The sequence below is a fragment of the Cydia fagiglandana genome, chromosome 26 (assembly GCF_963556715.1).
Source record: "Cydia fagiglandana chromosome 26, ilCydFagi1.1, whole genome shotgun sequence".
In the NCBI taxonomy this organism is placed as follows: domain Eukaryota; kingdom Metazoa; phylum Arthropoda; class Insecta; order Lepidoptera; family Tortricidae; genus Cydia; species Cydia fagiglandana.
This window is the reverse complement of record NC_085957.1, coordinates 1,257,091-1,545,448: the sequence shown is the minus strand read 5'-3', so window position 1 is coordinate 1,545,448 and position 288,358 is coordinate 1,257,091. Positions and strand designations below refer to the sequence as shown.

Sequence of the window (288,358 nt, the reverse complement as noted above, 5' to 3'; positions counted from 1 at the left end):
AGTCTGTGCGGAAAGAGAAGAGTCGTGGGATTTGAGGGCGCGCCAGTGCTATTTTATGGTTTTTGATGGGTTTTTGCTATGCTGACAACACTGGTCACGTGATTATAGTACGACACTAAAGGTCATGATACTTGAATCCCTTTTGTTCCGGTTTTTTACCACGGCTTACTAAACGGAGCCTGGTGGTGGTGTCGGCTCGTCAACTCAATCCTCTGATTTAGCGCAGGCACTAGTTTTATTTTTAAAACACACTTGTTTTTATGTCTCAGATACTAAAAAGTGACAGTGCGATTGACAAAACTGCTAAAACTAGTTAAGAATCTACCCAATACAACTGTAATTTTAGTACCAAACAAGATAGAGTCTCATTTAGGTATGTACTGCCTAATTTGTGCAGTCCAACAATTATTAAAACCGGGTAGATCGGGTAGAAATTGGGCAATAGAACTGTAATTTTATCTGGGATATATTTCACCCATTGTAAACTTGACTTGTAATGTATGTGTACATTATTAATAATAAATATGAATATGAATAAAAATAGTGCATAAGTAGGTAGGCCTTATTGGGATATGTCCGGTTCTCTCATCTCACGATATTTTACTTCGCCGAAAAGTCACTGCTAAATTATCAAATATAAATTATATTAACTAACGTAACTAACAAAACCTACAAATAAAGAAAATAAATATTTTATTAGAAAAAGTTTTATTCGGAACCTAGTAAACGAACTTACAAATAAAGAAATATTTTATCAGAAAAAGTTTTATTCTTTGTAACCGAAGTCTGAATTAAAATATTCAATGTCACTTATGTTTGAGCTAGCTTCAGAACAACCAGGGACACTCATAGAACTATCTTCATCTGAACTGGATGTGCTTGAATCCGGCACGTAGATTACGAATTCTTGCATATTACCTACTTAGCGGTCTTTTATTCGAGATACCGGAGGTACTTTTACACAATCCTGAAAAAGAAATTACATATAAATATGCATAAAATAGCAAGTATCAAGACTATTTGTCAGTTATTTTAAAGATCATGAATGACCCGCATATTTATGAAAATTAATATATTTTGAATGAATATACTTACCGATTATGTACCGGAGACAAGTTACTTAGGGGGCTTATTAAATAGGTAGTTATTTAATATTAAATACAACATCAATACCCGCGAATAGCGGAAACACGTTCCGCGACTTTTTGTAAGTCGATAGTCGGCTTTTAGCCGTTTTCTTCCCGCTGACAAAAGCGAACAATGTTAAATATAATTTTCCTTGTGGTTTTATGTACGGTTTTATCGTGTTTTGAAAATATTATATACATAAAACTTGCGGTTTTTGTTAATAAATATATACAATGACAGAAGTTTGTTTACTTTTTACAAGACAGGTGTCAAAGGTTTGATTTAGACATGTGTAAGTAATGCTCGTAATATCACAAATGAGATATCTCTCGAACACGTAATATGGCATTACGTATCTCTCCGCGAAATCAACCAGTACTTCAAACATCACGCATCACGCGAGCTGCACCGAGCGCGCGAGCGCCAACGACCGGCCGAAGCGCGCGAAATGGATTCAATTCCAAATACATTGACTCGCCGATATGAACGGTCAGTTCAAGTCTACGCACGGAGCGCGTAATCTGTAATGTCACTTGTGATAGTGTCATGTTTGTTCGCCATGCCATGCCATCATTGCTTTGTTATCTCGCTCGCACTCGCACTCAGTGCTCGCTCGCTCTCGCTCTGCGATGCTTTCGGCTATCTTCGGAACCATTCGGATAGGTCCGCTCGGCCGATCGCCGCGGTTTAAGTTGTCACTCACTAATATTTTTACGAATATGATTTAAAACTCTAATGCGTCCGCGTAGGGCTTAAAATGTTTTCTTATAATACAAGAAGGACGCGGTCAAATGGAGTAATTTATTTGCGATTTTGAATTTGACGAAAACCGTTTATTAATTATTATTGTTGTGAAATGTTTGATAGTTTGCTTGACTTTCGCGGTACGCGGCAATTGTTTATCCTTTAATTTAATTGTGAATTAGTGCATATCGAGACTGACTGTAGAAATTCGAGTTGTTTATAAAGACTGATTGAACTAAATTGCAAATACGAGTATAGTTAAATTAAAATGTGAAAAGTGTAAATATTAGTTTAGTTATGGCAATATTCTGATAATGTATTAGTGCTGGTGAGTAATCGCTTTTTTACGGACTATTGGTGACTTTAACTTGATTGACCTATTTAAAAAAAATGGCTATAAACGAACTTCTTTACGTAGACAGAACCAAAGCGAGCAAAATGTACGCATTGTTATAGAATACTCGCCATATCGGGAAGCTCCATAGGCAATTATCTACCTCCGAAACTTACATACCTATTACATTATTTTATAATTTATAAGAACTAACAAAAAATCTTTCACATAAAGGTGACAAAACACAACGCGTAATAAATAGATCGATCGCCGATACGGATCCGAGACGCCCAAGAATCACTAGAGTGCTGTATGCGCTGTAAGAGATAGCTGTAATGTGGCTGTCTCGCGCGCGCCCGAGCGCTGTTTCACGTTCGGGTCATGTTTCGAGTGATGAGTGATGTGATATCTCAGTGTACCATTACGTGTTCGGAAAAGTGATGTGATATAGCATCACTTTTCGAAGCACTGTTTCGCGCATGTCTAGTTTGATTGCCATATAAAATTTAAAATGTTAGTTCCCGTTTCTGCCACGACTCTTCTCTTTCCGCACAGACTCTATTTGTGTTCATATGAACGCTTAAAAATCACTTGCGAGTCGTACTGCCACGTATGCATCTCAGCAAAGCCATACTTTATTTGCTATTACAACGTATTATTTGAATATAGCTTGAATATTCCAGGAATTTGTAAGCATAAGTTGACATTTTTAAGGTGAAACTAATAATAATCTTGACGATTGTTACCAAAAATTGACACTTGACAGCCAACTGACAGCAGCGCCGGCGCTTTTTTAACGCTTGTAAGAACAGATACACGGAGTTCCGTATGCTCTATTCAATTTCACGCCAATGCTCAACGCCGAAAATCGAACATTGCTCGATAAAAAAGCGCCGCGCTTAAAAACCGCCTTCGTGTGAATACATACATGGTTATCCATTTGCGTCATTCAAACGCTTTTTTAACGCGCGTTGACGAAGGCGGTTTTTAAGCGCGGCGCTTTTTTATCGAGCACTGGTCGATTTTCGGCGTTGAGCGTTGGCGTCAAATTGAATAGAGCATACGGAACTCCGTGTATCTGTTCTCACAAGCGTTAAAAAAGCGCCGGCGCTGCTGTCAGTTGGCTGTCAAGTGTCAATTTTTGAAAAAGAATATAATACTCACTAGGAGAAGAACGGTAACTCCATACAAAAAAATGTCCCCAACCGTTTATACGTTTATACTAGTGGCGCCGTCTTTGTGTACCAATGGAATTAAGTTGACAACCGGTTTAGCCTGGCGGGTATTGGTAGGTAGTAATTCTGTTGATAAACATATTTGTTATCTAAATAAAAATCTTCATATCACGAAATATATGCAAGATGCAAATATTACCCCTTGTTTGTGGTATTATCAATTGATTTAAATAAAAGGCATGTTTATGTTTATAACATTATATATATTATTTATTAAAAAATGTTTTACATATAAAAATATACACTGAAAACTGGCAACTGGCAACTTAATAAAAAAATAGACATTAATAAAGCGCATTCACAAAGTTTTCAGTACCTTTTATACAAATAACATTAGGCATGCCTACCTATTACACTTTACACACAGATACACTACACTTTACACACGGCATTTTACACAGATTTCCAACTTGTATTCATACATTTCTTCACGGTTAATTAATACGCTTTCCAGATGCGTTATGACTCGGTTCCTTCTGAACCCACTAAAGTTGTAAATTTCACTCTGGCTGCTTCAACAGCCGTTGCTCCGCATTTAGCACATTTTCTATGTGCATTGCTGTAATCCATGTAGGTACAGACTTACAGTCTTAAGTGGTACGTAGCGGTACACGTTGTATGTAAAATTTAAAGAGTTAATAAATAAAATTTTCGTTATGAACTTTAACCACAGCAGTTGGACAGAGTCATTGACAAATATATTTTTTATTATGGTGGGTAGACGTACCTACCCTCCATATATTTTATGAACATTGATAAAGACAGTTGGAAGCAAATATTCATTATAAAACTTAATCGCATGTAATTAAGTTTTAAGCGTTTTAAGTCCCGTTTTATGATTAATATTGTATAAAATTCGTGATAATTTAAATCAGAGTTGGGAGCAATGTTGCTGTAGAAAAATGTTTTTATTTTTATTACTCGCAACTTTTTCCCGGAGGCCAACGCACACATAGAAGCTTAAGGCGCACACATGCGCAATTATTTGGGGACATAACTTTCTTAGGAAGTGAACAGGCCTTGATTTTTGATGTCAATCGTCAAGATTATTATTAGTTTCACCTTAAAAATGTGAACTTATGCTCACAAATTCCTGGAATATTCAAGCTATATTCAAATAATACGTTGTAATAGCAAATAAAGTATGGCTTTGCTGAGATGCGTACGTGGCAGTACGTTTCACAAGTGATTTTTAAGCGTTCATATGAACACAAATATTGGAAACGGTAAATAAGCGCCAACGTCGGGTTTTAACGCAACGCTTTTTAAGCTGTCGTGCGAATGGGGTCTAAAGGATTACATTACAACGGGTAAGACGGAATTTTCTTAGAGAATATAACCAAACGTGAGTGGTCATTAACAGGCGTTCCCCTCTGTCGAAAATAGGCGGCCAATGGTCAACCACATGTATGGACTGACGTTTATCTGACAGGATGTACCTATACATTTGATGTGCCCCTCCCCCGCAAAAACGGCAGACTATTTTGTACCGAAAATTATAGACATGGCGTCTCCGTTGGTTATATTCTCTAAGGGAATTTTGGAAAAGGATCAGGATAAGGTAAATTATAAACAGTTAAAGTTTAATGTCATGACGTAAAATAAATGAATACAATGATTTAAATATATATACAGAAGAATCATTAATATTTATTGTATACAGGACATACAGCTTGGCCTCAGCTTGGCAAAAAAGAGTAGAAATTAAAAAGTGGCAACACTCTAGTGTCGTCCCTATCTAACCAATTCATATAAGAAAACGGGACGACACTACGTATTGCCACTTTTTAATTTCTACTCTTGTAGATACAGGAGTGTTGGTACAGATGTGACAGACGTCAGACGAGAAGCCAGACCACCAGACGAGTCAATTTTTCGCAATCTGAATAAATTGTCCGATCAAATAAGGCCGCACAGACGTAGATTTGACGGATTTAGGCGGCCAAAAGTCGATTTTGCAAAAATCAACATATTGATAAAAAAAATATCACGTGCTCCTTATCGTCAAACCTTAAGTAGCTAACACACTACCGCACCGCACCAAGGTCATTGTGGGACGCACCCATAAGTAAAAGGGAGAAAGCGATATCCCTTTCTCCCTCTTACTTTACGCACAACTCTCAGTCGAACTTTGACTATCGCTCAGAGCGCACGTTTCTGTTCTCGACGCTCCTAAAAGTTATATGTTTTCCAAAGTGTATATATTTTTTTTCTGGTATTTTCATAAAGATTTATTGATGGATTTCAGTTATTCAGGGAAGAATTTATATATTTAAATCATTTTGGCTTATTTTTTTCACGTTTGTCATATATTTTTAGCCAGTTAAGTATGACCTTTCACAAAATGTTGTTTTTTTCATAGATTTGGTTTTTCAAACTTCTTTTTGTTGTACTTCAGGGTGCGTCCCTGTAGTGTATTGTATATATTTGAATAGAATGCTTATTCTTCTTTATGTTGTATACAAAATTAGCCGCAACTTTCGGACTTAGGCTTTCAAAGAAAATTCCTTTTCTTTTAAATTGATTAAAAATATAAAATCTTTTTACAGGTAGGTAAACCTAGCGCTTCGGGGAGAAAAGTTCTCACTCGAAAATATATTTTAGAGTAAAAACAAGAGCAAAATTTACCTGTTTTTAATTTTTATTTATTGATAAAATTAATCTCATTTTGAACTAATATAAACCCTAAAATAATTTTGGCCGCCTAAATCGGTCAAATCTACGTCTGTGGGCCGTGCGGACGAAAACGCCAATTAGGCTCGCCGATTATGACCGATACTGCCGATAAAATGGAGTGCGGACGCAAAAACAGGTACCAATTTGTGACGTCAGTATTTTTTTTTGGGGCATTTTTTCAATTTAGAGGGCGCTAATATAACCTATTATATCCAGCCAGTTACTGACGCGAAGCTGAAACAGATCCGCCGCCACACTGTCTTCCCAGCGATACCTGCATGGGCCGACCCACTGGACGGCTACCAGTCGCAGTAACTGGCAGGAAGTTGCGCAGGATCGGGACAGGTGGCACGCTCTCGTTTCGGAGGCCAAGATTCTCTTTGGATCGCTGAGCCAAAATAGTTAGTTAATATCACCATAAATCTAAAATTGGTAACTAAATTGGAAATTGACGCCAATTTCATTTATGATCGGCCGATTTGATCACCCCGTCTGGAATCCTCTCCTAAGATACGTATCTTGTATATTATATCCATCTTATACAAGATACTTTCAGCAAAGTTGGATGCACAGGAAGGTTTTCTCTAATGGTGGCAACACAAATCAAACAATCCTCTGTCATGCACAATTATTATTATATTCACATGTACATGGTATGATGTTATGATTACACAACGACTGTAAATTCAGAGTTGAAGATTAAATTAAAATTATTTAGGACGACACAGGTGACTTACAGCTAAGGGCCCCCCCACATCTGGCGTCTTTCGAGCGTCGGCGTCTACAATTCTATGGCCGCTGCTCGATGCAACGTCGACGCAGCGTCGACGCAACTGCGCAGCGACGTCTTTTTCCATAGCGCTGACCAGACGCCGACAGACGCCGACGCTCGAAAGACGCCAGATGTGGGGGGGCCCTAAAGGCGGGATTGATATGAAAAAGAAAGAATCTATGGTCACCCAGCTTTTTATAAGGAAGGAGCATAGACAAGAATCGGATTTTTTTTCTAACAGTGAGTCATCAGGTGAACCCGTAATTGTGCTTTTCTTTTACACTTGTAGGCACAGTGAGTACACCTGAAAGGTTTATGGTCTGTGTGAGTCACCAGGTGACTCTGTAACCCTCCTTTTCTTCTACACTTGTAGCTACAGTGACTACAACTAAAAGGCTTCTCGTCTGTGTGAGTCATCAGGTGTTTCTGTAACTCTCCTTTTCTTCTACACTTGTAGCTACAGTGACTACAACTGAAAGGCTTCTCGTCTGTGTGAGTCATCAGGTGACTCTGTAACTCTCCATTTCTTTTACACTTGTAGCTACAGTGACTACAACTGAAAGGCTTCTCGTCTGTGTGAGTCATCAGGTGTTTCTGTAACTCTTCTTTTCTTCTACACTTGTAGCTACAGTGACTACAACTGAAAGGCTTCTCGTCTGTGTGAGTCATCAGGTGTTTCTGTAAATCTCCTTTTCTTCTACACTTGTAGCTACAGTGACTACAACTGAAAGGCTTCTCGTCTGTGTGAGTCATCAGGTGACGCTGTAACTCTCTTTTTCTTTTACACTTGTAACCACAGTGACTACAACTGAAAGGCTTCTCGTCTGTGTGAGTCATCAGGTGTCTCTGTAGATCTGCTTTACTTCGACACTTGTAGCTACAGTGACTACAACTGAAGGGCTTCTCGTCTGTGTGGGTCATCAGGTGTTTCTGTAACTCTCCTTTTCTTATACACTTGTAGCTGCAGTGACTACAACTGAAGGGCTTCTCGTCTGTGTGAGTCATCAGGTGTTTCTGTAACCCTCCTTTTCTTCTACACTTGTAGCTACAGTGACTACAACTGAAAGGCTTCTCGTTTGTGTGAGTAATCAGGTGAGTCTGTAAGTTTCTTTTTCTTTTACACTTGTAGCTACAGTGACTACAACTGAAAGGCTTCTCGTCTGTGTGAGTAATCAGGTGTCTCTGTAGACCTACTTTACTTCTACACTTGTAGCTACAGTGACTACAACTGAAAGGCTTCTCGTCTGTGTGAGTAATCAGGTGAGTCTGTAAGTTTCTTTTTCTTTTACACTTGTAGCTACAGTGACTACAACTGAAAGGCTTCTCGTCTGTGTGAGTCATCAAGTGTTTCCGTAACTGTGCTTTACTTCTACACTTGTAGCCACAGTGACTACAACTGAAAGGCTTCTCGTCTGTGTGAGTCATCAGGTGACTCTGTAACTCTCCTTTACTTCTACACTTGTAGCTACAGTGACTACAACTGAATGGCTTCTCGTCTGTGTGAGTAATCAGGTGAGTCTGTAAGTCTCTTTTTCTTTTACACTTGTAGCTACAGTGACTACAACTGAAAGGCTTCTCGTCTGTGTGAGTCATCAGGTGTGTCCGTAAGTGTGCCTTTGTTCTAGACTTGTGGTCACAGTGTGTACACCTGAAAGGCTTATCGTCTGTATGAGTCGTCAGGTGAGTCCGTAAATTAGATTTTCTACTACTCTCGTAGCCACAGTATGTACACCTGAAAGGCTTTTCGCCTGTGTGTATAATCATGTAAGCCTTTTCATACAGTTTTTTGTCACCGTGTAGCATTTGATGTCGTTCTAAACCATAATCCCCTACGGTTGAATTATGTAAAGGCAAGTGAGTGTGTACGTGCTTCTTCAAAACCGACTTGCTCCTGAACCGTTTGCCGCAATGGTGACATTGAGAGATGGCGGTGGTGACATGGGGTGTGGGTGCGGGCTCGGTGGCGTGCAGCTTGTATGTGCGGCGCCCGACCCGGCAGGTGCGCCGCTCCGCGTCCACCAGCAGGCGCTCCAGCCTGACCGAGCACGAGCGGCGCCGACCCGACACCACCGCAGAGGAGACAAGAGTGGGCACTGTAAGACGACAAAATAATACTCAAATATCCAAAATACCAACCTGATAAATATGTAACAGTGGCAGGGCGTTACATAAGTTTCTTTAATTTAACTAATAATTATCTTTCAAACTTCATTCTTGGCAATAGATGAGCTGGTGATCCATAACAATTGAGATGCTTCAAAACGTGTAAGAGATTTAAAGCATAGGAGTAAACTAGCTACCAAGTGAAACACACAATATTTACCACACCAACGCAAAGAAAACTAGCTATAAAACATCACAAACCGAAGTATCAATATGTACCATCTAAACATATTCTTATACATCAACATCACAACTAAACGGAAAATTCAGGTGAAGAACAATTACAAATTTCATTGAAGAAAAATAGAAAACATATTTACAGAATTTACTCTCTATTTAGACTCTAGTGTTGGTGTGTGTGAGTGTGTTAATTATGGTAGTTTGAATGTGAGTGTGTCAGGAGGAGCTTTGCAGAGTAGTTCCGACAGTAGTTAAACAACAATCAACACACCTCTCACCACCGGGGCGCCTGTGGGGCGGTGCGGGCGCTCCGGCCCCAGCACGAGCTCGTCCTTGACCACGTGCTCGTCGTACAGGCCGGCCAGCATGGCTGCCTCGCTCACGCCGCACCCGTCTGTGCTGTCCTCACACTCCTCCTTCACACGCGCCTCTTCATCCATAAATTTGGCTTCCTTCTTAATAAGGGCTGAAACAAAGGGTTGTAATTACCATTAGAGTTGTAAGTCAGACAAATATATGGATGAATCAACATAGATTGTTTACAATGCTGCCTACATGAGTGTTCATTGGGACAACCAGGCCAACACTTTAATGTATATATGAATAAGTAGTAATGCAGCTGACTAAATTCCAATAGTCCACAGGTTTTGTATAAGAATGTACATTTTCTCCTCTGGTACCTGTTTTTGAGAATGTTTTATATGTTTAATAGAGGAAATTAAAGCTATAATACAGGTTGAATGAATGAATTGAATTTATCCCGGTGTATATTCTATTAGCGACCCACACCGGCTTCGTATGGGTTGGCAAATTATACACCGAAATATTCCTCAAGAATCACTTTATTGATAGGTGAAAACCGCATGAAAATCCGTTCAGTAGTTTTAGAGTTTATCGCGAGTATACAAACAAGAAGACAGACGCGGCGGGGACTTTGTTTTATAAGGTGTAGTGATGAGCTTACGCATTTCCGACCGGTCTGTCTCTGCCTCCTGCTTCACGCGCGCCGGCGACATGCTGCCGGCGTCAGCACTCGCCTCCATCTCCCGCAATGGCCGCGTCACAACTGCCACTCAAAAGTTATACTATTGTCCGAGTGTCTTACTCAACAGTATTTATATGTATGATACTTATGATATTATTGAAACAATAAAATGTAAAGTAAAATCAATGACCACGCTAAGCATTATGCATTATCAACAATACTAACGATACTCACAATAGCATGAGTATTATCACTCCACCAATACCGTCTTTACCATAAGGGCACACGGGGCCCCAAAGAACACACAGTCACAGTATATTTGATTATACTTACCCATAATAAATAGAACATCATAGTAGAAAAATATTAGTTTACTTAATTCGCTTCCTTTACTTTCCAAAAGGGCCCCAAATTCTTATTTGCCCAAGGGACCCAGCATGGTTTAAGACACCTTGCTACAAACAAATTAAATACTACATGTCTACAAGGATCCCTTACCTTGTTTCTTCCTTTTAGCTTTCCCAACTTTGGTGTTCCTAAGTTCCTCTACTCCAGGTTCCGGAACTTGTCTTTGGCTGTCTCTGTCTGTGCTCTCTGGGACAAGCTCACATGACTGCTTGACTTCAATATCTGTGTTGAAAGCTGAAAGCACCCGCAGATTAAAACAATTATTTACTCATAGATAAATATTAGGGGACATCTCACATAGCCCCAAAACAAGCAAAGCTTGTACTATGGGTACCAGGTGACGATATATACACACGCACTTACACATACATACATACTTATACACATAGAAAACACCCATGAGTCAGGAACAAATATCTGTGCTTGGTTCAGATCATACCGAACCCAATATTCAGTTGGGCTAAAACCGCATGTGTTTTTTAACCTTCCCTCTGGAAAGGCCAGGAATGTTTAAGAAAAGAAACCACGAAGTGCATCCGCGTCAGCTAGCAGACGCCCAAAACAAGAATTTGTTTATTCGGTAAATATTCGGCAGTTCGAACCGAACTATTCGGCCGAATACGCACATTTAACCGAATATTCGTATTCGGCAAAGTCCATACTCGGCCCTCCCTCATCTCATAGTTGACCGAAGCGTTAGCGAAGGTCTCCGTGTTGATTATAGTTAGATCCCACAACCGACCTGTTGGTGCGTGGCGCACGCGCCGCTCCACTAGCACGGGGCCGAGCACGAGCTCATCTTTCACGGCGTGGTCCGTGTACAGCCCCGTCGCCGCGCTCACGCCGGCCGACTCGTCTTTTACACTCACATCTGAGTGCGATGGCTCAGCTTGTATGTGTACACATTCGCGTTTGGACTCGTCCTTTACATACACATCATCCAGCGGCTCAATCTTCACAGACACTTCCAAGGATGTGGGCTCATATGTTGTACACGCTTCCTCACAGCGCTGAACCTCTACGCAAACATTCTCTGTACCCTGTAACGCTGAAGACTCCATCGAAATAGGATATTGTTTCAAATCCATATAGAATATACTAAAACAGGAATTAAAGCTACACTACAAAGAACACTGGCTGCAACACTACGTTTTATAAATACTAGGAGATTATTTGAGATTCTTGTTGAAATAAACTGAATTTGCTAAATTTTCCACAGAAAATAACTGCAACAAAGAGCATACAACCATACAATAAAACCCAAAATGACAGCAGCAGTGATTGTGTCAGTAGTGTCAGTTGAGTTTTTTTTTTAATAGCATCGCGCTCCTGGCGCATTAAGCCAGACGAGCAATGCGAGCAAAGCAGGGAGGTGGATTACAACGGGTAAGACGGAATTTTCGAAAAGGATCAGGATAAGGTAAATTATAAACTTAAAGTTTAATGTCAAGACGTAAAATAAATGAGTACAATGATTTAAATATATATACAGAAGAATCATTAATATTTATTGTATACAGGAGTGTTGTTACAGATGTGACAGACGTGTCCAGCCAGACGAGTCAATTTTTCGCCAATCTGATTAAATTGTCCGAGCGAATAAGGCCGTGCGAACGAAAACGCCAATTTGGCTCGCCGATTTTTATGATGATATTACTGATAAAATGTAGTGCGGACGCAAGAATAGGTACCAATTTGGGTCGCCAGTATTTTTATTTTGGGGCATTTTTCAATTTAGAGGGCGTAATATCACCATAAATCTAAAATTGGTGACTAAATTGGAAATTGACGTCAATTACATTTCTAATCAAATCGGTCGATTTGATCACCCCGTCTAGAATCCACTCCTAAGATACGATACAAGATTGTATATCTTGTATACCAATCTTATACAAGATACTTTAAAAAAAATATCTTGTAACTTGTATATAGATACTTTCTGTTGGTATCTTAGTATTTTGTATATACTTTTTTTACTAAGATACTTTATTTATATAATTAATTTCGCAGTTTTATTTTCAAAACGCACGTAGCATGTCGTAACGTGGTTGTAACTAAACGTAGTTATATACGGATGATACGGGTATCAATATACAGGGTGATCAATCCAAATGGGTCAGTATGGAGAAGTCAGAAACTATGAGAGATAGCAAAATCTGTTCTTAGGAACCATGGCTTCGATTTTAGATTTAATAATAATGGCATTCAATTTTTTTTTAAATCTATCATACATAACCGGGATTCGAACATGGTCAATATTCTTGTTGTTTGTTTGTATGGCAACTTTTAAACGATGCGTGATAGGTGGGGGGTGCTCGACCAAATATCATAGAGGGCCCCGAGACAAAACAAAGTACATTAAAAAAAATCAAAATGGCCGACATTTTTTTAATTTTTTCAAGTTGGTCCGAGGGCGCTGAGATTCGGCATGCGGCGAGCCTGGGGGCCCAAGATTACAATGTCAATAAAATATTTTTGGAAAAATTCAAAATGACGGCGGACACGGGCAAAGTAAAATTTTCAAGTAGGTTAAGCGAGCCCGAAGGGCGACCTTCATGCCGGGAGGCCGAAGGCCGACCCCGGTGGAAGGCCGAATGCCCTGAGCCTCCACCCCGACTCCCAAAACGCGAGGCCGAAGGCCGAACTGCGTGAATTCGGTGCTTCCAAGCGTTCTACCAAGCCAACTGTCTTGATGACCGAAGCCGGCGGGCCGAATGCCCCACGGCGAAGCGTCGAGGCTTGCGAAGACCGAAGGCCGAGCTCTGCGTAAGGCCGAAGGCCCGAAGCGTCACACGAGAGGGGGAAGTTGGAGCTTAAACACGACCCAACACTTTTCCTATTGGGAGTCGCTTTTTGGGCGTCGGGGTGGAGGCTTCGGGCCTTCGGCCCTCCACCGGGGTCGGCCTTCGGCCTCCCGGCCTGAAGCTCGCCCTTCAGGCTCGCTTAACCTACTTGGAAATTTGTCTTTGCCCGTGTCCGCCGCCATTTTGGATTTTTCCAAAAATATTTTTTTGACATTGTAATATTGGGCCTTCAGGCTCGCCGCATGCCAATTCTCAGCACGCTCGGACCAACTTGAAAAAATTAAAAAAAAAGTCGGCCATTTTGATTTTTTTTAATGTATTTTGTTTTGTCTCGGGGCCCTCTATGATATTTGGTCGAGCACCCCCCACCTATCACGCATCGTTTAAAAGTTTCCATACAAACAAACAACAAGAATATTGACCATGTTCGAATCCCGGTTATGTATGATAGATTTTTAAAATAATTGAATGCCATTATTATTAAATCTAAAATCGGAGCCATGGTTCCTAAGAACAGATTTCGCTATCTCTTATAGTTTCTGACTTCTCCATACTGACCCATTTAGATTGATCACCCTGTATAACTAAACAGGTATATATTTACCCCATTACCTAAAATATTTAAAACTCAGCTCCTGTTTCGTCTTAAATACTTGGGTCACGTGCTGATCGATGATTTGAGTGACGCGACGACTCTGGGCTATAACCGCGAAAATCGAAGTTCGCAAATTGCGGGCATTTTTCTCTGTCACTCTTATAACGCCTTCATTGGAGTAGAAGAGAAAGATCCCCGCAATTTGCGAATTTCGGTTTTCCCTATGATATTGAACGGGAACTGAGGGCCTACCGCGAACCACGTCCGACGTGTTGCCTCGCTATCACACTTGCGTACGAATTTACAAGTGCGACAAAGAGGCAAAACGTCGAACGTGGTTCGCGGTAGGCCCTCTGAGAGCGTTGTCAGTTCGTGCGAATATGATAGCCCGCAGGTTTGCCAAATGCTCGAAAAACGCGAAAGTCAAACTGTTCCGTGCATGTTGCACAACTTTCTAAACGTGCAGTCTGTGTGCACTGCAGAAAAACATGTATCAAGCATGGTATCAAGTTGGTCAAGCAGATCTTGTCAGTAGAAAAAGGCAGCAAATTTAAATTATGTAGGCGCGAAGGGATATCTTCTCATAGAAAAATTGAATTTCGCGCCTTTTTCTACTGACAAGATTTGCTTGACCATCTATATTTACTATAGATATGTGTCCAAAGAAACTGCAACAGTTGTTACTATTTTAATTCTGTGAGTTTTAACCTCATTCTAGAATAAGACCGAATTAATCCCAACGGCCAACGTCACCCGGTCGCAGTGCCTCTGGCCGCCGCCATCTTAAGCCCGCTCCACACTCGTGCGCGAATCGCGGCGCGAAGCCGCGAACGCGAGTCTGGAGTCGATTTCGCATATCAGCGAACTAGACTCCACACTCGCGTTCGCGGCTTCGCCCGCGATTCACGCGCATAGTCTGGAGGGCGCTTTAGACGTCATTTCATAAGTCGCTGTCTGCGAAAATCGACTCCACACTCGCGTTCGCGGCTTCGCCCGCGATTCACGCGCATAGTCTGGAAGGGGCTATACGTTCGAACCCAGGCCACGCGTGTACCTGGCTTAGTAGATATTCTTTAGAATATACCACGGCAGCTCGAATAACATCTTATGAAGAGCGTTTCTTAAATTTTTAGTCAATTTTGTATATTGTGACCTTTTTTGCCACTGTTTTGTTATTTCTAGTCAGGATCGCGGGCCCTTTTCATCCTTGTAGAAGAAAAAAAAGTGTCCTAAAATTTCCATACATTTATCAAACTTTTCTTTTTGTTACCGCTATTCAAAGTATTAATTCAACTTCTGCACGACATTCAAATGTACTAATATTTATCTTATGTTAATGATTTATTTTTAATTGTCTCAATTGTAACTTATTATTTTTATGGAATAAATAAAGCTTTTTATTTATTTATTATTTATTATTATTCAAAGTATAGGTCTGGACATTTTTTTATCCCATTAGGATCGACAGAGCTCGTGATTCTGAGTAGAAGTAACACAAAAGTGGCAAAAAAGGTCACAATATATAAAAATAGCAAAAAAAAAATAGAAGAAACGCTCTGAAATAGGGTAGTTTCAGGATGGATGCCCCAGTGGCATAGATGCCTTGATATTAATTTCTTCTAGTAGCAGGTCTGTGCGACACAGATAAGAGCAGGCGGATCAATATTCGAACTTCATTATGCTAAGCGTCCTTTCTTTATATCAGAGTGTGTATATTTTGGTGAGTGCTTAAATGAGCTTTACTACATACTAGATTCCTTTATATATTTATTTATCTACGTTAAGGAGAACCAACAGCTTTAAACTTACAAAAGACAACAAGATTGAAACTGAAAGCCAATTACAGGAACTCATAGTTACTTACATAATTTTTAAGAAAAAAAAACCGACTTCTATGGGGCCCGGTGAAAGATTATGGTAGATGGTGCACTATGTAGAAAAGGAGGTAAAACCAGTACCTACTTTCTAGTAGCATTTCGTTTCCGTAAGGGTCGTAGTTATCTAGCCTAACCTAACCCACTTCTCTGATAGCAGTTCGGTTCTGTGAGGATCGCAGTTCGAACCTAATCAAACCCACTTTTCTAGTAGCATTTCGTTTCTGTAAGACTCGCAGTTCTAACCAAACCTAACCCACTTTTGTTCGGTTCTGTGAGGATCGCAGTTCAAACCTAACCTAACCCACTTAACGGCGCATGCGGTGCGGTGTACGGAAGTTTGAGCGGGAGGGGTTTGGCATCATCATACCCACATTTTATGGTAGGTAATCATAGTGGTTTATTTAGTTTAGGTATCATAGTGGTTTTCCGGGTCAAGGTCCGGGTCTCTGAGTCAGAGTCCGGGTCCGAGTCCCGGTCCAAGTCCGGGTCCGGGTCCGAGTCCGGGTCCGAGTCCGGGTCCGAGTCCGGTTCCGAGTCCGGGTCCGAGTCCGGGTCCGAACCGGATCCGGGTATGAGTCCGGGTCCCAGTCCAAGTCAAAATCGAAATTCGAAATCACCAAACATGTACTATGCGTCGTTGAAGAGTTCTGTTCTGATCATCATCAGCAGTTCTACTTCATCAAATGAGACAGTTTTTAATGTAAATGCTTGATTTTATGATGAAAATACAAAAAATTCTATACGTATGCCTTTAAGATTTGAGGAGTTCCCTCGATTCCTTATGGATCCCATCATCAGAACTCGAGCTTGACAGAAATGTGGCTTAAAAACTAAATTTGCTTAACAAACATAACGAAGAGGACAAATCGCCAAACGTGAACTATGCGTCGTTGAAGAGTTCCGTTCTGATCATCATCAGCAGTTCCACTTCATCAAATGCGACAGTTTTTAATGAAAATGCTTGGTTTTCTGATGAAAATACAAAAATCTCTATACGCGTGCCTTTAAAATTTGAGGAGTTCCCTCGATTTCTCATGGATCCCATCATCAGAACTCAAGCTTGATAAAATTGTCGCTTAAAAACTTAACTTGCTTAACAAACATAACGAAGAGGACAAATCGCCAAAGGTGAACTATGCGTCGTTGAAGAGTTCCGTTCTGATCATCATCAGCAGTTCCACTTCATCAAATGTCACGTTTTTGAATGGATATGCTTGATTTGTTGATAAAAACACAAAAATCACCATATGTATGCCTTTAAGATTTGAGGAGTTCCGTCGATTCTTCATGGATCCCATCATCAGAACTGGATTTTGACAAAAACGGGACCAATCTGTATGCATATACATACAATCAAAAAAATAATTTTCAAAATCGGTGTAGTAATGACGGAGATATGGAGTAACAAACATAAAAAATAAAAAAAAAATAAAAAAAAAAAAAAACATACAACCGAATTGATAACCTCCTCCTTTGGGATTTGGAAGTCGGTTAAAAATATTCTAAATTAAACAAATACTAGCACTTATACGCACAAAAAGAGAGAAAAAAGCGTAAATGAAATCGGAAACCTTAGAATAGATCCAAAATTTCGGACCACTTCGTTCATTAGCGCCTAGAGTAACTGAGGTGTCAGAGTTCAAAAGATGAAAACAAAATAGACTGAAATGGGACAACATACCCTGGAAAAGGACCTGGATCTATTAGATGACTATCACTTTCACTGTGTAACAAACTGGCCAACAAGGAACTGAGAGTAAAATTCAGGGGCAATCTTGTCCGACACAAGTTTCTTCCTAAATATTCGAAGCATTTTCCTGGATTGAAGCCTCAACTTCAAGGAGCACCTAAGCAGTCTATCTGCAAAACGCAAATAGATATTACATTGGAGACTAAAAAGCTGTTTATTTATACAATTTGTGCGTATAATGTACTGTATTGTTTTTTATTTGCTCTTCAAAATAATGTACTTATATAAAACTGTAAAATCGAAAAACTCGAAAAAGCCGGTTTTATGCAAGTGAAAACCCGGTTTTTGCAATAGGCTGTAAACCCAGTTTAGCCGGTTTTTTCGATTTCGGTGAAACCAGGTTTGAGACGCCTAGGTGAGTCTGTAAATCTCTTTTTCTTCTACACTTGTAGCTACAGTGACTACAACTGAAAGGCTTCTCGTCTGTGTGAGTCATCAGGTGAGTCTGTAAATCTCTTTTTCTTCTACACTTGTAGCTACAGTGACTACAACTGAAAGGCTTCTCGCCTGTGTGAGTCATCAGGTGAGTCTGTAAATCTCCTTTTCTTCTACACTTGTAGCTACAGTGACTACAACTGAAAGGCTTCTCGTCTGTGTGAGTCATCAGGTGTTTCCGTAAATTTAATTTTCTACTACACTTGTAGCCACAGTGTGTACAACTGAAAGGCTTCTCGTCTGTGTGAGTCATCAGGTGAGTCTGTAAATCTCCTTTTCTTATACACTGGTAGCTACAGTGACTACAACGGAAAGGCTTCTCGTCTGTGTGAGTCATCAGGTGTTCCCGTAACTGTGTTTTTCTTCTACACTTGTAGCCACAGTGACTACAACTGAAAGGCTTCTCGTCTGTGTGAGTCATCAGGTGTTTCCGTAACTGTGCTTTTCTTCCACACTTGTAGCCACAGTGACTACAACTGAAAGGCTTCTCGTCTGTGTGAGTCATCAGGTGACGTTGTAAATCTCTTTTTCTTATACACTTGTAGGTACAGTGACTACAACTGAAAGGCTTCTCGTCTGTGTGAGTCATCAGGTGTTCCCGTAACTGTGCTTTTCTTCTACACTTGTAGACACAGTGACTACAACTGAAAGGCTCCTCGTCTGTGTGAGTCATCAGGTGTTTCCGTAACTGTGCTTTTCTTCCACACTTGTAGCCACAGTAACTACAACGAAAGGCTTCTCGTCTGTGTGAGTCATCAGGTGTTTCCGTAAATTTGATTTTCTACTACACTTGTAGCCACAGTGTGTACAACTGAAAGGCTTCTCGTCTGTGTGAGTCATCAGGTGACGCTGTAAATCTGCTTTACTTCTACACTTGTAGACACAGTGACTACAACTGAAAGGCTTCTCGTCTGTGTGAGTCATCAGGTGTTTCCGTAAATTTGATTTTCTACTACACTTGTAGCCACAGTGTGTACAACTGAAAGGCTTCTCGTCTGTGTGAGTCATCAGGTGAGTCCGTAAATTTGATTTTCTACTACTCTCGTAGCCACAGTAATTACACCTGAAAGGCTTTTCGCCTGAGTGTATAATCATGTGAGCCTTTTTATACAGTTTTTTGTCACCGTGTAGCATTTGATGTTGTTCTAAACCATAATCCCCTACGGTTGAATTATGTAAAGGCGAGTGAGTGTGTACGTGCTTCTTCAAAACAGACTTGCTTCTGAACCGTTTGCCGCAATGGTGACATTGATAGACGGTGGTGGTGACATGGCGTGTGGGTGCGGGCTCGGTGGCGTGCAGCTTGTATGTGTGGCGCCCGACCCGGCAGGTGCGCCGCTCCGCGTCCACCAGCAGGCGCTCCAGCCTGACCGAGCACGAGCGGCGCCGACCCGACACCACCGCAGAGGAGACAAGAGTGGGGGCTGTAAGACGACAAAATAATACTCAAATATCCAAAATACCAACCTGATAAATATGTAACAGTGGCAGGGCGTTGCATAAGTTTCTTTAATTTAACTAATAATTATCATTCATACTTCATTCTGGACAATAGATGAGCTGGTGATCCATAACGATTGAGATGCTTCAAAACGTGCAAGAGTTAAAGCATGGGTGTAAACTAGCTATTAAGTGAAACACACAATGTTTACCTCACTAACGTGAAGAAAACTCTAGCTGTAAAACATCACAAGCCGAATCCAAACTAATCATTAGGTAATTATCATTACTTTAAACTTCAATGTATAAATGAATATTATAAGTAGTAATGCAGCTGGCTGAATTCCAATAGTCCACAGGTTTTGTACAAGAATGTACATTTTTTCCTCTGGTACCTGTTTTTGAGAATGTTTTATATGTATAAGAGATGAAATCAGTTAAGTTGAAGTTATAATACAGGTTGAATGAATGAATTGAATTTATCTCGGTGTATATTCTATTAGCGACCCACTCTGGCTTTGCACGGGATAACAAATTACACATAAATCTTCCTCAAGAATCACTTTATTTACAGGTGAAAACCACATGAAAATCCGTTCAGAAGTTTTAGAGTTTATCGCGAATATTCAAACAAACACAGAGACGCGGCGGGGGACTTTGTTTTATAAGGTATAGTGATGAGCTTACGCATTTCCGACCGGTCCGTCTCTGCCTCCTGCTTCACGCGCGCCGGCGACATGCTGCCGGCGTCAGCACTCGTCTCCATCTCCCGCAATGGCCGCGTCACAACTACCACTCAAAAGTTATACTATCGTCCGAGTGTCTTACTCAACAGTAATTATATGCATGTAATTCTAAATGGTAATTATGATATTATTAAAACAAAAAAACCGGGCAAGTGCGAGTCGGACTCGCGCACGAAGGGTTCCGTACCATAATGTAAAAAAAAACGAAAAAAAAAGCAAAAAAAAACGGTCACCCATCCAAGTACTGACCACTCCCGACGTTGCTTAACTTTGGTCAAAAATCACGTTTGTTGTATGGGAGCCCCATTTAAATCTTTAATTTATTCTGTTTTTAGTATTTGTTGTTATAGCGGCAACAGAAATACATCATCTGTGAAAATTTCAACTGTCTAGCTATCACGGTTCGTGAGATACATTCTGGTGACAGACGGACGGACGCACGGACAGCGAAGTCTTAGTAATAGGGTCCCGTTTTACCCTTTGGGTACGGAACCCTAAAAATTAAAGTAAAAGTAAATGACCATGCTAAGCATTATTCATTGCTTCAAATCAAATCGGGGGGCACGGCAGTGCCCCCGCCAAGTCGAGCGCGAAGCAAGCACTGCCGTACCATCCTTTACTGGAACCATTTCGCCGCATTTTCAGGCCCCTATTTGAGAACCTCTGGATAAGACCAGAACGCAGAAATTTTGGTCATCCAGTAAGCTATAATCACATACTTAAAATCCAAAATTTCAAGTCTGTAGGTCATTTAGTTCCGAAGTTAAGCGAAAGCAAAGTTTCGCATTTATGAAACTCACTCATGATCATCAGAATAGAACTAGTACATCCCATAAACTCAGAGAGCTGAAATTTGGTACAGAGTTAGGGTTTAATGGCCACATAAAGGGAAAACCTAAAAATATTGCAATATCAGTCACGTTTAAAAGATCTAAGAACTGCATAAGTAAGTTTGTAATCCCATATAAATATATGATATTACAAAGTTACTGTTGCAGTTCCTACAAATAGTAGGTAAAGTAAAGGTACACTACGATGTACGATGTGAGTATGAATGAAGATATGTTTAGTTATGATATGTGTATACATAGTATGGGTATGAGTACCCGAAAAGAAGGACTGCCTACAAAAAGAGATGAGATCCACCAAAAACATTACATGTAAAAAGGTGTCTCGCAACGCTTTCACTACAAAAAGAAGTGAAATCCCACCAAAAACATTCTGTAAAAAACTAGCCAAGTCTCGATGGAGCTGCTTGTTTATCTCTAAAAAGTAATGAAATCTAGACAAAGTCGTGCCAAGTCTAAGGTTCCTTACTGCGATTTCTTTATTATTATAGTTAATGTTGTGTGACTTGGCCGTTGAAGGGTACACAAGGGTACAAAACCAGGTGCTCCATGACACCATTGCACCAATCTGCCATTGCACCAAAAAGAAGTGTTTGTTTCAGGCTCGCCCATACATAAGTATTATTGAAATACGCAGCTTTATCAAGCCTACAATTGACTGGTTATTGAATCAACGTCTTCCAAGTGGCAATTTTCCATCGTCAATGGGTAGCGGTTCTGGCGACAGATTGGTGCAATGGTGTCATGGAGCACCTGGTTTTGTACCCTTGTGTACCCTTCAACGGCCAAGTCACACAACATTAACTATAATAATAAAGAAATCGCAGTTAGGAACCTTAGACTTGGCACGACTTTGTCTAGATTTCATTACTTTTTAGAGATAAACAAGCAGCTCCATCGAGACTTGGCTAGTTTTTTACAGAATGTTTTTGGTGGGATATACTGTTACTGTGTGTCCTTTGGGACACACAGGGCCCCAAGGACACACAGTAACAGTATACTTGATTATACCCATAATAAATACAACAAACACACCTACTTATACATCTACTTGTCAACGATAACTATCAATGATTACTGGATACAGGCAATATCAGTTGTCACAGCTGCCTGCCTGCTTACAGAATAATAATAATAATACCCCGCGGGGGCAGCTTGTGGCGAGCTGACGGTGAGTGGCGACACCGCGACCCCTATTCCAGAGGGCCCTGTCATCTGGCCCTCGCCTCTGTGCTTGCCTTGACTGGCCAGCCAGAGTGGAGTCGCAAGAGCGGGACCTATGCTCCAGGTTGGAAGTGTAAAATGTCATAACGCCGGCGGCCTGCTGAACGGATTACCGGGATCTGGCTACCGCAGACTCACCTCTCGACAACCTCACAGCCACTCCAAAGTGTTGCCCTGTTGTCGCACTGTGCGTGCGGCCATTGCGGGGCCCACTCAATTAGTTGGCGAGTCACCACCTGTCATTTACAATTTTGAGACTGATTGTCACGGCAGGTGTACGCTAGTTTCTCCCATAGCCCATTATCCAGTCCATCCAACTTTCAAATCTATAGCCCATGACCTTAGTTCCCATCGCAGCACAAAAGTGCTGCACTGCAATAGTCTTTGCACCTGGCGGGGATCATCTCCGGATGTATCACATTGTGCGTTCGGGGATGGTATCCGCCACGTGGATCCCTTGCTTTTAGATTAAAGTGTCTTAAGCTATGCAGATGACATGGTGCTGTTGAGCCCATCGGTTGGCGGACTGCGAACCCTCATCAATATTTGTGAGTCATCAGCGAACTGATATACATGGAAGTATTCTGTCCGCTCAGTTATGACCCAACGTAAACTATTCGATTGTAGGCGGTGCTTACAAACTATTCGATTCGCAACTTCAGTTCGTCCGAGATGACAGTCAGTGACGGATGGCTAAATTGATTTATAAAAACAACGTTTTTTTGTAATTAAAAATGTCTTCATGTGTCGTGAAGTGGTGCAGAAGTTATTTTAGTTCATACCAAGGATAGTGGAATCACTTTTCACTTGTAGTAAACAGATAACTTCAGTAAAATTTGGAATAAATATAACGATTTGTTTTCAATACTACCGTGCTAAGCTAAAACGTAATAACTGCATACGACTTTTATAACAACATACGACTTTTTAAATTGCGAGGATAATAGGGATGGTGTTATGCCAAATGAAGTAGACTATTTTATTAACTTGTGCTTGGTTTAGGTATTTTGTATATAATTATAAATGTAGTAATTAATTCTTTCTTACAGATTTGTATTTTCCTTTTTTATTTCATGAAATGGAGCTGTAAAAAACTACCTAAGTATTTCAAATTAATAATCAAATTTGATATTATCATTTTACATTACTTTCCATTCAGATTTCCACAAGATGCTATTCGCAGAGAACTATGGAAAAAAGCTGTCCAATTAGAGAGACATGAAATTAAGTGGATGCCTGGAAAGATATCTAGAATATGTTCTATTCATGAGATATAATTCGCGAGATAATCATACCCGGTCTTCTATATGTAGATACACTTCCACTGAATTAATTTAACAAATACACACATTATCTGAAAATGTTGATCATTCGAATCCGCCCTCTACCGTCACATATATGTAGGTTCTCTCTCAAGCCATTACCATCAGTAGAAAAGAGCTGCAAATTTAGAAAATGTAAGCGCGCGAACGGGTGTGGTCCCATATAAAATTTTAATTTTGCACCTTTTTCTACTGACAAACTTGCTTGACCGGCTATATACATATAAAATATTTCCCTTGGAACTGAAAGTGGGGATTTATTGTGACTCCGCCTATTCAAATATTTTTGACCCGATTCGTGTACCTACCCATGTAAATTTTGCAGGCTGTATAGCTAGTCTGAATTCTAAGGTCAAGTTTACCATACATTTACAATGGCGTACTTGATCTTAGAAAAACGGACAGACTATACCTGAATGTGACTTCGCACTGCCATACAAATTGATAATAAAATATACAAAATACTTATTATAGCGGAATACATTTATACAACAATGATATATTTACTTATGTTGAGTTAGTCTGTCATTTCACAACAACATTTTAACTAGTTATCTTTTAATCTGCATTAAATTACTATACGTGTATTATTTGACTGGTTCTTCAATTTTTTTTTTTTTTTACAGCGGCCAGTACGTACAGCAAGAAGGTTATTAGCGGATTAATGTCGCTGATTGGTAGTTATTGACATTATATGCATTTCATCTACACTTAGCTATGTACCATTAGTGTAAAAAAGATGACTATTATTTTGTTTACCAGCTTTGATTACAGGCTCTGTAAACGCGTCGTCTTATTTAAATGTAGGCGTAATTTTGTATGTGTGCTAATTTGGCCCGAGAATTCGAACGGTAATGTTCCTAAAGGCGGTTTCCATACTAAATATATGCGTTCACCGTGAGTCATATGCTTTAAAACATAATTTAAGATATAATGTGTCGAAAAGCGAATATATGGTTTTCAAGGCGGGAACCAAGTGCCCATCTCATGTCCCACCCATTCGCCTGAACGGAGAGCAGCTTAGGAGGGTCAATTCGTTTAAGTACCTTGGGCACTTGGTAACCGATGACTTACGCGACGATGCGGATATCGAGAGGGAGCGGAGGGCTCTGGCGATCAGAGCCAACATGATAGCTCGCAGGTTCAGTCGGAATACAGCGCAAGTTAAAATTACGCTATTCCGTGCGTACTGTACATTGCTGTATACCTGCAGCTCATGGTCTAGATACACGCAGCGCTCGATCAATAAATTGCGGGTGCAATACAATGACGCTTTCAGGGTGCTGTTGCGGCTGCCGCGGCATTGCAGCGCGTCTGGCATGTTCGCGGACGCGCACGTTGACGGTTTTCATGCGATGCTGCGCAAGCGCTGCGCCGCGACGCTCCGCAGAGTCCGCGACAGCCGCCACAGCCTCCTGAGCGTAGTAGCGGGGAGGTGGGACAGTGGCCTAGTCAGGCACTGGTCCTCGCTTCACTTAGGTTTAGGTACTAATATAGTTGTTTAAGTATTTTCTTGTTACTAACACACTATGGACACTTATTAGTCTGAAATAAATGCATTTTATTTTATTTTTTTTATGTAAAAGGTCCACCAAGAAATGCGTTGAGTTTGTACCACTCACTGCCTCTCTGTGACATGAATACCTCAAAAATCCTTTCAAAATGAAACAATGAATTAGAAATACTCAAAGAGGGAGTGAGACAGACACGCGCCGTACTTCAATATCGCCTCGCGTCGCCACCTAAAATACGTTAAAAATTAAACACGAAAGACAACAAGCGTAAGCGCTGCAAGCTTTCATACATCTTACGCCTTTTTGATCCTAACTTATTCGTCAAAATGGCGCGAGAATTCAGTAACCAAAAGGAAGTTCGACGTGTTGCTTCTCTGTTGCACTTGTAAATTCGTACGTAAGTGTGACAGGGAGGCAACATGACGAACTTGGTTTGCGGTACGCACTCTGTATACCAGACAGGCATTTACGAAGCTTGCTTAGAAACAGTAATCCTTTAGTGACTAAATTATTACTGAAATACAATACTGTAGCGTACACAATATATGATCATTTCAATAAGTTTCAAGTTTATTAAATAAAAAGTAAGTATAATTTGCATAGGTAAAATAAACATGTAGATGTAAATTATAACGATTTGAATTTGCAATACTTTTTATTAACATTATTTGTAAACGACTTCGGACTGACAAATTATGATTTTGACATATTTATATTTATTTTGTTCGTACTTCGTTCACTACCTAGCTAATTTTAGTTCTCCAATACCTAATGATAATTCTTATAATTATACCAAAATAACAAATTATGGACATAGTTTAAGCCATTAAATTTACCCGCGGATCTTCCTTGGTGCCTTTTCCATGAAAAAATGAAGTGTAAATGTAGCCGGCGGCGGCCGCGCGAATGGTGCTTTGTTTTAATATCATATTGATGATATTACTTTTAAATTATCTGAGGCGGTAAGTTAGTCACTTCTATATATGTATATTAATGACTAGTGAAAATATTGAATTTGTTCTCCTTAGTTTGTTAAAAATGTGGTAGTTTTATGGTTAATAGGTACTTATGAAATATATCACTACATATTATGAAACAATGTCCCTCGCCGCGTCTGTCTGTATGTGTGTTTGTTTGTATGTTCGCGATAAACTCAAAAACTACTGGACGGATTTTCATGCGGTTTTCACCTATCAATAGAGTGATTCTTGAGGAAGGTTTAGGTGTATGTATAATTTGCTAACCCGCGCGAAGCCGGAGCGTGTCGCTCTCGCTAGTGATTATTATATTTAGAATTATATCAAGTAGCAAAGAGGAGGACTAAACAATCTAACAATAAAAAAGAGCTAAATTAGAACAAGTTTCATAAAAGCAGCAGATTAAGTTGCTATGTGTCCCACATATATCTTTCTTCTAAAAGTTCTATTCTTAACCTCCAGAATTGCACTCCTTAAATATTATTATTTATTTATTTATAAAGGAAGTGATGAATACATAAATATGTATATAAATTAAATATTTTTGTCACCGTTGGAGTTAATAGAATAGTCGACGCTGAAAATATGCTAGTACCTCACCTCATGTGAAGTAAGACATTGTAACACATCATTTTTAGAAAATGAGGTACTCATACAAACTCATTTTAAATTGATGACCTACCCATCACTACCCAGCATGGTTTAAGACGGCCTTACCACAGACAAATTAAATACTACATGTCTACACGGATCCCTTACCTCGTTTGTTCCCAACTTTGGTGTTCCTAAGTTCCTCTACGTCAGGTTCCGGAACTTGTCTTTGGCTGTCTCTATCTGTGCTCTCTGGGACAAGCTCACGTGACTGCTTGACTTCAATATCTGTGTTGAAAGCTGAAATCACCCGCAGATTAAAACAAATATTTACTCATAAATAAATAAATATTAGGACATCTCACACAGATCAACCTAGCCCCAAAACAAGCAAATCTTGTACTAAGAATACTAGGTGACAATATACAGGCTGTCCCAGAATTCGACGTCAAGCCGTAAACGGATGATAGACCAAGTCATTACAGTTATCATAAAAATACAAAAAAAAAATCCGACTCATGGTTTTTAAAAATATGGTCAGTTTAAAAATTCACTAAAAAATCCACACCCTATAATGGTTCTTTAACTCTTGTTACTACAAATTCCATAATTTATTCAAAATTTTTTATTATTGTGTAATCTTGAATAATTACAGGGTGTGGAGTTTTTAGTGAATTTTTTAAGTGACCATAATTTTTAAAGAACATGAGTTGGATTTTTTTTGTATTTTTATGATAACTGTTATGACTTGGTCTATCATCCATTTACGGCTTGACGTCGAATTCTGGGACACCCTGCATACATACTTATACACATAGGAAACACCCATGACTCAAGACCAAATAACTGTGTTCATCACAAAAATAGATTGCTCTTACAGGGATTCAAACCCAGGGCCTACAGCTTCTTAGGCAGCATGGTCATTACCCACTAGGCCAGACTATAGATGTGTCGATCTGGAGAATGTTCTCTGTGTTTTATGGAGAATGTTCTTGTTCTCGAGAACAGCACAACTATACGCTAGGCCAGTCGTCAAAGTTATAGTAGATCTAGATATGGGCCGAATATTCGGTATTCGGCATATTTTTCAATGTTAGTATTTGGCCGAATAGTTTGGTTCAAACTGCCCAATATTTACTGAATAAACAAATTATTTTTTTGGGCATCCGCTAGCTGATGCGGAAATAGGCATGAGACGGTCCCGTTTCTTTTCATAAACATTCCTGGCCGTTCCAGAGGGAAGGTTAAAAAACACGTGCGGAGTGCAGAGCGCGGACCTGTATGAACTTATTTCAGGTAGTTTTAGTTTATTCGTATTCGGCAAAGTCCATATTCGGCCCATCCCTCATCTCATAGTTGACCAAAGCGTTACCGAAGTGAGGGTCTCCGTGTTGATTATAGTTAGATCCCACAACCGACCTGTTGGTGCGTGGCGCACGCGCCGCTCCACTAGCACGGGGCCGAGCACGAGCTCATCTTTAACGGCGTGTTCGGAGTACAGCTCCGTCACCGCGCTCACGCCGGCCGACTCGTCTTTTACACTCACATCTGAGTACGATGGCTCAGCTTGTATGTGTACACATTCGCGTTTGGACTCGTCCTTTACATACACATCATCCAGCGGCTCAATCTTCACAGACACTTCCGCGGACGTGGGCTCATATGTTATACACACTTCCTCACAGCGCTGAACCTTTACGCAAACATTCTCTGTGCCCTGTAACGCTGAAGACTCCATCGAAATAGGATATTGTTTCAAATCCATACAGAATATACTAAAACAGGAATTAAAGCTACACTACAAAGAACACTGGCTGGAACACTACGTTTTATAATACTAGGAGATTATTTGAGAATACTATTCTTGTTAAAATAAACTCAATTTGTTCAATTTTCCGCAGAAAATCACTGCAAACAAAGAGAATACAACCATATAGAAAATAATAATAATATTATAAAATATATAAATAACCCATAATGACAGCAGCAGTGAATGTGTCAGTTGAGTTTTTTTTTAATAGCATCGCGCTCCGCGCTCTTGGCGCATTCAGCCAGACGAGTAATGCAGGCCACACACGTAACGATAAATCGTAGCGACAAAACTATGCAATCCGAACTGCGCAGTTTTTTCTGCCGTGTGTATGACAAAGATATCGTTGTCGAAAATCGTTGATCGGTGGCAGTTGCAAATTATGTCAGAAAAATCGTTGTCGATGCGAACTGCACAGTTTTATCGTTACGTGTGGATGGCGATCGTTCATTTCGGCAGTACTTTACGTGGCTCGCTTGTGTGCGCACTTTCGTTCCTCAAGTAAATAATGAAAAATGGGTTACATATCAGAATACCGAAAATCGATTTACCTAATGTTGAATCACCTATGCTCGTTTCACCTATTTTTTTTAAATACCTAATGATCAATTAACCCAACCTCATAAAACCTAATGAACGAATTACCTATTGCACGTTTCACCTACAATTGGTTTACCTAAGCTCAGAATACCTATGCTCGATTTACCTAAAGTTGAAACACCTTATACTCGAAATAACTAAAGCTAATATACCTAATACACGAAACACCTAATGTTGATATACCTAATGCACGAAATACCTAAACTCGGTATACCTAATGGTCGAATTGCCTAAAGTTAACATACCTACTGCACGAATTACCTAAAGTCGGTATACCTAATGATCGAATTGCCTAAAGTTAACATACCTAATGAACGAAGTATCTAAATTCGATACACCTAATTCACGAAATACCTGAAGTCGATGCATTTAATGACCGAAATATGTACCTAAAATCAAAAATATATCTAATTATTGTTTAGTAGAATATTATTAGGACATACACCATTTGGTATAATTTTTTTAGCCAAACCATTCAATTGGCTTACTATTTTTTATTATAATACAGGGTGTCCCAGAAATCGACGTCAAGCCGTAAACGGATGATAGACCAAGTCATAACAGTTATCATAAAAATACAAAAAAAAATCCAACTCATGTTCTTTAAAAATTATGGTCACTTTAATAATTCACAAAAAAATCCACACCCTGTAGTGGTTCTTTAACTCTTTTTACTACAAATTCCATAATTTATTCGATTTTTTTATTATTATGTAATCTTAAATAATGCTTCTGTAGATTTTTGCCTAAAATTTAAAGCCAAATGCTATTACTTGGAAGAAAATTACACTTTTTCAAAACCAAATTATTTAAATTTACTGTTTCGCCCAACTTTAACTGACTGTACTGAAAAAAAAATGTACTACGCTAGTTTGGCAAGTAACGTTAAAAAGTGGCGCGTTTAATAAGGATTCCAAAATGGTATAACACTTGCTAGATTACTTTTTAAATAATTGGTCAATTTTTTTTTTGTAAATAATCCCAGTTTTTTAGCAAAATGTCCATACTTCCTTAAAATGACTTTAGCTTACCTAAAGCTTTGCTCAACGCCGTTTCTTTGTTTGATAGAGACGGGAAGAGTCATTTTGGAGTGTGAGCGAGATAAGAAATCAAATTTCCACGTAATTTAAGAGAAAGGTTATGATATTGATTCAATCTTTTTACTTTAATTTAGGACCAGTTTTCTCATTAGAAAAAAATTAAATAAAAAACAAATTATCAGATTTCATTTTTTTTACAATAAATGTTCAAACTGCCTTCCTTCAGCGGCAATGCACGCACGACATCTTCTTAAAAAAGATCGGGTTATTTTCCGGGCAAATCTTCCCCTATTTACAAATTCAACCGCCTCCGTTATTCTTTCCCGCAGCTCAGCTAAATTCTCAATTGTTTTTGAGTACACTTTCTCTTTAACCGCTCCCCAGTAAAAAAATCTAGGGGATTTAAATCAGGCGAACGGGGTGGCCACAAGACTGTCCCAGCGCGCCCTATCCATCTGAGCAAGGGTATTCTTCATCAAGATGTTCTCTTACTAAAATTTAAATCCCCTAGATTTTTTTTACTGGGGAGCGGTTAAAGAGAAAATGTACTCAAAAACAATTGAGAATTTAGCTGAGCTGCGGGAAAGAATAACGGAGGCGGTTGAATTTGTAAATAGGGGAAGATTTGCCCGGAAAATAACCCGATCTTTTTTAAGAAGATGTCGTGCGTGTATTGCCGCTGAAGGAAGGCAGTTTGAACATTTATTGTAAAAAAAATGAAATCTGATAATTTGTTTTTTATTTAATTTTTTTCTAATGAGAAAACTGGTCCTAAATTAAAGTAAAAAGATTGAGTCAATATCATAACCTTGCTCTTAAATTACGTGGAAATTTGATTTCTTATCTCGCTCACACTCCAAAATGACTCTTCCCGTCTCTATCAAACAAAGAAACGGCGTTGAGCAAAGCTTTAGGTAAGCTAAAGTCATTTTAAGGAAGTATGGACATTTTGTTAAAAAACTGGGATTATTTACAAAAAAAAATTGATCAATTATTTAAAAAGTAATCTAGCAAGTGTTATACCATTTTGGAATCCTTATTAAACGCGCCACTTTTTAACGTTACTTGCCAAACTAGCGTAGTACATTTTTTTTTCAGTACAGTCAGTTAAAGTTGGGCAAAACAGTAAATTTAAATAATTTTGTTTTGAAAAAGTGTAATTTTCTTCCAAGTAATAGCAGTTGGCTTTAAATTTTAGGCAAAAATCTACAGGAGCATTATTCAAGATTACATAATAATAAAAAAAATCGAATAAATTATGGAATTTGTAGTAAAAAGAGTTAAAGAACCACTACAGGGTGTGGATTTTTTAGTGAATTATTAAAGTGACCATAATTTTTAAAGAACATGAGTTGGATTTTTTTGATAACTGTTATGACTTGGTCTATCATCCGTTTACGGCTTGACGTCGATTTCTGGGACACCCTGTATAAGGTCTAGTCATTTGCCAGAGTCGAGATAGGTGCGACGACGAGCAAAGCGAGGAGGAGCGGGTCATTCCAGGTGATTTCAACAAATCGAGTGTGCCGCGTGATTTTTGATTTGAATAAAAAAAACTGAGGATATACTTCATGGTGGCAGAAGTACTGAACCACCACCAGATTTTTTTTTATCTTTTAATTTCCAAGTTTTGCCCATTCGAAGTTAACAGTGGGGTTAAATTCCTGCTTGTACAAAATCAGACCTAACTTTTTTTCTATAAAAGGTAACGAAATAATTATTACTTTTTTTGATTAGGTAAGAAATGTGGGTATTATACTGTATGACAAAATTTATCTGAATTAACTACAAAAAAAATGGTGACCACCCAAAGTGTATACCTAATTGGTCAATTATTGCAATTTTAAATCGGTTCTTGTGCCAATCCTGGTGCATATCAAATATTACTTTTTTCTGAAATATAAAGTACTTGCCGTGTTCATCTTGTAAAATTAATATAATTGTGTTAGATCAATTACTTCTAATAGAAAAATATAAGTGAAAATTGAGAAATTCGAAAAATGCTCGTGTTTGACTCTAAAAAAATCCATGTGGAAGAGAAAATAAAAATTTGATTTTAGTCAGCAAATATAGCTGATATCTTCGTTAATTAGATTTAGAAAAAAAAGTTTTGTTATTTTGCCTATTTTTTGAAATATGATTTTTTAAACTGCTCGTCTCATACATTTTCGTTCTTGTTGTATTTATGCAGATTAAAATACATATGACCTTAAACTTATAAATATGAATGAATTCGATGGCAAAATATAAATAAAATCCAGACGATTGAAATTTACTTTATATATTTATAAAAAAAAAATCATTTGCAAACCTTTGCTACTTCAAAATTTCTGAAGTTGAATAACGTCGCACTTTTAATTCATTTTGAGAAATGGGAACGAAGCTATGATAAGAACGTGTATTTTTTATGGTCCTTATATTTTTAAATCACTCTGATAGATGTACCTCAGCTTCTTCGACATCTGATTTTGAGACGAAAAAGAACTTGATCCCATGAATTTGAACAGTCAACTATTAATAACACAAGCACTTACTACAAAGAGTTTGCACCACTTCATTATCTCCTAGATAAATACGATTTCCTATAGAACTTCGATAAGGATTATTGGGCCGTTTACTTATGTTCGTAATTTAGCCATTTAACATGCAAATAAAGCTTGTTAACAAGTCAGGAGGCGTCGGTTATTCACTACACGGCTAAATTAAGAAACATTCGCAAGTGATTCACAATCCTTGTCAGGTAACAGTGCATTGTCGAATTTCTACCCTCATTAAATTTACAAATGAAATTATTGCCATGTCAAAAAAAATATTTGAACATAAAAAACGTAAATAATATCCGTATGACCAATTACCGTCCCATTTTTATTAATTTATAACATAAAACATTTTGTATCGATAGTTGTAAAAAGTAGCATGTTAAAAAAATCATATTTCAAAAAATAGGCAAAATAACAAAACTTCTTTTTCTAAATCTAATTAACGAAATTATCAGGTATATTTTCTGACTACAATCAAATTTTTATTTTCTCTTCCACATGGATTTTTTTAGAGTCAAACACGAGCATTTTTCGAATTTCTCAATTTTCACTTACATTTTTCTATTAGAAGTAATTGATCTAACACAATTATATTTATTTTACAAGATGAACACGGCAAGTACATTATATTTCAGAAAAAAGTAATATTTGATATGCACCAGGGTTGGCACAAGAACCATTTTAAAATTGCAATAATTGACCAATGAGGTGTACACTTCGGGTGGTCACCATTTTTTTTGTAGTTAATTCAGATAAATTTTGTCATACAGTATAATATCCACATTTCTTACCTAATCAAAAAAAGTAATAATTATTTCGTTACCTTTTATAGAAAAAAAGTTAGGTCTGATTTTGTACAAGCAAGAATTTGACCCCACTGCTAACTTCGAATGGGCAAAACTTGGAAATTAAAAGATAAAAAAAATAAACTGGTGGTGGTTCAGCACTTCTGCTACCATGAAATATATCCTCAATTTTTTTAATGCAAATCATAAATCATGCGGCACACTTTTTAATTCAAATTTGTTGAAATCACATGGAATGACCCGAGCGTGTTAGGTTAAATGCGACCAAACAGTGCCAAAACCGACTTTTATTTCATCGTCATGATGTTTACTTACAAAAATTTAGTTTTTGATAAGATAAGATTAATTTTGTATTAGACTTATAAAATCATTCTACTACCTAAAAAGTAGCGTTTCAAAAAGTGTATTTTTAAGTTGTTATCCAAACAAACAGTTTCTACTGTAAGGTTGGGAAATCATACGACTTGGGTGGAGTTGCTACTGGATCATTCGGCAAAATGATATGGATACCAGGTATATAGACTTTAGGTATTCCGTGCATTAGGCATATCGACATTATTCAATTACACAAACGGGTCTACCGCGATATAATTTCATTGTTTTTACCTTTAATTCCGACGTTTCAGCTGAGTTGCATCAGCTGTGGTCACGGAAAGACGGAAACGACGGAATTAAAGGTAAAAACAATGAAATTATATCGCGGTAGACCCGTTTGTGTAATTGAATATGTGTACAAAACGCGAGAGTTTAAAGTGTTATATCGACATTAGGTATTTCGTTCAGGAAGTATATCAACTTTAGGTATTTCGTGCGATAGGTTTAACAGTTTTAGGTATTTCGTCCATTAGGTAAATCAAGTTTAGGTACATCGTTCATTAGGTATATCAGCTTTAGGTGTATCGTCCATTAGGTATATCAGCTATAGGTGATTCGTGCATTAGGCATAATAGCTTTAGGTGAAACGTGCAGCAGGTAAAACGTGCATTAGGTATATCGTGCATTAGGTGTTTCGTCCTTTAGGTTATTTGAGCTTAGGTATTATAAACTTAGGTCAGTTAATGTTTAGGTAAAATGATCGATAGGTAATTTAAAAATAGGTGAATCAAGCATAGGTGATTCAACATTAGGTAAATCAGTTTTCGGTATTCTGATATGTAACCGAAAAATGTAATGAAAAATATAAAAATGAATCCATATTTCTCTTGGTCACGTCATCTCTCGCGTGAACGGCTGGACCAATTTCGCTAATTCTTTTTGTCTTAAAGTTGTTCAAACAAAAAAATTATAATAATTTAAACTGTTTATTTCATATCAGTAAAATATGCACATTATATACGAGTAATATTAAGCAAGATTTTTTGAGTTAAGGAGTCTTATTATAAATATTTATACATATTTAGTATTTTTTTTATAGGTACATAATAGCATAATAATAAAAGGCCAACTAATATCTCCGGTACACCTCACTAGCAAAGAAATAAATACAAGAATAACCAATGGATGGAAAAAATATTGGTCCATGAAAGAAGTTATGAAGTCCACTAATCTCAGCATTACCATAAAAAGGAAAGTGTTCAACACATGTATTTTACCCTGCATTACATACGGATGTGAGACATGGGCACTCAACAAAGAACACCGAGATAGGCTTAAGTACTGCCAGAGGCCTATGGAACGTAGTATGACGGGAACACGCAGACTGGACAAAGTAAGAAACGAAGACCTAAGACAAAAAACAAAAGTGACCGACATACTCACCAAAATAGACCAGCAGAAGTGGAGATGGGCTGGCCACATGCTGAGAGAGAGACGGGAGAAATGGTGTAAGACTGTAACGGATTGGTACCCAAGAGGCTGTACACGGAGCCAGAGGAGACCTCGAACAAGATGGGAGGACGAACTCAGACTCACAGCGGGCCCGAACTGGCGAAGAGTGGCCCACGACAGACCTCAATGGAAAGAGCTAGAGGAGGCCTTTGCCAAGCGGCACACTGAGCTAAGAGATATACTCTAACTCAGAACAAAGGGGCTAGATAGATAGAATAGCATAATAGGTCATATAATTCGGTGATTTCGGTAGACTGCCCTCTTATTTTAATTAGGTATTTTTTAATAATATTTCTTGCTTGCCTATTCGTCCGTCCTTCTATAAGTTTTAGTGATTCCTTTGAAAATCTATTCAAGATGCTCGGTAAGATGCAGTTCCACACTCTCTGCCTGTATACATTGTCATACATTGTTTGGTTATTGTCAGGAGAAGTTTCTTATGACAGAAAAAAACAACAGTGGCGTAGCTAGAGGATATGGCGCCCGGGGCAGGCACCAAATTAAATCCTTGCTCACTTAGTACAAAACACGAAGAATTCATAGTAGCAATGCAAGCACAATCAGTCGACATAATGGGTATCAATGAGACATGGCTGAAGGATGGGCACGACGCATGTGCCCCTTCTCTAGCTGGATACACTCTAAAACACGTTCCGCGCTCGTCGGGAGTACGTTCGAGAGGTGGAGGGGTTGGATTTTATATAAAGCGCGGTATTAACGCTCGCGTTTGTCGGCAACATCCCGCTACACCATCGGTCGAGCAAATGTGGCTGAGTCTTTGTCTTAAGGGTGCGAGGGTAGCTATTGGCACCGCATATCGTCCCCCATGGCTTCACGTAGACACCTTTTTTGAGGCCTTAACGGAATCTGTAAGTTTCTTTGCCAAACATGACTTTGTAGTGGGAGATTTCAATATAAATATTTTAAACACTAACGATATATCCACTACAAAGCTCTTAAGCTTTCTGCATTGTTTTAACTTAAAACAGTATGTTAATGAGCCCACGCACTTTACCGAACATTCTAGCACTCTCTTAGACCTATTTTGTACCGACGCGCCTGTGTGCTTCACTCGAGTCAATTATATACCAGACCTTAGTGCACATGCATTTATTACTTGTCAACTTAACATTAAATTAGAAAAACCATCGCCTAGGTACATTTCAACTCGACCTCTAAAAAATATAAATTTAACTGAATTTGAACAAGATTTACGAGATAATGCTCACAACAGGTACAAACTCAGTAGATCTGAAGTGCACAAGACGTATTACAAGGACCTCAAGCACATTGTTACTGTAGCACTATTAAATGAAAAACGTGCATACTTTAAACAAAAAATTAATCTTAATGCACATGATTCAAAGTCATTGTGGCATAATTTAAAAAAAGATGTTCTTATCGATAGCAGTAAAGATAAACAATTGCCTAATCATTTTAATAACCCGAACATAATTAATCAACATTTCCTAAACCTACCTACTGATAATAATATAGAAATTTCCACCCTAACATTTTTTGAATTCAATCGCTTTGGTTCATCATTGTTTTCGCTAAGAACCGTGTCAGAAACACTTGTACTTAAAACTATCAGATCACTTAGGTCCAATGCTAGAGGTATTGATGGTATAACATTAGATATGATACTGATCACCCTACCGCATACACTGAAAGCCATAACTGCTATTATTAATACTTCTATTGTCACACACTCTTTTCCCGATGGGTGGAAATCAGCTTTAATTCGTCCTATCCCTAAAGTGAATGACCCCCAGCAAGTCAAGGGTCTTCGACCAATCAGTATACTGCCATGCCTGTCTAAAGTCCTTGAAAAGATAGTGTGTAATCAGATAACAGAGTTTTTGGAGACAAATGATATTCTACCAGCACAGCAATCGGGTTTTCGAAGACATCGAAGTACTGCTACAGCATTACTTGACGTGACAGATAATATCCTAGCCGCCCAAGATAAAGGAAAAGGAACCGTACTTGCTCTACTCGATTTTTCAAGGGCTTTCGATACAATAAATGTATGCCTTTTATTGTCCAAGTTAGCATACTACGGATTTGAAAATGATACCGTAAAATGGTTTGCCAGCTACCTAAGTGGTCGAAAGCAGCTAGTAGAACTGCAGCGACCGGATGGAGTAAGCATGGCATCAGAAATACTGCCAGTGTCAAGAGGGGTTCCTCAGGGCTCTATTCTTGGTCCTATATTGTTTATTCTGTACTGTAGTGATATTACTAATGCTATAAAACACTGTCATTATCATATGTATACCGACGACCTGCAGCTGTATATACCATGCAGCATGCACGACATTACTGCACAGGTAAACAAGCTCAATGATGATCTAGAACATGTCACTAGATGGTCAAGCAAGAATTCACTCTCCCTAAACCCAACAAAATCAAAATACCTAATTCTTGGATCAAAAAAACAAATCGAAAAAGTTTCAAATTCCAATTTTAAAGTCCAAATAAATAATGAAGATTTAGAACGAGTACAAGAAGTTAGGAATTTAGGTCTTATCATGGACGGAGAACTGCGCTACGAAACCCACATCAACAGTGCTGTACGTAACTGCTTCTACAGACTCAAATTATTGTACAAAATTCGCGATTTCGTTGACATTGGTCTAAGAATTAGGCTATGTGATGCACTTGTCCTCTCCAGGCTGAACTATTGTGACACCGTTTACGGGCCGCGACGATTGGCACGAACTCAGAAACTCATTCAGCGCGTGCAAAACGCCTGTGCGCGTTTCTGCTTCCATATTCCCCCGCGAGCACATGTTACGCCATTTTTAAATCTAAATAAAATTTTACGGATGTCAATGCGTCAGAAATTACACCTAGCCACCCTTATGTTCGGTATTGTTAATAGTGAAACGCCCTCGTACCTTTACGACAAGTTGACTTGGCTCCAAAGCTCCAGGGCTGCGGAGGTCAGGTCCTCCAAGGTCCTACTACTTGTCTGCCCAATGCACCACTCAACCGCATTTCGCGGTAGTTTTCGTTACGCCGCTACCAAATGTTGGAATAACATACCTCCACCTATTCGCACATTGAAAACCATCAATAGTTTCAAACATAAATACCGTATACTATTATATAACACCCAAAATATTTAGCGGCAACAGTAATACCATCCCTACCCTACCCTTACCCTTATTTCTTTCTTTTTCATTTAAACATTTAACTTCTTCTTTACCCTTAACTTTTTCTTATTATATCCTCATGTTTTTTTTGTTTTGTTTGGCGGTAGGCCTCAACACATTTGTTATCTGATTTTCTTCTTATTAGTTTTAAGTTAGTGATAAGTTAGGTCCCCACCGAAAATCAGCGCTGCGGCTTACCGTCGTAGCATTACGCTGAGTGGGGGTCCTATTTAACGTCTATGTCTCTATATTAATTTGTAATTTAAGTTGTTGGTTTGACGTAAATAAATGTATTTTCTTTCTTTCTTTCTTTCTTTTCAAATTTGCGCCCCCCTCCCCACTTTTTTTTGCGATTTCGGGGTTGGTCCCGTAGTAAAAGTTGCTCAGTATAATCCGAAAACCTCCCTGGCAACGGGAATGTAGGTATTTTTAACCAGCCTGTATAGGAATCCCCAGTACCTACTGTCGTCCGATAGACAACATGGGGGTCATCCATTAATTACGTCACACGTTTAGGGGGTGGGAGGGGGTCAAGAAAGTGTGACATGTTGTGACATGGTGGAGGGGGGAGTCACAAACATTGTGACGTCACTTTAACTTCATCACTATTCATCAGTAAACGAAAATTCATTTATATTTTTTTATTCGCTGTACATTTAAATAATGAGGTTTTGGAAGTAGGTAATTTTCGTTCCTAAATTTCCTAATTGGTTTTGTGTTATAAAATTACTAATATTTCTTTTACCAAAAATATTATTTTATAAAAAAAATAATGCAGAGTTAATAATGTCGATATTGTTGAAAACAAAATTGCCTAAAATGTGACGTCACACCAGGTGGGGAGGGATTTGCAAAATGTGACCAAGTGTGACAAGGAGGGGGGAAGGGGTCAAAAAACCTAGAAATTCGTGTGACGTAATTAATGGATGATCCCATGTCACAGATATGCAGCAGCAGCTATTGGAGTAGGTTCCGTCTACTACGGCTCATATGCGCCTGCCGGACAAAGGGCTAGCGATCCATTTGCATAGGTAGTCTCTTGGACAGTCCATAAGATGGTAACTTCCCGACAGGAGACCCCTGACCGAAAAGACGCGCTAACACAGAACACAACTCTGGAGTACTCGGCCCGCTCGCCTTATAAAATGAAAGCATATTAGCAACTGCCACCGAATATCCCTCTGCTTGATAGAAGTTTCTTCTGGCATAGAGTATTCGCACTGCGGGAAGGTGGGCTGTGGGCCAGATTACCATCCGTATTTCACACTTCACAGTGGTGGTAAATACGACTGACAAAAGTTTTCCTGCTGTGCCTTTGGCAAGGCGGACAGGTAGTCTTTTGCCAGCACGCTTACATGGCAGGAAAATCAACGGAGACAGCCCTACACAACCTAACGGTAAGGGTGGAAAGAGCATTAGACACAAAACAATATGCACTAGGCTGCTTCTTCGACGTAGAGGGGGCCTTTGATAAGGCTACTTTCGACGCCGTAGAAGAAAGCCTGAGGAGAGAGGGCATCCGACCGACAATAGCAAAATGGATAGGAAAAATGCTAAAAGGCAGATCCATAACGGCGGAGCTAGGAGGAGTATCAAAGAAGATTAGTCCAAGAAGAGGCTTCCCACAAGGGGGATGTCTGTCCCCCCTGATGTGGTGCCTACTTCTTGACTCAATGGTGAAGGAGCTCAACAGAGGGGGTATGTATATGCAGGCCTACTCTGATGACGGAGTGCTACTAGTGAGAGGGGCGGTTCTTAGCGTCATAAGAGATATAATGGCAAAAGGCCTCAGACAGGTACTGAGGTGGTGTAGAGAGAGAGGACTGGATCTCAATCCGTCGAAAACAAAGCTAGTGCTATTCACTAATAAGAGAATAAAGGAGATGAGACCCTTAGAGATACAAGGCATAGAAATAGAAATGGTGAACGAGCTGAAATATCTGGGAGTGACTCTAGACAGTACACTCAGATACAAAACTCACATCAAAGAACAGACGGCAAAAGCCATAAGAACACTGTGTCAATGCAAAAGGGCAGTGGGGAAGAACTGGGGACTGAAGCCAGGTATGATCCACTGGATCTACAAGGCGGTGATACTTCCCAGGGTGCTATACGGGGCAGTGATATGGTGGCACAGGGCCCGTATTAAAGAATACCAAAAAGACCTAACCAAAGTACAGAGATTAGCGTGCCTCATGATGACAGGGGCCATGAGAACGACCCCGACACATGCATTGGAGGTAATGCTAGGCCTGAAGCCACTCTGGATAGAGGTAGAGAAAAGAGCCACCGAACAGTGGTATAGAATGAAAGCATGCAAGGAATGGAGAGGAAGCTGTGTGGACAAGAGACACGCGCTGATACAAAAAGAGGCGCTATCAAAATTTGAGATGCTGATGGCCAATAACGACCTTATAAAAAGGCAGGAGATATTTGACAAGAAGTACAGGATACATATAGGAGAGAGAGACAACTGGAAGGTAGAAGTCAGTCACCCGACGACTATCTGTTTTACGGATGGCTCTAGAAGAAGCTCAACGAAACTAGCAGGAGCAGGCATAGTAATCCCTAAACTGGGAGAGAAGGTATCAATACCGTTGGGTAGGTATGCTAGCGTATTTCAAGCAGAGGTATGTGCAATAGCGCGCTGTGCACACATAATTAAAGAGAGTGTGCAGCAAGAAGGTGCTGTTGTAATATATACCGATAGCCAAGCAGCACTGAAGGCACTAAAGAAAACATCGGTTACCTCCTCCCTTGTGAGAGAATGTCGGGAGGAGCTCAACTCGATAGGCAAACGAAGAAGCGTCACGGTGGCATGGGTACCAGGACACCAAGGAGTGACGGGTAACGAGAAAGCGGACGAGATGGCAAGGATGGGGGCGGAAACGGAACACATTGGTCCGGAACCGGCTCTACCTATGTCAGCGGACGTCACGAAGGGAGTCATAGAGAAGGTAAAAGAGATGGAAGCACAAAGAGAATGGGAAGAAGAAACTGGATGTAGACAGTCGAAGATGATGATCAAAGGCATAGATCACAGGAGAACCAGGTATCTTCTGAAAGTAGGTAAGAGCAGTCTGAGACTTCTGACAGGTATCATTACAGGTCATAACACTCTCAATAGACACCTTAAGATAATGGAGATAAGCAGAGATGCCTCCTGTCCACACTGTGGTAAGGAGGAGACTAGCTTACACCTACTAGCGGAATGTATCATGTATGCGGCACCGCGATATAATACATTCGGCAAAGACACACTAAAAGAGAACGAACTAAAGGACGTCGAACTCAAAGATGTCCTTCTGTTCTGCAGGAAAACAAGAAGATTTGAGGAGAATGGTGAGGGAATGCCGCCGGGACAGTAACCTGAAGCTCCGACTCCAGGGAATCGGGCTGAATGAACGCGGCACGCGATCGACAGCCCGCCTGCTTCCGGCCAGGCGTCCCTACACTACATCTAGTCTTTTGCCCATTTTGCCCCCCCCCCCCCCCCCCCTTGGATGGCGCCCGGGGCACGTGCCTCTCCAACCCCCCCCCCCTAGTTACGCCGCCACTGAGTCATCAGGTGTTTCCGTAACTGTGCTTTTCTTCTACATTTGTAGCTACAGTGTTTACAACTGAAAGGCTTCTCGTCTGTGTGAGTCGTCAGGTGAGTCTGTAAATCTGTTTTTCTTCTACACTTGTAGCTACAGTGACTACAACTAAAAGGCTTCTCGTCTGTGTGAGTCATCAGGTGAGCCTGTAAATCTGCTTTTCTTATACACTTGTAGGCACAGTGACTACATCTGAAAGGCTTCTCGTCTGTGTGAGTCATCAGGTGTTTCCGTAACTGTGCTTTTCTTCTACATTTGTAGCTACAGTGTTTACAACTGAAAGGCTTCTCGTCTGTGTGAGTCATCAGGTGAGTCTGTAAATCTGCTTTTCTTCTACACTTGTAGCTACAGTGACTACAACTGAAAGGCTTCTCGTCTGTGTGAGTCATCAGATGACTCTGTAACCCTCCTTTTCTTCTACACTTGTAGCTACAGTGACTACAACTGAAAAGCTTCTCGTCTGTGTGAGTAATCAGGTGTTTCTGTAGATCTGCTTTACTTCTACACTTGTAGGCACAGTATGTTTGGAAAGAGTAACAAAGAAACACAATTTTCTTCTTCATGGAATTGCGGAAAAGGAGGAAAATACCTCGGAGCTTATGGAACTAGTGCTAACTACCCTAAATCAGTTAAGTGAGAGTGCCAATATCGAAAGTTGGGACAAATGGGAGATAAGCAGCGTGCAGAGACTGGGGAGAAAATGCGAAGATAGAAATCGACCCATCTTAGTCAGTGTCACATTAGAATGGAGAAAAATGATGGTGCTCAGAAACAACAAAAAGTTCCCACCAAATATCTACGCATCTGAGGACTACCCAAAGGAAGTCTTGGAAAAGAGGAGGGAGCTAAAAGTTCAGTTGAAAGAAGAGACAAGCAAAGGAAAAATTGCATACCTGCGTTATGACAGGCTAATAATTCGGGATAACCCAAGCAATCCAAATACGAAAGAAAAAAGGAAGCGATCCCCAACCACCTCACCCAACAACACACCTAAAACGAACATAGACACCACAAACAACCCGCAAAAAATTACGAAGACAAAGTCAAATGCATTCTCTCAATGGAGGTCAACAAACAACTCACCGAGCGATAAAAACTTATAGCAACCAAATAACCAATATTACCGGAACAATCCTACAACAACAACTGCAACAACTACCACACCATTCCCCAAGCCGACTGGTCATCGTGGGGAAATAGACCAAAACCCTTCTACAAAGAAAATACATACCAAGCATAAAAAGTGTTTAAATGTGAACAACACTAGAAATACAGAAACATATAATCAAAACAACAGTAACAATAACAAGAAAACTAAATTAAAAATAGCGTCGTACAATGTAAGAACCCTAAGATCAGAAGATAGATTGGAAGAACTATGTTACGAATTAGACAAGATCACATGGGATGTCCTGGGCCTTTCGGAGGTTCGAAGACAAGGAGAAGAATGTATCAAACTTCAGAACGGGCATACCCTGTACTACCGAGGAGATGACAATGTCAGTCACGAGCATGGTGTCGGTCTCCTGATTCATAGAAGACTCAGTGATAACATCAAATGTATTGCCTCAGCATCGGATAGGATAATATATGTTATACTCCAGATTACCGAGAAGATTACTCTCAAAGTGATACAAGTATACGCACCAACTAATACCGCATCAGACCTAGAAGTGGAGAAATTCTACGAAGACATTAGTGCTTGCATCCGTGACAACAAGAGCACATACACAGTAGTAACTGGAGACTTCAACGCCAAAATAGGCACAGAAAGAGATGACACAGAAACCTTTATTGGCAGATTCGGCTTTGGATCTAGAAACTCCCGCGGGGACATGCTGGTTAACTTTATAGAACAAGAAAAACTGTTTCATATGAGTTCATTTTTCGATAAGAAACCTGCTAAAAAATGGACTTGGATATCTCCTGGAGGAAAATATAAAAACGAAATTGACTACACCTTCTGTAGCCACAAAAGTATAGTGCAAGATGTCAGTGTCCTAAACAGTTTTTACACAGGAAGTGACCACCGTATAATCCGAGCTACTATATATATTAACAAACGCTTGCAAAGATATGCCTCCATAAGGGCGAAGAACACAAAAGTCAATACGGTCCAACTGAACATGTGCAAAGATCAGTACCAACATCTGCTGACTCAAGAACTAGGTCATTTAAACAAAGATTGTGACTATGAGACAATCATTCACACCATACAAAATGCCCTGTACGGAATAGCGCGAGATTTAACATCTGGATCAGCAAAAGTAAACCGGCAAAAGTTTAGTACTGAGACCCGAGACCTTCTGGAAGAAAGGAGAACTCTACTACGCGAAGGCAAAGGGGGAACAGAATATTTTAAAAACCTTTGCATTAGAACTAGAAAACAAGTCGAAGCAGATATTGAAACATATCGGGAAAAAACCGTTAAGCAAATAATAGACAAATATCAAGGCCCTAAAGTATTTCATAGAGCTTTAAAACCAGGAACGAAGCAAATCACTAAACTCTTGGATGAAAATAACCAACTTGGAATAGAGTCAAAGCAACTACTAGAAATAATACATAAATATTACTCAAAATTATACACATCTCAAAACCCCAAGCCAAGAGGAGTTGCCAAACGCAAAATTATGAACGTTGGCTCTGAAGATGTTCCGGAAATAACAACAAGCGAAATTGAACATGCCCTCAGAAAAATGAAAAATGGTAAGGCACCCGGCAGTGATAACATCATTATCGAAATGGTAAAGGATGGGGGAGATAGAGTGATTGAGCTACTTAAAGCGGCTTTCAACAAATGCTTAGAGGAACAAACTATACCCGAGATTTGGAACTGTGCCACAGTCATCCTACTTCATAAAAAAGGCAACAAAGCAGATTTAAACAACTATCGCCCCATCAGTTTGCTCTCACACCTGTACAAACTGTTTACGAAGATCATTACTCTACGCCTCACCAAGAAACTTGACTCATATCAGCCAATGGAGCAAGCCGGATTTAAGAGTGGAAACAGCACATTGGATCATATATTGTCCATGAGAATAATTATAGAAAAGACGACTGAATATCAAATGCCTTTGTGGTTAGCATTTATAGACTACAAAAAAGCATTCGACAGTGTTGAAACATGGTCGGTCATAGAATCACTACAAAATGCACGTATAGATCACCGATATACTGCCCTAATAGAAAATATGTACAAAAAAGCCACCTTAAAAGTGAACCTACCCCCGCTGACAGAGCCAGTTCGAATCGGAAAAGGTGTACGACAAGGTGACACACTCTCACCAAAACTGTTTACTCTGGTGCTAGAGGACATTATAAGAAGCCTAAACTGGGAAAATTGTGGATTGAATATATGGGGTAGTCGCTTAAATAATCTGCGGTTCGCTGACGATATTGTTTTATTGGCAAGCAACCCCACTGAGCTGCAGAGCATGATCCAAGAACTCAGCGACGCTTCCATACGATGTGGCCTGGAAATGAATCTAGACAAGACAAAAGTTATGACCAATACAGATGTCAAGGCGAATATCACAGTTAACCATACCGCCATCGAAACTGTCGATAAATACGTGTATCTGGGACAAGAGATAGTGACTGGTAAGAAGAACCAAACCAATGAAATCAACAGACGCGTACGATTAGCCTGGGCAGCTTATTCCAATCTTGAGTTTGCCTTCAAAATGAACCTTAAGGCCGAACAAAAAGCACGCATATTTGACCAATGTATCCTACCTGTTCTCACCTATGGAGCTGAAACCTGGGTTTTCACTAAGGACATATTACATAAACTGAACGTTGTCCAGCGGGCGCTAGAGAGAAAACTGGTGGGGGTCACATTGAGAGACCGTAAAACAAACGAGTGGCTGAGACAGCAGAGCAAGGTCACGGATGTTGTGAAACGCGTAGCAAATTTGAAATGGGAATGGGCGGGTCATATAGCAAGAAAGACTGACTCGTGGAGTAAACGACTACTCGAGTGGCGACCATGGGGGGAAGAGCGTCCCCAAAGTAGACCCAAGATGCGTTGGGACGACGACATCAAAAGGACTGCGGGGAAGAAGTGGCTTCAGGTTGCAAAAGACCGTGACCAATGGCGTAAAATGAAGGAGGCCTACACCCGAAGGGTAGAAAAAGGCTAAAGAGAGAGAGAGAGAGAGAGGCACAGTATGTACACCTGAAAGGCTTCTCGTCTGTGTGAGTAATCAGGTGACTCCGTAAATTAAATTTTCTACTACTCTCGTAGCCACAGTGTGTACACCTGAAAGGCTTTCCGCCTGTGTGAGTAATCAGGTGAGTCCGTAAATTAGATTTTCTACTATAAATCATGTGAGCCTTTTTATACAGTTTTTTGTCACCGTGTAGCATTTGATGTCGTTCTAAACCATAATCCCCTACGGTTGAATTATGTAAAGGCGAGTGAGTGTGTACGTGCTTCTTCAGAACCGACTTGCTCCAGAACAGTTTGCCGCAATGGTGACATTGATAGATGGTGACATGGGGTGTGGGTGCGGGCTCGGTGGCGTGCAGCTTGTATGTGCGGCGCCCGACCCGGCAGGTGCGCCGCTCCGCGTCCACCAGCAGGCGCTCCAGCCTGACCGTACACGAGCGGCGCCGACCCGACACCACCGCAGAGGAGACAAGAGTGGGTGCTGTAAGACAACAAAATAATACTCAAATATCCAAAATACCAACCTGATAAATATGTAACAGTGGCAGGGCGTTACATAAGTTTCTTTAATTTAACTAAGAATTATCATTCATACTTCATTCTCGACAATAGATGAGCTGGTGATCCATAACAATTGAGATGCTTCAAAACGAGCAAGAGTTTTAAAGCATGGGGGTACACTAGCTACCAAGTGAAACAATATTTACCTCACCAACGCGAAGGAAACTCTAGCTATAAAACATCACAAACCAAATCCAAATTAATCATTAATTATCATCACTTTAAACTTTAAGGGTAGGGTGAACTTTCAATAGCCAATGTGAGTAAAGCAATTGAAAAGTAGCATCTATGTGGCAAACCATACTAGAGGATAAAATTAAACTTTGCTATATACATATGTATATGTCTTTTAAGAATAAATATTTTGTTTTTGGCTAGAACTATATGTACCATCTAAACATATTCCTATTCATCAACATCACAACTAAATGGAAATTTTAGTTAATTCAGCTGAAGATTAATTACAAATTTCATTGAAGAAAAATAGAAAATATTTTTACAGAATTTACTCTCTATTTAGACTCTGTGTTGGTGTGTGTGTGTGTGTGTGTGTGTGTGTGTGTGTGTGTGTGTGTGTGTGTGTCTGTGTGTGTGTGTCTCTCTCTCTGTGTGTGTGTGTATGTGTGTGTGTGTGTGTGTGTGTGTGTGTGTGTGTGTGTGTGTGTGCGTGCGTGCGTGCGTGCGTGCGTGCGTGCGTGCGTGCGTGCGTGCGTGCGTGCGTGCGTGTGTGTGTGTGTTATGGTAGTTTGAATGTGTGTGTCTGAAAGGAGCTTTGCAGAGTAGTTCCGACAGTAGTTAAACAACAATCAACGCACCTCTCACCACCGGGGCGACTGTGGGGCAGTGCGGGCGCTCCGGCCCCAGCACAAGCTCGTCCTTGACTACGTGCTCGTCGTACAGGCCGGCCAGCATGGCTGCCTCGCTCGCGCCGCACCCGTCTGTGCTGTCCTCACACTCCTCCTTCACACGCGCCTCCTCATACATAAATCCGGCTTCCTCCTTAATAAGGGCTGAAACAAAGGGTTGTAATTACCATTAGAGTTGTAAGTCAGACAAATATATGGATGAATCAACATAGATTGTTTACAATGCTGCCTACATGAGTGTTCATTGGGACAACCAGGCCAACACTTCAATGTATAAATGAATAAGTAGTAATGCAGCTGACTAAATTCCAATAGTCCACAGGTTTTGTATAAGAATGTACATTTTCTCCTCTGGTACCTGTTTTCAAGAATGTTTTATATGTATAATAGATGAAATCAGTTATAATACAGGTTGAATGAATGAATTGAATTTATCTTGGTGTATATTCTAATACCGACCCATCCCGGGGTCCCAAGTCCCTTCCCAATGGAACCAGCAGTTTAAGATGGCCTTGCCATAGACAAATTAAATGCTACATGTCTGCACGGATCCCTTACCTCGTTTGTTCCTTTTAGCTTTTTTAATTCTGGTGTTACTAAGTTCCTCTACATTAGGTTCCGGAACTTGCCTTTGGTTGTCTCCGTCTGTGCTCTCTGGGACAATCTCACGTGACTGCTTGACTTCAATATCTTTGTTGAAAGCTGAAATCACCCGTAGATTAAAACTAATATCTGTGTTTGGTTCAGATCATACCGAACTGAATATTCAGTTGGGCTAAAACCGCATGTGTTTTTTAACCTTCCCTCTGGAAAGGCCAATGCCTAAAAACGGAATTTGTTTATTCGGTAAATATTCGGCAGTTCGAACCGAACTATTCGGCTGAATACGAACATTGAACCAAATATTCGTATTCAGCAAAGTCCATATTCGGCTCATCCCTCATCTCATAGTTGACCGAAGCGTTAGCGAAGGTCTCCGTGTTGATTATAGTTAGATCCCACAACCGACCTGTTGGTGCGTGGCGCGCGCGCCGCTCCACTAGCACGGGGCCGAGCACGAGCTCATCTTTAACGGCGTGTTCGGAGTACAGCCCCGTCGCCGCGCTCACGCCGGGCGACTCGTCTTTTACACTCACATCTGAGTACGATGGCTCAGCTTGTATGTATACACATTCGCGTTTGGACTCGTCCTTTACATACACATCATCCAGCGGCTCAATCTTCACAGACACTTCCGCGGACGTGGGCTCATATGTTATACACACTTCCTCACAGCGCTGAACCTTTACGCAAACATTCTCTGTACCCTGTAACGGTGAAGACTCCATCGAAATAGGATATTGTTTCAAATCCATACAGAATATACTAAAACAGGAATTAAAGCTACACTACAAAGAACACTGGCTGGAACACTACGTTTTAGAATACTAGGAGATTATTTGAGGATACTATTCTTGCTAAAATAAACTCATTTTGTTCAATTTTCCGCACTTTCCGCAGAAAATCACTGCAAACAAAGACAAATACTATGATTTTTTTTTTCGTCCAGAAATACTATGAGATTATATAATAATCACTACGTTTCCAGCATAGATATAATATATTTAAAGATTACGTCCATGCGAGCTGTTACCACAGAATAACTAATAGTACTCTGTTACTGTAACCCATGACTTATTCTTTAAGTATATTCTATATTCTATATTATATCCAAAGAATCATTAGCATATATCTCTGAATCGACCGATGCTCAGAGGGGCTACCGCGAAAACCGAAATTCGCAAATTGCGGGGATCTTTCTCTTTTACTCCAATGAAGGCGTAATTAGAGTGACAGAGAAAATGCCAGCAATTTGCGAACTTCGATTTTTGCTGTTATAGCCCAGGTCACGGTGCGGTGCGATAGTGTGTTAAGACTTTACGGGTTTTACTACCGAACGCACGCATTTGTTATAAAAAGCTCCGTGAACGCATCGTGATTTGAAAAAAAAAAGCAAATAACTGTCAATGTCATTCATGTCATTGGCATTGCTTGTTGCGAATTTTTGGTCAGTTTGTGATTTCGTGTCGTGAAAATATTGTTTTGCTGAATTGTATGGTTTTAGGGGCTTGTTAATGAGATATAAAAGTAAATATTGATATTATAGCAAACGTTGTTCATAATTCATGTATTTAATCAGCAAAAAATGAGTTCTGTAAAGAAAACTGGCGGCAAACGTCCGGCAAAGCAAATAAGCCATGTGTTATGTTGTCGAGCGTGTCTCGCGACTGAAGAGAGGCTAGTCAACATGCTTGAGCATAAACTTGTTGGAGAGTTCTTCCGTGTTACAGGGATTGTTGTGAGTATTGGCCATAGAAGGTAGGATCCTATAGAAGTGGTATAAGGTATGATTGGTCGAATTTATTTGTTGCCCACCATAATACATACTTAATTTACGGTGGGGAACAAATAAAATGTGATACTGTGACAAATAATAGCTCTTTCGCTGCTACACCTACTGAAAGATACATAAGACTATCCTGTTCGGTCACTTCCCCCCACATTTCATGCCAGATCCAGTTATATTCTAGATCAGCCATTCTCAAACTGTGTTCCGCGGAACCCTAGGCTTCCGCAAACCCTCTGTTGGGGCTCCGCGAAAATACTTGTAATAATAAGAAAAAAACCAGCTCTTCTATAGATATATCTAGTCATTCTGGTCCACAGTGATGAACGAAATTTGGTTGGTGCTCCGTCAAATATTTCGCTTGCCAAAAGGGTTCCGTCACCAAAAAAGTTTGATAACCGCTGTACTAGATTCAGTATTGGGAGGCTGGTAGTTGGTTGAGATAGTGTGTACAGTAAAAAAAAGATACTTATTTACCAACACAAAATGTTTGAATGAATTGCATGTACAATAAAATATCAGAATTTATAAATATTAGGGTAGTAAAATGGATGAGACTCAGCTAGACTGCTGACTTTCAGTCTCCAACCAAAAAAAAAAACCGGGCAAGTGCGAGTCGGACTCGCGCACGAAGGGTTCCGTACCATAATGCAAAAAAAATACAAAAAAAGCAAAAAAAACGGTCACCCATCCAAGTACTGACCATTCCCGACGTTGCTTAACTTTGGTCAAAAATCACGTTTGTTGTATGGGAGCCCCATTTAAATCTTTATTTTATTCTGTTTTTAGTATTTGTTGTTATAGCGGCAACAGAAATACATCATCTGTGAAAATTTCAACTGTCTAGCTATCACGGTTCGTGAGATACAGCCTGGTGACAGACGGACGGACGGACGGACGGACTGACAGCGAAGTCTTAGTAATAGAGTCCCGTTTTACCCTTTGGGTACAGAACCCTAAAAATTTAAGCTAATTCTTAACAGTTATTTAATAACTAACCTAACTATAGTCGGTCAAACCAATTTATCAGCAAATAAGAACAAAGAAAACCATAGGCGTACCTAGCATTTATTCAATTACACAAACGGGTCTACCGCGATATAATTTCTTACCTTTAATTCCGACGTTTCAGCTGCGTTGCACCAGCTGTGGTCACGGAAAGACTTTCCGTCTTCCCATGTACAAAACGCGAGAGTTTAAAGTGTTATATTGTACCTAGCATTTTTTAAAGGGTGGGGCAGAAGTAGGGTTTCTGGTTTCTCGGCCTTTTTAATTTCTCGAGGCACGGGAATTCTCGACCAAGATTTCTCGAGTTTCTCGAGTATCTCGAGAAATTTTGAAAGCTCCAAAAAACACCATGTTATTTTTTTTTTGCTTTTTTACAAATCAGACTCGTAGGAATCGTAGGTGAGATCAATAATCAAACATATGGTACATTTTTAGTCACCATAAATTGCACAACAGCAAAAAAAAAACTATAGGTGCAGGCGTGCGCACCGGCGATATGTTATGCTATAGTATATTTCTTTAGGTATTCAACAAAATGTAAACAAACCACAATATGGTATTTTATTAGGCAGCAATATTCAAGTCAATAAATTTAACTCGATGTGACAAAACTTACAGAAGTTTTACTACGTAATATTAATTACACGTACTTACTCAACGTAACAATAAAGCTGCTAAAATTGTAATATTTTGCTAATAGGAATATATCGGGATGATTTGATTTATCAATAGTAATTTAGTTTTGTAATATTTGTAATTACACTTATTACATGGTCCTATAATTCGTTACAAAAAAATTTAAAGCGTTTTTCAATAAAAAGTAGTGTCTTTTGAATATCATGAATCATGATAGTCCAAAAGTTTCAAAACATGAAAATCGGTTAAAGCTAGAACGATAGGGGACGGATCAAGGTAGTTTTTTATTTGGTTGGTAATAAATGTTTTAAATATAGGTTCCTAACTGAAAATGTAAAAAAAAACAACATTGTTCATATTTATTTAACAACCTAAAGAAATACATATATTATAGACACATCATGTGTTATACGCGTGTTTTCTTTTTACTTATCACAAGAGATTTATTTCTCGAGTTCTCGAGGCATTGAATATTTTTTTCCCGTCACGACTTAGGACAAATTTCTCGAGATTTCTCGCCTCGGGAATTCTCGAGCAGAAACCCTAGGCAGAAGTATGGTTATGTGCCTTAATTATTCCTAAAAATGTTTAGCTTCTCATCAGACCACAGACCAGGGTGGGGCAAGTTGCCCCACTTGCCCCACCGTGCGTACGCCTATGAAGAAAACTATACTCATAGTTTTCTTTTGGGTATTAGTAATAGTATAAGACAAAGATAGTATGATTTTCTCTGTCTATGTTTGAAATAAGACTCATTTGACAAACTATAACTTACGAACTAAGTAACTAACTACTTTTTCCGATATCATAAAGTTTTTTTTAATAATACAATGATGGTGGCAAACAGGAATACGGCCCGCCCGATGGTAAGCGGTAACCGTAGCCCATAAGTGCCTGTGACGTCAGCAACAGTGATTTTACAATTCGTTGCACCTGTCACCGATGTGAAATTGGGGCCAGATGAATAGTTCACTGCCAAGACGATGCTATTGGACAGGTTATCATTTCTAAGGCTCTATGAGTAATTGAGTAATACATACTTACTACTTACTCCTCTGGTGCAGCAACCCAAAGTGTGTCTTGGTCTCCCACATGATAAAGATTTAAACTAGAATAAGATGGGAGACCTTTTCATAGGTCTCTGGGCGGCTAGAGGTTAAGAAACAATTCACAGTTGCAATTTCTACCTTTCTTCTTCTTCCTCGTTCCCTCAATGCTGAGGATCGCGACCACATGCAACATCTCTCCATTGATTGCGGTCATAAGCCAAGTGGACCGCACGGTGCAGGCTGCCGCCACTCGTCTTCTTCATGGCGTCAGACCATCTCTTACGAGCCCCACCCTGAGCGCGTTTGCCATTCATTCGCCCCAAGATGATACACTTCTCCATATCATGCATTGGTTCTACCTTTCTAGGTAAGTGAGAAGGACAAGCTTCCGCTGCACTTGTGCATTTGGTGCACTGCATTCATGCAGCGCTGCGCTGCGTTCAGAGCCAAGTGTCTTCGGGCCAACGAGTTGCTACTACCTTTGAAGGGAGAAGTAAGGATACTTTTAAGGCACAGGGCGGACACACCATTGTAACATTAAATGCTTTAGAATAGAATAGATTTATTCGTAAGCACAAACAATCGGAACAGTACATAAAATAAATAAATAAATACTCTAGGACATTCTTACACAGATTGACTGAGTCCCACAGTAAGCTCAAGAAGGCTTGTGTTGTGGGTACTCAGACAACGATATACATATATAATATACAAATACTTAAATACATAGAAAACACCCATGACTCAGGAACAAATATCTGTATCATCATACAAATAAATGCCCTTACTCGAACCCAGGACCATCGGCTTCGCAGGCAGGGTCACTACCCACTAGGCCAGACCGGTCGTCATGTATAAAAGAATACATACATAGTATAAAAGAAAACACAAAATAAGATTAAAGTGCCACGAAATGGCCCCATCTCAGCATGTTGCTGGTGGCTTCCAGCGCTGATCTTCCGATGAGACCATCAAGTGAGAAGAATCAGGGAGGAGAACAGACAAGAAGAAAAAAGACATACATACAGTAAACAGTTAGTTAAAAAAGAAAAAAATTACACAGCACAGTTACAACTATTCTCATTTCAAAGAAAAGATTACATAACGTAGCCCATTTTCCTCCCTGGATATCAACATCGTCTATAATGAGCCATCAGCCGGGTCCAGAGTCCACACATATATAGCAAGCATACACGGGAGACAATTGCCTTATTTATTATGTCCCTATTTGGCTATTTCTTATTAAATATCTTAAGAACGGGTCACTCACGTATTTTAAGTTGAAAAACGCTCGGCATGTTTCACTCCGCAGCCCATGTCCATGTTTCTGCGGCCCGCAGTCTGCGCCGGTCCGTCACCGTAAACGCAAGCTTCTGATGACACTCCTCGGTACGGTGTGAAACATGTCGAGCGTTTTTCGACTTAAAATACGTGAGTGACCCGTTCTTAATATATTTAATATGTCTGTGTCTCACGGAAGTTCTGTTATTAAAATTGGCTATTTCTTATACGAGTATCCTACCCTTTTTTTAATGTACTATTTTTTTTTTCTAGTTGACTATAGACTCCGTTCGTGCCATGGACCGCTTAGCCAACCGACTGATTGACCTGACTCGAACTAACATCGAGATTGACAGCATAGACGGACTAGCCACGCCGCTTGCTATAGAGCAACCTATAGCAACTGATAAATTAAAAAAAGCATTGTTTATGGAAATACAGACTTACAACGAAAACGAGATAAAGATCAATGTTGTAAAAAATGATACAGATAATATAATAAATGAAACTGATGACGTATTTGATGTAGAATACCTTGATACGTTTGAAGATGATATTTATGAAAATATAGCATCAACAAATGAAGCCAACAGTGATGTTAATAATGCAGAAAAAGTTACCATTGATAAGATTGAGACAAGGAACAGAAATGTAAATACATCTGTGCAAATCAAAAGGAAGAGATATAATAATTATACAGACAATGAATTTGATAATGCAGATCGAAGAAGAAAGAAGTTGAGGTCCGCAGACGACGGTTTTTTGCCAACAGTGGATTTGGAAGAATTTAAGATGACCTGTAACGTGGACGTTGAAATATTAACGCATGTAAGAATCTACATATTAATATCTATGTAATATCAGTTTTTGTTCGTTATTAAATAAATAATAAATGTAAATCAATAAATAAAATAAGTTTGACGTTTAAAATATTATATTATTTTAAACGTCAAACTCCTATGAAATTATGACGTATAAATAAATAACACTTGCACCGCGTGGGCTATTAACATCGCTGCAGACTTTTCTTGGTCTGACTCTAGTAATGCTGAAAAATAAATTCCTAAGGCTATATTTCATACGACAGCTAAACAATCGAACAAGAAAGCGACCACGCGATTCGAACAAGTTTTCGTATGCACCCTAAATAGGAATTTGAGTAAAATAGGTGAAAAGATTATGGTTAATATTTGCTGTTTATTTCTTAATGCCCTGTTTTTCTAATGTCGGTAGATCCCTAGAATTAATATTTTTTTCATCACACTCGCTCAGTAAATGTGAAATCACTCAGGTTTAGCGGGAGTTATAGAAAAAGCGGTCTCCCCAGGGAGTTATGAAGATTCTAGTGCCATAATTAACAGTTCTTTGTCTTTATACTTAATTTTTGTATCGCAAGTGTGATGAAAAACATTGTGTGTAACTCGGGGCGTAATAATATTGCAAACTTACTCTCGTTTGCAATATTCAACTTACGCCCCATGTTGCACAATGTACTATTACAGTACATATGGCGCTAATTTACCGCCCTGGTGAGGTAACTATTTAGCAATATACTCGTACATGCGTATGTCAAAAAATTTAAGGGTACTGTAAAACGTACAGTCGAGGAATTTAAATTCCGACCCATTTCGTACTTTCTCACAGTGACAACCGTATGAGGTCTCTAGCGGCTTTCATATTGATTGTCACTGTGACAAAGTACGAAATGGGTCGGAATTTAAATTCCTTGACTGTACAATACACCTGCGGAAAGTTAATTCGCAACTCGTGTCGATTTAAAATAGTCCATTCGGTCGTGTTAGCACTTGTAACGTAATGTAGGTACTATTTTTTCGCGATTTCAGTGTTGATCCCATAACCCCTCTGGTGTTGCGAGTCTCCATGGGCGACGGTAATCGCTTACCATCAGGCGATCCCGCTCTTTTGCTTAGGGGCTGTTCATAAATTACGTCATCTATTTTTGACCCCCCCTCCTCCCTAAAATCTTGATTTTACGGGGTCATTTCATTTCATTTTCATTTCATTTATTGAATGCCAACCATGGTATTACAAGGTGTTTACATACTATATTAATATATAACATTATAAAGTACAGCATGGACCCTGCTAGGGCGTGACAAATCTTAAAATATAACTTAACCTAGGGAAAAAAATGTAAAATTTACACTTAAAACTAATACATATTTTCAGCTCCGTCATTCATATATTCTTCGAGAGTGTAAAAAGCTTTAGATATTAAATAATGTTTTAATTTTGTAACAAAAATAGTGTATTTCTCTTCAGCTACTATGTGACTAGGTAAGTTATTGTAGACTTTCATCGACATGGAATGTGGTCCGTTCGAGATCATTTTGAGTTTGGCTATTCCAATCGGCACCAGTTTGTTCCTTGGCCTCAAGTTATGGTTTCCTTTACAAAGGTCTTTAGCTTGGGTACCTATAGAGATAAAAATATTTCCGCACGAATTTGCATGACTCGAGAATGTACAAATTGTACAAGGATGTCAGTGTTAGTATTTTGAGTTTAATAAAATGGGGTCTACATGATTCGTCCACGTATATATTGCTCAAAATTCTAATGCATCTTTTTTGGATTAAGAATAAGTCAGGGGCATTAGTACTATCGCCCCATAAAATAATGCCGTATTGTAACCACGCTTGCGCAAATGCATGATAAGCGGAAGTTGCTGTAGTTAGGTCCGAGGTTTTTTTAATTTCTTTCAGGGCGTAAGTAAATTGGGATAACTTTGAAGAAATCTTATCTATAATAATAATAATAATAAGCCCGCAGGGCAGCTTGTGGCGAGCTGTTGGGGAGTAACGACCCCACGGACCCGAGTGCTCCCGAGAGTCGGTCAGGGTCTCCGTCTCCGGCGTGTCTTCGTCGGCGTGAGTGGACCCCAAGGGGACCCGCAGGACTCTCAGCTCTGGCTTGCCTTCATTGGCCGTCCAGAGAGGAGTCGTTAGAGCTATATGCTCCAGGGGTGGAAGTGTTAAAGGGCATAACGCCGCGAGTAACTTCGGAGAAAGCGCAGCACCACCTCTCGACACCCCTGAGCCGCTCACGTCGGTGTTGCACCTGGCCGTCTTTACGATGGCGCATCAGGTGCCCATCTAACGAGTGGCGAGTCACCACCTGTCTCGATAACTTGTGCAAACAGTGTTATGGCAGGTGTCCGGACTTCTTTGCAATAGCCCAGTCTTTTTCCACCCAAACTTAAACCATAGACCAGTATTCTGACCATATTCTTTACAATAGCTTCCAATGCCTGCTGAAACCGGTTCACGGATATTTATTGATGTACCCGTGAATGGGTTCCAGCAGGCGTTCTACATGACATCAAATCTCTCCAAACGGCCTCTACGTGTTGGATCCATATCCCCACGCACGCCTTATAAATGACCGGGCTCGAAAGACCCGAGAGTTTTAAAACGGAGATACAAATAATAATAATAAAATTCTTTATTGTGCACTACTAAAGAAAAGTACATAATAGAAAAAAAAACAGGACTTAAATGAGTAGGTAACAACAGGCGGACTTATCGCTATAAAGCGATCTCTTCCAGACAACCTTCAGATAGCGAAACAGTGGCAAGAAGTAAGCCTAAGTAATTATGTATTATAAAATGATTAGTCATGTTTGACCACAGGAGGAGCAGATGGCCGAGATACAGGCTCGCCGAGACACCGAGGAGTACAAAAGCTCACGGCACCCGTGCGAGCCCTGCGGGAGGTACTTCAGGTCCTACGACACCTACAGGCACCACAAACTCAAACATGACAGGGTAAAGCCCCGTCTCCATATCGCGCGGCAAACCATCGAATACTGGCTCGCGCGGCAGCCGATGTTCGATGGTTTGCCGCGCGATATGGAGACGGGGCTTAAGATCATCTGCCTCGCGATTTCCAGTCGGATCGGATCAGAGTCGGATTTATATCGAAGTGGCCACGGTGCTCAGTAATATCTGAACGCCTCTATTGGAAACGGAAGTAGATGACATATATTAAAGAAAAATCGGTCAAGTGCGAGTCGGACTCGCGATCCAAGGGTTTCGTACATAAGTCCGACTCACGCTTGAGTGCACATTTCTAATAGGTTTTCCTGTCATCTATAAGTAAATTACTATAAAGGAGAAGGGGGGGGCGGGGAATGGTCGGACAGACAGACGCACGAGTGATCCTATAAGGGTTCCGTTTTTTCCTTTTGAGGTACGGAACCCTAACGCCGGAGCCCTCCAGTGGTTAAGGCCGGATTCGAACCGGCGTCTAGCAGTCAGGGCTAACGCTTTGAACCCCTGGGCCACCCCGCCACGGTGGAACCAGGCCCGATTTCTCCACTATATGCCATCTCACTAAGACTAGGCGTCTTTGACCAACTCTAAAGCCCCGTCTCCATATCGCGCGGCTAACTATCGAACATTGGCTCGCGCGGCAGCCGCGCGCAATGGATACCGGGCCGCCGCGCGAGCCAACTCGATCATTGGCGCGCGAGCCACGCGCCGCGCATAGTCATTGTCGGTTTTTCGATGCGCGGCAAAAAAATGTTCGCGCGCAGTTGGGACGGGTGTGTATGTATTTATTTCAGTTGGCTCGCGGCCTCGCGCAGCCGCATACATGGGTAATGAAAAGTGTCGTACTTTAATTAAATTATACGGCACTAAACAGTTTCTATGGTACAGTAAATGTAGTGATTATCGCAACAGATCATTTTTCTATTTGGCTATACTTCGTTCCGAATAATTTATTTTTGTTATATAATGTGGTCGATCGTCGGATCGCCTGCCGCGCTATAGTTCAAGATGGTGCCAAAATTGGCTCGCGAGTCAAAATACAGGTTTGCCGCGGTCGAGCAATGCTCGCGCGGCCGCCGCGCGATATCGAGACGCGGCTTAAGGGCAAGCAATATGCGTTTGCACCTCCTATACGAATTCCTTACGGATTTACGATATAGCGAGAAAGGCTGGTGCCCGAGCATCCCGGCAGCTCCGATGTATCCGATGGCGACTGTCCCGGCTTTTAGCCACGGCTCATGAGAGCCCGGGGTCCGCTTTGGCAACTAATCTCAAGAATTGGCGGGTTGATTCTGAGAGGAAATATGTAATATAAAAACAGAACATTTTTTTTTGAAGTGAAAACTTCTTTAGCGGCGCTGTGCACTTTTTGAGGTGGGGAAAAAATGTTAAACTCGAAACAGCGTAAGGCGTAACCCTCTCTTTCTACTGCGCGGCGAAAATGTATGCCTGAGCCTGCTGTTTCATTTAGGCGGCGTAGGGCGCTTGCGTGACGTCACGTGTGACGGACAATGTCATTGTTTTTTTATTTAAATGCCATCTGTGAGTTTTGTCTCAAACTGGTATTAATATAACTGTAGTACTCACAGTGATGTGCTTATGGGTGTCATGTAATCCGACGAAAAAATGCTAGATGGCGTTAACCTCAATTATACATAGTGCTGCAGATGTTTTGCACTAGATGGCGCTGTTATTAATATTTTGAGTTACAATGTCCTTAAGTTTTCACTTCTGCCGGCACTCCCGGAGTGCAACCCGTTGTTTTTTTTATACTTCCGACTCGAAATTGGCTTTGTTTTTCAGAAAGGACAACATAAGTGTCCGGTGTGCACGATTCGTTTTGGCAGGAAAGGCAAACTGTGGTTGCACTACGACACGCACCGTATCAAGTATGTGTGCAGGGAGTGCGGGTTCGTTTCCCGGACGAGGTATGTATACTAGATACGTGCAAAACGCTTCACTGAGTTCCGCGGTACTGATAGTTCCACTACTTGACGTTAGATGTCGACCACGAAATAACGCGCGTTTTGGTAAGAGAACTGTTGAATTGAGTTACCACTCTATCTTTACTTGTTTGTACTAGATATGTTTCTTTTCTCTTAGTGACGAATGTGCTATTTATACTAGATTTTTACTCTTTGCGACTCTATACATCTCTAAGGATAATTTTTTTTTTTATTTATTATTTAATAGGACCTTTATACATTTGTACATATCGGCCCTATAAAGGATAATTTGATAAACTATATAATCTTATAGTTCTGACACCTAGTGACATTTACACCTCTAAATATTATAGATTGCTTTTTTTGTGTTTTGTATCTGTATTTTTTATATTATTATTATAGTTTTTTTACGTGATTCGACATTAAGACACCATACGTCTCTAAGTAATTAACGTTAGTTTTGTGTAAAAAGTGTAATATGAGTTTAGGTGAATTTCGCCAAAAAAAAATTATATTTGGTTTGTTTTTTCAATTTTTTGGATGTATTTGTACATAAAAAATAAATGTTATAGGTAAACTTGTCACTTGAAATTGATTTTTACATTTTTTTTTGTATAACCAGCTTTTTGCAAAGTGTTACTTGTCATTTTTTGACATCTATCAATAAGGATATTTAGACTACGTCCCATAGCAGCAACATCACCATCAAAAAGGCCTTTAACACTAAGAAACAATAAAAACTTGTTTTTTTTTAATTAATAATATCTCTTAAACTAGACGAATTTCAAAAAAGTTTATAGGACATTTTTGTCTCTAAATATGATCAGGAATACGCTGTTAAAATTATTCGGTTTACTCATGTTACACCGTGTATAGTGTAGTGTGTGTGTAGTGTAGTATATATAGTGTATATAGTAGTAGTGACTATAGTAATGAATAATGAAACCTGCGTCGCAGGGATCAGGCGCGGCTGCACCACTTGTTCCACGCCGGCAAGATATACAGGTGCAAGTACTGCGGGAAAGAGTTCAGGTAACCTGCGTCACAGAATACATAATTGTACCAGGTATAGTGTATATCTTTTGAACTGAGCTAGTTTACTGAGTTAGTCAAAGAGTCTCAAGAATAAATAAATATTATAGGACATTCTTACACAGATTGACTAAGTCCCACAGTAAGCTCAAGAAGGCTTGTGTCAGACAACGATATATACACCATGTTTTTTTTTATTTCCATTAATTTCAAGGGTGCATTCCTGAGCTTAAATCAAGTAACTTTCTCAAAGACACCGATATTCTAATTAATTCCATTTCGGAGATAATCAATATTTTTTTTTCCTATAAGGCCTCTACAAGCGTGTACACTTGCCTTAGGGCCGGTTTACATATTGATTGGTGTTTAGAAGGAGTTCATACATTTGCTACTAAACTTAAGTACAATCTTGGTCGATCAATGTTCGAAATGACATTGATATGTCACAGATTTCAATTGTTTGGTTGAGTTAAATGTAATGCCCGTGTTACAACAACGCTATATGCTACATTTAATTACCATTTAAAATTATTTTTTTGTTTTAAAAAAGCACTCCCTTCGGTCGTGTTTTAATTTATCTTCACTCGTTTCGAATCTCCTCTTTTCCGCACTTGTATCGTAAATAAATATATTCTGTGGCATTGTTCACCAGGAAGCAATCCACGTACCTCGGCCACGTTCGCCTGCGCCACAAGACCCTGAACGTGGCGTGCGAAATGTGTGGAGAGACCTTTATCAACCAGATGGGCCTCAGCATGCACAAGTCGTACGAGCACGGCGTGCTAAAGGTGACTTCTCGGAAACATTCGTATTTGTCAACATCAGTACTTTTTGTACCGAGACTAACTGAAATAGGAAGACACGTTCGTACGTTTCCGTGAAAATACGATGGAAAATAATTATGCACTACATCTGTACACACATGTGAAGTACCACTATCGTAAGATGAATGTTTACACTACAATGTTAAATACGGTCAAAATTCATGAAGAACCTTAATTTGGCAATAACTCGAAAACCGTGCCACTTTTACTGGGGTCATGTTAAGTCGGTTTGGGTCCTCTTGGCTTGGTCTACCTCCAGTGTCACTGTGACGTGTCACTTATGGGACACCCTGCAGGTCTTCTTAATTCTCTGAGTAAAATTTTGTTGCCAGCTGAGAAAAAAGTATCGCGAATGCAAGACCTGCTCAGTGACGTTCATAAGCGAAGACGCCTTGAAGAAGCACCAGGAAGCCGGGGTCCATAAAGATGACGGGGATCATGCTACGATGAGTCCGTGCGTGCAGTGCGGGGACAACTTCGATAGTGAGGACGCACTGAAGGAACATGCGGACGCGGAGCACCCGAGCTGCGAAGTGGTTAGTATGTAGTGTGTGCTGTCAAGACGGCGTCGGGGATCATGCTGCGATGAGGCCGTGCGTGCAGTGCGGGGACAGCTTCGGTAGTGAGGACGCACTGAAGGAACATGCGGACGCGGAGCACCCGAGCTGCGAAGTGGTTAGTATGTAGTGTGTGCTGTCAAGATGGTGTTGGGGGTCATGCTGCGATGAGCCCGTGCGTGCAGTGCGGGGACAGCTTCGGTAGTGAGGACGCACTGAAGGCACATGCGGACGCGGAGCACCCGGGCTGCGAAGTGGTTAGTATGTAGTGTGTGCTGTCAAGATGGTGTCGGGTTCATGCTGCGATGAGCCCGTGCGTGCAGTGCGGGACAACTTCGATAGTGAGGACGAACTGAAGGACCATGCGGACGCGGAGCACCCGAGCTGCGAAGTGGTTAGTATGTAGTGTGTGCTGTCAAGATGGCGTCGGGGGTCATGCTGCGATGAGCCCGTGCGTGCAGTGCGGGGACAGCTTCGGTAGTGAGGACGCACTGAAGGCACATGCGGACGCGGAGCACCCGAGCTGCGAAGTGGTTAGTATGTAGTGTGTGCTGTCAAGATGGCGTCGGGGATCATGCTGCGATGAGGCCGTGCGTGCAGTGCGGGGACAGCTTCAATAGAGAGGACGCACTGAAGGCACATGCGTACGCGGAACACCCGAGCTGGGAAGTGGTTAGTATGTAGTGTGTGCTGTCAAGATGGCGTTGGGGGTCATGCTGCGATGAGCCCGTGCGTGCAGTGCGGGGACAACTTCGGTAGTGAGGACGCATCGAAGGAACATGCGGACGCGGAGCACCCGAGCTGCGAAGTGGTTAGTATGAAGTGTGTGCTGTTAAGATGGCGTCGGGGGTCATGCTGCGATGAGGCCGTGCGTGCAGTGCGGGGACAGCTTCGGTAGTGAGGACGCACTGAAGTAACATGCGGACGCGGAGCACCCGAGCTGCGAAGTGGTTAGTGTGTTTGCTATAACCAATTTTCTTTTGTGCAAATAACGTTAAATAAATAATAAGTATTATACCTGGACTTATTAAAACAACAGAATATACTTTTACTATTTTAATCGAGTCACATAATACGTACATATGAAAATGGATAATACCTAATTACACATCACAAATAAGATAGCGCTATAACAATTACAAAAGAAATATGTCAAAATTGTCGATGACCACAGCAACTTTTTAATTTCCCCCTTTTCAGTGCAACTCGACATTCCTGAACGCGGAGTCATACGACGTGCACATAGCCCGCAAGCATCTCGGTAAAGGCGACTCCAAAAACGCGAAGGAAAAGGCCGCGAATCTTCGCGCGCTGGCCCTCGGCCAGGAGCCGCCCTACCGGTACCGGTACCGGTACCCGGCGAAGCCAATACAGAAACACAACTATAATCAGTGCTGCGAGCACTGTGGCAAATTGTTTGCGGTGAGTAGTTTTATTTTTCATTTTGGGAGCCAGCGTTCTCAGGTATATGTGTTTAAACATACGCTTGCGAAATCTGCTGTGTGTATTTGAATATTTTGAATCCGTTTATTATTGAACATATTGCATACATATTTTATGAAAAGTATACACAAAGACAAATATAACAAGTGTTGCGAGCACTGCGGGAAAATGTTCGCGGTGAGCAGACGTTTTTCTTCATTTTGAGAGCCAGCTTTCTCGGGTGTATGTGTTTAACCATACGCCTGCGAAAGCTGCTGTATGTATTTGAATATTTTGAATCCGTTTATTATTGGACATATTGTATACATACGTCATTAAAAGTATACAGAAAGACAAATGTAATAAGTCAAATAAGTGCTGCGAGCACTGCGGGAAGATGTTCGCGGTGAACAGACGTTTTTCTTCATTTTGAGAGCCAGCTTTCTCAGGTGTATGTGTTTAACCATACGCCTGCGAAAGCTGCTGTGTGGTTTTGAATGTTATTTGCTTGACGGCCGTCGCCGGATACGTTTTATTTGATAGCGGTGAAGCCAATCCCAAATGCACGTCCTGTACCTTTCGCACTACGGTAATTTTCCTCTTCTGATGATAGTTCATCCTCCAAGTAATGTATATAAGCTAAATGAAGGTCGTCCATTTTCTCTCCCGGATACGTTTCGTTTGACCTTCGGGGCTGACGGTGTGTTAAGGCGCCATGGAACTTTCCACATATCGTCACCGTCAAGATGGCCGACTTTTTTCGTCCGCTATATGACAGCACCGCTTTCCTAGGTTACCAAAGCTTAACGAATAACCTCATTTAGTTTGGGTTTTATAAGAGTCGTCTTCCTGAGTAGTAGGTGATTTTGGATTGAAAACTAGAGTCGTTTTTATCTTCTGATTACAAAATTATATAGTACAGTATAATGAGTAACATCAAAAAGATTAAAAACTAAACATAAAAACTACCTAAAATTAAAAACTAAACTAATAAAAATTAAAATAAATCTAAAAAAGACCCCCGCGGCATTGTGCCAAAGATGCTGGCAGCATTTCCTCGCTGAATGGCAATACTAATGCGTTGCGAGAGAAAGCTGCCAGCTCTCTGGTCACCGGTAGTATTGGCCAGCTTTTTCGACAGTTATATAATATAAATAATATATAGATGGTCAAGCAAATCTTGTCAGTAGAAAAAGGCGCGAAATTCAAATTTTCTATGAGTCGCTATCCCTTCGCGCCTACATTTTTCAAATTTGCCGCCTTTTTCTACTGACAAGATCTGCTTGACCAAGTTTAGTTAATCTGTTTGTTTGTGTAGAACTCCTTCCAACTCCGCAATCATCTGAGGAGGCACACGGGAGAGCGGCCGTTCGCCTGCGACAATTGCCCGAAGCGCTTCGACTTGAAAGCTAAATTAGTGGTAAAGTAATACTTTTTTTTTAAGTTAGACCAGGCTAAGTTGGCAGCGATTTTGATAGCCCAGGCCACAGAATAAGTGAGATTACTACCGTACAGAAAGGAAACTTCCTACATAACAGAAGTTTGACAGCGATTCAGGGACGAATCATACTGTTCCTTTCTAATGTATGGCACAATCCATTTCGGCTATTTAGGGTTGTCAAAATTCAAGTCATTATCTTACCTGTGGTCGTGCACGCAAAGGGACGTCAAGTTGTGCCAACACTAATGCTCTGAGCAATGCTGAGCCGAACAGAGCCGAGAAAGCCCGAACGCTCTAGTTTTCTTCTCATGACAAGCGTGTGAATCTATATTTTTTTAAACTTTTTGCGGTGTTTGGTGTGGGAACTTTGGAGCCATGGGGACCTAGCGCGCGTCGCCTCTATGAGGAGCTGTCAAGGCGTCTCATAGAGGCTTCCGGTGACCAGAGGACTGGCCAATATTTTGCAAGCTTTTATTTAGTTTCACCTGACCGTTGTCTGTCTGTGTGTATCAAATCTTGCACGTTAAATTTGATCCACTTCCCGGTTTCCGATTGAGCTGAAATTTTGCATGCATGTATAAATCGGATGACAATGCAATATTATGGTACCACGAGCTGATCTGATGATGGAGAAGAATTGTGTTAGGGGTTTTTAGAATTGTCTCGATGAGTATTAGTTGTCTGTCGTAAGAAAAGTACGATACGTACGAACAGCGATAAAAGATTGTACCAAAAATGAATTTTTTGCCAAAAACTTATTTAACCCCTTATTTATAAACGCGCCACAAACCTCCATTAGCTAATAATCGTTTGTCTTTATCTGACATTTTGTCTTATGTATTTGTAAGAAAGGGATCAAACATAGTTTAACTAAATCAGGCCCGTAAAGTTTTATGAATAATGGTATGTGTTTTATTATGTTATAAAAATGTTATTAAATAATGGAGACCCATTTTAAAAGCTGTAAACGCAAAATTTAGCGTCAGATGGTCCTCTAAGAGGGGATAGGACTTATTGTTTTTGTTTGTGTGCAGATACACATGAAAGTGCACTCCGGGGAGAAGCCCTACAAGTGCGAGCTGTGCAACCTCCACTTCACCTTGAAAAGCAACCTAATGCGACATGTCCGCATCGTAAGTACTATTATATGTAGGGCCACAAGAGAGTGCACACCGAGGTGAAACCCTTCAAGTGCGACTATGCGACCTCCCTTTCACCTTGAAAAGCAACCGAATGCGATATTATAATAAAAATAATTTAGCCTATATACGTCCCACTGCTGGGCACAGGCCTCCTCCCAAGCATGAGAGGGATTGGGCTATAGTCCCCACGCTGGCCCAATGCGGGTTAAGGACTTAACATACATCTTTGAAACCTGCATACATCCGCGATATTATAATAAATCATGAAAATTTCTTTATACTATTTTTTGCACATTGTGCAAGAGTTTTGACACAGGGGTAAATTACTGAAAGGCTACTCGGTTACTGCATGCTCTAAGGTTGCGGCTCACTCCTGATAGAGTTAGACCGTAAAAAGTCTGCAGCGATTTTGATAGCCCACGCATTGCAAGTGTCATTTTAAACGTCAAACTTCTATGAAATTATGACGTATAAATAACACACTGCGTAGGCTATCAAATCCGTTGCAGACTTTTATTGGTGCGACTATAAACCCTTTGACATGAGTTTTTCTCTCTCGTCCAGGTGCACATGGGTATCCGCAAGAATTCTGATTGTGACATCTGCGGTCGCGTGTTCACAACACCGTACACCATGAAGATGCACGTCCGCACCGTCCACAACGGCGAGCCGTGGCCTAAACGCGCTCCGAGGAAGAAACCACAGCAATATACTATAGAAGAGGCTACAGAAGAGACACAAACAAGTTCACAAGATGAACAGACGGAAGAGATTATAGAAGAAATAGTAACTGAGGAAATATATTGACATCTTTTTTACCTCGTCGCCAATTTATATCAAAAGTATCCCACTTCTGAAGTCTTTGAACCGAGTACAAAGAACCTTAGACTAATTATTTTTATAATAAAAACCTATAATAATAATGCATTTTGTTTCTTCTTTTTTCTATGTAGAAGGCTAGCCGAACAGGCTTTAGGTTACTTTTCGTTCATGTCGTCTAAGATATGGGTGAATATGGTATCAATGCATTGAGTGTAATGCCGTGAACACAAATATATGAGATGACAAGCGCGAAAGTGGTTGGGGTAGTTGCTGTGACGTCATAAAGTCGGCAGTACAAAAATGTTATTTATTTTCTTTTAAACATACCATGTGGGATACCAAATGAATTGTGAGTAGATCACAAATATAATAAAATACTGTAACATTTTCAATAAGTACTTGGTCTAACAAATTATTAGAATACGTTCAAATATTTCATAATCCACAGTTGACTTTGAACTGCTCTAAATTTAAAATGGCTGAATGAATTAGTCCAAAATACATACCAAGTGACTATGAATATCCTCTATATAATGTTAAAAAATAATTAACCAGATATATTAAACAATAAGAAAAGTACATGAAGTTGAAAAAAGGTTGATTTTCTGTTACATTAAACTGCAACTATTAAAACGACCAAAAAACCAGACTGTTTAAATATATTTTTCAAATGGCCTTTTCACTAGCATTCATTTTGTATCCATATTGCTATATTAAGAAAAAAACCAAAAAACCTCATTTTTTTTTGTTTGCGGGCGCCATTTTCAAAATGTATTTAGTCTATGTCATTACCATAATTCTGACGAATTCACCCACACTTAATATGTCAAAAACCGTCTAGTCGTTTGCGCTATATAGCTGGTTTGTTACTGCACACCGTTGTATGGGGACCTTGCACTTTGAGACTATGCGCTGAAACTTGGCACAGTTGATTGTTAGCTGGTCTTGAGCAGAAACAGACCGGGAGCCGTCGAGAGCCACCTCTCATTTAGTGGGGGGGAGGGAGGAAGTTCGACGCTGCCGCGCTTCACTTGGAGCAATATTTCTCTAAAACTATACCTATTAGGGCATGTAATATATAATTTTCGGATAAATTAAGGATGAGGAATCTAGTTTTGGAACAAAAACAATGCACTTTCTAACAAAAAAAAGCGTAAAGTAGAAAAGACTAAAAAACGTATGTTTGATTTTTTCATAATTACCAATTTATTTTTAAAGTGTTAGCAGGAATCCGAAAACAAAAAAAGCCATGAAAAGGAAGTCGTAAAGCTACACTTATTACATTTAAGAAAATATATAGTTTATTATACAAAACTGATGATAAATGGGAGATAAAAAATAATATTAAGCGTGGGTCAGAGTGATCTCAATACAAAATATTATGAATGTGGGAAAGTTACTTATAATGTGTTCTACAATCGTTTATTTTTCTTGTTGTTCGTAAATAACTCGTAAACGGTAGCCCTATCTTTTACGTAAATAATCTGTTTCAGATTTTTTATAATATAAGTGCTACTTTTTTTCGCTACCATAATATTAAAAAAAAATATTGAAGGGAGAAAATAAATACTTAGGTCCCCTTTTTTAGTAATTCGTAAATAACTCGTAAACGATGACCAATAGCAAAAAATATTTTATTACATGAATAATTTACATAAAATTTCCTACAAAAAAGGTTATTCAAACTTTTTCGTTAGGGTCAATATTTAAAAAGAGGACCTTAGAATTTATTTTGTCCCTTTAATATTGACCCCAGCGAAAAAGTTTAAATAACCTTTTTTGTAGGAAATTTTATGTAAATTAGCCATGTAATAAAAAAATTGTGCTATTGGTCATCGTTTACGAGTTATTTACGAATTACTAAAAAAGGGGACCTAAGTATTTATTTTCTCCCTTCAATATATTTTTTAATTATGGTAGCGAAAAAAAGTAGCACTTATTTTATAAGAAATCTGAAACAGATTATTTACGTAAAAGATATTTTTTTGCTGTGGGCTACCGTTTACGAGATATTTATGAAAAACTAAAAAAAATGTAAAAACAAACGATTGTAGAACATGTTATAAGTAACTTTCCCACCTTAATAATATTTTGTATTGAGATCACTCTGATCCACGCTTAATATTATTTTTTATCTCCCATTTATCAATAGTTTTGTATAATAAACTATATATTTTCTTAAACGTAATAAGTGTAGCTTTACAACTATATTTTTTGTTTTCAGATTCCTGCTACACTTTAAAAAAAATTTGGTAATTATGAAAAATTTTAAAATACGTTTTATAGTCTTTTATACTTTATGCTTTTTTTTTTGTTAGAAAGTGCATTGTTTTTGTTCCAAAACTAGATTCCTCATCCTTAATTTATCCGAAAATGATATATCACATGCCCTAATAGGTATAGTTTTAGAGACATGTTGCTCCAAGTGAAGCGCGGCGGCGTCGAACTTCCGCCCCTCCCCCCCACTAAATGAGACGTGGTTCTCGATGTCTGTAACGGTGCGTGTAACGAAGCGTTACACTATCGACCTTCATACTATTTCTGGCACCATACAAATTCTAAATTCCCTTTTGAAATTCAAATCCTATTCCAAATTCCATTCAATGATTTTGATTTTCAGTTCGATCACATACTTTGATCGATAAACATCATTTTATCTAACGGACTGTATTTCCCAAGTTTCTAAACACGACCGTTTAAGTGTGATTTTTATTAGTAAACGTAATAATTCATAAGTGCGTGCAGTTCAGTATAGTGCTCGTTTTGTGGCCCTGCACACCTTCCAGATATATATCTACATCATCACCAAGGCACATATTGTAAGTTATTTGATTTCTAACCTTCTGAATTACGAAAGTGTTTTTATACATACCTATCTGTTAACACGTAACCTGTATTGTTACAGGTGCCTTTTTATATAATTAATAAATACCCATCATCGCCCTGGTTCCCGACTTTGATTACCTTCCATCATCCTGGTGAGGCTCCCATCTGCCCCCTCACACTGGCGCCATCAACGTGATCAAACCCACCCGCCCTACGACGCAGAGCAGCCCTTCTCTTCGTGCCTCCTCCGCTACGCTCGTGCTCCTACTCCACGCCGACGCCTGCTACTTTTTGAAGACATATTTTTTTTTTTATCAATTTTATATATCTTGTAATAGTTAGCATAAGATTTTTTTCAAAATTCTAAAAGGTTATAGTCGACCCAACTCAAATTTTCGCAATATCTCTTGGCCTAACATCATTTTATTTAATTTTCTATTTTACAACCAACCTTTTATCTAATCCTCAACCGTTTAACCAAAATTCCCCCCTTAAATAACCAATTACATATACATCTATCATCATTCATCATCTTATACCAATTTATCTATATCTATTTTCTAATCCCTATTATGCCAGCGTCCTACGCTTTTTGTCGCGCCACATAACAAAACTCTTAACATAGTGATTACACAAAACATCTATCACATACAATTACACAATCCAAGATTTCCACTGAAATCTCACAAATTGGTTTCAATCCTAAGTGTTTTTAAAACTCCTTGGAGTCACTGAAGTGCGAACCAATCCTGACTTACGGCAGTACTGTTGGAGATAATCCGATAGCTTATCCTTCACCCGATTAAATAAATATACACAACTAAGCCTAATATCACAATAAACTTCTCCTTTCGATTCAATAAAAAATAAAATTTAATAACTACATATTTTATTTATATTGATAACATCAATTATTCTCTTCGTAATAGGTATCCACTTTAATAAACAATGAATCCAGCACTATTAAATAAACCTGAACTCATCTATGAGCTCAAACTCAGGAACATTCAGTTCCCAGCCACCGCGCAGGCTGATGATTTAAGACAGCTCCTCACTCCAAATTTATTCGCGGACCCGTGTTCGAATCTCTCCAGCCCATATGATCTTGAACAGGATATCACCGAAGTTAGCAGATGCCTCACAATAGTTTCTTCTCAGCTACAGCTTGCGACCACCAACCAAGCGAAGCACGATAGAATAGCGGTTTTCTTATTTCATTTATATAACAGAATAGAACGTCTCTCTATTACCACTGAATTATCTCCAGAAATTATTGACAACTATTCGAAAATATGCGAATTATTGTCAAAATGTCAAACAAAATTTAACATGTCACAACCGTCAACAACAACGTCAACTTACGCGTCAGCAACCTCTTTGATAGATGATTCCACAAATTTAGACCTACTTGCTCGAAAATTAACCAACCTCTCTGAAGCAAAACCAAGCGATTTTAAAAAATTCAACTATAAAGGCGATAGTTGCCCTTATGATTTTATTCGAAACATCGAAGAGTTTGCAATTGCGCGTAACATTGACGACAAACGCTTACACAAATATATATACGATTTTTTATCAGGCACTCCTTTAGATTGGTATAGGTCAAAGAAAACAACCCTTACAGATTGGAAATCATTTAAAACCCACTTCTTAAAAGATTTCGAATTGCATGACCATGACCACAACTTACTACAAAATATACATTCCCGTAAACAAAAACAACATGAACGAATAATAATATATTTTTCAGCCATGGAAGCCCTCTTTTCCAAATTACATGAACCCCTTTCTGAAAAACAAAAAATAGATATCCTCCGTAGAAACATGAGCCCTTATTACAGTTCCAGATTAGTTCCTACAGATGTTACGTCTATAGACACATTATTCCAATCGTGCAAATGGTACGAAAGCTGTAATACTACCTCTACTTATAGCTCTAGCAACTATACCAACATTCAACAAGATTCTAACCATACCCCCCCTTCCCAACCGTATATACCACCATTCCCATTTAATAAACCGGTCCATACTGTAACAGCACCACCTTCTACGTTACGTTACTCCTGTCCGCGTTGCAGAACAAACGATCATTCTTTAGATATTTGTACAAGTAAAAATATAGTATGCTTCCGCTGTGGCAAACAAAATGTCACTTTTGCAAAATGTACAGTTTGCCATAAATTTCCAAAAAACGCATAAAGGAGAAAAGTAACTTAAATAAAACTACTGCTACAGAATGGAACCAATGGTTAGATACCATTAAATTATTTATGTCATCATACAATACTACATCAGCACTTTTCACTCAAGATCCATACGATGAACGACCTTATGTCAACATCCAGACAAATAATTTAACTTTATGTGGCCTCTTAGACAGTGGCAGTGCTTTAACTATTTTCGGAAATAATTCCCATAAAATTCTCTTATCCCACAATTTTACCATAAATTACGACCATAAAGTCGTAGGCTCTGTAGCCGACGGCTACCCTATATACTCTATTGGTACAATTCAACTACCAATTTCGTACAAAAATATTGTGGCTATTATTACCGCTCATGTTATCCCTACTGTAAAGCAACCCTTGATTCTAGGCACAAATTTTTGGAGAAAATTCAATATAGCTCCCCACATATTACCTGACATAACGTCATATTCTGATAAACATATAGATACCCTACTTATTTCCACCTGCGACCAACACATCACTAATTATGACAACCTTTCTGAAACTCAACAGTTAATTTCAGATACTATTATTGAAAAATTTAAAAATATTTCAACAGAAACCAAACCCTTAGGACGAACCCACCTCATTGAACATCACATAGATACCGGTGACCATCCACCAATCAAACAGCGATGCTATAGGCTTTCTCCAGAGAAACAAAAAGCTTTATGCAAAGAAGTTGATGAAATGCTAAAGCTTAATGTTATCGAACCCTGTGAAAGCCCATGGCTAAACCCTGTCATAATAACTCCTAAAAAAGATGGAACGTGGCGTTTTTGCATCGACAGCCGTAAACTAAATTCGATTACGCGCAAAGATGCCTACAAACTCCCACTCATTTCTGACATTTTAGATAATCTAAAAAATGCTAAATATCTATCATCGATAGACATAGCAAAAGCATTTTGGGAAATACCCCTACGCCCTTCTGATAGACCTAAAACTAGTTTCCATGTACCCTCAAAAGGCATGTACATGTTTCGCGTAATGCCTTTTGGATTGACTAATGCCCCTGCTACCCAACAACGCTTTATGGATGCGTTATTCCCTTCTGAAAACCTTGATAACTCAGTATTTACCTACTTAGATGATATTATCATCATAAGTAATACTTTCGATGAACACATCACTTTACTTAATAAAGTTTACCAAAGGCTAGTACAAGCCAACATTACTATAAACTTCCCCAAGTGTTCATTTTTCAAAAAAGAACTTAAATATCTTGGTTACATAGTTAATGAACACGGCTTTCAAACAGATCCTGACAAGGTTAAGGCAATACTTAACATCCCACCTCCCACAACTCCTCGAGAAGTTAAAAAGTTCCTAGGTACAGCAAGTTGGTATAGACGCTTTATCCCCGATTTCAGCACAAAGGTTGCACCACTAACTAAACTTACCTCCACTTCCAAAAAAGCACCACCATTTAAATGGACATCACTAGAAGACAATGCCTTTAAATCCATTAAAGAAGCTCTAGTCTCTACCCCTGTTCTTGCTTGCCCAGACTTCTCAAAAACCTTCGCAGTCCACTGTGATGCATCCAGCTTCGGCATCGGTGCCATGCTGACCCAAGAATTTGATGGCGTTGAGAAACCCATTGCTTATATGAGCAAATCCCTAACTGGTCCCCAAAGAAATTACTCAATTACAGAAAGAGAACTCTTAAGTGTCTTACTAGCCCTAGAACATTGGCGTTGCTATCTTGACAACGGCTTAAAGTTCACAATCTACACAGACCATTCCGCATTACAATGGTTTCTCCATCTAGATAATCCAACCGGACGTCTAGCCCGCTGGAGTATTCGTCTATCTACATTTAACTTCGAAATTAAACATAAACGTGGTAAAGATCATCTAATCCCTGACGCTTTATCACGCTTACCTTCAGTAGACGTTATTAACTACAATAGTTCTAATACCAATGACGACTGGTATAATAATATCTACGCTAAATGCAGTTCTAACCCCAACACCACTCCAGATTACATAATACATAATAATAAATTATACCGATACTCAAAAACCCCTTCGTTACTCCAATCTGAGTATAATTGGAAAGAAGTTATCCCACTAGAGTACAGAATACCCATTATCACAGAAAATCATTCCACCCCAACTTGCGCTCATTTCGGAACATTTAAAACATACAATAAAGTTAAATTGAAATATTTTTGGCCAGGAATGTACAAAGATATTTCAAATTTTATTGCCAAATGCGAGACTTGCTTAGCTTGCAAACACCAAACCCAACTAAAACTTGGCCTAATGGGTAAACCTAAGCAATGCTCTCGACCCTTTCAATGCATTTCAATAGATTTGATCGGCCCCTTGCCTACTACACTAAAACACAACAGATTCATCTTTGTCGTTACTTGCTGTTTTTCAAAATACTGCCTCCTCTTTGCGATTAAACGTGCTACGTCATCAGTAATCGTTCATATTCTAGAAAACCTAGTTTTCCTAGTGTACGGAATCCCACAGACCATAATTCTTGACCATGGTCCTCAATTCGTTAGTCAAGAGACAACGGATTTATTCCACTCCTATCAGATCCCAAAAATACACTATTGCGCAATTAAATGCGCCCAACCAAATCCCGTGGAGAGATATAATAAAGTTGTTACCACAGCAATATCCTCATTCATACAGGATGACCACAGGAATTGGGATATCAACCTACATAAGATACAATTTGCTATTAATACTTCCGTAAATGAAACAACAAATTATACTCCTTCTTTCCTTGTATTTGGTCGCGAATTAGTCACATGTGGATCAGCATACAATAAATCTGATCTCACAGATGATATTATATTCGCGCCCAGAGACGAATACGCTGATAATCTTGGTCTTCTCCAGCCTGTCTTCTCCGAAGTACAAGCCCGTCTTTGGAGAGCGCACCAAACCAATTCTTCATCGTATAATAAACATCACCAACATTTCGAATTCAACGAAAATGACATCGTCTGGAAACGAAATTACGCAATTAGTAATTCTCCTAAACACTATTCTGCTAAACTTGCACCCAAGTTTATTAAATGTTCTATCCTAAAAAAAATATCACCCTTAGTATATGTCCTACAAGACATGTCCGGCAGAATGCTCGGACGATGGCATATTAGAGACCTTAAACCTCTCCCCAAAATTCTAAAATAAATAATATACTGTTTTTCCTTAATTAGATTCTTATTTGGCTCAAACTTAGCTACTTTTCTCCTAAGCTCCTAACTTGTAAAATATTGTATATAATGTTATACATTTATAATTATATCTCATCCCCATTATACATTTCGGACTCATTACATTTCGTACATACCTACTTAGTACGAATTTATACGTTCATTTATACTATTTAATTTATATAACGTTATATTACGTTCATATAACGTTATTCAAAGCTAACTCTACCAGAGTTAGAACAATACTTATTTATATATTTCTTCCTTGACATAACGTTCATATTTATGTACTTAGGTACATACGTACCGTACAGTACATTTATTAATTCCATTAAGGAATTATCTTATGATATTTTGTAGTAATCCTACATTCCATACGGCATTATTTTGTTGAATAAATTTCAACAATCGTACTCTTTGTAGGTACACATTATTGTAGATATTATATTTAGATTCATTAATATTCAGCGGGTGGTTACTGATTAATAAGCCTTAATACCAATGGAGAGCGATTTAATGAGTACGTCCTCTACTTAAAGGAGTACTCTATTGAAACTTATTTTGGTTAAACAATTAACCAAAATTTTATAAGATGATGTATGAATGACCTTTGGTATGCATGTTTAAATCGCCTCTCTTGTATGATAAACATTGTATATAACATCCCCACCTTCTAAATTTATCACTCATACCCATATTCATTACATTATATTTACATTACGGAAAAATCCTTTGGCCATAAGCCCCAGGATTTTCCCTTCCAGGGCGACCCCGGTAGTGTAACGGTGCGTGTAACGAAGCGTTACACTATCGACCTTCATACTATTTCTGGCACCATACAAATTCTAAATTCCCTTTTGAAATTCAAATCCTATTCCAAATTCCATTCAATGATTTTGATTTTCAGTTCGATCACATACTTTGATCGATAAACATCATTTTATCTAACGGACTGTACTTCCCAAGTTTCTAAACACGACCGTTTAAGTGTGATTTTTATTAGTAAACGTAATAATTCATAAGTGCGTGCAGTTCAGTATAGTGCTCGTTTTGTGGCCCTGCACACCTTCCAGATATATATCTACATCATCACCAAGGCACATATTGTAAGTTATTTGATTTCTAACCTTCTGAATTACGAAAGTGTTTTTATACATACCTATCTGTTAACACGTAACCTGTATTGTTACAGGTGCCTTTTTATATAATTAATAAATACCCATCATCGCCCTGGTTCCCGACTTTGATTACCTTCCATCATCCTGGTGAGGCTCCCATCTGCCCCCTCACAATGTCTACCGGTCTGTTTTTGCTCAAGACCAGCTAAGAATCAACTGTGCCAAGTTTCAGCGCATAGTCACGAAGTGCAAGGTGTCGTGCAGTAACAAACCAGGCCCCGTAGCCAAGATGTTAATCGCTTACGCTCCGTAGCGATCGAAACGCAACTGTCACTGTCGCGCTAATATAGAAGAGTGATAGAGAGACATAATGCTTTTCGATGTCGAAGCGATAGCGATTGTAACCTTGGCTAGGCCGGCAGGTAATAGGGCGTGCCAAATAAATGGACATATGTACATACATACATACGCTCGAAAAACATTACCTTTCTTCTGATGCAGTCGGGTAAAAATACCGTTTTATACAATTTTTTTACTGGAAATGTATTTTTACCCGAAATTTCCTGGAACTATACCAACTTTTTGGCCGTCGCCGCCGTATCGCCGAAAACTACTTCTGAACTCGCGTTCGCACTGAATTCAAAGCAAGTTTGTATATTACAATAAAAACCATATATAATTAATGCGTTTTATTAACTATATACTTTCTACAAAATCACATGTTCGTTAGGATAAAATAAACCAATTCCGAAATGCCGTTTGCATGTGAATGCTGTATGCTTGGCCGTCTCTAGGTACCGCTGGAGAGACGAAGTGCAGAAAGACCTTAGCGAACTCGGCGCCGTCGACTGGAGAAAAAAGGCTTTGGACAGAGCAGCATGGCGGTCTTTTTTTTCATAATTCATAATACTTTATTTGCAAAAAAAGGAGTTACAAAACTTGGTACATTATATTTGTATGAAAGTCCATCCTCTTAACCGTCCTCGCACAGCATGCAAATCGTACTAACTAGCCTAAATCTAAATTATTTTATAAAATAACAATTGTATTTACAAATTATAACTAAAACAATAACATCTTTGGAGTCGGAGGCCAAGATTCACTTCGAGTCGTTGCGCCACAGCAGTAAGTAACAATAAGTAAGTAATTCGTCCATCCTCCCGTGCTCCCGGCGGCTAGGCGGCGCCGTGCGCGTGCGCGGCGTGCGCGCGCGCGGCGGCGGGCGACGACAGCCAGCGCGCGCACGCCGCGCAGCGCGAGTACCGCTTCTGGCCCAGGTGGACCTGCGACAGGGAATTATGTTTTCACCGCAGCAGCTCGAACAAGGGTACTTTGCTTCTTAAAAACAGTGAGCAAAATGCGATTTTGCTCACTGAATCATTTTGTCTCACTCATTGAGCAAAATCGCATTTTCCTCACTGAGTGAGACAAATGAGTGAGACAAAATGTCATTCAAGTGACCTTTATAGTCAAATGTCATTTCAACATGCGGGGTCTAATACAAGTTCGATATACATACCTACTTGGGTTCTATTATCTCTGTCCCTCTAGGTATGTTCTCACTGCTTAGTGTGAAAAATTTTGTGTACTACACGAGATCAAAGTTATTTACATCTCGTGCGCTTTTGAATCCCTTACTACGCTTAAGATTCTAAATTAGATTCACTCGCTACCCTCGTGAATCTATTATAGAATCTTTCGCTTGCACGGGACTCAAAATAAGCACTCGAAGAAATATCAAACTTTGATCTCTTGTTGTACAAATAACTATTTTTTAGCATCAGAAAGAACTTGAAAGAAGGTAAATGATCTTGAAATTTAAAATTAAAAAAAAACGCTTTTTAAACATCAGTAACTATTATGAAAACAGGAGAATATAAATGATCGTATTAGATTCATAATTGTTACATATTTGCCGTGACTTATTTTTAAAATGTGTTTTTTAATTAAAAGACCCATCAAGATTGTTTACCTTATTTCTAATGCTAAAAATGAACTTTAAATATCATATCATATCATTTATTCAGTAATGGTCATACATTGTCATTTATATATACAATTCACTTAATGAACTAAGGATAATATAAAATTAATTGAAAAAATTACATGTCCATTTGCATAATAAAATATGGAATGTTCATACTTTTATATAGTGTTTGGTACACCGTTTGCCAAATTATAAGGTCTAGCTTTTGCCCATGACTTCGTCTGCGTGGAATTAGTGACAGCAGCTAAAGTAGGTCTAGCGCCTGGGTAATGTTAACAGCAATCATTCAATTCGCGCATTGCTTACTTCAATTATTAGGCAATGCATTCACTCTTTCAATTCCACCCCCCTTTGCACTCTCTTCAGGGATGATTTCCGACATAAAAACTATCCTATGTCCTTCCCCGGGACTCAAACTATCTCTATACCAGATTTCAACTAAATCGGTTCAGCGGCTTAACGGTGCAGAGGTAACAGACAGACACACTTTCGCTTATAATATTAGTATGGATTTCGTCAGCTAGAAAACCATACATCGCAATTGTATGGTTTTCCAGCTGAAGATATAGTTACCGTTACACCAAGATAACTGCAAGTCTGCAGCGATTTTGATAGCACATCATGTGCAAGTGTTCTCTCTAACGTCAAACTTACGACTTACTACTTTACTTGACTTTATACTCGTATGTATGTATTTAGATGTAAGCTTGAGTATAAAATAACACTTGCACAGTTTGCACTATCAACATCGCTGTAGAGTTATGTTGGTCTAACTCTATTACACAATTATATCGTTTTTCAGTATTACATATTTCGCAATGATATGTTTTTCCAGTTTTTAATATTTTGCAATGATATGTTTTTCCAGTTTTTAATATTTTGCAATTGTATGGTTTCCCATTAGGGTAGGCAGATCAAAGTGCGATGTCGTATATTTATCGCGGTGTATTCCCATGTTCGCCGCACGTGCAGGAGGCGTAGGCGGGCACAAATGGGAACGATTAATTCCAATTTGTTCCAGGCAAAACAAATGGGAAAGCACCAATTCCGAGGCCGACGGGGCCAAATAGAATCATTCACAGGTGTGCCCGCTTCGGTTTGGCCCCATTTCTTCCCGGGACAAATGGGAATCGTTCGCATTTATTCCCGCCCTCTGAAAGTGGGGCGGGCGCAACTGGTAATACACCTTTATCGCCATTTACATTTAGTCATTTACAATAAACTGTGTATATGAATGAAGCGCTGGTGGCCTAGCGGTAAGAGCGTGTGACTTTCAATCCGGAGGTCGCAGGTTCAAACCCCGGCTCGGTACCAGTGAGTTTTTCGGAACTTATGTATGCACGAAATATCATTTGATATTTACCAGTCGCTTTTCGGTGAAGGAAAACATCGTGAGGAAACCGGACTAATCCCAATAAAGCTTACTTTCCCCTCTGGGTTGGAAGGTCAGATGGCAGTCGCTTTCGTAAAAACTGGTGCCTACGTCAATTCTTGGGTTTAATTGTCAAGCGGACCCCAGGATAACGCGAAGAAGAAGCGCCAACCCCAAGTGAATGGGACAAGGGCAAGAGAATGATGATGTGTATGTCGGCGGCCGATCGTAAGATCAGGCAGATCGTAATGTTCCTGTGTATTGTTTATGACGATAGCGAGGCTCCGTCGACTCAGGGAACGAGTCAAAGATTATCACGTTTTACGATATGCCTAGGAATTTCACGATCTGCCTGATCTTACGATTGGCCGCCGACATGTATATGAATTGGACTTACAGTTTTCTTATGTCGTGCTAAGTTGTTGGCGTTGAGGAACGCGCGCGGGCACCGCGGGCAGCGGTACGGGCGCTCCCCTGTGTGCGTGCGGATGTGCGCCTACACACACATGCATCACTAGTTCAGTTCACGTCATAGACTTAGGCACTGGTCACACCGCGAGCTATTAAGCTATGAGCTATCGGCTATAAACACGAACAAAAGATAAGCACTCCCGTGTAAATAAAAGAGACACGGCGATATATATAGTTACTCGCCCAGCGGTGAGCTATAAATATCGCCGTGTCTCTTTTATTTACACGGGAGTGCTTATCTTTTGTTCGTGTTTATAGCCGATAGCTCATAGCTTACTAGCTCGCGGTGGGACCAGTGCCTTAAGAACGTATAGACTTGTGCCGTCCAATGTGCGTTTCATATTATATGTTGGGTTAAGGGGCCCACTGATTAACAGTCCGCCGGACGGTATCGGCATGTCAGTTGTTCGGAGCTGTCATAATTTTGTTCTAACTGACAGGCCGATACCGTTCGGCGGACTGTTAATCAGTGGGCGCCTTTAGCATGTTAAGAGCGAAGAACATATGTATATAACAAAAACTCTGATAATAATGAAAAATATTTTCTGTATTGTTTGCAATATACAGGGTGAAATTTAATTCACTGGCCAAATTCATTCCCGGCACTAGGTTACACTTAAGGAACCTATTTAGCGAAAAAAAAGAGTACACTTTTTTTTAATTTTCATTTTTCAATTTTTAAATATTTTCCATGAGTCGTGGTCACCCTATTACCACAAATGTAAACAAACCTAATAGTAGGTTTTAACAACAACATCAGCAAAACCCTTATCTGACCTTCACTAAACCTTATAATCGTTGCAATAGAGTCCACCCCGTTAGTGTTCGCGATGGTAGGCAGGTTTATCAATTTCGAGGGTAGTCTAAACTAAACCATTCCGCGCTAGCGGTAAACATAACGGTAAGCATAAATGATTAGTCACTCGGGCGTCGCCAACCTTAAAACATCGCGCGCGTACTAAGGTTAAAAAAAAATGTTTTCGAACCGGGAATATTACGAAGTGGTACGGTGTGTTATTTATTAAGTGTTGAGTGTTTACGTGGTGCACAAATGGAATCCGTTCCACGCCTTCGCAGACAAGGATTGAATCCAAGAGTACCATCTCGTGGGACTTTCGTTAATTGCGTCGATTGTTAATCAAATGTACGTAAGTTGATTCAATTTTTTAAATACGCCTGAATGCAAAGATTCCTGACCTAGTTTTTGCTCATTGTTTTTAAGCCACGGACGTTTTGTTAATAATCATTCATTAGTCAGAAATAACATTTTAGATTAAAAATAACATTTTAGATTAAAAGCCCGTTAATATGAAAGGAAAAATTAGCAACTTATGTAGGTAATCTCGCTGCAATAGGGTTCATAATTGGTGACGCGATTGCAAACAGCGGGAGGGGCGGGTGTCAATGACCTTAACTGATAAGATAAAAGCGAGTGTAGTGGGTAGTTGTCGGTTCACCATAACGTACGAGGTTTTTAGGACAACTTGATGATGAGTTATTTCGAAAAAAATGTACTGAGCGGTATTAAAAGAAAAAACACGTGTTTAATATTTTTTCGAGCTCTTTCGGTTGTTTCAATTTGGCCAGTGAATTAAATTTCACCCTGTATATCTAGACAGAAAAACTAGGACTACATTTGTATGAAAGGTGATGTCGACCGGTTGTCCAATGTCATCTTTAGAATATATACAGGGTGGAAAGATAAGTCGGGCCCTGGAGGGAAACTACCTTAAATCCTTAAGCTGGATAATTTTACTTAAAGGAAACATTCCTTTATTTTTAAAAAGAAACAAAACTGCATTCAAAGATTTTCTAAAACAATAGCTTGCCTCGCCCGGGACTCGAACCGACTAAAAATTCCAAAAAATAAAAACTGGCAATTTTATTCCACTAGTCGATACAGTTAATGTTAATGATAACATTTCTCCAAGAAACATTAGTCTTACACTCGTCTGTCGTACAAAATATCCATAAAATCTAATATTTAGCACTTAGATTGTTTTTAGACAAGCCAAATTGAAGAAAAAAAGAAAAAAACTTTGAATGCAGTTTTGTTTCTTTTTAAAAATAAAGGAATGTCTCCTTTAAGTAAAATGAGCCAGCTTAAGGATTTAAGGTAGTTTCCCTCCAGGACCCGACTTATCTTTCCACCCTGTATAAGAATAAAGGGCAATTTGATATCTAAACATTGCAACAAAAGTATGTAATGAGGATTCACCTGCAGCGAGTGGTTGAGAGCGAAGCTTTTCGGGCATTGCTTGCAGGCGAATGGTTTCTCGCCCGTGTGTGATCGCTGGTGGTACGATAGGGCGGCTGCGGACTGAATACAAAAATATTATAACACATGTGAGTGTGTCAATTTCTTACCCCCTTATTTATAAACGTTTACTAAAGTTAACAAGCCGATAATAATCGTTTGTTCCTTTCTATCATACCAATACGTCGGAAAGGGACAAACGATTATTATCGGCTTGTCAACGTTTATGAAGAAGGGGGTCAGTGTCATTCTTTACTATGGTTACGGTTATTTACACAGGGGAATAACAATCTAGTTTACAGTACCACTACACTGTTAACTGTCCATCGGTGGACCTTATGCCTTTTGTAATAAGGCTCACCGATGTGCAGTTAGGAGTGTACCTGTTTGTACATAATGGAGCTAACGCACTAGTGCAATTCATCATCATCATCATCATCTCAGCCATAGGACGTCCACTGCTGAACATAGGCCTCCCCCTTTTTTGGGGGGTGAATGCCATAATCGCCACGCTTTGCAGGCGGGTTGGCGATCGCAGTCGAGTACACCGAATTTGACGGATGCTGCTGCCCGTCCACCGGTGGTCTTGGACGTGGTTTAAGGACATACCCGGGTCCTGGACGTAGTTTAAGGACATACCCGGGTCCTGGACGTAGTTTAAGGACATACCCGGGTCCTGGACGTAGTTTAAGGACATACCCGGGTCCTGGACGTAGTTTAAGGACATACCCGGGTCCGGGTCCTAGTGCAATTAGTAATTTATTATGCCGAAAATGTAAAGGCCCATATGTAGGTACTTATACTGTAGAACGTTCCACAATACAGGTGCGAACAGATAATTTGCAACTTGTGTCGATTTAAAACACTCCCTCGGTCGTATTGTAATTTATCGCCACTCGTACCACCACTGTAATTCTACCTATATTTACAAATAAAACATTTACTTATTTACTCGTTGCCTGTTTTTCGCACTTGTAGCGATTACAAAACATATGTTTGTAGGTATTATCATGCCGCGATCAGAAAGGGATTAGAAATGACAGATTTCCATACACTTACGTCTAAATCAATATGGATTGACAGCTATCTCAATCCCTTTTTAATTGCGTTTCAGTAATACGTTACGGTTGGTAATTACATTAGTAGATAACTCGCGACGACATTCTCGGCTCCATTCGGCTCAGCATTGCTCCGAGCAATTATTAGGGTTGACACAACTTGTCGTCTCTTTGCATGCACGGTCACTGATAAGATAGTGACATGAATTTTGACAACCCTAAATAGAAAGGGATAGTGCCATACCCACATTAGAAAGGCACAGCATGATACGTCTCTGAATCGCTGTCAAACTTCGGTTTTGTAGGTGTCCTTTCTGTACTACTATTATTTATTCTGTGGTAAATGTTACATATAAAGTAAAGTAAGGCTTACATGGTATTTCTTCCCGCAAAGCTCGCACATGGCGGGCTTGTTGCCGGGCGGGCGGGCGCGGGGGTGGCGGGGCGTGGACGCCGGCGCGGCGCGCGCGCGGGGCGTGGACGCGCCGAGGTGCGCGCGCAGGTAGTGCGCCTCGCGCGACTGCGCAGTTGAGAACCAGGCGGGACACTGTGCGAATAAAATTATAGCTAAATAATTAATATAGTACATTATTGTCGAGGCTCGGAAGTAGCTACTTGCAGGCTGAGGATTCGTTTTAAACGGACGACCTTGGGAGTCCGTTTAATTGAATCCGAAGCCAGCAAGTAGCCTTCCAGCCGAGTCATATATAGTGCTTTTCTCAAAAATGGTGCAAGAAATATAAATATCATAGAAATATTTTACAAAAGTAACGTTTTTACGTATATATTTTCACAGAAGAAAGCCCTTGCCGCCTTTTTATTTTTTTTAATAAAAAATAGAAGTGTATTTTTCTGCCGAAAATAAGCCAATCTATTTGAGACAACTAAATAGTCGCGGTACTAATCAGCTGTTTGGCTGTTTAATGGGCCTGTGCCTTCATTTGATATGGCCATTTCAACTTTTAAAAAGTTTGGAACTCGACAAATAATGAAATTTGTATGCAACATTGCAGTCCCAAAATCGAGACTGCAATGTTTTTAACTTTTTAAATTTTGACTGACCATAAACTAAGCGCTTCGCGACCTATTTTTTAGACGGCAAAGTCGACTTTGCCGTCCATTTTTGAGAAAAAGTATTATTCAAACAGCTTGGATACAGTCAGCAGCAGAAGTTGCTAAGCGGGCGAGGTGTTTACAATTACCTTGGTACGCTCTTAACAATAAAATGGCGTCAAGATCATTATGAACAGCTGAATTTCTGCTGCTGACTGTATTAGCTTGAAACGCAAATCTCGCAAAATTGTATTGACATGATATATGTCACTATAGAATTAGGCGTTACTTTGCGGAAACCTACACATTAAAACTAAAATATTACGTTGCTAATCCGTGAAATAATAACGTGCTAGTCAATCAGTGTTAATCCGTCATACTTACATGCTTGTCGAAGGCACTTGTCCCACCGCCGACGATGAGCGATAAGCGAGTAGAACGATAAACTAGAAACGAGTGGGCGAGCGGCGAGAAGCGAGTGTTAGCTCCAATAGTTTTGTCGCTCGGCTATAGGCGAGTGTTAGAGTGCGATGGGCAGCTTGAGTTCGAACTACGAAGCGAGCATCGCCGTGCGAGTACCGCTGAGCTAGTTTTATCTAGCGATGGGCGAGTCGAGTTATCTGATTCGAATAATCCGAATCAACCTACAGATGAGTTGATTCGAATCAAGATTATTGGCAATCCGAATCAACTCGGCCACTAAACTGACTGGTAACTTGGTATCCGATCCACTGACTCGGCGAATGAATCGCCAATTCACCAACTCTCCGAGCCGAGTCAACGCTACGCTGAGGCCATTCAAAAATAAACCTTAATTCGATAGCCCGAAGGTTCTTTTTACAACAACTGCCGCTTGATTCGCCGTTTCAATCCGAGTTGACTGGTACTATGATCATTCAAAAATAAACCTTAATTCCGTAGCCCGAAGGGTCTTTTTACAACAACTGCCGCTTGATTCGCCATCCCGAGTCGAGTTCACTGGTAGTATGGCCATTGAAAATTAAACCTTAATTCGGTGTCCTGAAGGTTCTGTTTACAACAACTGCCGCTTGACTCGTTTGCGGCTCCGCGGCCCGTGACCTTGTCGCGAACCACGCAAACCGTCGAGTCGAGTCAGTTCGAATTTCAACTCGGATCAGTGGCCGAATCGATTCGAATGATTCGAATCGAAAAAAAGTGGACTCGTCACATCGCTAGTTTTATCTTATCGCGGCGACAAACTAGTAGAGCGAGTGGTCTCGCCGGCAGTGTGAACAGCCAGCGATGAACTATTAATATATGTGTCTCTTTTACTAACACAGCATCCTAATCTTTTGTTCGTTTCTTGGGCGAGAAAATCGCCGATAGGTAATCGCTTACTCGCTCTTGGTGGGACAAGTGCCCAAAGGGTAAAAAGGTAGCCAATTACTAAGACTCTAGTGTCCGTCTGTCTGTCACCAGGCTGTAACTCATGAACCGTGATAGCTAGACGGTTGAAATTTTCACAGATGATGTATTTCTGTTGACGCTATAACAAATACTAAAAACAAAATAATAAATATTTAAGTGCGGTATACAACAAACGTGATTTTTCTGCCGTTTTTGCGTAATGGTACGGCACCCTTCGTGCGCGAGTCCGACTCGCCCTTGGCCGGTTTTTACTTACCATATGACATGGCGCGGGGGCGTCTGCGTGTAGTTTACGATGATTCAACAACGCCTGCTCCGACTCGAAACTATCGCCGCATGACGCACAAAAACTACAACAAATAATTTTAACTATAACAAATAAATTTAACTATCACTAAAAAATAAATAAATAAAACTTTTTTTGTTATATAATAATAATATAATTTATCAAAATAAATAAAATCAATTAAATTAAAATGCACAATAAATAAGAGGCGGGATTTCCGGTCTTTTACCGGCGGCCTTAAAGATCATGCATTCACTTTTTATTACATTGTATTGTAATCCGTGCCTGCTCGTATAGGACTCGCAAATGTTTAGGAGCCTTCTCAGTGCCTTCACCGATGGACTCAACAGCACCATGTCACAGTATACTAATAACAGTAGTGAATCTAAGGCCGCTCGGCAAGTTATTTGCCTACTCTTGCGTTGGCGCTTAGGGTTGTCACTTTTATTGTACCTTCATACTGATACGCGACCCGGCCGCCGCGCCCCGCGCCCCACGGCGGGTCAACGTCACCTTCTCGTAACTCATGAGGCCCTGGTACTTGTTCCGCGCTAAATTCAATTTTCAAAGAGTTTTTTCTCGATTTTAGCCACCGTAGCCTATGGAGAGTAACAAGTAACGCTAAGCGGTATTCGTAGGCAATGGATGTTCCTATATTAAGGGTGTCACATGTGCGTTTCTGACTTATGATGTAATTGTTCCTACTATACAATACGACCGCGGCGAGCTGTTCTGAGGCCTACCGAGAGCAGACAAATGCGAGCGAGTGGGCAGCGTACTCGAATGCACGCAATCACAGTCGCGGTACGGCCCACACTGCCGCCACCGTATTCCCCCGTATTTTATGCTAATGTTGCGTGGCAGCGCGTGCGTACACGGCGTCCGACGCGCACGCACACATTCAAGCCGGCAGCGGCACATTTCTATGAAGATTCACTACTGTTCTTGTACTGTGACCATGTCGTCTGCGTAGCTGATGTTGTTTACACAGACACCGTTCACGTGACACCCCACATGCGTGTTAAACTTTTTTTCGCGATTTCGGGGTTGGTCCCATACTAAAAGTTGCTCAGCATAATCCCAAAACCTCCCTGGCAACGGGAATGCAGTTATTTTTAGCCACCGTGTATTTTACTTTTAAAAGATCATAACGACAGTTTAGGTAAGTAAGAATTACCGTAGATCAGAATGACAGCTGTTCCCAGACACCTCCTTGTGCCGAAGATAGGCGTCCGAGTTCTGGAACTGTATACGGCAGGTGAAGCAATACGATTCCACGGAGTCCTCGCCGTTGGTCACCTACAACGGAGACAAGTAAAGACAAAGTCACATAAAGAACAATATTTGGGACACCGAGCTTTGCCCGGAAAACATATAAAAAGCTCAAAAATGCGCGTTTTCCCAGAGATAACACCTAGCTAGATCGAATAATCGCACCCGAAAACCCCCATATAGCAAATTTCATCGAAATCGTTAGAGCCGTTTCTGAGATCCCCAATATATATATATATCTAAATAAATAAACAAGAATTGCTCATTTAAAGGTATTTGATTAGGGTCTCTGTACCAAACTATAATTCGCTTTTTTAGCATTAGAATGAAGGTAAATAATCTTGACGTGTCTTTTAAAAAAAAAATATTGAAAAACGCTTTAATAAATTTGTTTATATTACTTATGAAAGCAAAATAATGTAAAATATCGTATATGATTTATAATTCTAACATATTTGCTGTGACTTATTTATCAATGGTGATTTTTAATAACAAGACATGTGAAGATTACCTTCTTTCTAATACTAAAAAAAACGAACTACTTATAACTGTTTCTGTTTAGTCCAATTGTTGACAAAACAGTAGGGGTACTCTTTTTTAGGGTTTCGCACCGAAAGAGTAAAAACGGGACCCTATTATTAAGACTCCGCTGTCCGTCCGTCTGTCACCAGGCTGAATTTCATGAACCGTGATAGCTAGACAGTTGAAACTTTCACAGATGATGTATTTCTGTTGCCGCTATAACAACAAATACTAAAAATAGAATATAGTAAATATATAAGCGGGGCTCCCAATGCTCCCATACAACAAACGTCATTTTTTTGCGTAATGGTACCCTTCGCGCGCGATTCCGACTCGCACTTGGCCGTTTTTTATTTCTTGGTAAATTGTGCAAAATAGTTTAAATAAATAAATAGTATTCTTATTCTATTCTTTTTCTTATTTATAGTTGCAATAAAAGTTTATCAGAAAGGCTTGCGAAAATAGAACGAAATAGATGGTCCTGAAACGTAGGGACTCACCGTGGGGTGCCTCCGGCGCGTGTGCTGGCGCAGCCCCCGCGCCCCCACGCACGGCGCCCCGCACTGCGCGCACCACACGCACGCGGCCGGGTGCTGCAGACGTATGTGTGATAGGTGCGTCGAAGCCTTGCTGCGATAGAGAAAAAAACGTTTCATTTGCACCTTGGAGGATATAACTGAGACTGATAGTTGTACACAACTAACCTCTCGATTGAAAATAAACATTATTTTTTTTCCCAAACGGCCATTAACCTTTTGAACGCCAATGACGGATTGATCGGTCACAGACTACAGAGCAACGTAGACCTACGTGCATATGCATAAAGTTCAATTTCAGTTTTGACACTTCGGTGACGTGGCGTCCGAGTGACAGCTTAAAGGCCTAGCTGTGCATACCGGCTTGCGTGTGCGTGACGGGCGCATGTGCGTGCGCTAAAATGTTGGAGCCGCACACGCACACGTCACGCAAGCGGTGTGCCGTCTCTCATAAGGATCTGTATACTACAACGCCGCACGCAAACGCAGCCGGTGTGCACAGGCCTTTAATGTTTGACACGGCGTCGACAAGGTTAAGAGGCGTTCCCCTCTGTCGAAACTCTATGGCCTATGGTCATACACATTGTACGGACTGACGTTTATTTGACATGGCTACTTTTACGTTATGTAGGTATACATTTTACGTGCCCCTCCCCCGCAAAAATCGGCAGACTGTTTTGTACAGAAAATTACAGAGAAGGCGTCTCCATTTGGTTAAAAATATCCTCCAAGTTTTGCACTGTGTATTATTTCAACAAAATATCTAATAAACTTTTAAGAGTCAGCTACACTAGAATCTTCTTTCCAGCGTTTTTACCGGCTAATTGACATTGGAAGATGAGCATGGCAATTGCAATGTCATCATCATTTTCCTCGCGTTATCCCCGCATTTAGCCTGGGGTTCGCTTGGCAACTAATCCCAAGAATTGGTGTGGGCACTAGTTGTCACGAAAGCAACTGCTACCTGACCTTTCAACCCAGAAGGCAAACTAGGCCTTATTGGAATTAGTCCGGTTTCCTCACGATGTTTTCCTTCACCTAAAAGCGACTGGCGAAATATCAAATGATATTTGGTACATAAGTTTCGAAAAACGCATTGGTACGAGCCGGGGTTTGAACCCGCGACCTCCGGATTGCAAGTCGCGCGCTCCTACCGCTAGGCCATGTCATCATTAATGTCAAATTTCTATTAAAATATCACATCTAATAGAGTGCACTCAACTGATAACCGATAACGATCTTTCGCGTGTGCAGCCTAACAATCGGTATTGGAAATGGTCCCTTCACTATAGCGCGCCAAGGACTGACAGATTAGCATCGCTGCAATGGCGGCGTAAAGCTTCCCAAGTGATGTCTCTTTTATTGTATTAAATCCTTTATTTGATGATGATTGGTGTTTTAGTTTAATACTACATTGTTGTAACTCACCCAAATTGTTCGCCGCAGTACTGGCACGGGAACGTCCGTCCGGCGTGCCAGTGAAAATGCTCCTCCGCGCGCTCCCTGCCACAAACACACCTATTACATGTACTCTACACTCAGCGTCATATACACGATGTGACATGAGGAAACGGAATAATTTTAACAGCGTAATCCTGGTCATATTTAGAGACAAAAATGTCCTGTAAACTTTTTTGAAATTCGCCTAGTTTCAGAGATAATCTTAATTTAAAAAAAAAAACAAGTTTTTATTGTTACATAATGTAAAAGGCCTTTTTGACGGTGATGTTGCTGCTATGGGACGTAGTCTAAATATCCTTCTTGATAAATGTCAAAAAGTAACAAGCAATACTTTGCAAAAAATAGGTTTTACGAAAAAAAAATTTTAAAATTAATTTTTAGGTGACAAGTTTACCAATAACATTTATTTTTTATGTACAAATACATTAAAAAAAAAAACAAAACAAAATAAAATATTTTTTGGCGAAAGTTACCTAAACTAATATTTCATTTTTTCCTCTTTTGGCCTCAGAAATGCGCGGTTAAAATTATTCGGTTTCCTCAGGTTACACCGTGTAGGTAGCATCCAAAGTATTCAAATAGTTTGGTATCCATATTATTTTATTATATGTAATTTGTATGGCATCTCAAAAATATCTGACATTACGATGTCTAGATTGTCTATAAATCGTATTGTTGGAATGTCACTGACGTCACGTTTGATTACACGATAACACACGTAAGGATGAATACACTTCAGGAAACCATACAGTTGCGAAACATGTAAACACATAATCGTCCTTACCTGGATCTAGCAACGACTTCGCAGCGCGTGCAGCAATACTTGAAGCGGTGGGTGTCGGCGTGGCGGCGCCGGCGGGCCTCGGACTTGTGCCGCGAGTGGCAGATGTCACACAAGAATGGACCGTAACTCTATGGAAATAAAAACGAACTTATTTATACCTATGACACAACACAACACAAGCCTTCTTGAGCTTACCGAGAGGCTTAGTCAATTTGTGTAAAAATGTCCAATGATGTTTATTATTTAACAATACAAAAACTGGTCACAAATAGTCAACTCTTTTTTACGGTTCCGTACCTCAAAAGGGAAAAACGGAACCCCTATAGGATTACACGTGCTTCTGTCTGTCACAGCCTATTTTCTCGTAAACTACTGAGTCAAAAATTTTGAAAAATAAATACACAAAATAGTTCTTTACCTATACAGACAGGAAAACCTATTAGAAATGTGTAGTCTGTGAGTCGGACTTAATGTACGGAACCCTTGGAACGCGAGTGCGACTCGCACTTCGCCGGTTTTTTAAAACTATTGAATACTATGTATTTCAGATTTCAATGTCTTAAATTTAACGTCAAATTAATTGAATAACATCTGCTAACGATACCTGACCGTTTCGCCCGAGACAGTGAGTTTTTCTACTTTTCCCTTATTTCTAAGCATTCTAACTGTAAAGTTTTAGGCAATACTTTGTCTGTGAGTATCTATACTTCGTTTTTTTATCATTAGAAATAAGGTAAACAATCTTGATGTGTCTTTTAATTGAAAAACACATTTTAAAAATGAGTTACGGCAAATATGTAACAATTATGAATCTAATTCTTCTGCTTTCATAAGTAATAGTTTTCGATTTTTAAATAGCGTTTTTAATTCAAAGACATGTCAAGATCGCTTACCTTCTTGCAAGTTCTTCCTAATGCTAAAAAAACGAACTATATGTAACGTAACTGTGTTATTCACAAGAAACTTACCGGTTGATGCACTTTTAGATGGTTCTCATACGTCGTCATTGTTTTGAATCCTTTTGCACAATCAACACATTTGTACGGCGCACTTACATACAATGCTCCTTCTCTCTTCTTCTGCAGTTCTTCCAACTGCTCTTCTGTGCTTAGCTCGAATATTCTAAAGTTAAAATCAGATCCAAATTTTATGAATTCTTTTGACAATTCTGTTTTAACGTTATCATCAATTGGTAGTTCTGCTTTAGTTGTTATTGGTACTGAAGTAGATTTTATTTCGTTTGATTCATCTTCTATCTTAAATGTTTTATCATTTTTATTATTATACGCTCTTGGAATATTTTTGCCATTGTTTAGTTTAGTTCCTTTATTAATAAGTTTCAATTTAAAAAGATTTTTCACGGGGTTGATTGTTTTCTTATTCTTGGTTTTATTTGAATGTCGTTCTTTGAAGATAACATTTTCGTCTTTATTAGTCACGTTAGGTATTATCTCTCTAAGTAAAGAATCTTCATCTGTTTTTTTAGAAATGACATGTTTTTTCACAAATTCAGAATCACCAGTCTCAAGTAGAAATTTCTCATCGAAATAGTCGTGGTCTAGAATAAAGTTGTTGAAAGTGTCAACTAGATTTGAATCATTATCATTTAAGTCATTAGCATTCATTGAAACATCATTAAATGTTAAATCTGATGGTAGATCATTAATATTTGCCTTAAGCACTTCTTCCGCATCACGAAACGTGCTACTAGTATCTTCATTTTTTACAGCAATAAGATTATTTACATTATCATTCGACTTTTTAATACAAACTTTATCCTTTCCTTTAAAAGCTTTGCTGATAATGTCTCCAATATCATTATTTATGTTCTTATTGCTCATATCATTTAAATCATTATTGATTTTTCCTCTGAACAATTCTTCAACATTAAAGGTTTTAGCTCGATCTATAAAAGGGCTTCCATCATTTATGTCCAACTCATTATCACTCAAATCTAGATCTACGTCATCATTCAACGTTTTAGTTATTTCTTCAAAATCTAGAACATCTGTGAGTCCGTGTGTGTCGTCTTTATCAGTAGTTTTGTCGTGATCTGGGCGTGTACATTTCTTTATGCCGCTGTCATCTTCATGTACCATATAGATGATTTTAGAGTTTATGTCGATTGTGAAATTAAGAAGGAGCTTGTTCGATGCTCTATTGACGTTGCGAACTATATTCGTAGTGAGCTGAAAATGTAAGCATATTAGATCTAGCTAGCCAATTTATTGTGTCCCTACGTGAATAGTCAGTGGTCCCGTGGTGGGCGGGGGAGGTCGCACTTTATTTCTGATTTTCGTTACAATTATTTCCAAAAGTATTCACTGATTCAAAATAAAAATTAAAGACCTATGAAATAATGTGCCACACGTTGACATATATTTTTATATTTAGTTACCAGTATAAAGTGGCGCCCCTAAAAATATATTTTTGTGAATTTTAATTTCTAAACCAGTGGTGGTCAAAGTACGGCCCGCGGGCAAGATCCGACCCGCGAAAGATCCTTTGAAAAAATGTGTTATATGACCAGCGATATAATAATAAAGCAATTTTGCTGTAAATCTGCCCTCTTCTGAAATTTCTTCAATTTTTGGCCCCTCGTGAAGAAAGTTGGCCCACCACTGTTCTAAACTAAGTAGTAGCTCACAAAATACATGTAGATCGGACAGTAGGACAAGACTAAATAAGCTATAAGTCTTTCACTTTTTTCTATTTTGGCTACGGAACTCTAAAAAGGACTCACCGCACAGTGCTGTAGTATATCATGCATGAGGCGGTGCGCGGTGCCGCAGCGCTCCTTAAAGGACCTGTATTTGTGCAGTAATGTGCCGCAGCAGCCGCAGATGTGCTGCGGCAACCTGTCTGTTTGTCACACCTGCAATACAGCTTATGTCACAATAGTAAAATATAAAACATACCATAGGACACATATCAAACTAGTCCCATAGTAAGCTTAATAATGCTCAATAGACATAGAAAACATCCATAACTAAGGAAACACAGAAAGGAGCTAAAAAAGAATTCCAATTTCCATCCTTACTTGGTAGATATTCCACCAATTCGCACGAAGCGCTTTGCTTCTACTTTCCTTATGCGCACTGCCAAGGAATGGAATTCCCTGCCGGCGTCTATATTTCCGTGTTCTTATAACTCGGCAACCTTCAAATCAAGAGTGAACAGGCACCTTCTGGGCGAGCTCGCTCCATCGTAGGCCACGTCTACGCCTCGGCTAGTCTGTGGCCATGAGTAAGCCCATTCATAATAAAAAAAAAAGAAATATGGCGCAATTTACAAAATATATAAAAATGACAAAGGTAATGGGTGTGTCAGCCATTCATTACAATTCAGTCATTTGTGACACAAGCTTTTATCACTGCCGTTTATTCTCTTTCAACAGATAACTAATACTCATCAAGACAATTCTAACAAACCCAAACCAGGGGTGCGAATCTCCTGACTTCGGTCAAACTCGGCTCCGCTCGGCTCAGCATTGCTCCGAGCAATTATTAGGGTTGGCACCACTTGACTTCCTTTTGCGTGCACGACCACAGATAAGATAATCACTTGATTTTTGACAAAAAGGGATAGTGCCATATATTAGAAAGGGACACCATGATTCGACCCTGAACCGCTGTCAAACTTCGGTTTTGTAGGAAGTTTCCTTTCTGTACGGTAGTACTATTAATTATTCTGTGCCCAAACATAAGAGGAGCATTGTTCTATCGCAGAGTTTCTATGTCCATCATCAGATCAGCTTGATGGCATAATGTTGCATTGCAGTGTCACCCAACTAACACATTTAAGTCAATTGAATAATGGGGAGTGGGTTTAATTTAACTTACAAGATTAATAAAATACAAAAAATACAAAATTGTTTATTTCATAAAAAAACTGTACATATAATTTAAGGGATGGCGTCTCCCGAATATATTTGCCTGCATTGGGAGGCACCTTTCTTCCGTAATTATTGAAAAATAATACTAAGCTAGAAGGAGATTTGACCCAAACAATAATAAATTACAAATAAACATTGCAAGTTAAATAAAAGCTTGAAAAAAACTTGCTAAAAGCATTGACTTGGAATTTAAGAGGTTTAGATGTTTTAATAGCGCAGAGTCTTGTAAAAACGAGCCGAATTCTTCAAATATAGACTCAAGATCCTACCAACACTAGGAGTAACAGAATGAAAAGAATAAATTGTATAGACTACTCACCGGCATGCCTGACAGATATTCATATGTTTCCTTCAGAACACCAGCAAGCTTGTACAGTTTGGTGTCCGTGGCGAGACACGCGCGGCACGCCAGTAGAGTAGGCTCCAAGCCTGCTTCAAACATTGTAAACATTAATAATAATAAAAGATGTTTATGCCAAATTTGAATATAGGTACATAATAGGTTTTTATAGCCTGAATGAATTCTACAATTTATTATTATGATGCAATTTACATTTTAATGTATCAAATTTATTTTTTTCTCTATACTCATATAATGCGTATTATTGTAAAACGAATTGACATATTTAACAATTTGACACTAACCAAAGCTATGAAAATATAAAAAAATATAAAAATAATCACCAAATGGAGAGGTCCACTTGGCAAAAGAGGCCGGGGCAGACCATAAATGCGTTGGGAGGAAGACTTAAAAAGAACAGCCGGCACAGACTGGATGGCGACAGCACAAGACAGGGACAAATGGGCAGCAATGGAGGAGGCCTTTACCCACTAGGGATTCATTAGTAAAACACATATCATAAGTCATAGTTTTATTTTAAATTTTTCAAGTAAACACTTTACAATGAATAAAGGGCTTTTTTATTTTATTTTATTTACTAACCGCAACTGTAATAATAATCTAATCTGTACCCATATAGGTACTGTAGTAATCTATCTTATGTAAATAAAATTATGACATGTATAAATAAATGAGTATGAATAATAAAAGTACACAATAATGCTTACAAACTAATTGAAAGGGAAAGTGGCTCAGCTTATGTCTGTGCCAAAAGGCTTCGGGCCATAGAGGTACAATAACATAGAGAAGACACGGGGGAGTGGCCAAATGACCGAACGAGATACACTTATAGAACTTTCAGTAGGAGTAGCAGAGAAAGCGGTACTATTGCTTGTCCTTGTCACAGTCTCACTTTTTGTTTGTTCCCCACCTTTTTGTTAGCATGGGCAGGCCTATGGAACTCTCCGCGCGAGCTCGGATTAATACCTACGAGTCGGCTCCCGTTCACGGTAGATAGGCAAGCCAGTTGGTTGCCACACGCGCTCACGTACGCACGTCACCGCGCGCCGCACTTTCAATTTTTACGATAGTTACAATACAAGCTACGTAGTAGGTGCCTACCTACTATTGAATTTCTTTAATTAAACATGTAATGTTTTTTATGTATGACAAATGTATAGTTTTAGATATCTATCTATTTGAAATAGGTTGAAGTAAATGTTTATTTTAACGACAGTAAGTTAACTTTACACCGGAAAGTGCCTACTCATTTTTGCTCTGGTTAACTTATAATTAGTTACCTGTATTGATGGGGATTTTATTATTTTTCTTTATAGTATAACATTTATCCCTATCTGGTTTTAAATTACACGAAGTTTTAAAACTAATTCTTGCTGGGATTATTGCGCGGCTTATATAACGGCGTAAACACTGCGGTTACTGCAGGGACATATGACCTTTTAAAAAGACTATTTCGCAAACACTAACGCATAATTGGAATATTAGGTATACTTTAAGATTTAGCTTTCCTTTTATTTCACTCTGCTGTTTACGTAGGTATTTATTTATCATTTCTAAGCGTCAGCAACCCTAGCGTTGTGCCGGTGCGCGCGGTGCGGGGAGCGGCGCGCTGAAGGTCACTCCATTGTATTTTTGTGTAGGTATCAAAACAGTAGGTATTTGCGTTTTATTTGAGAGATAAGTATCTGTTCGTAAGAACTATTATATAATCTGTGGCATGGGCTATGGTGGGCAACAAATAACCCGACCGAATTACGTAGATTGTTTTTGGTATATTGTCAGGAATGTTAAAACGTGTTTTTAATATTGTCGCATTGCGTATGTTTTGTCCCTCACGGAGGCACGCGCACACCACTTCTATAGGATGCTACTTCTATGCTTCGGGCATTGTTGTTGTTACTTTATTATATCACAAGGAAAAGGTGGATGGACTGTGAGATATGGAATGATGGTTATGGAACCATAGGATGGAGATGGATATGAAACGAACGCAAGTGAATGATGAGATGACGGGCGACAGAAAGGTATGAAGAGAAAGACATGCGTCGACCCCAAGAGAATAGGACAAGGGCAAGAGAATGATTATGACTTTATTATATCATCATTCAATTATTGTTACCTAATAATACACAATTAAAAGACTAATAGTTACCGGGTGGCATCTGAGAAACGCCGGCATTGTAGTTATTGTTAAACATCTTGATCTTCTTCATTCTGTTTGAAATATATTGATTTTTATTACCAACAAAATCTACAGTCTTATATGAGTCGTATCGACCAATATTGACATTGTCGGGCATCATTTGGGCATTGACCCAATTTTCCTTGCTGTCAAGTGTCAATGTGACGTTCATTCATAGGGCTGCCAGTAAAAAAAAAACGGTTAATGCTGAAGCATAGACATAATATATATATAGACGTAGTCTCAGCGAGCTGTCACTGTTGCCACTTTTGTTTAGTGTACGATTAACAATGAGGCCCACGTTGCTGTAGCCATGTCGATAAAGTCATATCGATAAACTATCGACATTTCTTGCAATTTTAATTTTACTTCAAAGGCTTAACGATACCTAAAATGACCAAAAACGCTTTTATTCTTTATTGTGGTTATCAGATCACAATTTTATAGTCACGCCCCAGCAGGGAACCAAGGGAAAGTTCAGATATTTAATTAAAATACATAAATACCTCCTAAAATAGGTGTTCCGCAATAATTGAATTATATTATTATATTATAATATATTCATTATCCATTAGCATTTCAATAATGTTTATGTTTAACGAAGATATTGAAGCTTCAATTAATCGCTATTTCGTTCCGCTGTGTAGCGTTTATCGATATATAACATGATTAAAATCGACTTTTCACATCCCTAAAAGAGCACACATATACGCTTTTACGCACACATACACAGGGTGGGCGCATCAAGAAAGGCAACACTTGATTTGAAGTCCGCCTTGTCAACAGTATGGTTGTCCTTTTTTGGCAAACGGCATTTTAAAAGAGCGAGGTGAGAGAAATGATACTAGTTGCTGCGTCGTGAAAGAGAACAGAAAAGGTTGGGCCCTTGTGCTGAAGTTGTTAAGGGTTCCTTACACTGACATACACATTTATCTGCTCTCAGTAGTTCCGCTGCATGATGCATCCCTGTCGTCACTTAAAAATAACTAATGTGTGTGAAGTGCTTTATAAATATTTGCGCACTCAACAACAAGTTTTTTTTGTTCCTTTGGCTTCCTGTTTTTCTAGCATGACCAAGACTTCTTTTTTCTACTATTTCTCTTAACACACTACCACGTTTCTGTGGCAACATTTTACATAAACGTCAAACGAAATACTGAATATGCACGAAAGAATAATGCAAAAAATTCGCGAAAATAATAACAATTCGTATTTATGAATTACAATTTATATTCTTTATTATCTTATTGGGTTTTTATGTAAACATGCGGTCGGTGAAAACTGAAAATGCTAGCAGCAGCGAACAATTACTAGCCTGCCGGGTTTGTTTAGCCACTGAAGCTAAGTTGTACTATATTTATGAAAATGGACTAGAAAAAGAAATTCTGGAGCTACTAGGGATCGAGGTAAGCTTAAAAAGTGTTTGGATATTGTGTAGCCTATGCGTGAATAAATATAATTATAACGCTTCAATAGAAATATAAAAATACCTAACAGTTATGATTGTTATGTATGTTTTTATTTTATTAAACTTTCTATCTCGCTGTCGTATTATGTGAAAATTGGATGTGGTCTAAGAACACAGACTATTGATTTCAAGGGGAGCATTTTTTATTTATAAGTTCTGTTAAATTTTAGTTTTAATTTTAATGTTGTTTTTATTATCACTTTATTTGTTATTGCTAAATAAAAATTTTTAATTTTGTGACTTTTTGCATATAGGTACATAGGACACAGACTATTTCAATTGCACATTTTGTGACTTGTTCTTTTTGCAAAATACATATAAATTTTTGCCAAAATTATACATACTGAACTGTGATTGAAATATGTATCAAATAAATAGATACCTGTAGGCAGGTATAGTGCAGGCAGATAATGGCAAAGCGTTGCATTTAACATTCAGATGGACAGACAGTCAACAGTGTTAACCCAGACAGGGGTCTACAATTAAATCTTAAAACAAAATAAATAAAATAATGTTTGTGTTTATTGTAGGTGTCAGTGGTAGATGGGTATCCACAGCACATTTGTGCATTCTGCCGAGTACTTTTAGCAAAGTTTAAGAGGTTCCGAGCTTGCAGCCAACGGGCCCAGGAACTGCTGCGGACACTTAAGAAACAACATGGGGTGAGTTAAAACTGCTAATGATATATGAAGATTATAATTTCACAATGAAACCTATTGATGAGGCCTTCCACATAAAGGTCTAAGGTTCAGGGGGGCAATTTCCGATTTTTGCGGGGGAGGGGCATGTACATTTTAATGATTAGTGTTAAATTTGATATGTATAATCCAATGTTATTATGGAATAATATTAACATCAATAAATTGCTCTGATAATTAGATTAATTACGATTCATAAGAGCTTGTTGCTAGGCTTACATGAATAAAGTATATTTTGAGTTTGAGTTTGAATTTGAATGCTGAAACAATTTAATTACAGATTAATACAAGCACCGTTGCTACCGTCAACTCTCCATTCCCAATCCTAACTATCCACACCACCACCCTCATAGAATACCAATACCAAGAACAACCAGAACCACCAGAACCCGTAGTCAAAGACGAAGTAGAATCCAAGCATGAAGATATAGTGAAATACGAAGATTTAGATAATAATTTAGATGTGGATGATAATATAGATTATGATGATGAGGAGTATAAGGAGGAAGTGGAAGTTAAGAAGAGGAAGCGGAAGAGGAGGGTTGAGAAGGAAGTTACGAGGGAGAAAAAGAAGTTACCTAAAGGTAAATACTAGTACTAACCTTACGAAAATCCTGAAAAGTTAATGGTTTCAGTTTCAGGACTTATGATAATATAACAAACAATATATTTTATGACTTAACTTTATGTCAACTATTAAAAAATAATTTACAATTATACAACAGCACTTAAAATTAATATAAATATGAATAATTGAATTTATTGTACGCTCGAAATGGGCGAACTGTTGGACTTTTCTATATTTGACATGCAATCTCATTGTACACAGTTTTGACAATAAATGAATCTTATCTAATTTTATATCTCAGTACGGATAAGACGTTCGTTCTTGTCTACATGACAGCGTGATAAAACGGTGTCCGTCACTTTCTATCCCATGGTGTTAAAAAATGACAGTTATTTTATCACGTGGATAAAGCCATCTGTAATACGCTGGCAGGATATTATTTTACTTAGGTACTTAATTACTTCACTGGCTCAGTTACCCAAAAAGAATCTTGGCTTCTGACACAAGAAAACGCCATGCCATATTATGCATCACCACTGCATCACCAACATACTCCAGTTGGGTACTTCAAGGGTGGAGAGGTCTTTTAGGGCTTCGTCACTTCAGCGGTATCTGATGGGACGCCTGGACGGGCTATGCTTTTATTGCAAACTAGTAACCCGCCCCGGATTCGCACGGGTTACAAAAAACCTTATCAAATTGACCTAAACCTTCCTCTAGAATAAATTTATTGATGGGTGAAAACCGCATGAAAATCCGTTCAGTAGTTATTGAGTTTATCGCGAACATACTATTAGAAGAGAAAACACCATACATCATTAAATAAAGGATTTAATACATAAAACACGGAAAACAGGCGTAGCTTCAACTAAATTCCACTCCGACGCAGCCATGGCGGGCGATGCTCCTCTGACAGTCCGGGTCGCGCCCATCGTAGTGTCACAATGACACCGACAGTAGGGCAGTGTTCGAGCAAACCACATAATCGGTTATCAGTTCGGCCTCCTGATGAAAAACCTTCGCCCACGAAGGTCAGCAAGTAGCACCACAGCACTTCCATCTTCGCGCACCTCCCCAATCGGTTAAAGGGAATCGTGACGTAGCCTACTGGTACTCAGCGACTCCGTTGACTGGGCTACAAATATCAAAACATAAGCTAATTGGCATCTGTTACAGTGCCAAGTCATATACTGATGGATGAGACCCCTTTAGGCCACATCAGTATCTTTTTTTTTTTTAGTAAGGCTCTTTATGCACTTTAGTAATTATTGTAGTTTTTTTTTGTAATGAAGTTATCACGGTATCATTAATTTGATCATCAGCTCTCAAGCAATAAACAGTCGTCCGCTCATAGTATATCTAACCGTGTACTATCTCTTTTTATTTTATTTTAGGAGAATTAAAGAATTATCATGTAGTCAAGAGTGACCCTTTACAGCAAATGTCATATAGACACATATCAGTTCTTAAATGAAACATGATGTAGACAATATTCAGCTCTCTAAGCAAGTATCAACTCCTGAAGAAAAGCATCAGGTAGACAAATGTAAATTCTTAAGGCAAACATCTTGTAGTCAACTAACTGTCAGCTCATTAAGCAAACATCTTGTAGGCAACAATCAGCTCTTGAATCAAATCTCAACTTCAAAAGGAAAGCATCATGTAGACAAATAAAATATTCGCTCTTTAAATATTTTGTAGGCAACTCTCAGCTCTTAAAGCAAATAACAACTTCTAACTGAAAACTGTAGACTACTTTCAGCCTTTTTTTTTATCTTATGGATAATTAATAAGCTCTTAAAGCAACCATCCTATAATATTAAAACATAATGTAAAATAAGTATTAGCTCTTTAAAACAATCAGCATGTTGAGTCTACATTGTAGATAACTGTCAGTTCTTAAAGCAACCATCTTCTCTATTGAGATTCTAATTGTCAGCTCTCAAAGGGATAACAGTTACTGAAGGAAAACATCATGCAGATGTCGTAGATAAACTATCAGCTCTTAGCACACACATCTCAACTAGACTTTTATTTATTTGTTCAGCTGTTTGGGTAACTTTAAATCATGGGCTCTCTATAAGCAACTTTAATTTATGGGCTCTGTAAGCTAATTGGTATTATAGAGCTCTTTAACAGATTTGTAACATGACCTCTAAAAAAATGTATAAAATGGGTTTTTTTTAAGCATATTTGTAATATTAGCTCTTTAAGAATTTGTATTATCTCTTTAAGCTGATACGTTTTATGGACTCTTTAAGCATATTCGTAACATGGGCTCTTTAAGCAGGTTTGCAACATGGGCTCTTTAAGCATTTGTACCATAAGCTCTTTAAGCTGATACGTTTTATGGGCTCTTTAAGCATATTCGTAACATGGGCTCTCTAAGCAGATTTGTAACATGGGCTCTTTAAGCAGATTCGTAATATGCGCTCTTTAAGCATTTGTACCATTAGCTCTTTAAGCTGATACGTTTTATGGGCTTTTTTAAGCATATTCGTAACATGGGCTCTTTAAGCAGATTTGCAACATGGGCTCTTTAAGCATTTGTACCATAAGCTCTTTAAGCTGATACGTTTTATGGGCTCTTTAAGCATATTCATAACATGGGCTCTCTAAGCAGATTTGTAACATGGGCTCTTTAAGCAGATTCGTAATATGGGCTTTTTAAGCATTTGTACCATAAGCTCTTTAAGCTGATACGTTTTATGGGTTTTTTTAAGCATATTCGTAACATGGGCTCTTTAAGCAGATTTGTAACACATGGGCTCTCTAAGCATTTGCATAATAGGCTCTTTAAGCTTACTTGTATAATGGGCTCTCTAAGCATTTGTATCATAGGCTCTTTAAGCTGATACGTTACACGGGCTCTTTAAGCTTACTTGTATAATGGGCTCTCTAAGCAATAGTATCATAGGCTCTTTAAGCTTACTTGTATAATGGGCTCTCTAAGCATTAGTATCATAGGCTCTTTAAGCTGATACGTTACACGGGCTCTTTAAGCTTACTTGTATAATGGGCTCTCTAAGCAATAGTATCATAGGCTCTTTAAGCTTACTTGTATAATGGGCTCTCTAAGCATTAGTATCATAGGCTCTTTAAGCTGATACGTTACACGGGCTCTTTAAGCTTACTTGTATAATGGGCTCTCTAAGCAATAGTATCATAGGCTCTTTAAGCTTACTTGTATATTGGGCTATTTAAGAATTTTTGTAACATAGGCTCTTTAAGCATTCGTATCATGGGCTGGCTAGGCTGATACATCTCACAGGCTCGCTAAGCATTCGTATCATCGGCTCGTTAAGCTGATACGTCTACAGGCTCGCTAAGCATTCGTATCATCGGCTCGTTAAGCTGATACGTCTCACAGGCTCGCTAAGCATTCGTATCATGGCTCGTTAAGCTGATACGTCTCACAGGCTCTCTAAGCATTCGTATCATGGCTCGTTAAGCTGATACGTCTCACAGGCTCGCTAAGCATTCGTATCATGGCTCGTTAAGCTGATACGTCTCACAGGCTCGCTAAGCATTCGTATCATGGCTCGTTAAGCTGATACGTCTCACAGGCTCGCTAAGCATTCGTATCATGGCTCGCTAAGCTGATACGTCTCATAGGCTCGCTAAGCATTCGTATCATGGCTCGCCAAGCTGATACGTCTCATAGGCTTGCTAAGCCTCCTTTTTTTGTGTATTTATATATTTGTATTTTATTTTTTTTTCTTAAATATTTTATTTTTTGTATAGGTTGGTTTTTGTTGTTGTATAGGTTCAAACATTTGTATCGGTGGCTCTTTGAGCATATAGATGGGTCTTAGTCCCGCTATCACACAGGCTGCCTCAGTCTCGCAACGCCGCTCAGGTACGCAGTCTCGCACCGCCGCTCAGGTGCGCAGACTCGCACCATCGGTCGGCGCGCAGACTCGCACCGCCGCTCAGGCAGGCAGACCCGCACCGTCATGCAGGCGCACAGACTCGCACCGACGCTCAGGAAGGCAGGCCTTTGCCAGTACATTCTGCAACCATAACTCGGGGCAATAACTGTGTCATAACAAAGCATATTTGGATTCAACTTTTGAAATTATAGTTCAACTATCCTTGGCTCACTCAATATTTTCTCATATCAACATGCATCAAGATACACACACACAAGACATGTTGCATACTCTATTGAGATCCTTGATAAAGTATTGACACTATCCCTGTTATAAAAGAGTTTTGTCAGAATAAGTAATGTGAATAAAACATGTGGACAATTTATTAGCTTAGGGTGTAGGTATACCAATACTGTGTGAGCTTTAGTAAAGCCATCTTTCTATATGTTATTTCTTCACATAACAATATACCTAAGGTTTACCACCTTCATGACAATATAGCAATAATTTATTATATTTTATCTTTTATAACACACATGTAATGTCCTTGTCAGATTTTCAATAAAATGGGATATAGTATTATTATGATGTGCTTGCATGAAACAGCCAAATACTTCAACTTGGTGAAACAAAGAACTTGTGTTGAGAATACTTAACTTCTCTCATATTGGTACATGCAGCATCCAACTTGGCAACTTTTGACATACTACCTGCGGTCATCTCTCACCACAGATTTCTTTCGCTGCAAAGAATCCCTTGCACCATCCAGCCTGGTGAGGACTCCCCTCAAGCAGCTCCAGTGGCCTTTGTGAAGACATTTGAACATTCTAACAACACACAACATGCAACATTTAACAAACAACAAAACCATGTGATCTGTTTCTATCACATCTTATTCCACATTATTATTTGTCAATTAGATATAACTGATATAAGATTATTGCCTCAATTCAATTCAAGTAGTTTTGAGTTTTCATGACTAAACAAGACTTAACTGGTAGGTCTCTTAAAATGACACAATTTTCAATCACCAACATAATATGAATAGTAAATAATTTAAATGAACTCTTTTACAAGTAGTTATCATCAGTCATCACCATATCAATTGTCCCTATTTTATTTTATTTATTAATTCACTGAACTGACTGCCTGTTATAGTACAGTCAACATTAAAAGTAGGCACTGCTCCTTATTAACGGCACATGTCACTTCATTCTTTCCATTTGGACATCACAGGCCTTTAGTGGCTATGCTGACCTGTTCTATTTTATTTAAAACATATTAACACATATTAATTAATTAGTGTAGGTGCATGACAATTTGAATATGTTAGGAACATGCCTCAATAGCCGCTTTGAGTACCTATAATTTCTGTAAGTCGATTATAGGTATATCTGATCACTCACTTATTATTTTTATTCTTTTAACCATGCTATAACTACAAATTATATGTGAATGTTGCTCACATAACACAACAGTATGATTTGGCCTTACCTTGTTCAATTTTGTATCGTTGATTATATTTCTTATACCGCCAAAACCTTTCACACAGGACAGTATTACTTACTCATTTGTATGCAATCATTCTGCAAGTACAAGGCCTCTGTGAGTATGCAGCCATAAAGCTTGTTCTGGTAAACTATACCTCCAGCATAAAACACATTTATTCTGTGAAAATATAAGTGAAGCAACAACTTTATCTGAAATGACAATTATTAGCATTTTTCCCCATAATGTGGTCATGCTACGCTTCACACAACATTCTCAAAGGGATCATTTTAACATAGCCTTATAATACTATGTCATACAACGACCCAAGAAAGCAACTTGGTCGATCTTGCATAAATAGGCATAATAATAATAACACACCACATAAGTACTCTCAAACTATAGTACTTTTCATCTTAGAATGTTTTAAAATATTAGTAACATAAAGCATTACTCAATGTTAAATAACCAATCTTTCATGTCAGTAATATGTCAAATACTTAATCCATTTATTTTTATTGCTAATGCTAATAATTTCCAACATCAATCATAGACTAGGTGTTTAAACATAAACTCAACAGTACATCATAAGCCAAACCACTATGACTGATAAATTTCATAAGCAGTTTAATAAATACCTTGATAGAACTTTCTGCGCTGAACGTTCACTGACACTGTTCGACATGTTCACAAACATTGTCTCCGTTATATGATTTTTTTATAAAATTGGGGTCCAGAATAAATATTATGGTGTGATTATAATGTCATTGCATAGTCTAGCTGGCATTCATAATCATAATGGCAATTTTGATTATTGCCTTTCTTTGCATATTCTAAAACTAAATAATTATGATGAATGTTGTTTACATGATTATATCCTATTATAGCTGATATTTTAGGCTGTGAATTGTTTGCATATGTGCAATACTATTCTACACTAAGTGGATAAGACAACCTTTCACAGATTTTACTTGATTGTACACTGATATTCAAGTTTTGACACTATGGCACATAGTTCTTGGATTACTTACCCATAGATCATTTTTATAACTTACGTGGCTTGAACATCGTTCCAACCATTGAAACGATACGATATAGCTTACCAAATATAGTATTCCAACTAACTTCTCGTATTGGACAACATTGGACAAGTATTGGTTATGACGATGACGCCATGAACTACGGTGATGTACGTACACCGTCATCAATAATTTTCTTCATCAAATATGCCTTAACAAGGCTTCACCAAAGATTTGTTTATATTATTCAATGATGAATGGTGCAAATATAATAGTAAAATCACTTGAACCGGCGTTCATTTGGTTAGCAACAATAAGCGGATGAACTACTGGCTTTATGCCTTTCAGAATATATTGTGGACGTAAATTACGTATCCCACTTCTGAACTATTAGAAGAGAAAACACCATACATCATTAAATAAAGGATTTAATACATAAAACACGGAAAACAGGCGTAGCTTCAACTAAATTCCACTCCGACGCAGCCATGGCGGGCGATGCTCCTCTGACAGTCCGGGTCGCGCCCATCGTAGTGTCACAATGACACCGACAGTAGGGCAGTGTTCGAGAACAATAAACAAAGAACACACAAACAGACAGACGTGGCGGGGCCTTTTGTTTTATAAGGTATACGTGATGCTATTGACCCATACAAACACTTTTTGAGCAACCGAGTAGGGAGGGTTTGGAACACACTCCCCGAAGATGTGGATTCAGCACAAAATGTGAACCAATTTAAAAATAAACTAGACAAACACATCTATACATCTACTTGTCAACGATAATGTCAATGATTACTGGATACAGGAAATATCAGTTGTCACAACTGCCTGCCTGCTTACAGAATAATAATCTTTAATAATAATAATATTTACAGAAAAGAAGATAAAGAAAATGTTCGACTGCGAGGCCGACTTCCCCGCGTTCGAGGCCAAATACAACATGGAAATAGTTGTGTTAACTATGGAGCAGCAGCTAGAAAACATGGCCGCCAGGAAGAACTCCTCCAACTATATCAACTCGCCGTATAAATGCCAGCTGTGCTTCAAAGGGTTTTCCTCTGAAGCTACTTTTAAGAATCATACTTTGAAGCATCATGACCCGGTAAGGACTTTGTTTCTTATTTATATATTTTTAAACTTTATTACACATACAAAAAGTACAACATTCAGGCATTCTCTACCAGTCAACCATACTCTTCTACTCTTTCCCTCTTCATTTTCTCTGCCTATCTTCCTCTCACTAATTCCTTTTTGCCGCTCCCTTTCTCTTAGGACAAAGATTTTCCAACTCACCCTACATCCCCTCCATGGACTATATTAGCTGAACTTACACATTTGTGATTATAGGTACTTTTGACTCCCTTCCATGCTCACATATTTATGACGACATCGTACGTATAGATGTATTTGGTTATTGAGCAGCAGCTCTAAAACATGGCCGCCAAGAATAATTCCTCCAACTACGTTAACTCTCCGAAAGGGTAGGCTTTCCTCTGAAGCTATTACTTTTATGTATCATAATTTGAAGCATCATGACCCGGTGTACTTTCTTTCTCACACTATCTCTCTCAGTATTTTCTTTTTTTGACTCTCTTTCTTACACACAGAGACACATTTTCCTATTCAGTGTGAGTAGCCAGATAAGCGATTAAGTCCAGTTTTACAATTTAATAAATAAATAAATATTATAGGACATTTTTACACAGATTGACTAAGTCCCACAGTAAGCTCAAGAAGGCTTGTGTTGTGGGTACTCAGACAACGATATATATAATATATAAATACTTAAATATATAGAAAACAGCCATGACTCAGGAACAAATTTCTGTGTTATCACGCAAATAAATGCCCTTACGGGGATTCGAACCCAGGACCATCGGCTTCACAGGCAGGGTCACTAGTGTCACTACCCACTAGGCCAGACCGGTCGTCAAAATAAATATAGAAGTAGGTGGTCGAAGCCCCTTTAGGATTCACTGATCTACATTATACTTGTTTACAGAGTGTAGGAGCGCAGCAGTGCGAGCTGTGTTTCTCTCGTTTCCGTATCCCCGCGTTCCTGCGCACGCACGCCGAGACGCACCGCCTCAAGTTTGTCTGCAAGGACTGCCGCTTTGTCGCCAGTAATAGGTGGGTTAGCTTGAACATACAGAGAACAATATCTCAACTACAATCTTTTTTTTATTATTATTCAGAGCCCACTGTCCCACTGCTGGGCAAAGGCCTCCCCCCTCTCCTTCCATACGTCTCTGTTCAGTGCTACATCTGACCAGCCTCTCAAGAAGGAGTCCAAGTTATCCCGCCATCGCCGACGAGGCCTGCCGACTCCCCGGTTAGACTCGTGGGGCTCCCACTCTGTGGGTAACTTGGCCCACAAGTCGTTCGGCATTCGGCAGACATGATCAGCCCAGTCCCATTTTAACTTAGCCGCTTTCCGAGCTACTTCTATTATTCGAGTCTTAGAGCGCAGCGTGGTGTTTCGGCCTCGATCCCTTAACTACAATATAATATAGTTAGATTATATAAGTTAACTCGCGATTACCACACAGACGCTACTATTATTTTTGTGTAACAGTCTGACCAATTTTGTCATAAGTATACGTTTTTTTAAGGTATTGAATTGTTATTTTCCACAGGTACCACGCTATTACGCACTTCCGCGAGCACAGCGGCTTCAAATACGTCTGCAAATATTGTGGAGCCAGTTTCAAGTGAGTGCCAAGTCGCTGGCCCGATATTACAGGGTTCTATGTTTCACTTTTATCGAACTGAAATTTGAACATTGTCATTATTAATGATGATTAATAATGATGATGATGAATGATAGTGACCTTAAGTCGAATTTCAAGTATCTTGAAAATGTAACCACAAAAGAGATAGGTACAGAAATCAATCTACATACAAAGCGCGCTCGAGCAACGCACACATAGACACTGCTCACGGACACGATATCTCGGACCGGTTGGGACCAGTGCGAGCGCGAGTGCCATCCGCTTGAGACACGCGTCTGTGAACTTTTTTGTGCAATAATGGAGAAACAAAACAAAAAGTTATTATAACTGTACAGTGGACGGTTGTTTAAATTCAACATTAACCGGTGAATTGTTGATTTTTAAGCTACCAGTGGTTTCAGAGAGAATGCGAATGCGAATTTATTACATTGTACATGAGAATGCGAATTTATTACACTTTAAAATATTATAATCGTGCATTTCGCCAAACTCGAAATCATCGCAAGATATTTTCTGTGGCAAATCTGTAATATAACAATGACATTAAAATGAAAATAGCTATTTGAGTTATTAATGTCATTATTAATTTATATTTCCATTCTTCCCGTTTCATCCTCAACAATAAATCAAACAACTAGATACGAGATACGATACGATGGATACGAGTGCCACTACCACGATAGTTTTTTTGTGCATAAGTCATAGTTCGCAACAATCGCAACCCTAGAGCGACCGCCGAGCGTAGGTATGAAAAGTAAAGTACATACATGTGATTGACTTCTGTACTTATCTGTTTTGTGATGTAACATAGAACCCTGTAACATTGGGCCAGCGAAGTGTCAAATACATTTAACCATAGGTCTTGTCAGTAAAGATATAAAATTTTAAACCAATCGGCATAAAAAATTAAGCCTTTATAAGGCAGAGGGAATATATTTCCCACCTGATTTTACTTTATTTCAAAGTGATAGAGTTCAATTTTGCATAATTCCTGACACCCTTATAAAGGGTTAAATAACGTAATTCAGACCGCCGTCTCGGCCGAGGCTCGTCTACACTGATCATTTTGTGCGCGATGAAATTGCCTCGCACATATGCTCCCTCTGTGTGGACCCGACTTTTGGTGTTTTCGCTATAGTTCTACATGGCGCAGCTGGTAGGATTCGAATCTACGCACACAAGTGCGTCCGTGTAGGATTTTTATATGTAATCGTCATAATATTCATGGCATGGCACTAAGTTCGCCTTTTGTACATTAAGTTATTCTTTTGTGCAATAAAGTTTTAAATAAATAATAAATAAATATTAGGCAAAGTTCTGCGTAGGTGGCACCACTAGCACATACAGTAAACAAACCTCATTGACATCATCAATGACACATCATGCGTCACTAGGTCAATCACATGGCCTGCCGTGAAACACGACAGTGGAAAGTTCGGTTTCTGCCTCTCTATCACTCTTGCTTATTCGATCGATAGAATAAAAAAATCGATTTTCGCGTTTCGCGGTAGGCCACCTGTAAACAAAGCGCCTTGGTGCATCAATGTCATAGTGAAAACTTGTCAAAAACTGTTTAAGGCCTAGTATGTATAAGTTACTCTATGGTTTACTAAACAAATTAGTGCTGCACTCTGGCGGCACAACATTGCAGTAATACTCCCAATTCGTGTCTTTAGGAAACCTTCGACACACGGCACGCACGTCCGTATCCAGCATCCCACCGAGAACACATCGTGCGACGTGTGCGGGGAGACCTTCCAGGGGGACTTCGGGCTGAGGATGCACAAGACTAGAGCGCACAAGCAGGTCTCTTTCTTGAATATATAATCGAATTTAAACCACCGTGAACCATGCTGTCATCCAACTGCTGCCAAAGTGCCCGGCATTGTCGTCAAATATGTCGCGCAAATGATTAAAAATAAAAATACGCGACTTAAACCGAAAAATTAAATGTCACATTTATTTGCAGAACTCCGAGAACGAATCCGGCTCGCTGAACTGCAGCACGTGCGGCGTGCAGTTCGCCAGCTCGTACGCGCTGGCGCGGCACACGTTCACGGCGCTCGACAACGTGTGCAACCCGAGCATGAGGTGACCTAACTAAGGCTATCGACTGTATCACGTGCGGCGTGCAGTTCGCCAGCTCGTACGCGCTGGCGCGGCACACGTTCACGGCGCCCGACAACGTGTGCAACCCGAGCATGAGGCGACCTAACTAAGGCTATCGACTGTATCACGTGCGGCGTGCAGTTCGCCAGCTCGTACGCGCTGGCGCGGCACACGTTCACGGCGCCCGACAACGTGTGCAACCCGAGCATGAGGTGACCTAACTAAGGCTATCGACTGTATCACGTGCGGCGTGCAGTTCGCCAGCTCGTACGCGCTGGCGCGGCACACGTTCACGGCGCCCGACAACGTGTGCAACCCGAGCATGAGGTGACCTAACTAAGGCTATCGACTGTATCACGTGCGGCGTGCAGTTCGCCAGCTCGTACGCGCTGGCGCGGCACACGTTCACGGCGCCCGACAACGTGTGCAACCCGAGCATGAGGTGACCTAACTAAGGCTATCGACTGTATCACGTGCGGCGTGCAGTTCGCCAGCTCGTACGCGCTGGCGCGGCACACGTTCACGGCGCCCGACAACGTGTGCAACCCGAGCATGAGGTGACCTAACTAAGGCTATCGACTGTATCACGTGCGGCGTGCAGTTCGCCAGCTCGTACGCGCTGGCGCGGCACACGTTCACGGCGCCCGACAACGTGTGCAACCCGAGCATGAGGTGACCTAACTAAGGCTATCGACTGTATCACGTGCGGCGTGCAGTTCGCCAGCTCGTACGCGCTGGCGCGGCACACGTTCACGGCGCCCGACAACGTGTGCAACCCGAGCATGAGGTGACCTAACTAAGGCTATCGACTGTATCACGTGCGGCGTGCAGTTCGCCAGCTCGTACGCGCTGGCGCGGCACACGTTCACGGCGCCCGACAACGTGTGCAACCCGAGCATGAGGTGACCTAACTAAGGCTATCGACTGTATCACGTGCGGCGTGCAGTTCGCCAGCTCGTACGCGCTGGCGCGGCACACGTTCACGGCGCTCGACAACGTGTGCAACGCGAGCATGAGGTGACCTAACTAAGGCTATCGACTGTATCACTCTTCATTTCTTTCTCCATTTCATTTGTATATAGCTTGAAGCAGTTTGGGGTTAAGAAGTAAGTTACTGGAACGTTTAGACGGTTACCCAATTGTGAAGATGTTTATAAAATTGAAAATATTTGAAGTCTTAAATATTAACTAATAAATTGCAAGTAATAACTTGGTGTACCTCAGGGCAGTGTTCTTGGACCGAACCTCTTTCTACACTTTATGGCATTTACCTACAAATCGTATTGTGGGGATGTTAATGTAGTGCGTGACGTAGATTGGCCATTGAAATTCGAATTTCCACTGGTTCCAATAAATATATTAAACACACAGGGCTTATAAAATAATCGAAAAGAATAGGTACACTAATCGGTTATTGCACATAAAAAAACACACTGTACAAAAGGCGAACTTAATGCCACAAGAGATTATCGTACATAGCAAAACAATCTTTAGAATGTCAGTTACTTTTAGGCCGGTTTTGTTATATATATTTTTGTTTTTATGTTTAGAGCGTGTACTCTGTGCGGGGAAAACCTGGCGACCGATGAACTGCTGAGGAGCCATACTCAGGAGCGGCATAGCAAGCCGGAGACCAAGTGCGATGAGGTAAGGCCCAACTCATAACGAAACACCCTACCAAACTTTATTAAAATATACAAACATAATCACTTATTTAAGTTTCAAGATTTACCTCCGACGTTGACGTTGAAGATGTTGATGTCAACTTGAGTCAGTCTTCTCCGAGACCACGGGGACAACGCCGTCCTCGAAACGTCGGAGGTAAATCTTAAAACTTAAATACGCGAGTAAGTCCCGTTGTACAATTTAATAGTGTGTAAAATACGTGAAATTTTAAAGTGTCCAACCAAATTTTATGGAATTATTTTAACCACACCAGTTCGTAAAGGATCTCTTGATTGTTGAAAAAATTATGGGGAAGTTGTATTTTATTCACAAGAGGGGCAGAGCATTTTGATGCAAAATTTGAGTTGTTTCCTTTTGATGGCTGGTAGAATTGACTTTTGAATAATGATTTTGACCGAAAAATATTTAATAAAATAACGTTCATCTGGATTTGGTTACATTGTATTTGATGTTTTACAGTTAGTATTTTTCTCGCATTGGTGTGGTGAAAATTTTTGTGTTTCACTCAGGGGCAAAATTTGTGTAAGAAACGCTCAAGATTTCACTTTTCAAACCACTTGCTACGCTTGTGGTTCAATTTTGGATAATTTCGCTTGCTCGGGTATCAATACTATCAATATTGGCAAGCATTTAAACAACAACTTTGCCGCCTTATAAAACAAATTACTATTGTATCCCTCCACAGTGCAACAAGACATTCCTAACCGAGGCGTCTCTGAGCGTCCATTACGAACGCGTCCACCTCCAAGTGAAAAATGTGAGACGGAAAGCGTCGTACCAGGCCCGGAAACAGTACGGGGGAGTAGTCATGTGCGAGCTGTGCGGGAAGAGGTGTAAGGTGAGACTCATGGCTCCCTGGTACAGTCAGGATATGTAGCTGAGGAGAGAAATGGTCGGAAGGTAGGATCAAGTCGCAAACTGGTCCGGTTTCTTATACGGTTGATATGGGTCAGGGAATCGAATGGCGAAGGCATGTTGATCAAATAATTCCGGCCAATAAAGACCGATTTTCACTTTCACGTGCAAGTGTTTGTAATCCGGATGAACAATTGAATGCGCGTGTTAATATGCCCGAAGTGGGTGCTGACGAAGCGTTTGAGGATGCATCGGACGGTGAAGTTATGGCAGCACCAGAGCAGCCTCAGACGGAGCACTTTCCCGCTAGCGCGGGTGTCCTGACGCCACCGGTGGATGCTCCGGCCGCGCCACCGCCCGATGCTTCCGCCCGTGCGTTGCGCGCTTGGAAGCGGGCCCAAAGGTCTAGCTAAGTAAGTGTAGCGTTAGTCAGTAAGTAGTACTAGTTGTGTTTATGTTTGTGGTTGTGTTCTATGATGGGAAATCGTTTAATTAGATTTTATTTTATTATACCGGGTAGCAAGCTTAAGGGGGAGAGATGCTACGATTGTAAAAAGGTTGTTACTATACTGGCACTTGAGATTCGAGATAGTTTGACAATAAACGTCAGTCAGAAATAAACCGGCTTTTAATTATTACAGTTATGAATTACTAGTTACATAATGTTATAATAACATTTGTTTACAGAACAGCACCATCCTGAAATACCACCAGCGCACACACACAGGGGAGAAGCCCCACAGCTGCCCGCGGTGTCCCAAACGATTCGTCTCCCCCATGCTGCTACACGTAAGTGGACCTTATAACTGCGATATAAGGACTATAATGCCACAAGCACCAGCGCGCACACAGGGGAGAAGCCCAACAGCTGCCCGCGTTGTCCCAAACGATTCGTCTCTCCCATGCTGCTACACGTAAGTGGACCTTATAACCGCGACATAAGAACTATTCCCCACAGCTCTTTCCGCGTTGTCCGAAACGATTCGTCTCTCCCATGTTGCTACACGTAAGTGAACCTCACTTTATATTTACGTAATATGTTCATAAAAAAATAAAAGCCTTAAATGTTAACTAGTCATTTATCGATGCAACGCATTTGGACATTAAATAACAAAATTATTGAATGTCGTGTCAAGATAATCATTGTTCCAAATTTGATCATTTACTATATTTGAAAACTTTTATGCCTTAGTCGTCCGTTTCTGCATCTACTGACAATATGTTATTTTTCGTATGTTCTAGTGCCACCTGCGGTCCCACACGGGGGAGCGACCGTACAAGTGCGCGCAGTGCCACAAGTCCTTCACGCAGAAGTCGGCGCTCACCGTACACAGCACGGTTCGTACTTCATAACAATACAATACTAACATTAACATTTTATTTCACCTTATACAACTATGAACAAATAAAAAAATTACGTGACAACTCCTTTTTGGAAGGGGAAATATGTTTTAGTATGCATACTTGTGTGAGAGAAACATTTTTGAGTTTAGTTATTTATTTATTGACAAAATATATCCTACGTCCTTTTCCGGGATCGGAGATTCAGACCGAGTGGCTATTGTATTTATAACGTTAGTATATATACGCCTTTTTTTAGGTTCACACGGGTGAGAAACCATTCGCCTGCAGCATCTGCGGCAAGTCGTTCACACAAGCGGCCTCCGTTCACACGCACGTTAAGTATGTCCATATGAAGATGCCCGCGCCACCGCGCCGCCGGAACCTCAAGCGGGAGTAGACTGTCACACTATGGAGAAACCATTCAACTGCAATATATGCGCAAAGCCTCCGTGCACACATACGGTCTGGAACTGGAACCTTAAGTGATTGACGGACTGATCAAAGGCAATTAGCAGTTACAACTATGACATAATCCATATAATAAAATTAAGATCTCTATAATGGTGACCGACGGTTAGGTGCTCCTTAATTTCTTACCCCCTTACTGGTAAAACTTACCAACTTTGTTAAATTTTGTCCCTTTCTAACACAAAGGTAAAAAGGACGGATAAAGACAAACAGTTATCAAAGGCTTTTTAAGACTTGACGAGCGTTTATGAATAACGCTATTAAATTTTTTTTTTTAATTATCATTTATTTAAGGACCAACTGAGATCATTTTTGTTAGTACTTACGACTATGACTTATAAACTATTGTTAGTATTATACTCTATATGCTATACAATACAATGTCATTTTGTTACACATGTTATAGAGATAAATAAATTAATTGAAATGAGAAAGAAATGAAATTAAATCAAAATATGATATAATAATAACGATTTGATTAAATGAAAATAAACAATAATATTAGAGCCTTAAATTACAAGTTAAAGTTAATAATGTCAATTAATAGAAAAATGTCAAAATATTGATTAAATGTCACTTCGATCAATTTCAATTTCTGCGCTTTCTTAGGTATTTCGCCTCACAAGTTATGGTTATGGTATCAGTGTATGGTAACAGTGTATTAGGATCTCGCTAATAATTAATAATTGTACTACCGTACAGAAAGGAAACTTCCCACAAAACCGAAGTTCGACAGCGGTTCAGCCGGCCTAGCCAAGGTTACAATCGCTATCGCTTCGACAATGAAAAGCATTATGACTCTCTCACTCTTCCATATTAGTGCGACAGTGACAGTTGCGTTTCAATCGCTACGGAGCGTAAGCGATTGGCATATTGGCTACGCGGCCTGGGTCGAATCGTGCTGTCCCTTTGTCAAAATTCAAGCCATTATCTGTGGTCGTGCAAAGGGACGTCAAATTGTCTCAACCCTAATAAATGCTCAGAGCAATGCATAGTCTAATAAAACATGGTCTTCTCTTCCCAGAGTGACACAAGCCTACGTCACAATAACATTGCCGCTTTATATAGCGCTGTCGCATATTATCATATAGCGCTGTCGCATGATGACGTAGGCTTGTGTCAGTCACGTGACCACGAAAAGACGGGAAGAGAGTACCAGGCGGAGTATATTATTATACCATGGAGCAATGCTAAGCCGAACGGAGCCGAATTTGCCCGAAGGAAGGAGTTTCGTACCCCTGCCACGGTGTATAGTTTTATACTTGAATCTCAACCAATAGTATTATTAGCGCTTAGAAAATGTGCATGTCTGAAAGTATTTGTAAATGTTGTATTAGTAATTATTCATAAGTATTTATTTATCAACTTACATAGAGTCAGACCAAGAATAGTCTGCAGCGGATTTGATAGCCCACGCAGTGAAAGTGTTATTTTAAACGTCAATCTTCTATGAAATTATGACGTATAAATGACACTTTCACTGCGTGGGCTATCAAATCCGCTGCAGACATTTTTTGGTCCGCCTCTAGATATTCTGTTGTAAATATTAAAAGTATTACACATGATTCTTCGTATTATTAAATATCCTAAAACGGAACCAGTAAATTAAATTTCCCAACACTTTCAAAACCGCATTGATTACATTTTGTACCAAATATCCGTCCATCTCCCACAGCCTTTTTTTACGTAGAGTCAATCATCAAACATCATCATCAACATTTATTCAGCAAATAGGCCACAAGGGCACTTTTACACGTCAACATTGAATTTACATAAAAGCAAAAATAATAACATCAACAATTTTACAAAATATTACTAACAATTCAATCTAACGTATTACAATTACTAAGAGATGTATATGGTCTCTTAATGTCGAATTACATACAAAATACAGATACAAAACACACAAAAAAAATCTATAATATTTAGAGGTGTAAAAGTCTCTAGGTGTCAGAACTATAAGATTATAGTTTATCAAATTATCCTTAGAGATGTATAAGGTCTCCAAGAGTAAATATCCTGTATAATTATACATTCATTAAGAGAAAAGAAACATACGAGAGCAGAATGAGGGGTCTCACTGAAATTAATTAATAAAAATAAAGTTACTAAGTATAATAGCTCGTGTTAGCTTAAACAGACCAGTCTCCACAAACAGCACCCGTTCACGAGTATGACGCGTATCTCAGCCATCGCCTCCCTCAGTAATCCATTTAGGCGTCCCGCCTAGCTGGGGAACTGGGACGGTATATTTAATCACACAAACGGGTCTAACGCGATATAATTTCATTGTTTTTACCTTAAATTCCGACGTTTCATTTCGTGTGTTCTTTCCGTGACCACAGCTGTTGCAACTCAGCTGAAACGTTGGAATTTAAGGTAAAAAAATGAAATTATATCGCGGTCGAATGCTGATAGCGACCCTGCGGCACCCCATCCAAGGCGGAGTCGACACTCGTTGGTGGTTTTAGACGGTAGTCTTCCACTGGTTAGTCCGTCATCCCTCCTGGTTCCCCCAGACCAGGTGGCATGCGTAAACGCATTTCCCCAACGTTAAAAAAGGCCCGTTTGTGTAATTAAATATGTGTACAAAACGCGAGAGTTTAAAGTGTTATAGGACGGATGTCGGGCTCGTGGCCATGGGGCCAAATACCGACTAAACCCTCCACGTTATGCCCGTCTCGCAGCAATAGTGACGGTGAACACGGGATCGCAGAGCATTGTATCTATTCTATTCCGCGAACACAGCCTGCTGCCAACAGCCGAGGCTGTCCCCTCCTTGGACCCGAAGGCCCCTGGAGCCTTTTGACTCCCCCCTCCCCCTTGGTGATATTTGGTAAGGTTTTTGGGTACCCCCCTCCCCCCACCTCACAAGTATTTTTTGAATTTTTTTCATTCGACCTGATTGTAAGATAAATAGTATTGTATATAGAAAATCTTGTTTATTTTCCTATTTTCGTTAAATAAACTCGCTACTTTGAAGTGCAGAGTGAAGATGAGAAAAAGTATCTACTCATGTAGTAGGTTTTTTTTTCTTAGTTTCGTGCACTGTAGAAATAAATATGTTTTTGGCAAAAATTTCATTCTTGGTACGAGCTTTTATCGCTGACTGTACTTTTCTTTCCACAGGCAACTAATACTCATCGAGACAATTCTAAAAACCCCAAACACAATTAGGTTGCGTTGTTTCATCACAGAGTTCCTATGGCCACCTCCGGTCCCCAATCCCCATCATCAGATCAGCTCGATGACACCATAATATTGCATTGTCAACTTACGTATGTATGCAAAATTTCAGCTCAATCGGAAACCGGGAAGTGGATCAAATTTAACTTGCAAGATTTGATTACAGACAGACAGACAGACAGACAACGGTCAGGTGAAACTAAATAAAAGCTTGCAAAATACACGTGAGGTTTCCTTATACCTACCTCCCCCAACGTGATCTATCGTGATTTTTTCGTGACCCCCCCTCCCCCTATCGAACCTCCCGCACATTTGTGCACAAGCCCAAACGGCTGAATGGATTTCGATAAAACTAGATAACCTTGGTAAAAAATAGATGTGGTTATTAAGAGAAACCAATAATAATACCATATATAATTTATTTACTTCTACACTTTTTAAAACTACTTATGTGTAAAGAAACATTATTGATTTAAAAATAATGTACACTATGTACAGTCCCTTTGAGATTGGGGTATTTTTTTTATTTTGCACTGGTCACACACCCGACAACGGACATCGAAAAATAAAATTTCATCATCCCTCTTAGACATATTCAAATGACAGAGGATACTGAAATTTCAAATAACAAAACTATAAGTTTTAGAATCCACCTTAGAATTAAGAATTACCCGATATAAAAGTATTTCGAGAATGATATGAGCATTATCAAACATAATTTCTATTAAAATTTTATAAATAAATCTAAACTTCATTGCACAATTGCAATTTCAATTCATAATGTCTTACCCCCCTTATTCATAAAACTTTATGATTTAGTTAAATTATGTTTTATCCCTTTCATACAAATACATAAGTCAATATGACAGATAAGGACAAACGATTATTAGCTAATTGAGGTTTTTAGCGCGTTTATGAATGAGGGGGATAGTAGATACAGAATATTTCACAGATTTGTGATGCTAGTTTCAAAGGATTTCAGACGTTCATTATGAAGGTTTTTTTTTAAATCTTAATCCAAACCAGTACTACACGTATTTAGTGGCTGGACTACGCAGGCTGGTGTCCTTGGTGGCGTGGAGGTGGCTTCCCGGTTTTATTTAACGTTTGTGGCAAGTGAACCTGACTGCGAGGTTTTACTGCAGACATTGCATGTGTATGATTTCTCCACTCTCTGAGCCGTCTGTACTGCATGTGTTTAGTGGCTAATCTACGCGGGCTGGTGCCACCGGCGGCGAGGAGGCGGCTTCAGCTTCGTATATACATATTTAACGTTTCTTTCGGCGAATGAATCCGACTGCGAGGTTTTACTGCAGATCTCACACGTGTATGGTTTCTCTACTTTATGCAGACGTGCATTACATGTATTTAGTGGCTGGACTACGTAGGCTGGTGTCTCCGGCGGCGCGGAGGTGGCTTCAGCTTCATGTGCACGTATTTAACGTGCGTGGCGAGCGAGCCCGACTGCGTGAAGGTTTTACTGCAGATGTGGCAGGCGAATGGTTTCTCACCGGTGTGTACCTGGTAAATTACAAATGGTTAAGCAAACGTTGGTATTATTGTGGTAAAAGTGTTGAAGTCATTTAATTGCTTTGAAAAGTACATTGATTGAGTTAGATATGTAAAGAAAATCTAAGACAATTTAGTGCTTAGAAGAAGAGGCAGAAGGGGAAGTTATTATACTCAGATAAAAAATGTAGGCGCAAATGGTTAATTTCACATAGAAAATTTGAATATCGCGCCTTTTTCTACTGACACAGTGGTGTGTTTGAGTATATTGTATAAAGTAAGTTACTCACCCGGGTATGTTCTTAAACTACGTCCAGGACCCGGGTAAGTCCTTAAGCCACGTTCAAGACCACCGGTGGACGGGCAGCAGCGTCCCTCAAATTCGGTGTACTCGACTGCGATCGCCAACCCGCCTGCCAAGCGTGGCGATTATGGCATTCACCCCCTAAAAAAGGTGGAGGCCTATGTTCAGCAGTGGACGTCTTATGGCTGAGATGAAGTTACTCACCAGCTTATGTTTGTAGATGGAGGACTGGTGCAGGAAAGTCTTGGGGCACACGGAGCACTGCCAACGCCGCACGCCCGTGTGCGACACGGAGTGGCTCTGCGAATCGCGAAACACATGTTACTATCCTACATTAATAGGAAAGGGGATGGCCGCTTCTCAATACAAACGTAGTCCCCATTTTCCTCTCTGGATATTGACATTATGGAAAATATTTTTACATAATTTGATGTCATTAACCATAGCTATGCTCCTGTGTTTGACTTTTTTAGATTTTTGAGTATTGTAATTACAACGAGTAGACCAAAAACCCCTCTTAAAGTACAGACCTGCAGCGCGGCGGGGGTCATGTAGCTCTTGGGGCACGAGGGGCACTTGTAGGGCCGCTCGCCCGTGTGCGTGCGCTGGTGGTACTTCAGCCACGTCGAGCTCTGAAACCAAGCATAATTATTAGCGTGGGCACATAATTTTGCCAACCCTAAATAGCCGAAAGGGATAATGCCATATACTAGAAAGGGACAGCATGATTCGTCCCTGAACCGCTGTCGGGCTTCGGTTTTGTAGGAAGTGTCCTTTCTATACGGTAGTACTATGACTATGTCTCCCCATTGGTGTGGTGGCCAGCATAAATGTAATATTGTTATAATTTTATTTCTGAAATAAAACATTTGTATTTGTATTGTACGAGTGTACTGACCGGATACCCCTTCCCGCACACCTCACAGATCTCTTCGACTCGCTTGATCTGCATTTTCTTCGGGTACATGTGGTACTTGTAGAAGCCGATCTTCTTGGGTTTGATCTTGAGATGCACGCGATCCACGTGCGTGCCCAGCGAGGATTTGGTTGCGAACGATTTGTCGCACTGAAAAAGAAAAAAATGGTTGTCCGTAAAGTCGGTTTACGGACGATAATTTTGCCAGGCGTAGCTCACTCCGCGATTTCGTCGCTTTCCTAGTACATCCGCTCCAAACCAATTTTGGGGTTTGCCATAAGCCGCGCGTGGCGCTGTCGCCACCTAGCGGCCATATCTGTCCTGATCGTAACAGACACGTTTTGTTAGAGAGTGAGTCTTCTGTACCCAGTACTATTATTTATTCTGTGATTTTGCGTGATAACGTCATAAGAAAACATAGAAGAAAAATTGCATACTTTGGCCGTAACGTTACCATGGAGATCTGTCCACAACGTGACACTTTTTCGTGCAAGCTACCGGTGTTCATCGATTTATAAGACGTTATCACGTCAGAAGTACAATAAACCCACTCGGGAAGTAGTTGAAAAGATCGATTCATATCTTTCGCTTGCGGTGATATATATAGCTCATTTCGCTCAGTGGATCTGTGGATTATGTAGTACTAATGTACCTTTTCAGGTACATAATAGAAAAGTTTGTTAATTCACTAAAATTCCCGACTTTTTCGCATTCCTGACATTTGGTAACCCTAGTCGCGCCCCTCGTTACTAGCCCGGCAGCTACAGATATACGTACGTCGTCACATTTGTAGACCGGCTTCACGTGCGCGGTGTCCGCGTGCGCTGCATAATGCTCGTCGGTGAGAAACGTCTCTCCGCATTGAGGACACGCTCTGAAACATTGCTCGCTTTAAAAAATGCTGTTGCTGGATATAATAAGATAAAGATGAAAAAAAACAACGGGTTGCACTCCGGGAGTGCCGGCAGAAGTGAAAACTCAATGACATTGTAACAATTTTTCGATCAGGTCACGTGTCCGTCTTACGTCAAAATATTAATAACAGCGCCATCTAGTGCAAAATGTCTGCAGCACTATGTATAATTGCGGTTAACGCCATCTAGCGTTATTTCGTCGCATTACTTGAAACCCCTAAGCACATTACTGTTAGTACTCGAGTTATATTAGTACCAGTTAGAGGGAAACTCACTAGGTGGCATTTAAATCAGTAAAGAAACACTCAATGACATTGTAACAGTCAACGTCTGTCACAATTGACGTCACGTCTTACGAATCTTACCTGTCGCGAGTTTAACATTTTTTCCCCATCACAAAAAGTGCACAGCGCCGCTAAAGAAGTTTTCACTTCAAAAATAGTTTATTCAAGTAGGCATATTACAATGCGCTTCTGAACGTCAAATAAAGCTACACCGGCTCCAACCCTACACCTCTGCCTCGAGAAGATTTAAAACCCCCCTCAATCGGAGGAGGGTATCCCAATATGGGACCGGCAACAAACTCGGCGGGACACATAGATTACCTTAGTTTGGGGTCGCATCCGTCAGCTGCCGAGTGTCTCACCACGGCGTCGAGGTTCTCAAACTGTACGCTGCACACAGAACACTTCAGCTCTTTGATCGGCATCTGCAATAATGCATAGTTTGGGAACTTTTTAGCCCCGAAAAAAAAGAGAGGTATTGCATTATATGCATTATAGCACCCCAAAAATCAAACTGATTTGAGTACATATATTGATTTAAGTTTTAAACCAACACGATTTTCACTCATAATTTTATAAGTAACACGGGACTTAATCGCGTAAAACTTACGTTTATTTATGGCCTGACGTTTCGAACGTGACGTTACGTTCGTGGTGACAGGCAGACTGGTGTTAGTGATAAAAAAAATATTATTTGTGTACGATTTATTTTACGTAGGTCACTCGATAAGTTTTGAGATACAGAAAAACTATTCAAGATATTAGCACTATTTATATTACATTTTTTCAAAATACTCTCTATCATTCTATATTCAAAGTTCCATTCATCTAAACCAACTTTGAAAACATTTTTGCCAGTCTTGATCCGATAGGGCAGAAATCGCAACTTCATCAGTTTGTTAGAGCAAACGCGGGATCTAACGACAACAGAGCTTCCTCACTCCAAGATATTGATGTAGGATTATATTAACGCTCCCCGAATTGACCGCTAGGATCTTCTCTATGTCCTTGTATGTTATTCGTGGATCTTCTCGCACCAACATTTCAGTAGTCCACACGTTTTCTGCAGTTACTGCTGTTTGCGGGCGACCACTTCGGTGGTGATATTCGAGGCTGGTTTTACCCCTTTTAAATTCGTTGAACCATCTAAAAACTGTTGCCCGTGAAGGAGCAGAATCTCCTAACGCTGACTGCAATCGTTGCAAACACAATTGTTCAGATAAACCAAATTTAAAATCATAAAATATCATAGCACGCAAATGTTCGCGGTTAAGCTCCATCGTTTCAAAGAAAAAACGCGAAAACCGTTTTGGAAAAATGACTGTAACATGTTCATTTTTAGTGTTCCGTACAAAACTTTGTTTACGGAACACTTATGGGATCACTTCGGTCTTGCAAATCAGTTAAATACGTTTTTCTCAGAGACCGTTTGACATAGATACCTAAAATTTGGAACAGTTATAGCAATTACCACCACTCATATTGTAAATAAGTCAAAACTGCTTATTTCTTATTAAAGGGGGAAATTTAGGGGGTTGAGAGGGGTAGGCTGAAACTTTTTTCATTTGTAAGAATCGTGTGGGGTACCATTAGAAAGCTTGCAAAAAATTGAGTCGATGGACTGATTTTGACTTCATTTTAGACTGCAATAGTTTCGTCAAAAAATGCATTTAAAGTTGCAAGTTTTCATACAAAAATTTTCACCTCTGTCCTGGCGATTTTCGCGAAAACTATAGCTAACAGGCAGCTGACCAGTCAATACCCAACTTAAAGAAGCATGGAGACGGCGGGAAAATTATCAGCTTAACTTTATCTTTATTAGTTTTTCAACTGCAGCTTGACCTTTGGTTGCTTAGGGCTAGCTAACTGATGCTTACACTGGTCAATTCATATTAGGCGAGAAACATCCTTAGTTAAAACTTTGGCATTGAAATTTATGACTTATGTCTTTGACACAAAGTTATAATTCTGCTTGCTTATTTTTGTGGGATATTTAATTTTATCTCAATAGCCTACTATAAGTATGCGAGAGATCTACAAAATCCGACCTTATTATATTGCAAATAAGTTTCAATTTCGAACGGGCTTTCCAACCAATGGACTAGGCAATTTAAAAAATCTGAAAAATTCAAATTAAGAATTCCGTCCTTGACTGTCGTTGTGTTTTTTTTTTCACAATAGGACACATAGAGTTAGTAAGGCGTATAGAGATAATAAAGTCATTTAATATTTATGAACAGCTTTGGCCTCATGTATAGATTTTATTGAGAGTATCTGATGCGTCGAAACAATATACACAATATTCCTTTTCATTAAGTACCATTTTCATTTCTGTATTAATTGTATAATTATAATATCTATTAATTATATTCAGTACTTATGTATATTTTTGAACGGATCGGTGAGCAACAAGATTCAGGGCTATAACCGCGAAAATAGAAGTTCGCAAATTGCGAGCATTTTTCTCTGTCACTCTAATTACGCCTTCATTGGAGTAAAAGAGAAAGATCCCCGCAAATTGCGAATTTCGGTTTTCGCGGTAGCCCCTCAGTCCTGTTACGAGAAAATAATTTTGGAAGACATTAATAGTATATGACAGTTAAATATCACAGTTTTTAGAAACAAAGGTAAAATTGACGAAATATTTAAAGTAAGCCGATCTTGTTTTTTAGCAGTTCTAAATAATATTAAAGTCTATATATATGGCATAGAACTAGAAACAAATCAAATAAAAAAAAATAATGAGTTCTAAATTCAAATTGAAGGAGTATACATTTAAGGTATTATAGGCCAAGCGCGCACCACGATTTTAATTTTTGTGACACGATTATAGAATCGCGCTGTAATATATCGCAGAAAATTCACTGCGCGCACTGCGATGAAAAAGTCGACGATTTGTTCATTCTCAACATGCATTTCGTACCAGTCGCTTGTCATGAAACAATATGCAATCGCTGTATGACTTTGAGTATTTATACCACAAAGGTGATCTTCTATTTCTATAATTAAACGGTCAACATCTTGCGTCTCATCTTGTGACTCCATTGGAGAAGCAGGTTCCGATATGTTGATGCTTGGAGAGCGAAATGCCGACTGAGGTCCGGGGTGCGATTTTATTATCGCAGTGCGCGCGGGGCCATACAACTCCGTATGCTGCAATTCACTTTGCGACAATCGCGTCGCGAGCAGTCGCGGAAAAATATGACAAATGACAATTTTAAAATCGCTGCGATTTTTTTGTCGCATATGCGCGCACTGCCATGTAAACACATACGTTACATTTCTGCGACTAAATTATCGCGCGACAAAAAGTCGTGGTGCGCACTTCGCCTAACTTATAAACACATACGTTGCATTTCTGCGACAAAATTATCGCAGGACAAAAAATCGTGGTGCGCGCTTGGCCTTACTCTAAATTATTATAATACATCAAGCATTCGCGAGATGCTCGACTTCGGTATTCAAACACAAAGCAATAGTGCAAGAATCTAACTAAATGCAACGGCCGAAGGAGCGATTCGAAGATCCGAAGCGTCCGGCAGACGCGCGCCTCCCGTAACTTTTCCAAGTATTTTTAAGTACAAGTGTCTAAGTCGCAAGATCCAAAGGCTGAAGTCGCATTGGGCCGAAAGCCCGAAGCATCCAGGAGGTCAGTTCTAAACACAGGTAATTAATACAAGTGTCTAAATGCGAAGGCCGGAGGCCGAGCTCCGCGTAGGGCCGAAGGCCCGAGAAGCCTGCAAGATGTCAGTGGTTAAACACAGAACTGACAGCCTCGACGCTTCGGGCCTTCGGCCCTACGCGGAGCTCGGCCTTCGGCCTTCGCATTTAGATACTTATATGTACTATTGTTCTGTGTTTAAGTACTAACATCCTGGACGCTTCGGGCCTTCGGCTCTATGCGGAGCTCGGCCTTCGGCTTTCGCATTTAGACACTTGTACTATTGTTCTGTGTTAAAGCACTGACATCCTGGACGCTTCGGGCCTTCGGGCTACGCGGAGGTCGGCCTTTGGCCTTCACATTTAGACACTTGTACAGCTTGTACTATTGCTTTGTGCTAAAGTAATGACATTTTGCTAAAGCTCGGCCTTCGGCCTTCGCACTTAAGACACTTTGTACTATTGTTGTGTGTGTAGTTGAATACGGTATCCTAAAAACAGGCAAACAACCTCTGTAAAATGTAACGATGCGAGCGGTACGGCTACCATCAGTTTGGCATTGACATAAACGCTACCGTGGGCGTGAACGTAATTTACTTTCTATGCATCTCGCTCGTACTGACATATTAGTGCGAAAGAGATATACCTATAGGAAGTAAATTACGTTTACGATATCGTTTATGTCAATGCCAAACTGATGGTAGCCGTACGGAACACTAAATGCCTCGAGCTATCTCGGGCTTGGCCAAATTATTTAAATTGGAGCGAATCGCAACTTGTGTTCTATTTTTAAATAAATTTGCCTTTTAAAAACATATAATTCAGGTGCGTTCCATTTTCGAATTTCGAGCATCTCAAAACTTATCGAGTGACCTACGTAAAGGGAAAATGTTAATTATCTCCTTATTTAGGGTTCAACTTACTAAATAGATGGCACTTTTCAAAATTTGGTTGGATTTTAATGTTTAGTTTTTACTGTTGTAGATATAGATCTTATGTGTAAGGTTTTGCATTTATATATTTTATTTAAGGTGCAGGGAGGCAATTTTAACTGCGGATAAATTTCAACTAATCGAAATATCTTCCCTGTTTAATTTTGCCTTTTATCAAATCACATTTTTTTTTTCGGATATTTTGCGTATTAAGTTATCCAAATAACGGGTACAAATAAGAAATCCCTATCACCGTTATGAACCCTGGCAGGGTTGACACACTCTTTATTTCATTTACGCGAGCGGAGCTGCGGGCCCGACTAGTCTTAAATAATTACGAAAGTAACTATCCGTCAAAACCCGTTCCTTATCCCTCCCTGTTTTACATTATTAACTAGTCTCACTCAACACATCTTGTTCGCTATCTGGACATATATAGCACTCTATGAAGATATTTCGATTAGTTGAAATTTCCCCGCAGTCGAAATTTAGTTTTGTTTTGTAAGCTGTACTAACCTTCCTATCCGATAAAGGAAATGTAGAGGCGGCACACTTCGGTTTACTTCGCCTACTTTTATAGTTTGATGTCACACGGTCCTGTACTGTGGGGTTCTGCTGCCGATATATGTAGAAACTATATTTATGCTGCAAAAACAAGCAATAAGAGCAATATATAATTGTACTAACCTTCTTATGTGCCATAGTCTTATGTTGCTGCAGCCCTCGCTTCCCGATAAAGGTCTCTCCACACACATCGCACGTGCCCCCCGACGCGTTCTCTAAAGGGTGCTGCACACGTATGTGCGTATTAAAGATCGTCTTCTTTGCAATGGGGATCCCATGTAACTACACTAGCTAGTAGGTTGAGCTCAGCTGCTTTTGCAGTCAGAAAAATGAGACAGTTAACTCATGTAGTTGGTTTACTTCGCCTACTTTAATAGTTGGTTTACTTCGCCTACTTTAATAGTTTGATGTCATACGGTCTTGTACTGTGGGGTTCTGCTGCCTATATATAAACTATATTTATGCTGCAAAAGCGAGCAATAAGGGCAACATATAATTGTACTAACCTTCCTATGCGCCATAGTCTTATGTTGCTGCAGCCCCCGCTTCCCGATAAAGGTCTCTCCACACACGTCACACGTGCCCCCCGACGCGTTCTCTAAAGGGTGTTGCACACGGATGTGCGTGTTGAAGGTTGTTTTCTTCTTGAAGGTGAGGCCGCAGTATTTGCACTCGAACGTTTTGCCCGAGTGGAAGTCTGAGTGCATCATGGCCATGCCTCTGTGAATAAATAAAATTTAACCATTAAGCGTTAAATATTTAATTTTATGATGTATGAATTTAATATAATAATAAACTTTACCTTGTCAATGCCTTTCGGAGCCTTACGCTCCAGAGGTATAAGCTCCGAATAATCAAAGTACCTAATTGTAATAAGTGGTAAACGGTGTTGGTCGCACATACTGTATATAGGTTTGAAAATACTTTATATTTAAGCCTTTCTTGTATAGTTCGTTTTTTTTAGCATTAGAAATAAGGTAAACAATCTTGATGTGTCTATTAATTGAAAACACACATTTTAAAAATAAGTTTCGGCAAATATGTAACAATTATGAATGTAATACGATTATTTTAATTCTTCTGCATTCAATAGTAATAGTTACTGATTTTTATAAAGCGTTTTTCGATTAAAAGACATGTCAAGATCGCTTACCTTCTTGCAAGTTCTTTCTAATGCTAAAAAAACGAACTATAGTGACTGTTTGTTTACCTAAATAAATTAAACAAAGAAAAGAAAATATACCTATTTCTTCTACAGACGGCCGCACTGGCCTAGTAAGTGACCCTGCCTGTGAAGCCGATGGTCCTGGGTTTAAATCCCGGTAAGGGCATTTGAAGAGTACAGATATTTGTTCCTGAGTCATGGATGTTTCTTATTTATTTAAATATTTGTATATTACGTATATCGTTGTCTGGTACCCACAACACAAGCCTTCTTGAGCTTACCGGGGGACTTAATCAACAGGGGGTATTACTGCAATGTTCTGCCGCTAGAGTGCAGCACTAAGGTAGCTAGTAAACCATAGAGTAACTTATACATACTGTGCCTTAAACTGTTTTTTGACAAGTTTTCACAGACAATAAAATATGACATTGATGTATCAAGGCGGTTTGTTGACAAGGGCCTACCGAGAAACGCGAAAATCTAAATTTAGTTATCTGCCTGTTTATCGCTCGAATATACAAGAGTGATAGAGAGGTTAGATAACGAAATTTCGATTTTCTTATTTCGCGGTAGACCCCCAGATTATAATGGATTGGGGGTCCCTTTGTTTCCCATAAAGTTTTAAGTCATAATGTATTGTTTGTCATATTATCGTTAGTCATAAAACTGAAACAGTTAATTTTTCAGGATTTTCCTAAGGTTATTCTATAGATAGGTTAGGTTAGGTTTGTTTTATGGCAATCATGAAAAGTTGTGTTTCTGAGAAAAACCAATTATGACTTAAAACTATTTGGGAAACAATAGAGACCCAATGGATTGTGATAGTGGTGCCCCCTACGCAGAGTTTCGCGTAATATTCCCTATTTGTGTATGTCCCTATAATATTTATTTATTTATTTTTCTTAGCGTTTGTAACGGAAAAGAACGAACGATAAACATTTGGAAACTTTGGGACACTTATATCTATTAAAGTCGAAAGAGCTGATTAATTGAAAAATAACATAAAAAATTCAATATATGAATAAAATTGAGGAAAAAAGGATTTTTTACCACTCACCGATGTCTGGTAACGAGTGGGCAGAGCTTGCAAATAAACTTGAGTGTGTGTGTCTCCATGTGGCGGCGCAGGCGCGTCGGGTGCTTGAAGCGCGCGAAGCAGAGGTGACACTCGTTGGAGCCCATTATCTACAATATTATGAAAATGGGGCAAGTTAGGTCAGGCGTGGCTCACTCCGCGATTTCGCCGCTTTGCTACAAGTAGCTAAAAGTGCATCCGTTCGGCCCCAATTTTGGGGTTTGCCATAAGCCGCGCGTGGCGCTGTCGCCACCTATACTTCGTTTTTTTTAGCATTAGAAATTAGGTAAACAATCTTGATGTATCTTTTAATTGAAAAACATATTTTAAAAATAAGTTACAGCAAATATGTAACAATGATGAGTCTAATACGATCTTTTATATTCCTCTGCTTTCATAAGTAATAGTTAATGATTTTTAAAAAACGTTTTTCAATTAAAAGACATGCCAAGATCGCTTACCTTCTCTCAAGTTCTTTCTAATGCTAAAAAAAGCGAACTATAGCGGCCATATCTGTGCTGATTGTAACAGACGCGTTTTGTTAGGGAGTGAGTCTTCTGTACCTAGTACTATTATTTATTCTGTGGTTATGTACAGAAATCCACGCTAGACCCGTTAGGCCCACTTGCACCATTCCACTAACCCGGGGTTAACCGGTTAAACCTGGAGTGACCATGGTTACCAGTACAATTTGACACTGGGGTAACGGTTTAACTGTTTAACCCCGGGTTATTGGGATGGTGCAAGTGGGCCTTAATGACATTAATTATGTGGGTAAATCAACTTTTTCTTGTCACTAGCAGCCATGGTTACGGTCTCCTGGGTCACTCTTAAAATACTGGTTATTTCGTATTTAAATGAACCAAACTTGAATTATTTGGTAGTTATAAGGCCTTTCCATAATGGGACATCTACTAAGCACGTTTGTAGAACATGGTACAGCAGCTCTTCTAAGAAACTATGCTACTGTTGTCTCCTGGCTGATGGAACGAAATAACGACAAGAAATAGTTGATCGACCCATGTGTACAAAACGCGAGAGTTTAGTGTTATAAAACATACAAACCATAAAATAATATAACAACAACTATGTAAAGTTATAAATGTAAGTCATTTTTTGTATGACTTTGAGGGTGTCCGCTGGGTGGCGCGGTTTTACGGAGCGGGTTAATGAAATTTTACCTACACCCGTGTCGAGTTTTATTTTATTTTTTCATTTTTAATATATTTAGAGTATACTTAATTTTAATAATAAATGTATAGTTATTGTCACCAAATTTCCTAAAAGTGTCTATTAATTTTGATAATCTCACCGGATCATGCACTTTCTGGTGGTTTTCGAACGTGGCCTCGGAGAGGAATCCCTTGTAGCACTTCTCGCAGCGCAGCAGCGCGCGCGCGTAGTTGGCCGACTGCTTGCGCGCCTCCATGTCTTTTAGTTGCTCTTCTTCGCTTACCTAAAACACAGGGAATCCTAATTCGGGCACATGTAAACTATCACTATTTTTAGGGTTCCGTACCCAAAGGGTAAAACGGAACCCTATTACTAAAACTCCGCTGTCCGTCCGTCCATCTGTCTGTCACCAGGCTGTATCTCACGAACCGTGATAGACAGTTGAAATTTTCACAGATGATGTATTCTGTTGCCACTATAACAACAAATACTAAAAAGTACGGAACCCTCGGTGGCCGAGTCCGACTCGCACTTGTCCGGTTTTTAAGTCTTTGTTTTATATAAATGTAACCATTTAATACGTGTTTTTTGAATAAATTATGTTTATTTTTGTTTTTTTTTTTACTTATGAGGAAGTGTTGGCTTTATAATATTAAAAAAATGACGGAAGAAACGGGAAAAAGTTTAGACACTTTTATATCTCGTATGAAAACCATGGGATAAATTTGGAACGTTAGTAAATAATATGTAAAAATTGTAATTAATTATTTTTTATGTAAAAAGCGGTGGTGGCCGAGTGGATATGACCTCCGACTTTCAATCCGGAGGTCGCGGGTGCAAATCATGTACGAAATATATTTTGATATTTATCACTAGCTTTTCGGTGAAGGAAAACATCGCGAGGAAACCTGCATACATCTGCGAAGAAATTCAAAGGTGTATGTGAAGTTCCCAATCCACATAGGACTAGCGTGGGGACTATAGGCCAAGCCCTCTCGCGCATGAGAGGAGGCCTGTGCTCAGCAGTGGGACGTATATTGTCAGCTCTTACCTTCTCTCTTTTTTTATTTATTTATTACTATTATTAATACAAGAAATAACCTTATGATCTAATTCAGTTCCCTGCAAAACTGTTTACACAGTTTGTCTGCAGGTGCGAGTCTCTGATATAATTACTTACATACGTAATCAATGTAAAATATTATAAAAACTAACATCATACACTTAACTAATATAATCAGATATACCTTACTTTACTTGGGTGACATTTGCAGGCACAGGCATGCAATTGTCACCCAAGCATTTTCAATAGGTGCTGCTTTACTGCTGTTTTAAATCTAGTTTTATTGGGCTCGAGCCTGATATTTTCTGGAAGACTGTTTAAGAAATATGGCAACCTTTTTTTTAGAGTTCGGTCTCCGTAATAATTGGTGACGCGGGGTATTTCATATTTTTGCACAGCCACTGATCTTGTATTATGTTTATGTTCTACTCGTGTCGAGATTTGCTCTTTATTGCTGTGGTTGTTAATTGCTAAGAGGTATTTGTGTTTTAAACTGACCGGGAGTATTTTACAAATTTTAAATAGTTTATTATAATTACCTTTACAACTGTTTCTAGTTTTTTTATTGACGAGTAACTTTAAGAATCTAATTTGTAGCGCTTCTACTTTATCTATATACGATTTAAAAGTGAGACCATAGCAATCAAGGGCATAGCTTAACACGGAATCAACTATTGCAAAATATAAGCACTTTAATACATTAATTGGTACTTTAAAGCTAAGGTGGTAAAATCTTCCTAATAAAATTCTAAGTTTGCTACAGATATAATTTATATGTTGTTGCCAAGAAAATGCGGAATCTACTTTAACACCTAGATATGTAACACAATCAACTTTTTCTATTGGTTTACAATGGCAATCGTGTAAGTTATTATGAAGACAAGTAAAGCTATGGGTATACATAGGGAGTGGCATTTCTGTTGGGCTTAGATATGGCGATTGTATAATTAGGAGCTTAGTTTTATCTGAATTCAATATAATGCCATTGTCATGTGACCACTTTACCACTGAGTCTATGTCTTGTTGAACTAGACGACAAGTTTCTATCATATTGGTACCTGCGCGTAGGGTGCATAGGTCGTCAGCAAACATATGTGCGGAACAGTTTCGCAGAACTCCACATAAGCTATTTACATGCATTAAGTAACACACGGGGCCACATACGGAACCCTGTGGTACTCCACAATGTACTAGTGTCTCATCACTTAGGTCGTCTCCAATCTTCACTCGGTATGAACGTGATGTGAGATAGTCGCGAAACCATTTGTTTAGCGGCTGCCCCACACCACATTCAGCCATTCCATTTAAAAGGGTGTTTGTATCTAAAGTGTCGAATGCTTTCTTAAAATCATAGAATATTGCTACAACAAATTTTTTATCGTCTAAGTAAGTATTAATTTCATCAGTGAATTTGGACAAAAGAGTGGCAGTACTTCTACTTTTCTGAAACCCATGTTGACAATCATTTAATATACTGTTTTTTTGAAGAAAGGAGCTTGTTTGATTGATTATACATTTTTCAACTATTTTATCTATACTGGAGAGAATGGATATTGGTCGATAGTTTGAGTATACTTTACGGTCACCCTTTTTATGGATTGGACGTACTAGAGATTCTTTTAACTTATTAGGGTATTTATGTTGAGTAACTGATAGATTAATTAATTTGGCTATGACTGGACATACTTTATCTACGATTAGCTTCAGGTCAGACATGCGTACAAGATCGCTTCCCGGCGCTTTATTTTTATCTATTAGATTAATTACACGTTTAACGTCTTTGCTATGCACGGGTTGCCATCTCATACACACGTCCGTCTTGTTTACATATTTGTTTCTGTCTAACCATATATCGTTACATGTATGCTTAATTTGCTCTATCTCGTTTGTAAAGGTAAATGCAAACTTATTACAAATGTCTCTAATTGTGTTACCTTGGTCTACCATATTACTAAGGACGGAGCTATCTAATGAGATTTTATTATTTCCTAATAAACTGTTTATTTTCTCCCATACTTTCTTAATATTTTTATTACAATCTAATATACTTTGTTTATCGTATTCATTTTTACACTTCTTAGTTGCTTTATTACACTTATTTCTATATTTAGTATAATCAAGTCTTTTCAACATATTCTTTGGATCATTACACCAAACTACGAACAATCTATCCCGTTTTGAGATCATTTTTTTCAAGTTATCATTAATCCAGTTCTTATTATCTCTAATATTATTTAAGTCTTTGGTCGGTTGTATTTTATAACATGAATCATAAATATTTTTAAACATAACAGTAAAGCTTTCATATAATTTAATTGGACATTGTATATTTAACAAGTCTTCAAAATTAGTTTCTAATAACTTTTCTCTTACGAGACTATTATCGAGTACGCGCCTAGTAACAGCGGGCGCTGGCGCACGCGTCGCCGTGCCGCCCGGCTCACGCCGATTCCGGGAAGTCGCGGCGCACGTGTTCCCGCGTCCACTGGTTACTAGTCGCTGTTTCCATTGTATCACAACTGAAGTAAAGTAGTGGTCAGAAATCTTGTGTGTAATGACGGCTGAGTCTATGATAGATATAGGTGCTCTAACGTATATATGATCTATGCATGATTCTACAATTTTTCCCATAACAATTTCTCTTCGTGTGACATCCTTAATACATTTTACAAATCCATGTTCCGATAAGATGTTTTCATACTCTATGTCTCTACTTTCATGACAATTTAACAAATTAATATTAATATCTCCACAGATTACGACCTTAGAGGTTCTAGGTATACTTTTTAGTAGGTTACGAAACTCAGTTAAGAATTCTAATACTCTATCATGTTTATTGAAGCGTGGTGGTCTGTATATGGATATCACATAAATATGATCGTTATTATTATTGATGGAAATGGAAACACACTCTGCTGTCCGCATTATACTCGCAGTGGCCAGCGCACCCGTCTCACTCGCACGCGCCGCAAGTCGCTCTTGCGAGTAAACGAGCACGCCTCCCCCGCTGCGTCCCTCACGAGTATAGGCGTCAACTTTGAAGCCTTTAATAGTAAACAAAGGCAATAATGAGAAATTTATATTGGCTTCGGTAATAACAAGGATGTCTATATGTTTCAAATGTTGATAAAGGGTTGTAAGAAGTTCGTCAAAGTGTTTTTTTATGGAACAGATGTTAACATGCAATATAAATAAGTCTTTTGAATTGTAATTAATGTCCCAGTTTGATAAGCTATCAATACAAGCATACTTAACAGGTTCACTTAAAATAGTGTCTAAGTTATCTAAGTCTGTGAATTTGAATAAGAGAGTAATCACATAAACAGTAGTTAATAATAATTGCTGCAACACTAGGTAGATAATTAGTTTTTAAGGTCGTCTATGTCGCTATCTCCACATATACGTATGGTTTTATCGCCGTCACTTTTTTTAACCAATATTTTCCCGTTCGAAACCCAGATATATTTGTAGGTTTCACGCAGATGTTTTTTGGTGTTCCAGAGTAGAGCTCTAGCAGAATGGGTCAGGTCTTCGTTGATATATAGTTTGTTTACAGCGGGTCCATTAGTGACGACGTTGCTTGTTATCTCTGTCACCTTACGTCGCTGGGCAAGCCAAGTGTCCCGCGACGCCGCGCCGCTGCCGCTGACCTTGAATCCAACAAGGATTGGCGCAGGTTTACGATCAGCTCGTGGTTGACGAGCTCGCTTCGCCCATTCGATGTCTGCAGTGTTTACATTTAGTGCTTGGCCCACTTTTGACACGATGTCTTTCACATTTTCGTTAGGAAGCTGCTCAACGCCGACTATTTCAATATTATTATTACGCGCAGTCTGTTCAAGGTCATTCACTTTTTGGTCGAGAGCGGCATTGCACTTTTCCAGGTAAACGCATCTGTTAGTTACCGCGGTGACTGTCTTCTCCAGTTTGTTTATTTTTTGTTTCGACTGCTCGTGCTCTTGAATAAGTGTGTCGTATTTATCAGATAGTACGCTTAAGGCTTGGTTGATGGAACTTAATTCCTTTAGAAGTCCGGGAATAGCACCTACTTTCTTTTGTATGTCTTTTAGGATCTTTGAGTGACCGGCAACATCTTCTTGATCCTCGTCGTCCGAGTCCATCTCACAGTTATGACAATAAATTCTGTTTTTACCGCATCTCATGTCCGCCGCCAGGCCTTTGACGCACTTTCTATGAAATGTTCCTCGACATGGTCCCTGGCACACGAAGTGTGGTCCTTTTTTAGAGAGCACCATTTCACATTGCTGACACTCCATTTCACTAACTACTTATGGTTAAGTTTATTTTGATAAGAAGCAAAGTTGCCGCGCGTGCGCGATGTTATGTGCGATGACGTTCCGTGACGCGTGCGCAACGCTCGGCGCTCTGAGCGAGACTGATCTTATTCTCACAACATTCAAGATAGCCATGTATTTAAGTTTTAATCTTATTTAGGGACCCAGTCGTAAAATAGATACAAAATATTATTATCATTGTCTGTATCAGATAACATTAGCAGAACAACCAAGACCCATCGATAATGTGTTAACATTTTGTTAAGACACAAAAATAATATTATCAACTCACCTTAACTATACTGATATTATAATTATTCTCAAACTTAATATAATCCTCTTCACAACTAAAAAACCTTTTGAATCCCTTCTTCTTTCTCTTATAAGCTTTCTCTGTCTTGTCCTCTACTTTCTCTTTCGATTTCACTTTTTTAACAGTTATGTTAGGAACTTTTTTGACATTTCTACTCTTTTTAACTTCTTTGACTACTTTTCGTTTTCTTAATACTTTCTTGGGCGGTTCCTTATCTTCAAATATTCTTTTTTCAATTTGTTTTAATGGCAAATCATCATCATCATCTATAGATTCAGCATCATTGTATACATCATCTGCTATACTTGGATCATTTTCAATAAAATCTATGTATTCTTTATGGTTTTCGTCATGTGTGATTTCTATTGGTTGATCTAGATTGTCTATGGTTAGATGCAGTGACAGCTGGTTGGATATTCTGTCTATGGTGCGTATGAAGTCTGTTGTTAACTGTAAAAAAGAAGTTATAGTAGACATTAAAGTGAATATTAATAACAAATAAATTTAAAACTACATAAATCTATTCTAAACATTGTTATCACAACTTGTAGATTCGGGCCAAGCTAACTTTGCAAGCCATTTGGAATCTCAAAGTGTGGAATGGCAAATCTATGAAAATATTATGTTTATAATTACATTCCCTCACTTTCTTTTATCGAATTTGGTGTAGAGTAGGGTAAAGGTAAAGTTTCGGTGTAACTAAATATGTAATTGTATATTCCACCTGCAATGTAACCTGATTCTTACATACAATAAAGAACTTGAACTTGAACTTGCTATATTTATATATGTATAATAAATATATTTTTATATAAAAAATTAGTTTGCGGTGAAATGACAAAACACGTCCCCATTCTTTATTCATGTTCTCCAACATACAACGAAACCAGTAAATAATTCTAAATTTTTTAGAAAAAAGTTTTTCATACAAATTAGAAGGTTTGGTCAATTTTCAGTACTTTGAAGGCCATTTTCTCCTAACAGGTTGAGTTTGGGCAGCTAAAAAAAATACGTGTCCGTTATTTTAGACTACTCTATAACATATATCAAAATAAATCAAATCGGAGTCGGACAGTTGGGTACCCTTCCTTGTGAGTCTGTATGGTGAGAACCGGGAACTCCCGGTTCCGGTACTGTATTTATATAGAAAACTAGTACCGGGAGCACACACTGGTGCAGAATTAGCTTTGACCTTGCTTAGACAGATAGATAGATAGATAGATAAAATCTTTATTCAACCACAACTTACATGCTTTTTGACACAATAAATAATAACAAGAGACAAAAAGAAAGTTGACAAGAGACAAAAAAAAGAAAAAGGCAACATACAATTTTACACTACAATAGCAGTAATAGCAATTTATTTACATATTTGACATATTTTAAGTAGAGGATCATGTGTTGTGGTAAAGAATAGGCGCTGACTCAGCATAAATACTGCGGAGACCGCAGCGCTGATCTTCCGTCAGGACCTTAAATAAACCTACAGTTATGAACAACCAGTGCAGCGCTGGTCGATGTATGTATGAAATATATATAATTAAAATTATATATATATGTATGTATCTATATGTATTTGTACATTTGTAATTTTGGATATTATAAATAATTGAAAAAAATAAAGAATAAAAATAAAAATAGAATATACATAATATGTGTCGAGGAACGGTGTGTGTGTATGTGTGTGAGACAGACTCTACATTCTAATATTTTGAAGTAATTCTTAAATAAAATTTATATAGGCTATATGCATAACATGTCAAAGAGTATTCATTCATATGTGCCATTGGTAGTGATATCATCATTTCGTCCAGCACCATGTCACACTTCATGCATAGTTAAGGTTGGCTGGTAGAGAAAGCCTCAAGGCATTAAGTTTGCTTTTTGTACAGTAAGTTTTTCTATTGTGCAATAAACTCTGAATAAATAAATGATACTTTAGAAATATGTTATAATCTTTATTTATTTTTCTTCTTAAGTTAGGTTAATTATAATATGAATATAAAAGTAAAATATAAAAACACTTACAAAACAATAAAAAAAATTATAAACACATTATAAAAAACCTAACCTAGGGTGCCGCCGGCAGCGGGGCAGGGCCCAAGCTAAATATGTTATTATTATTATTATAGCCTTTTCTTCCATATTTTTAGTTTAGCTGTGTCTTTTTGAACTAGTTGTTTTATTTATTTATATGGATCCCTCTCTGGGTGAAGGCCTCCTCCAGTTTAGAAAATTATACACTTACAAATTGTTGATGTATCAGAAACTGCTTGAGAAGGTCCTGGGCGCGGTGGCAGCGCTCCCGGAGCCCAGAGCTTTTGAGCAGGAGCACCCGACAGACAGAACAAAGGTGCTGAGGCAGGCCGTCCCATGCGGATAACTGGTTAGTATGTGAAAACGCCAATTTTAATTAATTTACTTAATTATTAGGTACTGTATAATTTTAAAGAACTCTAGAAAAAAACATTCTTTATAGGCCAAACAGATTTTTTCCAGGAATCCGAGTTTGCTCCATTTCAGGAGTTGTGGAAAAACATTTGCTTTCTTTCAGTTTTTGCTTATAGTTCTTGCCTGGAGGCCTATTATCAGGTCACCTCAATATAGTTATTCATTGTTATATTGCAATCACAGGGTCTATAATGAATTTTCCTGAATCGTTTCAGTTCTTCCTAATAAATTTCAAGCTGGATTTCAGATAGGGTTAGCCCAAATTAATAAAATTGAAAATGCTTTATTGCCACAAAAAAATACAAATGTGAATGACGTTGTTTACAAGTCTTATGTGTCCAATAAACCGGCCAAGTACGAGTCGGACTCGCGCACCAAGGGTTCCGTACCATTACGCAAAAAATGGGGGAAAATCATGTTTGTTGTATGGGATCCCATTAAAATATTTATTATATTCTGTTTTTAGTATTTGTTGTTATAGCGGCAACAGAAATACATCATCTGTGAATATTTCAACTGCCTAGCTATCACGGTTCATGAGATACAGACTGGTGACAGACAGACGGACCGACAGCGGAGTCTTAGTAATAGGATTCCGTATTTACCCTTTGAGTACGGAACCCTAAAAAGATAGATTAGTATATTTCACACGCATGTCATAATAAGAAACATTATATTTACCGTTATACCCATCACATCGGCAAAAGTTTCATCGAGTTGGTGTTCGTATATTCCAAACAGTTTGGTGTCCGTCGCGAGGCAAATACGACACGCTAACAGATCTGACGATTCTATCTTGATTTCAGTCATTTTGTGAATTAAACGCTACCTCATTTTATTTAAAATCGGTTAATAAACAACATAAAGCACTTTATTTATTTCGAATTATTAGTAAATTTTAATAAGCATAGCATTTCTTTTGACAGCCATGTTCAGACTTTTACAGATGACAGTTACTTAAATGAAACGAACAATTCTTCAATTCTAATCACGAGATTCACCTTAATATAATATGATAAAGTCTATATTTCTCTGACTAGTGAAATAATTTTTTTATCAAGACAACAGATTTGAACAAATTCGCACCTATTGGAACATGGGGCTCATATTAATGTCGCCAGCAACAGTCATAAAATTTCTACCATTACCATTACAATAAAAAAAGCTACTATGGGACTGATAAAATCCGGTCAAGTGCGAGACAATTGGATTTGCGCAAATATTTTATACACAAATTTCATATTTAATATCTCATGCAATCTCGAAGCACTATTTTGACGTTTGACATAACGCAAAGTAGAAAATGAGTATTGGAGTGTTTAGCACACTTTATAGAAAGGGTGCGTTCGCCAAGTTTGTAAAAAAAACTATATTAACAATCTGAGCGGCTACCGCCAAAACCGAAATTCGCAAATTGCGGGGATCTTTCTCTTTTACTCCAATAAAGGCGTAATTAGAGTGACAGAGAAAAATGCCCGCAATTTGCGGTCCTCGATTTTCGCGGTTATAGCTCTGTCAATGTCAAGACTCAACTGTCAATGTCATTTATGTTATTCCATTCAGCGTCAGCTGCACGACCTACGAAAAAATACAATTAATACCTTAAATACTAAAATTGAAACTATTTTCAGAGTTTTAAGCTACAAAACATTGCTCTTTCTCTTCAAAAACTATTCGAAAATTAAAAATAACCTTATTAATTGACAATGGAGTCGGCGCATGAGAAAGTGGACATAAAGACTGAGCCCCCAGGCGGCAATGTGCACGTAAAAGACGAGCCGTTGTGCTCTAATGCCCTTAGAGAGGCCGAGTTGTGTTCTAATGCCCTTAGAAAGGCCGAATCTACATCTGATGATATTGAAGTCGAGCTCAATCCCTCATTGCCTGAGTCTAAATATGTAAATATAGACTCAAATGTGAAGATCGAGCCCTCGGATGCGTGTGTGAAGGAGGAATATTGCTCAGATGATAGTATGGATTGTTGTGGTGGCAGTATTGTGACGGGTAGGGCATAGCATTCTAATTTAATGATGTATTCACACATATTTACTAACATGTATTTTTTAAGTTTAGATATAAGTAGACTAACACAAATATGATTTGTAAAAAAAACTGAAATAAACATTTTTTTTTATAGATAAGCCATACTTGGGTATGAGCGTAAAGCCCTCAAGCTCAAGTGATATAAAGGATTGTGGGGAACTGACGCAGCTGTATACGGGTCATGTGGTCAAGGATGAGGTGGTGCTTGGCCCCGAGATAGTGGAGCAGCGAAACTCTGCTTCTAAAGGTCAGTCTTGTATTTTTACAGGCTTTTATTAGTTTCACCGGTCCCGTTGTCTGTCAGTCTGTAATCAAATCTTGCAAGTTAAATTTGATCCACTTCCCAGTTTCCGATTGAGCTGAAATTTTGCATGCATGTATAAATCGGATGACAATGGATGACAATATAATGGTACCATCAAGCTGATCTGATGATGGAGACAGGAGGTGGCCATAGGAACTCTGTGATGAAACAATGCATCCTAATCGTGTCAGGGGTTTTTAGAATTGTCTCAATGAGTATTAGTTGCCTGTCATAAAAAAAGTACAGTCAGGGATAAAAGCTTGTATCAAAAATGGTTTTTTTGTCAATATTATTTTTAATTTATTGGTAGAAAGAGTTTAAGTATAGTTTGTCAAAGGACTGTCTTATTTCAAACATAGAGAGAATCATACTATCTTTGTCTTACACTTACTAGCACCCAAAAGAAATAAATAAATAAAATAAAATAAATGTTTATTCCCAAAAAAAACAAACTTACAAAGGAAAAGGATGAGTATATATTTTTTTGTTCTTATTTACTGACAATGATTTATAACTCAAGATATAGGCGTTCCAAAATTAAACCTTACCTTGTGACAAATTGGACAAGTTGCCTTTAGTCGCGGCTGGACAAGCGAGAAATGCGCATATGCTAACGAGCTCCCGCACAGTGAAAGAGAAAGAGATGACCTTATGTTTGACGAGTGTGACAAAGATGAAAAAAAGTACGGAACCATCGGTGGGCGAGTCCGACTCGCACTTGTCCGGTTTTTATTTTACTTCGAGTAAAAAAACGCCGAAATAAGTATAATAAAATATTTATAAATGTTACTTTTTTTAGATTTTATTCAATAAGTATTTAATTTTTAATAGGCTAGATGACTAATTTTCATTTATGGTATCAATCGATCAGGTTTGTCTTTACGATCAAAAGTCTATATGGGACCCTTTGCTTTAAAGCAATACAAAAGTCAGAAATGATAGTCAAAGTCCGACAGTCGTACTTCACGCGCGAAACGCCCCTAACAAAACGATAAGTGAACGTGACGTTAATGTTACTGAGGCCCATCTTGAAGTATGGACAAAACAACAAAATTGTGTTTTTGCTCCGTGAAATATTGCTTTTATGTATGTAGCTATAATTACATACAATCTTTTTTTGGATAAAATGTAACGAATCGAATAAAGCCCCGTCTCCATATCGCGCGGCAAACCATCGAACATTGGGTCGCGCGGCTGCCGCGCGGTATGGAGACGAGGCTTTACTTACCTATTTCCTTTTTGGAAGTTAAATTAAATTAAATTTTGAAACTTACAGGTCCTATATTTTTATACTATGTCCATATATTATTTTAATATCCACATAATTGTGATAAATTGCTGATTTGCTATCTATTTTACTAGATTTTGTTATAAAATTCAACGAGTGTCATCATCCCTATTCTCTTCTAGGGGTCAATGACAAACACTTTGACGACACAATTGACGAGTGGACGCGGCTAGTTGACGAATTGAGTGACTGTGATATGGATGTGGATCAAGAAGACGAAACAGTTAACCTTCTTCCGAATACGTCAGCGCGCGACGCTTTAACAGAACCTGCTATAGAAGCTGATTTAACAGATTTTGAGGCCCAAGTTCTAGTAGCTGAAGATCGACAAAATGACCTGGCACTACGCGAAATAGCACCTATGGCCGACTACAATTTCGAGTGGGACAAGGATAGACGTAGGTTTAAAGGACAGAGAGAAACGTTTACAGCTTCTTCAGGCCCAACTTTCCCAATAACAGACCGAACCCGTCCCGTAGATATTTTTTACAAAATGTGTGACAGTGACTTACTGGACCGACTTTGCTTGGAGACCAATAGGTATGCGAGCCAAAAAATAGCTTTGCTAAAAACTGGAAACAAGCTGTTACCAAACTCGCGGCTGCAACGATGGACTCCGATCGATAAAGACGAAATGATCAGCTTCCTAGCACTCACTATCTTGCAAGGGCTCTACCCCCTTCCAGATGAGGAGTCATACTTTTCATTCAATGGTTTTGGATCAATGCCATACTTTTCCAGAATAATGTCCTACAATCGATATTTTTTAATAAAATCGTTGCTACATTTTGTGGACAACCAAAATTTAACAGAACCGACAAAGTTAAGTAAAATACAACCAATAACCGACTACTTTAACGAAAAGTTTTCTAGCCTGTACTATCCAGGGCAGGAGATAGCCATTGACGAATCTCTATTGAAATGGCACGGGCGGTTAGGCTTTGCCCAAAAAATTCTGTCAAAGGCTGCTCAGGTAGGTGTAAAGACTTACGAATTATGCGAGTCGTCTAGTGGTTATCTGTGGAAATTTTTTGTATATGCTGGAAAAACTAAGCCTACAAATACTCCCGTAGTAGACGATATGACTGGACACGTACAACAACACTGCCATGACATGACTGGGTCTGACACGACTGACTCAACCGATCGACCCACCAACGCGACTGTAAAAATTGTTTACGACTTAGTAGAACCGCTACTTAACAAAGGTCATACATTAATCATGGACCATTTTTACAATAGTCCTTTACTGGTGCGATGTTTGAAACGACAAAAGACTGACTGTTACGGCACACTTAGACTCAACCGTGAATTTGTTCCCGATTACCTTAAAACTTTAAATAAATCCGATCTCCGACGTGGTGAAGTGGTGGCTAGTTATTGTTCCGATCTGTCTGTCATTGTGTGGCGGGATGCAAATATAGTTAGCTTAATATCCACATACCATTCCTTACATGTCGGAACAAAAACCAAGTATAACGGAGTGACGCACAAACCCAACATTGTTCTAGACTACAATAAGTCAATGGGAGGAGTAGATAAGAAAGATCAAGACCTGTCCGCTCATCCTTTAGAAAGATGTAAAAACAAAGTTTGGTACAAAAAGCTTTTCCGTCGCATGTTTAATGCGGCCATATTTAACTGTTTTGTCATATTTGCCACATCAAATCCAAAAATAAACTACCGACAATTTAGAATAATACTGGCAGAGGACCTACTGAAAATACATCGGCAAATTGACTTGACTGACGAAAAGAGACTTATAACTAGAAGGTCTGGACTGAAGACAAAAACATCTACTGTAAGACCTAAAACCCACCAGAGGCCTCAACTCGAGCACCGTCACTTTCCAACACGTACTGGCTTCAAACAAAGCCGGTGTTGGATGTGCGCCCAACGCAAGGCGACCACCAGAACCGTTTGGAAATGCATGGAATGCGATGTCAACCTTTGCATCGAACACTGTTTTATGAATTATCACATTAAACCAGTGATCGATACAACTTTCTAATGTCTATCCTCTAGCCGCCCAGAGACCTGTAAAAAGGTCTCCTGTTCCATTCTAATTTGAATCTTATTTTTGACAAGTCAAAGTTGAATTTTCATTGGCAAGCTTTGAAGTCTGGGTGGCTAGAGGTTAAAGTTCGTTTTTTTAGCATTAGAAATAACTTGCAAGAAGGTAAGCGATCTTGACATGTCTTTTAATTGAAAAACGCTTTATAAAAATCAAAAACTATTACTTATGAAAGCAGAAGAATATAAATGATCGTATTAGATTCATAATTGTTATATATTTGCCGTAACTTATTTTTAAAATGTGTTTTTCAATTAAAAGACACATCAAGATTGTTTACCTTATTTCTAATGCTAAAAAAAAACAAACTATAGGACCTACTTATGTATGTGTAATGTGATAAATCATGTCATAGCAATAAAAATTAAATATGTATGTAGCGTTTTCTGCAATAAAACTAACTTTCCCAATACAATTTTGCTTTGTTTTGCAAACCCATACCAGATAATATTTAATTACAGGAACATAGTAAGAGCTTAATCCATATTCCCTCCTTCTTCCTGAAGGAGAGGCCATTTTTATGAAAATATGTGTAATATAAAAACAAACCGAAATATATAAAAGTACTCGTCAAGACGAATCAAATGAGCCCAAACTCGTTGGGGTTGCGTCGTTTAATTACGGAGTTCCTATGGCCACCTCCTGTCTCCATCATCAGATCAGTTCTATGGTAAAAATAATATTGCATTGTCATCCGATTTATACATATGTACATGCAAAATTTCAGCTCAATCGGAAAACGGGAAGTGGATCAAATTTAACTTGCAAGATTTGATTACAGATCGACAAACAGAAGACTGTAACTGAATTGTCTCGATGAGTATTAGTTGTCTGTCGTAAGAAAAGTCCAGTCAGCGACAAAAGCTTGTACCAAAATAGTACATTATTGTCGAGGCTCGGAAGTAGCTACTTGCAGGCTGAGGATTCGTTTTAAACGGACGACCTTGGGAGTCCGTTTAATTGAATCCGAAGCCAGCAAGTAGCCTTCCAGCCGAGTCATATATAGTGCTTTTCTCAAAAATGGTGCAAGAAATATAAACATCATAGAAATATTTTACAAAAGCAACGTTCTTACGTATATATTTTCACAGAAAAAAGCCCTTGTCGCCTTTTTATTTTTTTTATTAAAAAAATAGAAGTGTATTTTTCTGCCGAAAATACGCCAACCTATTTCAGACACCTAAATAGTCGCGGTACTAATCATCTGTTTGGCTGTTTAATCGGCCTGTGCCTTCATTTGATATGGCCATTTCAAGTTTTAAAAAGTTTGGAACTCGACAAATAATGGAATTTGTATGCAACATTGCAGTCCCAAAATCGAGACTGCAATGTTTTTAACTTTTTAATTTTTGAGTGACCATAAACTGCGCGCTTCGCGACCTATTTTTTAGACGGCAAAGTCGACTTTGCCGTCCATTTTTGAGAAATAGTTATTTACGATACAAGTGCGGAAAAGAGGAAACTCGAAACGAGTGGCGATAAATTAAAGCACGACCGAAGGGAGTGTTTTAAATCCACACGAGTTGCGAATTACCTATTCGCACGTGTATCGTACAACGTTTTACTTTTGACATCGCACGAAAAGTGCTATTTTACGCACTAGTGTGGTAAAATAGGACCATATGTACTGTAAATGAAATTTTACCATAAACTTATTCTTTATTTATATAGAACACAAACAGTTCCATAATACAAATGGATTTGTAGTACAATGTAGACTGTAGTCTACTTAAAATACTTAAGAAAACAGACCTGGAGGTTCATTATTAAGTAAAATAATATACACAATGAAAACATGAGTCATACCTACTTATATTCTATCTACCAGTCTTCATAACAAAATTAGTACGTATCTACATATCACATGAACTCTTACGTTCAAAGCAATAGGGCAGAATTAAAGAAAGTTTTTATTTAAATACATTTAATTGTCGTCTTATTCTGGGATTGTTTCAGCTTCAAAGGCAATAGAAGTGAAGCCATGTGAGGCTGTCGGCAGGAGACCGTTGCTCAGGGACTGCAGCGTGAGGATGGAGCGCCTTAATGTAGACACGCTACTAACCCCCATTCGGATCACAGACCAGGACAGTCTGGGACAAGCTGGAAATCTTGAGGAACATAAGGGAGGTGAGTCTGTGTGTACATGTCTGTTATACACGCAACGTATGCAATGCATTATGACATCTGAACCCCGAAATTTGTATGCTTAGAAACATACTTGTCATACGCAACGCAACGCATGACAAGTATGTTTCTAAGCCTACAACTTTCAGAGTTCAGATTGTCATAATGCATTGCATACGTTGCGTACGACGTGGGATAAGTGTGTCCCTGCCTTTAGTCTTTTCACAATTTGTTTATTTTTTGCATTTTATTTTTTAGGTTCAATAATATTTTGGATGGTAATAATTTCCTCATAGGTGATGTGAAAAGCAGTGTGTCACATGGTAGCAAAATTATGTCACCTTGGGCGTTAACACTTGAATCCCTTACTACAGGATTATATTTTAGGATTCGCTTCGTTCAGGATTTTGCTCCCTTGTGGCACAATCTAAGGTAACGGCGGCTATTAACGCGGGTATCAAAATCGACGTCTAACACCGCGGTGTTTACAAATACGCATTTTGCAAGCAAACAGATCTATTCCCTAAGAAATAAAGCATACACAAAGCAAGGTCATTCATTGGTCTATCGTGCCCATTAGTGAGCATTTGTGTGAGTGTAACAAAAAACTCGCGATTCGTCAGTTTGTGCGACGGCGGCGCAAGAACCGGTTATTCCATACAGACGCGTGACGCCACAGGTAAGTGCACTCCAATCTTACTTAGTGTTTTACGTAATAGTTATGGCAAATAAACTAGTGCAATGCCTTTTAAGAGGTTGTGTATTGTTTTCCACACGATTTTGAATTACTCTTAACTTAGTTTTTGACCGGGAAATACGTTTAAAATGGAAAATAAAATACAGCGGTGATAGGCGCCAATTATTTCTGCGGTAAGTAATTCCGTGGTATGCCACTGTATTAGAAAAAGTGGTAGTTTTGTTATTTACTCTTTAGTTTTGGTACAAATTATCAGTTTTATAATTTCTTTTATTTATTCCAATCTTGATCTATTCACGCTATTAAAGAGCTATTTCCGTGGTATGGAAAGTATTCAACTAACCCTTAATTTAAACAAAAACTTCAGCACCTTCCTTGTTTCTATGGGAACCCTTAATCTGTCATTTTTTTTTATTTTGAGGTAAAACCTAAAATGTACTAGCCGGTTATGTGATTTTTGTTGATTTTGCCAAAGCATACGACAGTGTTGACAGAGATACACTGTACACTTTAAAGTGCCAGAAAAATTAGTAAAAATGATTGTTGTAGCTACCAAAGTGAGCAAGATGAAGGTAAGAGCTTGCGGAGAACTGACGGCCGTATTTGCAGTTGTCACTGGCCTGAAGCACGGAGACGCCCTTTCGCCAATGCTGTTCAACTTGGCACTCGAATACGTCGTCCGGAAATTGCTTATGTATGACGGGGGTGTAGAGTTGAACGGCAGACATAAGACATTGGCTATGCTGATGACCTGGGGCTATTAGCTCAAAACAAAAGGGACCTGGAGGCCATGGCTAGAATCGTGGAGCAGGAAGGGGAGAAGATAAGTCTCGAGAATCAACCACCAGAAAACCGAATATCTCCAAATGAAAAGGTACAAGAACACTAGAGTGAAAAGAGAAGACCTAGTAGTCGGAGCAACCACCTACAAAGGTGTGGATCATTTTAGGTACCTTGGTTGCACAGTAACTGATACCAACCGAAGGGAGGAAGAGATAGATATCTGAGTCCAAAACGCCCTAAGATGCTCGGCAGCGCTTCATCGAGTCTTAGTGTCCAAGCTGATCAGTAGACCAACCAAGATTCGAGTCTACAAGACTGTAATTAGACCAATTTTGATGTATGGGTGTGAAGCTTGGACGCTGACTCAGAAAGAAGAGAGCAAGCTCTTAGTGGCGGAGAGGAAAATCTGGCGGGAGATTCTGGGGCCTATCAGAGAGGAAGACGGAACTTGGAGGCGACGAAAAAATAGGGAGCTAGAGGAGCTGGTTGCGATGCCTAATATAATTGGCGAGATCAAAGCCACACGACTCCGCTGGCTTGGTCACCTGGAGAGGATGGGGGAGGATCGTGCTGTGAGAAGAGCGTATGTGGGGCACCCGGGCGGAAAACGTCCGCCTGGGCGTCCCAGATACCGCTGGAGTGACGAAGCCCAAAAAGACCTGTCCGCCCTCGGAATACCCAACTGGCGTGAAGTGGCGCAGAATAGGGCAGAATGGCGCTCTCTTGTGTCAGAGGCCAAGATCCTCTTTGGGTCACTGAGCCAGTGATGTATGTATGTCTTTACAAGAAGCTTGTAATATACGTGTTTGATTTGATTTGAAAAACCATCTGTGTTTTGTTCTTTTTATGGGTCGGAATTAGGTTTATGTGATCAAATTCCAAATTAAGCCTATTACCGATGGTATGATCAGATTACCGTCGGTGATAGAATGTATAGAAATCTATTACCGACCCAGAGAAATATCGAATGGGTCGGTAATAGGCTCTTAAAGAGTTATCTATTAGACTTCAGTTATCACTATCAGATTTAAATTCTTCTGTTTTCTGATTCAGTTATTACTCTGACAAGGAAGGATACCCAACTGCCGGACAGTTCCGATTAGTTTTTTTTTTAAATATAATTTTATTTATACAGTACTCCAAAATCTCAGATATGATTTTTTTTTCGCTGCCCAAAGTCAATATGTTAGGAGAAATCTAGACACGCGGCAGCGTGTCAAGCCAAGTTCAAGCAAAGGAACTGGCTAGCCAGCGCCAAGTGTAATATTACACGAACCACTTGGTGCCACTTTTGACCCTTCTATAACTCAAAACATCTTTAACGTAAACACATAAAACTACGTGTGTTTAATTATATCCATAAGGACATCTAGAAGCCCAAATTTCATGAAGCTAGCTCAAACGGTTATAAAGATATGAAGGTCAAAAAGTCGTAAATTTTAAGACTGACTGACATACCTATAGTACCTAAACCTAACCTACTTCCAGATGACCTAGAAGGATGAAATTTGGAATCCAGCTCAGTTATTGTGTGAAAGCGTAGGAAAAAATCTCAAAATAAAAAAAAGTTATAAAATAGGGGGGGTCCCCATACAAAAAAACCATTTTTTATTGTGACTGACATATAAGTACCTAAACCTAACCTACTTCCAGATGACCTAGAAGGATGAAATTTGGAATCCAGCTCAGTTATTATGTGAAAGCGTAGGAAAAAATCTAAAAATAAAAAAAAGTTATAAAATAGGGGGGGTCCCCATACAAAAAAACCATTTTTTATTGGGACTGACATATAAGTACCTAAACCTAACCTACTTCCAGATGACCTAGAAGGATGAAATTTGGAATCCAGCTCGGTTATTGTGTGTAAGCGTAGGAAAAAATCTAAAAACAAAAAAAAGTCAATAAATAGAGGGGGTCCCCATACAAATTTCTTTTTTATTGTGACTGACATATAGTACCTAAACCTAACCTACTTCCAGATGACTTTGGAATCCAGCTCGGTAATTGTGTGTAAGCGTAGGAAAAAATCTAAAAATAAAAAAGTTAAAAAATAGGGGGGTCCCCATACAAAAAACCTTTAATACGCGCTAAACAACCGGCCAACGGTGTGTCGTTGGCGGCGCGCGGCACCACATAATTAATACAAAGAACAGAAGTAAAAAACATGCAGCGGAAATACAAGAAAAAACATTAAATCTCAATACCTGCCTAGTTTTCTGTACAAAAAGTATTGATATCCCTTCAAAAACATAAATGTAAAAAAGGAGAGCCAAGTTCAATACAAAAATTATGCTTGGCTGTGGGGTTCGCCGCAAAAAGAATGGAGATCTAAATGAGTGCCAAGTTCTATGCAAAATCCAAATATGTATTTATAGGAACAAAATAACATTATAAACAAGTATTAAACTCTATTTCTTTGCTTTATTGGATACCTATAACAATTGCTGTTATTTAAAAAAAATGTGAGATCTTAAAGTAGGTTAGATTTGGCTTGGCCAGTTTTTATCAGAATTACAAAATATATATGTTGAATAACTTTATAAAATGACTGATGTAATGAAAACTGGCCAAGTCAAATCTAACCTGCTTTAAGATCTCGCATTTTTTTTAAATAACAGCAATTGTTATAGGTATCCAATAAAGCAAAGAAATAGAGTTTAATACTTGTTTATAATGTTATTTTGTTCCTATAAATACATATTTGGATTTTGCATAGAACTTGGCACTCATTTAGATCTCCATTCTTTTTGCGGCGAACCCCACAGCCAAGCATAATTTTTGTATTGAACTTGGCTCTCCTTTTTTACATTTATGTTTTTGAAGGGATTGTGCTAACAGCGTGACACTTGAATAACTGCGTGCCTTGTTATAAGAGAATCCGAAAGAGGCTAGATCGCCTCGGTGTGTGGGTAGAACTAAAAACTCGCAGCACATCAGTTACCCAGTGATGATGGCGTTTGCGACAGCGCCGAAATATAGGGAGCTTATTGAAGTTAATATACATTGTAAATATCCCGTTTCAAATAATATTTAAGTATAATGTAAATGACCATGTTAGCTTAAAATCATATATTCCGAAGAAATTACTTAACATTAATAACTCTAAAATGGTAGTCCAAAATGGTCACATTTATGATTTAAATACTACGTATACAGAGTGTCCCAGAATTCGACGTCAAGCCGTAAACGGATGATAGACCAAGTCATAAAAGTTATCATAAAAATACAAAAAAAAATCCAACTCATGTTTTTTTAAAAATATGGTCAGTTTAAAAATTCTTTAACCCTTGTTACTACAAATTCCATAATTTATTCTAATTTTTTTATTATTGTGTAATCTTGAATAATTACAGGATGTGGATTTTTTAGTGAATTTTTAAAGTGACCATATTTTTTAAAGAACATGAGTTTGATTTTATTTTTGTATTTTTATGATAACTGTTATGACTTGGTCTATCATCCGTTTGCTGCTTGACGTCGAATTCTGGGACACCCTGTAAATAATCTTTACAAAGAAACAACAACAAGTATTTATAAAGAAAACTAGTGCTCAGTGCTCACTAACTGTAACGGCAGATTAATTAAAGCGTTACTTAGGAAATTCAACTCTTTGGAAGGCTGTCTTTTAATAACTGTTATCTCTACAGAGCTGATTCTGGGCTCCTATTATACACGGTGTAACATGAGTAAACCGAATAATTTTAACAGCGTATTCCTGATCATATTTAGAGACAAAAATGTCCTATAAACTTTTTTTGAAATTCGCCTAGTTTCAGAGATATTATTAATTAAAAATATAACAAGTTTTTATTGTTACATAGTGTAAAAGGCCTTTTTGATGGTGATGTTGCTGCTATGGGACGTAGTCTAAATATCCTTATTGATAGATGTCAAAAATGACAAGTAACACTTTGCAAAAAGTAGGTTCTACGAAAAAAAAATGTAAAAATCAATTTTAAGTGACAAGTTTAGGTACCAATAACATTTATTTTTTATGTACAAATACATTCAAAAAATTGAAAAAACATAACAAAAAAAATTTTTTTTTGGCGAAATTGTATTACAGTTTTTTCTTCTTTTGACCTCAGAAATGCGTGGTTAAAATTATTCGGTTTCCCCATGTTACACCGTGTAGGTAATATACTATCTTTAAAAATGTTCAAGCATGTTTAGTGAAAAATATCATACATACGCAGTTTTTTAAGTGCCACAAGGTTAGCAAACTTAGCATAACATTACAAATTTGTCGGTCCTACATTTATTTACAGTATGTTGTCAGACACCTTGCCTTGCGATTTTAGCGAGTGTAAAGGTACGATTAGACTGAACCAATGATAATAAATGTAAACTTATTTTTGACGTGATAACGTCTTATAAATTGATAAACACCGGTAGCATGCATGAAAAAGTGCCACGTCGTGTACAGATCGTCATCGAAACTTTGTGGATAGATTACCATGGTAACTGAGACGTCATCATGCAAATTTTCTTCAAGGTTTTCTTATGACGTTATCACGCAAAATGTTATCGTCCGTAAACCGACTTTAAAGACAACCATTTTTTTCGAGTGTTGATTTTTCTGCTTGTTTGGCACACAGGGTCACTAATAGATGCACCTACTTTTTTGAGGATTTGTAATGTAATCAAAGTATTTATTTTTAGGAATCATGGATGAAAAAAAGAAAAGAAAACTTTACTCTGATTCAAACCTAGCGGAAGCTCTGGATCAAATATCAAAAGGCATGTCAATATACCAAGCGTCAAAAACTTATAACATACCGGAGAGTACACTCAGAGACAAAAGGGATAAAAAATATAAGAATGCAAAATGTGGTACTCAACCAATTCTGACATTACAAGAAGAAAAACAAATAGTGGATTGGATACATTATCTGGGAAGAATCGGTTTTCCTGTTAGTAAGCAACAGTTGTTAGAAGTTGTTTCTAAACTTGTAAAAAGTTTAAATCGGCCGAATCCGTTCAAAGACGGAGTGCCCGGCAAAGGCTGGTTTCAACAATTTATGAAACGCCATCCGACTGTGGCTAAAATAGTGACTCAAAATCTGCCTACCAGTAGGAACCAAGTCACCGAAGAAGCATTAAGAGCATGGTTTGACCGCGTTAGAGTGTACCTGCAAAATCAAGATTTGGTGGATATTTTTGAAGATCCTAAGCGAGTCTTTAATTGCGACGAGACTGCATTTTTTCTAAGTCCCAAAGAATCTCAAGTTTTAGTGAAGCGAGGTAGCAAACGAGTATACACAAGAGTTGCCAATGACGATAAAGAATGCCTTACTGTCTTGGTCAACGTTTCAGCTAATGGTGATATCGCTCCACCAATGGTACTATATCCTTACAAAAGGATGCCACCTAATATAAAGTTCACAGTGCCATTATGGTGGGGTCTAGGAAACTCCGATTCTGGATGGATGAACATGGAAACATTCTACGAGTATGTCACTAATGTGTTTTATCCTTGGGTGTTACGGCAAAAAATCACGTTACCAGTCGCGTTATTTCTTGATGGGCATACTTCCCACATATCTTTGCCTCTATCCACCTTTTGTAAAGAGAAGGGGATAGTTTTGATTGCGCTCCTACCGAATGCAACTCACATATTACAGCCACTCGATGTAGCCGTATTTCGTTCAGTAAAAGGAGCCTGGCGAAATATTGTTCGTAATTTTAGAGCTCTAAACGACTACACGAATTTAAAACGCACTGATTTCGCTTTAGAAGTTGAAAAATGTTTAAATGTCAGTTTAAAGGTTGAAAGCATCAAGAACGGATTTCGCTGCTGTGGCTTATATCCGTTTAATCCTGACAACATTGACTATACCAAATTGTTATCGACTAAACCGAAATCAGCACACGGTACCAGCACGGAAGACGCCTCCTCCTCAGAAAGAACTAGTAATGATACTAATAATAGGCAGTTTTCCCAGCAGTTTGAGGACAGGTTATCCCCGGTTACATTATGGGCATTTAAAGATAACGAAGGCGACCAGTGGACAGGTGAACCTGCATACACAAAGCTTTATGATTTTTGGAGAAAACACTGTTTTAAAGGGGTACCAGCTTCAGACACAACAGACTTGGAGCTTGGGGAGCCCACCTTTACTAATAATGTCGAAATTGAGAATATGACAGAACCGGTACTCAACTTCGTTGTAGAGCATGATGGCACGTGACATGAAAGCTGCCTCGTCCTTGTCGCCTACAGCACAGAGCTCCAGCACACTTGTGAATACAACTGACATAGGTTTGTCTGAAAACACCATTATCGACAATGTATGTCCTAATGCCGGCATTGATAAGAAAGCTTTGAAAACACCAACAACTTCTTCAATGGCTCAAGTAATGCGAACTTCAACACCGGAATCAGCTCAATGTTGTAGTCCCCTCAGCTCGGTGTCCGAAATTGAATACAATGAGAACAATGACATAGCACAACTGCATGAGAAACAAAAAAGAAACGAAGAAACCGTTGGTCACCTGTGGCTGGTTCCTTTATAAGTGGGACTAAGACACCGTTGAAACAGGCGGCTACACCTTCAAATACTGAGCAGCATGCACCTATCGCTAGTACTTTTAATAGTACATCGTCGCTTCAACTTATCGCGACACCATTTAAACGTATCAATACGCCATTCAAGAAAGCCTTATATTTTCCAAAAAAAACTGAACCTACTAACAAGAAAAAAATAAACAAAGTAACGCCAACAGTAGCTGCTGCAGAAGAACTTATTAATCATTTAAAAAAAATAGAAAAAGAAAAAGAAGATAAAGAAATTCTCAAGCAAAAAAGAAAACGAGAGTCTATAGAAAAAGAAAAATAATGCAAGAAGCAGAAACCTTTGCAAACCATAACGTTGAAAAAACCTAATGTTAAAGTAGTCAAGAAAACAACTTTGAAGCCGACGAAAGCTATTATTCCGTGTACAAGTAGAATAGAAATACAAGAAGATTCCGATAGTGGCAAGGAAGAAATATTTTCTCTGCCAACGAAAATGGTTCGACCAGTTAGATGCAGTCTATTTGACTCGGATTCCGATACGTAATGACAAATAATTCTGTAATATTAAGGTTCACGAACTATATTCCTAAAAGTTTTATTTAATATATAAGCCAAAGTTGATCTTATCGTGATCTCAAATAACATTGCAGAAAATGTGCAATTAAAATAACTGTGATTTTTTGCTGTAAGGTCTTTGAATAATTGGTACTTAAGTGTAAGTTTGAATAATTAGTCTTAGAATGTTGTGTTGATTATCTTAAAATAAAAAAAATATCGTTTTCGCAACGTGAATTCACAAATACTTTAAAAATAGGTACTTAAGTATCTCTCGAAGTTATATTAAATATTAACTTTATAAGTACAGTCACCTGCAATAATATGTTACTCTTTGAAGGCCGCAAAAATATGTGACACGCTTTTATGGCTCTAAAAATAAAATCATGTCACATATTTTTGCGGCCTTCGTTGTGTAACATATTATTGCAGGTGACTGTACAAACAACAACGTTTGATTAAAAAAAATATGGTTACCAATAATAGTAGAAAATAGTACATTTCGATGCTAGTGCGGAAGGTATGTCATTACTTCACGAGTACCGAGATATCTTGCCACGAGCCGCAGGCGAGTGGCAAGACTCGGGACGAGTGAAGAATGACATTTCCGCACGTGTATCGAACGACGTTTTTTAATACAGTTGCGAAAAAATAAGAAAAACATTGTTAATCGTACACTAAACAAAAGTGGTAACAGTGACAGCTCGGTTAGACGTCGTCTTTAAGTATATTATATCTATGGGCGTTTGGCAGCTATTCCGTTCCATTCAGTCAACTTTTATTTTAGATTTTATTCTAGAAATTCTAGACTAGTATTTTTTTATACAATTTTTTTTTAATGTTTGACGATCCTTTTGTGAAATTCTTATTGTTAAATTTGACATATATAATAATCCAATTTTATTATGGAATAATATTAACATCAATAAATTGCTCTGATAATTAGATTAAGATTAATTACGATTCATAAGAGCTTGTTGCTAGGCCTACATGAATAAAGTATATTTTGACTTATTAAGAACGGAATTTTCAATATTGAATATTAAAAAATAAACGTGTTATAATGATGAAGAGGTAAGTAATTAAATATGAAATATGTAATATTTTTCGTATTCTTACATTAACGGTAGGTTTTTATGCTGATTACGACGTTTAAAGGAAACTAATATTAACACTCATCAATAAGTAGTCGTGAATTGGAATAAGTATAAATTTAAAAAAATTGGAAAAGTAAAAAGCACTAGTTCGAGATAACCAACTTTCCGCACGCTAAACAGCTACGTAAAGTAGCACTTTTTGAGCAACTGTATTAAAAATAAATTAACGACTTCCGATAAGTTGTAGAACAAAAGTTCGTGCTAGTGATTTATAATCCAGATAATATTACAATTATATTATGTGAACTTTGACTCTGGCAGATGACTTTTATACGATTGGTTTCCTACTTTTTCTACCTTGGTAAAATTGCGTAATAGCGTGTTTTACATACTGACTTTATGATAATTGTAAAGTAGAAAATCAAATGTATAAAAATTATCTCACAGGATGAGAGAGGGTGATGAGGATAATTGTTGTGTAATTATACCGCGTAATATTTGAGAGACTCATTATGTAAATGTGTAATTCACACTGTGATTTTTAATAAGACATTATTTTATTTTGTGAAGTTTTTTGAAGAATTTTTTGGTTTGTGAAGCTAATCATGTTAGTAGGTTAAGACAAGTTTTTATTATTTTTTTATTAGTTTTTGACGACCGGTCTGGCCTAGTGGGTAGTGACCCTGCCTGCGAAGCCGATGGTCCTGGGTTCGAATCCCAGTAAGGGCATTTATTTGTATGATGATACAGATATTTGTTCCTGAGTCATGGGTGTTTTCTATGTATTTAAGTATTTGTATATTATATATATCGTTGTCTGAGTCCCCACAACACAAGCCTTCTTGAGCTTACTGTGGGTCTTAGTCAATCTGTGTAAGAATGTCCTATAATATTTATTTATTTATTAATCTTTATTAGAGATTAAGATAGAGATTAGGTATAGTTATTATGCAAGATCCTGAAAGTTCCTTTGTGATAGGCAGACACTCATATTCGCACGTCTGTGCATATTGAGTGATCAGCACATTTACTGTAGATCTTGCGCCTCCACTCGATAAGGGATTTCCTCTTCGGTCTCGTAGAATAATTATATATAATGCACCCTGGCGCTCCGCCTATTACACCTTTACTATTCTTTACATACTATAAGAATCAGCAATAAGAAAAGTACTGTGATTTGTTAATTATAAACTGGTAAATTATAACGCATAATATGTGAGAGACTTTATGTAACTTAATTACCTTGTCAACAATATTAGAATTAAAAATTTTCATGTTTTTATATACAGTGTGGAAAGATAAGTCGGGCCCTGGAGGGAAACTACCTTAAATCCTTAAGCTGGCTCATTTTACTTAAAGGAGACATTCCTTTATTTTTAAAAGGAAACAAAACTGCATTCAAAGATTTTTTTCTTTTTTTCTTCAATGTGGCTTGTCTAAAAAAATCTTGAGTACTAAATATTCGTTTTTATGGATATTTTGTACGAAAGACGAGTGTAAGACCTAATGTTTCTTGAAGAAATGTTATTATTAACATTAACTGTATCGACTAGTAGAATAAAATAGCGAGTGATTATTTTTCGGAATTTTTAGTCGGTTCGAGTCCCGGGCGAGGCAAGCGAGTTTTAGAAAATTTTTGAATGCAGTTTGTTTCTTTTTAAAAATAAAGGAATGTTTCCTTTAAGTAAAATGAGCCAGCTTAAGGATTTAAGGTAGTTTCTCTCCAGGGCCCGACTTATCTTTCCACACTGTATAGTCGAAATTTTATAAGGTGGCCGTTTACCATTTCACTGTGGTAAACTTTCACTCAGGTGGTAAACGTCCAGCTTATAAAATTTCGACTATAATTTAAGCTGTGCCTTATGAGAAAATGTTACTTACTTGTTTTTTTTGTGCAGCTTATTATGTCAGTAAGACAAATTCTTATCAATCTTTATAGGTAGCATTTAATAACAGGCAGGCCTATTTGTCATATATATATACGTCCTTAGTAAAACTTTACTAACAATAATTTTTGTTGTTTTACATGTAAAACATTCAACTTATAACTTGTTATACAGGTACTCGTGGGTACTTGGTAAGTTAACTATTTAATAGTGTTTGATTGTGCTAAAGTGTAATTATAATCTCTTATTTTTAAACATACTCCTATAGTTTTATTTTTTATTTTTGAGTCATTATTAAACTTAATGACACAAAAATAATATACAGAACCCACGTCGTTATTATTGTTTTAACCCTCGGTATCAGGTTTCGAATTTTAAGTTTGGTTTCTATTAACGAGTGCAAAAAAATCATGCCAATTGTACCCTCGGTAATGAAAGCTCAATTCGCGATAATAGAATCACAGCCTGTCCCTTGCCACGGTAATAGAAGATTTGGTCATTTTGGCTTCGAAAAATATTTTAATACATAAATATAATAACCCAAAATGAATCCAAAAACGTGTGAAACGGAAAGTTCATTAAATGCTCTGATGAAAAAAAATATTCCTGGCAGTTAGACAGCATTGATACCCTTAATTTTTGGATCTCTTTTGAAAAGTTCCTTAACTACCACGGTAATAGATGCCTTTACCTTAATATTGTTGCAGGACCAACTCCACAGAAAAAACCAAGAAGAAACGATAGTTACCAATGTGCCCACTGTGAATATCTAACAGATAGAGAACAATTTCTGATCAGTCATTTGAGGAAACATACTAAGGAGAAGCGATACAAATGTGACCAGTGTAACTATTCTTGCGTCCGCAGGAATTATTTGAAAGTCCATGTAAGGACACACACTGGTGACAAACCATACAAATGTGGGATGTGTAATTATGCTAGTGCCCGCGATAGTAGTTTGCAAGTTCATATTAGGAAACATGCCAGTGAAAAACCGTACCAGTGTGATCAGTGCAGTTATGCTACCCATGAAAAATATCGGTTCACAGTTCATGTAAAAACACACACTGGTGAAAAGCCTCACAAATGTGGGAAATGTAGTTTTTCTAGTGCCCACAGTAGCAGTTTGCGAGCTCATATGAGGGGACATACTAATGAGAAACCATACCAGTGTGATCAGTGTAGTTATGCTACCCATCGAAAAGATTTTTTGTTAAGTCATTTAAAAAAAATACACACTGATGAAAAGCTTTACAAATGTGAGGTGTGTAGTTATGCTACTAACTACAAATGTAGTTTGCAACTTCATGTAAGGCAACACACTAATGAGAAATTTTATCACTGTAAGCAGTGTAGTTATGCTAGCCATCAAAAACATCATTTCCTAGTTCACGTAAGGAAACACACTGGTGAAAAGCCCTACAAATGTGGGATATGTAGTTTTGCTAGTGCCAACAATGGAAGTTTGCAAGTTCATATAAGGGGACATACTAATGAGAAACCATACCAGTGTGAGCAGTGTAGTTATGCTTCCCATCGAAAAGATCTTTTGTTACTTCATGTAGAAATTCACACTCGCAAAAAGACTTACAAATGCGGGGTGTGTAATTTTACTAGTATTCACAAAAGTAGTTTGCAAGTTCATGTAAGGAAACATACTAATGGTAATGAGAAACCTTATCATTGTGATCAGTGTAGTTATTCAGGCCGTGATAAACATCTTTTGAAAGCTCATGTACTGAAACACATTGATGAAAAGCCATACAAATGTGATCAGTGCAGTTATGCTAGTAAGCGAATAAGTCGTTTGAAAGATCATGTAAGGAAACACACAGGTGAAAAGCCATACAAATGTGAGCAGTGTAGTTATGCTTCTGCCCGCAAAAATGCTTTAAGAATACATAAAATGAAGTCGCACACTTGCACAGAATAAATAATAGTACTAGGTACAGAAGACTCACTCTCCAACCAAACGCGTCTGTTACGATCAGCACAGATATGGCCGCTAGGTGGCGACAGCGCCACGCGCGGCTTATGGCTTTCCCCAAAATTGGGGTGAAACGGATTGTCATAGTAAATTATGTAATTTACTATGACAATAACTCTACACTCTATTCTCTTTGTCTTCCTACATAATATCGTCAGGTGACAAGCAAAACTCGCTAATTACCACCACAAGTTCATAGCCACAGTGAACCATATTAGTACTAAAAGAAGGTCGAAATTTGTTGAATTTTTTTAGTAATTAGTGACTTTTTCTTGTCACGTGTATGTATGCGTAGATCTTTATAACTACGCAACGGATTTTGATGTGTTTTTTTTTAACCTTTTCGACACTATGTCAAGCACAAAAGCTGTCACTCGGACGCCACGTCACCGAAGTGTCAAAGCTGAAATTGAACTTTATTCATATGCACGTAGGTCTATGTTGCTTTGTGGTTTGTGACTGATTAATCCGTCTTTGGCGTTGAACCTGCGGTGCGGATATATCGGTCACTGGCGTCCAAAAGGTTAATAAGTTTTTGGCAAAAATTTCATTTTTGGTACAAGCTTTTATCGCTGACTGTACTTTTCTTACGACAGACAACTAACACTCATCGAGACAATTCTAAAAACCCCTAACACAATTAGGTTACGTTGTTTCATCACAGAGTTCCTATGGCCACCTCCTGTCTCCATCATCAGATCAGCTCGACGATACTATAATATTGCATTGTCATCCGATTTATACATGCATGCAAAATTTCAGCTCAATCGGAAGCCGGGAAGTGGATCAAATTTAACTTGCAAGATTTGATTACAGACAGACAACGTTCAGGTGAAACTAAATAAAAGCTTGTAATAAAGTGATACAAGTTTTATGTATAATTTGTTTACCCGTGCAAAGCCGGGGGGGGGGGGTCGCTAGTAACGTTTTAATTAAGGGTCGCTGGGCACATCTGCCGAATGTACCCAGAACGCTGGGCCAAAGTATCCACAGACTGGATCCCACAGGATGGATCTCGGGGAAGAGGAAGACCCAAACGGAGATGGCGGGACAACCTCGATATATTCTGTGTGGAGTGGCGGGAGTGTGCATTAGACAGAGACACATGGCGGGAAAGAGGGGAGGCCTTTGCCTTATAGAGTTACCAGATACACATTTAGAATTTCCTGATTTCCGAATATTTTTCCTGACATATTCATATTTTTGACGACAACGGGGGGAGGGCTCGTCTAGCCGTTAGCGATGGCCACCCGATTGAGCCGATAGCCTCGTTTTATTAATTTAAGTTTGATTAAATTTATTATTTGTACTAATTTAAGTAAATAAAAAGGTACTTTATAAAAAAATCTTGACATTTTCGTTTTCCGTCCCCATTCCTGACATAAGGCCAAAATTCCTGACATGACAGGAAAATTCCTGTCATCTGGTAACCCTACCTTTGCCCAGCAGTGGGACACACTAACAGGCTAAATTAAGTATATATTTAGTCCTCATCGATTTCGAATATTTCGATGACGGCGACCTCAACAATGACGGATTACGCCTGTTATGGGCCCGAATGTGGCTGGCCAGGCCGAACTTGGTCTTAAAGACTTCTGCAGGTGTTACAATAGAGTTGGCCAGACGCGTTGTATGCATACGCGTAAGAGGGCTTCGGTAGTGTAGTTAACGGTTGATTCCTGTTATTAAAAGTCTGTATCGATATGGGACAAATTGGCATGTAATAAAATAGTTATAGGTTTAAAAAGTCATTAAATGTAGCATGTAGCGTTGTTGTAACACGGGCATTACATTTAACTCAAGCAAACAATTGAAATCTGTGACATATCAATGTCATTACGAGCATCGATCGACCGAGATTGTACTTAAGTTTAGTAGCAAATGTATAACTGATTCTAAACACTAATCAATATGTAAACCGGCCCTAAGGCAAGTGTACACGCTTGTAGAGGCCTTGAAGGAAAAAAATAAAATATTGATTATCTCCGAAATGGAGTTAATTAAAATATCGGTGTCTTTGAGAAAGTTACTTGATTTAAGCTCAGGAATGCACCCTTGAAATTAACGGAAATAAAAAAAAAACACGATATAACAAAGTAGTTTATTATGTACGTAGTCGCGAGTCCTTGTCCCGCCGGCGCGGCGCGGGTAGCTTCAAGTGCACGGTATTGACGTGCAGTTTGAGAGACGCCGCATGCGCCAGCAGCTTGCCGCACACGCCGCACGCCACCTGCGGCCGGCGACCGAGGTGCACCTGCACACGAATAACTAGTTCAATAAGAACATTTTTTTATTTTAAACCATAAACATAATTAATAACAAACTTAGAATAAAAAGTAACCTAAAATTAAAACTACCTACAAAACTAAAACTCATACCTAAAAAAATATAAAACTACCTACAAAACTAAAACTAAACCTAAGAAAACCGATCAAGTGCGAGTCGGACTCGCGCACGAAGGGTTCCGTAACATAAAGCAAAAAGAAAAAAACGGAAAAAAATGCAAAAAGAAAACGGTCACCCATCCAAGTACTGACCACGCCCGACGTTGCTTAACTTAGGTCAAAAATCACGTTTGCTGTATGGGAGCCCCACTTAAATCTTTATTTTATTCTGTTTTTAGTATTTGTTGTTATAGCCGCAACAGAAATACATCATCTGTGAAAATTTCAACTGTCTAGATATCACGGTTCGTGACAGACAGACGGACGGACAGCGAAGTCTTAGTAATAGGGTCCCGTTTTACCCTTTGGGTACGGAACCCTAAAAAGAATAGTCAATATAAAAAAATAAACGCACAACTCGGTGGTGTCGCTGCATGTTGTGCAGCGTGGCGAAGCGGCGCGCGCAGCCCTCGGCGGGGCACTGGTGCGGGCGTGCCCCGGCGTGGACGCGCTGGTGCGCCGCCAGGCTCGACACGGACTGCGGACCAACATACACTGATGGTATTCCGTACAATCTAATCAATTTGTTAGTTCTACTGTGTGGTGCGGGCGCCGATTCAATTATTCATTGAATCCATATATGTATGTGTGAGGATGCGTAAGTAGTGAGGGATGTGTTTTTAAGAACCATATATAATCACTGCACGCTGAACGAGAAAAACAAATGAGATGTTTAGTTTAGTTTATTTATTTCATAATGATAAATTACAGTATAAATTATTCTTACGCTAATCTATATGAATTTACATTATGATCGTCAATAATTTAGCATGCAAACGTAATTATACAATGTCAACAATGAAAAACAAATTACAAATTTATAATTTAAAAATAAATTTGAGAACATCGTCAAATTGAATAAGTTTTTGGCAAAAATTTCATTTTTGGTACAAGCTTTTATCGCTGACTGTACTTATCTTACGACAGACAACTAATACTCATCGAGACAATTCTAAAAACCCCTAACACAATTGGGTAGGTAAAGTTTTTTGAAGATAGGCAAATTATATTTTTTCCGATAGTATTTATTATAGCGATCACGGAAATGCAGCTCTTTTATTTTTATTTCATTTTATAGATTAAATATAATTTTTTAAATGATCGATATGACGTTTGTGAGATGGAATGGCAGATTTGACTAATTCCTTTGCACGTAGTAAATGGGACGAGATAGAAAAAAAAAACGATGTCAACTGACAGTGTCACTTAGCTCTCATTCCCGAAAAATAACGGACAAGCCTCATGTTACCTTGCGAATTGCTATTAATGTTATCATTGAGATTTTCGACGACCTCAGCACGACCCACGGACTTCTGATTCCCCACGACATCTGCGCGTATTTGGACAAAGATTGAATTTACTTTCGATAACTTGGCACTGCATAATTATTGGACAACGTTTTCTTCCCCACCCCTACACGACGGCCCCTGCGCTGACCTTTGGACAGAGTTTTGCAAGAAAAATAAGCGAGTTCATACGAGATTGCGAGCAGATTCTACAAATTTGAAATTATTATCATAACAGTGATAAGCACAATGCCGTTGAATTAGAGGAGCAATGGCCGTACAGGAGTACGTATCCGTGAAATACATAGGTACATAAAACTTTCTTCACTTGTGTTTTGATTTTTATTATTAAATTGCCATGAGCTGTTAAGTTCGTAAACAAGAAATCGGTCTAATTTTTTCTAACAATTTCAACCATCTGTTAGTTTTGTGTGGTTATCCTCATTTTATGAGTGTTGTTCTTATTTTCAGGTGGATGTAAACATTCATTGGCGGTATTATACTGATGGCTAATTAGAACCATTGAGCCATGACATACTTCCTTGCAGTGTTATTCGGCTAAGCCTCGAGCATCCTGTGAATCTGAAGGATATAATTATTTCCATAAAAAAGAGCAATCGAATTAGGACCAAGATATCCCGAGAATCTAAAGACATTTTATAAAAAATGTAATAAAATGAAAATGGGAGACTCTCTTATTTTAACAATGTTACAAGATCATGACAATGTTATGGTGTATACTTATTAAAATTTTAAAACCAACATGTCTTTATCTTTGACTTGAAAATGTAGAAATGATTTGGGTTAAGTTTTATGAAATGCAACTTATGCTAAAAATCTATTATTATTATATGTCAAATTATCGTCAACTCGATGTTGCTTAAGGCGTATCCAGATTAGTCAATTTTTCGCCAATCTGATTAAATTGCCCGATCGAATCGGGACGTACGGACGCAAACGCCAATTTGGCTCGCCGAATTCAACCGCCGATAATGACCAATAAAATGAGGTGCGGACACAAGAACACCAATTTGTGAGGCTAGTATTTTCGTTATGGGGCATTTTTTCAATTTAAATGGGTCTAATATCACCATAAATCTAAAATTGGAGATTGACGCCAATTTCATTTCTGATCAAATCGACCGATTTGATCAGTCCCGTCTGGATACCGCTTTAGCACCGCGAAAGGGCGCTGCGCGGTGCGCGCGGATTGACGCATGCGCGTACCGTATGCTTTGTATCTATGGTAATATAATTTAAAAAAATATGCAAATAAAAGGCGGCAAAGTTTATTCGTTGTGCAATACTCAATAAATTACCGCTTGTTATTTTAATACTCGTAATAAACAAAATGAGTTCAAGTGACGAAAACGACCTGGAATAGACGGCATGCACCGCCTCATTTGAAAGCAGAAGCAAACTTAATAATGAATAACTAGCTTCCTGCTAAGTCCTGGGACAAATACAACAGGACTTACGACATGCTCATGCTGTGGAAGGACACAAGAAGGACAGCCAAAACGCAAGAAACACCTACTCTGTAAGTGGTTTTTAGCGTATTTCTGTGACCAAGTGAAAACTAAAAAGCCATCTACATTTAATATAAACTAAGAATATGAAAATGAAAATGAAAATGAAAAAATGATTTATTTCGTTCTTACCATTTACAAAATAAGAATCAAGGTTGGAATTTCCTAGTAAGCATATGAAATACTTGTGGCAGGAAATCCCGCTCCTCTAAAATTAGCATTGTCACTATATTACTATAGTACAGGAAACATGCAAATTAAATTAAATTAAATAATATTACATTAAAATTCATATAAAAGCATCCAAATTAATGTAGCACAAAAAAATTTAATTCTAATTAAATTAATAGATAAAAGAAATTAAATTAAATTTAGGCTAAAATCAATTACATTAGATTGTTACTAAGTATTAGCTAACTAAATTAAATTAAATCAAATAACATTATATTCAAATTACATTAAATGAAATCAGCCAAAATTAAAATAGACTATTTTTAAAATTAAAAAACCACTATGCATATTAAGTAAGTTAGTCTGTGTGTTTGTGAGCTTGGGGTAACTAAGTTTTATGATGAAGCCTTGTATAATAATAATTCGGTTCCTTCATAGCCCATTTGTTTTAGCCACTCAGTAAGCACTATTTTACACCTACGGTATTGTAATTCATAAATACCTAACTTATTATTGATTGTGTTGTAGATATATGCAGATTGTGCAGCGTACTGTCTTTTTGCAAACATAGATTTAAATTTAGATTGTGAAATTACTCTAGGTTTACGTCTCCGCGAAGTGAGCATAGGTTTAAATTCAATATTTCTGTGTAATTTCAAAGTAGCGCTTAGCACATACAATTTTCTCATTGACAATTGGTCACTAATTTCATAAAGTTCGCTAGTTGAAAATATGCGTTGTTTTTTTAATTGTATTCGCGTCACTTTACCCCTATTAAATACGCTTTACTAAATTGAATTTGTTTTATTTCCTCACATAATTTGAGAATAGTGCTTACTATGTATACCTCAATGGAAGCAAAAATGTAGTATTTTTGCGAGTTGATACACTTGCTACTTGTGTATAGTGGCAAATGTATTAAACCCGCAATCAACACTAAGCAATATGTAAACAGGCCCCAACGTGAAGCACATTTACCCTACAGACATACTTATCCATATTGACCATATTTGAACCTCTCAACTCTCTTCAAGGGCACGCCACACAGCGTGATTCTATATACTGTTGTAATGTTAATGCTTAAGGATAATAATTTGTGGATTTTAAAATAAAACGAAACGAAATTTACTGGATTTATATTATATTATTTTGGATTTATATTATAAGTTTTCTAAAGTACAGTCGCCATCAGATATATTGGTGCAGCTAGGGTGCTCATAAATATCTGAACACGCCTCTATTATCAGGGCGTGCGTGTTCAGATATTGTGAACACCTTGCCGAGCCCATATATAATAGCCAATAACGACCTAGTTATAAGACTATTACAATCTTAATCATTATGTATGTATAATACAACAATCACGTTTATATAATCCTCACAAACGTATAAGTTACCATTTTGGCCAATATATCTTCAAAGCTTGGCACCGAATCGCTGTTAAAGACTTTGGTGTGCTCAAATACGCTGAATTTGGAAAGTAACGTCTGTACTGTCTTGTAGACGGTACGGTACGACGCACTTTGAGTTCATCTCTGTAATATTCTATTTCCATTCGAACGTTTCCGGGATCGTCTCCATCTATTGTGTTGATACTGAGATCCAAAATGACTCGTGTAGCAGTCCAAGAGTCGTGGTGAAGGCGTTAATGAAAATGTTCTCCAAGAAGCAGTGCCAAGTAGTCGAAAGCAATCGTTATCATTATCAAAATATCCGTGTTGAGCGTGCTAGGGACGTTAAAAATACTTATTCTAGAAATCACACCGACATCCAATTACAAGAAAACACAAATGTTTCGTCCGACCATTATTTTCAAATTATTTGCAAGTTATTTTCCAAGAATGACACTGACAGTTGACATCGATTTTTTTTCTATCTCGTCCCATTTACTACGGCAAAGGAATTAATTACTCGAATCTGCCATTTCACCTCACAAACGTCATATCGATCATTTAAAAAATTATATTTAATCAATAAAATAATATAAAAATAAAAGAGCTGCATTTCCGTGATCGCTATAATGAATACTATCGGGAAAAAATATAATTTGCCTATCTTCAAAAAACTTTACCTACCCAATTAGGTTGCCTTGTTTCATCACAGAGGTCATATGGCCACCTCCTGTCTCCATCATCAGATCAGTTCGAAAGTACCATATTATTGTATTGTCACCAGAACTACATCCAGCTGCCAATTTTCATGACGCTATGATCCTTGGAAGATGGTTAAATTAGTTTCCTTAGATTCCATTACATAGTTAGTTACATACAGGTCGAGAGTTCATGGCCACCTCCTGTCTCCATCATCAGATCAGTTCGACAGTACCATATTATTGTATTGTCATCAAAACTACATACAGCTGCCAATTTTCATGACGCTACGATCCTTGGAAGATGGTGAAATTAGTTACCTTAGATTCCATTACATAGTTAGTTACATACAGGTCGACCTAATAAAAGCTTGTTAAAAAACTCAATAAATAATATAACAAATGATTCTATTGGTTCTTAATCTTAATAAACGCTTCTAGTAGGTAAGAATCTCTGGTCGAAACGCAGCCTTTGGACCGTCAACGATGTCAACTGACGCGCGCGGCTACAGCTAGATAGACATTCGTCGTGCATTCCGATGCGTTTCAGAATGATGCGCGATAGACGTGAGTTAACACTTAAGAGTAAAAATTTCGTTAACGCCAGTCTAGTTAACAGTAATACTTTCTCTAAAAAAAACCATACGCCCGGAAATAAATAAATTGCTCATCACTACTCTAAAAAAACTGCTAAAATCTACTAAAGAATCTCGAAAACTACCAAAATCTACCATATGTTAGGTTGCGTTTCCACATTCTTAACAAACACATCCCTCGCTACGCCTCCTCACACATCTGGTGGAAACGCAGCTTTATTTCCATAAGAATACTTACGGAGCATTCAGCGCCGCAGAGTTCACAGATGAACGCACGTGCGTTTTTAGCGCGTGCGCGCGGCGGCTCCTTCATGCGGATGTTGAGGTGGATGCGTTGGTAGTGCGTGTCGTATGACGCCTGGTCGATAAACGTCTGCGAGCAGTCGGAGCACGGAACTTTGGTGGCACGAGGTTTTAGTTGCTGTGAAACACAAAAGAGTAGGTATGTTATTTATGTGTGTGTAAATGTGTCATTTATACTCTGGTACATGTTGTCAGTAGAAAAAGGATGGCAAATTAAAAAAAACGGTCATGTATACGAGTCGGACTCACGTTCCAAGGGTTCCTTACATTACCCAATGTTTTTATGTGGAACATAACTGAAATGTATTAAAAACCCCGTAGGGGTCGGATCAAAAACTAAGTAATTAAATCCGACTCACGCTTGACTGCACATTTCTAATAGATTTTCCTGTCATACAGGGTGTCCCAGAATTCGACGTCAAGCCGTAAACGGATGATAGACCAAGTCATAACAGTTATCATAAAAACACAAAAAAAAATCCAACTCATGTTCTTTAAAAATTATGGTCACTTTAAAAATTCACAAAAAATCCACACCCTGTAATGGTTCTTTAACTCTTGTTACTACAAATTGGAATTCTGGGACACCCTGTATATAGTTACCTATATACAGGGCGTCCCACGGCTATGCCACATGGAGGGAAAGTACCCTGAATATTGTAGATAGAACATTATACTGAAAGAAGACTTTATTTAAATTTAAAAAACAATTTAAACTGCATTCATAGATTTTTAAATAATTACATGGTTGAACCGGGAATCGAACCCGCTACACAAGAAAAAAAAACATCCTGTAGCTTTATCATACAGATCGAAAGGCTTCATCATAGGGATTATTTTTTTCTAAATAGCATAGTGTCAGAAATAAAAGGAAGTCCATCAATTTTAACATTTTTAATTCAAAATTAATCAATTTAATTTATAAAATGCTCAAAATGAGTCTCATTCTGTTGAATACAAAGCCACACTCTTTTGATTTTTTCGCTAAATTTCACATTAAATGTTAAAATTCATGGTCTTCCTTTTGGTTCTGACACTATGTTATTTAGCAAAAAATAATCCTTATGATGAAGCCTTTCGATCGGTATGATAAAGCTACAGGATGTTTTTTTTTCTCGTGTAGCGGGATCGATTCCCGGTTCAACCATGTATTTTTTTTAAAATCTATGAATGCAGTTTAAATTGTTTTTTAAATTTAAATAATGTTTTCTTTCAGTAAAATGTTCCATCTACAATATTCAGGGCACTTTCCCTCCATGTGGCATAGCCGTGGGACGCCCTGTAGACCTAGACCTACTTTATGTATTTTTTCAAAATTTTAGACCCAGTAGTTTCGGAGATAAAGGGGGGGGGAATGGTAACTTTTTTGTCTATTTTCTTGAATTACTTCTAAACTGTTAATTTTAAAATTATAAAAAAAATATATTTCAGATTCTCACAATGAGCTTTTTCATTTGTAGGTAACACGATATAGTTTGAAAAAAATTATTTTTTAATTTTCTTATTTACCCCCCAAAAGTGGCCCCCGTGTTTAAAATTCATTTGTCTTTGGGTCACAAAGTTACATATGTGTACCAAATTTCAACTTAAGGGTTCCGGTTTTTCCTTTTGAGGTACGGAACCTTAAAAACGGTAAAGTACGAGTCGGACTCGCGTTCCAAGGGTTGGTTACATTACCCAATTTTTAATAATGTATTTTATTATGCCTTAACAAGGTCGTCCGTCCATCTTGTGGTACGAGTGGAGGTCCAAGGGGGAGGCCTATGTTCAGCAGTGGACGTCTTATACAGGGCGTCCCACGGCTATGCCACATGGAGGGAAAGTACCCTAAATATTGTAGATGGAACATTTTACTGAAAGAAGACATTATTTTAATTTAAAAAACAATTTAAACTGCATACATAGATTTTTAAATAATTACATGGTTGAACCGGGAATCGAACCCGCCGCACGAGAAAAAAAATCACCCTGTAGCTTTATCATACCGATCGAAAGGCTTGATCATAAGGATTATTTCTTGCTAAATAACATAGTGTCGGAAATAAAAGGAAGCCCATGAATTTTAACATTTTTAATTCAAAATTAATCAATTTAATTTATCAAATGCTCAAAATGTAGTCTCATTCTGTTGAATACAAAGCCGCACTCTTTTGATTATTTCGCTAAATTTCACATCAAATGTTAAAATTCATGGTCTTCCTTTTGTTTCTGACACTATGTTCTTTAGCAAAAAATAATCCTTATGATCAAGCCTTTCGATCGGTATGATAAAGCTACAGATGATTTTTTTTCTCGTGTGGCGGGTTCGATTCCCGGTTCAACCATGTAATTATTTAAAAATCTATGTATGCAGTTTAAATTGTTTTTTAAATTAAAATAATGTCTTCTTTCAGTAAAATGTTCCATCTACAATATTTAGGGTACTTTCCCTCCATGTGGCATAGCCGTGGGACGCCCTGTATATGGCTGAGATGATGATGATTTTATTATGTGGGACGTGACTGAAATGTCTTAAAAACCCGTAGGGGTCGGATCAAAAACTAAGTAATTAAGTCCGACTCACGCTTGACTGCACATTTCTAATATGTTTTCCTGTTTTTGTTAGTCATAAATACATTTATTCAGAGACCATACTTTTATATTCGCAACGCAGGCTTCGTCAGGTAAACACAAATTTACAATACACACAGGCACTTGTACTTGTTTTTGTGTACGCACAGACGTGTACTTGTTTTTGTGTACGCACAGACGTGTACTTGTTTTTGTGTACGCACAGACGTGTACTTGTTTTTGTGTACGCACAGACGTGTACTTGTTTTTGTGTACGCACAGACGTGTACTTGTTTTTGTGTACGCACAGACGTGTAGAAGAAGAAGAAGAAGAAGAAGAAGAAGAAGAAATACATTTATTTTAACGTCACAACATAGTACATGTAAAAAAAAGAAAAGTATGCAGACATAAAACAGATTAGGACGCTAAAATAGGATCCCCACTCAGCATGATGCCGCGGCAGACCGTGGCGCTAGTTTTCTGTGGGGACCTGTCTTAATCTAAAATTGAATGGCGACACGTATTACGCCAACGACACACAAGTAAATTATTTACATTGATTAAAAAGAAAAAAAAAAACATGAACATTATTATTCATATAGCAAGGAAAACATAGAAAATTAATACACAAGTAAAAGCCAGAAAAGAAAAGAACAATCACATGACATAGACTACCGTCTTTTAAAAAAAAAAAAACTTGTGTACTTGTTGTTGTGTACGCACCTCGTGCCGGTGCACTCGGGTCTTGTGGTGCCGCAGCCCGTTGCGGCCGACGAACGTCTCGCCGCACTCGTCGCATGCAACATTCATGGCGGGGTGCCGGCGCCGCACGTGCGTCAGGTATGACGTGTACTTGCTGCAACCACAAATTTTACTTACCATACAAGAAAAACTGGGAGTCTAATTCGAATCAGTTGTATTAGAATTATATTTCAACCGCCACGCGAGTATATAAGGCTGCCTGTGCACTGGAGCTATCTAAAGCGGAGTGCGGCTGCGGAACAGAAAAACGTAAAATATCCTCAGCGCTTTTAGTGGATTTTTACCTCGTTCATCGCTTCACTCCAGTGGACAAGCAGCCTAAAATAGGTTGTTTTATGCCCTCCTTGTAAAATACACATTTAATTTTATATACGTACGTGAACACAGCGTCGCAGTGTGGGCACTGGTGGGTCGTGCCGGAGTGGGACAAGAAGTGGTTCTTTGCTATAAATCTGGAACGTCATACATATCTTTCATTTTATTTCAAACATATGTGACGTTCTCAAACAAAACATAACGATAGAAGCAAATTTCGTCTTTATGGTAAGCGACAAAGTAGTACCTTTTGACTGAGATGATAATGATGACAATTGTCACAAGATTTCAAAGAACTTTCGGTAATTCTTAACAGCAAATGAGTTCTGTGTCGGAATTTCGTGACAATTATCGTATTTCTTGTGACAATTGTCATTAGCTTCGCAAAATAAGTACTTATTAACTTTTGACGACCGGTCTGGCCTAGTGGATAGTGACCCTGCCTATGAAGCCGATGGTCCCGGGTTCGAATCCTGGTAAGGGCATTTATTTGTATGATGATACAGATATTTGTTCCTGAGTCATGGTTGTTTTCTATGTATTTAAGTATTTATATATATTATATACAGGGTGATTCATGAGACGTGAGCAGGACTAATCCTGCACACTCAGTAACTGGTAATTGATCGATCACCGTCGTATTTATGTGAAACAACCACACTTTTTCCTATTTTCCAACTTTTTGGTGAGGGCAAATTTAATTCTCTACAATCATGGTCACCCTACAAGACCTAATTAATAAACATAAAACCTCTTTTACGAAGAAAATAAAATGTCAAACCTGAGTGAGATACGAGTTTTCAAAAGTAACCAGACCGTAATGACAGTGATGACATTCAATTTGACACAGAATATCGGTAGTTTAGTATTCTAATGTTAGGGTGACCATCCATGTCGTAAATAAATTAATAACTTTTTTTCATCACGACTAGAAAATTAACGTTAACCTCACTAATACTGATAGGAAACAGTTGCTTATAATTTACAAAATGCGCAGTGTTAGTCCTGCTCACGTCTCCTGAATCACCCTGTATATCGTTGTCTAAACCCACAACACAAGCCTTCTTGAGCTTACTGTGGGGCTTAGTCAATTCGTGTAAGAAATGTCCTATAATATTTATTTATTTATTAACTGGCGATATAGTGGAACATTTTTTTTTATTAACATGTTGGTGGCAAACAATCACACCGCCCGTCTGATGGTAAGCGGTAACCGTAGCCTATGGAGGCCTGTGACGTCAGTAACAGTAATGTTGACAATTGTCGCACCTGTCACGTTGGTGAAATTGGGGCCAGGTTGCGCTGTCTTATCACAGAGTTTCTATGGTCACCTCCTGTGTCTATGTCACCTGACTTACTCATGTGAAGTTTAAGCTCAATCGAATGGTGCTACTGACTACTGCTACCGTACCTGGTACGCGTGAGGAACCCGCACGCGTTGCACGTGAAGCGCAGGCGGTGCGCGTCGGCGTGCACGTGAGCGCGCGACCGCGTGCCGAACCGCACGCCGCACACGCCGCACGCGTGCCCGCCCGCGCTCTGCACGCAACATGGTATAATAATATACTCCACCTGGTACTATCTTTCCGTCTTTTCTAGGTCACCTGACTGACACAAGCCTACATCATCATGCGACAGCGGTATATCGTCGGGTGACAAGCAAAAGTCACCAAGTACTATCAAAAAATTAAAGTAACAATGCACTTTATTACACCTGTAACACGGTTTATTGTCCAATAATTTCAATGGTGTTAGTACTTTTACTTAGTGTATAGTGCATAGTGTATAGCTTTTGCGTAGTGACCGACGATATGATAATATGCGACAGCGCTATATATAGCGGCCATGTTATTGTGACGTAGGCTTGTGTCACTCTGGGAAGAGAAGACCATGCTTTATTAGACTATGTGCACACAATATTTTCATTTTACCCTCTATGTACTTGTGTTCATGTTTTATTAATAGGGTATTTGACAACATTAAAAATATATAACGAATTGTTGTCATCTTAAAAGATAGACTCCCACTAAACAAAGTCTGCAGCGGATTTGATAGCCCACGCAGTGTAAGTGTTATGTATAAATACGTCATAATTTCATAGAAGTTTGACGTTTAAAATGACACTTGCACTGCGTGCGCTATCAAAATCGCTGCAGAATTTTTACGGCCTGACTATAGTTAACTAATTAAGTATATTTCACTATATTTGAATGTAAAATATGTTTATTTTTTGGAAAATAAATATTTTATTGAGGTGTGCAACAATAGTACATTATTGTCGAGGCTCGGAAGTAGCTACTTGCAGGCTGAGGATTCGTTTTAAACGGACGACCTTGGGAGTCCGTTTAATTGAATCCGAAGCCAGCAAGTAGCCTTCCAGCCGAGTCATATATAGTGCTTTTCTCAAAAATGGTGCAAGAAATATAAATATCATAGAAATATTTTACAAAAGCAACGTTCGTACATAGGGTAAACCCTCCAGTGAATGAACACCCCCCAGTGAATGAACAAAATCACGTTTTTCGTCTAAAATAAGAAATATAGCAATTTCTTCCACTTGTCTTATTTTTTTTCTTATTAACAACTCTATTTCCTATGCAATGACAACCCGTAACAAATTTATCTTCGACAAGTTAGGATGTGACTGGCGTTTGAAGTTTACGTGTTTCTGGATTTGAAGTTTTGTATGAAAATATTAGATCCCAGATAAGAACAGTGTACGTTTGGACCAACATATGAAGTGCTTATTTAATTTTTACCAGTACAAAGTTTAGTTATTTGGTTAGATTAAGAGTTGAACCTTCTATTTATGTACACTTTGTCGGCGTATTATGCGATTAAGTCTTTATTTTTTATAGTTCCATTACTGGCTCATCAAATGTTCTGAAACCAGTAAATGAACAGTGTGTTCATTTACTGGTGTCGCGTAGATTTCATTTTTTCCCCAAATGTATATATAAACGCAATCGTATTGAGCTTGTTTTTTGTGATTCTGCATAGAAAACGATTCTGATTCATTTAGCCAGTATTGGAACAAACCAAATTTCTATAGTCCATTTACTAGATTTGTCACGCCTATGTATGAACAATACAAAATTTGGCTTGTTTATTTATTGGATTTCTACTAATTCTATGTATGAACAGTGTAACCACGAACATTGCAGTGACAAGTTTATTATTTTAAGCATTATTTGGTGATCATGACCCCTTTTCATCAAAATATGCAAGTTGGTTCTTGTTTTAATGGTTGATTTTATATTTTCATTTTAATATGTAACGGGTTTCTATGTTATTGGTGAATAACCATCATTTTATTACATTCTAATCGATTCGAAGTCAATATGGAGGGATAAAAAGATATAAACGCTATCGCTATACCTATTAAAATAGAGCCGGAAACGGTGTTTGTGATAAAAATGATTTTATTATGCTAATTAAAAAAAGTTAAATAATGTTCATTCACTGGATTTTTCGGTGTTCATTCACTAGTTTTTATGTTCATTCATTAGGTTTTTGGGTAGTTTTTGGTAAATTCTGGTATCACTCAAAAACTATGAAAGTAATTAAAAATCGCAGAAATTACTTTCTTATTTATTAAATGAGGGTTGATTAAATTGCAGTTAATTATTTTAATTTTTAAAGAATGCTGAGCAATGATTTTTATAACTTGGATAATTGCTTAAGTGTTCATTCACTGGTGGTCTTACCCTATATATTTTGACAAAAAAAAGCCCTCCCCGCCTTTTTACTTTTTTTAAAAATAAATAGAAGTGTATTTTTCTGCCAAAAATACGCCAACCTATTTGAGACATCTAAATAGTCGCGGTACTAATCATCTGTTTGGCTGTTTAATGGACCTGTGCCTTCATTTGGTATGGTCATTTCAACTTTTAAAAAGTTTGGAACTCGACAAATAATGGAATTTGTATGCAACATTGCAGTCCCAAAATCGAGACTGCAATGTTTTTAACTTTTTAATTTTTGACTGACCATAAACTACGCGCTTCGCGACCTATTTTTTTGACGGCAAAGTCGACTTTGCCGTCCATTTTTGAGAAATAGTACATTATTATACAGGCCGGGAAACGAAGGGTTGCAGGCCAATTAGATACTGAGCGTAGCTTGGCGAAAGTAACTCTGACTGTCTGCTTGTCACCTCTTTACGCTTAAAGATGAAATTTGGTATGTGGATAGTTTGAGACCCAAGAAAAGGCCAGTTATACCAATCACCATCATCGCACACAGACGAAGTCGCAGGCATGAGCTAGTGTAATATAAATGGAAGTAGACTCACAGGATCATGCTTTTTCATATGGCCGTCATACACCTGCTGCGAGGCAAAGCCCTTCCCACACACCTCACACCCGAACGCAGCCAGCGTATAGCTCGGCGACATCTTGCGACCCTCTATCTCTCTCATCTGCTCCTCTTTAGACAGTATATCTATTTTACAATTATATTTACTTTCAAACTCTTCAAAATTGAAATCGGGCAGAAACCCATTGTCAGCCATACGCCTTTTTATTACTCTTTTCTTTTCTGGTAGATTTTCTATAGTAGATTCCGGTAGATTTAAATCTTTGGTAGATTCTATTTTTTCAGTTCTCTTGGTAGATTCTAGTAGTTTCCTTTTGCCTTTAGTAGATTTTACTATTCTTTTATTATCTGATAATTTACGCTTATTTATTCTAGATTCTATTTTATTATCACTAATGTCATTGTTACTGCTTATATTAATATTTTCCAGAGTTGTAATTTTTTCAGTTTCATCATTTTCAAATTCAGGTGTATTTTCTCTGAAATCTTCGTAATCAGTTAAAACAGGCTCGGTGACAAATATGTTTTCAGTGAAGTCAGTTTCCTCTTTGATTTCCTCTTTGACCTCTGGGAGGGTAGAATCGGAAATGTAGATGTGAGAGATCTTTAAGTTTAGGCAAAGCTTTTCAGCAACGCGGTCAATGGTCCGAATGTAGTCTAAGGTTATCTGTAGAAGAAAGTAAAAATATAGAAATTTACTGAGTGTATAAGTGGGGAGACACTTCTGGCTTCAGGCAAACTCGGCTCCGTTTGGGTCAGAATTGCTCCGAGCAATTATTAGGGTTGGCACAAATTGACGTCCATTCGCGTGCACGACCACAGATAAGATAATTACTTGAATTTTGACAATGCTAAATAGTCGAAAGGGATAGTGCCATAAGTTAGAAAGGGATATCATGATTCAACCTTGAATCGCTGTCAAACTTTGGTTTTGTAGGAAGTGTCATTTCTGTATGGTAGTACTATTATTCTGTGATTGTATTAAGGATGATTTACACTAGGTACAGTCCTCATCCAATATATCAGAGCGGCCAAGGTGGTGACAAATATCTGAACACATTTCTATTGTCAAGGCTGAACAAGGTTTTGAGCACCTCGCCGCTCCGAAATATCTAATGGTGACAAAATTGAATAGGTTCTGAAACCTGTGCTTACATATTGTGTTCGCTGGAGAGCGCTGGCGAGCAAGGCATGTGAGCGGCGCGCGCGGGCCCGCAGCGCAGCCGCGCGCGCGAGCTGTGCGCGGCACACACAGCACACAGAGTACCCGGCTGAACTACACTCCTGCACAAACAGAGTTAACACTTTCGCAACCAGGCAACAAACGGCGCACTACTCCAGAAACCGGTCGTCTATATCTGCGTACAAAACAACCCGCTGGGCGGGTTGTCCGGCATCTGAGCAAACATTACGAGTGCCTACCAGGCGGGATCTCGGTAGTAAAGTGTTAAGTGAGTGTTTCATTTTATTGCAAAAAAGGATAACTTAATGTACAAAAGGTGAAATTAATGCCATGAGCGATTCTCTTCCAGTAACCGTAGGACTAAGCTGAAAAGATTGTAGTAAAAAAAACATTATTATAAGTTCTGAGGCAAGACTACTTTATAAAACGTACAAAAACCTCATGCAACAAAAAAGATTGATACTATTATGTGTGATTGATTTTGTGGAGCATAATTTTTTTTTTGTAGTACTGGATTATAGTAAGTGGTACTAAATTATTAAAATTCAACAAAGAGAGTGAATAAGGGAGAAGTTGAAGTGGGAGTTGGAAGGGGTAGACCTCGGCGGACTTTCTCTGGTCAGATCGGGAAAATCCTGAAGAAAGGCCAGGTCAAGAGCACCCTAAACCGGCGTGTGTGTATGAGGAATGTTATGTATGTGAAGGAAGCGAAAGAGGTATGTTACGGTCGTAGCAAGTGGAAATCCGTGGTCTCTGCCTACCCCTCCAGGAAATAGGGGGTATTATTAAAACTCACAGACGACAGACAGACTATTGACGCTAAAGTATTGTGTTCAAGTTCAAACTACCCTAGTAATTTGTAGTTGTAATCGTACTAACCTCAGTGCCCATAAGATCAACAAAAACTTTGAACAACTTAGACTCTTGTATTTTATACAGTGTGGTGTCGGTGGCTAGGCATATGCAGCACACCAACAGCTCTTGTACTTCCTTCTTCACACTCATCGCGTTGAAATATTATTAAAACCGAATAATTTCACAAATACAAATATTTATAGTGATATTTATTTACATATCGATCGATCATCTGTTCGCGTACGTTCAGATATCAGTCTGGAGATTTTAAATTGGGAATAAAACATAATTTAACATTTTTAAAGGTGAAACCAGTGAAATCAAGTTTTTATACATTATTTATTCACTTCAATCTTGAGTCAACTATTTGATTTATGTTATCTTATTGCTTTTTGGAAAGCAATCGAGTAAATTAAATCCTACAATACGAGAATAACTTACGGTATATGAACGATTTAAACTTACAACACTTTTGAAGCCCGCTCCACACTCGTGCGCGAATCGCGGCGCGAAGCCGCGAACGCGAGTCTGGAGTCGATTTCGCATATCAGCGAACTAGACTCCACACTCGCGTTCGCGGCTTCGCCCGCGATTCACGCGCATAGTCTGGAGGGGGCTTGACACGCTTTTGACGTTTAAAGTGTTTACAGACGGGCGTACACATGGTGAGGCCGTCTCATAGCCGTCTATTTGAGCTTTTACAGAAGAAAAGAAAAACAGTCAAACAGTGGCATGTCAATGTCAAACAAAACTGACAATTACAAAAAACGTAGTGGGGGGGAAGATGAATTTGTGTGAAGGGATAGGAAATATCCCTTCACACAAATTCATCTTCCCCCCCACTCCCATGAAATTAACGCTGTCGCCGCTAACGTCATGGGAATAAATATTATATCTGTTTACATTCCTCATCCAAATTTAAATTTAATTCCTGATCTCTCTACTCTCTTTTTTTCTGTCCCTCATCCCCTTCTGATTCTAGGCGATTTTAACTGCCATAACATCTCTTGGGGTTCTTCACACAGTGATACTTTCTCCTCATTTCTCATTGACCTGTTCGATGATATCAATGTAATAATAATTAATGATGGTACTCCCACTCACCGAGTATACCCTGGTCAGAACCCCAAGTCGGTCTTAGATCTGTCTGCTTGCTCTCCTAACCTTTCTAGCCTGCTCTCCTATCAGGTTCTCAATCAATCTTTCGGAAGTGATCACTTTCCTATAATAATTTCTAAGCCATCTTCAGTATCTCCTCTTCCATCTCCGGAACCTCTTTTAAAATATAAGATTGATAAGGCTGATTGGCCCAATTACTCAGCTCAAGTTGAAGATAAATTAAAAATATTAGATAGTATAATTAGTCCCCTTGAAAAGTATTCCTTGTTTAAATCCATAATTCTAGAAGCAGCTGATAATCATATACCTAAGAAAAAATCTTCTAGTTCTAAATTACCATCCCCACCTTGGTGGAATTCGGACTGCACTGCGGCAGTTAAGGAGAGAGACGATGCAGAACGGAGGTATAATGAGACTGGTCTCTCTGCAGATTTTACTCTTTTTAAAAAAATCTCTGCCCAAACCAAACGCCTTCTTAACAAAACAAAAAAGAAGGGATGGAAAGGATTTTGCGAAAGCCTTAATCCTAGAACCCCATCTTCACTGGTGTGGAGAAATATCAAAAAATTTCGAGGATCTTTTAAGTCAGATCCCTCATCATCTTGCGATCCTTCTACCTGGCTGGAAGAATTTGCAAACAAACTGGCCCCTCCATCTGTCCCAGAAGAGTGCTGTCTAAATCCAGTTTCCGCTTCACATCTAGTTCCACTAGACAACCCCTTTTCTATCTCAGAACTTGACATGGTTCTAACTGGTCTCCGTAACAGCTCACCTGGAGAAGATGGAATTCCATATTGCTTCATCCAAAAATTGAGCCCCCCTTCCAAAGACCACCTTCTAAAACTGCTCAATTTGTTCTTCATGTCCGGCGAGGTCCCTGAGGATTGGAAGTCCCAAGTAGTAATCCCAATCTTGAAGCCAGGCAAAGATCCTCGCCAAGCATCTTCCTACCGCCCTATCGCATTATCTGCAACAATAGGAAAGATTTTTGAACACTTGGTGAAGAGCAGATTGGAATGGTTAGTTGAGAATAAAGGAATCCTAGCCAATACCCAATTTGGATTCCGCAAGGGACGAAGTACCTTGGACAGCTTAACCATTTTAACTTCAGATATTAGACTGGCCCTCTCGAAGAAGCAAGAACTTGTTGGATGCTTCCTAGATATCTCATCTGCTTACGACAATGTGCAACTCCCTCTGCTCAGAGCAAAACTGCTACAGCTGAGCATACCTGCGAGAATTGTTCAAATTGTCTGTAGGCTGTTCATGGGAAGAACCATTAAAATTAGAAGTGGGAATACCTTCCACCCACCTTTAACAGTATGGCAAGGCCTCCCCCAAGGCTCCGTTCTCAGCCCCCTTTTATATAACCTGTATACATTTGATGTTGAGCAATCTGTCCTCCCCTTCTGCAACATCCTGCAATATGCCGATGACTTGGTTGTCTATACCGCAGTTCACAATTTAGATGAAGCATCTTCTAGACTGAATGAGGCCCTGGTGTACCTCAAAGACTGGTTGGATGAGCATGGTCTTTCACTCTCACCCTCCAAATGTTGCACAGTCACTTTTACCCGCCGCCATACCATTCCTAATATTATTCTTCAATATGAAGACCAGATTATTCCCAACAGCAGCAGTGTAAAATTTCTGGGTGTTATTTTCGACTCCAAAATGACTGGCGTTCCACATTTAAAGCATGTCATTGACAAGTGTGAAAAAGGCATTAATGTGCTCCGATCCCTTTCTGGGGTCTGGTGGGGTGCTCATCCCTACTGCCAAAAACTTGTTTACAATGCCTTAATTCGTAGCCAAATGGACTATGGTACATTTGTTCTAGAACCATGCAATAAAGTAGCTCTCAAAAAGTTAGATGCTATCCAAGCCAAATGTCTTCGGATAATCCTTGGTGCCATGAGATCCTCACCAAAGAATGGCATGCAGGTTGAGTGTGTGGATCCTCCTCTTTGTCTCCGCAGACAACTCCTTGCAGACCGATATGTTTTGAGGGCATGTTCAATATCCAGCCACCCCCTCATTCCTCGCTTACAGGCTCTCTCATCTTTGGTATCTGTAAATGCATATTGGACTCATAAACAAACACCAAGATTCATTAACAGCTTCAGAAAAATTGAAAACCTCCCTTCCTCACTTTATAGCACCAACAAGAATCCAATATTTGAATTTCAATATGATTGTTTAACTTTCCGCCCAAATGTAATTTTAGATTTTAATATCAATAAAAATGATCTAGGAGCTAATATTAAATTAAACAAAGAATTAGAAAAATGGCCAGATTTCTTACCAATTTACACAGATGCATCAAAATTGAACCCCAATAGCTGTGTAGGAGCAGCAATCTGGATCCCTAGATACCGTATTCTTTTATCATATAAATGTCCTTCACAGTCCTCCGTCTTCACTGGGGAATCAATTGCCTTAATGGAAGCAGTTGCATACGTTGAGTCTCACAAAATTCCCAAAGTTATCATTTTCTCTGATGCCAAAAGCTGCCTCCAAGCCGTATCTGGTAACCAGCTCAAAATGAAAATGATTTCCCCTTTCATCCTGAAACTTAAACAATTACTATACAGATGTGAAGAAATAGGCTTAGAGGTAACATTAATATGGATTCCGGGTCACTGTGGGATTAACGGCAATGAGGATGCCGACATGTGGGCTAAGCAGGCTACTCTCAATGGATCGGAGACTCACAACATGGTTCTCGCATCTGACTTAATGATTAAAGCTCGCCGTGACTTAAGGGACGATTGGCAACAATTATGGGATTCCTCTAGACGACATGTAGGAAAACACTACGGAAATATACAGCCAATTATTCCTCATAAACCATGGTTCTTCCGTTTTCGCTCTGCATGTAAATGGGCCACGTCTACACTTTGCCGGCTTCGTTTGGGTCACGTCTGCACTCCTGTATTCCTTGCAAAAATTAGGGTGCGGGATAGCTCTTTATGCGAGTGCGGTCTTGACGAAGGAACGACGGAACACATTTTCTTTTCTTGCAACAGACTTAACCACTCTTTATATGATATTTTACCGAAAAATATTCCGCGGCCTATCAATTTTCAAACACTTCTGGTTCTCATGGATCCTCCCATCACTGGAATTATTCTTAAACACATACAAGAAAATAATATAAAACTTTAACGGCTTTACTTGCTCTACTCTTTCTATAATACTTCATCTTATATCTATTGTCCATTTCTTATTTTTCTCCTTATGTTGGCATGCTACCTAACTGTCAAAACTATCGCCTTTCCCGCTCTTTTTCTAATAAACTGTACATATGTCATGTGTTGTCTGTGATGTCCATAACAATAAATGTTTTTGTTTTAGGTTCCCAGCACAATTCCTATCACCAAATCAAAATTATTCACCGAACATTCTTAACGTGCGTGGTACGTCTTAAAACGTCGTCATTGGCAAAATCCCTCCTGCCAATACACACAAGAGGGGAAAGCCATAAAAAAAAAAAAAAAAACGTAGTGATTATATGCTCTTTGAATACGATTTTATTGTTTTTTGGAGAATTTCACCAAGAAATAGTTTGTCGCGTAACCTCTAAGCGCATAACATTTGGTTGATTTGGTTTCTAAATAAATCAGATTCAACCTCTGTTTACGTTACTCAAAAGAATATATCGAATCGAAGTGTTTTTAGCGGACGATGGAGTCGTCAGCGTTACAGGGCGCCAAGAATGTTTCCGTGAAGGCTGAGCCCTGTGAGGATGTGTGTATACACAAGCCCTCGATCGAGGAATCGTTTGTGAAAGATGAACCTTTGCTGGATGACGTGTGTGTAAAAGACGAGTCCAGGTGCGAGGATGTGTCTATAAAAGCCGAGCCGAGCTCTGATGTGCGTGCAAAAGATGAGTCGCTTGGCGTGAGCGCGGCGGCGGCGGCGGCGGGGCTGTACACAGACCACGCGGTGAAAGATGAGCTCGTGCTCGGCCCCGTGCTAGTGGAGCGGCGCGCGCGCCACGCACCAACAGGTCGGTTGTGGATTCTAAATATTATTATATTCATAAAAGCACTACAAACTTCAATTATACTTCGTTTTTTTTAGCATTAGAAATTAGGTAAACAATCTTGATGTGTCTTTTAATTGAAAAACACATTTTTAAAATAAGTTACGGCAAATATGTAACAATTATGAATCTAATACGATCATTTATATTCTTCTACTTTCATAAGTAATAGTTTTTGATTATTAAAAAGCGTTTTTCAATTAAAAGACATGTCAAGATCGCTTACCTTCTTGCAAGTTCTTTCTAATGCTAAAAAAAACGAACTATAGTTAAGAATCGTTTATCCATCTTTCATTTTGACTAAATCAGGCCCGTAAAGATTTATGAAAAAAAGGGGTTATTGCTTGACGTAACATAATTTGAAAAGGATTTCTGAAATTTTGAAATAATTTATGATTGTATACTCAATAGCCGGGTCCACACAGTGTAGACATACTGCCAAGAGGATGGTCATGTGGAAAGTATCTCTGTATGCATTTTATATAAATTGCATTTAGTTTGATTCTGAGTCTGGTTTCAGTTTCCGATTTAGCGATAGGAGTGAAGCAGTCATGTGAGATTGTCCCCGGGAGACCATTGCTGAGGGACTGCTGTGTGAGGCTGGAGCGTCTTGCTGTGGACACGCTGCTCACTCGGAGCACAGACCGGGACAGCCTGAGAAAGGCTCATGGAGCTGGTGAAGAGAGTGAACTTAGGAACACAGTTGGGAATGTCAAAGGACAAGGTGAGGCCTGAGCAGACGCGTGCTCATTTTCTAAATTGGTTGTGTTCACGCTATGAGCATTTTGGTGGAAAAAACTGTGATTACTTGAATACAGTACATTTGTCAAGGTAATTTTGTATACTGAATCTAGAAATATAATTAGTGTTACATTTTGTAACAATTTCAACTAGCATTAACATTCAATTCATGTGATAACAACAAAGTAGTAGTAGTAGTAGTAGTAGTAGGCGATGGAAAGAAGCCTACTCAATGTCAAGATTAAAGACAAGATTAAAAATAAGAACATTCGAGAAAAAACGAAAGTAATTGATGCATTACAATACGTCAAAAAAATGAAGTGGTGATGGGCAGGACACATTGCACGCTACGACAGCTCAAGGTGGGCGAAACGAGTGACAGAGTGGAAAGGACCAGGGAGTGGAAACAGGCATGCGGGACACCCGCTCAAGCGCTGGGTGGACGACATCAAGAAAATTGCCGGCATAGGTTGGCCACAAGTGGCCCAAGACCGAGACAGGTGGCAAAAGCTGGAGGAGGCCTTTACCCAAGAGGGGATCCCAAAATAAATAACATTTAGGCAACTTTATTTAAAACATGTCAGTGAGAGATCATAAATAAAAGGCTTTTTATTTTTATTTTAGTAGTAGTAGTAAAATACTTTATTGTACAAAAAGAAACATAAAACATGAAAGAACACACATCATTAGTACAAAGGCAACAAACAAAAATAAAAAAAAAACCGGGCAAGTGTGAGTCAGACTCGCGCACGAAGGGTTCCGTACCATAAAGCAAAAAAAAACGGAAAAAATGCAAAAAGAAAACGGTCACCCATCCAAGTACTGACCACGCCCGACGTTGCTTAACTTTGGTCAAAAATCACGTTTGCTGTATGGGAGCCCCACTTAAATCTTTATTTTATTCTGTTTTTAGTATTTGTTGTTATAGCGGCAACAGAAATACATCATCTGTGAAAATTTCAACTGTCTAGCTATCACGGTTCATGAAACAGACGGACGGACGGACGGACAGCGAAGTCTTAGTAATAGGGTCCCGTTTTACCCTTTGGGTACGGAACCCTAAAAACAACAACAAACAAAAAGGAAAGTAATAATAGACTCTTGTCGGTGTAGCTCTCTCCATTTTACTCTATCCAGGGCCGCCTTGATTTCCTTACACGACATTACAGCTACCTTTTCTTTAATTTTTTTATTTATTTGATCCCATTAAAAAGGATTTGAAAATGATTAAACCACTATTATAACTAGGGTTAGGGGAAGCCCCAACAGTCTCCTACAGGTCGTGGCCGGGAGGCAGGACAGCGCCGTGCTCGGCAGGTTTAACGAGCTGCATGCTCCGATTGTGCGTGCGCCTCGGTGAACCGCTCGCACGGCTGTCATGCAGGGCTTTTAGTTCTAGATTTTTTGTTATTTAAGTAATACTAACTCATTTTAGTTGTAGTAGGGTACATCGCCAATTACTAGCCACCCCCCAATTACTGGCCACTTAATTTGATTTCTATTTATAGGTGAACAAAGTTCATTTTAATATATAAGGTACGAAAATCCAATTATTAGCCAGTTTTCAATTACTGGCCACCTATTCCAAAAATGAATTCTATTTACAGATAAATAAAACTCATTTTCAGTATAAGGAAAATGGCCAGTAACTGAAATTTATCCACAACCCACTCGTTCAATAACTGGCCGCCTCTTACAAAAATGAGTTCTATTCACCTATACACAGAATTCATTTTAGTATAGGTGGCCAGTAATTGAAAACTGGCTAATAATTGGCGATGTACCCTACCTATTAGTTAAGTATTAATAATTTTAGTTTTTTAATTTTTAGTTGTAATTTTAGTTTATATTTGTTATTTTAAGTACGTACTAACAATACTATGGACCTTGTTGTCTGAAAATAAACGCATTTTATTTTATTTATATTTATTTATTTATTATTTTTATAAACAAATAATATCTTAAATATGGGAGGTATAATGGTCCTCGGCACTCACAGTAACAGAGATAGCAACTGGCGGGCCGGTGTACGAAACTCCTTGCTTAAGGAGTCTCTTCTGTACTTGACAATAGATAAATAAGAAAGCATAATAATTTCAGCCTATATACGTCCCACTGCTGAGCACAGGCCTCCTCTCATGCGCGAGAGGGTTTGGGCTATAGTCCCCACGCTAGCCCAATGCGGATTGGGGACTTCACATACACCTTTGAATTTCTTCGCAGATGTATGCAGGTTTCCTCACGATGTTTTCCTTCACCGAAAAGCTAGTGGCAAATATCAAATGATATTTCGTACATAAGTTCCGAAAAACTCATTGGTACGAGCCAGGATTTGAACCCGCGACCTCCGGATTGAAAGTCGGGCGTCATATCCACTCGGCCACCACCGCTTACTTATTTAGAAGCGCTTATTAAGAAAGCATAGCTAACGAAAATTCGGACAAAAAAGCGGCCAAGTGCGAGTCGGACTCGCCCATGAAGGGTTCCTCAGCAGCAAGTAACATAATAAAATTGCGGTTTACGATTTATGACGTATTAAAAAAAAACTACTTACTAGATCTCATTCAAACCAATTTTCAGTGGAAGTTTGCACGGTAATGTACATCATATTTTTTTTTAGTTTTATCATCAGAGATGTGAAAAATACTTTATAGTATAAAAGTATTTAAATACAAAATGCAAATACTTCCGTGATAATACTATTTCAAATGCAAAATACAAAATAGTTTTTGAATTTGTATTTAAATACAAAATACGAAATAGGTATTTTCAAAATACATTTTAAAAATACAAATACTTTGCGATAAAAGGTACTCTGAGGAGTGAATACCTAGTCTGAATAAAAAAGTATTACTCGGAATTTCCGAGTTGAAAAGACTCTATTCTTTGAAATCAATCCTCTATCTAAAGTGTAAATTTCTAGTTGTTAGCTCATATTAACCGGTAGGATGTAGGTATGGATGATGGTTTTTAACGGCCAACTTTTAAAGCATTAATTTGTAATGTTTTACAGCTAGTATAATGCCTCTCGTTAGTGTGTATGTGATGAAAACGTCTCGTTTGTGTTTCACCAGGGCAGAAAAGTTTGTTCTCCTCTCATGCCTTGAAACCCTCGCAACACTCAAGATTCCACTTTTTTAACCACTCGCTACGCTTGTGGTCATGTGCGACGTTAGTAAACAGATTCAACAGTTCCATGTTAAAAGAATGAGAGAGTTGCCAGGATTGTAACATCAGAAGAGATTGTAACTCCTACCTACTATAAAGTATTTTGTATTTTGAAAATAGAACCCCCAAAAACTATTTCAAATAAAATACAAAATAGTTTTCTTCAAAAGGTATTTAAATACAAAATACAAAATAGGTATTTTGCATTTTGTATTTGCATTTTAAATACAAGTATTTCAAATAAGTCACATCTCTGTTTATCATTCTCTTATTTCAGAAGTTAGATACACATTTTACCACTTTGGAAGTGTCTCTCGCGCAAACTATTCAGTTTAGAAAAAAAATATATTAGAAACCTCAATATCATTTTTGAAGACCTATCCCTAGATATCCCATCCCACACGTATGGGTCGGATGAAAAAAAACTTTTGAGTTTCAGTTCTAAGTATGGGGAAATTGGGGAACCCCCAAAATTTATTGTTTTTTTTCTTTTTTTTTGTGTGAAAATCTTAATGCGGTTTAAAGAATACATCTACTTACCAAATTTCAACAGTATAGTTCTTATAGTTTCGGAAAAAAGTGGCTGTGACATAAGGACAGACAGACAGACATGACGAATCCAAAAGGGTTCCGTTTTTTGCCATTTGGCTACGGAACCCTAAAAATACATTATGACTTATTTGGGAAACAATAGAGACCCGAAAAAGATCTTTGTCTTTTGTTTGTCTGTCAGTATCCTTGTAAGTCTTGTCAGTCTTCTTGTTTGTCTACTGATGTTTAATTTGTAATTAAGTTAAATAAACCATTCTTGTTACAGGACCCACTCCAGAGAAGACACCAACAAGTAGACTCGAAACTTATCGATGTGCTCACTGTAAATATGTAACAGCTACAAAACTAAGCTTAATTAGACATTTGATGAAACATAATAGTGAAAAGGCATACAATTGTTACCAATGTAGCTTTTCTTGCAGCTACAAGAGCCTTATGCAAGTTCATGTAAGGATACACACTGGTGAAAAGCCTTACACATGTGAACAATGTAGTTATGCCAGTGCCCGCGAAAGTGATTTGCGGCTTCATTTAGAGACTCATTCTAATGAGAAACTTTACCAGTGTAACCAGTGTAATTATGCTAGCAATCGATTACATCTTTTTAAACTTCATGTAATTCAACACACTGGTGAAATCCCTTACAAATGTGACCAGTGCACTTATGCTAGTACGAGCAAAACTTTTTTGGAAAAACATAAAATGGTACACCATAGTACAAACTATGATTTTGCTAATACAAAACGTTATAAATGTGGTCACTGTAGTTATTCAACTAACCACAAGTCTGAATTGCATGGTCATGTTAGGTTACACACAGGTGAAAAGCCCTACAAATGTGATCAATGTAGTTATGCTACTGTCAAAAATAGTTATTTAAATATTCATAAAAAAGCACACTCGGATGTAAAACGTTATAAATGTGATCACTGTAGTTATGCTACCAACCAAACAAATCATTTAAAAACTCATATAAGGACACACACTGGTGAGAAATGCCACAAATGTGATCAATGTAGTTATGCTACTGTCAAAAAAAGTAATTTAAATTTTCATAAAATGATACACACTAATACAAAACTTTATAAATGTGACCAGTGCAGTTATGCTACCAGTCGAAAAAATCATTTAATAGCTCATATAAGGACACACACTGGTGAAAAACCTTACAAGTGTGAACAATGTACTTATGCTTCCTCGTACAAAAGAGGTTTACTAATTCATAAAAGCACACACACGAATGCTGCTTTATACAATGATAATTCGCGAGTTCATGTTAGCAAACATACTAATGAAAAACCTTACAGGTGTGAATACTGTGGTTATACTTGCAATCTAAAATGTTTTTTGGAAGATCATGTAAAGACGCACGCTAGTGAAAAGTCTTATAAATGCGACCAATGCAGTTTTGTTTTTCAGTACAAAACATCTTTACTAATCCATAAAAGCAAGCACGCTAAGGAGATACAAGAGTGACGTTACAATAAATTGTTATTTACCAGATCTAGAAAACACAACAAAGGTAAAATGCCATAATCATAGGTTCTATGCTTATCTTATGTTGTTATTGTATGATTTTCAAATAAACGTTCGCATTGTATAATAAATGATTTACGTAAAATTAAAATGTTTACTTTTATACGTCAGCCATACAAATGAAAAATCCAAAACTTGTCACTAAAATTTAAACCTAAGGAATAAGTACTAGTGGTCGACACTGCACTAGTATTCGACATGGGCACTTTATGTCAAAGTGACAAGAATTAAATTTGAATACAGAAAAATCTTCGCCGGTCAAATTTAATCTATATTACTTTGACATAAAGTGCCCATGTCGAATACTAATGCAGCGTCGAGCACTAGTACTTCTACCTTATAATGTACGGAATAGAGCTGATTTTGTTTTGTTTGAATATTGATCGCATCAAAATAATTGTAACTTTATTCCAATTTTAATATGGTTTAAATTTCATCGGAATGATTAAGTACTATAGATAGGCCCATGGGCCTTAGGAGGTTAATGTTTAATGAATACTGAATTTGTGGTCTTACAATTCCCGATGTTTACTGTATTAAATAGTTATTTGTCTTACAAGGGGGCAAAGTTGTTGTTTAACCGCTCGTGCTAATATTGATATCCGAGCAAGCGAAAGATTCCAAAATTGAGCCACGAGCGTAGCGAGCGAAATGGAATCTTGAGCTTTGCGAGGGTTTCAAAGCACGAGGGTTAAACAAAATTTGCCCCCGAGTGAAACACAAAATTTTTCACCACACCAAAATGAAGCAAATATTAAACGTAAAATATCAAACAAAATCAAACCAAATCAAATCCAAATGAATGTTAAATATTTATCATCCAAAATCATCATTCATTAGTCAATTCTACCAGCAAACATAAGAAAACAACTCAAAATTTGCATTTGATTACTTTGCCTCACATGTGAATAAAATGCAACTTTGCTATCAGTTTTTGAAGTGCAAAGTAAGACTTTCCGAGCTGGTGTGGTGAAAAATAAATTATTTCACACCCATGCACGAAATAAAGCCCCAGATAATTATTAGAAAAACAGATAGCAAGCAGCCGGTCGAAGTATTTAGCAGATGGCGCCAGCATAGCTTGCCCTGTCAATCCTTAGAACTATGTCAATTTTAGTTTTTATATGATGCCCTGGATGCCAGCCATTTAAGCCAAATCTTATAGAAAAAGGGGCCAGCTATTACGGCGCCATCTATGCAAATACTTGACAGTTGCTAAGCCCATTACGAAACTTTGCTAAGTTAATTTAAATAGGCACTATTTAATTTATTTTTTGATTTGTTCAATATAAAGTTTATCAGTTTTTATACAACATTAATATTTATTTACTTACTTACTTTCTTGGTTGGCGTGGTGACCCAAAATGAGTCTTGCCCTCCAACACAAGGAATGAATAAAAATTTATAGTTATATGTATTACATACAGTCCCATAAAACATAAAACATGATATTAAACTTGTCCTTGTATTTTAACCACGTGAGACTTCATAATATAAAGTTTTTAAGGTTTGTGGGTAGTGCGGGGCTTGAGGGTAGTGCGGGGCTTGAGGAGCGGGGCTAGGAGCGTGTTTAGCGGCGTCTCCACCAGCACGATGGCCGCCACCGATACCGCTACCGTCACCATCGCGTCGCCGCAGAACCGCCACAGCTAAATACATAAATATCGGTCAATCTTATGGCGAATCTTACACGATGGCTCAGCTGGACCAGCGAGATGGCCATGCGATGGTTATGGCTACTCTATACGATGGCCCAGCGCTGCACCAGCAAGATAACCATGCGATGGTTGGGTCACGTGTAGATGCGTACGTACCATCGCTGGCTCACTTATCTCACTATAGTCTGTATCTTTAGGTATTTAAATAAAAGTAAACAAAATTACCCTCAAATAGGAGCCATTTAGGGTAGATAAAAACATTACAAGATCAAATAGTGTAGGTTAAAGTCAGATCGTTCAGTGACAGATCCAGGTGGTTTTGTATTTGGTTGCTTAGCCAATAAATTTTATAACTACCCGAAAATGTACGTACAAATCATTTGTTTACTTTTATTTAAATACCTAAAGATACAGAGTATAGGTACCTTTGATGTGCGGACGAAAAGCCGACACCGTGGCCATCCATCGCCATCCCGGCGCGCCATATATGAGCCATCCGACATCACTACTCTCTCTACACGCTGGCCCATCTTAATGGGCCAGTATGAAGGTCCATCGTGTAGAGGAGCCATTACACAAATCTATCTATAGGGCCCAATGGCGGATTTGCAGTCTTTGCCGCCCTAGGCCCCAGATCCTGTAGCCGCCTCTTTCTCATCATCGATCATATTTTGAGTTATTTCTTGTTATCATCAGCGAATTTTTTGTCACAATTTGCCGCCCCTAATATCTTGCCGCCCTAGGCCCGGGCCTACTTGGCCTTAGGGCAAATCCGCCACTGATAGGGCCTAGTTTGCCCTCTGTAAAAATTCATGCCAATTTATGGGATTAGTTGTCAAGCGGGCCCCATCTGGCTCCTGGCCATTGATTCCTGCCAAAATGCCGGGATTACGCAAAAGAACATGACTAACCATCATGACATTTGGTTGCGCCTGCGCGTTAAGGCCCTGTACACAATGGTCCAGCGCCGGTCAGTCCAAGGGACGCAGCCATGCGGTAGAATGAGATAGCAATATCACTTGCTCCCCTAACGCATTCTGGCCCACGCTGGCCCATTGTGTACAGAGGCCTTTAGATGGCGTTGGCCGCCACCGCAAAGCAAGCAAAGTGGACGCGTTCAGATTTAATGCCTGTGCAAGCTGGTGTGGCTCGGCCTTTATTGATAGGGCCGTGTTGTACGGTTGCGTTCGTGGCCCACAAATGGCCTCGCCGGAAGACCAGCGCTGACTTACGGGTTAGTATCATACTGAGGTGTAGCCATTTCGTAGTAAACTATGCTTTAAATATTATTTTTGTAATACATTTGTATGAAATGTAGTTTAAGTTTGCCATGGATAAAAGACTCACACTAGACCGGGCCGAGGCGTCCGACATATAATTTCCTATGACGGCTGATCGGTGATCACGTGGTACTTTCCATAGAAAACGAAGCGCCGGAAACTTCGGCCCGGCCCTGGCCCGGTCTAGCGTGAGTCAACCTTAAATGAAATTATTGTTGTTCTGGGTTGGAAGGTCAAATAGCAGACGCTTTCTTAAAAACTATTGCCTACGTCTTGGGATTAGTTGTTAAGCGAACCCCAGGCTCCCATGAGCCGTAGCAGTGCTGGGATAAGGCGAGGAAGAAGACTAACCAGTGTGCGCGTATCAAAGTAGTTGACGTCCCCGCTAGCCTCCGGCGCCTTCTGGAGGATAAGGCTGAACAAGTACATGGCGTAGGAGAGGCGCGCCACGAACCGCCACAGCCGCAGCGACAGGAACCAGTCCACGGGACCTACGGGAAACACATCGTTAATATAGTAGGTTGAGTAAGGTCATTTAGCATGCACTTTAGTCTCAAGCGATGCCGCTTGGCATGATTGTTCCTTAGGTCAAACAAAGCTGATCTGACCCGGTAGCCAGGAGATCGTACCATGCAGACCCCCAAAAAGGAGGGGTGAAAGGGTCGGCTCCCCAGGTCCAATCTATGCTATATTCCTTCCTAGTCCTAGCCACTAGGGCAAATAATATATTATTTCCGTATAAATTAGGGACAATGAATTCATTTATAGAATAATTATTATGCCTTTCCATACAAAAAAATGTTTTTTTTACAAAACAATGAAAAGTTTTGTAAGTAAGTAAGTAAATACACTTTATTGCACCACAAAGAAAAATACAATAACAGATTTGCAGTGTTTGTAATTTTTTTGTGACTATTTTGGAATAATTTTTCCATGCGTTTATGCCCTTTTTTGGTACAAATTTGTTGTTTTATTTTTTCTGCCATATAAACTTTCTCCCCCTCCCATTTCCCCGTGGTAGGGGGCGCCACTACCACTATCCATCACAATCTGGAATCCAAACAATATGCCTAGTTCGTTTTTTTAGCATTAGAAAAAAGGTAAACAAACTTGCTGACGTGTCTTATTATTAAAGAATATTGAAAAATGCTTTAAAAGATTAGTTTATATTAACTTATGAAAGAAAAAGAATGTATAAAAGATCGTATATGATATTTAATTCCAACATATATTTGCTGTGATTTTTGATTCGATTTTTCAATGGTGATTTTTAATAAAAGGACATGTCAAGATCGCTTATTTACCTTCTTTCTATAATGCTAAAAATACTAATAATAATAGAATAATTTAGCCTATATTCGTCAAACTGCCGGGCATAGGCCTCTTCTCAAGCACGAGAGGGTTTAGGCTATAAGGGGTATCCAGACGGGACTGACGAAATCAGTCGATTTGTTCAGGAAAATAATTGGTCAGTCTCATCTAGCGTCCACACGTACACAAATTAAATCACCAATTTGCATTCTACTATGAAAATTGCCATTTTTGTGTCCGCACCTGCTGATGTGATCGGGGAATTAAATTGGTATTTGCGTCCGCACGGCCCTGTTCGATCAGAGAATTTCATCAGATTGGCGAAAAATTGTCTCGTCTGGATACAACTATAGTCCCTACGCGGGCCCAATGCGGGTCTATCACTCTATATCCGAGCGATAAAGAGGCAGATAAAAAAAATCTATTTTCGCGTTTCCCGGTAGGCCCTTGTTAACAAACCGCCTTGATGCATCAATGTCATCATGTTTCATGTTAAAAACGGTTTAAGGCACAGTATGTATAAAGTTACTCTATGGTTTACTAGCTATAGCTTAGTGCTGCACTCTGGCGGCAGAACATTGCAGTAATACCCCCTATTCGTATTAATTTCCAACCAAAACCTATTAAACCTGAAACAGGCGTGGCTCACTCCGCGATTTCGTCGCTTTACAACAGGTAGCTACAAGTACATCAGTTCCACACCAATTTTGGTGGCTAGCCATAAGCCGCGCGTGGCGCTGTCGCCACCTAGCGGCCATATCTGTCCTGATCGGAACAGACGCGTTTTGTTAGAGAGTGAGTCTTCTTATCTAGTACTATTATTTATTCTGTGCCTGAAAAGAATGATTTCAGGAAGAACTAATTTGTTATGTGTGCCTAATAAGGTAAACGTACTGGTGCTCGACGCGTTCCCAGTACATGTGATCTTGAAACTTAAGTACTTGTGAATAGAGGTGACATTGACAGCAAGGTGTCATCTATTGGGCATTAGCATGTCGAGCACTAGTACGATTACCTTACATAAATATTTTAAATAATCTATTTTCTGGTTATATATATAGAGGGCTACGAGCTATGGAGAGGGTATGCTCGGAGTTTCTCTGCGTGATCGAATCAGAAATGAGGAGATCCGTAGACGAACTAAAGTCACCGACATAGCCCACGGGATTAGCAAGCTGAAGTGGTAATGGGCAGGCCACATTGCGCGCAGAGAAGATGGCCGATGGGGTCGAAAAGTGCTCGAGTGGAGACCACGGACTAGCAAGCGCAGCGTAGGACGTCCACCCACAAGATGGACGGACGACCTTGTTAAGGCCGCCGGAAGTCGCTGGATGCGGGTCGCTTCCAACCGGTACGAATGGAGGTCCAAGGGGGAGGCCTATGTTCAGCAGTGGACGTCTTATGGCTGAGATGATGATGATGATGATTTTCTGGTTCACTAATTAGTGCCATACCTCCGTAGCCCTGAGTGCAGGCGAAGATGAGCCAGCTCAGCGCCAGCGCCCAGCACGACCGGGACAGGCCCAGCTGGAGATTCTGAGCCGCCAAGTGTTCGTCGAAGAACGCGCGGGTACCCGGGTGCTCTGTCACCATCACCAGCATGGACAACGCCAATGCCGCGCCGTAACACAGCCAGATGCACCACTGAAAATTACGTTTAATATTTTCTTCACCACACCAGCTCGGAAAGGCTTACGCCATCCTCATTGCCCTCAGGGCCCATTGTTATTCCTGGTTTATGTTAATGATCTTCCCCAAGCTACCGCACAAAAGTGTATATTATTTGCGGACGATACTACAGTGATGATCAAGGGAGAAAACATTCTAACGTATGAAGCTGAAATAAATAAAGCCTTGGCTGATATCAGTTCATGGACCAGCAATAACAACCTCAATATAAACCTAACGAAAACAGTGTACACTCAATTTCATTCCTATCAAACCAATCCTGACCAACTAGACATCAAATATAATGACATCTCAGTAGAAAAATGTGATAATGTGAAATTTTTAGGTTTACATATTGACAACAACTTAAGCTGGAAAAAACACGTCGAAGTTGTTTGTTCCAAACTCGACGGATTTGTATTCGCCCTATGGAAACTTAGAAATACGGTATCCTTACAGGCCGCAACAACTGCCTATCACGGATATGTGTCATCTGTACTTAACTACGGTCTTTTACTATGGGGTAATTCGGTCGACATTGAAAGAGCGTTCATTCGGCAGAAAAAGTGCATTCGTGCGGTAGCCAACGCTTGGATCACGGACAGCTGTAAACCACTGTTTAAGAAATTTAATGTTTTGTCTTTGCCTTGCATGTACATAAAAAAAGCATGTCTGTTTGTGATAAAGCACCCTGAACTCTTTAAAAAGAGATTTGATGTATTTGCTGGAAATCGGAGAGCGCAATACAAGAACTTATTATATCAGCCTCCTTCACATTCTACTGTATACCACAGAAATGCATACAATATGTGTATAGTTATATTCAACAGTCTTCCCGATGAGCTAAAACAAATTGATAGTAACCAATTTAGCAATAAGATTACAAAATGGCTGTCTGAAAATTGCTTTTTCTCCAATATGCTCGGAAATGTACACCTTACTGTAGCAAAAATAGTACGGGAAGTTCTTCGTTAATGTCAAACTCTAACTAAAAAACATCAAACTATCGCTGTCCTGTTCTAGCGGACGGGAAGTAAAAAAACACTACAGTAATAACTTATTACTGTAGTGTTTTTTACTTTTTAATAATAAAAAACGCAAACAGCCAATTATTATTGCCGCGAGCCGCTTCTACACGACCCGATCAGCTATCATTTCACGTGTATGATCGTGCGAATACTGCTTAATAAAATCAAAGATTATTTTTATATTTTTTTTAAATCTCATCCGTGTTCATAAAGCTTACATAGTTTGTCAAAGGACTTTCTCATTTCAAACATAGACAAAGAGAATCATACTATCTTTGTCTTACACTAGTACTAGCACCCAAAAGAAAAGGATGGGTGTAGTTTTCCTGGTTCTTACTGACTGAAAAGTTGGTTTGACAAACTATATTGCGCAATTATATTGAATGAACGAATATTGAATGGTACTGAATGGCAGAATAAGTTTGTGCCTTTAACTTTTAAAAATTAATTAAAGAGGGAAATTGTTTTTGACATTTTGGATGTGAAGGTTTGATTTGAGTGATGCTTGATGCTTAAATAATAATTATTTTAGCTTATTTCCTCGCATGTTTGGAGAAAAGCACTATATATGCCTCGGCAGGAATAGCAATTCGTGGATTCGTCTTCTTTGTCGGACTCCGCTTCGCGTCGTCCGACAAAATCGAAACTCATCCACGAATTGCCCTTTCCCGGCCTCTGCAATAATGTACTATTATAGTGTAAGGGAATTTTTAGAGCAAAAATTGTTAAAGCAAATAGAATAATATTTTAAGTAGCAGAGATTATGTATATTTCTTGACATCTTACTATAAAATTATTTTCCCAATGACTTCTAAATAAATTATGTACACGACATCCATTTTGTAATTTGTAATTTGACATTTCATATAATATTTTAATTTATCGATTTTACTATTTAATTGGACATTTTATTATTTAATACCTATTCAATTTGTTACAAGTGGATGACATTTTTTTTTTGAACTATGACAAATTTACCCACTGTTTTTTATTTTTTCTAAGTTTTTTCAATATTGTGCTTTTATTTTATTTTAAAATTATTAGATCGTCAATTATTTGCATGTCGTGTCTTCGACTGAATACTGATACCTACATGTAAAACCTTTGTCATCGTGTACCATACGTATTCTGGCAAATAAAGAAATTCTATTCTATTCTATTCTATTCTATTCTATTCTTACTTTGCACTTCAAAAACTTTGCTATCAGAAAAGCGTGAGTAGGACTTATGTACGGAACCCTAGAAACGCGAGTCCGATTCGCACTTGGCCGGTTTTTTTTATTACAAGGATTACCTTCGGTAAACTAAGTTCATTGTTCTTGTAGACGTGCAGGGCGTACCCTAGCAGCATCCCGATGAAGAAGGGAGGGGAGCGCACTATAGTGTTATAGTAATACCACGTCCAGAAGGCTTCTGGGAAAGACCTGTAAACAACATGGATAACTATTAACTACTAGATCCAGAGGGGTCGTCCAGAAATCATGTGATCGTTTAAAGGGGGGGTGGGAGTAAGAAAAATATCACAAATGATCACGATGGGGGAGGGGGATCAGAGAAGGAAAGCCAAGAACAACAAAATTACTCAAAAATTTAATCAGATAAAATAATCCGCTCTATTTTATATGCGTATTTACCCAATAAAAACAACCTTATAACCAACCAACCAACTTTAAAACATTCATAATAAAAGCTCGCATCGGCGCCATGGTCTTGATTGCTTAGCGTCATAATTATCACGTGATCTTGTGGCAGGGAGGTGGGGGGAGGTTGCGTTAAAATTGCGTGGCCTATTTGGTGATTTTAACGCAACCCCCTCCTCCCCTCCCCCCGCCACAAGATCACGTGATATATACTTATGATATTTTTATTAGGTACCTAAATGCGTATATAAAATATAGCGGATTATTTGATCTAATTTAATTTTTGGGTAATATTGTAGTTTTTGTCGTTCCCGCTTTGAAAAAAAATTACACGTAATATCTTCTCTGACCCCCTCTCCCCCATCGTTATCATTCGTGATATTTTTCTTACCCCCACCCCCCTCTAAACTATCACGTGATTTTTGGACGGCTTCATACGGGAGGCGATTACAAAAATTATTTTATTTTTTACTTGTTTTGGTGGCTGCCATTCCTCAACCCACCAGCGGAGCGCCAGCTAACGTCCATGAGGGATCATCTTACATAGCCGTTAACCAACATACGTGTTATCACCCGGGAGGCGATTGGTCATGGAGATCTGTTCGTGGCTCGCGGTTTATAAAATTAAAGTTTTATTACGTCACGTTGCGCGGCGACTCCCGCGCCGTGGCAAGAAAGTTGAAACAGAAACAGAAGGCGAGCGTCGCAGCCCCGGCGGCCAGCGCGGCGGCGCCGAGCGCGGACCACGTGCGCCAGCGCACCCGCCCCGCCCCGCACACACACAGCAGCAGCGCCGCCGCCACGTACAGCTGCATGTCCACCGACAGGTACCAGCTGTGACCCAGGCACTGCAGACGACACTCATTTACATTTTTTTTTTTATTTATTTAGAACACAAACAGTTATGTTATAAGCGCTGGTGGCCTAGCGGTGAGAGCGTGCGACTTGCAATCTGGAAGTCACGGGTTCAAACCCCGGCTCGTACCAATGAGTTTTTCGGAACTTATGTACGAAATATCATTTGATATTTACCAGTCGCTTTTCGGTGAAGGAAAACATCGTGAGGAAACCGGACTAGTCCCAGGTCTAGTTTACCTTCTGGGTTGGAAGGTCAGATGGCAGTCGCTTTCGTAAAAACTAGTGCCTACATCAAATCTTGGGATTAGTTGTCAAGCGGAACCCAGGCTCTCATGAACCGTGGCGAAATTCCGGGATAACGCGAGGAAGAAGAAGTAACCCAGCAAACATTTTTGGTCTATATTCCGAAAAAGGCACCTATTTTAAGTCGCACAATTTAGGGGACCAAAATGAGGCACGTCGAGTCGACATAAATGGGGAAAAAACGCACGTGCCGGCGACGTATTTATTGACGGTAAATTAGTGATTACAACCATTAGGTCAACACTAGGTCATGTTTCCGACGTGGATTCGATGTCGCCACGACGTGCCGCGTAGTTGAAATGTACAAATTTGGTAATCTTTACCACCTTTAGACGTGATGGTGACATATTTTTATCCATATAATTACTCTGCGAGGCGATATTTAGATGAGACGCGATGAAGAGAAAAAGAGACACAAACATTAGGCTTATATATTCTTTTCACTCAGAAACAAAATGTCTAACAAGAAAACAACTTTAAGTTGTGCAATGATAATGGCGGCCACTAAGTCATGTAAAATAATTTAGGCCGTTTACGCAGATTAAGAACGATGAAATCTAGTGCACAGAAAATTTTTTCGTGCAGTATGTTAGGTTTACATACAAAACTATCGATGGGCTTTTGAAATATTTAAGTTTTCAACATTTTATAAAATCAAAATGCATATAATATTTGCTTGTAATTGAGTGTTGTAATTGAATATTTGTGTGTGTGAGTGTATTGACTCTATCAAAAATATTGTTTTATTTTGAATATTAGCACAATGAAGTACCGTGCGATGGCACCATTCAAGATATAACAACTTAAATTATGCAATTTCATATTTAGCATCTCGTTATAATGAAAGAAAATGGCGGCACAACCTTATGGTATTGATAGTACTTTACGAGTGATTTTAACTATATGGTCGCAATTTGGTATCTATTTTAAGTAACATTTACCTAAAATTAGTAGCTAAATCGACATAAAATCGACGACCTAAAGGTCTCCGTATAAGAAATGATTACGTCGCAAATACACCTAAAATGTCTTATTAGTACATTTGACCTATTGGTCAGATTGTGCAGTTAATTTTACCTAATATTTCGACTGATTTTCAACCATTAAGTCCCTGACTTCATGGTCCCCGTATAAGAAATAATTACGTCGCATATACACCTAGAAGGCCTTATTAGTCAATTTGACCTATTGGTCAGGGTACGAAGTTAATTTTACCTAGTAATTCGACTTATTTTCAACCATTAAGTCCGTGACTTCATAGTCCCCGTATAAGTAATAATTACGTCGCAAATACTCCTAAAATACCTTATTAGTAGATTTGACCTATTGGTTAGGGTTTAAGGTTAATTTGACCTAATATTTCGCCTTATTTTCAACCCCTAAGTCCCTGACTTCATGGTGTATTTATGAAGTGAAATTTACGTTTTATTGTCAATATATTTTGACTTGGAAGTAAAAGTGTACAATACGTAAAATAATTGGTGACTTAGGACGTAATTTTTACTTAAATTGGTAAAATCTTCTTCGAGCCTAGGAAAAAATACTTAAAATGTTTGCTGGGAAGTAGGTACCTAAATAGGTACCTTCTACGAACATTTTAAAATTAAATTTTTAAAATATAGGACTATAGTTTTTTATTCAAAAAGCTTTTTTTTTCTTATGCTTCTAACTATTATGATGTTCGCTTAGGTTAAGTTGGGAGTTTAGGTTAGGTTACGTTATGTTAGGTTTTCAATTTGAATCACTTGGCACCTTGGCAGTGTCGGTCAGTCATTTTCAAAGGCCTGACTTTCAATACGCCTATTTGAACCTACAAAGTTCTGTTGTCATCGACTTGGATGCCGACGATTCAACGATCGACGATGAACGGCCTGTGTGTGATGTAGGTTAATGTTTTTTTAATAATAAGGTAAACGTACTAGTGCTCGACATGCTAAGTTTCAAGATGACATGTATAAGGACCGCGTCGAGCACCAGTACGTTTACCTTATATGGTTCCAATAAGCGGTTGTTTAACCAAATGGCTGCGACATTTGTATAATATAAATTATAAAGGATTATAGTTACCATTTCTCTCGGGTTGACAATATTCTGTACGTGCAGCAGAGCGCTCCACCAGTACTCGCGGCAACGAACGACCTGAAAACAACATAAATGAATAAAAAAAACAACGGGTTGCACTCCGGGAGTGCCGACAGAAGTAAAAACTCAATGACTAGTCCAAAATGTCTGCAGCACTATGTATAATTGACCCATCCTCGTTTCTATTGAAAAACTTTAGTTCCGAAATTGCTGGCCAGTGAGCTTAAATTTGTAGCGTTAATTGTTTAAAATTCGAATAGAAATTGTAAAGTTACATACCTTGCTGACCTCGCATCTAAATATGGTCATGATATTTTGAGTTTTATTCACTTGTACTAGAGTTCACATTTATTAGCGATTTCATCAAGATGTAGCTTTATTGGATTATATTTGAGTGATATAAAGTAAGAATGTAACTGTGAGATACTCGTATTTCAGCCCGTACAAGATTAGAACATTGAGCTTTATTGCTTAATATAAAAGTCCAGTTTTAAATAACTGACAATTTTATTATGATACGTTATGACTAAAGTTCTTTGGTGACTAACATTGTCCGTGACACATGACGTCAGCGTTACGTTACGCGTTACGCTGTATCGAGTTTATCATCTTTTCCCCACCTCAAAAAGTGCTCAGCGCCGCTAAAGAAGTTTTCACTTCAAAAGTATAACGCAAGCGCGCGTCCCGCGTGAGCTCCTTTGACTCGTGCCCAAAAACCGCTCCTTCACGCGAGCCAGGGCTATAACCGCGAAAATCGAAGTTCGCAAATTGCGGGCATCTTTCTCTGTCACTCTAATTATGCCTTCATTGGAGTAAAAGAGAAAGATCCCCGCAATTTGCGAATTTCGGTTTTCGCGGTAGCCCCTCAGGCGAGCGCGAGACGAGACACGAGCCCCCCGCTTACACTCGCGTCTCGGCTCATGGCTCGCACGAGAATGTAAACCACCTATCAAAGTTAGTAGTCAAAGTCAATCGGTGAAATATCAAAAATATTTCTTCTCTTAAATTAAAAGGTCCCATGATTGATGTCGTTAAGGCCCCGGTACACAGTGTTCAAAAATGGTCCATGACAATGGCGAAGATTGTGTACAGGGGGCAATGGTATAGAATGGCGGACGACTGGCCATGTTCTCTATCGTGGTGCGCAATTGGGAAGTTGTTGGTTTTTTGACACTTCAAAAGAATCTTATGGGAATCGCGTCGTAGCGTGGCCTATGGTGTTCATACAGTCGCCCATGGCAATGGCTTGGCATGGCCCACCGTTAGCCACTGTGTACTGGGGCCTTTCCGACCTCTTTAGCGCGGTCCGCCGCCGTGGGCCCTTCGGTCAGGCGCGGCTCGACGGCGCGCAGCAGCACGGCCGCCGCCAGCAGCGGGAACAACCGCACGTAGCGGTTCAGGTAGAACCGGGGCAGGTTACTCAGCGACACTGAAACGGGGTACGGCGTTAGCATTAAAGAGAGACCCCACTTAACCGTCTTTTGAGTGTAAATGGTGTCGCTACGCAGTGGCGCCAACATCGCCTCGAGCAGCAGCTATAAAGTTGACTAAACTGGCAATTGTAAACCCCCATTCCCACGGGCGCTTTTTCACGCGCGTTAAAAAAGCGCTTGAATCTGTCTGCACTCTAAATTCGATTTAACGACCAAGGCTTAAAGTCGAAATCCAACAACGCTTGATAAAAAGTGTCGTTGTCGTGTGAATACATGGTGATCCATTTATGTCATTCAAACGCTTTTATAACGCGCGTTGAATAAGCTGCCGTGCGAATGGGGGCTTATAGTGCGAACAGATTTAAGCGCTTTTTTAATGCGCGTTGAAAAAGCTCTCGTACGAATGGGGGCTTATTCAAGACCAAGAAAAGTAAGATAATGTTGCCACTGCAGTAATTTGTTTGTAAAATAGTAAATTCCTTTTTATTTTTATTTATTGGTAATTTTACTCCTACGATTTAAAAAAGTACTTTTATTTACTTATTTTTACATAAATACAAGACGCGCTAGTCAAAAGTGGCAACGATTTTCAGTATAGACGCCGACGCTCGGGAGGACGTCAACTGAGGGCCTACCGCGAACCACGTTCGACGTGTTGCCTCTCCGTCGCACTTGTAAATTCGTACGTAAGTGTGACAGGAAGGCAACACGTCAAACGTGGTTCGCGGTAGTCAGTTCAATCAGTTGACGTCTGGTGGTCAAGGTTGTGTTCACTCACGTGACTCTGTTTTACCAGCGCTGGTGTAGACCAGTAGCAGTCCGCTCAGCACAAAGAAGGAGTCTACGGCGAGGTGGCCCTCGGCCACAACAAAATACATCTGCCCACTGACCTGTCAAACAAGATACAGCCGGCTTAGCCAAGGTGACAATCGCTATCGCTACGACGAAGAAACGCTTTGTCTCTCTATCACTCTTCCATATTAGTGTGACAGTGACAGCTGCGTTTCTATCGCTACGGAGCGTAAGCGATTGGCATGTTGGCTACGCGGCCTGGTTATTTTTTAATTACTAAAATGCGAATGATTCGCCTATAATCACGCTTTAAATTTATAACATATATACGCCTTTATACTAGTGACATAGCAAGATTTAAAGTGGAGTGTGGAGTGGAGAGTGTAACAAAATTACTAGTGCCTTCATTCTTTGCCATTTCATTATTTAAATGTGTAGTGTGCGCGCAAAGCCACACTCACACTCTCTTAGCGTAGCCTTATACCGGGTGTGGCCTGAACCATGAGCAAATAATTAAAACATAGATTGTACTTCTCAAACGATGACACTTTTGTTCAACAACTTTTGATAATTATGAAGTATTTAGACTCCCTATTTTTCATACAAAATAAATATTATCTTCAATGGACGCCATCGCCACGCCATAACATTGTGATTGACGTTGCTTGTCACGCGTTAAACATAACAAAATTCGAAATACATTGCGTCTTAGAATAAACTTTAGAGTGTATTAATAATCAAACCTCAAGTTATTTTTAAAAGTCGCTGAACAAATGTTGGTCAGTATGAGGAGTGTAGCCTACAGTTAAATTTTTTGCTCATGTTACAGGCCACACCCGGTATATATACAAGTGATATGTCATAGTATCCAGAATAAAGCCTTACTTATAACCTATCGGTTGTATCTCTAACGCCCAACCTCACATGGCGATCCTGCCAGTGCGGCCTTGCGCTGCTCTGGCGGCGCGCCGCGCCATCCGGTACTTTAATACTCTAGTGAATAAACAATCCAACAATAATTGAACAGTGGAAGTTTGTTGTGAATATCGACGACTTTAAAGGTGAAAAATAAAACGTGTTTCAAAAATTATTAGCAAAAAAAAGTATTGGCTTAAGGGACTCGCATCCAGGCCATAATTGTAAAAAAATGACATAGCAGCGACATACTGATGACTTGCGACCTTGCGGCAAACCAGCGACAGGCGACCTAATAGCGTCATACTGACGACCTGCGACATACAGTGATTGGCGACAAATGAGTATACTAGTGACTGGCGACATATATACTTATACTTAGCGACTGGCGTGACTGAGGGCCTACCTCGATCCACGTTCGACGTGTTGCCTCTCTGTCGCACTTGTGAATTCGTACGTAAGTGTGATAGGGAGGCAACACGTCGAACGTGGTTCGCGGTAAGCCCTCTGACGCCATGCTAGCAACTGACGAATGACAAATCTCAGCCTAAATTTACCAGGGCATCAGAGTTGGAAAACTAGTCGCTTGTATGTTGTTGTTGTGTTGTAGTTGCTTGTGGCATGTAGGCGTGCATGTGGCTGGGACGCTCGGTAAGGCGGAGGCCGATCGGACGTCTCAGGTACCGCTGGGGTGATGCGGTTGAAACGGACTTACGCGATCTTCATGCCGATAACTGGCGGGAGATGGCGCATGGATCGAGACAACTGGCGTGTACTCGTGTCGGAGGCCAAGACTCATTTTGGATCGCTGCGCCATTAAGTAATAAGTAAGTAAAGGACATACACTTTCGCTTGTTTCCTCTTCGTTAACAGAATGTTGTCGAAGTTGCATCGAGGAGTGTAGTATGATGATCCAGAGCACGGAGAGGGCGCGGACGCCGTGCAGGCAGGCCAGCCCTCCGGGCGCGGTCCTCAGCAGCCGCGTGTTGCGGTGCAGAGAGAACGCGCATACCCACTCGTACTGCGGCTCTGCCGACATAGTCATATTTTCATACCCATATACTTAAAGCGGTTAAAAAAGAACAGGTTGGTGACTTGCACAGTGTTCCTCAATCACGAATTTTGATGATAGACACAGGGACGTAGTATTTGCAGAGGAGAGGAGAGAGAGGCCGAGGCCAACTAGGCTTAAGTTTTGCAACCGGCACGGTAATTGGACAGTCAATGACCATGCAGAGTTGGACAATCCACATGCTCGTCGTCATACGTGAGTGTTTTTACATAACCTATATTTTCGCTTGTAATTTGTTCGCTTCTATGTTTATTATTATCACAGACCATCATCATAAGGCCGTCCTCAGTTATGGCAGATGTGGCAGAAATGCAGATGCTGAGGTTGATGTCAGGCGTTTCCAAGATTGATAGGGTTCGAAACGAACACATCCGTTGTAGTCTCGGAGCGCCCTATGCTGATATGATGATGATGATGCTTACAAAAATACTTAAAAATTATTTCGCAAGGCGTTGTACATTTTTACCTTTTTTCAGTATAAACATATTATGCAGTTCATATGTTGTACTGACGACTGTGAGAACACAAAGCAGTAACAAGATAAATCTGAAAAAAAAAAACAAAAGTATTAGAAATGCTTAGAGATCGCTTTTTATCGATAAAACCGCCTGTTGTTTAACCTCTTCTTTTCTGTAATGAGGTGTGCAATAATAGTATTTTATGCAACAGTTTTATAAGAGGGGTCAAAAAATGTGAGTGGCGTGGGTAACAATGTGAGCCGAAGGCGAACATTGTTAATAAATACGCCATGAGCATTTTTTGACTACTTATACAACGTTGCATACAATGCTTTTTCTATGAGTAGGCAATATTAAATAAAATACTAAAAAATATAAACAAAATTTTATTTATGAAAATGTCAATGTAAATTTTGGATAGTAGGTATTACTATATGTATGTAGCTCTTGTCTGCGACAAGCACCCATAATAACAAATATTACTGCAACCTGTAACAAGAAAAAGGAGAATTAAATAATATTCAGTTTCAATGCAAAAATATAAAATGTACATAAATATAACTCGTTGTACTGTGTACCCTAAAAATGTGTATCAAAATTTTTTACTGTGTACCCTAAAAATGTGTATAAAACCAACCTTGCTTAAAAGATAAATCTGATCCGGTGCTTCCAATTAGTCTTTGAAAGTACACCAAAGACGTTTTCAGAGAATAACGAAGTTTTGTGCTCCAATCTCCACGCCATGTACTTCTCATAAGATTTGTCGTATAGGTGCTGAGATTTAGTACTTAGGCAACAAATTTTAGGTCGCTGCTTGTGCTGCAGCGGATATTTCTTCAGGTGTAGAAACAATGTACTCCTCTTTGTCCATTTTCAACACTTTTTATGAACGCAAAACAAATAGTAACGCAAAGTACTCAAAGAACAAGAAATTACCGGGAAAGGCGGGAATCGAGAAACAAACGAGTAATGTCTATGGTTATGTTTTTTTTTTAAGCCGTTACACACTACCGCACCGCACCAGGGTGGTGCTGTAGGGTATAAAAGTATTTTTTTATTATGTTGGTAGCAATGAACTCAGTACAAATTTGTTTCTTTTTTAATAAAAACCGTATGCATTCAATCGTTTGTCACGTTGGTAGCAATGTACCGGTATGTGGCACCTGCTACCCTGCACTAGCTTACCGTATCGTAATGTCTCTAAGGTAGCTAACACACTATCGCACCGCACCAAGGTCATTGAGGGACGCACCCATAAGTAAGAGGAAGAATGCGATATCTCTTTCTCCCTCTTACTTATGGGTGCGTCGCACAATGACCTTGGTGCGGTGCGGTAGTGTGTTAGCTACTTAAAACGACACAAGTGCTTTTTTGGGCAATAGACTATAGACTTTTAAGGAGTATTAATAATGTATGCCCTTATATGTTCTTTCGTGACTATGTAAATGACAGATAAAAGTACCCGAGTAGAAAAAGAGTATTTATTTGTATTGTGTGGTATAATTAAAAATTACTGATTTATTGACACTGAAATGGTAGGTACCTATACATTGTACTCGTATAGTCCGGGCACAAGAGTGGTCGGACAGCGAGGAATTATATTCCTTGTGCTCTGACGCCTCTGACATGTTGATGTCGGAGAAGACTCTTAGGCCCACTTGCACCATCCCACTAACCCGGGGTTATGCGGTTAAACCGCTAACCCAGTGTCAAATTGTACTGACACATGGTAACTCCATGTTTAATCGGTTAACCCCGGACTAGTGGAATGGAATGGTGCAAGTAGGCCTTAGAACACGTGGCCGGAGGGTTAAAATCATACTTAAATATGACAGTTTATTAAATTATTATACTTTATTTTATTAGTTACGTTCTGATTTTCGTGTTTGAATGTTTTTTTTTAAGTTGTTGCACTTAAAAATGGGTAATATATGTAGAGGTATTTTGGCTGACTGTATAGAAAGAAGAAGATGGCCGATGGGGTCGAAAAGTGCTCGAGTGGAGACCACGGACTAGCAAGCGCAGCGTAGGACGTCCGCACCCACAAGATGGACGGACGACCTTGTTAAGGCCGCCGGAAGACGCTGGATGCGGGTCGCTTCCAACCGGTACGAATGGAGGTCCAAGGGGGAGGCCTATGTTCAGCAGGGGACGTCTTATGGCTGAGATGATGTATAGAAACTATTATTAGTATGTTCTCACAAAGCGACGTAGTCGACGGCGGCGTAGGGCTTGTCTGCGGGCAGCCGGCAGAACTGCAGCGAGTAGTTGAGGCGCGCCGGCAGCAGCGCGTGCGCAGTGCACGCCCGCGGCACGCACACCCCCAGCACCAGCGACACTGCCACACGCTGCGACTCCGCTCTGCATAAGTTCATTAAGATTCAAGTTCAACGCAAATAAAATAAAATAAGGTCGATTTTTTAGAGTTTCGTACCTCAAAAGGAAAAAACGGAACCCTTTATAAATATTATAGGATCACTCGTGCATATGTTTGTCCTTCCGTCCGTCAAGTGTCAAGTGTAAGTCTCATTTTAAGTTTTTCTGTAATAGTTTTTGCACAATTTCACGACACAGTTCAGGCGTTTTTAGGGTTCCCTAGCCAAATGGCAAAAAACGGAACCCTTATGGATTCATCATGTCTACCCGTCTGTCTGTCTGTCTGTGTATGTCACAGCCACTTTTTTCCGAAACTATTAAGAACTATATATACTGTTGAAACTTGGTAAGTAGATGTATTCTGTGAACTGCATTAAGATTTTCACACAAAAATATAAAAAAACAATAAATTTTGGGGGTTCCCCATACCTACTTAGAACTGAAACTCAAAAATTTTTTTTTCATCAAACCTATACATGTGGGGTATTCTATGCATAGGTCTTCAAAAATGATATTTGAGATTTCTAATATATTTTTTTTCTAAACTGAATAGTCTGCGCGAGAGACACTTCCAAAGTGGTAAAATGTGTGCCCCCCCCCCCTGTAACTTCTAAAATAAGAGAATGATAAAAGTAAAAAAATTATATGATGTACATTACCATGCAAACTTCCACCGAAAATTGGTTTGAACGAGATCTAGTAATTAGTTTTTTTTTAATACGTCATAAACCGTAAACCGCAATTTTATTAATGTTATTTGCTGTTACGGAACCCTTCATGGGCGAGTCCGACTCGCATTTGGCCGCTTTTTTCACATTAGGAATGGCATTATGTGACGCCTTTCCACTGCGATTCGCCACACGACTGGGCGCAGGGGTGTGACTAAATGCGATTTTCACACTCATATGTATCGGCCATTCGCAGTGCTCTTGAAGCCTGTCTGAGATGCTCGCTAGCGCTAGCGCTAGCGCGCTGTTGCTAGCCGGCCGGCTTATGGCTCCTCTACACGTTGGCCAAACGCTCCGCCAACGCTTGGCCCATGAGTTGGCCGTGCCTTGGTCGGAACGCTACTACACGTGGCCACGTATTCGGCATTTAACCGCGTCCGAGCACGCATTGCCGATTGGGCCACGTGTAGATGCGTACCGCAATCGCTTGGCCAATCCCTTTGTTGTGCGGCCGAAAAACCGACACCGCGGCCAACTCATCGCCATCCCGAGCGCCAAAAGCCAACCGACACCAATACCCCCTCTACACGTTGTCCCAACATATTGGACCAATAGGTTGGGCCAACGTGTAGAGGAGCCATTAGACAAATTAATTCTCTTTGCCGACCGGCGGCCGCGGCTGGCGAGTTTCGCCTTAAGAGCCCATCAACGTGCACACTAGCGCCACAGCTAAATAATCGTGATTATTTAAATTTAACGAAAGATATTGAAAAAACCGGGCAAGTGCGAGTCGGACTCGCGCACGAAGGGTTCCGCACCATAATGCAAAAATAAATAAATAAAAAAAGCAAAAAAAAACGGTCACCCATCCAAGTACTGACCCCGCCCGACGTTGCTTAACTTTGGTCAAAAATTACGTTTGTTGTATGGGAGCCCCATTTAAATCTTTATTTTATTCTGTTTTTAGTACCTATTTGTTGTTATAGCGGCAACAGAAATACATAATCTGTGAAAATTTACACTGTCTAGCTATCACGGTTCGTGAGATACAGCCTGGTGACAGACGGACGGACGGAGGGACGGACGGACGGACGGACGGACGGACAGCGAAGTCTTAGTAATAGGGTCCCGTTTTACCCATTGGGTACGGAACCCTAAAAACCGGGCAAGTGCGAGTCGGACTCGCGCACGAATGGTTCCGTACCATAAAGCAAAAAAAAAAAACGGAAAAAAATGTAAAAAGAAAACGGTCACCCATCCAAGTACTGACCACGCCCGACGTTGCTTAACTTTAATCAAAAATCACGTTTGCTGTATGGGAGCCCCACTTAAATCTTTATTTTATTCTGTTTTTAGTATTTGTTGTTATAGCGGCAACACGTTCGTGACGGTTCGTGAGATACAGCCTGGAGACAGACAGACGGACGGACGGACGGACGGACGGACGGACGGACGGACGGACGGACAGCGAAGTCTTAGTAATAGGGTCCCGTTTTACCCTTTGGGTACGGAACCCTAAAAAAGGGGGTCCCTACCTACTACTAATACTATTACTACTACGTACTAATTCCGGGGATAATAGTACATTACTACAGAGGCCGGGACGAAAGGGGTTGCCGGCCGAAGACATATAGACGGCCGAGCGAAGCGAGGCCGGATAGTTCTGAGCGCGGGCAACCCCATTTCCCGCCGAGGTATGTTTAGTGCTTTTCTCAAACATGCAATGAAATAAATAAAATAAAAAATCCACGAAACCTAAGTTTTATATAGAAAAAAGTAAACTACACCCAAAATATAACCAACACGTACCTATATCATTATCACGCGTATGTTTTACACGAGTAGTGTGTTTTTACTACCCGTATATTTTCATGTATATTTGATTTTTCGCCTTGTATCCGTCTGACTGTCGTTTTCGTCACATAAGTTTACATAGTCTTTCATGTTGATATCATGTTTCACATACATCGTTGCTTTATGCATGGAGTAAATAAGTATAATTTCCACAGTGTTGACGAATTTGTAGTTACATTCATTTAAAATATGCCACATAACTGTTTCTAATAAACTGTTAGCCATTTTTCTTTGTTTATCAAATAATAAAATTGCCATAAGCAACCATATACATACTTTGTCTTTGACTTGGCGGCAGAGGCAGCAAGTTATTTAAAATCAATTCTGCTTACGCTGCCAATTCCAACACCTACGATTACAATTAATATTAATTTCATTATTTCGTCAGAACTCATAATAAAGTAAAAAAATTAACAACGTACCATAAATCCAATAAAACAGAATGAAATTTTTTCAACTTTGCCTCCATAACAATTAAAAAAAAATAACTACGCGTGTTTGAGTAGACCTTTTTACCGCTAACGTTTAGATGAAATATTTTAAATATTTTTATTTGTGTAGTTAAATTTATAATTTAAAATTATAAAATTTGGTTAATAATGTAGTATTTATTAAGTTAATGTTGATTTTATACAAATAAAACTGCAAATTGTAGCAAACATTGTTTTTTGTTTTTTTTTTATAGGCGTAGTGGCAGAGTGTCATTACGAACCATAAAGCAAATACTGCCTCTAGTTTTTTTTAATGGATGAATGCCACGATGCCATGTCACAAATATCTGTGAAATGAAAATTAAAAAAGAGGACTTTGCCGGCCTAGGCCTGCAAGATTTGTATGAAATTCCATTAACGACCTCTTGTCCTAGCTGCACCTGAAACATCATACTTCGCAGCCTATTATAAGGAACATAACATCAATATTTCATTGCATGTTCGAGAAAAAAATATTCCATATTCTTCTTAACTATCTCTATGTATCTCAACGTATAATGACGCACTACTCACAGTACCTGTTCGATGTACTGATATATGTAAGACAGAATATATCCCAATTTGCACGCATTAACTTTCCGGGCAAACTGCTTCGAGCTGCAGGGCGTCTGAGAACAGTTCCCCGTCGCATGGCACTTTCAAGAAAGAACCCACGAGTAATCGGCCCTACTTACTACGAGCACCTACCTGCCGCTCTGAGAAATGAGCCGTGTGACGAAACATTTAAGCGCAAATTGAGAAACCTTTTGTTGGATAACCCTCTGTACTCTGTAAATGAGTACATGGAATTGAATTTGTAACAACATATGTAATTTTATTTATTATTAAATTGTAGATTTGTATTTTAAACATGACATTTTGTTCTTTTGTGATATTTTTATGTTTAAATTCGACATTTTAATGACAGTTACAAATTATTTATGTTGACATCGACTTTAATGTTAACTTGGTTTATATTCAATTGTTTGACATGTTTTTCTTTGTACATGACGATCCTTATTGGGAGACATAATTTTATTAATCTTAATATTTTTTATTTTTAAATATATAATGTAATTTTTGACGATCATGATGAGAAGATAAACATAATTTTGACGAATGTAGCAAATTTATAGTGTAATTTTCATCTTGAAATAAAGAAATCTAAATCTAAAATCTAAATCTATGCCATCATCTAAATCAGTTCAGCGATTACTGATACCCCATACAAATTTCTACCCCCCTTTTCACCCCCTTTAGGGATGATTTTTGTTATGAAAAGTTAAGTAGGTACAATAAAAGTCAACTTACCCTGCTGCTGATTCGGTCGCATTGGACTTCGGTTCGGTCCAGCTCACGTTGCTTGACGACGACACGCTGAAGGTAGGCCCCCTACCTTCTGAAGACATTCTGAAGGTAGCCCCCCCACCTTCTGAAGACAGGAAGGTAGGGGCGACCTGAGCGCGGATCACGCAGTATTTGCCCTGGACGTTCATGCCGGGGTGTTTCTCATTAATAGCCAAGCATCGGTAGAAGTCTCCGTAATCTTCGTAGTGGCCGCTGACTCCTTGTGGCGCGCGGAAGCTGGAAGCGTAGACTGGAACAGGCAATTTATTTATTTACAAGAACGGTTTTAATTATTTTTAGGGTTCCGTAGTCAAATGGTAAAAAACGGAACCCTTATGGGAATTCGTCATGTCTGTCTCTGTCCGTCCGTATGTCACAGCCACTTTTTTTTCGAAAGCACTATGCTGTTGAAACTTGGTAAGTAGATGTATTCTGTGAGCCGCATTAAGATTTTGACACAATAATAGAAAAAAAAAACATTTTTAAGGTTCCCCATACTTAGAACCGAAACCCAAATTTTCATCAAACCCATACGTTAGGGTGTTTCATTTTTCCGAATTTTCGATTTTCATCTGACTTTGCTCGAATTCTTGTTCTATCTGATAAAAAAATATTATACGTTTAAAAAAATAAAATGGGTCAACATTTAGAGGTTGCACATCATCAACAAAGATTTTTCAAATAACCAAACATCTCTACAGCGGAGGGTAGAAAATGGTTTAAGCTGCTACCATCAAAGCGGAGAGTAGTGTGATACCGAACCTTCCACATATAAATAAATTTTAAAATTAGTAGTAAACTTGGATTTTGATTACTAGATAAATGTTCTAGTTAAGATTTTTCAGTTTTTCCACCTGGTTCCAAAGGAAAAGTGCTTTTATCGTGTTTTAGACGCAAAATTTAGTTTTCTCATTCGATTTTAGTATCAGTTCATTATTTTTTGTCATTTTAGAACATAGTTCATTTTCACGCAATGTATGGGGTTCTCACTCTACCTTTTCAAATTGTGCAACCTCTAAACGTCCTTAGATTCTTTTGAAAATTGAATTAGATAGTTTTTAGGGTAGGGAGACGCCATTGGTGAGCAAAGTCAGAAAAAATATTACAACTTTTTTTTCTCCATACAAAAGTGAAACACCCTACCATACGTGTGGGGTATCATCTATGGATAGGTCTTCAAAAATAATATTGAGGATTCTAATATCATTTTTTTCTAAACTGAATAGTTCGCGCGAGAGACACTTCCAAAGTGGTAAAATGGGTGTCCCCCCCCTGTAACTTCTAAAATAAGAGTATGATAAAACTAAAAAAAATATATGATGTACATTACCATGCAAACTTCCACCGAAAATTGGTTTGAATAAGATTTGGTAAGTAGTTTTTTTTTAATACGTCATAAACCGTAAACCGCAATTTTATTACGTTACTTGCTGTTACCGAACCCTTCATGGGCGAGTCCGACTCGCACTTGGCCGCTTTTTTTTTCATCAAACCCATACGTGTGGGGTATCTTCAAAAATAATATTGAGGATTCTAATATCATTTTCTTCTAAACTGAATAGTTTGCGGTATAATTGGTGTCCCCCCCCCCCTGTAACTTCTAACATAAGATTATGATAAAACAAAAAAAATATATGATGTACATACATACATTACTTACTATGCAAACTTCCACCGAAAATTGGTTTGAACGAGATCTAGTAAGTAGTTTTTTTTTAATACGTATAAATCGTCCGACTCGCACTTATGTTTTAATATTACCTACCACATTTATATTTAGTGTGTCAGTCAGTAGTAGGGTTTGCAATCCGGATCCGATATGTATGAAATTATCCGGATCTGGATCCGGATCCGCGGATCTTCCCATACATTTCGGATCCGTCGTGCAAACCCTAGTCAGTAGCATAGAGTAAATATAAGTAAATAAAGAGTGGTAACTCCATACATCAGTTTTATTGCCAAACGCGAGTCATTTCGTGGTCGACATCTAGCGTCAAGTAGTGGAACTATCAGTACCGCTACTCAACACCAGATGCCACAAGTGTCGCTACTGACGAAAAATGTACTGCTCAAACAATTTACAACTAATTTTATAAGCAGAAGTAGTTGAAAATAAGTTAATCTAAAATAATTAATCTGGTTAATAGTTAATCTGGTTATAATATTAGCTGAAAATTGTAGAGCATACTTAATCCACTACTTGACGCTATGACGCTACGACGTTTTGGCAAGAAAACTGATGTATGGAGTTAACACTCTTTTTTATTATTCTCTATGGTCAGCAAAGTTTGTTTAATAACACTCGTAGCCACTTCTAAATAATCGTGATTATTTAAATTTAACGACAGGTATTTAAAAAAGCGGCTAAGTGCGAGTCGGACTCGCCCATGAAGCGTTCCGTAGCAGCAAGTAACATAATAAAATTGCGGTTTACGTTTTAAGACGTATTAAAAAAAAACTACTTATAGTAGTATACCCTATAATGGGCGTGGAACCAGTAATGGGACAAAAAACCACAATTCCTCTAAAGTAAGTATCTAAGGCACTGGTCCCACCGCGAGCTAGTAAGCTATGAGCTATCGCCCAGCGGTGAGCTATAAATATCGCCGAGTCTCTTTTATTTACACGGGAGTGCTTATCTTTTGTTCGTGTTTATAGCCGATAGCTCATAGCTTACTAGCTCGCGGTGGGACCAGTGCCTAAAAGTAGTTTATAAACACTGGATATATTTTTATCATAAATAAGAGTCCTAGAGCTGTTTATGTTTCAATTTTTATTGTATTCGGTTATCTTTTAAGAAATTGGCGTCAACCCAAAAGTTGTCGTGTCACTGAAAAAAAATACCACTACGAATTCTTAATAACTTCGCTAAGAGAGGTGAGTTAATTTATTAAATTTTAATTAATTAATAATACTTGATGAAAACTAGAATGTGTTTTGTTAATTGCATTTATCATGAGATAAGGTATACAACACACTATGTTGTGACTCCACAGATGTAAAAAAATAGTGGTATTTGGCCCAATCCCATTATAGGAGCTGTAAAACTGCATACCTCCTATGATGGGACAATTGACATGATGATGCTTGCCATGCCATAATATCATGTTTTTAACAATACAGAAGTAAAATGTAGTTACAAAATATGTCAACCAGGAGGTATTCTCAGACTTCGGATAAATTAATATCGTTTTTCCAAACTTTTATTTAACTTGCCCTGTTAGTTAGTGTGGGTCCAATCTTGGTAGTTGAATTTGATCCACTTTTCGATTTCCGATTCAGTTGAAATTTTGTGTAAGTATGTATGTAATTAAGTATGCAAATCCGGATGATAATGCAATATTATGATAACATGGAGCTGATCTGATGATGGAGACAGGAGGTGGCCATGGGAACTTTATCGCAATAAACCCTAACTAATTTTGTTTGGGTCTATTAGAATTGTCTCGATGGATCTAATACAATAATAATTGGCTGTAGAAAGAAAAATACATTCAGCGATAAAAGCTTATACCAAAAAATGATTTTTTTGCCATAACTTATTCCCCATTGCAATATTTTATAACTAATAGAGCAATGTCCATTATAGGGGGCCCATTACTGGATCCACGTCCATTACCGGGGGCCCATTACTGGAGCTTTGGTGTCCATGACTGGAGATAAATAAATACTCCAAATTTCCTCTTAAATGTCCCATTACTGGTGCTGTTACAGATTTCGTTCAAACCAATTTTCGGTGGAAGTTTGCATGGTAATGTACATCATATATTTTTTTTAGTTTCATCATTCTCTTATTTTAGAAGTTACGGGGGGGGGGGGGGGGGGGACACATTTTACCAATTTGGAAGTGTCTCTCGCGCAAACTATTCAGTTTGGAAAAAAATGATAATAGAAACCTCAATATCATTTTTGAAGACCTATCCATAGATAACCCACACGTATGGGTTTGATGAAAACAAATTTTTGTGTTTCAGTTCTAAGTATGGCGAACCCCCAAAATTTATTGTTTTTTTTCTATTATTGTGTGAAAATCTTAATGCGGTTCACAAAATACATCTACGGGGTCATCCATTAATTACGTCACACGAATTTCTAGGTTTTTGGACCCCTCCCCCCCTCCTTGTCACACTTGGTCACATTTGGCAAATCCCTCCCCCCTAGTGTGACGTTACATTTTTTCTATGAAATCGCCAAATCGAATTAAGTAAGTACCTAAGTATTATTAATATTTTATCAAAATATTTTTGACGATATAAATATTAGTAGTTTTATAACCCAAAACTGCTTAGGAAAGAAAATTAAACGAATAAAAACGATTATCGTTTTAAAAACATGTTATTTAAATGTACAGCGAATAAAATAATTTGAATAAATTTTCGGTTACTGATGAAGTTAAAGTGACGTCACAAAGTTTGTGTCTCCCCCTCCCCCATGTCACAATATGTCACATTTTCTTGACCCCCTCCCTCCCCCTAAACGTGTGATGTAATTAATGGATGACCCCTACTTACCAAGTTTCAACAGTATAGTTCTTATAGTTTCGGAAAAAAGTGGCTGCGGCTGTGACATACACGGACAGACGGACAGACATGACGAATCTATAAGGGTTCCGTTTTTTGCCATTTGGCTACGGAACCCTAAAAAGGGGGCCGCTACGGACTATAACATAAAAACTAGTTTGATGTATTCAAAAGGTACTTAAATACACAATACAGTCCGTAGCGGCCCCCTTTTTAAAATACCTGTCATTACAATAAATTTAAATAATCACGATTATTTAGCAGTGGCGCTAGTGTGCACGTTCATGGGCTCTTAAAACCCTCGTCACGTTTTTAGGGTTCCGTACCCAAAGGGTAAAACGGGACCCTATTACTAAGACTTCGCTGTCCGTCCGTCCGTCCGTCCGTCCGTCCGTCTGTCACCAGGCTGTATCTCACGAACCGTGATAGCTAGACAGTTGAAATTTTCACAGATGATGTATTTCTGTTGCCGCTATAACAACAAATACTAAAAACAGAATAAAATAAAGATTTAAATGGGGCTCCCATACAACAAACGTGATTTTTGACCAAAGTTAAGCAACGTCGGGAGGGGTCAGTACTTGGATGGTTGACCGTTTTATTTTTTATTTTTTTTGTTTTTTTGCTTTATGGTACGGAACCCTTCGTGCGCGAGTCAGACTCGCACTTGCCCGGTTTTTTTGTCATTTTTGAATCTTTATAATGTGGGGTTAAACAGCAACTTTGCCCCCTTATAAACCAAGCAGCTTTGTAAACTGTAGACCTCGTCGAGTACTCCCATAGATCTCCACCATTTTAAAATTTTCCCAAAAACTGAGTCGAAAAAAAATCTATTTAATCATAAAAGCTATTCACAAAATTTCACGAGAATCGGTTGAGAAATTGCGACCATTTTGCCCAAGCTGCAACGGAGACCTTCGCTAACGCTGGGCCAATATGTAATATGTACTTACATTGATTCTTGTCCATAACTTCTAATTGGGCCTCACACAGCGCTGGATCCAAAACGCTCCTATACAATTCCTCGTCATAAATGGTGGCATTTGTGCCGCCGTGCAAGCACAAGGTGGTCAGTATTACAATAACACTCCTCATGGTGTCTTCTATTTTATTGAAGTGAAAACTTCTTTTAGCGGCCCTGTGCATTTTTTGTTCAGTATACACACCTAAACCTTTCCTAAGAAAAACTCTAAACGTACACTTATACGTACAGAAAAACAAGTACTAATAATACCATCGCCTGTTTTCCGGTGAATATTAACGTCATATATACGTAATGAAATATTGAAATACAATTGATCCTTTCCGCTTCAATTGCTTCTTTAAAACAAAAATAAGCGTGAAGAATCTGTGACCATATGCATAGCAGTTACCTTGGGGCTATTCACTATTACGTCATTTTAAATTAGGGGTGGGGTGGGGGGACTGTCTGGACATCGGATGATGGTAGCATGACGTAGGAGGAAACGGGGTCATTCGAAGCATGATTTTTGGGATGATTTGGGTGGCGGGGGGGGGGGGGGGGTGGCAAAGATCGATGACGTAATTTATGGACAACCCCCTTGTAAAAAGCGAAGAGATGACTTCCCCTATAAATTTACTAGAAATTTTAATTTCGGGCCTTTTTCTACTGACAATTCTAAAGCCCCCTTCAGACTATGAGCGTGAATCGCGGGCGAAGCCGCGAACGCAAGTGTGGCGTCGATTTCGCAGATTGTTCACGCCTTCGCGCCTTGTTTTCCGTTTTTTGTCGGTATTTCGGCCCGCGTCAAAGGAGACGCGAAGCGCGAACTTGCAAGACTCCACATTACCACAGCGCTTCGCGTCTCCTTTAGCCTCCTCCACACTCGTGTGCGAATCGCGGCGCGAAGCCGCGAACGCGAGTGTGTCGTCGATTTTCGCGGACAGCGAAATCGACTCCACACTCGCGTTCGCGGCTTCGCCCGCGATTCACGCGCATAGTCTGAAGGGGGCTTTTGACGCGGGCCGAAATACCGACAAAAAACGGAGAACATGGCGCGAAGGCGTGAACAATCTGCGAAATCGACGCCACACTCGCGTTAGCGGCTTCGCCCGCGATTCACGCGCATAGTCTGGAGGGCGCTTATCGTGTGGACGGATTCAAGCGCTTTTTTAACGCGCATTGAAAAAGCGCTCGTTAGTATGAAGCCCCGTCCATGCGAGTGAGCGAATGGCACATGAGTGTGGAGGGCGCTTAAGGAGTATTGTATCCCATCAAAAACATAAATGTAAAAAAGGAGAGCCAAGTTCAATACAAAAATTATGCTTGGCTGTGGGGTTCGCCGCAAAAAGAATGGAGATTTAAATGAGTGCCAAGTTCTATGCAAAATCCAAATATGTATTTATAGGAACAAAATAACATTATAAACAAGTATTAAACTCTATTTCTTTGCTTTATTGGATACCTATAACAATTGCTGTTATTTAAAAAAAATGCGAGATCTTAAAGCAGGTTAGATTTGACTTGGCCAGTTTTCATTACATCAGTCATTTTATAAAGTTATTCAACATATATATTTTGTAATTCTGATAAAAACTGGCCAAGCCAAATCTAACCTACTTTAAGATCTCACATTTTTTTTAAATAACAGCAATTGTTATAGGTATCCAATAAAGCAAAGAAATAGAGTTTAATACTTGTTTATAATGTTATTTTGTTCCTATAAATACATATTTGGATTTTGCATAGAACTTGGCACTCATTTAAATCTCCATTCTTTTTGCGGCGAACCCCACAGCCAAGCATAATTTTTGTATTGAACTTGGCTCTCCTTTTTTACATTTATGTTTTTGATGGGATATCAATACTTTTTGTAAAGAAAACTAGGCAGGTATTGAGATTTAATGTTTTTTCTTGTGTTTCCGCTGCATGTTTTTTACTTCTGTTCTTTGTATTAATTATGTGGTGCCGCGCGCCGCCAACGACACACCGTTGGCCGGTTGTTTAGCGCGTATTACAGGTTTTTTGTATGGGGACCCCCCCTATTTTTTAACTTTTTTTATTTTTAGGTTTTTTCCTACGCTTACACACAATTACCGAGCTGGATTCCAAATTTCATCCTTCTAGGTCATCTGGAAGTAGGTTAGGTTTAGGTACTTATATGTCAGTCACAATAAAAAAATGGTTTTTTTGTACGGGGACCCCCCCTATTTTATAACTTTTTTTAATTTTTAGATTTTTTCCTACGCTTTCACACAATAACTGAGCTGGATTCCAAATTTCATCCTTCTAGGTCATCTGGAAGTAGGTTAGGTTTAGGTACTTATATGTCAGTCACAATAAAAAATGTTTTTTTTTGTATGGGGACCCCCCCCTATTTTATAACTTTTTTTAATTTTTAGATTTTTTCCTACGCTTTCACACAATAACTGAGCTGGATTCCAAATTTCATCCTTCTAGGTCATCTGGAAGTAGGTTAGGTTTAGGTACTATAGGTATGTCAGTCAGTCTTAAAATTTACGACTTTTTGACCTTCATATCTTTATAACCGTTTGAGCTAGCTTCATGAAATTTGGGCTTCTAGATGTCCTTATGGATATAATTAAACACACGTAGTTTTATGTGTTTACGTTAAAGATGTTTTGAGTTATAGAAGGGTCAAATGTGGCACCAAGTGGTTCGTGTAATATTACACTTGGCGCTGGCTAGCCAGTTCCTTTGCTTGAACTTGGCTTGACACGCTGCCGCGTGTCTAGATTCTTTGCACTCGACCGAACAGGGCTATAACCGCGAAAATCGAAGTTCGCAAATTGCGGGGATTTTTCTCTGTCACTCTAATTACGCCTTCATTGGAGTAAAAGAGAAAGTTCCCCGCAATTTGTGAATTTCGGTTTTCGCGGTAGCCGCTCAGGCCTCGGACCGGACCCAGGTTGCGGTCCGGTACGCCCGTCTGTTACAGCTTTAAAAGCTCTTAAATGTGCTTATACATCTATACGATCGCCTGTAACTTGCGAAAGGGGGCCAGTCAACCATTTACTACCCTCACTACATATTCGCCCCCTGATGATTGCCCCTTAGATGCCTTAAAATTCACAAAAAACCTTTTTCTTCAAATGAATCGTCATGACGCCTGGCTACTCGGAGTAATTAACAACGGAGACGCCATGTCTAAAATTTTCGGTACAAAATAGTCTGCCGTTTTTTGCGGGGGAGGGGCACATCAAATGTATAGGTACGTCATGTCAGATAAACGTCAGTCCATACATATGGTTGACCATTGGCCGCCTATTTTCGACAGAGGGGAATGCCTGTTAATGGCGGCTCCATTAATTACTCCGAGCCTGGTTACTCTACATTGAGTTATGGTTGAGTTAAAAAACTTAAAAAAAAACAACTGTCAATGTCACCAAAATAAATGTCACTTGCAGAGCTTGCAGATAGCTTGCAGGCTGCAGCAGGGCTGGAATTTATTTAATTTAATCTGATTTTGAGGGAATTTCACCAAGAAATAGATTGCCGCATAATATTTGGAGGATTTGGTTTCGAAATAAATAAGATACTACCTCTGTTTACGTTAAATTAAAGAACATACCTATCAAATCAAGTGAGTTGACGATGGAGTCGTCAGCGTTACAGGGCGCAGAGGTTTTCGTGAAGGCTGAGCGCTGTGAGGATGTGTGTATAACAGAGAAGCCCTCGATCGACGAATTGATTGTGAAAGATGAACCTTTGCTGGATGACGTGTATGTAAAAGACGAGCCTTCGTGCTCTGATGTGTGTGTAACAGACGAGCCTTCGTGCTCTGGTGTGTGTGTAAAAGACGAGCCTTCGTGCTCTGACGTGTGTGTAAAAGACGAGCCTTCGTGCTCTGATGTGTGTGTAAAAGACGAGCCTTCGTGCTCTGACGTGTGTGTAAAAGACGAGCCTTCGTGCTCTGACGTGTGTGTAAAAGACGAGCCTTCGTGCTCTGATGTGTGTGTAAAAGACGAGCCTTCGTGCTCTGATGTGTGTGTAAAAGACGAGCCTTCGTGCTCTGATGTGTGTGTAAAAGACGAGTTGCTCGGTGTGAGCGCGGCGGCGGCGGCGGCGGGGCTGTACACAAACCACGCAGTGAAAGATGAGCTCGTGCTCGGCCCCGTGCTAGTGGAGCGGCGCGTGCGCCACGCACCAACAGGTCAGTTGTGAATTCAAAAAAATTATTGAATGATGTGATGTAACATCATTTGAAGATTTTACAATTTATCAGTTTAAAAATCATTTGTGATTGCAAACCCATTATATTTACTTACATATACAGGGTGTCCCTAGCCATTGGACAAAGCCGAAATGTACATATGCCTTAGGTTATTCAGAACCAGTATACAAAGTATCATAACAATCGGTGTAGCGGTTACGAAGAAATTTACAAATTACGATATTTTTACTTTGACGCAACCTGTATGTGTTAGTAGCTCCTGAGGTAATAAATAGTATGAAACCTTCGACCGTTTTGATTATCTTTTTTATTTATGACATTAATAAGATTCTGACTTTTGACAAATGTCATCATTGCTGCACATTTTCAAACAAATTGTCAAAAGCACTGCCAATGATTAATACAGTATGTTTCTATTTGTTGTCGATTATTGGAAATAACTTTTGTTTGATAATTTATTTTTTTATGTTTTGTTCTAATAAAAACAATATTATCGTTAGAGCATTTCTGAGAAGTAACCCCAAGTGGGATTTCAGGGTGTGTCCAATGGCTAAGGTCACCCTGTATAATCATAGTGGGATCCCGGTGCCCTGAAATTTTTCAGAGCCTTATCAAAGAGGCTGGTGGAAGTGACTGGGAACCCACCTTGCCGAGGGGTGAATTTTTATTGTAGTATAGGGGTGTTTTTTTTTATTAATTTAGGGTACAATAAAATTTGACTGATTAAATCATAGCAAGAAGTTAAGTAATTTGGGGAAATTATAAATAGTAATTATTTGGCGACAATCTTATACAGATAAACCTACCCCCAAACTAAGCATAACTTGTACTATAGTCACTAGACAACAATACACATACTTAGATACTTCGATAACACCAATAAGATAGCCAATAGTAGTGATAAACATCAATAAATTCCCTTACGGGAATTCAAACCATGGGACCTTCGCGAACTCAGGAATACCACAGTTGGGAAGGTTAAAGGACACGGACAAGGTCTGTGCAGATGTCCTAGAATTGCTAGAGAGAGCTATTTGGTGAGAGCTATTTTCTATATGCTGGGCGCTACTCACGGGGTGGGCCCGAGACTGAATAGATTTCTAATTAACATTTAACACTTTTTTTGCTCATAGTTAAATGTGTGATTAATTCTGGAGTAAGCCTACTTTGGAGTCTCTCTTCATTTGATTACCTAAAGTTTAAAAACTTGTGTATTTATATAGAATAGAAATAGTTTATTTATACATGGTGTAACATGAGTAAACCGAATAATTTTAACAGCGTATTCCTGATCATATTTAGAGACAAAAATGTCCTATAAACTTTTAATAAACAAGTTTTTGTTGTTACATAATGTAAAAGGCCTTTTTGATGGTAATGTTGCTGCTATGGGACGTAGTCTAAATATCCTTATTGATAGAGTCTGGCTAGCCAAAATTTGTTGACAGATATTTCGTTGTTGTATCACCAATTGTCTATGATTTGAAAAAAAGCTAAAAGTCAGTTGTCAATTTTATTCACGTCAGTCATTCAAATTGTTTGCGGTTTATGAGGTGTAACAACAAAATTTTAATTCTTCATTTTTCAATACTGTTTTGTATGTGACCCATATTCGTTTGATACCCTTAACGCCATCTAGCGAGCACAGTCGATAACAACATGGTCCGTGTTGCTAGATTAAAAATAATTTCGGTGCCTTCCTACATTTTTGGTTTTTTTTTTATCGAAAGGGGTTTGTAAATTAAAATTGTCTTCAAATACTTTTTTTATTTCGTCTGCGCGTTGTATTAATTAATCTTTTAAGTAACCTAAATAGGAAAGAAAGCGTTTTTTTTGTCAAGTCATGTAGTGTTCGCCCGAGCCCCGTTCGGACTCTGGTAACCCCGTCGTTGTATCTGTCACCGATAGCTCGCCACGTAGCTAGCCGTTCTTTTTGGATTTGGAAGAGATGGTAGCAAGGTGGTTCGTTTCCTTCGCCCAGCGGCCAGGTGCCGTCTGATGGCTTCTACCTATATCGCGGTTTAAGCCGCCTAATCGTAAGTAGCTCGTCGATTCCTTAATTGTTTTGGATGGATTTGTTAGTGCAGTGCTGATTGTTTTTATATTATTGCAGCTCGTTGGATGTGAATCGTCCTGGAAATTGAAGCCCCGGGTGCATTGAAATTATGCAAGTCCTTTCCTACACCCGCTTATTGTCTGCCCCGGGTAAGCAGCGACCTACTCGCAGTCCAGTATATTTATTCGATTCTGTGAATGACTGTTCCGTTACTTAGTAGTTTTATAAATTTCAGGGTTTCAAGATTTACCGTCTTTATTACAAGTTTACGGTGTGGCCTCAAGATGCCAGCTTCTGCAAGCCGAGCTACCAGTGGCAAGGAGCTGTGCCTGGCGTTTCCCATACTTCCACGCAGAGGTTACTGGCCAACGTGGCGGTTGTATTGTTTACGGTCTTTCGAAGTTTTGGAGGTTAGATCGACCCTTTATTTAATATTTATTACTGAACCAGAGATGCTGGTTCTGGCGCCCTCATACCCTTAGTACCCTTTAAGTTTGTTTGTCAGTAGGCCGCTTCTACCAAAACATTTTAAAAAAAGAGTTCGCTATACCCATAACTGTTCCCTCAACACTTAAATAAGAGTCTGATGCTCATGTTATTTAGATAAGAGCTAGTTTACCTTAAGTTCCTGTCATTAAGGCCCTTAAGGCTCTCCGGGTTAATTTTGAAATTATTTAAATAAATGTTTTAATCATATTGCCTAGTTTCCTTAATTAATTAAGAAAATATTTCATATGAGTACCCATAAATAATAGCTGTTTCAGAGGGGTTTATTTTAAATAATATTAACTCCATCGTAGGCCACGTCTACGCCTCGGCTAGTCTGTGGCCATGAGTAAGCCCATTCATAATTTAAAAAAAAAAAAAAAAATGTCTATACTGAGTGAGGTTCGCAAACTATTATTTAAGCTCTTAAATAATTACGACAATGTGGGAAGACAACTCTCATACAAATGTAAACAAATTAGAAGGTTGGTGCTCTATAAATATTTTGATACTTAGCATTTAGCATATTTGTGTGATCCTCCACAGCCGGACCACCTCGCCTGATTGCACTCAGTTTTTAATGGCGAAATGTACCTCTAATGTACTTCATGTACCTCGTCGGAAATTGAACGTACCTCTGTAGTTTGGCAGATATATGCGTTTAAAAGGGGTCCGGCTGGGGAGTAAAATCTGCAGCCGGACCACGCCAGGATCCGATGATATCTGTTATTTTGAGATATAATTTAAATAACAGATGAATGTACCTGTTACGTAACTCTGAATAAATTGTTTTTTTATTTAATAAATGGTCTCATAAAGGAATTTTCATACATTTAATTTTTTGAGTATACGCGTAAGCGCCTGTCAAAAAATAATAGCAACACAGTAGAAAACAAATGTATTCAATTCGGGCAAGTCGTCTCTACCTTGTCAACTAGATACAAATGTGGGTGTTTATAGGGAGTGTTTTAAACCGACACGAGTTGCGAATTACCTTTTCGCACGTGTATTGTACAACGTTTTACAGTACACAGTTGAAATTCTCAGAGATGTTGCCGCTATTACAACAAATACTAAAAAATAAATATTTACGTGGGGCTCCCATACAACAAACGTGATTTATTTTGCCGTTTTGTGCGTAATATATAAATAAATATTAGGTATGCGGACATTCTTATAGTAGACCGGCCAGCGAAAGAAAAGTCTTCTATTAGAAATCGATTTTCGCTCATGTCGTCTCGGATATGGGTGAATATGGTATCGATGCATTCAGTGTAATGCCTTGAACCCAAATATATATAGGGATAGTTGCTGTGACGTCATAAAGTCGGCAGTACAAACTTTTTCTTTTTTTTCGTGTAAACCAGTGGTGGGCAAACTTTCTTCATGAATAAACTATTTTTTATCTTTTATCTTTTTTTTTATCATGGGGGGCCTGAAAGTTTAGAAATTTTAAGTGGAGAGCCAGAATTGTAGCCAATTTTTTTTTTCATTCGTGATAATCGTGGGCCAATGCCATATACTATTTTATAGGACCGGCGGCGGGCCGGATAAAATCCATTCGCCGGCCGGAGATGGCCCGCGGGCCGTACTTTGCCCACCACTGGTGTAAACATACCATGTGGGGTACCAAATTAAGGGACTTTGTGTGTAGATCAGAAATATATAGCCTGTGTATGTATTTTTATTTGACACACCCTACACCCCAAAGGGCTGGACATTTTTTGACATGAGGTGTGGTTGAATTCGTCAGAATTATGGTAGTGAAAAATGGAGGGGGGGGGGTTCTTACTGCAGCAATATGGGTATCAAATGAAAGATAGTGAAAATACTACTACAAAAATATATGTCAACAGTCGGGTTTTTTGTTTGTTTTAAGGGGCTACCCAACGCCACTGACCTTTGATCTGAATCCCTTAGTTTTCTAATGTTTTTTGTAGCTTATTATATTAACAGCAACGGGTTTAAGCAATATAGTATCCCACATTTACTTCAAAGTTCATTGTCTTTGAGATGTTTGGCATTAAAGTTGAACAATTTTAGGCTAAAAAACTGGTTTCCTGGCCATAACTTTTGTGTTAATTAGTTTAAGGGGCTACCCGAGGTTTTCATCGATTTTTAACAAGTTTTGAATCGTATCTCCTTTTTTTGCACTACAGATAGAATTATAAGACAAACGGTTATCGGTTCTTCAATCTTTTATCTCCGGTTTTGTCCACCGGATTTTGAAAAAAACTAATACTTATTTTTTTATGAATTTTTTAAACATTGTCTAAAAAAACACTTTTTTCGTATCTAGTTTGCAGTGAAGAATCTTACATGTACGAAATCGACATATTTGGGTTCGTCTTTGAAGTCTCGAAAATCGTGTCCAAGGTTTTAATTTTAAACTAATTCACACAAAAGTTATGGCCAGAAAACCAGTTTCTTAGCCTAATATTGTTCAACTTTGATGCCAAATATCTCGAAGACAATGAGCTTTAAAGTAAATGTGGGATACTATATTGCTTAAAGCCGTTGCTGTTAATATGATAAGCTATAAAAAACATTAGAAAACTAAGGGATTCAGATCGAAGGTGATTGGCGTGGGGGAGCCCCTTAAAATTAAAACCCTGGACACATTTTTCGAGATCTCAATGACAAACCCAAATAGAATTCATTTCTTTCAAAATCCAGTGGACAAAACCGAAATTAAAAAATTGAAAAACCGATAACCGTTTGTCTTATAATTCTGTCTGTAGAGCAAAAAAAGGAGATACGATTCAAAACTTGTCAAAAATCGATGATAACCTCGGGTAGCCCCTTAATAATAGTTGCAGTTTAATGTAACGGAAAATTATACTTTTATTCAACTTGATGTACTTTTCTTATTTTTTGATATATCTGGTTAATCATTTTTTAAAATTATGTAATAGTACATTATTGTCGAGGCTCGGAAGTAGCTACTTGCAGGCTGAGGATTCGTTTTAAACGGACGACCTTGGGAGTCCGTTTAATTGAATCCGAAGCCAGCAAGTAGCCTTCCAGCCGAGTCATATATAGTGCTTTTCTCAAAAATGGTGCAAGAAATATAAATATCATAGTAATATTTTACAAAACCAACATTCTTACGTATATATTTTCACATAAAAAAGCCCATGCCGCCTTTTTATTTTTTTAATAAAAAAATAGAAGTGTATTTTTTTGCCGAAAATACGCCAACCTATTTGAGACAACTAAATAGTCGCGGTACTAATCATCTGTTTGGCTGTTTAATGGGCCTGTGCCCTCATTTAATATGGCCATTTCAAATTTTAAAAAGTTTGGAACTCGACAAATAATGGAATTTGTATGCAACATTGCAGTCCCAAAAGCGAGACTGCAATGTTTTTAACTTTTTAATTTTTGAGTGACCATAAACTACGCGCTTCGCGACCTATTTTTTAGACGGCAAAGTCGACTTTGCCGTCCATTTTTGAGAAAAGGATATTCACAGTCACTTGGTATGTATTTTGGAGTAATCCATTCAGCCATTTTCAATTTATAGCAGTTCGAAGTCAACTGTGGATTGTGAAATTTTTAAACGTTTTCTAATAATTTGTTAGACCAAGTATTGAAAATGTTACAGTATATTATATATTTGTGATCTACCTACTCACAAAGTCCCTTCATTTGGTACCCCACATGGAATGTTTAAACCAAATAAAAAAAAGTTTGTACTGCCGAGTTTATGACGTCACAGCAACTATCCCCACCACTTTCGTGCTCGTGGTCTCATATATTTGGGATCGAAGCATTACACTGAATGCATCGATACCATATTCACCCATATCCGGGACGACATGAGCGAAAATCGATTTCTAATAGAAGACTTTTCTTTCGCTGGCCGGTCTACTATAAGAATGTCCGCATACCTAATATTTATTTATATAATACGCACAAAACGGCAAAATAAATCACGTTTGTTGTATGGGAGCCCCACGTAAATATTTATTTTTTAGTATTTGTTGTAATAGCGGCAACATCTCTGAGAATTTCAACTGTGTACTGTAAAACGTTGTACAATACACGTGCGAAAAGGTAATTCGCAACTCGTGTCGGTTTAAAACACTCCCTATAAGCACCCACATTTGTATCTAGTTGACAAGGTAGACGACTTGCCCGAATTGAATACATTTGTTTTCTACTATGTTGCTATTATTTTTTGACAGGCGCTTACGCGTATACTCAAAAAATTAAATGTATGAAAATTCCTTTATGAGACCATTTATTAAATAAAAAAACAATTTATTCAGAGGTACGTAACAGGTACATTCATCTGTTATTTAAATTATATCTCAAAATAACAGATATCAACGGATCCAGGCGTGGTCCGGCTGCAGATTTTACTCCCCAGCCGGACCCCTTTTAAACGCATATATCTGCCAAACTACAGAGGTACGTTCAATTTCCGACGAGGTACATGAAGTACATTAGAGGTACATTTCGCCATTAAAAACTGAGCGCAATCAGGCGAGGTGGTCCGGCTGTGGAGGATCACACAGCATATTTGGCATAGTACTTCCTTCTTCACACTCATCGCGTTGAAATTTTAAAAACCGTATAATTTCACAAATACGAATATGTATTTATAGTGATATTTATTTACATATCGATCGATCATCTGTTCGCGTACGTTCAGATATCAGTCTGGAGAAATGAAATTGGGAATAAAACATAATTGAATATTTTTACAGGTGAAACCAGTGAAATCAAGTGTTTTATACATTACTTATACTCTTCAATCTCGAGTCAACTATTTGATTTATGTTGTGTTATTGCTTTTTGAAAAGCAATCGAGTAAATTAAATCCTATAATACGATACTAACTTAAGGTATATGAACGATATCAACTTACAACACTTTTGACATGCTTTTGACACGGTTTTGACGTTTAAAGTGTTTACAGACGGGCGTACACATGGTGAGGCCGTCTCATAGTCGTCTATTTGAGCTTTTACAGAAGAAAAGAAAAACAGTGACATGTCAAACAAAACTCAAGACTAGGCAGTATGGCCTTTGGTCTTAGCCTGTCCAGAAAGGACGAATTAAAAAAAAAACGGTGACATGTCAAACAAAACTGACAATTACAAAATACGATTTTATTGTGTTTTTTGGAGAATTTCACCAAGAAATAGTTTGTCGCGTAACCTTTGGTTGATTTGGTTTCTAAATAAATCAGATTCAACCTCTGTTTACGTTACTCAAAAGAATATATCGAATCGAAGTGTTTTTAGCGGACGATGGAGTCGTCAGCGTTACAGGGCGCAGAGAATGTTTCCGTGAAGGCTGAGCCCTGTGAGGATGTGTGTATACACAAGCCTTCGATCGAGGAATCGTTTGTGAAAGATGAACCTTTGCTGGATGACGTGTGTGTAAAAGACGAGTCCAGGTGCGAGGATGTGTCTATAAAAGCCGAGCCGAGCTCTGATGTGTGTGTAAAAGATGAGTCGCTTGCCGTGAGCGCGGCGGCGGCGGCGGCGGGGCTGTACACAGACCACGCAGTGAAAGATGAGCTCGTGCTCGGCCCCGTGCTAGTGGAGCGGCGCGTGCGCCACGCACCGACAGGTCGGTCGTGGATTCTAAATATTACCCCCTTATTCATAAAAGCACTACAAACCTCAATTATACTTCGTTTTTTTTAGCATTAGAAATTAGGTAAACAATCTTGATGTGTCTTTTAATTGAAAAACACATTTTAAAAATAAGTTACGGCAAATATGTAACAATTATGAATCTAATACAATCATTTATATTCTTCTACTTTCATAAGTAATAGTTTTTGATTATTAAAAAGCGTTTTTCAATTAAAAGACATGTCAAGATGGCTTACCTTCTTGCAAGTTCTTTCTAATGCTAAAAAAAACGAACTCTAGTTAATAATCGTTTATCCATCTTTCATTTTGACTAAATCAGGCCCGTAAAGATTTATGAAAAAAGGGGTTATTGCTTGACGTAACATAATTTGAAAAGGATTTCTGAAATATTGAAATAATTTATGATTGTATACTCAATAGCCAGGTCCACACAGTGTAGACATGCCTCGCACGCGCCGCCTCGGCCGAGGCACGCCTACACAGGGCGTTTCGTGCGTAAGGAAGTTGCCTCGCGCGCAAGATGGCTCTGTGTGGATCCAGCTTATACTGCCATTAGGATGGTCATGTGGAAAGTATCTCTGTAGGCATTTTATTGTTTAAATAGATTGCATTTAGTTTGATTCTGAGTCTGGTTTCAGTTTCCGATTTAGCGATAGGAGTGAAGCAGTCATGTGAGATTGTCCCCGGGAGACCATTACTGAGGGACTGCTGTGTAAGGCTGGAGCGTCTCGCTGTGGACACGCTGCTCACTCGGAGCGCAGACCGGGACAGCCTGAGAAAGGCTCATGGAGCTGGTGTAGAGAGTGAACTTAGGAACACAGTTGGGAATGTCAAAGGACAAGGTGAGACCTGAGCAGACGTGTGCTCATTTTCTAAATTGGTTGTGTTCACGCTATGAGCATTTTGGTGGAAAAAACTGTGATTACTTGAATACAGTACATTTGTCAAGGTAATTTTGTATACTGAATCTAGAAATATAATTAGTGTTACATTTTGTAACAATTTCAACTAGTATTAACATTCAATTCATGTGATATAACAACAAAGTAGTAGTAGTAATAAAATACTTTATTGTACAAAAAAAAACATAAAACATGAAAGAACACACATCATTAGTACAAAGGCAACAAACAAAAATAAAAAAAAACCGGGCAAGTGCGAGTCAGACTCGCGCACGAAGGGTTCCGTACCATAAAGCAAAAAAAAAACGGGAAAATGCAAAAAGAAAACGGTCACCCATCCAAGTACCACGCCCGACGTTGCTTAACTTTGGTCAAAAATGACGTTTGCTGTATGGGAGCCCCACTTAAATCTTTATTTTATTCTGTTTTTAGTATTTGTTGTTATAGCGGCAACAGAAATACATCATCTGTGAAAATTTCAACTGTCTAGCTATCACGGTTTGTGAGACGGACGGACGGACAGCGAAGTCTTAGTAATAGGGTTTTACCCTTTGGGTACGGAACCCTAAAAACAACAACAAACAAAAAGGAAAGTAATAATTTCTTTACGTACTTCGTAAATTTAAGAGTTATACTCTTGTCGGTGTAGCTCTCTCCATTTTACTCTATCCAGGGCCGCCTCCTTGATTTCCTGACACGACATTACAGCTACCTTCTCTTTTATTTTTTTATTTATTTGATCCCATTAAAAAGGGTTTGAAAATGATTAATCCACTATTATAAACAAATAATATCTTAAATATGGGAGGTATAATGGTCCTCGGCACTCACAGTAATAGAGATAGCAACTGGCGGGCCGGTGTACGAAACTCCTTGCTTAAGGAGTCTCTTCTGTACTTGACAATAGATAAATAAGAAAGCATAGCTAACGAAAATTCGGCCAAAAAAGCGGCCAAGTGCGAGTCGGACTCGCCCATGAAGGGTTCCGTAGCAGCAAGTAACATAATAAAATTGCGGTTTACGATTTATGACGTATTAAAAAAAACTACGTACTAGATATCGTACAAACCAATTTTCAGTGGAAGTTTGCACGGTAATGTACATCATATTTTTTTTTAGTTTTATCATACTCTTATTTTAGAAGTTAGATACACATTTTACCACTTTGGAAGTGTCTCTCGCGCAAACTATTCAGTTTAGAAAAAAATTATATTAGAAACCTCAATATCATTTTTGAAGACCTATCCCTAGATATCCCATCCCACACGTATGGGTCGGATGAAAAAAAAATCTTTTGAGTTTCAGATCTAGGTATGGGGAACCCCCAAAATTTAATGTTTTATTTTTTCTTTTTTTGTGTAAAAATCTTAATGCGGTTTACAGAATACATCTACTTACCAAATTTCAACAGTATAGTTCTTATAGTTTCGGAAAAAAGTGGCTGTGACATAAGGACAGACAGACAGACATGACGAATCCAAAAGGGTTCAGTTTTTTGCCATTTGGCTACGGAACCCTAAAAATACATTATGACTTATTTGGGAAACAATAGAGACCCGAAAAAGATCTTTGTCTTTTGTTTGTCTGTCAGTATCCTTGTGAGTCTTGTCAGTCATCTTGTTTACTGATGTTTAATTTGTAATTTAGTAAAATAAACTATTCTTGTTACAGGACCCACTCCAGAGACACCAACAAGTAGACTCGAAACTTATCGATGTGCCCACTGTAAATATGTAACAGCTAGAAAACTAAGCTTAATTAGTCATTTGATGAAACATACTAGTGAAAAGGCATACAATTGTTACCAATGTAGCTTTTCTTGCAGCTACAAGAGCCTTATGCAAGTTCATGTAAGGATACATACTGGTGAAAAGCCTTACACATGTGAACAATGTAGTCATGCCAGTGCCCGCGAAAGTGATTTGCGGCTTCATTTAGAGACTCATTCTAATGAGAAACTTTACCAGTGTAACCAGTGTAATTATGCTAGCAATCGATTACATCTTTTTAAACTTCATGTAATTCAACACACTGGTGAAATCCCTTACAAATGTGACCAGTGTACTTATGCTAGTACGAGCAAAACTTTTTTAGAAAAACATAAAATGGTACACCATAGTACAAACTATGATTTTGCTAATACAAAACGTTATAAATGTGGTCACTGTAGTTATTCAACTAACCACAAGTCTGATTTGAGTGCTCATGTTAGGTTACACACAGGTGAAAAGCCCTACAAATGTATATATATATATACATTGGTAGTTATGCTACTGTCAAAAATAGTTATTTAAATATTCATAAAAAAGCACACTCCGATATAAAACGTTATAAATGTGATCACTGTAGTTATGCTACCAACCAAACAAATCATTTAAAAACTCATATAAGGACACACACTGGTGAGAAACGCCACAAATGTGACCAATGTAGTTATGCTACTGTCAAAAAAAGTAATTTAAATATGCATAAAATGATACACACTAATACAAAACGTTATAAATGTGACCAGTGCAGTTATGCTACCAATCGAAAAAATCATTTAATAGCTCATATAAGGACACACACTGGTGAAAAACCTTACAAGTGTGAAAAATGTACTTATGCTTCTTCGTACAAAAGAGGTTTATTAATTCATAAAAACACACACACGAATGCTGCTTTATACAATGATAATTCGCGAGTTCATGTTAGCAAACATACTAATGAGAAACCTTACAGGTGTGAACACTGTGGTTATACTTGCAATCTAAAATGTTTTTTGAAAGATCATGTAAATACACACGCTAGTGAAAAATCTTATAAATGCGACCAATGCAGTTTTGTTTTTCAGTACAAAACATCTTTACTAATCCATAAAAGCAAGCACGCTAAGGAGATACAAGAGTGACGTTACAATAAATTGTTATTTACCAGATCTAGAACGGCAAAACAAAGGTAAAATGCCATAATCATAGGTTCTATGCTTATCTTATGTTGTTATCGTATGATTTTCAAATATACATTCGTATTGTATAATAAATGATTTACGTAAAATCTAAATGTTTACTTTTATACGTCATAATGTTTAAAGAATACTTTGTGGTCTTACGACAGGGATGTTTCCTGTATTATAAATAAATTATTTTACACCATGCACGAGATAAAGCACCAGATAATTATTAGAAAAACATAGATAGCAAGGGGTCGATGTATTTAACAGATGGCGCCAGCATAGCTAGCCCAGTCAATTCCTAGAATTATGTCAAATTTTAATGCCCTGGATGCCAGCCCTTTAAGCCAAATCTTTTAAAAAGGGGCCAGCTATGATGGCGCCATCTATGTAAACACTTGACAGTTGCTAACCCCATTATGGAACTTTGCTAAGTTAATTTAAATAGGCACTATTTAATTTATTTCTTGATTTATTAATTGTAAAGATTTTAAGGCTTGTGGGTAGAGCGGGGCTTGAGGAGCGGGGCCAGGAGCGTGTGCAGCGGCGCCTCAACCAGCACGATGGCCGCCACCGACACCGCTACCGTCACCGCCGCGTCGCCGCAGAACCGCCACAGCTAAATAAACAAATATCGGTCAATCTTATTGCTCCTATACACGATGGCCCAGCGAGATGGCCATGCGATGGTTATGACAACCCTAAATAGCCGAAAGGTGACACATTAGAAAGGGACAATATGATTTCGTCCCTGAAATCTGAATCGCTGTCAAACTTCGGTTTTGTAGGAACTCATTTCTGTGCGGTGGTACACCAGCGACAGCAATGGAGTTGATAGCAGTCGCCGTGGCCGTATCGGCCGTGGAGAGTAAGTATTACTATTATAAAGGTACGGGGCCTGACTTCTATTGCAAAGTCTCACAGCAGGTAAGCTTAATAAGGGTTTTAGTTATACCATGGTATAATAATATACTCCGCCTGGTACTCTCTTCCCGTCTTTTCGTGGTCACGTGACTGACACAAGCCTACGTCATCATGCGACAGCGCTATATGATAATATGCGATAGCGCTATATAAAGTGGCAATGTTATTGTGACGTAGGCTTGTGTCACTCTGGGAAGAGAAGACCATGTTTTATTCGACTATGAGTTATACTATAGGTTTTTGACGCCATAGGCTTACTATCTAGACACGCGGCAGCGTGTCAAGCCAAGTTCAAGCAAAGGAACTGGCTAGCCAGCGCCGAGTGTAATATTACACGAACCACTTGGTGCCACTTTTGACCCTTCTATAACTCAAAACATCTTTGAGGTAAACACATAAAACTACGTGTGTTTAATTATATCCATAAGGATATCTAGAAGCCCAAATTTCATGAAGCTAGCTCAAACGGTTATTGTTTATTGTTTATTATTTAAGTTGACAATTGTACCTTAACAGCTAAAGCCACAGCGGCACAAATTGGGAGACAGTAATACTTATACCTAGGGTACACAAGTATTTACATAACAATATTATAAAATACTACTTACAGGCATCTCTCGCTCTATCACTCTCTTACACTCAATCATCAGTCGTCCAATTGCACTTACAAACAAATCACACTCTGGGTGTGCCTCGAGCACGGAGTTGAGCAGAGCGTGCGCGCGCGCGACCGGCGCCTGCGCGTGCGCCCGCGTGCGCGCGGTGCCCTCCGCCAGCAGCGGGTGGCGCCGCGCGCGAGTGTACTGGTTAGGCACAAATAATCGCATGAAGGCCTCGACAAGGGCTACGCTATCTATTCTGTTTCTAATAACACCGATCGTGAATTTCGCCAAAGAGAGCATCCTCCGTAACTGGAGCGAGTCGTACCCTAGGTGTCCCTGCAGAAACAGAGTAGGGTACATATACGGATAATAGGTGTGTGTTTTTTTGTATAATGCCCTAAGATACGACTTTTGGACTTGCTCCAGCATAAGTGTATATTTGCTTTCATGCGGACTCCACACCACTGCATTCGTTTCGAGAATGCTGCGCACGAGTGCCGCATACAACACACGCATGGCTTCCACAGTCAGGGGCGCTGAATTGCGCAGAACGAAACCCAGTCTGCTGTACGCAGTCTTAGCCACGGCCTGGACATGTTCGCGAAACGTTATATTTGAGTCAAAGAGAACTCCTAAATCCCGTACCTGTTCCGAGCGCGATATGCCGGCGCCGCCAATATTGTAACTAAATATTTGAGGTGTATGGGACCGGGTGAAAGACATCATTTCGCATTTACTTGCATTGAAATAGAGTTCATTTTCAACACTCCAACGATAAACTGCCTCTATGTCCCGTTGCAGCTCCTCGCAATCCCTTTGGCTTTGGATCGGTTTAATCAATTTCACATCATCAGCGAACATTAGCACTGTGCAGTGATGCACTTCGACAGGCAGATCGTTTATCAGCAGCACAAAAAGAAATGGTCCCAAGTTGGACCCCTGACTGATACCAGAGCGCGTGGGGTAGCTTTCTGAAACGTAAGGACCATACTTCACGTACTGTTTTCGATCGGATAGATAATTCGCAAAAAGATTTATAAGTCTGGGTGTGAACCCCATAGCACCTAGTTTTAAAAGAAGGACGTCATTATCTACCCGATCGAAAGCTTTTTGAAAATCCAGATAGACGACGTCCACCTGAGCTTTCTTATCCAACTCGCGTGATAAAATATGGGTCAACGTGAGCAGGTTTGTGGCCACCGATCTTCTGGGGAGAAATGCATGCTGTGTACTGGTTATGTGAGGCTGACATTGAGGGAGCAGTTTGCAATGTGTCGCCGATTCAAAAACTTTTGCCAGGGCGTTCAGAATTGCAACGGGACGATAGTTCTCGACTTTAAGTTTAGATCCCTTCTTCGGGTTATAAAGGTATGAAGGTCAAAAAGTCGTAAATTTTAAGACTGACTTATGACTTATAGTACCTAAACCTAACCTACTTCCAGATGACCTAGAAGGATGAAATTTGGAATCCAGCTTGGTTATTGTGTGTAACCGTAGGAAAAAATCTAAAAATAAAATAAAGTTAAAAAATAGGGGGGGTCCCCATACAAAAAAACCACTTTTTATTGGGACTGACATATAAGTACCTAAACCTAACCTACTTCCAGATGACCTAGAAGGATGAAATTTGGAATCCAGCTCGGTTATTGTGTGTAACCGTAGGAAAAAATCTAAAAATAAAATAAAGTTTAAAAATAGGGGGGGTCCCCATACAAAAAGCCATTTTTTATTGGGACTGAATATAAGTACCTAAACCTAACCTACTTCCAGATAACCTAGAAGGATGAAATTTGGAATCCAGCTCGGTTATTGTGTGTAAGCGTTGGAAAAAATCTAAAAAAAAAAAAAAAAAATAGGGGGGGTCCCCATACAAAAATTTTTTTTTTTATTGTAGCGTTGGAACCGTTACAAGCAGATATTTGAAACTACCCCAATATATGTATTATTATATTTGCTATATTAAAATAAAGTTTAGTCAAAAAATAAGTGGTATCCCCATACAAAAAACTTGTAATACGCTCTAAACAACCGGCCAACGGTGTGTCGTCGGCGGCGCGCGGCACCACATAATTATACAAAGAACAGAAGTAAAAACCATACAGCGGAAACACAAGAAAAAACATTAAATCTCAATACCTGCCTAGTTTTCTTTACAAAAAGTATTGATATCCCACCAAAAACATAAATGTAAAAAAGGAGAGCCAAGTTCAATACAAAAATTATGCTTGGCTGTGGGGTTCGCCGCAAAAAGAATGGAGATCTAAATGAGTGCCACTGCCAAGTTCTATGCAAAATCCAAATATGTATTTATAGGAACAAAATAACATTATAAACAAGTATTAAACTCTATTTTTTTGCTTTATTGGATACCTATAACAATTGCTGTTATTTAAAAAAATGTGAGATCTTAAAGTAGGTTAGATTTGGCTTGGCCAGGTTTTATCAGAATTACAATATATATAAAATGATTGATATAATGAAAACTGGCCAAGTCAAATCTAACCTACTTTAAGATCTCACATTTTTTTAAATAACAGCAATTGTTATAGGTATCCAATAAAGCAAAGAAATAGAGTTTAATACTTGTTTATAATGTTATTTTGTTCCTATAAATACATATTTGGATTTTGCATAGAACTTGGCAGTGGCACTCATTTAGATCTCCATTCTTTTTGCGGCGAACCCCACAGCCAAGCATAATTTTTGTATTGAACTTGGCTCTCCTTTTTTACATTTATGTTTTTGGTGGGTACTCTTTGCTTGACGCGTCGAATGATTTTTGACGGCCGCTTAGCCTAGTCGGTAGTGACCCTGCCTACGAAGCAGGAGGTCCCGGGTTCGCATTTATTTGTGTGTTTATCACAAATATTTGTTCCTGAGTTAGACTTCTACATATATATATAAGTATTTATTTATAATTATATATTATATACACGGTGTAACATGAGTAAACCGAATAATTTTAACCACGCATTTCTGAGGTCAAAAGAAGGAAAAAATTTAATATGAGTTTAGGTCAATTTCGCTAAAAACAATTGCTTTTGTTTTGTTTTTTTTTCTATTTTTTGAATGTATTTGTACATAAAAAATAAATGTTATTGGTAAACTTGTCACTTAAAATTGATTTTTACATTATTTTTTCGTAAAACCTACTTTTTGCAAAGTGTTACTTGTCACTTTTTGACATCTATCAATAAGGATATTTAGACTACGTCCCATAGCAGCAACATCACCATCAAAAATGCCTTTTACATTTTTTTTTTAATTAGCCTATAGGAGTGTCCCACTGCTGGGCAAAGGCCGTCCTCTTTCCCGCCATTTGGTCCTATCCGATGCACACTCCCACCACTCTTTACAAAATGTGTCAAGGTCGTCCCGCCATCTCCGTTTTGGTCTTCCTCTGCCCCGAGATCCGTCCTGTGGGACCCAGTCTGTAGCTAATTTGGTCCAGCGCTCCGGGTGCATTCGGCAGATGTGCCCTGCCCAGTCCCACTTTAGCTTGGTGCCTTTTACATTATGTAACAATAAATACTTGTTTTTTTTTTAAATTAATATTATCTCTGAAACTAGGCGAATTTCAAAAAAGTTTATAGGACATTTTTGTCTCTAAGTATGATCAGGAATACGCTGTTAAAATTATTCGGTTTCCTCATGTTACACCGTGTATATCGTCGTCTAGCACCTACAGGCCACAACACAAGCCTTATTGAGCTTACCGTCTAGTCGCACGACTAGATTGATCTGTGTAAAATTGTCCTATAATATTGATTAAATAAAAATAATGATGATCCCTATGACTTTCCGTAACGTTAGTGATAAACATAAATTAACATCCTTACCAGGAGTTGAATCCGGGACCTCGTGCTTCATACACAAGATCACTGCCGTCAATTTAAGTAGAATACTAACCAGTGCGGTGGTGGCCGAGTGATATGACGTCCGACTTTCATTCCGGAGGTCGCGGCTTCAAATCCTGGCTCGTACCTATGAGTTTTTCGGAACTTATGTACGAAATATCATCTGATATTTACCACAACCTTTTGGTGAATGAAGGTGCATACATCTGCGAAGAAATTCAAAGGTGTATGTGAAGTCCGCAATCCGCATTGGGCTAGCGTGGGGACTATATAATAGCCCAGGCCCTCTCGCGCATGAGAGGAGGCCTGTGCCTAGCAGTGGGACGTATATAGGCTGAACTATACTAACCAGTGTGCGCTTATTAAAGCGCTGGTGGCCTAGCGGTAAGAGCGTGCGGCTTTCAATCCGGAGGTCGCGTGTTCAAACACCGGCTCGTGAGTTTTTCGGAACTTATGTACGAAATGTCATTTGATATCAATCAATCGCTTTTCGGTGAAGGAAAACATCATGAGGAAACCGGACTAATTCCAATAAGGCCTAGTTTACCCTCTGGGTTGGATGGAAGGTCAGATGGCAGTCGCTTTCGTAAAAACGAGTGCCTACGTCAGTTCTTGAGATTAGTTGTTAAGCGGACCCCAGGCTCCCATGAGCAGTGGCAAAGTGCCGGGATAACGCGAGGAAGAAGACTAACCAGTGCGCGTATGTCAAAGTAGTTGACGCCGCCGGTGGCGTCAGGCTCCTCTTGTAAGATGTTGCTGAACAAGTACATGGCGTAGGAGAGGCGCGCCACGAACCGCCACAGCCGCAGCGACAGGAACCAGTTCACGGGACCTAGAGGAAACAAATAACTTCACGACCACAGATAAGATAATGGCTTGAATTTTGACAACCCTAAATAGCCGAAAGGGATAGTGCGATATAATAGAAAGGGACAGCATGATTCGACCCTGAACCGCTGTCAAACTTCGGTTATGTATGAAGTTTCCTTTCTGTACGGTAGGTAGTACTATTATTTATTCCGTGGCGGCGAGACCTCCATAACCCTGAGTGCATGCGAAGATGAGCCAGCCGAGCGCCAGCGCCCAGCAGGTGCGGGCCAGGGCCAGCTTGAGGTTCAGAGCCGGCAGGTGGTGGTCGAAGAACGCGCGGGTACCCGGGTGCTCCGCCAACATCACCAGCAAGGATAACACTAAGGCCCCGCCGTGGCAGAGCCAGATGCTCCACTGAAAATTACGTTTGTATTTTATAATTGACCAGTTTACACTTACAATTGCTTAAAAAAACAACGGGTTGCACTCCGGGAGTGCCGGCAGAAGTGAATGATTAGTGCAAAATGTCTGCAGCACTATGTATAATTGAGGTTAATGCCCTCAGCGTTATTTCGTCGCATTACTTGAAACCCCTAAGCACATCACTGTTAGGTACTCGAGTTATATTTGTACCAGTTAGAGGGAAACTCACTAGGTGGCATTTAAATCAATACAGAAAAACTCAATGACATTGTAACAGTTTTTCGATCAGGACACGTGTCCGTCTTACGAATCTTACCTGTCGCGAGTTTAACATTTTTTCCCTATCACAAAAAGTGCACAGCGCCGCTAAAGAAGTTTTCACTTCAAAAAAATACAAGGACGTTTTGGCAAAGTATGAAATATAATTAACTTCATTATAACTAGCTTTTGTCCGCGACTTTGTTTACGTGGAAAGAGTAAAATTACTAAACCAAATGGGTAGCATTATTCTTAATCCGATCTAACCAATAAAAACTATCTTATGTCCTTCTGACAAATTTCTGCCTAATATCGGGCGTACATTAAGCGCCCTCCAGACTATGCGCGTGAATCGCGGGCGAAGCCGCGAACGCGAGTGTGGAGTCTAGTTCGCTGATATGCGAAATCGACTCCAGACTCGCGTTCGCGGCTTCGCGCCGCGATTCGCGCACGAGTGTGGAGCGGGCTTTACATTATTAGGTACAACCCTAGGTCGAAATTTAAGGCCTGTCCAGACGGGGGCAGTTTTTCGCCAATCTGATTAAATTGTCCGATCAAATCAGGCCGTGCGGATTAAAACGCCAATTTGGCCACTTTCATCAATTTTAAAGTTATGGTGATATTTGAACGCTCTAAATTAAAAAAAGGCACGTATTTAACCGGTCAACTAATTAATCGAATTTGGGTAGTTTAAAATAATATAAATGGGTAAGTACTAAAATTAATAGTTTGGCAACAAAAACGGAGCCTTAAAATATATCAATATGAGTTGTATTTTAATGCCGTTACAGCTTTTGTTTATTTTTAGGCAGGTACCAAATATTTATTTGGCAACTGAATTATTATATTGGAGACTATTTATGAAGAACATTTTAAAATTAAACGGCTATCTATTAATATAAAAATGAAGTTCTTAATATAAAAAATATTTTGTTTGGTCACTACACGCCGGTCAACCTAACACGCTCCTCCTCGCTTCGCTCGTCGTCGCACCTATCTTTTGACTCTGGCAGAACACAGTGGTAACTATTGAAATTAGTAATTAAAAATTTAAAGACCTAATGGTATAATCACAAAACAGATAGGTACAGAAATCAACCTACATACAAAGCGCGCTCGAGCAACGCACACATAGACACTGCTCACGGACACGATATCTCGGACCAGTTGGGACCAGTGCGAGCGCGAGTGCCATCCACTTGAGACACGCGTCTGTGAACTTTTTTGTGCATAATGGAGAAACAAAACAAAAAGTTATTATAAATGTACAGTGGACGGTTGTTTAAATTCAACATTAAACGGTGAATTGTCGTTTTTAAGCTACCAGTGGTTTCAGAGAGAATGCGTATGCGAATTTATTACATTGTACATGAGAATGCGAATTTATTACACTTAAAAATATAATAATCGTGTATTTGGCCAATCTCGGCATCATCGCAAGATATTTTCTGTGGCAAATTTGTAATATAACAATGACATTAAAATTAAAATGCCTATTTGAGTTATTAATGTTTTTATTAATTTATGGAATTCTTCCCGTTTCATCCTCAACAATAAATCAAACAACTAAATACGAGATACGATATGATAGATACGAGTGCCACTACCACGATAGTTTTTTGTGCATAAGTCATAGTTCGCAACAATCGCAACCCTAGAGCGACCGCCGAGCGTAGGTATGAAAAGTAAAGTACATACATGTGATTGACTTCTGTACTTATCTATTTTGTGGTATAATGGCCATTAGGTGTTTCATGATTAGGAACTTTTTGACTATAAGTATAGTAGGATATTATTGGTAAAACAATTTGTGGTGTTTTGTGGATTAGGATTAGGATTTAAATTATTTAAAAATGGAGTATTTAAAGCTTATGTATCTTAGGTATTCTGTATATGTACAAAATATATAAACAACCAAATTTTATGATCGCTTTACAATATTAGTTGCCAACTTATTATTTTAGACGCCAACCTATCAATTCAAGTTCCCTATATTTTTTTTGGGTGGCTTGATTTTGCTGCCAGTTTTTTAATAATATGATGCTTAAATTTGAGGCTAATATAAATTTATTGGTGCTAAAATATTAATGCACAGCCAAATTATATTATTTTATGCCCAGTGAAAGTTCCTGTTTAATATTTTAGTTGCCCGGTTAATAATAAGCCTTAAAAAAATGCCCCCGACTACAAATGGTCACAAATTGGTATTCTTGAGTCCGCACCCCATTTTATCAGTAATATCGGTCATAATCGGCGGTCGAATTCGGCGAGCCAAATTGGCGTTTGCGTCCGCACGGTCCTGTATTGATCGGACAATTTAATCAGATTGGCGAAAAATGGTCCCCGTCTGGACAGTCCTTTAGGATTTACGGACCGCATCGCCTACGTGTACAACACCTTTTACCAGCAAGTGTGATGAAAATATTTTTTCATCACACTTGCTCAGTAAATGTGAAATTGCACGCAGGTTTAGCGGAAGTTATAGAAAAAGCGTTTTCGCTAGGGAGTTATGAAGTTTCTACTGCCATATAATTAACAGTTTTTGTTTTTATACTTAATTTTTGTGTCGCAAGTGTGATGAAAAACATTGTGTGTAACTCGGGGCGTAATAATATTGCAAACTCGAGCCTATAAATCGCTCCGGCAAGTCGTCGCGATTCAACTTAGATACTATCGTTTAAAATATTTAACTTACGCCCCATGTTGCACAATGTACTATTACATGGATTAATTACCTTCGGTAAATGAAGTTTTTCGTTCTTGAGGACGTACAGACCGAACCCGAACATCATTCCGATAAAGAAGGGAGGGGAGCGCACTATAGTGTTATAGTAATACCACGTCCAGTAGAAGGCGGCAGACGAGCTGTAAATAACAGGGGTGTCATTCTACTCTCATTCCCCTGGCTATGCCAGTGGGGAGACTTCGGGCAAACTCGGCTCCGTTCGGCTCAGCATTGCTCCGAGCAATTATTAGGGTTGACACAACTTGACAGTCCTTTGCGTGCACGAACACAGATAATTACTTGAATTTTGACAACCCGAAATAGTCGAAAGGGATAGTGCCATAAGTTAGGAAGGTATATCATGAAGAGAGAGGCCTATGCTCAGCAATGGACGACAAAGGGCTGATATGATTCGTCTGTGAATCGCTGTCAAACTTCGGTTTTGTAGGAAGCGTCCTTTCTGTACGGTAGTAGGTACCTACTACTTATTCTGTGGCTATACCTATCCGCAAATCCCAAGTGATTCCGCTTAGCTGTTTTGGTTAGATGGAACTTGGCACGAGTACACAGTCACCAAAAATGAGATGCTAAATAAAGCGGAATTTCCTGGGAATTTGCGAATAGGTGTCCAGGGGAATGAGATTTTTGTAGAATGACCCAGGGGAAAAGCAAGATAGAGTTAGACAAAGAAAAGTCTGCAGCGATTTTGATAGCCCACGCAGTGCAAGTGTTAGTTTAAACGTCAAACTTCTATTAAATTATAAATAACACTTACACTGCGTGGGCTATCAAAATCACTGCAGACTTTTCTTGGTCTAACTCTACTTAAGAGGAAAGGGGACGATCGCTTCTCCATACAAACGTAGTCCTCATTTTCGTTAACTTCGGGGTAGGTACTTAGGGCATACTGAAAATTCCTGGAACTGGCCACTTAGAAAAAATAAGTTGTCTCATGTATGAGAGTCCAGGAACTTTCAGTATGGCCCACGTATGTGTTTGTGAAGAACTAATAGAATCACTTCATTTCAGGGGTCGGATACCGGTATTTATCCTCCATAAAATTATCCGCGGTTAATGATTTCGGTTAATCGTACGTAAAGCGTGACGTTTTTTTGTTCTTTAAATCATGAATTTAATAGATTGAGGCTAATAAACACCCACTTTAAAATAAAAATGCAAAAATGTAAAGTATTTAAGAAAGATATTCCAAATATTGTAAATACCGGTTACGACCTCTGCTTCATTTCCCTATCGTCGCTCAGCGCAGCCCTAGTGGACAATATATTCTGTTGGTTCTTAACAAACATTTATATTTACGCTACGCATCCTCGCACATCTCTGGTGGAAACGCAGCCTTATCGGGATTCGAATCCGGGACCTCCTGCTTCATAGGGTCACTATATACTTGGCAATATTACCGACTAGGCTAAGAGTTCGTGAAATAAGTCTTGATTACACCCAGTTGCGCGGTGAATCCTTTGTTATGTCAGGAAAGTTGAAATAGAAACAGAAGGCGAGCGTAGCAGCCACGGCGGCCAGCGCGGCGGCGCCCAGCGCGCCCCACGTGCGCCCGCGCGCCCGCCTGTCGGCCCGCGCCGCGCCCGCCCCGCACAGCAGCAGCGCCGACACCACGTGCAGCTGCATATCCACCGACAGGTACCAGCTGTGACCCAAGCACTGCAGACAACACTCAACATTATTATCAGTGATCGTATTGGATGCAACCCTCGATGGCAGTCGCTTCCGTAAAAACTAGTGCCTGCGCCAATTCTTGGGATTAGTTGTCAAGCGGACTCCAGGCTCCCACGCGCCGAGGAAAAATGCCGGGACAACGCGAGGAAGATGATGATCGTATTGGATGCAACACCGCGATATACCAAATTGAAACACTAATAATGGACACGCCCTTGATCCAGCGATATCTTTTAAACTGCTCGAAAAAATGCTATTGAAGTGGTGAGTAATATATTTTTGAAATATACAACATTAAATAAACAGTTATTAAGGTCCAAAGAGAATAGGGTGTGTAGAGAATTACTGTCATGGTAAATTATGTAGCCACAGTAAATTTACTGCCATCTTTCGACAGAAGATTAAAACTTGCACTGAGACAAAAAACTAACAAAAACACACTTAGAATTACAAAAATAAAACTTAATCCGGGGACAAGGAGAGTCAACTAATAGGAACAAATTGACTTTTGCAATTTCCATTTAGTAGGAAATACAACTTCTATATTTGTAATTTGAAGTATGCTAGAGTAATTTCAGAAATTTGGTTTTGTTATTCCGAGAGGTGCTTTAGCAATATCGGAGGCGATGACGTCATGGGTGAAAACTAACCGTTTTGTAATTCTAAGCGTGCTTTAGCAATATCGGAGACGATGACGTCATAGGTTTTACTAAACTGTACTGCGATTCCAAGCTAGCTGTTGTTATTCTAGAGATAATGACGTCACAGGCAAAAACTAAACTGTTTGCAATTCCTCCGCCCCTAGCAAACGGGCGCCGCGAGAGCATGTCGCGCGCGTGGTAGCTACCCGTCTCTATTTCTGTCTGTATGAATAAAAAAGCATTTGGTAGTATATCTCTGTACTAAAGAGGCACTATAAAAGCCTGTCGAGATATACTACCCATTCCTTTCTTATTCATACAGTCAGAAAGAGACTAGTAGTTATTACGCGCGCAACATGCTCTCGCGGCGCACCTGTGCTAGGGAGGTTGGAATTGCAAACAGTTTAGATTTACCTATGATGTCATTATCACTAGAATAACAACAGCTAGCTCGAAGTTGCAGAACAATATATTCCTGTAGACCCCAACTACACAGTAGGTCGCGGGTTAATATGTCCATGGCCCACAATATATCCTAAATTTATTATTTAACTTAAGTATGTTTTAAACAAAGAAGACACGAGACACGCCCGCCCGACATCCGACACAATACTAACTCTAACCAAATGAACGTAGCAAGTAGTAAATTTTACTAAAATCACTAGCATTCGTTTCGCTGTGTTGGTATTACAAAACTCGTTTAGTGATTGGTACAACAATGAACATAAACACAACAAGTCTATCAACTAAATACCAGTAAACTTTGTAATGTCGCTATAGTAACAACTGAATTGTTATTTTAAATGGGGTAATGTTATTCCCGCGAACTCGTTTTTTAGATATTACAAAACTATGTAAGTGAGACATTTACTAAAATCATAACTTGAAATCACAGATGCTTTTTTCCAAAAATCACAAACTTTACTAGTAAAAATCGGAGAATTTTAGTAGTAATAAAAATGGATTGTAACAAATACTGAACTTTGTTTAATGCTCCATTTACTAAAGTCTGTTTGCTGAAATTAGATTTAGTATTACTGAGCTGTTTGTAGAAATAAATAAATTTTACAGAAATAGTGAAACTTCCATGATTACTACTAAAACTTCATTTTTTCCCCCAGTACAGAACTGTTTATTAATTCCTGGTGATGATTTTTCTCTCAGTGTGACCGCCATTTGACTTTGATCCTTATTCTTTTACTGATATTGTATTCATTTGTTAATGAAATTGAAATTGAAATTAACGCCATCTACGCGACAGTAGGCCAAAGGTTATGGCGCCATCGCTCGAACATATTGCACCATACCTTTGGCCTACTGTCGAGTAGATGGCGTTAATTTCAATATTTAACAAATAATCTTCTGTCGAAAGATGGCAGTAAATTTATAATTTACTTTGACAGTCCGCCTCTTATCTATTTCAAATTCTTTCACACCGAGTTGCAACCAAAACGCCGATCACTGATTATTATACACTTAATTTCCACGAAAATATTGAAATTAAATTTTGAATGGTATCGGAGGTGAGGTTATGTTATGTTAGGTTTAAAATTTGAATCATTCGCCGGAGTTGGTCAGTCGCATTTTCAAAGGGCCAAGTTCCATTAACTATCGGCCTAGGCATCGATGCTGACGATTCGACCATCGACCATAAACGGCCTGCGATCTGTTTTTTTTAATAATATATGATTCTTATGCTGGGCTATTTAACCAAATGGGTGCGATATTGGTATAATAATGAAAGCTACCATTTCTCTCGGGTTGACAATGTTCTGCACGTGCAGCAGAGCGCTCCACCAGTAGTCGCGGCAACGAACGACCTGCAGACAACATTCCTTTAAATACATATACATAAATTTATAAATAAATAGGACAATATTATAGGCCGAATATGAATTTGCAGTATCTTTCTTTAAACACGTCGAAAATATAAAAGATAAATAGGACGTGCATTAAAGCTTTAACGCGCAAAGCGGTATAAATTTTACCTACATAAACCTAGATATATTATGTAGGTAAGGGAAAACCACCAATGATCGACACTTTTAGCCAGTGTTCGACATAAGTACTTTAGGTCAAAGTGACAGGAATTAATTTTGAATAAAGAAAAAAAATCGTTGTTCAAACTTAAACTATATTATTACTTTGCTTTGACATAAGTGCCATGTCGAACATTGGTGCAGCGTCGATCATTGGTGCTTTTACTAGGTAAAATATCAAAAATATACTCCAGATTTTATAATAAAATCCTCAGTTCTCCTTGCACTATTTTTATATGTCTCTGTTTGGCCCGATGGTAGACTGGTAGATAATGCCAATAGGCATTAAGTCCGCCATTTGTACCTACATTATTTTTATGTTTTGTGCAATAAAGCTTAAATAAATAAATGACCCTTGATTGATGTCGTTACAGACCCCTTGAGCGTAGTCCACCGCCCTGGGCCCGTCGGTGAGGCGCGGCTCGGCGGCGCGCATCACCACGGCCGCCGCTAGCAGCGGAAACAACCGCACGTAGCGGTTCAGGTAGAACCGGGGCAGATTACTCAGCGACACTGAAATGGGGCACAGCGTTAGCATTAAAGAGAGACCCCACTTAACCGTCTTTTGAGTGTCAGTAAGTAAATGGCGTCGCTGCGCAGTTGCGTCAACGTAACGTCCTCTCGAGCAGCAGCTATAAAGTTGACTAGACGCCGACGCTCGCGGAGACGCCAGTGTGGGATTTTCTTTAAAGCGCTTTTACATCCTCCGATTTTGCTTGATAATGCGCTGCAGCAGCGCGCGTCAGTTGACGTCTTTGGTCGTTTGACGTCAGTTGATGCAAGCGCTGCGCCACGACGCTCCGCAGGGTGCGCGACAGCCGCCAGTCTCCTGGCCGTAGTGGCAGGGAGTCAGGATATATAGTGCATTAGTTAGTCCAGTGGAACTCCCAGCATCTTAGTTTAGGTACTACTACTAACATAGTAATTGAAGTCTATTTGTAAGTTATGAAAGAAGCGCCTGGCGTCCGTTGGCTCGTTGGGTGGACGACATCCGGAAAATTGCGGGTCACTTCTGGATGAGATTAGCTCAGGACCGGGACAAGTGGCGTATTAGAAGAGAGGCCTATGCTCAGCAGTGGGCGATAAAGGGCTGATATGATGATGATGATTTGTAAGTTTATTACTAACAACTATGGATTGAATCGTCCGAAATAAATGATTTTTATTTTATTTTTATTTATTTGGTGGTCAAAGGGTGTGTTAGTACTCACGAGACTCTGTTTTCCCGGCGCTGGTGTAGACCAGTAGCAGTCCGCTTAGCACGAAGAAGGAGTCTACGGCGAGATGCCCCGCGGACACAAAAAAATACCTCTGCCCACTGACCTGTAAAACAAGATACAGCCGGCTTAGCCACGACAAAGAAACGCTTTGTGTCTCTCTATCCCGCTTCCATATCAGTGTGACAGTGACAGTTGCGTTTCGATCGCTACGGTGCGTAAGCGATTGGCATGTTGGCTACGCGGCCTGGTTATTTTTTACTAAAACGGGAATTATTCGCCGTTTTAAATTTATACCATTTATACGCCTTTATACTAGTGACATAGCAAGATTTAAAGTGGAGTGTTTTAACAAAATTACTAGTGCATTCCCTACCATTATATTCTTTAAATGTTTTAAAAATAGCAAAACAAAGACTTGACTTAAAGGACTCGCATCTAGGCCATAATTGTAATAAAAAGTGACATAGCAGCGACCTACTGATGACTTGCGACCTTGCGACAAACCAGCGACAGGCGACCTAATAGCGTCATACTGACGACCTGCGACATACAGTGACATAACATAGTAGAGACATATCTGGGACCTAATAGTAGTGGCGACTGGCGACATACTATAGTCAGGCGTGGCCCACTCCGCGATTTCGTCGCTTTTCAACAGGTAGCTAAAAGTACATCCGTTCCACACCAATTTTGGTGGCTAGCCATAAGCCGCGCGTGGCGCTGTTGCCACTTAGCGGCCATATCTGTCCTGATCGTAACAGACGCGTTAGTTAGAGAGTGAGTCTTCTGTACTATTATTTATTCTGTGCTATAGTGACTGACGATATACTAGCAACTGGCGACATACTAATGACAAACCTCAGCCTAAATTTACCAGGGCATCAGAGTTGTATTGTGGCATGAGGTGACGCATGATTCAAAAAGAAAGGACATAAGTTCCATTTTGGTTATATTCAATAAAAATTAATGAAACACGAAACGCAAGAGGATTTTAGCATTCTATCTTTCTATTTTCTAATATGTTCTCATTCTCACATCAATAAAAATTAAATGTTTTACAATTAAATTAATAAATAAATAATAAAAGGCCAGTCCCAGTACAACATAAGCGAAGGCAAGGAATACACACTCTCATTCATCTTTTTTTTGTTAACATTAACTTTCTTGAAGTACGACGCAGAATTTATGACTGACTTTGAAATACAACATAAGTGAAGGCAAGAACATACGCTTTCGCTTGTTTCCTCTTCGTTAACAGAATGTAGTCGAAGTTGGAGCGAGGAGTGTAGTATGATGATCCAGAGCACGGAGAGAGCGCGGAAGCCGTGCAGGCAGGCCAGACCGCCGGGCGAGGCCGTCAGCAGCCGCGTGTTGCGGTGCAGCGAGAACGCGCATAACCACTCCTGCTGCTCTGGCTCTGCCAACATAGTCATTTTTTCATACCCCTAAACTAAAAGTGGTTAAACATTTTAACAGGCTGGTGACTTGCACAGTGTTTTTGAGTATAGAGTATAGACACTTATTTCGCAAGTGGCAGATTTGCAGTCTTTGACACCCCAGGCCCAAGGCCCTTGGGGTATTTACTAGCCGCCCCTTTCTCAGCACCCATCAAGACAGCTGCCCCTAATATCTGGCCGCCCAAAGCCGAGGCCAACTGGGAATTAGGGCAAAACCGCCACTGTACTGGACAGTCAATGGCATGCTTTAATAATCGAATTTAAACTGTTGTGGAACATACTAACATTGAATAGTTTTACGGTTTAGACTCATGCTTTAATTATGACATGCTCAATACATAATATTTTGACTAGCAATTAACCTATCGCTTGTATTTTGTTCACTTCTATATCTTATTATTATCACAGATCATTCGGTTTATAAAAGAACGTGCGTTCGTTGAACATTCTTACCCTTTTTCAGTATAAATATATGATGCAGTTCATATGTTGTACTGACGACTGTCAGTAGACCAAGCAGTAACAAAATAAATCTGTAAAAACAAATATCATTATAAATTACTGATTTATTTATGAACCCCACTGAATGGTATACATGTATTAGACCGCGGGCCAGGAGCAAATATCGTCAGTCATCGCCTCCCGCTTGATACTTTGTCAGACGATAGTTTAGATGCTATCGTGAATTAAAAAAATAGTCAGACGGTTGTATCGCGGTGGAAAGACCGTCAGTTGATCACATGAATTAGTAAAAATAATTATTTTTCAGTCATCGCCTCCCGTTTGATACTCTGTCAGATGATAGATTAGAGGCTTTAAAAAAAAAAACGTCAGCTGGTTGTATAGCGGTGGAAAGACAGTCAGCTACTTGCATAAACATGTAAAAAAATACGCGCCTTACTATTTATGTCCGCAAATCCGTAAAGCGTTTATTGAAATGCCTGATGAAATACTACATGCAAAGTTTCATGATTAAAGTTATCAATATATATAATAAAAGAAAGTGTACAATGTGCGTGCCGCTAAAACTCAGAAATGAGTACCGATACGATCAAGGAAGCTATATGGGGTTGTAGCCCTCTATCTCCCGTCCATGAAGAAGTTTTCCCTTTTTACCTGAAGGATGCGCTTTTCAAGATATAAGGGCTGAAAGTTTCGCCCTCTGAGACCCTGAAGCAGTTGTTTTTGTTTTTGAATTTTGAACCTTAACTTAATAAGGGAAAGTTCAAAATAGATCATGAAATATATACCTACAAAAATTTGTACCTGGTGAGGTGTCTCGGGTCTCGGAGGCTAGATATTTCTAGAACAGTCTAGTACGTTCGAGAGCACTCCACAGCATATCAGAACATTCTGGAATGTTGGCGAATATACGAGAACATTCTAGATTACTGTGGACATTCCAGAACACTTTCGAATGTTATGGAATATTCTGGAACATTCGATGCCGTCTCGAGTATCGGAGGCTAGACATTTCTCGAACAGTCCAGACCATTCGAGAATATTCGAAAGCATTCCACAGCATTTTAGAACATTCTGGAGTAATCTAAAATATTCGAGAACATTCTAGATTACTGTGGACATTCCAGAACACTTTCGAATTTTGTGGAATAGATTTAGATTTAGATTTATTTATTTAATAATATGAAATTACAATATAAATTATTTTACACTAATCTATACGAATTTATATTATGATCGTCAAGTAGGAAAATAACAATTGATTATAACTATACAAATGTCAAGCAATAAGTACACAATTTAAAAACCATTATAAGCAATCAATTAATTAACTATATTCTGGAACTTTCGAAACCATCTCGGGTATCGGAAGCTAGACATTTCTAGAACATTCCAGACCATTCTACAGTATTCGAGAGCATTCCACAGTATTTCAGAACATTCTAGAATGTTGTCGAATATTCGAGAACATTCCAGATCATTGTGGAATATTCTGGCACATTCGAAGGTTTTTAGGGTTCCGTACCCAAAGGGTAAAACGGGACCCTATTACTAAGACTTCGCTGTCCGTCCGTCCGTCCGTCTGTCCGTCCGTCCGTCCGTCCGTCCGTCTGTCCGTCCGTCCGTCCGTCCGTCCGTCTGTCTGTCACCAGGCTGTATCTCACGAACCGTGATAGCTAGACAGTTGAAATTTTCACAGATGATGTATTTCTGTTGCCGCTATAACAACAAATACTAAAAACAGAATAAAATAAAGATTTAAATGGGGCTCCCATACAACAAACGTGATTTTTGACCAAAGTTAAGCAACGTCGGGAGTGGTCAGTACTTGGATGGGTGACCGTTTTTTTTTTGCTTTTTTTTCGTTTTTTTTTTTGCATTATGATACGGAACCCTTCGTGCGCGCGTCCGACTCGCACTTGCCCGGTTTTTTATGTTTCTCTGTTCAGGCCCCGTAGACAATATGCCGATCGCTAACGCTCCGTAGCGAACGAAACGCAATTGTCACTGTCACACTAATATGGAAGAGTGATAGAGAGACACAAACCGATTCGATGGCGAAGCGATGGCGATCGTCACCTTGGCTAGACCGCCAGTATAAGTTTTTATTTTGTGTTTGTGCTCACGAATAAAATTATTTCTATTTCTATTTATTTCTAAATTTCACCCAACTCACCCCATTTTACGGTACCTTGACCGTGTACCTCCTAAACGCCATATTGATTAACTAACAGCAGTGTTTGGGAAGCAATTGCAATCACACTGATTTCTCATTGTAGTTGAAGAATTTGTATTATTCCAGTACATATATTGTTAGTTAATATATTCAACTAGGTATATCATTGGTGTTTATATTATATTTGTCATTTTAGTATAAATATAAGTGTTGTTATGATTCATATACCGCGCTAAAGCAAAAGGTTGTGTTTTGAAATAAACTTTCTAAGGCTTAGATAAGATTGATTTTACTTTCGTTGTATCATTTTATAAATTAGTACCTGGGAGACCGAGCTTTGCTCGGAAATTAAAACTTCATAGAAAAACTCAAAAATGCGCGTTTTCCCAGAGATAAGTCGTAGCTAGATCGAACGTCGGAAAGGGACAAACGATTATTATCGACTTGTCAACTTTAGTAGACGTTTATGAATAAGGGGCTTATAGTGAGAAGTGCGACATTGTGCACGTTTCCCTTCGCAAAAATTGCAAAAGCATTTGTACGGTAAGATATCGCTTGGGCTCCTCCCTTCCGACGTGTCGGAAGTAGGGCTCCCGATATCCGTGCTACACGCCAACCCGTGGGTCCGTGTTCTTATATTAGCCCCGGCGGTGCTAAGCGTCCGAACTACACGAACCCGTCAAAGTACCTAGTTGTTGTTGTTCTGTTTTTTTTTCGTATTGATTGTTATTGGTAATGTGTTATTGTTCGTTATAAACTTTACATTCTTCGCTCTTATAAAGAACGCGTCCGATCGTCACTATACGTCGAGAACAGGCCGGACCCTTGTATCCGTGGATCCGGACACACGGGTAACACGGGTACATGGATATTAATTACACGGATCCTAATTACCCGTTCCGAACGGGCCACAAATCCGGTTTCGTGTAACACGAGAACGGGGCCCCGGAGACGGGTACACGGAACTCGGATTCTACCGCGAGCCCTAGTCGGAAGCCCGTGTTGCTCGAAGCGTGATGATAGAATCGTTTGGTGTGTTTTAATAGTTATTTGTTTTACAAGGGGGCAAAGTGGTTTAGGTGGGTGCTAATATTGGTTTCAAAGCTCGAGGTTAAACAAAATTTGCCCCCAAGTGAAACACCAAATTTTTCACCACACCAACCCGAAGAAAATATTAATTGTAAGATATCAAACAAAAACAAACCAAATCAAAATCCAAATGAATGTTATTAACTATTTATCATTCAAAATTATCATTTAAAAGTCAATTCAACCAGCAAACATAAGAAAACATCTCAAAATTTGTATTTCATTACTTTGCCTCACATATGAATGAAATGCAACTTTGCTATCACTTTTTGAACAATCAAGAGACCCACCACCAGTTGGTGTGGTGAAAAATAGTTTGCATGAGACATCATTTTGTCAACATAAGTCCACGTCAACCTGGCTAATGACAAAGAAGAAAAAAAACAATTAATCAACATATTATAATTTTCTTACAAATACGCAATTGCGCGCACTTGTTCAAACGCGCAAGTACCTGGCAGACAGTAAATAAGTCGCAATATTATCAAAAGACGCTAAAAGCTATCAACTCAATATAATAGCTTATAAAGTATATATTTGTTTGTATCGAGATTTAGTTATGGCGTTTTTAAAAAAGCTGCTACAACAATTTGAAATAATTATAGTTAAAATTACGCGTGCTTTACTTGATTGGCTGAATCGAATTCAAAATGGCTGACGTATTTTCGTTGCTATGTACTTAAATAAATACGTTAGATTTAGTATTTATTTAAATGAATACGAAATCAAAAATTGTCCCGATTAAAATGTCTGTATAATTTTACGTTGAGTTATGGAATTGCCCAATGGCAATTTAAAAAAAGTACCAATATACTTTTTAGGGTTCCGTACCCAAAGGGTAAAAACGGGACCCTATTACTAAGACTCCACTGTCCGTCTGTCTGTCACCAGGCTGTATCTCATGAACCGTGATAGCTAGGCAGTTGAAATTTTCACACGTGATGTATTTCTGTTGCCGCTACAACTACAAATATTAAAAACAGAATAAAATAAATATTTAAGTGGGGCTCCCATACAACAAACGTGATTAATTTGCCGTTTTTTGCGTATTAGTACGGAACCCTTCGTGCGCGAGTCCGACTCGCAATTGGCCGGTTTTTTTGTAGGATCATAGCTACCTATTGTGGTAACGTCGTGAGTTTCGGATGTTCAAGAACATTCCGGAATATTCTGAAATGATGACGAAAATTCGGAAATAGCCTAGAATCCAGAATACCAGATCATTGTGGAACATTCCAGAACACACTCAAATGTTGTGGAATATTTTGGAACATTGTGGCCTTTCGAAGCCTTTTTTGTGTGGGTGGAGCTACAGAACATTCTGGAATGTTGGCGAATATTCGAGAACATTCTAGATCATTGTGGAACGTTCCGGAACACTTTCAATTGTGGTATATTCTGGAAGATTCGAAGCCTTATGTATAGGGTTGAAGCTACCTATTGGTATGGGTAAATATTTAAAGCAAGACAGTTGTGAGGTTCGAATGTTCGAAAACATCCCGGAATATTTTTGAATGTTGTCAAATATTCGTAAATAGCCTAGAATCCAGGATCCCTGATCATTGTTGAGTGTTCCAGAGCATTCTCAAATGCTGTGGAATATTCTAGAACATTGTGGACTATTCGAAGCCTTCATATAGTCCACAATGTTCACATCTCAGGAGATTTTCGACAAACACTTCCAGTTATCCCTATTGCCTATGCTGTTCTCACGGTCAACTATACGATTCTCATGTCAGCTCCCTGAGCGAAGCCGGGTACCTCAGCTAGTTACTATAATAAAAATGTATTACATGTTTATTACGCTTATTTTTTACATGTTTATGCAAGTAGCTGACGGCCTTTCCACCGCTATATAACCGGCTGACTGTTTATTTATTTAAATTAACATCTAAACTATCTTCTGACAAAGTATCAAACGGGAGGCGATGACAAAATTTATTTTATTTTTTTGCATTTTTCGGTGGCTGCCATTCCTCAACCCGCCAACGGAGCGGCAGCTGACATCCATGAGGGTTCATTCATACATAACCATTAACCACTATACGAGTTATCACCCGGGAGGCGATTGGTCATGGAAATCTGTTCCTGGCCCGCGGTCTATACCTATAGTTAGTCCAAGAGTGGTCAGACGTGATGAGGTTACTTACTTAAATCTGAAAGTTTAATACGTTTTGATATTTAATGTTTGATTTTTTTTTTGAGAATGTTATTACGGATATTTTAAACTTAATTGGTAATAGGTATATGTATATATAATGTATGTTGGCTGACGGTATAGATGTTCTCACAAAGCGACGTAGTCGACGGCGGCGTAGGGCTTGTCGGCGGGCAGGCGGCAGAACTGCAGCGAGTAGTTGAAGCGCGCCGGCAACAGCGCGTGCGCGGGGCACGCCCGCGGCACGCACACCCCCAGCCGCAGCGACACTGCCACACGCTGCGACTTCGCTCTGCATCCAAGGGTTCAAGTTCATCACAAATATAAAATAAAATGAAGGGGTCGATTTTTTTTAATTGTAGTTTTTAGGGTTCCGTACTTCAAAAGGAAAAAACGGAACCCTTATAGGATCACTCCTGCGTCTGTCTATTTTTTTTTCGTCAGATGTCGATAACATATGGTGAATAGATACAATATGTACATATTCATGCAATTTCTCTGTATAAAATTCAATGAATGTTTGTTATATTTTATTTGTACACTTATTATGACTTGTCAAAAGTGCTTATTTTAAACATACTTGAATATAGTACATTTCGATGCTAGTGCGGAAGGTATGTCATTACTTCACGAGTACCGAGATATCTTGCCACGAGCCGCTGGCGAGTGGCAAGACTCGGGACGAGTGAAGAATGACATTTCCGCACGTGTATCGAACGACGTTTTTTAATACAGTTGCGAAAAAATAAGAAAAACATGGTTAATCGTACACTAAACAAAAGTGGTAACAGTGACAGCTCGGTTAGACGTCGTCTTTAAGTATATTATATCTATGGGCGTTTGGCAGCTATTCCGTTCCATTCAGTCAACTTATTAAGAACGGAATTTTCAATATTGAATATTAAAAAATAAACGTGTTATAATGATGAAGAGGTAAGTAATTAAATATGAAATATGTAATATTTTATATTTTACTATTCTTACATTAACGGTAGGTTTTTATGCTGATTACGACGTTTAAAGGAAACTAATATTAACACTCATCAATAAGTAGTCGTGAATTGGAACAAGTATAAATTTAAAAAAATTGGAAAAGTAAAAAGCACTAGTTCGAGATAACCAACTTTCCGCACGCTAAACAGCTACGTAAAGTAGCACTTTTTGAGCAACTGTATTAAAAAATAATTATTTTTTAATACAGTTGCTCAAAAAGTGCTACTTTACGTAGCTGTTTAGCGTGCGGAAAGTTGGTTATCTCGATAATAAAATCGCACCCGGACCTCAGTCGGCATATCGCTCTCCAAGCGTCAACATGTCGGAACCTGCTGCTGAAGACGCTAGATGTTGACCATTTAATTATGGAAATAGAAGGAGATCACCTTTGTGGTATAAATACTCAAAGTCATACAGCGATCACATATTAAAGACAACGTTTCATGACAAACGACTGGTACGAAATCCATGTTGAGAATGAACAAATCGTCGACTTTTTCATCGCAGTGCGCGCAGTGAATTTTCTGCGACATATTACAGCGCGATTCTAAAATCGTGTCGCAAAAACTAAAATCGTGGTACGCGCTTAGGCTAAGGGCGAGCAGTGTGTGCTTGCACCTCCTACCTATACCTAAACTGCAAAACGTAATTCAAGACCAAAAAAAGTAAGACAATGTTGCCACTGCAAAAGGATGAAAGTGTAACAAATACAACATGCATGTTTGCTAGTTATAATTGTAAGTCTTTAATGCGATCCACTGAATGTATTAGGCAACTATGTAAATCCTGCGATATAATTGCGCTACAAGAACTGTGGATACTGGAGGAGGATGTCCCGCTTTTAGGCAAAATAGACAACGACTTTGCATATACTGGGAAATCTGCAGTAGACTCGACGGCGGGTGTGCTGCGGGGTAGACCCTACGGTGGTGTGGGTATTCTCTGGAGGAAATCCGCCTTCCCATGCGTATCGGTAGTTCAGTGCAATAGTGTGCGTCTAACGGCTATAAAAATAACAGTACAGGACCGTAACCTTCTTATATTCTCTGTATACATGCCAACCAACTCAGTAGACAATCTGGCCGAGTTTACTGACTGCTTGAGTGAAATATGTGCAGTTATAGATACAATGGAGGTGGAGTCTGTGTATATTTTAGGAGACCTGAACGCGCACCCAGGCGAACTGTTTTGTACGGAGCTCCTGAACTTTTGCTCTGAGCAAAGATGGCGATGTGCTGATATAGAATATTTAGGAATTTCGTCAGGAGCTTTCACTTTTGTTAGTGAAGCGCATCAAAACTGTAGGCGCTGGCTAGATCATTGTGTGGTAACCGAGTCAGCGTGGCAGGGTATTGTTGACGTCAGCGTATTGCATGACGTATTATGGTCTGATCACTTTCCCCTGGTAATTAAGTGTAACCTGGAGCTTCTTAAAACCAAAGTTGAAATATCTTGTGATGGCACGAACAGAGTGCGATGGGGGGAAAGGGATGCCGACCAAGTCGCATTATATAAGAGCTTATGTGACAAGCAGCTGAGCAACATACACTGTCCGTTGGCGCTGTTAAATTGTACTGACTCTCGCTGCTGTGAGGTGAGCCACCGGCATTACATAGATCTGTTATATAAAGACATTATTAAAACATTAAGTAATGCATCGGAGGCGAGCTTCGCCAATAGTAGGAGGAGAAAGTACTATGTAACGGGTTGGAATAAGTATGTTAGGGATGCACATAGGCAGGCAAGGCTTGGGTTTCATGAGTGGATGCGGTTTGGAAAACCTTCTAATGGACCAATATACGCGCATATGCGTGAGACCCGGAAAGTGTTTAAAGCGAAGCTCAAATGGTGCCAAAATAATCAACAGCAAATTAAAATGGACATACTTGCATCGCATCATTCGGGTAAAAACTTTAAACAATTCTGGAAGGAAACAAATCGTATAAGCCCCAGGCCGAGTGTGCCTGTGAGCGTCGAAGGTCTGTGCGCACCCGTTGAAATTGCTAATTTATTTAAGGACAATTTTAAAGTGACATCGCCATTAGGTAGATCTGTGAATCGGCCCAAGGCTGAGCCCGTCATGCCGACTGTGTGTTTTACTGAGTACGATGTACAGATGGCGATTAAAAGTATGAAGAGGGGTAAGTCACCGGGTCATGACGGGCTCAGCATTGAGCACTTGCAAAATGCTGGCATTCATCTGCCACGAGTACTCACAATACTATTTAACTTATGTATTAATCATTCTTATCTACCATCAGACCTGATGAGGACAATTGTGGTACCAGTCATTAAAAATAAAACAGGTGATGTGTCGGATGTGAAAAATTATAGACCAATATCATTGGCAACCGTTGTGGCAAAAGTGCTGGACAGATTGTTTGACAGACAATTAGCTAAACATATTAAACTGAATGACGCACAGTTTGGGTTTAGGCCCGGACTTTCCACAGAGTCGGCTATTATGTGTCTGAAAAGCACTGTCCAGTACTACACTAGCAGGGATACACCGGTGAACGCCTGCTTCTTAGACTTATCGAAGGCCTTCGATCTGGTTTCATATGATATACTTTGGCAAAAGCTGACAAATGAGACCAGTGTCCCCGAGGATTTGATTGAGATCCTGAAGTTTTGGTACGGGAACCAGATCAACTCGGTCAGGTGGGCGGGCGTTCACTCGGATGAATACCGTCTAGAATGTGGAGTAAGGCAGGGCGGGCTGTCCTCTCCTAGGTTGTTTAACCTATATGTGAACCAGCTTATGGATGAGCTCAACAATGCCTATGTCGGATGCTCCGTGGATGGCAAATCCATAAATAACATCAGTTATGCTGATGATATGGTGTTGTTGAGCCCATCCATAAGTGCACTTCAAGAGTTGCTGGATATCTGTGAGAGGTACTCGGTGAGACATGGGCTAAGGTACAATGGGAAAAAGAGTGAGGTACTTGTTTTCAAAGCACGAAGAAAATTCTATAAAACAGTACCTCCTGTGACCTTGGGCGGGGAACCACTCAGGGTCACTAAAACGTTCAAATACCTTGGTCACTGGGTCACCGAGGACCTAAAAGATGACCTCGACATAGAGAGGGAGCGTAGAGCGTTGGCCGTTCGCGGAAATATGCTGGCGCGCAGGTTTGCCAGGTGTAACAAAGACGTGAAAAAGACGCTTTTTAAAGCTTTTTGCCAATCGTTTTACACCTGCAGCCTGTGGGCCGGCTATACTCAGCGAGCGTACAATGCTCTACGAATACAATATAACAACGTTTTTAGGATGCTAATGGGGCTGCCACGTCACTGTAGTGCGTCCGGAATGTTCGCGGAGGCGCACACAGATGACTTTTATGCAATTATACGCAACAGATCGGCGTCACTTATGCAGAGACTGTGTGGCAGTACCAATGGCATCCTGAAAACGTTGGCAGGTAAGATGGATGCACCACTGCTCATGCACTGGAATGGACTGCATGTGGCAGCCACAGATGCTGAGAAGTGGTGCATTTAGGTGCCTAGTTATATTTATTTTTTAGTATGTAGATAGGTTCATTATTAATAATTTGTAATTTTAATGTCACTAACCTTAATTAATTTTAAGATTTGTTGTACCTACTAACAATATTATGGATCTCTGGATTTGAAATAAATAAATAATTGAAATAATTGAAATTGAAATAATTTGTTTGTAAAATAGTAAATTCCTTTTGATAAATAATCACGCTAAGATAATTTATTTATTAGTAATTTTATTCCTACGATTTAAAAAAGTACTTTAATTTACTTATTTTTACATAAATAGGTACAAGACGCGCTAGTGAAAAGTGGCAACATTTTTTTAGTTTTTTTGGTCTTGAATTACGTTTTGCAGTATACCTACGAATCCTTACTGGATTACGGCATGGTATAATAATATACTCCGCCTGGTACTCTATTCCGAGATTCGCGTATGACCTAACTGACACGGGCCTACATCATCATGCTGTTTACAGATTCTCAAACTTTAAAATGTGGGAGAATTTTAACCAACGGTGAAAATTATCTTAACGGCATTAATTTTAAGTTATTCATGTAGAAACATAGTAAAATAAAACAAATCTAATGTATTAAATTAAACTTTATTTATCTATACAAGACAAACGTTTAAAAAACTAATTCACAGTTACACATTAATTACCAAGCTTACGACGTGAAAAGTTTGGAAAACACTGCGACTGCTGACACTGAGCGAGAAGGAAATAACAATTAACACGCGTTCGACAAGGATGACGGTCAGGGCATGAAGTTATCTAGATCCGAATTGTCAAATGTGACAGCGCTATCCTGTGTTGCCAGTAATGTAAACAGAATTACCCGAACGTCTGAAATTTCTTTCGTGAATCGGAAGATATTGCTAACGAATAATAAAAAAAAACGTGTTATTGTAAAATTTAAGATAAAATACATTATAAATGAAAATTATAAAATTATAAAGAAATATTTTAACTTATTAACCATAGGTATAATGTACCCATGTAACATGTTATGTTGAAATAAAGTGGCAATGTTATTGTGACGTAGGCCCGTGTCACTCTGGGAATCTCGGAGTAATTAACAATGGAGCCGCCATTAACAGGCATTCCCCTCTGTCGAAAATAGGCGGCCAATGGTCAACCATATGTATGGACTGACGTTTATCTGACATGACGTACCTATACATTTGATGTGCCCCTCCCCCGCAAAAAACGGCAGACTATTTTGTACCGAAAGTTTTAGACATGGCTTCTCCGTTGTTAATTACTCCGAGCTGGGAATAGAAGACCATGTTTTATTAGACCATGCTAAAAACTGAATGTATTGAAGAATTTTGCATTAAAAATAATTTAAAAGTTCACGTTATTGAATCATCCAGTCATCTATCAAGCATTCTGCATTCAAAATCCAAAAAGCAATTGACGCCAAAGTCTACATGGTCCTTATCATCGAGCTAAATATACAAGAATCAAGCCCTAAAAGGAATCCGGAACGTATTAACCAGCTGAACCGAAGAGTCATGACATTTATCTACAAATTGCATTCATACAAGGAATCAGCCATTATACATCTACCTACGCGAGCTACGTGAAACAAAAGCCGTTAAGTGCAAAGGATTGGTCGAAATTAAAGTGGAATTTAAGGTTTAAGGCAGAAACGAGTGGTTAAAAGAGTGAGTTATTTCGAAACTGTCACCATTATAGCGTTAACTATTAGGTACGTAAAACATTTAAGGTAAAGGGCCCCTGATTCGGCAGGTTAAGGCTCTTGAGAGTGAGTTGAGAGTTTGTATATTTTTTTTAAATATTACTAAGCATATCAATACCTTGAAAGCTTTGAATAAGTTATATTAGATCTTTGTTAATAATTTAATGTTTAAACTGTAGGGTTTTAGTTGAAACTTTTTTTTATATGAATTTTTTCGTGAACCTCTTATTTGGCTCCCATTTCGTGATACAAATTTAGGTCAGCTCCTAAGTTCGTGAATTCGTGTCCCCTGTTTCGGTATAAAGTTTTCTTAGAGTAATTGGTGATAATTTGCTGATAATCATTTTAAATTTTTAACGGTTTTACCTACTTACGAATAATTGAAAGGTCAAATTAAAAATAATATTAAAAAAAAATTAAATTGAGAGCTAGCTTAAAGTTTTTTGTACTCGTCGACTTTAATGGTTGAATTAAGACTTTGGAAACCATATGGGTACTTTAATACTTGATTAAAAGCCAAACTATATAAATAAAAAAATATTTTTTTTAATTAAAAAAAATTTAAATAATTTTTTTTTCCAAAAAATAATTTATTATCTTATACGTTAAATATTACACAAATTAAATCAAATAAATTGAATAATAAATAAAATTGTGCTAGTAGCTAATATGAGAATATACGTGGAATATACCTTAAATATTTTAACTCGGGGTCACATTCAAACTCGTTTTATGAGAATTCTAGTGAAAAAAACATATACCGAATTTATAATTTATTTCCTAATCAATTTTTTTAATTGGCTTCGTTGTTATATTTAAAAACAAGCACTCAAAATGTAACTAGAAAATCCTTGATTCGGTAGTGGCACGAAATAGGAGACACACGACAAATAAAATGACAGCTATTTCGTGAGTCGATTTAATGCAATTTTAAGTTATTTCTATGCATATATTCAATCTTTTTTCTTATCAAATCAATTACTAAGGAACCCACGGAAACACTCCCAAAAACTTTTATTCGAATGGGTTTAACTTTTCCTTCCTATAAGCTTAACAAGTGAGAGCGCGCACCTTACGCTTAAAAAAAGTGCACTCATACTAACACAGCTGTTCGCGGCCGTCTGACAGTTTCGACCGTCGTGTTACTCTCAGTTTAATCACTAAAATATTGGTTATTATTTTATTGAAGAGATTAAATAATACAGATTTTTTTCATATGTATAATTTGAATAAAAAATATTTGAATTCCTTATTATTTGCGCCAGAAACTAAACTAACGAAATAACGTACTATCACGAACTTGGGGCCGTTTACCTTAATTATATGCATTACAAATATTTAGTTGCAATTAAGAGCCAACGGGAGTGGTCATTTCTCCATACAAACGTACTCCTCGTTTTCCTCCGTGGTTTTTGAAGGTAGACCAATGATTTTTTCAACACAAATTAATATTGTCAATATCTGTGTCGGACCGTTTTGATTTTTTTGTTTTTTAAGACGCTAGAGCCCTTCAAAAATGGCCAAAATGGCCTAATTGACTATGCCGCAATGAAAGGCGTGGCATTCAAAACTGATATCAATTAGCCAAAAAAGCAAAACGGTCCGACACAGATAATTTCATAATCATTTATTAGATTTCCAAATTTGGTTACGATTGGTTAAGTTTTGGAGGAGGAAACAGAGGAGTACGAAACCTCGATTTTTGAGATTTTTACGCAGGATTTTTCGCCTTGTCCTTATCGCACTACTTTTAGGTGCCGCTTCCGTTAGCGAGACGGGTATATTTACCTAAAATATTTCAAACTCAGCTCCTGTTTCGTCTTAAAGTTAAAACATAGCGGTAAATAGTTCATTCAGGCGATCACGTGATGCTTTCCATAGAAATCGATGCGCCGGAAGCTCCGGCCCGAACACGGCCCGGTCTAACGTGAAGTGAAGTCATCCTTAATGCGCGTTGCAATATTACGTAAACAAGTTATGCAATCAATAACTAATAGGATTTAAATGTGAAATGCAATTGCATTGCATTTGTTTACATGTTTAAGACTTAAGTATACAAAGTATTTTAACTAATCAAATCATATACCGTAAAATGGGATGAGTTGGGTGAAATTTGACTTTCAAACCTCGATAAAATTTTATTTTTACATGTGAAAACTGAATGGTGTATATAATAAGTGGTTCGGACGTTTGTATTTTAATTTTGTATTTTATTTTGGGTAGTTCCATTTCATAACTTTGACGATAAAGAGGAAAACCCACCTCACCCCGTAGTGCCTCGTATTTGGGGTGAGAGGGTTTTTCATACAAAGGTGATTTTGGAAGATTGTTGGATCGATTTTTTTTTAATATGCGTATTACTATAGCCCCATTTTAAATTGGAATACATTATTTTTGTAGCAGTAGCCTTAAAATCCCTTCTCACCCCCCTCTCAAACCTTCTCTCCCCATTCATAACCCAACTCTCCCCGCGAAACCTACTCACCCCGTTTTACGGTACCTACTTACATTTTAAAACTTTATTTAAAGCGATTAATTTATACAAGGCAATGAATATACAATTTAATTACAATTCATATACAATTTTAAAATCTTTTAGGTAAGTTTTTATACAAGTAAGATTTTAATACCTAGGGCCCTAATTTTTTGGGTAACTAATTTTACCTTATCAGCCTGCTTTTTGTTTATTCCCCATACTAATTTCCACCCCCATTTATTACACGCTTACGGGATAATTCCGGGGATAAAAACTATTCCATATTCTTCTTAACTATCTCTATGCTAAATTTCATCTAAATCAGTTCAGCGATTATTGATTCCCCATACAAATTTCTACCCCCGTTTTCACCCCCTTTAGGGATGATTTTTGTTATAATGTTTGATAAAAGTTAACCTACCCTGCTGCTGATGCGGTCGCATTGGACTTCGCTTCGGTCCAGCTCACGTTGCTTGACGACGACATTCTGAAGGTAGCCCCCCTACCTTCTGAAGACAGGAAGGTAGGGGCGACTTGAGCGCGGATCACACAGTATTTGCCCTGGACGTTCACGCCGGGGTGTTTCTGATTAATAGCCAAGCATCGGTAGAAGTTTCCGTAATCTTCGTAATGGCCGCTGACTCCTTGTGGCACGCGGAAGCTGGAGGCATAGACTGGAATAGGCAATTTATTTATTTACCAATAAATGTTTACTTAAAAAAACAAATTACATCTAAAAACAACACAACAAACAACTTATGACTAACAAAAATAAAATAAACTAAACAGACTAAACTAAAACTACCTAGTTCTAAAAAGTAAAAACCTACAAATAGAAAATTGGTCCCAAGTTTGTGCCGTCCGTCTTTACCAATTACCTACAATTGCATTTTTAAAATTTTAACTAGCACATTTATATGTAACGGTGTAGAAATCATTCGTCATCTCATTCATGGGGCACTGGACGCCAGTAGATTTAAAACCGGTGGTAGTTTTTTGGGTTCCGTACCCAAAGGGTAAAAACGGGACCCTATTACTAAGACTCCTCTGCCCGTCTGTCTGCCCGTCCGCCGTCCGTCTGTCTGCCTGTCACCAGCCTGTATCTCATATGAACCGTGATAGCCAGACAGTTGAAATTTTCACAGAAGATGTATTTCTGTTGCCGCTATAATAACAAATAGGTACTAAAAAGTACGAAGCCCTCGGTGGGCGAGTCCGACTCGCACTTGTCCAGGTTTTTGACATTTATAGGTGCATTCTGTTTATAGACTTTCATTTTAAGTAAAGTCTATATGCGGAAAGAGAAGAGTCGTGGAATGTATGGGACCCAATAGGTAGTTACTTGTAGATCGTTACGATTGCTCAGCGAACATAAGGTGTATACAGTATATAAGGTGCTAACAAAGTTACCAATATCTAGTTACATCTGATAGTACTCGGCTCCCTGGGGTATATTTAAGTATGAAACATATAGGTTTTATATGATGCTGAATATAACGGCCTCCTAGCCTAGTCGGTAGTGACCCTGCCTACAAAGCAGGAGGACCCGGGTTCGAATCCTGGTAAGGGCATTTATTTGTGTGCTTATCACAATATAAATATTTGTTCCTGAGTTATGGATGTTTTATGTGTAAGTATAAAAGTATTGTGTGTATATTATATATATCGTCGTCGAGAACCCCCAACACAAGCCTTGAGCTTACTGTGGGACTAGGTCGAACTGTGTAAAATTGTCCTATTGTATTTATTTATTTATTGGAGAAAATTGGAATACAAACCTACTTACGTAAAAACACCCTGTTAATGGGATTATTAAATGAGACATCATTGAACTGATCCTAGAAACTGACGAAACATTTTACATAACACTTAACTGGCCACTTTACGTTCGCGTTCGTGCTTGCTTTTTAAATTGCTTTGACTTTGGCTGACTTTAAAAGGCTTTGAAAGGCTAACAGTAACAATATTAGTTAATTACCTTTATAACCTTTTACAGTTTTCCCGCGAAACCATTTAATGACATTTCAGACTAATAATTGTTGACATGAAAGAAGCACTGGCCCCAATTTCACCACGGTGACAGGTGCGACAATTGTAAAACATCACTGTTGCTGACGTCACAGGCATCCATGGGCTACGGTTGCCGCTTACCATTGGGCGGGCCGTATTCCTGTTCGCCACCATCATTGTATTATTATAAAAAACTTTATTATATCGGAAAAAAACAGATATTTCTCTTGCTAAGTTTATGACAATTGTCACAAGAAACACCACAATTGTCACGAAATTCCGACATATAGGGTCAGTTGTTGTTCTACATTGAAACAATCGGACACAGTGTAACTTTGCGATATCTCGGAAACTAGGTGTTACCAGCTAGTGCCGTCTGTCAAACAAGGGCAGGCTCAAGGACCCCCAGCACCTCCCCAAAACACGAGCGCGCCTCGGAGAAGGAGCACGCTGCTACGAGCATTATTGTGAATTCGTGCAACAAAAGTAAATTTTTCATTTAAGTTTCGCAATTTTTTACCAAGATATAGACTCGAGTTTGGCGTTTTTTAAGTTTTTGTTATGTTCTATGTGTATTATGTGATGGAACTCAATCGGCGGGGTCCCCGGTAGCCCTCGGAGTGCCTCAAGGTTCAATTCTTGGTCCCTTCCTGTTTTTGGTATACATTAATGACTTACCAAAAGTTGTGCAAGATAGACATGATATAGTGTTATTTGCAGATGACACTTCCCTTATATTTAAAGTGGACAGAAAGGAAAATAGCTTCGAGAGCATTAATGACGCGCTATCTACCATTGTAAACTGGTTTACGGCAAACAATTTGCTTTTGAACGCCAAGAAAACCAAATGCATCAAGTTTACGCTACCTAACGTCAAGCAGGTAAATAACAGCAAGATTAAAATAAAAGGTGATACGCTGGAATTTGAGGACCGAACTGTTTTCCTGGGAGTCACTCTAGACTCCAAACTGCAATGGCATGCACATATAGGCACTCTAGCCGGAAAACTTAGTTCAGCAGCCTATGCAGTGAGGAGAATCAAACAGCTGACAAACGTAGAGACGGCCAGGCTGGTATACTTTGGTTACTTCCATAGTGTTATGTCTTATGGAATTCTGTTGTGGGGAAAAGCGGCAGATATTCAGACAATATTTGTGCTGCAAAAACGAGCTGTACGTTCCATCTATGGACTGGGCGCTCGAGTATCCCTAAGAGAGAAATTCAAAGAAGTTAACGTTCTTACCGTTGCATCTCAATACATACTAGAGAATATTATGTATGTTCGGAAAAACATCCACGAATTCAAGGTTAACAGTGATATCCATAACTATAACACTAGAAACAAACATAAACTTGCTGTGCCCACCCACCGCCTCCGTAAGGTTAGTACGTCTTTCGTCGGGAACTGTACACGTTTTTATAACAAAGTCCCCACTGATGTAGCGAATTTACCACTTCACAAATTTAAGTCGCACATTAAGCACTCCTTGTTACGTAAGGCGTACTACACTGTAAATGATTTTATAAACGATAGAGATGCTTTTAAGCCGGTAGCTTGATTTCATTAGTATAATAAGAATTAAATAAATATTGTTTTTTTTTTTTTTTACATTGTGAATTAAATATGCTAGTGTCCAGTAGAATTGACACATGAGACAATGATGTTCTCGCTTGATTATATTGTTTAATTTAATTTTAGTTTTGGACACTTGGAGACCTTATACATCTCTAAGTACATATTTATTTATTTGATTATTATTTTTGATTGTACATACTTACCTATATTTTTAATGTTTCTGACACTTAGAGACCTTTACATCTCTAAGTCAACTTAGGCTAGTAATTATGTGAAGCTATATTACTGTCTTTTTATGTAACATATGAGCACAAAATGCCGTGTCTTACAGCTACATGTTATTACTATTTTAATATTAATATAGGCCGGTAGCTTGAACATGTCATGCTCGCTTAAAAGTCTTTGCTTACGGTGGCGTTGTTGATCGGGTCGCCACTTTCCCGAATGAAGGTTGAGGGAGGCGATGGCTGAGATACGCGTCATACTCGTGAACGGGTGCTGTTTGTGGAGACTGGTCTGTTAAGCTAACACGAGCTATTATACTTAGTAACTTTTATTAATTAATTACAGTGAGACGCCTCATTCTGTTCTCGTATGTTTCTTTTCTTTTAATGAATGTATTAATTATACAGGATATTGACTCTTGGAGACCCTATACATCTCTAAGGATAACTTGATAAACTATATAATCTTATAGTTCTGACACCTAGAGACATTTACACCTCTAAATATTATAGATTTTTTTTGTGTGTGTTTTTTTATCTGTATTTTGTATGTAATTCGACATTAAGAGACCATATACATCTCTTAGTAATTGTAATACGTTAGATTGAATTGTTAGTTTTATTTTATAAAATTGTTGATGTTATTATTTTTGCTTTTATGTAAATTCAATGTTGACGTGTAAAAGTGCCCTTGTGGCCTATTTGCTGAATAAATGTTGATGTTGATGTTGATGTTGATGTTGACACAATTTTTGGTACATTAAAGTTTATTTGGAGCTAAATATTTTTAAATTTCTTTCACTCTTTGGTGCAGTTTTTATTAATTGATTAAAAAAACACCCCCTAGTCTCACAATGAAACATTTTTATGTAGTATACAATGAAACATGATGTTCACCAGCACACAATGAAACAAACTCATTATTTTTTAAAATAATTATAACCTATGTGCTAAATTTGTGAAACTAAAATACCATGAAAATTGGTAATAATTTGTCTATCATATATTATGACAAAATATAAGATACTTAACTTTAGGAATGGCAGAGATAGGATGGCTTATATGTTGAATGTTTCATTGATGGCAAGGTTATAGGACACATTTCTTACATTGAAACAGTCGTGTATAAACACTATGTTGCAAGAAAGTGTTTGAAATCAAGCATGGAGATGCTCAAAACCCTCCCGCGTACCTACCTAGTTCGCAATCATGCTTCGTGGACATTTTAAAAGGCGCCTTTTTCGCAGCATGCCGTACCTGCCGACCAGATTTTCGATTCACAATGAAACTCAGGTGTGTGTACAATGAAACAAGTCTTTCGCTTTTAGATATTTCAGCAATCTTATAATGATTCCATATGTCGGAAACCTTTTAAATAACTAATTTCAGCCTACCACTATTTTCTCCTTTCCTTTCTCATTAATTGAGTGAAAGCATATATGTAGTAATGTCACTTATTTATTACACCGTTTCAATGTTTATTAACGATGTTTCATGGTAGACTATAATTATTACATTTGTTTCACTGTAAAAATCAGAGTGTTTCATTGAAAACATGCACAAGTACACAATGAAACAAAACTCATTTTTCAAAAAAAAGCTTATAACACAGGAACTGTTACAGATAAGTAGAAACCAAGAATGCCACATGATAGCCAACGAAATTGTTTATCTTCATACGAAATGTCACACTCATAACTTTAAAAACACCAGAGATAGAAAGGCTTGAACTTTTAGTGTTTCATTGATCAACAAGTTACCCTAACTCATTTCCTGTCAAGATTCACCGACAATTCTACAAATATGTCGACTAGAAAAAATATTTCTTGTTTCACAACATAATTGTAATACATACAATTGTAGCAAAATGCCTGTCATGTTTGTAAGTATTTCTATAGAAAATATTTTATAAAATTGTAATATGTCACCTGTCGCTTGACAATTGTCGCTCGACATATGTCACTGACAATTGTAGCCGTGGTGAAATTGGGGCCGGGTGGCCTAGCGGTAAGAGCGTGCGACTTTCAATCCGGTCGCGGGTTCAAACCCCGGCTCGTACCAATGAGTTTTTCGGAACTTAAGTACGAAATATCATTATTATATTTACCAGTCGCTTTTCGGCGAAGGAAAACATCGTGAGGAAACCGGACTAATCCCAACCCAATGACGCCTTAGTTTCCCCTCTGGGTTGAAAGGTCAGATGACATGCAGTCGCTTTCGTAAAAACTACTGCCTACGCCAATTCTCGGGATTAGTTGTCAAGCGGACCCCAGGCTCCCATGAGCCGTGACAAAATGCCGGGATATTCATATTCATATGTCACAGATGCGTAATTTACATTATTATTATACAATAGGTATGTCAGAAATATATACAATTAAAAGTAGGTATCATTGTAAACATTGGAAAAATAATAATAATTAAATTGACAATAAAATAGTTATACCCCGTTCCAATACGTTGGGAATAAGGGAACACCCAAATATTCCGAAATACGTTTTTCCGACTTTCATAACCTCGATTTTCATAATCCCGATTTTTTACATGACCGAAATATCGAAATTACGACTTTGAAAACCACGAAAGAACAAAATCACGACTGTGTTATTTCCGAAAACTTAAAATCCGATTTTCATATGGACGAAAGCTTAAAATTCCGATTTAGAAAGCACGCCCGCTGTAGCAAAGCGCAGAGCAGCCGAAGCGGCTGAGGCGAGCATTAGTGCCTGCGCTTTGCTACGCAAGGGTCTAGAGGCTGCTATGTCCGCAGCGCCGGAGCAGTTGCGGAGCAACTGTTGCCAGAAAAAAGGGTTAGGTTAGGTTAGAACTGCAACCTCACGAAAACAAACTGTTGTCAGAAAAGTGGGTTAGGTTAAGTTAAAACTGCGTCCCCCAAGAAAACGAATTGTTGTCTGTAAAGTGGGTTAGGTTAGGTTAGAACTGCAACCCCCAAGAAAACGAACTGTTACCAGAAAAGTGGGTTAGGTTAGGTTAGAACTGCGACCTTTACAGAAACCAACTGCTACTGGAAAATCGGGTTAGGTTAGGTTAGAACTGCGACCTTTACAGAAACTAACTGCTAATAGAAAAATGGGTAAGTTTAGAACTGCGACCTTTACAGAAACCAACTGCTACTGGAAAAGTGGGTTAGGTTAGAACTGCGACCTTTACAGGAACCAACCGTTGCTAGAAAAGTAGGTTAGGTTAGAAATGCGACCTTTACAGAAGCCGAATGCTATTAGAAAAGTGGGTTAGGTTAGGTTAGAACTGTGACCTTTACAGGAACCAACCGTTGCTAGAAAAGTAGGTTAGGTTAGAAATGCGACCTTTACAGAAACAAACTGCTACTAGAAAAGTGGATTAGGTTAGGTTAGAACTGCGACCTTCACGGAAGCCAACTGCTACTAGAAAAATAGGTTAGGTTACGTTAGAACTGCGACCCTTACAGAAACCAACTGTTGCTAGAAAACTGGGTTAGGTTAGGTTAGAACTGTGACCTTTACAGAAACCAGCTGCTACTAGAAAAATGGGTTAGGTTAGGTTTGAACTGCGACCCGTGCAGAAAAAAAAGCTACTAGAAAAGTAGGTTAGGTTAGGTTTGAACTGCGACCCTTACAGAAACGAAATGCTACTAGAAAGGTGGGTTAGATTAGGTTAGAACTGCGACCTTTACAGAAACCAACTGTTGCTAGAAAAGTGGGTTAGGTTAGGTTAGAACTGCGACCTTCACAGAAACTAACTACTACTTGAAAAATGGGTTAGGTTTAGAAATGCGACCTTTACAGAAGCCAAATGCTACTAGAAAAGTGGGTTAGGTTAGGTTAAAACTGTGACCTTTACAGAAACAAACTGCTACTAGAAAAGTGGATTAGGTTAGGTTAGAACTGCGACCTTCACGGAAGCCAACTGCTACTAGAAAAATGGGTTAGGTTAGGTTAGAACTGTGACCCTTACAGAAACCAACTGTTGCTAGAAAACTGGGTTAGGTTAGGTTAGAACTGTGACCTTTACAGAAACCAGCTGCTACTAGAAAAATGGGTTAGGTTAGGTTTGAACTGCGACCCGTGCAGAAAAAAAAGCTACTAGAAAAGTAGGTTAGGTTAGGTTTGAACTGCGACCCTTACAGAAACGAAATGCTACTAGAAAGGTGGGTTAGGTTAGGTTAGAACTGCGACCTTTACAGAAACCAACTGTTGCTAGAAAAGTGGGTTAGGTTAGGTTAGAACTGCGACCTTCACAGAAACTAAACTATTGCATCTGAACTATTTCTCCTGAAGCCTGATGAAGCACGGCTTTGACTTCGCATGAAAGCTCGCCTCACTGGGGCATTTCGGACTTTTAGGCCCCGATGAAGATCGATACCCGGCTTTTTAACATGGTTTCACAATTTGCGATATTGTCAAAAAATTTCGCGCTCGCTGCGCTCGCGTTTATTTTTAGTTCTTTAATTTTGGCCCTGTATCTACATGTTAGCTTGGCAAATGAATTAATAGAGCTATGATAGCATACGCAGTGCAAGTGTTATTTACACGTCATAATTTCATAGAAGTTTCGACGTTTAAAATAACACTTGCACTACGAGTGCTATCAATATTGTTGCAGGCTTATCTTGGTCTAACTCTAGTAATTTAAGTAATTTTAATATATGGATTTTTTTTTTATTATTAGGTTGATTCTAATCATGTGGCTCGGCGTTTGGTCTTATGGTCGGACAATGGCTGTTCAGCCTCTCAATATATGTATTAACTATTGAGAAAATCAACTGTGCGGCTCTAGTGAGCTTAGCTTTTAGCCTCGCTTAAAATTGGCCATTAGAGGTAGATAAGAAAGTGACGCTGAAGCTCTCATTTTTGGTATTCCACTGGGAATTGGCCTTAAGCCTAAAGGGCTCTCCCCACACTTGACGCGACGCGGAATCGGCAAAAACCGATAGCATAAAGCTTTATGTCCATGCAATAAGAGCGAAAAAGACATCGTTCGATTTGGATCGACACGGCCGACGCCGGAAGATTGAAATTAAAAACGCAAACTTTTATTTCCCTGTATTGAATGTGCTGTGTGCAGAACTGACTGTAGGGGGCCCTGAGCTTCGCACTGCCTAGGGGCCCCGACATGCTTAATCCGGCCCTGTATGTAGAAACATAGGTACATAATACATAATTATGTTGAAAAATTGTGTTTGTGAGTAACTCTTATAATATATTGTAAAATAGGAAATTTTAAAAGGCATTTCTGCTTACTTTAAAGGGGCCCACTGATTAACAGTCCGCCGGACGGTATCCGCCTGTCAGAACAAAATTTTGACAGTTCCGAACAACTGACAGACCGATACCCTCCGGCGGACTGTTAATCAGAGGGCCCCTTTACGACGTAGGTATTTACCATTAATTATTATGAACAAATTCGGAATTTCGTTATTCGGAATTTAAAAAATCGGAATCACGTCAAATCGGAATTCAAATTTTCGGAATAATGACAATTCGGAATTCGTGATTTCAACAATCGTAAATGTTAAATTCGGTATTTTTCACTATCGGAATTGTAATATTCGGAATTATGTGGTTCGGAATTTTAAAAAATCGGCGGTTTTGCTATTCGGAAATATAAAACTTCGTGATTTTCATCGTTCGGTAATTACGACATTCGGAATTATGATGGGTCGAGCATTTAAAAATCGGAGTAATAAAATTCGATATTCTTAAATTCGGCATAAAATATTTCGGAATTATGTAGTGTACCCTGGGAATAATAATAATGGCTTTCCATTTAATATTCGTTAGCCTTCTAGGAATTCCTTGACCGAATAAAACGCCTTTTGGATCAGGAAACACTTGAGTTTTTTTATAAAAATGAGATCTGAAGCAACATCCTTTATATCGGTCGGTAACCTGTTATAGATTCGTGGACCTATAATTCGGAAGAAGTTACCTGTTTTTGCAAGATAACGCAAGGAAAATGAATTATTGACATGAAAGAAAGTATTATTATAGAACTAAAAATCTTGTCTCAAGTCATGATGATTATTTTTAGATAGAATTATAATTTATTTTTCCATTATTATATTAAATATATTAATAAAACAGAGATTAAATAACAAAATAAATAAATCATAAATCTAGCACTAAATTTGTTTTTTCTTCGGTAAATGAAAACAAAAAAATATATAGGTATATAAGATATTAAATTATATATATATATAGATGGTAAAGCAAACCTTGTCAGTAAAAAAAGGCGCGAAATTCAAATTTTCTATGGGACGATATCCCTTCGCGCCTACATTTTTCAAATTTGCCGCCTTTTTCTACTGACAAGATCTGCTTGACCAAATATATATATATTATATATATAACCGACTTTAAGATTTCAAAAGGAGGAGTTTCTCAATTCGGTTGTACAGTCAAAGTCAAAGATATGTTTACAATTTTGCACGTTATTACTCCTTTGTAATAAGGCGAAAAAGCGGCGGTATATCCATCAGAATGTCACCTCCTCTTCCATGGCCGACGTTTGGAAGTTCTTAAAATCCCTCGGTCTTGGCAAGCCCGTTAACCAGTTTGACGGTATGTCTTTCTCCCTTTCTGACCTTAACAAGCATTTCTCGTCTGCCCGATCCGTTGATAGTAATGCTAAAATCAATACCATTTTCGAAATTTTGGCCCTACCTTCAATTGACACTGTCTCGTTTTCTTTCTCACCCACTACTCAATCGGAGGTTAGGACCATTATTAAGTCCATTAAGTCAAAAGCTGTTGGTTGCGACGACATCGGTCGGTATATGATAGTGTCTGTCCTTGACTGCGTGCTTCCCATGCTGACTGATATTATTAACTTCTCTCTCTCTAACGGTGAATTTCCGTCGCTTTGGCGCAAAGCATTTGTCATACCTCTGCCTAAAACAAATAATCCTTCGTTGGTTAGTCAGTTCCGACCTATTTCTATACTCCCTTTTTTGTCGAAAATCGCTGAAGCGGTGGCTCATAAACAGCTGTCAAGGTTTATTTTCTCACACAAACTTCTGAGCCCCTTTCAGTCTGGTTTTCGACCGGGACATAGCACCTGTACCGCACTGCTCAAAGTGACAGAGGACATCAGGCGGGGCATGGAGAATCAAATGGTCACAGTTGACTTCTCAAATGCTTTCAACACTGTCGACCATGAGATCCTCCTTGCCCTACTTGAGCACCTCAATGTGTCGCCGTGTGCCTTAAAATGGTTCTCGGCATATCTGTGTGGACGTCAGCAAGCAGTACGTGTCGACCGCATTTTGTCGGAATGGTGTAACTTAGCCACAGGTGTACCACAAGGAGGTATTCTTTCACCCCTATTATTTTCTATATTTGTCAATTTTATCACTCCAGACCTTCGCTGCTCGTACCATCTCTACGCCGACGACCTGCAACTCTATGACCAGTGTAATATTGCCGACCTTACTGCCACCATTAATAAACTTAATCTGGATCTCAGACACATCCAACATTGGTCTGAGAAGTTCGGTCTATTCGTTAACCCCTCCAAGTGTCAGGCCATTGTCATAGGCGGCGCCCGACAGCTCCTTAAAGTCGATATTACACCTCCTGTATACTTTAATGGCACGCCTATTCCCTACAGCCAAAGTGTAAAAGACTTGGGTGTCTTTCTGGATAGTACCCTGAGCTGGAGGACACAGGTAGCCGAAATTAGCCGTAAAGTTACTGGTTCTCTTCATGCACTCAACAGGCTTAAACACTTTTTACCAATTAAAACAAAAATATTGCTCGTACAAACTTTAATACTGCCAATAATCGACTATGGTGATGTGTGTTATCCGGACTTAAATGAAGAGCTCCTGGATAAATTAGATCGTTTAATGAATAATTGCATTCGTTTTGTTTTCTGTCTCCGTAAATACGATCATGTCTCCTCATTCCGCTCTAAACTTGGCTGGTTTCCTATTCGTATTCGTCGCAAAATTCGCATGCTCTGCACCCTTTTTTCTGTTCTTAACGACCCTCAGTCCCCCGAATATCTAAAATCTTTCTTCCACTACTATGGTGTCTCTCGTGTCCGTCAGCTTCGCTCTTCTGGCAATCTTTCTCTGTCTATACCATCTCACCGAACTGGTTATATGTCCGATTCCTTCTCAATTCAGGCAGCTCGCCTTTGGAATAGTCTCCCTGTCAAAATTAAACAGTGTCCGAACAGATTTGCTTTTAAAAAATCCTTAAGTGAGCACTTTGCTGGCAGTACTGGGAAATCTTGAATGTTTCTGTTTTGTAAGTTCATCTGATTTCATATTTATGTATCTATATGTATATGTAAGTAGGTATATGTATTTGTATCAATATTATTTATATTTATGTATGTTTATATTAGTGTATTTATTATGATTGTATTGTGTTCGTACAGGTACCTAATTGTATCATCTACTACATGTTTTTGCACCGCCTACAACTTATCTGCTTTGCCTAAAGGTTGACTGGTAGAGAATGCCTTATGGCATTAAGTTCGCCTTTTGTACAGTGTATTTCCTTATGTGCAATAAAGATTAAATAAATAAATAAAAATGTAAACATATTTTTGACGTCGACTGTACCTATGTTTTTAGGGTTCCGTACCCAAAGGATAAAAACGGGACCCTATTTACTAAGACTCCACTGCCCGTCTCTCTGGCACCAGACTGTATCTCATGAACCGTGATAGCTAGACAGGTGAAATTTTCACAGATGATGTATTTCTGTTGCAGCTATAACGACAAATACTAAAAATAAAAATAGGTTGTAAGTAAAATGCATGTGTTTTTTTTTAAACATGACTAAGTATTTAATTTTTTATAGTATTTTTTGAGGGTACTTTCAAGTAACAATTTAGGCAAACGTATGGTTATTTATGGAATGGGCAGTCAAATATCAGAATGGAAATTGTATAACAAATCCATTTATACCCATGTTAAATATTTATTAATAATATAAATTACTAAAAGACATAAACAGGAATATAAAACTAAAACTAACTACAATGAAAGTAACTAAAACTAAAAATTAAACATACCTATCAAAATTTGGTGCCGAGCGCCTTGTGGAGCATCTGTGCGCCTCTGCCCCACTAATTCAATTGCTTATCGTAATTAAAGAATAATGTCTCGTACTTGGAACCTAAAATGCTCTAGTGCAGAAACGTATCATTTTCTGCACACATTTTAGAACAACAATGACCCTCTTTCAGAGCATGAGAAATGAAAAGTATGTACTTACATAGATTTTTGTCCATAACTTCTAATTGGGCCTCACACAGCGCTGGATCCAAAACGCTCCTATACAATTCCTCGTCGTAAATGGTGGCATTTGTGCCGCCGTGCAAGCACAAGGTGGTCAGTATTATAATAACACTCCTCATGGTGTCTTCTATTTTATTTTTATTTTAATAGCAAAACTTCAGTGAAACACAGACATATTAAATAATATTAAAACGAATTCCTCACGTATTTTATTCCGAAGATAGCTCGACAGGTTTTGCTCCATAATATAACGCGAGCCGTTGAAGAAGCTTCTCATTATGCAACGAAACATGATTTAGATATTTATTTTCATAATAAATAAAGTAATATACAATTACAATATAAATTACCCTAAAATAATCTACACGTATTATGATTGTCAATATTATTTACATAATATTATTTTATAAATACATTGATGTGAATGTGCATTCGTATGAGACTGTATGACTATTATCGTCTATCAGTACTAGTTATTATTTGTACATATTACTTATATTCCATAAGAAAATTAAAAAATATTAACGTTATAAATTAATAGACGCAAAATATACAATAATACTCAATTTATAAAATGTCGAGTAATCTTCGATTCAAAATACGCGATTGACCAGTTTTAATATATTTATTTTACATTAACAAAACACCAACAGCTTTAACAAACAGTAACTTAATATTAACTATTAGGGTACAATTGTGAAACACTCTTCTCGCGAGAGTTCCGAGGTCTAAACTAAACTTAAACTAAAAGAACAGTGGCACCACAAGTAGGGGAGATGTATGTAAAATGATCCCCTTAAGAGAAATTCTTTACTGTGTTCAAAGTTGAAGACAAAAACACAAGATTTAGATCTTAATGTATAGTAAATTTTCTTACCTAAATAACTGCATACTTACTTATTTCTCATGTCTTATTATGTTTAGTAAAGGATCATTTTAAGAGATAAGAGATAAGAGATCTTTATTTGCATACCATAGTACAGATGTTATATACATGGACCCTGGAAAGGGTGTAGCAAAAATTGGTGGTTAACAATTTCATAGTATTGGTTATTATTACTACTGACTTATTCCTAAGTATGTATGTATATAACGATCCCTAGGGTATGGTTAAAATTATCCCAATCAGTATGTAATTTTTTTACCAAGATATTACATATTTATCAAAAAAAAAACAAAACTGCATTGAATAAATTTATTACATTGAAAACATCGATCTAAATATAACTCTGAAATTCAACGTGCGTTGGTATTAACATCGTTAGGGGTCTTCCATTAATTACATCACACGTTTAGGGGGAGGGAGGGGTCAAGAAAATGTGACATGTTGTGACAAGGGGGAGGGGGGAGTCATAAACTTTGTGACGTCACTTTAACTTCATCAGTAACCGAAAAGTATTTAAATTATTTTGTACGCTAATTATCATTTAAATAACAAGGTTTTGAAACGATAATCGTTTTTATTGGTTTAATTTTATTTCTTAATCAGTTTTGGGTTATAATATTACTACTTAATATTTCTTTTGTCAAAAATATTTTGATAAAATATTAAATAAATATGTGCCGATTTCGTTGAAGAAATGTGACGTCACACCAGGGGGGAGGGGTTTCCCAAATGTGACCAAGTGTGACAAGGAGGGGGGGAGGGGTAAAAAAACCTAGAAATTCGTGTGACGTAATTAATGGATGACCCCTTATATAAAATATAGCTAAACATCAATATAATCCGACAATGAAACATAATGTCAATTAAACATAACAAGCAAAAAGTAATGGTATCCAGAAAACAGGCTTATCATCATTAGACAATGTTTTTAATTATTTTCTAATTAAACCACACTGCGTGCTCACACCACTATGACACTTTAAGAGGCAGTGGAGGAGTCGCGGGGCAGACGTTTACTACATATTTATATATTGCACTAACAGTCGCTCGAATACGATGGGGCACCATTTTACCTCGAGGGTTCGTTATTATACACATCTCCCCTGCCAAGACATAATTGCTGTTGTTACAGGATAGTGAAACAAAAAGACTGACAACGGCCTCCTAGCTTAGTCGGTAGTGACACGACTGCCTACGAAGCAGGAGATCCCAGGTTCGAATCTCGGTAAAGGGGTGATACAGATTTTATTGTACCTGCCTATGGTGAATTCGTTCGCGCCTTTCCTGTAGACATAGCAAAGTTAAGGAAATCTAAAGCTAATTTTTACGCTACACCCTTACACGCGGGATATATTTTTAGAGTTCCGTACCAAAAAGGTACAAAATGAACCCTTATGCGCGACTCTGTCCGTCCATCTGATAACTAATAAACACCAACATTGATAAATATCTCGAGTTACTTAAGCTATCGATTTGAAATTTGGAATAGTTATGAACACGGAAGAAAGAATGAGCGCGCTGCGTGGTTATGAACAACGCTAACCTAGATATACACATTGGAAGTGCTTTTTTATATTTATTTTTTAATAATTATGGAAAATGCCCAATATAATATAGGGGGCAAAATTTCTAAATCTAGTTACTAGGTCAAGTGGGATATCATTTGAAAGAGCTCAAAATAAACATTACAAAACAATTTTTACTGTCTTTTTGTAAAGAACAAAATTGTATTTTTTTAAATTTACATATTTAAAGAAGCCTGTATTAATATTCAATATACTCTATGGCCTGTATCAATGAGACATGTCGGCTCCGTTGGGCTTCTACATTACAGAGTTTCAATAAGTGTTAAGATATCAAAAAAACTGTACATGAATTTCGCAGTTTTAGACAGGGGGGTTCCGCCAATATCGAGTGAAAAATCCCAATATCAGTTACTGCATAACCCTTAGCTTCAAATAGTTGCGCCCTCTTGTCTCGAGTCCGAACACATTCCATTAGGAAGCTGTACATTCTCGACAGAGTCGCAGATATCGCAGTTGGGCGACTCTGCTTTCCTTATCAGATGAGCAAGGGTCTATATAGGGTCGCATAGTAATTGATTGTCCTAATGTAATGTTACGCATAAAACTCATTTCGCATAATTGTTATTGTGCTGGAAATATTAACATTTCTGATAAAATATAACACAAACCTAACCTAACCTCAACCCTATTCTACACAACCTACGCAAAATATTTTCGAGAATACTCTTTGTTTCAGGTGGAGAAAATTTATGCGTAACATTACATTAGGACGATCAATTATTATGCGACGAGTTCGGCACCCGATGAGCAAACATATTTAATGGGATGTGACCGGACCGAAGCCTGTGAGCACGTATGTACAATATTCGCCCGCTATATTCCCTATATTCGTAAGTTTGTCTATCTGACCTAACTGGAGTTTTCCTCTTGTGGCGAGTCTCCCCGCCACCACCATAACATATGTATCCGTAGTATATAGGTATAGGATAAGTTAGAGCGGACTGCGCTCGGCGCGTAAGATTTGTCTGATAGTAAACACCAACTAATGAACACGCATCTTTTAATTTATTTACCGTACCTTCTGATCCCATAGTAGTACTCAAATACATACTTACTTACATACGGTAAAGTGGTGACCCCGACGTGATCTACTCGAAGGTTAGCTGGAAGAGATCCCTTATAGGGATAATTTCGCCTTTGTACTTCCATTACTGTAATTTATTTTTGTAAACCTGTGTTGTGTCCAATAAAGTGATTACTACTACTACTACAAATGGATACATGTGTATTTATTCACACGATGGCGGTGGCGCTTTTTATCAATCGTTGTTGCATTATCGACTTTAAGCGTTGGTTGTTAAATCGAATTTAGCGTGTGGACGGATTCAAGCGCTTTTTTAACGCGCATTGAAAAAGCGCTCGTTAGTATGAAGCCCTGGAGTATGAAGTATGGAGGGCGCTTAAGGAGTATTGTATTCTTGGCACTCGACCGAACAGGCCTCGGACCGGACCAAGGTTGCGGTCCGGTACGCCCGTCTGTTACAACTTTAAAAGCGCTTAAATGTGCTTATACATCTATACGATCGCCAGAAACTTGCGAAAGGGGGCCAGTCAACCATTTACTACCCTCACTACATATTCACCCCCTGTAGATGCCTTAAAATTCACACAAAACCTTTTTCTTCAAATTAATCGTCATGACGCCTGGCTACTCTACGTTAAGTTAAAAAACTTAAAGGCAGTATGGCTTAGAGCTTTAGCCTGTCCAGATAGACGAAAAAAAAAAAAAAAAAACTTAAAAAAAAAACAACTGTCAATGTCACCAAAATAAATGTCACTTGCAGATAGCTTGCAGGCTGGCAGGCTGCAGCAGGGTTGGAATTTATTTAATTTAATCTGATTTTGAGGAAATTTCACCAAGAAATAGATTGCCGCGTAATATTTGTAGGATTTGGTTTCGAAATAAATAAGATACTACCTCTGTTTACGTTAAATAAAAGAATATACCTATCAAATCAAGTGAGTTGACGATGGAGTCGTCAGCGTTACAGGGCGCAGAGGTTTTCGTGAAGGCTGAGCCCTGTGAGGATGTGTGTATAACAGAGAAGCCCTCGATCGACGAATTGATTGTGAAAGATGAACCCTTGCTGGATGACTTGTGTGTAAAAGACGAGACTTCGTGCTCTGATGTGTGTGTAAAGGACGAGTCGCTCGGTGTGAGCGCGGCGGCGGCGGCGGCGGGGCTGTACACAGACCACGCCGTGAAAGATGAGCTCGTGCTCGGCCCCGTGCTAGTGGAGCGGCGCGCGCGCCACGCACCAATATGTCAGTTGTGAATTCAAAAAAATTATTGAATGATGTGATGGAACATCATTTGAAGATTTTACAATTTATCAGAGTTTAAAAATCATTTATGATTGCAAACCCATTATATTTACTTACATATACAGGGTGTCCATAGCCATTGGACAAAGCCGAAATGTACATATGCATTAGGGTATTTAGAACCAGTATACAAAGTATCATAACAATCGGTGTAGTGGTTACGAAGAAATTAACAAATTACGATATTTTTACTTTGAAGTAACCTGTATGTGTTAGTAGCTCCTGAGGTAATAAATAGTATGAAACCTTCGACCGTTTTGATTATCTTTTTTATTTATGATATTAATAAGATTCTGACTTTTGACAAATGTCATCATTGCCGCACATTTTCAAACAAATTGTCAAAAGCACTGCCAATGATTAATACAGTATGTTTCTATTTGTTGTCGATTATTGGAAATAACTTTTGTTTGATAATTTATTTTTTTATGTTTTGTTCTAATAAAAACAATATTACCTTTAGAGCATTTCTGAGAAGTAACCCTAAGACCTAAGTGGGATTTCAGGGTGTGTCCAATGGCTAAGGTCATCCTGTATAATTATAGTGGGGTCCCAGTGCCCTGAAATTTTTCAGAGCCTTATCAAAGAGGCTGGTGGATGTGACTGGGAATCTACCTTTCCGAGGGGTGAATTTTTATTGTATGTTTTGGTTCCTTAATGTTTTAATAAAATTTGACTGATTAAATCATAGCAAGAAGTTAAGTGGTCGGACCGGATCGATACAGTGATTTAGAGCATGATGCTTGTTTTATGTATTAATTAATCTTAATTGTAAATAGTCGTTATGTTGTATCTTCTTGCTGTGTAACTTTTTTCTTATTTAACTAACTGTTTACTGTATGTTATTTCTGTCTTTTTTCTTCTTGTCTGTTACCTCCCGTGATTCTTCTCACTTGATGGTCTCATCGGAAGATCAGCGCTGGAAGCCACCAGCAACATGCTGAGATGGGGCCATTTGGTGGCACTTTAATCTTATTTTGTGTTTTCTTTTATACTATATACTGTTCCGATTGTTTGTGCTTACGAATAAATCTATTCTATTCTATACTAAGTAATTTGGGGAAATTATAAATAATAATTATTTGGCGACAACCTTATACAGATAAACCTAGCCCCAAACTAAGCATAACTGTACTATTGTCGCTAGACAACAATATACATACTTAGATACTTCGATAACACCAATAAGATAACCAATAGTAGTGAAATTCAAACCATGGGACCTTTGCGAACTCAGGAACACCACAGTTGGGAAGGTTAAAGGACACGGATAAGGTCTGTGCAGATGTCCTAGAATTGCTAGGTGTTCATTTTCTATATGCTGGGCGCTACTCACGGGGAGGGCCCGAGACTGAATAGATTTCTAATTAAAATAAATAAATAATAAATAAATATTTTAGGACATTCTTACACAGATTGACTAAGTCCCACAGTAAGCTCAAGAAGGCTTGTGTTGTGGGTACTCAGACAACGATATATATAATATACAAATACATACTTAAATACATAGAAAACACCCATGACTCAGGAACAAATATCTGTATCATCATACAAATAAATGCCCTTACTGGGATTCGAACCCAGGACCATCGGCTTCGCAGGCAGGGTCACTACCCACTAGGCCAGACCGGTCGTCAAATTACATTTAACACTTTTTTGCTCATAGTTAAACGTGTGTTTAAATCTGGAGTACGCCTACTTTGGAGTCTCTCTTCATTTGGTTACCTAAAGTTTAAAAACTTGTGTATTTATATAGAATAGAAATAGTTTATTTATACATGGTGTAACATGAGTAAACCGAATAATTTTAACAGCGTATTCCTGATCATATTTAGAGACAAAAATGTCCTATAAACTTTTAATAAACAAGTTTTTGTTGTTACATAATGTAAAAGGCCTTTTTGATGGTAATGTTGCTGCTATGAGACGTAGTCTAAATATCCTTATTGATAGAGTCTGGCTTGCCAAAATTTGTTGACAGATATTTCGTTGTTGTATCACCAATTGTCTATGATTTGAAAAAAAGCTAAAAGTCAGTTGTCAATTCACGTCAGTCATTCAAATTGTTTGCGGTTTATAAGGGGTTTATTTTAAATAATATTAATAATGTCTATACTGAGTGAGGTTCGCAAACTATTATTTAAGCTCGTAAATAATTAAGACAGTGTGGGAAGACAACTCCCATACAAATGTAAACAAATTAGAAGGTTGGTGCTCTATAAATATTTTGATACTTAGCATTTATCATATTTGGCATAGTACTTATGTATTTTTTGGTGATGGTTTAATACAGTGAAACCTGGTTAATTGGCACCTGGATAAATGGAAAACCTCAATAATTGCAACCAAAAGTCCGGTCCCGGTCCCTTGAGACCAAAAGGCCTCTATAATTGAAATTTTGGAACCTCTATAATTGCAATTTAGATTTTAGTGCTTTTCGTAATTTTGCCTCTGTAATTGACCACATCGCAACTAAGACCTCTATAATTGACACTGTGTTAAAAAAACCGTTGTTTTTGCTCTTTTTTTTACCTCTATTATTGAAATAAGTCTTACTTATTACCTCTGTAATTGAAATAATGTAGTTGTAGACAGCAGAAACATTATTTTAATAGCAATGATCATTTTATTTATATCTTTATCCAGAATTCAATTTATTTATTGGGTATCTATCACAGCCTGTAGTAGGTGAAATAGTTTTTGTTAAAATCAAAAACAAAGTATGCTTTTTACATTCTAATAAAACTTTCTTCTACAATTCAATTGAATTTTTTAAACCCAAGTGATTAATAAGAAAATAAAGTAGTAAATTAATGTATTGTAAAAGTGCAAGTATTGACAGAAGCTATAGGTATATATAGCTTTTTTATAGACTAGAAACCCAGAACGTAAGCGTGTAAATCTACTTTCAATGGTTATTTGCACCTCTATAAAATAAATTTGTCAGCACGCAACCTCCATTAATGAAAACCTCTATAATTGACACAACGATTTTTTGAACCTCGTTAATTGACATGACCTGCTTAAATGAAAAACCTGGTTAATTGACAAAAAATGGCCAGTCCCTTGAGATTGCAATTATCCAGGTTCCACTGTATTACGGTATTACCGAGCTAGGGCTTATTTACACTACATTTCATTTTTCGCCTTGTTACAATGGTATATAATGAGAAAGTGTTAACATATGTGTTTATCGTTGACTGTACTTTACATAGTGGTAGAAATTATGTGAGCTGACTTCGAGTGCACATCAACGTATATTTTACTTATATTTTTAGGTACCTTAAGTGTGCATAGAAAATCAAACATATTTTCTAGTATCAAAACTATAATTACTACTACACAAAGTGTGACCAGCCCAAGATTTTTTGAACTTCCCGCCAAACATTTGGGTAAAATTTCAGTAGCCAGACTCTAGATGTCAAAAAGTGACAAGTAACACTTTGCAAAAAGAAGGTTTTACGAAAAAAAAATGTAAAAATTAATTTTAAGTAATTAGTTTACCAATAAAATTTATTTTTTAGGTACAAATACATTCAAAAAAACGAAAAAACAAAACAAAAAAGAATATTTTTTTTTTGCGATATTGACCTAAACTCATATTACATTTTTTCCTTCTTTTGACCTCAGAAATGCGTGGTTAAAAGTATTCGGTTTCCTCATGTTACACCGTGTATATATGACACTTATACCCTATTTCATTTGAGCTGCGCGAGGGCCAATGCCAAATGGCAAGACTACACAAATTACTCTCATGTAACTTTGTTTGGTAGGTGTTTACAGGTAATCATACATAGCCGTATGTTATTTTATCGTCTTACAGCGCCCACTCTCCTCTCCTCTGCTATGGTGTCGGGTCGGCGCCGCTCGTGCTCGGTCAGGCTGGAGCGCCTGCTGGTGGACGCGGAGCGGCGCACCTGCCGGGTCGGGCGCCGCACATACAAGCTGCACGCCAGCGAGCCCGCACCCACACCCCATGTCACCGCCACCATCTATCAATGTCACCATTGCGGCAAACGGTTCAGGAACAAGTCGGTTTTGGAGAAACACATACGC

At 38.9% G+C, this 288,358-nt stretch overlaps 11 protein-coding genes and 2 long non-coding RNA genes across 14 annotated transcripts in view; 6 read left to right on the top strand and 7 right to left on the bottom strand.

Annotated features, from left to right (window-relative positions):
- LOC134677527 (gastrula zinc finger protein XlCGF57.1-like) overlaps positions 1–8,848 on the bottom strand; it is a 15,420-nt gene extending 6,572 nt beyond the window's left edge. The window contains exon 1 of one of the 2 annotated variants that reach the window (XM_063535992.1): positions 7,148–8,848. In XM_063535992.1, the coding sequence (XP_063392062.1) occupies positions 7,148–8,692 (1,545 nt within the window). In that variant the 5' untranslated portion in view covers positions 8,693–8,848. Of the gene's footprint in view, positions 1–7,045 lie in introns of those variants that run through there. The other variant, XM_063535993.1, reaches the window with a different exon arrangement.
- A 40,953-nt stretch (positions 8,849–49,801) lies between these two features.
- On the top strand, positions 49,802–67,120 carry LOC134677531 (zinc finger protein 724-like). The gene is made up of 12 exons (XM_063535996.1): positions 49,802–50,070; positions 53,179–53,304; positions 54,366–54,920; positions 57,743–57,877; positions 59,687–59,811; positions 60,787–60,861; positions 61,514–61,649; positions 62,018–62,221; positions 63,443–63,664; positions 64,983–65,084; positions 66,140–66,238; positions 66,812–67,120. Exons 1-12 carry the CDS (start codon positions 49,918–49,920, stop codon positions 67,052–67,054), a joined length of 2,175 nt encoding a protein of 724 aa, XP_063392066.1. The 5' UTR covers positions 49,802–49,917; the 3' UTR covers positions 67,055–67,120.
- Positions 67,121–77,607: 10,487 nt separating this feature from the next.
- On the bottom strand, positions 77,608–97,381 carry LOC134677271 (protein suppressor of hairy wing-like). The gene is made up of 12 exons (XM_063535702.1): positions 97,283–97,381; positions 95,089–95,198; positions 93,618–93,749; positions 91,843–93,063; positions 90,875–91,002; positions 90,058–90,132; positions 88,594–88,723; positions 87,477–87,598; positions 83,945–84,118; positions 82,475–82,576; positions 80,183–80,281; positions 77,608–77,709 (listed from the first exon to the last, which is right to left on the bottom strand). The coding sequence occupies exons 3-11, from the start codon at positions 93,642–93,644 to the stop codon at positions 80,200–80,202; spliced, it is 2,061 nt and encodes a 686-aa protein (XP_063391772.1). The 5' UTR covers positions 93,645–93,749; positions 95,089–95,198; positions 97,283–97,381; the 3' UTR covers positions 77,608–77,709; positions 80,183–80,199.
- Positions 97,382–98,421: 1,040 nt separating this feature from the next.
- Positions 98,422–115,619, top strand: LOC134677713 (oocyte zinc finger protein XlCOF6-like). The gene is made up of 13 exons (XM_063536176.1): positions 98,422–98,718; positions 99,311–99,442; positions 99,759–100,062; positions 107,304–107,530; positions 108,431–108,558; positions 109,065–109,139; positions 110,837–110,966; positions 111,130–111,251; positions 112,820–112,916; positions 113,641–113,793; positions 114,498–114,599; positions 115,053–115,148; positions 115,411–115,619. Exons 1-13 carry the CDS (start codon positions 98,578–98,580, stop codon positions 115,549–115,551), a joined length of 1,848 nt encoding a protein of 615 aa, XP_063392246.1. The 5' UTR covers positions 98,422–98,577; the 3' UTR covers positions 115,552–115,619.
- Positions 115,620–119,901: 4,282 nt separating this feature from the next.
- On the bottom strand, positions 119,902–140,327 carry LOC134677539 (zinc finger protein 883-like). The gene is made up of 12 exons (XM_063536006.1): positions 140,108–140,327; positions 139,224–139,358; positions 136,955–137,425; positions 131,444–131,587; positions 130,114–130,241; positions 128,398–128,611; positions 123,057–123,160; positions 122,315–122,411; positions 121,520–121,687; positions 121,152–121,253; positions 120,826–120,921; positions 119,902–120,329 (listed from the first exon to the last, which is right to left on the bottom strand). The coding sequence occupies exons 1-12, from the start codon at positions 140,234–140,236 to the stop codon at positions 120,189–120,191; spliced, it is 1,929 nt and encodes a 642-aa protein (XP_063392076.1). The 5' UTR covers positions 140,237–140,327; the 3' UTR covers positions 119,902–120,188.
- A 674-nt stretch (positions 140,328–141,001) lies between these two features.
- LOC134677542 (zinc finger protein 431-like) lies at positions 141,002–190,337 on the top strand. The gene is made up of 4 exons (XM_063536008.1): positions 141,002–141,430; positions 141,564–141,716; positions 184,870–185,073; positions 189,076–190,337. The coding sequence occupies exons 1-4, from the start codon at positions 141,133–141,135 to the stop codon at positions 190,284–190,286; spliced, it is 1,866 nt and encodes a 621-aa protein (XP_063392078.1). The 5' UTR covers positions 141,002–141,132; the 3' UTR covers positions 190,287–190,337.
- On the top strand, positions 143,165–145,073 carry LOC134677629 (piggyBac transposable element-derived protein 4-like). Its single transcript, XM_063536091.1, has one exon. The coding sequence runs from the start codon at positions 143,258–143,260 to the stop codon at positions 145,070–145,072; it is 1,815 nt and encodes a 604-aa protein (XP_063392161.1). The 5' UTR covers positions 143,165–143,257; the 3' UTR covers position 145,073.
- Positions 147,120–161,607, top strand: LOC134677557 (zinc finger protein 431-like). The gene is made up of 2 exons (XM_063536028.1): positions 147,120–147,262; positions 159,502–161,607. Exons 1-2 carry the CDS (start codon positions 147,166–147,168, stop codon positions 160,725–160,727), a joined length of 1,323 nt encoding a protein of 440 aa, XP_063392098.1. The 5' UTR covers positions 147,120–147,165; the 3' UTR covers positions 160,728–161,607.
- On the bottom strand, positions 149,856–158,181 carry LOC134677589 (uncharacterized). Its single transcript, XR_010100044.1, has 2 exons — positions 158,053–158,181; positions 149,856–149,907 (listed from the first exon to the last, which is right to left on the bottom strand). It is a non-coding gene; the product is annotated as an uncharacterized LOC134677589 (long non-coding RNA).
- Positions 162,886–179,377, bottom strand: LOC134677232 (GDNF-inducible zinc finger protein 1-like). Its single transcript, XM_063535665.1, has 9 exons — positions 179,207–179,377; positions 178,300–178,428; positions 177,122–177,811; positions 174,239–174,366; positions 172,890–172,964; positions 172,474–172,606; positions 169,135–169,317; positions 163,581–163,703; positions 162,886–163,035 (listed from the first exon to the last, which is right to left on the bottom strand). The coding sequence occupies exons 1-9, from the start codon at positions 179,330–179,332 to the stop codon at positions 162,886–162,888; spliced, it is 1,737 nt and encodes a 578-aa protein (XP_063391735.1). The 5' UTR covers positions 179,333–179,377.
- A 1,511-nt stretch (positions 190,338–191,848) lies between the features above and the next one.
- LOC134677270 (nose resistant to fluoxetine protein 6-like) lies at positions 191,849–214,252 on the bottom strand. Its single transcript, XM_063535701.1, has 13 exons — positions 214,246–214,252; positions 213,524–213,809; positions 209,047–209,205; positions 206,853–206,932; positions 206,159–206,343; positions 204,386–204,497; positions 203,452–203,603; positions 202,160–202,231; positions 199,571–199,779; positions 198,586–198,715; positions 196,050–196,239; positions 193,636–193,775; positions 191,849–191,995 (listed from the first exon to the last, which is right to left on the bottom strand). The coding sequence occupies exons 1-13, from the start codon at positions 214,250–214,252 to the stop codon at positions 191,849–191,851; spliced, it is 1,869 nt and encodes a 622-aa protein (XP_063391771.1).
- A 1,738-nt stretch (positions 214,253–215,990) lies between these two features.
- LOC134677593 (uncharacterized) lies at positions 215,991–233,818 on the top strand. The gene is made up of 2 exons (XR_010100049.1): positions 215,991–216,029; positions 233,436–233,818. It is a non-coding gene; the product is annotated as an uncharacterized LOC134677593 (long non-coding RNA).
- Positions 233,819–235,716: 1,898 nt separating this feature from the next.
- On the bottom strand, positions 235,717–251,850 carry LOC134677269 (O-acyltransferase like protein-like). The gene is made up of 9 exons (XM_063535700.1): positions 251,647–251,850; positions 250,409–250,520; positions 249,574–249,710; positions 248,907–248,978; positions 246,282–246,502; positions 244,836–244,965; positions 241,644–241,833; positions 241,302–241,441; positions 235,717–235,845 (listed from the first exon to the last, which is right to left on the bottom strand). The coding sequence occupies exons 1-9, from the start codon at positions 251,848–251,850 to the stop codon at positions 235,717–235,719; spliced, it is 1,335 nt and encodes a 444-aa protein (XP_063391770.1).
- Between the last annotated feature and the right edge of the window lie 36,508 nt (positions 251,851–288,358).

Coding starts and splice junctions, on each gene's coding strand:
- LOC134677531 (XM_063535996.1), top strand. CDS start 49,918: ATGAGTTCTGTAAAGAAAACTGGCGGCAAACGTCCGGCAAAGCAAATA. Junction 50,071..53,178: donor TCCGTGTTACAGGGATTGTT/GTGAGTATTGGC, acceptor CTACCTTTCTAG/GTAAGTGAGAAGGACAAGCT. Junction 65,085..66,139: donor ACTTGAAAGCTAAATTAGTG/GTAAAGTAATAC, acceptor GTTTGTGTGCAG/ATACACATGAAAGTGCACTC.
- LOC134677271 (XM_063535702.1), bottom strand. CDS start 93,644: ATGCATGATATACTACAGCACTGTGCG. Junction 93,064..93,617: donor ATATACTACAGCACTGTGCG/GTGAGTCCTTTT, acceptor TTACATTTTCAG/CTCACTACGAATATAGTTCG. Junction 80,282..82,474: donor CTCTCAACCACTCGCTGCAG/GTGAATCCTCAT, acceptor ATGTGTGTGTAG/GCGCACATCCGCACGCACAC.
- LOC134677713 (XM_063536176.1), top strand. CDS start 98,578: ATGCGGTCGGTGAAAACTGAAAATGCTAGCAGCAGCGAACAATTACTA. Junction 99,443..99,758: donor CACTTAAGAAACAACATGGG/GTGAGTTAAAAC, acceptor ATTTAATTACAG/ATTAATACAAGCACCGTTGC. Junction 114,600..115,052: donor TCTCCCCCATGCTGCTACAC/GTAAGTGGACCT, acceptor CGTATGTTCTAG/TGCCACCTGCGGTCCCACAC.
- LOC134677539 (XM_063536006.1), bottom strand. CDS start 140,236: ATGACTGAAATCAAGATAGAATCGTCAGATCTGTTAGCGTGTCGTATT. Junction 123,161..128,397: donor AGACTATGGCGCATAGGAAG/GTTAGTACAATT, acceptor GCATTATTGCAG/ATGCCGATCAAAGAGCTGAA. Junction 121,254..121,519: donor TGTGCGGGAAGGGGTATCCG/GTCAGTACACTC, acceptor GCTTGGTTTCAG/AGCTCGACGTGGCTGAAGTA.
- LOC134677542 (XM_063536008.1), top strand. CDS start 141,133: ATGGAGTCGGCGCATGAGAAAGTGGACATAAAGACTGAGCCCCCAGGC. Junction 141,431..141,563: donor TGGTGGCAGTATTGTGACGG/GTAGGGCATAGC, acceptor TTTTTTTTATAG/ATAAGCCATACTTGGGTATG. Junction 141,717..184,869: donor GCGAAACTCTGCTTCTAAAG/GTCAGTCTTGTA, acceptor GTCTGGTTTCAG/TTTCCGATTTAGCGATAGGA.
- LOC134677629 (XM_063536091.1), top strand. CDS start 143,258: ATGGATGTGGATCAAGAAGACGAAACAGTTAACCTTCTTCCGAATACG.
- LOC134677557 (XM_063536028.1), top strand. CDS start 147,166: ATGGAGCGCCTTAATGTAGACACGCTACTAACCCCCATTCGGATCACA. Junction 147,263..159,501: donor TCTTGAGGAACATAAGGGAG/GTGAGTCTGTGT, acceptor ATATTGTTGCAG/GACCAACTCCACAGAAAAAA.
- LOC134677232 (XM_063535665.1), bottom strand. CDS start 179,332: ATGAGTGTGAAGAAGGAAGTACAAGAGCTGTTGGTGTGCTGCATATGC. Junction 172,607..172,889: donor CACTGCGACGCTGTGTTCAC/GTACGTATATAA, acceptor TTGTGGTTGCAG/CAAGTACACGTCATACCTGA. Junction 163,036..163,580: donor TGCAGCGACACCACCGAGTT/GTGCGTTTATTT, acceptor ATTCGTGTGCAG/GTGCACCTCGGTCGCCGGCC.
- LOC134677270 (XM_063535701.1), bottom strand. Junction 206,933..209,046: donor GCCGTCGACTACGTCGCTTT/GTGAGAACATAC, acceptor TTTTTTTTTCAG/ATTTATCTTGTTACTGCTTT. Junction 198,716..199,570: donor GAGTCGCCGCGCAACGTGAC/GTAATAAAACTT, acceptor TGTTGTTTACAG/GTCTTTCCCAGAAGCCTTCT.
- LOC134677269 (XM_063535700.1), bottom strand. CDS start 251,850: ATGACTATGTTGGCAGAGCCAGAGCAGCAGGAGTGGTTATGCGCGTTC. Junction 250,521..251,646: donor AAGAGGAAACAAGCGAAAGC/GTATGTTCTTGC, acceptor CTTGTTTTACAG/GTCAGTGGGCAGAGGTATTT. Junction 249,711..250,408: donor CGCCGGGAAAACAGAGTCTC/GTGAGTACTAAC, acceptor GCCCCATTTCAG/TGTCGCTGAGTAATCTGCCC.